This window comes from Topomyia yanbarensis, chromosome 1 (assembly GCF_030247195.1).
Source record: "Topomyia yanbarensis strain Yona2022 chromosome 1, ASM3024719v1, whole genome shotgun sequence".
NCBI classification, from domain to species: domain Eukaryota; kingdom Metazoa; phylum Arthropoda; class Insecta; order Diptera; family Culicidae; genus Topomyia; species Topomyia yanbarensis.
This window is the reverse complement of record NC_080670.1, coordinates 144676251-144962899: the sequence shown is the minus strand read 5'-3', so window position 1 is coordinate 144962899 and position 286649 is coordinate 144676251. Positions and strand designations below refer to the sequence as shown.

The following is a 286649-nucleotide window of genomic DNA, read 5'->3' as shown; positions in this document are numbered from 1 at the left end:
ATCAGAGACCACGCCGTCGTCTGCAAGTTGCCTTAGTGTGCGTGAATTGGCAAGACAATCGTCAATGTCATTCACGTAGAAATTGTAGAGCAGGGGACTTAGACATGAGCCCTGGGGAAGACCCATGTAGCTAAATCGCGATGTTGTTAAATCGCCATGCGAAAAGTGCATGTGCTTTTCAGACAACAGGTTTAGCAAACGACGAACAGCTTTGTTGAAAATTGCATATTGATTGGAAGTTCCCCGACAAAGTTATTTAACTTCGAAGACCAACCGATTTTTTTCAAATTGCCTTTTCTAAGCATGTGCGAGAAAAAGAGAGCCGACACGTAACTTTATATGAGAATATCTTTTCTAGTCTAGTCTAGTCTACACATACACAGCCAATACATGTAGGGATCCTGGAAAATTGCAGACGTTCGTCCACAATTTTTCTTGTCATTATTAATGCTTGTGGCACATATTGAATATGACACAAGCATTAAAGCGGCCAGGCCAACAGTGCAGCATAAAAAATAAAGATGATCCAAAATTATACGGCAATCAAATTATTCATTCAATGAATAATTTAATGAACGGATTATTTTGAACCTTGAATAAGGAAGAAACGTGGACAACCGTTTCAATTTGATGGGGGTTTGATAAATCGTTGGGAGTGAATTTGCTAAGAGGGTTAATGTCACTCCTTTGGTCCTAGATTCCTGGGATGGGACAGAAATATTTAGTCCTGCCCTGGCTAATGGGCCAGGGTTATAGCACCCTTACTCGCTCTCTGAAACAATAGAGAAAATTGGCGAAATCGATTAATTAGTAGTAATATAAACAAAAACGTATAAAAAATACAAACCAACAGACAACTTACCTTCGACAAAAATCCATACAGGACTTCTATACCCTAATAGGCAGTACAGGATCATGAATACAGAAAACTTCCGCGTTCGTTGAGCGTTGACAGAAAACACAAATAACAGTACCGTATATTTCACAATAGGCCAAACCGATACTAAAAATCGACTGAGAAGTCATTGCTATTTCTATCCGGCTCAAAACAACAATAGTGATTCCTCAAACAAACATACAAACACGAAAGACAAAAACGATAAGAAACCATAACCAGTAACATTCGGAAAATCCGTTGAAAATCACCATCGCACACAGGTCCGCTTGCATGAATCACCATATTGTCCACATGTGCATGCAGGGTCCGTATAGAGATTAATGGTCAATTGTATCACCAGTGACCAGTTGCTACTTGCCGATAGCATTTCAAAGTGACATTTCTCATTGTGATAATAAGCGTAAAAGCTAGATAAGTATAAGAAACATTATAGAAAACTGACAATACTGAAGTTTGTAATACAGGTTGAATATTTCCGATTTATATTAGAAGACATTTTAATAAATCTTGATAGAATTCTACACTAATGAAACAGAAAAAGTATAGTATATTATTATTATCACCCGTTAGAGGGAACATGAGTAAGAAAATGCACGTTTACCACAATGATACTAGTATAATAAAACTTTCGATTCTTTGCCACGAATGCGTGTTCAAAGAATTGACGCGTATTTAGTGTATGATATAATTTTATCTAATACGTTGCTATATGCTATACGTTTCTATTGAGCAAGGCATACAATGCCACAACAGAGGAAGAAAAAATACCAAAAGAAAAGAAAACATGTGAGGGGTGCATGCAGCACCAGTTGTCAGCAACCACGCTACCGTTGGTGAAATTCATTTTTCACGCAGGCGTAGACTGCGAAACGACTGCTAAATAGGATATTGTCCGGTGGTTCCTGTCCTCACACAAGCGATCCAAGGGTATATCTAATTGTTGGTTTGGTACTACCGCTAGAATCCATATCTTCTCGGATGAGAGTTTACAGTTGAATTCTTTCCGAAAAACCAACCTTTTCACAAAATCACTATATTTCAGGATAAAACTGACGGGAGCGAAAAAGAAACACCTGCTTTGTCGAAGCTTGCTACGATCAATCCGTAACTTTATATGAGAATATCTTTTTACTGCAAAATTGGATCAATTTGCAGTCTTCGGCAATGTTGATCCTTAGGGTGCTTACAGATTGGCGGCGAGAAGCTGAGCTGGCACGGGAACTGACATTAGAATGCGAGAAACCTGCTTGCTGCAAACCAAATGGGTGATGTCAGAGTGAAAGCCGAGCGGATCTGCGCCGACTGCCCGCTTTCACTCTGACATTACTCCTTTTACTTTGCTGCAGGCAGGTTTCTCGTATCTCGAATTCTAATGTCAGTACCAGCACCAGCTCAGCTTCTCGCCGCCACTCTGTACGCGGCCTTACACCTTAATCTATTTATCTGTAGATTATGGAATGCACAAGATGATACTGGCATTTTTTAATGAATTTTTTGTTTCTTTTCCCTATTTTTCATACGTTTTACCATACAAACTTGAAAACTCTTGTGAGTGAGCTAGAGTTTTCAGAAAAGCTCATATTCGACAAATGGTATGTGAAGCCAATTACTGTTTGATTTAACAGTGTTCCGAAAGAAGTCAAAATTGTTGCCGGTCTACTAACTATACATCTAAATAACAAACTATGTTTTACAGGTCGCATCGTTTGCTTAGAACGAATCCTAGACCTTATTCACTATCAAACCTTCAACTCTTCGATACTTATGCAAGAGTCGTCGTTCTTCCGTTAAGTAGGCGAAGCATCACCATCGTCATCGTCATAACGCAACGCAGCTTTAATAATTCTTAAAATGGGTCTATGTGCAGGAATCAGTAGCAACTGGCTCAAATGGCACGTTTCCCATGTTGATTGGAGATTTGTGTCTTGCCATGATTTGCCTTTTCGTCGTTTCCCTGATGGGCAGGATTGGGGAAGTGGTCATCCATAAATTACGTAACGCTTTTAGGGGGAGGGGGTACGACAAGTTGTGACATGTTGTGACATAGGGAGAAGTGAGAATTAGCTAGATTGTTACGTCACATGTTTTCACCGAAGAAAAAAAATTTTTTTTTAGAATTTGTTACGTAATAGGGGAGGGGGATGCAGAGATTTGTGACAATTTGTTACATGGTGGGAGGCGGGAGTCAATTTTGGGTAATTTTTGCGTTTGAAGGCCATAGTTCATAACCCTTTTTCGCTAGAAATTTCAGAAAACGGACGCCGATACTGCAAAAATACTGCTGTATTTTTTCTGTAAGCGACTTGGTTCTCAGAACTTCCCAGCAAATTGCCCACGAACCAGGATAACGAAACTCTAATTTCAACTAGGTACAGCTTTTTTCGTTATCCGGAGAATTGAACAACACCATACCTAGCCAAACTCAACCTTGCTTACACTCGATGAGTATTGAGACTCGAAGACTATACAATGAGCCGAAGCATTGTTGAAGAGAGAACCTCTGCGGTTGTGCTTCTTTTCTTTACTTTTGATCAATGTGTTCCCATTTTTTAGGATTTAAAAGGAGCACGTTTTTCGCAACTATCAGTATTGACACCTGATGTGGGAAGTGACTCAATTTTAGATTTCCCGAAAATCCAAAAAGGCTCTACACGCATCAACGGTTTGATCAAAACGAGTGGGAATTTACAATCTAGCAAAGTCCACACAATTAAATCAATTTTTTTCTACCACTTATTTAAAATTGAATTATCAGATCAGATAACGACGGTTCGAACTCGTTGGGTACGAGCAAGTTGGCTAACTCATGCGTAATTCAGTCACAGCAGAGAGTTACATCTAACACTTCTTCTCTGCCAGATCGTGCAAATGTTGGGTAATTTGCTACCGTCGTCGGGGGTACTTTACGCCAAATTTAAAGAATGATAATTAAGCTTCTGGTTCAAATTTAACGTTAGAAACGAAGTGTACACATACGCGAATATGTGTCGATAGTAGTCGCGAAATAAACTGCTTCAAAAGTGAAGTTCCCCCGCATTTACGCAACCGAGATCCAGTTAATCGCGTTCCGGAGTGCCCGTGGCAGTTTTCGTACATGTTATCAAAACTGTATCTACGCAAATTGGAAGGATTTTATCGCGTTCAGAAGTCTGTTTGTAACCCGAAAGTTGTTTATCCATTGTGTGTTTTGCTCGATCATCAACAGCTGACGCGCTATACTACTACACACAGCAGCACTCGAACTGTTTATTTTTTGCTTGTTGTGTTTCACACGCGATGACGAATCTGTTGAAGGCAGCATTCCATTGACTAAAAAGCGAATACGAACCGACGACCAAAGCTGGGACAACACGGATGCAACTCCGGTCACATTAAATGGTATGATGAAGGTGATGATGCAACAGTTCTCGCAAACCAGAAGCCTTATTGAAACAGTGCGAAACGAAATAAAAGAGGTTAACAACAAAATTGATGCAGTGAAGACGGAATTGAAAAATAATATAAAGTCCGTTCGAAATGAGTGTGCAGCAAAATTTCAGCATCACGACATTGCGTTAGAGTCGCTGAATAAGACGATGGATAGTGTATCTAACAGAATCGGGACACTGGAGAACCGGAACGAGCTCATAATAAGTGGCATCCCGTACAAACCTGGCGAGAATTTGATTTTAACACTCAAGGAAAAAGGTAGGCACTTAGTAGTGAACGACAAAACAACCTGTACGGCGGAACCAAGGCGCATTAAATCTGGCAGCAGCCTAAACAGCGACGGCCTCATCGTAGCCGAGTTTTCATTGAAAGCAGCACGAGACGAGTTCTACAATGCTTACTTGCGGAAACGAGACCTGAAATTGAAACACATCGTAGTGGATTCTGATCGTCGTCTGTACATCAACGAAAGTCTGACCACCGAAGCGTGCAAGCTAAAATCGGCAGAACCACTTCTGAAGAAGACGGGTAAGCTGCAATCGGTATACACCAAGCAAGGAGTTGTCCATGTGAAACCTGCTGCTGGTGCACCACCGATTATGATACGATCTGAGGAAGAATTGGACAAATATTTGTAACTGTTTTTCGTTCTTTTTTGAAGTTTTTGTTTGTATGGTACACCCAGGTTTTTACGCGGTTTTTTTACGATTTTTTTTACGCGGATTTTCCAATTAACGCGGTTTTTTACGCGGATTTTCCAATTAACGCGGTTTTCTTTACGCGGATTTTCCAATTAACGCGGTTTTTGCAAAAATATTCTAAGTCCTTTTGAATGCAAAAGACTTAGAAGATTTTCGGAAAGATGGAAGAGACGGGTCTGGAAGATTCCTTATGGCCCGCACCCCAACAATATGCGTATTTTCGGAATGGTCTTGAAGAGTAGGTTCCAGAAATTGATTTTTGACGCCATTTTGAAATCAAAGATGGCGACTTCCGGTTTAGCGAAATTCGCTATAACTCAATCAATATGGGTATTTTCGGAATGGACTTGAAGAATAGGTGCCAGAAATTGATTTTTGGCGTCATTTTGAAATCCAAGATGGCAACTTCCGGTTTAGTGAAATTCGCTATAACCCAATCAATATGGGTATTTTCGGAATGGTCTTGAAGAGTAGGTGCCAGAAATTGATTTTTGACACCATTTTGAAATCAAAGATGGCGACTTCCGGTTTTAGCGAAATTCGCTATAACCCAATCAATATGGGTATTTTCGGAATGGACTTGAAGAGTAGGCGCCAGAAATTGATTTTTGACGCCATTTTGAAATCAACGATGGCGACTTCCGGTTTAGTGAAATTCGCTATAACCCAATCAATATGGGTATTTTCGGAATGGTCTTGAAGAGTAGGCGCCAGAAATTGATTTTTGACGCCATTTTGAAATCATAGATGGTGACTTCCGGTTTAGCGAAATTCGCTATAACCCATTCAATATGGGTGTTTTCGGAATAGACTTGAAGAGTAGGTGCCAGAAATTGATTTTTAACGCCATTTTGAAGTCAAAGATGGCGACTTCCGGTTTAGCGAAATTCGCTATAACCCAATCAATATGGGTATTTTCGGAATGATCTTGAAGAGTAGGTACTAGAAATTGATTTTTGACGCTATTTTGAAATAAAAAATGGCGACTTCCGGTTTAGCGAAATTCGCTATAACCCAATTAATATGGGTAATTTCGGAATGGTATTGACAAGTAGGTTCTAGAAATTTAGGTTTGACGCCATTTTGAAATCCAAGATGGCGACATCCGGTTTAGCGGAAATTCCCATGTAATATGGGAACCCATGCAATATGGGTATTGTCGGAATGGTCTTGAAGAGTAGGTACCAGAAATTTATGTTTGGCGCCATTTTGAAATCAAAGGTGGCGACTTCCGGTTTAGCGAAATTTGCTATAACCCAATCAATATGGGTATTTTCGGAATGGTCTTGACGAGTAGTAGACAAAGATCGATGTTTGACGCCATTTTGAATACCAAGATGGCGACTTCTTGGTTAGCCACATACACTATAACCCAGTCAATATGAGTGATTTTGGAATGATTTTAACGAGTAGGTTCCAAAAATTGATTTTTGACGCCATTTTTAAATCCAAGATGGCGATTTCCGATTCCGCGAAATTCGCTATAACCCAATCAATATTGGTATTTTTGGACGTTGAAGTTGTTGTACAAATAGTTTTAATTAAACAGTTGAATTTACTTAAATTTAAGCAATATGTTTAATTAGAATAAATTAAACCAACTCACACCACATACGTCTCTTTCTTCTCTCTCTTCCATTCTCATCGCACTTTCTTGGCTGAACACATAAAAGTATTTTGCATTTTGCTGGTTTAATATTAGATCTTATATTTGAGGGTGATTGAGATGATTGCCCAAATTTTTCATGCGAGAATTTCGGTAAACCGGAAGTAGAGGACGCGCCGCGCCGACGATTGCATGTAAAAATAGTAAGCACATCGGCGTCACGCCGCCGACTTTTACCTGAAATCGGCGGCGCGGCGCACACCTCTAGCCGGAAGTCCCCATCTAGAATTTTAAAATGACGGCAAACATCGACGTTTGTCTGCTACTCGTCAAAACCATTCCGAAAATACCCATATTGATTGGGTTACAGCGAGTTTCGCTTAACCGGAAGTCACCATCTTGGATTGCAAAACGGCGTCAAAAATCAATTTCTGGCACCTACTCTTCAAGATCATTCCGAAAATATCCATATTGAATGAGTTATAGCGAATTTCGCCAAACCGGAAGTCGCCTTCTTTGATTTCAAAATGGCGTCAAAAATCAATTTCTGGCACCTACTCTTCAAGACCATTCCGAAAATATCCATATTGATTGAGTTATAGCGAATTTCGCTAAACCGGAAGTAGCCATCTTTGATTTCAAAATGGCGTCAAAAATCAATTTCTAGCATTTACTCTTCAAGACCATTCCAAAAATGCCCATATTGATTGAGTTATAGCGAATTTCGCTAAACCGGAAATCGCCATCTTTGATTTCAAAATGGCGTCAAAAATCAATTTCTGGCACCTACTCCTCAAGACCATTCCGAAAATACCCATATTGATTGGGTTATAGCGAATTTCGCTAAACCGGAAGTCGCCATCTTTGATTTCAAAATGGCGTCAAAAATCAATTTCTAGCACTCTTCAAGACCATTCCAAAAATACCCATATTGATTGGGTTATAGCAAATTTCGCTAAAACCGGATTGATTTCAAAATGGCGTCAAAAATCAATTTCTGGAACCTACTCTTCAAGACCATTCCGAAAATACCCATATTGTTGGGGTGCGGGCCATAAGGAATCTTCCAGACCCGTCTCTTCCATCTTTCCGAAAATCTTCTGTCTTTTGCATTCAAAAGGACTTAGAATATTTTTTGCAAAAACCGTGTTAATTGGAAAATCCGCACAAAAAAAACTTCCAAAAATAAGTCTTTTGCTGAGAGTTTTTTTTTGCGCGGATTTTCGAATTAACGCGGTTTTTTACGCGGATTTTCCAATTAACCCGGTTTTTTACGCGGTACGTATCCCTCGCGTAAAAAAACCTGGGTGTATTGTCTAAAAAATTGTATTTGTGAAGTTAAGATTATATGTCAGATATTGTAGTTATATGCTCCTTCGTAATTATGCAGCCCTCTAGAAATTCTTTCCTCACTACACTTAATGCTTCCATCACACAACCATACCTCCAGGAACATTCCGGGAGCGGTGCTTAATGCCGTTCTAATTCCAGGAAAGCTCAATATTTGCCATGCAAATGCCCAGAGTCTATGCGCGCGTAAATCTGGAAAACTAGATGAAGTTCGCAATGTTTTGTTTGGCTCGAAAGTCGAGATGGCATGCTTCACCGAATCATGGCTAACTACAAAAAACAGTGATAGCAGTATCGGCATCGCTGGTTACTCCGTCTTGAGAAACGACAGAGTTTACATGCGCGGCGGAGGAGTTGCTGTTTATTACAGAGAACATCTGTCTTGCTACAAGATCTTCGGTACGGTGCTAACAGCAGAATCGACGGATAAAACAGAGTGTTTGGCCTTGGAGTTTCGATTGAGTGGCGAGAAGATACTACTGATGATACTCTACAATCCTCCAGAAAAGGATTGTGCACCTTTCTTGGCTGAAAAATTGGCTGATTTCGCTATCCGCTATGAGACCATTTTTGTAGTTGGGGACTTCAACACTGATCTGCTTCGACCTAGCCGAAAGCGTGAATGATTTGAATCAATGCACTTTAGTCACTCGCTGTCATCCGTTAGTGAAGAACCGACATTTTTCCATGGTGGAGGGTCCTCCCAACTTGATCTATTCGTAACCAATAGCAGTGAGAAGGTTTTGCGGTTTGGCCAGGTTAGTTTTCCCGGGTTGTCGCCCCACAATTTGATTTTTGTGTCACTAGGCTTTGAAATCGCTCGTCCATCCAGCCGGCGCACGTATCGTGATTATGTGAATTTTGACCCACACGCCCTGGAAAATGCCGTACTTTGTATTCCGTGGAATCATTTCTATGGAATAGAAGATGTAAACGATGCTATGGAGTTCTTCAATGCAAACATTAAAAAGGTGTACGACTCGTGTATTCCTCTTCGCGTCAGTACCTCCCGCCGGCGGAACAACCCATGGTTTTCGGATGATGTACGTCAGTGTCTACTCGAACGTGATTTAGCCTACAACGACTGGTTGCAAGCTTAAAATATGAAAAACGACAGCGGTACAAGGTGCTGAGGAATCGTGCTAACGTGAAAGTAGCTGTAGCTAAACAACAGTACTTGCACCGATTTTTGGATAGCAACACTCTGTCAAGAACCCTCTGGCAACGTGTTTGGAATCTTGCAGTCGGCGAAGCTAAATCGACGCGGCCATGCGAGTTTGATCCTGATGAGGTAAATCAAACATTTGTATGCCAACTACACTAACAGCACCCATAGAGAACCAAGAACATTGCGAGCAGCATCACCTTCGCCATACAACTTTTCGTTTCAACCTGTGCGGTACTGGGAAGTCGTTAATGCTATTTGGGATATACAATCGAACGCTGTTGGATTAGATAATTTATCGATCACTTTCATTAAGATCCTCCTGCCATTAATCGTGCAACATATAACGCATTTATTCAACATGTGCATCAAAACTTCTACCTTCCCTGAATGCTGGAAACATGAAAAGATTCTGCCATTGAAAAAGAAAGTGCATTTAAATGACATCACCAATCTGCGTCCGATTAGTATACTTTGCGCGCTGTCGAAGGCCTTTGAAAAACTTCTTAAGCAACAAATAACATCTTACATCGAGGCCAACAGGCTGCTGTCAGACTTTCAGGCCGGTTTTCGTACAGGCCAAAGTATTAAAACTGCTGTTCTTCGAGTACACGACGACATAGGAGCCATCATTGATAAAAAAGGTACTGCAATATTGCTACTGCTGGACTTTTCAAAGGCTTTCGACACCATCCTTCATAGAAAATTATTGGCCAAACTGGATGCACAGTTCTATTTTTCCTCTACTTCTGTGTGCCTGATGGAGTCATACCTGTGTAATAGGAAACAAACGGTTTTCTGTGGAAATCGCTGCTCAAACAGTGCTAACGCACCGTCTGGTGTGCTCCAAGGCTCAGTGCTTGGTCCTCTGCTTTTTAGCTGCTATATAAACGATCTATTGACGGTTCTGCAGTACTGTTCCATTCAGATTTACGCTGATGATGTACAACTCTATATCGGTCGGCTTGGGCCTTGTGCACGCGAGCTTGTTAGGATGGTGAATGCGGATCTCAAACAAGTTGCTGATTGGTCACGACGAAATAACCTTCATGTGAATCCTGCTAAAAGTAAGGCTGATGGACGATCAGAGAATCGATTGGGTTGACAATGCAAACAACCTAGGATTTGTCTTCCAAAATAACTTGCTGTGGGATGGTCTGATAGCACAACAATGCAGAAAAATATATGCTGGTATTTGCACCTTATACAGCTATACCTCAGCCGCCCCAACTTCCACCGAACTGAAGCTCTTCAAATCACTTCTTGTTCGATGATATTCTGCATGTCCATCCCAGTGCAGGCGCCTTCGATCGGCTTCGTGTCGCACTATACTGCTGTGTGCGTTATTTTTATGGACTAAACCGTTACGATCATGTGAGTCACCTGCAACAGAACCTCATTGGATGTCCTTTGCAAAATTTATATGCACATCGATTCTGTATATTCCTGCGAAACCTCCTGAAAACACGGGCCCCAGCTATACTTCATGGAAGACTCATCCAAACTCGAGGTCGTCGTCTGGAGAATCTAGTGATTCCAGCAAACAACACGGCGTGTTACTCCAATTCACTGTTCGTTCGAGGTGTGGCAAATTAGAATTCGTTACCGCCCGCAGTGAAACGTTCTTCGTCGGAAGCAATTTTCAAGAGTGGCTGCATCAAGTTTTGGAACCGTAATTTGTTAATAAGTTAGATTCGTTTAAAGTATAATGTTAATTTAATTAATCAGTTATATACGCACTGTGAAGCCGGAGGTAGTAATTTTAAAAATATATTTATCTTACGCTACTGGACAATAAATAAACAAACAAACAAATATTTTGACATAAGCAAAACATAGCATTATTCGCTGGTTCGACACAAACATATAAAATGGATATAGGTTTAAGAAAATGCTTGCAAATAATCGTAGTGGACGATGAAACCGAAATATAAAATATACTCAAAAAGCATTGTAACATAAATTCTCTTCCGATTATCAAGGCGCTATTATAAAACATTTCAATAATAATTAAATGCTTACTTTGCGATGGACACATGGTTACATTATTGTTGCAGCATGCCATTATTCCATGTCGCAGCACGACATAGTGAATTGGTGTTGGCGCTAGGGTTGTGAAACTGAGATGTAGAGGTTGAGTAAACTGTGCCATAACGAATAGGAACATTTCGTCGCTGTTGTGCTATCTTATGACAAACGCCATTTTGGGGTAAACTGAGTTAGATATGCCTCATTACTTGTCTGAAAAATCTCTACAAAGTGGTGTTTTCAGAATTTTGAAATTCTACTTGATTACTAAGATATAGCGAGAAACATGATGAGATATTGAGTTTTTTGTTCAAATCACTGTGTCTTGGGATTTGCTCAAGTTATATTGAAGTTTTAGATGTTTTTATATGTAAAAATGTCTGAGGAACACAATCGCATAACAATTTTCAAAAGAAAAATACACGAGTTGCGAGAAAAACACAGTTTAAGTTTTAAACTAGAAATATAGCATATTTGGCAACACTGTATCCAAAAGTTACTATTTTTTCTAGATTCCCTGATTCATTTCCTTCAAAATGCATCTAACCGATTGTTTATAGATCAAATTAAACCGAAGATATGAATAGAAGTTTATAATTGATGCTTTTCTTCTACGGAAAATTTTCCATGCACGATTATGACACGCCATACAAATTTTGTCATCAATACACACTTATGACACGTATGAGTGTGACTTTTGTTTACATTTTTAGTAAAAACTTGCAATGTAGTTCACCGATCTTCGTAATATTTGGGAGATGAATACATAATAAATAGAAGCATCGATTGTCTCCTCTGAATTAGATGTACCATTTATAAGTTACAAGATATTCAATCTCAAACTTTAAAGATCGTTTTTCTCGAAATGTGCTAAATGGCGCTTGTCATAAGATAGCACAGCAGCGACGATTTATGAATAAAAGCTCTAATGTATATTCCTGGGATTTCTCTGTGTGCGAAGCAGTGGCAGGGATCATCTTGTTGGTGCCTATCACTAAATGAAACGCACATCTTAAACATTCTTTTGTATTCTGTACTAGTAGTAAACAGTAGAGGGACGGAGGACCTGTCGACTAGCTAGGATATTATAACAAAAGGCACCCCATTGTCCGTGCATTATGCTGACGTTTATGCCTTTCATTGAATCATTGAAAGTTTGCCGTTGAGTGAGAAGCAAAAAGTTTCATTTGATGTGGGAAAACGCGTTAGAGAAATTGTTATCGCGCTGGTGCCATTGTTTGATAAACGGAATGATAACAATGACGTACAGTAATTAACCCATAAGTTTTATTAGGAAATACGAACGGCGCATTACACTTCATCTGTTTCTTTTGGAATATTTAGTTTCTTGTATGTTATTATGTGGCTGATACTTTATCAATATTATTAGAATATGACCTACATCTCAAAGCCGAGCCAATAGACCTTTCTCGTCCGACCTAACCCCCTTTTTTCTTATTTTTATTCAAAAGACTACACATTTTTAAGAACATTTCCGCTGAAATGAGACTTTTTAGAGCTATCGTGATTTTTTAATGATTTTTTTAAATTTGAAAAATGCAAGAATGTTGAGTATTTTTTTCACCTTTGCAAGAATGGTGGGACTCAAAATATGTGTTTGGGCAGCACTGTTTTGTATATTTTTGCTTGGCTTCCTGGCAACGCGGTAAATGAAGTGGTGAGTCGCGGTACAAAGTTCATTGGTTATGTAAACAAACTAAAGTGAACCTCTCGGTGGAGAACGCCGCATGGTAATGTTTAACCTCACTTTTTTGATAGTTCAAAGAGATTGTTTACATGATCTTGGAATTTTTGTTGATTCGATCATAGTATGAGAAACTTGGTTTGGTTCGCTGCCAAATGTTAACACTTTCCCACAAGGTCGCTCAGCTGTATTTTTTAATTGATGTCGGCATCATACATTGTTCCGTTAAATTTAACATTTTTACTTTTCTTGTACATGATTCATTGAAGAAGCAAGGAATTTCTAGCCAAAAATTTGAAAAAGGCCTACTGCCAAATGCAAACAAATCGAATTTTGATGTTCTCTATTAAAATCCTGGGACAGAACCTGTGGATAGATGTTTTGTTTTTCTTTTTTCTGTTCATTTTATCTCTTGTCTTGCATAGCCACTCTTTCTTCCTCACATATTTTAAATGGACTGGCTACATTTGACAGTCCCCCCTGACTGCATTTGACGGTTCTCTTTGGCTGCATTTGACAGCTCCCCCTGGCTACAATTGACATTGGGTTTTTTCGTATCCACACGTTCCGTCCCAGTTAAAAACTATCTATCTGGCCATGTACATAAACATAACGCAACAATGGATTATGAAGAATTTTGATAATGATTTTATAACAAATTATAAAAGAGCCCGGCTGATATAAAAGTCCTAACTAGCAATACACTTATTATAAAATGATTATAAAGGATTATTGTAACTGATTCCAAAAGGATTATAAAGGCAGTGAAATACGTACTCAATGAATTAAGGGGTGTGTCTGATGTAAACAATATGTGCAATCAAACTAAATAAAACAGTATTCAATTTTTAAATAGAATTATAATGAATTCGACCAAAACTTCTTTTGCCTTTTTCTCATTTTCAAATGTTTGGGTAGAATTTAGATTATTTAATCGTTGTTGCGATCAATTTCGTTTGGTTTGTTTTGTTCACAATGTTAGTCGCAGAGCATTTTGGTGATCTATGGCAATTGATGACCTTTACACCCCATACTAGGTCCGCTCCTGTTGCAGCTGTTTCGCCCTGTCCGGCACCGAGTCAACCGATGGTCCAACCTGCGCCGCACTCGTCTGTCGCTATGTCAATGGCAGGCACTTGGATTAAAGGCCAAAATTTCAGTTACGGTTGGTGGTGTTGCTGCAATCGGTTTGCCTTCGACCACGTTGGACATTCGGCTAACGGGAATATTCAGCGATTCCGATTCGAAGGAAGCAGCGCCAGTAGCAGACTGCTTCGGTTCAGCAATACGCTCCGGTATCGGACGAAGCAAACACTCCGACAGGACGAAGGTTTCAACGAGGGGCTCAGGCATGAGTAGCAGAGTCCATGCACTTCCTGCTTGTCGAGTGAACAATTCCGACGAAACCGCTGCCGCTCTCGCCAAGTTTGATCACCGTAATAAGTGCGACGTCAGCGGTATAGTGCCAGGATTAGTCGAGAACAGTGCCAGGACTGACTTGCCAACAGCTACAAGATTCAATAGCAATGCGTTTTTAAAGTGACCATAGTATAACGTAGAGGCTTTAGCCAGATGATTTATTCAACAGAATAAGATAGCAAAATTACCCAAAACATAAGACCTGGCTGCCGAAGTGAATACACACACATCATCACCTACAGAGGCAAGCAATATTGGAACGCAGCGAAATTCCTCACAATGAATTGATCTCGTTAGGTGAAATTCCAGGAAGTACAATTTTCATAGCACAATTTAGTCGACCGAAATTGTAGTCCTCAGTCGAGAGAAAGACTGATAGAGTAGCAGCAGCTAGGAATTTTCTTTCGAAAGCTAGCAGCGGTTTCGCGTATCCTGCGCTAAGTAGAGAGCGTTAAGACAGATCTCCGAAACATGTCAAGTGCTATCAGATGAGAAAAAACGTCGCATCTATGACCAGTACGACAAGGACGGTTTGCTGACCAACGGTTCCGTCCGGTACCACCATAACACACGGCACCGGTGACACATATATATTCACCACATACTAATTACTTATCCTTCCGAAAAAGTAAATAAATTGACTATGCAATTTATCATTCGCTGCCTAGTTATTTCCTGCCAATTTGAATAAGACAGCAGTTGCAGAAAGCTTTATTGCGGTGCAAAAATGATGGCAATTCGGGATATAATATAAATTTACATATAATTTCTCCTCCCTGATATTCTTCCAGAATGTATAATGCTCTGCATTCTTATCACTCCTATCAAATCCTTCTTACTCCTTATCGTCAGTGCCGAGCGCTGTTTTGCATTTGCCGGCTAAATCAATGACAATGCGATAATCGTCAATCGACGAAACTTTTGCTGTAATGGAACTTGAACACGAATAATAAATAATTGTTCCATTCGAAAGCGATAACCTTGTTGTCCTCATGTTTGCAGCTGTCATACGCTGGTAGGCATTCTGACCAATGGAAACGTTTTTCGGTATGGGCATTGAACGATCATTTCAACAACTTATCATCGACCGAATTCGTTACCTATAAAGTTCAGGTAAACTTCACCATCTAAAAATGAGTAATAAATCGGATCATCTTGTTAGGAATTAACCCACGAGCAAACCAGAGATGCCAGGTACTTTTTTCAAATGTCTGCAATAATAATTTTAAAAGTCTGGGAAGAACAAAAAATGTCAGGAAAGCTAGTGTAACCAGTGCCTTTATATTCAAAAATCTGCAAATATCTGCAACAAAACTAAAAAATCTGCAAATATCTGCAACCAAAATAAAAAATCTGCAAATATCTGCGTCATCGAAAAAATCTGCAGCTTAAATTAAAAGTCTGCGAATTTGCAGACTTGTCTGCAAATCTGGCATCTCTGGAGCAAACAAACAAATGTGTACAAATCCTTATCCATCATCCATCATTTTATAGCCCAATGCTTGATCTTACGATTCAGCATATGCCACCGGGTTTTGCATCCAGCGCCGATTGGTCAATGTATGAACCAGGGGTGACATTACGCATTTGGAAACGAAAGGTTTATTGTATTCAAGCTTGTGTGAAAAAGTCGATTCGAATTGGTTGCATAATGTGGCACCAGGTTCCCATTGTTCCAATCCTCATCCCTCTTGAGTTGATAGTCTTTCAAAGAGCATCGAAAGTATTCAAGTAATATAAATTTTAAAAGTCCATGTAAACAAGTCTTAGGTAAACAAGCACACTGAACTGTCAGAAAAGTGAGGTTATACATTTTCATGCAATGCTCTATGTTTTTGACAGGTATATGAATGAATCATTTCAGCATCAGTGATGCCAGGTCTATTTAAACAATAGCCTGCAGTGAAAATATAAAAGTCTGCAGATTGCTACAAAAATCTTCAAAAAATTTGACATAGAAATGTAGTATGTATATATTTTAAATGATCAAAAATGTTGAAGGCTTGTGTATAAATTGGCTGGCATAGGCTTTGTTCTGCTAAATATTTGTAATCTGCAAAACATCTGCAGTGAAAATGCAAAATCTGCAGATTTACTAATATATATGCAGATCTGGCATCCTTTTAGTATTCCCCACAGGAAATTCATCCAAATGGTGTAAAAATACGGGGAAACAAGGCAAGATAGGTACTCAGAATATGGGGTTAAATGAGCAGCTTGAACTATTTTTGATTTTTTCAATAGTTAGAGGTACCAAATCATCGCGGCAATCAGCAGTAACGAATTGGGGATAAAAAAGGAAGCATCCTATCATATAAATTTTTTTGACGAGAAAGGTCTATTATCAAGATTTGGTGTCGTTAGAGTAACATAGTTGAACTATCGGGATATGTGAACCTACACGCAACCGTAAAATAACCTACAGAATAAGTTCTTTTAACTTAAATTTAGGTACTTTTGAGCTGTGCGTCGATTTCGCACTTATTAGTGTTGTCAAAAACAAAACGAGAGATTCGACTCAGTTGAGGTCTTCTGTGCAGTAAGGTACTTTTAAGTTGTTTGGGGTATGCTAAAAATTAGGTAAATTCAACTTAAATTTAAGTAAATTAAAATCAAAGTTGAGTTATTATTTTTGCGTAGTTAAATGGAAACTACCTTCAACACGGTTTACCTAATTTTACCTTCCTGCACGATACCACGAGATTGAGTCAAAAGTACTGAATTGTAGGTAGTTTTTTGGTGTCGTGTAGGGTTACCAAATAGACAAATTAAGGACACGCTAAATGCTAAAGTCGAGCAATTAGAGTATTGATATTTCCCATTTAACACACTTTGGCACAAGTTACTTGAAAATATTGCCATTTTCACTGATTTATTGATTTTACGAAGCTTTATTTCGATGAAATATATACAAAAGTTTAATTTGTTGTTTATTGCATTGTGTTTCATTTATTTAAAGTTTTTTATCCTAACTTAGATTGTAATAATTAGCACAATGGTCAATAAGTGCCCAAAATGGCAATCGCAATAGTCTAATAAAAATCTACCTCGGCATTCGAAAGATGAACAGCAACATTTCATTGATGCTAATCGTCGACAGGTTTTCAGTGGTGATCTTACACGGCTTCTCTTTTGTCGGTTCTCACAGTAAAGAGGGACAAGTATGTCTTTGCCAAGAGACATGTTGATAGACTTGAGTGATTCATAGTTATTGTGATTAAGCTCGACTCCTGCCAGCAAAAGACAAAAGATTAGCCCGCAAGATTTTACGCTTGTTTCTAATGACCCTGCCACTTCCAATTTTCCGATCTGTATATTTGTCATCTTTGCTCTCACTTGAGTACTATGGCTCTTAATTTTCATAACTTTCCCTGCTCAGTAATCTCTAGCTAATTGAATACCGTTAAAAAGTAAAAAAGACAATGAGACTACACATTAGTTGTTTTCGACTAATGTGTAGTCACTTTTTTTTACGTTTTAACGGCATTCAATTAGCTAGAGATTACGAGAAAGTTAAAAAAATTAAGAGCCATAGTACTCAAGGGAAAAAATGTGACTTTAATTTCGAAACTTGACCACTAATTCAAGAAAGGAGGACAACCCGCACAATTCAACCCGTAACACAGGAACCAGAACTCCTATCGAGATGAACTTTATTAGGGGTGCAGTAGCTTTCAATTGAGTCTAAGTTTGTTGTAATCGATTCAGCCTCTGAGAAAATGATGTGATGGCCACATATATACAGACGCATACACACATACGAAGCCACGATCCTGCTTTGACCTCGAACTGAGTCGAATGGAACTCGAACTCCGTCATCCAACCTCGGTTAACCCTCAAAAAGCCAAGGGGTCTCAGAGGCCTGGCTAGTTACAGTTCCCTAGTTTCAATGAACTTGTAATTTAAAATGCAAATGATCGAAGGTTTTGGGCTTTTGATTCTCTTTGAAAAAAAAGAAAGAAAAGAGACTTTTGATTTCATTGGGTTTTGGGAGTAATGCTTCTTGAAGTCACAATTTTAGCTTGCCTTTTTGAGGGTTAAGGAGCTGATTTTCAGAGTGATTGCCCCAAAAAGTGATATTTGGCAATTTCTTCTTTCATATAGGTGTTAAAAAATACAGCTGAACCAAAAGTATCAGTGAGTAACGCAGCGGAGTGAAACACCAGTATTCCATTATCGGTAATATCGTTGTTTGGTTCTCGTTGACGTGAAAGGGTTGCTTTGCTTCCAAATGAGCAAATTGCCTGCAAGATCAATTTTTTTCCAAACTTAGACATCTGCTTCTTTCGGAAATCTTCATTCACATAAGTCTCATTAAGGGTCATTAAATGAGAATTTTTTTATTACATACATCGATAAAGCTGATTTTAGTGATTGTAACAATGTTTTTTCCAACTCAGGAAACGTGAAAATAATATTAAAATTTAAAATAATGAAATATGTTGACAGTCTGGATTTGACACTATCAGAAGCATTTGACATATTGAATTTCACGACAAATGATGCCCCGTCAGAAAAAAATAATACATGTTTTCCCGGTTTTCCCGCAGGGTTATTTTTGTTTGACATAAACACCATCCAATGCATATAGTTTTTTTTCGTTTTGGGTGTTGTCTTGATAGGCCAGATGTAAACAACCGCAGTTTTCCTATGTATGGTTGCCAAGTTTACATAAGATTTATTTAAAAAAATAAAAAAATCGTTTTTACGTATTACAACGAATTTTTTTTAAATAATGTACATATTATGTATATTGGACCTAAAATTTATCGAATGGAACGGAAAACTATATATAGCTTAATGACAATTGCTATTGAAACATACACAATGTAAACAATATAGCTGGAATTGTTGTCACCCAAAATTGAAATAGCAAAATGCCTAACCATTTTCTCACGAACGAAACATTTCAATGCGTTTTACAAATATTTTTATCCGTTTCGATATTTTACTGAAATAAAGTCTACGGATTTATGTAGAAAAACACGAAAAATATGACTACTTGAAGGTGATTTTACGAGAAAATTCTGTAGAAAAGAAAATTTAAACATGTGAATCCAATTGAACCACACCAAGAAAAACAATAGGAAATAATAATAACAGAAGAATACAGTTTACGAGCTTTCTTATTTGACCAGATCGTCTTTTATTTATTTATAGTTTAATCAGTTTTTACCGTTAGTTTCCCGGCAATAGAACGAATTATTTGAGAAAGTGCTCCACAGTTATGCAAATTTAGATAAACAATTCCACACACTATCAACGACCAACGAGTTTAATTGATGCAACCAAGAAATATTTGATCATGCAAGTATGAGTTTCATTCCACCACAGGAAAGATTTATGCGTATAAAGCCTACTCAAAAAGTGTCAAACGTTTAACTTTTTTCTGCTCCCGGCACATTTGCATGTTATCAGTCGGTATCACAATTTCAGTTTAGCTGGTGGTGCCGATTTTCCTATTTTTTTAACCCGATTATGGAAATTTATCGAGGAAGGATGCTATAGTCAGAGGACGTGTGCAAGCACAGTTTTTCCTGCCGACGTAATAAATATTAAATAAAAAGATTTATGAGGTGCTTATCAGATAAATTGATGACAATAAAGTTATTTCGCTGTTGTGCCAGAAATATCCACTCGAAATTCAGATTGTGGCAGTAGAGATTTGCCCTGCTCAGGCAAATTCTGCCGCTTCCGATCGACCCGTTTTAATCCCCATCAACAGTCAGTATCGTGCTCATGGACGCTATTTATTGAGCCGGAAACGGGTGCGAACATTGTCATATTTTAGTGATGATTGCGGTTTTCCTTTGGCGTCATCGTACAGTGATTTTAAATGCTCATCTATTAACTGGAGGATTTTCCGATAGTGAAAGCCTTTTTTGGTAAGTCGTGTGATGTGATACTTATTTTTCGCGAAAGTAGTGAAATACGGGTGGGGTTTCCAACGAAGTGGTAGAACATTGCAGTGCAAGAAAAATTTCCAAATATGAAGAATAGTTCAAAAGTAGAAAACTGTAGGGGAGAGAGGGTAACAGTAGATCAGCAGGAACTATGAAACATTCGCGATAAAATCATAATGCATGATCAGAATCGTCTCATTCCCTCATATTTCACGATTTCTAATTCTTTACACGTGTTGATATATTTTGGAAGAGATCTGATAACTGTATCTCTTTTAATGGATATTTGTTTGTTTTGTGATAGCCAGAGTAAATTTGCAATGAAAAACATTATTCCACCTTTATGAGTTACCATTCATTGAATAAATGTTTAGTCTATTGCTATTTATAGCAAATTTTATGCTCAACATTTGCCGCGAACGAAGCTTTTTGGTAACTTCTCATGGTTCTGTGTAATTTCACAATTTTCATGAATAGACCCATTGGGTAACTGTGAAACGATGGCGTAAGGGGAACAGTGATTTTTTTTGCTTTTGTGGTCTGTCTCAAAATGTGAATGGGTTCCGATTTTCCACAGTAAATACTACTCATATAGTGCAAAATTAGTAAATTTGGGCAAGTTTTGTAGAAATTGTCTCTTATTTCAGGATTGCAGCTAATATGCATATATGGTGGTTCGATGTTACGCGATGATATAGTGGATTCTTTCGTAAACTTTCGCCTCAATATGACTTTAATTCAAAGCGTTAGGATCACTCTTCGTCAAAACAAAAGAATAAAATTTATAAGTAGAATATTTCACTATAGACGACATCGTGTTTCATAGTTCCTACCCATGGGGCACACTGATATATTTTACCACCGACTGTTTATTATCCAAAAAATGTCATTTCCCGTGAATTTTACCAGCTGGAAAAAATATATGTATTAGTTAACAACAGAGTGGCACTATGTATCAGTTTTGGTTACACAAATAACAAGTATTATCATCAAAATTAAATTGTAGAAAAAATGTGTTTCATTGTTACCCTCTCTCCCCTAACCTTAATGTGAACCACACCACCAAAAACTAAAAACTCGAACGCGGTGCTTTTACAATGAATAAAATGTGTATGCGAATTTCTAAAGAATACTTGCTATCCCTGCTTAATTGAATTAATGCAATTTTAAGATGGGGTAAACCCCTGTATTTATGCATAGGTGCATATAACTTAACTCAAATTAGGTCATATTTTTTGTGTTTCGGATTCTCCTCGTTAAGGCCTATTTACACCCTCGGTGAAAATGAACGTGAACTCGATGCGCACCAAATTGTTTTTTCCAATATCTCACTTATTACTGCATAGAAATTGATGAAACTGGATCTAAACGATAGTACATTAATATACTTAGCGAATCCATGCAAAATTATTCGATATAATTGAATCAGTGCGATAATATTCCTATTCCCCGATCATTTTAAATATTCCACGGTGAAATATGTTCGCAGTGGATTTGTCACTTGTTCACCGGGAGTGTAAACGCGGCGATGGACGGAATTGATACGAAGTGGTGAATATAAATGTCATTGCTGTTCACGGTGAACGTTCGCCTTCGAATACCAGATTGCATTCTGACAAACTGTAAACTGCCAGTTAAGCGTGAAATTGTTGTTCACTGGTTCACGGCGTCGTCCACCGTGAACAATGAAAGGTATTCAACACATGTTCACGTTCATTTTCACCGAAAGTCTAAATAGTGCTTTAGTAGCTAACAGCTGACTGGGACTATTTTATTCGACAATCAATCGTAAATAGGGGAACATGGGTACACTTGACCAAGCACGGGATTCAACAATTATCAATAACGTGTTCTATTTGGTTCCTATTTTTTAAATGATTGTTATACTTGTGTCGATCCCATCAGGTAATTTTAAAAGTTTGGACTGAAAAATCCTTTCCTCATAGAAAATATTCCGTATTTCATGAATTTCATGCGTTAATCGGAGTAATTTTTTTTATCAATCTTTGTATAGACATCAGGGTAACGGTTAAGCACTGGGCCGAAATATACCCTATTTTGTGTATACAATCCGTAGAGCGTATTTGTATACGTAACATTATACTCACCGCTGTTCTGTACCGTTCACATTTAGTTGTAAATTTTTGTTCATTTTCGCGTTTGTGAACGGTTATGTGCGATTGGTATAGAAAATTTTATGGATCATTACATATACATAGGGCTTAGGTAGGTCTCCGCTCTCCTCTTGCAAAAATAAGTGTGTGCTGGTTATGCTGCTCATCTGCGATGACAGTTATGTGGCGATGCGGTCTGGGCTTGTTTTGGTGGAGTGCAGAAGGCGGCCATCGTAAACTTTTAGAAAGTGACGGATCACGGTAACAACCAGACGTCCAGAAAATTGTTGTATTTTCGGGACAGTTTTCCGCTGCCGTCATAAACATTCAGTGTGCATGTGCGATGGTAGATTCCCGTCGAAAGTGCCGGCCCGTGGTCCGGGTGCTTAGTGTTTTGTGGTGTTGGGTCGCCGGATATCGGAAGCTAATTGCCAAGGAGACGCTCGCTACCCCGGCTAAATAAAAAGGACCCAAGTGACACCAGTGCCGTTCTCCCTGTGGAGGATCAGTCGAACGAGCCTAGCTCTCCTCCACAGTTAATCGCAAAGGAGAACGAAGGAGGGCGGATAAAGGTTCCATAATGGAAGTGCACTGCGGTGACTTCAACTTCGCTTGCGGCGAGCAAGTCGATCCGGTGATATTGCGCCATCGTTGCTAGGGTGGTTCCAACAAAGGAGCAAAGCTCACCTCCCTAGCTAATAGTTAAGGACCGCTGCCACAGCAGCCAACGAAAAACGGGAAAAATCGGTCGATATAGTTCCGGCCGGTCGGATGAAACCGTCGCCTTCCTGCCAGCACCAGCAGTTGTGGCAACGAACAGCAGCACTATATATAAAATATATAAAGTCGGTAAATTTCTTTATTTGTTTGTATACCTTTTTGTAGTGTTACGAAAATCCGAAATTCCGGTAGAAGCACCTAGGGCGCCCTGACAAGAAAGGTCCACTGGACAATCAAAACCCAAGTTGTGGGAAACCGCTACTTACATTTGGTGCACAGCGCAAAACTCACTGAAAAAATATTTTTCAATTTTTGGATTTCTTCCGGAGTGTGGGGTGCTTCTACTAAAATTAAGGATTTTCATAGAACAGTGGTGAGGTTTGTTCCACAATATTTTTCCGCAGTCGTATTGTTTATTTATTTACATTTTTTGTATTATTTTTTTATTTTTTGCATTTTTCTTTTTTGTTCAAATTTGTGGATTGCGTTGTTTGTGTTTGGTCTGCCGGACGAGTTGCTTGGAGTTATTGTCTTGGTGGCTGATTGCTTTGTATCCTCAATCTGGGTTGATACGTTTTTGGTACAATGTGATTTCCCGAAATTTTAAGGGAACTGCTAGTGGGCGAAAAATCTAAAATATATACTATGCTATGTGTCTTGGTGATTTCTCCCAAGACAGCGCGAATTATGGCGTTGGAGAAATTCAACCAAGAGTGTGTGTTCATGCGAGTCGATTACAAAAAAATTTCGATGAGCTGGACTTTGAGTTGGTGTTTCGAAGCATTGTTATCTCTCCTGATTCGGACTTTTCGGGTGTCCAGCGGCAGCAGCGTCTTCGGGGAATTTTGCCGCATGAGCGGTTGAATCCGCACTTTTCGTGGTGACGTGGGTGACGAAAAAGAGATCTACCTTGGCAAACTACTAACAACCAACTGGTACCCAAACAAGGAGTTTTACCAAACACGGTTGCTTCATTTGCGGTCTAGGATCCAGGTTATCCGAAATTATGTGGCAAGGGAGGTAAAACAGGAAATTTAAGGGTTCCTAAAATTCATTTTAGGCGTATTTATCATGTAATGCTATTCATTGTCATCTACAAACAGTGGAGAATAAGTATGTTTGAAACATATAATGCATACAAACAACTTTACGGAAGAAAGTTTTTTCATACAACGCTTCTTATAAAAGATAGTACTAATCTAGATCAATTTTAAGTTATCTAGATCAAAATCAAAGGTATCAGAGGACACGCTGTTGCCCGTTCACTCACTATTGAACGTACTCTTCACGTCAATCGCAAGATCGACCGATAAACAGTTCACAATATGTATATAATAATAATAAAAAATAATGAATAATATGTATAGAATAATCATAAAAAAATTAGTTTCCATTTTGAATATCGAGGTTTTATGAAAATGAAAAATAAATAATAACATCGTACATTCAACAGGTATATATTTTGTTTCCCGCCCCCGGTTTTGTCAGTTTTTCAACCCTATTTTGCCAGCCTCACATGAACATCCGTTGGGCTCTAGCAGATGAACCAATCCAAATTCGAGTAAATCTTTACTTGCATATTTTTCTTATCTTAAAGATGTAATACATATCGTTTTCAATGGCATCCTCCGCAAAACTAAATTTATATTAAATATTTAGAAAAAATTATGTCTAGGGACTAAAGAGATATATTTTAACCCTTTATAAGACAGTGGCAACTATATTGCCACCTTTTTGTTTCGTTCATAACGTAGAAATATGAAGTGAGAAGTGTTCCAATCTTATAAAATCTACTTGTTAGGAGTCTGGCAACTCTTCTTTTTTACTTTGTATTGAAATACAGTGAAAGGTGTCAGATTGGTGAAGAGTTTTTTGAAAAAAAATACGGCGATTTCCTTTTGGATAATAAAATTATCTCGATTTTGAAAAAAAATACTCTAGACCCTATAAGTTAGTGATGAAAATTTGTAAAAACAACTATTTTTAATCCGAAAATTAGGTTTATGGGTGGTAAAAATTACAAATAGAGTTTTCGATTGAAGGAACTGGTGGAGTTTTCTGCACTGAAATTGCACTTTTCTTGCAGAAGTGTTGTCAAAACACCGACACCATGTTCCATTGATAGGAACTGCAATAAAAAAGTGCAATTCCAGTGCAATTTCGGGGCAGAGATTTGGCACCGAAAAAATTGTCGGTGGAGCCAGTGCACGCACCAATACCAACAAGGTAAACGTCAAAAGAACATTGGAAAATGGCAGCATGAAAAAGTTCAATCAAAAATCGTATGTAACAATATTATTTTTTACTTTATTTTATGATGATTTTATTTATTTCAGGTCGCGAAAGGAAGCTTATTCGAATTACTGAGGGCAGAACAAAAAGCTCGCGAGTCTTGGTTTGAATCAGATAAAAACCTGTGAAAAAGGAGTTTCTGATGATGGTTTCTCGCTTCCGGAGATGTTCGACACTGCGACGGCTGAACAAATGCCCATCAGGATATCAACAGTGACAATCGTAACCACTGACCGGACTGATAGCAATCTTCCCTAGGTCGTGGTAAAACTCCTCCTAACTGATAGGCTGGATCAAATCGAAATCGGTTACTGCAATTTCCATAGCTTGTTCACGATTCCGAGTAGAGTGACGGAGGTAGAGGTAGTTGCAGTAGAGTGGGTGCAAAAACTGATACAAATCGTGGAAACTAAAATATGTCCGTAGGCCTTCGGGAACTTTCCCAGTCATTACAATTAGTGCGGTCGCTTGTGAAGCTGCTTCGAATGGAGAGATGTAATTTGTACTACTGAATGATGTCGTGAAGCTTTTGGTAGTTTGTTGGCAAGTGTTCAACCGAGTCTAGATCCGGGAGATACACCAGCAAGGGTGTATTTAAGTTCATGAGAGTACACCTCAGTTTATTGGCGATTATAAATACGCATGGCTAGAATTTATTATCAAATATGATTGTTACAAATATTTGTTTTACCCGTAAATATATGCATAATGCAACGATTTTTTTTAAAGCTGGAACCGTTTGATTTCACATTGCATCGACAGATACACCCCTATTTCGACCAGTATTCGTGATCTGTATCAGTGTCCCATACGGAATGTCGGAGATATTGACTTTTCATACCTAGCAGATAAAAACAAATTGATTCTCACGAAAAAGCACTATTGTTTGGTGAAAGGTTTTTATTTGTAGATTAATATGTTCACATTCACACGAATTAACATGTTTCGCTAAATTAGATTTAAAGTAGCAAGCAGCAACAAAAAGTAGCAAGCTCATTCTTTTTTAATTTAATTCGGGGACAATTTTCGGATCTATCCGTGTACATAATTTGCAGTTTTGAAAATATGTATATGATATTGACGCAGTTAATCTTTGATCGTCACAATTCCGTTTAAACTACCGCAGTACGCACAACTTCGATTGTACAAAACTAGTGCGAGGTCTGCGGGTCGGTCTCCTAGAAGGTTTTCTCTATTTACAGTACCATTTCATTCAGTTCGGCGAGAGTATTAATTGGGTGTTTGTGGGTGAGTTTGCTTGTTCAATCACATTGCTTTATGGGAACGATTTGATTCGATTGGCAGTGAAATGGTTGGTAATCATCATCATCATGGTCGGATAATCCGAGTACTCCTAACAATGACTGACGATCTTAGGTGAATAAAATACAATGAATAAAGAAGTTAAAAAATAAATTAAATGAAATAAAATATAAAAAATAAGGATAAAATTAATAAAATAAAAATAAAAAAGTAAAATAGTCAAACAGACAAAAGAAATAGAATAAATAAAATTAATTAAAAAAGGCAAGCAGAATAAAATGAATTCAATTATTAAAATCTTTACTTTAAGCGATATTTATACAGTTGCAATTTTTTCGAGAGTTGTCCTACTGGAGCTGTAGAGCTAGGTTCTCGGAAGAACTCCCCGTCAGAATCACATACTACAATTTGCAGACGAGACAGGCAATGGCACCCACTAAAACACTGCTTTAGGCTAATTGTAGCGGGCCGTCATGCTGAATGTGATATTCATTGTGCGGCTCAGGTATATGCGGGTGTAGGGACTCGCGATCATCGCGAAGGCATCGAGCATTTGTACGTTAACGTGTTCGATCGCGTGTGCGTTTGAATGTCGCGTGTGCTAACGTGTATGTAACTTCGCGTGTATAAATTCTATTTTATAACAGTGTGCCTTTCGCGTGTGTTCTTGGATAATCGCGCGCAGACCGTGCATCTAATACTTTATTTCTGGTGTACGGCTCAGATGCTAAAAGAAAGTGAGATCTTCCATATCACTAGAGTTGCCAGTGATGTCGCCATGGAACGTGTTGTCCAGTGGATATGAGCTATATATTTTGATTGGTTCTACTCAATGTATGGACCTAAGTTAGGACAGAGAGTAATGGCACAGACTAACAGACATAACACTCAAAAACAAAGCTTCGCCCGCTTTAACGGTCATTTAAAATATATTTGTAGTTGGGACTGTGGCCATATTTGAAGTTATGGCGCCACTGACATATGAACAAGTATATGGGGGATACACCACAAGTGAAAAATTGTTCCCAAAACTGAGGGGTAACCCACCAGTAAATGAGTTTTTGGGACTGTGAATAGAAGGTGGAGCTAGTGTTCTGAGAAAATTGTCGGATCGATATTTTTTGAGGGAATTCCCTCGTAGTGTCATGTCTGTTAGTCTGTGGTAATGGTTTCCGGATGTGATCGATTCACGAGCGCGCGAAAACGGATGTTTGTAGGTTCGCGTTTGAGACAGCGTTTGAAACTTCGTAAGTGTTAAAACGTTCTCCTTATTACCAGGGTGTTACTAAGTTTGCGCGATCGCGCACACAGGTGTGCGTTGTTAATCGCAAAGGGCTTAAGCGTTGGTATGTTAACGTGTTTGTCACGTTTGCTAGCGTTCATGTGACTTCGCGTGTTCAAAACTGGATTTTGTATCCGTGTGGCCATTCCTATATACGCGTGCGTTCTTGGATGGTCACGCGGACCTTCATTCTGATAGTTAGTTTTCGGTGTACAATTCACATTCTGACAGGGAGTAAGTTACCCAATATCACTAGAGTCTTCGGTCATGTCGCCATGTAATGTAGTGTCTAGTGGATATGAGAGCTTTCTTTTTTTTAATTGGTCCAATTGAAGGCATGGACCTAATCTTCTGAGATCAAGGATAGAAACATCCGGAAATGACCGACTCATGATCGTGCGACCGCGGAGTGTTTAGATTCACGCTTGAGACCGCGTTTTAAAATTTATTTGAGCTGAGACATTCACTTTATCATCGGGATGTTATCATGTTTATGAGATAGCGGGTGTAGGTGCCGCGGATGATCGCGAAGGGCTCAAACATTTGTAAATTAACGTGTTTTTCACGTGTATGTGACTTCGCGTGTATAATTTCGGTTTTATAATGATATAGCGTGTATTCTTGTTCGATCGCGCGCGAACCGTGAATCTGATGTTTAATTTTTAATGTATGGTACAGATGGTAGAAGAGAGTCCGTTTCCCATATCACTAGAGCTCCAGGTCATGTCACCATGCAACGTGTTGTTTAGTGAATATAAGCGTCACTTTTTTGATTGGTTCAACTGAAGACATTAGTTCAGACTGTTAGAACCGAGGTAAGACTTCCGGACGTGACCGTTTCATGATCACGCGAGTGGTGGGTTAATGTTGGAGACTGCGTTTGGAAGTTTAAAGATGCTATGTTTACTTAACTACCGGGGTTTTTTTTCATGTAGGCGAAATCGCCGGCGTAAGTATTTGTGGATTATTGCAATTGCATGGTCGCGTTTGTGGCCAGGTTTGTATTATCGCGAAGGCCACGCGCGTTTATAACTATATGAGTATAGATAGCGATATGAGTAGAGATATACCAATAAAAAGAATCATAACATGCCGAAAAAAGATGCAAAGAGCTTGATTAGAAGTATATAAATGGACCGATACTATTTTGGTATACATCAGTAATGGAAAAACAAACTAGGGGAACCCGGGGCTAGTTGGCGGTTGGGGTAAGTTGCTCCGTTTCTATTAGACAAAAAGCGTTGCCTCTCGTTGTGTACCTCTAGTAATGTGAAACACATTATCCGATATGTTTTTGTTGCAAAACATTTCGTTTTGTTGAAATTGTGGGCGAGATTGTGTTTTCGAGCATACCAAGTAAATTTTCTAAATTTTAAATACTTTGCGGTATTTAGGGTGATTGTCAATCTATTTCCCGAATGATTATATTTTTCGATAACGCGTGAAAAGAGCTTTCAGTATCCGTATAGATATTACATCTATCCACAAACAAAAGGTATTTTTTAAATAGTTTTTAATAAAATATGCGGTTGGGATAAGTTGGCGGTGTTGCACGCGGGGCAAGTTGGCGGTACTATTTACAGTGCAAAAAAGTCATCAAATTTTTTTATTTCTGGAATGAACTCCAAAGTAAGAAAATCTTTTTTTTTGTGTATCTCGCCAATGTAGGAGACATTTATTCCGGCCAATTACACGGAAAATTTCGAAAATTTGCTTTTGAATAGGGAGTAAGCGTCAAAGTCAAAATGCTGGGGTATTGAAATTGAAATATAATAGCAAATGTCGGGTAATATACAGTTTTCTCGAAAAGACGACGACGTCTACTGCCTGAAGGCACTGTACATCAGTCTGGTACGTAGCATTCTAGAGTATGGAGTTATCGTTTGGGCCCCGTATCACACCGTACACATTAATCGCATAGAACGGGTGCAAAAGAGCTTCGTCCGGTATGCCCTTCGACGGCTTCCCTGGCTAAATCGATTTGAACTACCACCGTATGAGCATCGTTGTGCTCTTATCAACCTGCCTACGCTACGAAACAGGAGTTTTTCTGCAGCGACTTTTTGTGTTCGATCTTCTCGCTAACAACATTGACTGCCCTCTGCTTCTCGCTAAGCTGGACTTCAACGTTCCTGGTAGGTCTCTGCGGAGAATGGACTTCTTTCGGCGTTCTACTCATCGCACGCAGTACGGCCAGAATAACCCGGTAGATGTTTGCTGTCAGCTCTTCAATAGCGTTTTTCATCATTTTGACTTTAACTTAAGCAGAGAAATGTTCAAATTGAAAATAGGTTTAAGTTAGTATAGTATTTCAGTCTGTGCGAAAATTTATTAATTCGAAGACAATATATTAATTCAATTCAAAAGACATTTACCACGTTCCAAAAGGACCTTTGAGGTAATTGAATCTCCATTTGACTGCTTAGTTTTTGGCATATCCTCACATACCGCCAACTTACCCCGGGGCCGGGGTAAGTTGGCGGGTTTTCCGCGTCACTAAAAAAGGAGAAAATGCATCAAATTCATTTAAAAAAATCAGAGATGTTGCCAACAGTCTGCTCTTTCATGCCGCGTGTTATATTTTGCAAGATCTACCTACATTAAAGCTGTAAAAACTGAAAACACCGCCAACTAGCCCGGTCTCCCCTAATAGATGTGCAAAAGTACAGACTAATGAAGTAGAATAGAAAAACACATGTAACATGCAATCAAACTCGTCTAAATGCAGCAAATGTTGTATATTTACCATTAACGACAATTGCATGCTGTTAGACTTTCATCATGCTGGTCGGGAATGGATGACTCACGTGCGTAGGTAAATTTAATACCCTAATTTATCCCTTCCGACCTTTCCGAATGAATAGAATCAAATGCATAGATTGAACACCAGAATTCTATCATATACGCCAGTTCTGCATCCATTCCCTGATCCAACTGTCACAAATACTCAGACGAACACATACATAGATAGACATACGACTAGCACATAACCACAGAGAACAGACATCCATGATCGAACAAAAATATTTAAAAAACGTGTGTAAACATTTCAATTAATATACGATAAACACTAGCGCCGCCACACCAACCTATCCCAACTATCTGTCAAATCCATTCCGGAACCGTTTCGAAATCCTGAATGGATTCAGTATGGAATCTTGCTCAAAGAAAACAACCGATTTCGACTCTATCGGTTGATGCATTTGAGCTGGATTTCATGCTGGAAGTCTGAACCGGTTCCGGACTAGTTCCCAGTGACCAAATTTTCTGGCAGAGACCGCTCTGCTAGATTTCTGAAAGTCTTGGTTTGGTAGCCCTGTCAGATTTCTGCGCGTATCCTTTCGGGTTAGTTGAGCTAGGGCGAACTCGGTTTCGCTCGCGTTTTCTGGCAAATTTTGACAGGAACCGAGCAAAACCCTGGCTTAACTCGGACATAAACTGTGCAAAGTTCCAGGCAATTCCTACCTGGTAGAATTTAGCACGAATCGGGCAAAACATATGACAAAGATGGGGCAGGAAGCGTGCTGAGATCTTGTCCGTACATTTCTAACTGGATTCTGGATAAAAGTGAGCAGCATCGGTTGGTTTAACCGCTTCTGTCAGAAACGGTTGTTGCATTTGAGCGAATTCGTTGCCAGAATTCTCGCACAAATCGCGCAAAATGCTCGCAGAAACTCTGCCAGCATCAATTTCGCTTTGCTCAACTTTTGCTAACTTTCTGCTTGCCACACTGACCTGGTTTGACTGGGTTGATGAATAACCGCTGTCAATTCTGTCGAACTCAGCCATAAAAACATGACGACAGTAGCGCACCTGGTTTGGATATCCCAACTACCTTCGAAACCGTTAGAGATTTTAAACAAGTTGAATACTGAAGATGGACTTCTGTTCTCTGTGACCAATAGGTTTCTACTTATGTATTTATTAATTATTAAATTAATTTAATTAGTATATGCACGATGACGAAGTCGATCGATAAATGGACTTCTGTTCTCTGTGACCGTGACTCCCACTGTGAGCCCCGTCCACGAATACCACCATCAAATTGTGGAACAATATTTGTAAACACGGCACATAGCAAAAGTAAATCCACGTGATCCCGCCAGTTGGCCGCGTCACCGCGCACAGACCAGTGGTTGAGCGTTTGCATGCGCAGGTGCAGAGTATGAAAAAACATAGAACATAAAAAAGGCGCATAAGCCCTCTCGATCTCCTCGATGCACCACTATCGAGGCGTAATGCAATAACCATCTTAAAGCAATTGTCTGTCAGAGGTTCTGTAGCACTGATGTACGCAATATGCTTGATGATGTATGCAATACCGTCAAACCCCTCAACATTGGGGAGGGCACTAGGGCTGCCTGGCATGTTAATTCTAATAATAATACGTAGGTACTCAAAAACTTTTTTGAAAACATCATCTCTTTCCTATGTGTTCACTAGTGCCGCTTAGAGGGATAGTTCCAAACTAATCGGTCACCATCGCAACGTTGCGATAATTACATAATCTACGGAAATCCTTCTTATCGGATTCCCTTCAAGCGCCCCAGTTAACCGTGCAGTAAGAGACACAACTCTACATTAGGGTGGGGCATTGTTATATGGAAAAACGTAATCAAAGTCACATCAACCGAGCACAGCACTTTTTTGGTTCCTTTTGGGGTCCCAAACAACTGTGCAAAATTTGGGGTCGATTGGTGTTGACCCGGCGTAGCGCATTGCGTTTAAAATTTGTATGGAGATTAGTATGGGAAAACCTACATTTTTGCATTTTTAATTTTACAGACTACAATTCTTCCTTCAGTATGCAAACAAATAGATAGAAGTGTAGTCCAGGATATGCTGAACAACTTTGCCGAAGGATGTATGGTGTTAGAATATCTCTAAGCCAAGTTATAGCTGTTCAAAGTTCGATACATCGAATTAAATGTCAAAAATCATTTTTATTGCCAACACTGCCGGTGTACCATGGTATTTCATATAGCATTCCAAAATAACATTATATATTTTAGTTTTACCACATTGGTATGTTTGGATGAATTATTCAAAAGCCTTAGCTCAATTTCATGAGCGTAGGTAGTGGATCAATAGGGCGTAGTGAGGGGTGAGGGGGGATGGGGGGACTTTAATATGTAGAAATTCGAACTGAAATGTTGTCGAGGTGGAATGTTCAAATGAATTATTTCAAAATAATTACACAATGTCCTACGCATAATAGTAACGATGAAATAAAACATACTGTATCCCTTTACCTTGACTTTTATCAATAGAAGTTACGTTACAGACTGAATCAACTGATGTCGAGTTGATATGTCAGAGAATTGCATTGATTATATTTCAGTTTAATAGACACTATGATTTGATGAGAGGCTCATTTCGACGCTGTTCGATCACCTGAAGCAAAAATTGTTGTAGGGATCTGGTGGATTTCATTTTGAAATCCAGAAATTAGCTTCACGCTTCGTGATCGAACAGCATGGAAATGAGCATGCTATCAAATCATAATGCGTATTAACAGTTATGTGTCCAACAAAAAACACCTTTAACGGGCCAACTAGGGTACCCGGGTACCCACAAATTGAAATGCTCATAACTACGGCTTCCTTTAACCGATTTGGACACTTTTAGATGTTTTGGATTCAGGAACTCGTCTGCTTTTTGATTTTGTACAATAGAACCGGAATAATGGATCTGGTTTTTGGTAATCCGGATTTTCCGGAGTAATGTTCCAGTACTAGGATATGATTTGTAAATTTTAATAATGTCCTAGCAATATGAGTATCAAAACTCTTCAAATTGTCTCGGAGGTCTGTTTTTTATTGTTACGGGGCCCTATGGCAATTTGAAAAATGGAATTGGAATGGAATGGCCGCTCACGGCCTCACAGGAACCTGCTCCGGAATGTCCGTTCCGGGGTCAAATCACCAAATGGTTCCAAAACTACGAGATGCAGCCTACTGATGCTATTCCAAGAATTTTGAGGCCCATATTGCTAGTATTCCATTGAAGTTCGCAAATAGTACCCCCGCACTGGAACCTGCTTCCGGAAACCCGGATTCCCGGGAACCGAATGGAGTAACCCGATTCATTTTTACCAAGTCCAAAAGTGGATGAGTTCTTGAATCCAAAACGGGCAAAAGTATCGAAATCGGTTGGATATTACCTTAGTTATGAGCATTTTAGTTTTGTGGGTACCCGGGTACCCACTAGGGTGTCCCAAAATGACATCATGTTAAAAAAGTCATCGGGCTCACTTCTTAAATGAAAGGTTAGGGTATTAGGACCACTTTCTTCTTCGGAGTGAGTTTGCTAAAACGCTTCCTACTGGTGGCGACTTTTGATTTTTTGAAAAATGGGCCGATTTTGGATAAAATTTTAAATTTATGCCTATTGAAGTAGACCTGAACTGTCTTAGATTTTTTTCAGCATTTTTTTATTTTTCTGGAGATCCAAACGGAGAAGTTTGGTTAGTTAGTTTGTACAAATTTGGAATTATAAGAGCGGCAGGGCCATTAAAACTTAGTAAAAAGTGAAAGTTTTGGTGTTTTTCAGTATTTTTTCTTTAAAACTGGGTATCTACAAAATTTTAAAAGTACAGAAAACACTTTATATAGTTGAGCCAAATTCAGGGGCGTAATTTTGCTGAAGAAAGTGTATAGCTATGGCTAATGGGGTATGAGTTATTTAAGTTTTTGGTAGATAACCTTTGACATTTTTAGCAATTTATCAAAAATAATTCTGTTCCAAAAAGTAAATCAGTTCAAATGTGCTTTGACCACACATTGTTTTTCGAAAAATAGAAGGAAAATTATGAATAATGACGTTTTCTGTACGTCTTTAGTATGTCAGGACGAGGTTTAATGAGCAACTGATGACTTTTTTGTAACTTAAATTATAAAAATAATAACTTTGCTAATGACGCCAAGTCTCTAATTATTTTTTGAAGAGTTAATTCTCCATAATTACTTCTAGGAGGCATCTTCAACAAAACGATTGTGTCAGAAGATGCGCTGTATTCTGTTGTAAAACTTTTTCGAGGATATTTGCCACAAATTTGACTATTTCGGAATTATGTGATCTAAACAGTAAATATCAGTTTTTCAGCACTCACCTCACTCTTCTGCATTTTTCTCCATTTCAAAGTTCCTAACATGAAAATAAGACTTTATATACAAAATGTAAGTACGTTAATGGTCGTCAAACGGTGGGATAACAAAATTCTCACAAGTTTGCTATCTCATGCCTCCACGCGAGTCTAAGTCTATTGATGACATTTGGTCCTTAGACCGGCGACGACTGGGTGCTATCAGCCTTCTGCCGATAGTAGCAGAATGAGAGGGTGCGAACAGATCTAGTCGAGAAAACATTGCCGTAAAAATGAATAGTTGATCGGAAATTAGCCCCAATACGAATAATCTGACTAGTATCTATGATCACGGGTCAATACGTATTGAAAATTCGCCGCGTCTGTTTTTATGAACCTAATTTCAAACTCCGTTATTGATAACAGGTTAACAATCCTCTATATTTCCCTTCAGTGTTCGTTATTATCGCTCGTATACTTGTATTCCACAAATCTGATATGGTAAATAAGAAATACTTTCCTTGATTTATAACATCTCGCGCTATTTTTGCCTGTATAATGTGTCACTCTAGCTTGTCACTCTAGCCTGTATAATGTGTCACTCGGTAGTTTTCAAGCCAATAAATATATCGTAGAGAAGAAGTAGCGAATTCTGTCCAAATACTGTTGCAATAAATAGTGATTCGGCCCATTACGCAGATAAGATTAGCTTTTCTAGGCAATACTCCCACGGTCGGCCGAGTGGAGTTCAAATTGCTTTTATTTAGGGAACATAGTATACTCTCGGTAGCCGGCTGCCCAGAGTTTAAAAAAACCAAAAACTAAACAAGATCTCTTTTTCGAGTGATCGTGCACTCGAAGACTAACTAAACAACTACGTAATAAAATATGCTTTACAGGTCGCATCACTTGCTTGGAGCGAATCCTAGACCTGATACCCTTCCAAACTACCAACTCCGCGACACCTATGGAAGAGTCTGATGAATCGTCGTCCTTCCGTTAAGTAGGTGGAGCATCAACACTTCCTGTCTACCTTATCCTTTATCCTTCCCCGTGAACGATGGGGGCGGCCGGCAATGATGGCTATCATGCTGTTGAGGATTTAATATGGGTCGAATTGGTATGAATTCCTACTTACCATTTCCTAAGCAACTCTTATTAGATAATCAGCAGTTATACATGATGAAGTCAGTGTGCAATCCGCCAAAATCATCGTCACAACGCAACGCAACGCAACGCAAAATGTAAGTACGTTAATCAATTCAGCCTTCAAATATACGCCATAACTTGCCATTAACTCGACATATTTGTTTAATTTTAGTGATTTTCAAACCCGCTAGGTGGCTATTAATATAGAAAATATTTAAAAAAAAATCGTCAAATGCTCATAAAAACCGATTCTGATGTACTAGAGACAAGCGAAAAACGCCATTTTTCATCATTTTCCTTCTATTTTCCGAAAAATAATATGCGGACTAAGCCCACTTAAGTTGTTTTATTTTGTAGAACAGTGTTATTTTTTATGAATATCATAAAATGTCAAAAGGTTATTTAACAAAAACGTAAATAACTTATACCCCATTGGCCGTAGCTATACACTTTCTTCAGCAAAATTACGCCCCTGAATTCGGCTCAACTATATTAAGTGTTTTCTGTACATTTAAAATTTTGTAGATACCCAGTTTTGAAGAAAAAATACTGAAAAACACCAAAAATTTCACTTTTTACTAAGTTTTAATGGCCATGCCGCTCTTATAATTCTAAATTTGTACAAACTAACTAATCAAACTTCTCCGTTTAGATCTCCAGAAAAATAAAAAAATGCTGAAAAAAATCTAAGACAGTTCAGGACCACTTCAACAGGCATAAATTTAAAATTTTATCCAAAATCGGCCCATTTTTCAAAAAATCAAAAGTCGCCACCAGTAGGAAGCGTTTTAGCAAACTCACTCCGAAGAAGAAAGTGGTCCTAATACCCTAACCTTTCATTTAAGAAGTGAGCCCGATGACTTTTTTAACATGATGTCATTTTGGGACACCCTAGTACCCACGTCGGCCTGTTACGTAGTAAAAAAAATCAGGAGCCCCTCCTCACTCCCGCCCTTACTATATCAACAATATTATTAACCCAAAAGCTTGACTTAGTGAAGTCCAGCTATGGATAAAACATAGGAATTTAATTAATTGAAACTTAAAAAGGTACCCAGGTACCGCGTCGGACACACAACGGTTAAACCGAAATATAATCCTCTGACATATCATCGCGACATCAGTTAATTAAGTCTGTAACGTAACTTCTATTGATAAAAGTCAAGGCAAAGGGATACAGTATGTTTTATTTCATTGTTACTATTATGCGTAGGACATTGTGTAATTGTTTTGATATAATTCTTCTGAACATTCCAACTCGACAACATTTCAGTTCGAATTTCTACATACTAAAATCCCCCCCTCCCCATACCCACTCTCTACGCCCTATTGCTTAACTACCTACGCGCATGAAATTGAGCTAAGGCTTTTGAATAATTCATCCAAACATACCAATGTGGTAAAACTAAAATATATAATGTTATTTTGGAATGCTATATGAAATACCATGGTACACCGGCAGTGTTGGCAATAAAAATCATTTAATTTGATGTATCGAACTTTGAACAGTTATAACTTGGCTTAGAGACATTCTAACACCATACATCCTTCGGCAAAGTTGTTCAGCATATCCTGGACTACACTTCTATCTATTTGTTTGCATACTAAAGAAAGAATTGTAGTCTGTAAAATTAAAAATGCAAAAATGTAGGTTTTCCCATACTAATCTCCATACAAATTTCAAACGCAATGCGCTACGCCGGGTCAACACCAATCGACCCCAAATTTTGCACAGTTGTTTGGCACCCCAAAAGGAACCAAAAAAGTGCTGTGCTGAAAAAACGATCATTTTGCCCCACCCTACTCTACATGTTGATCAGTACGGAATTTGATTAATTTCCCGTATAAGCTGGTATCACAATGATTCAAATTGTTCAAAACATTTTGGACATCATCATATTTGGGTTTGAACATTGGTTGAACGCGATTTGAGTGTGCCGCATCAAAATATCTACACAGTTTGATATGATGATGGTATATTACTATAATCACTGTATCTATTGATTATTTATTCCTGTACTGTTCGTATCTGTCGCACAAAATTCGCTTAGAGCAAGACAAATTTAATTATTAAAGTGCTTCATTTTGTAAACAAACAAACATCATCTGTTAAATGACAGCTCAGCAATCTACACGCACACATTCATGCCTGCACTCGATTTGCGCTGGAGTGTTCCATTGGCACCGTGCCAGTGCAAAACACTGGCGCGGTGTCAGTGCCATCAATCGAAAACCCTAAAAGAAAAAAATTGAATGAATAAATGAACGTCTGTAATCTGTGGTCTCATTTTTCAACTTATCCTCAGAATCCAGGGGTTAATCAGGTAATAACCAGTAACTCACCTTAATTTCTTTCTGAATCTTCGATCCAGCTCGATTTGTCTTTATATTTCCACCAATCTCGTTTGAAATTTGTCAAACATTTCGAAGTTATGGGCGGTATGGGCGGTCCAAGTATATTTTCAAAACTTTATTTTATTACGAAATAAATGTAAATATATTATAAGTGAAAAAACCTCGTTTCTATATATATAACATCCATTAATAGCCCCAAACTCTGAGCCTTATAAAGGGGACGAATTTCGCGCCAACTCGAACAAATGTTGGCAGCACCCTCTCAGATTTTAATGAAACTTTCTGTACACACTAAATTTTGCTTGCCGAATATCAGCAAAATTTTGCTGAATTTTGCCTTGCTGAAATATCAGCAATACTTCCAGCAAAAAATATTTCGCTGAAATTACAGCAATTCGAAACTGTCAAAATTTGTTGAACTGTCAGTTTGATTTGCTGGAACTCAGCAAAATTGCCATTCTTTCACTGATTGTTTCAGCAATCAAATTTTATAGATTTGCTAATTTTCGTCAAAATAATGGGCTTTACTAAAAATCAGCGAAACAAAAATTTCAAAGCTGAACTCTTAGCAAATCCAGTTTTGCTGAAAAGTTTCAGAAAATTATTTTTCTGAAACAAATTACAAAAAAATGATGTGTACATGAGAACTTTGTAACAAAAAGCCACTTTGCCTACTTCGTCTTTCCGAAAATGATCTAAACAGCTTCGATTTATTAAAAATTGTCCCGATGTTGATGTCAATATTCCCATTTTTTCAGCCCAAAATACTCCAACGGGGGCTAATGGATGTTCACTGTAGTTGTAAACGTTTACAGGTTAGAAATTGTTCCAGATTTAACAACACACTAACCAGAATCAAATTGTCAGATGTAATCTGTTGTTCATTCTCTATAGCACATGAATTCAGTTGAACGAACTGCTAGCATTTTGGCATATTTCCCATAACTTGTTACACTTTTTTGTTGGGAATGGCACGAAATCTGAAGAATTTAATCGCTATAAATAATCGGTAAAAATGACTATTCAGAAAAAACTCCATCGATTAGGACGATGAGCAATTTGTCAGTAAATTGAGGGAACATGGTTAACTCAAGCGAAAGTGCTGATATTGCTTTCTCTTCTGCATCGGTTCCACTGTTGAATCTCTATTCGCCAGTACCTACGTTTTCATCGTTCGATGGTCATACATATTTCACACATCTGGCCGGACAGAGCAGCAATTCTCCCCAGCGAACATTGTACTTTATCCCGGTAGTAATGACACATGGGCGGTCGGTCATTGACGAGGGTTCTATCATAGGCGGCTTCAGTTCATTTGGTAAAGAGGGGTGTTCTTTACTAACAAAATGTTTCTTATTTCGAGTCAGGCAATGTAAGTTATCGGCGTCGCCGGTAAAACATGATGATGAGTTATGTTCTATCAAAAACCATGCGGTAGACTTGGGTGTAACGCCCAACTCCTACTTAGCAGAAGGCAAAGGACTCTTCACATTTCCTTTCGATCATGTCCATATGAGCCTGCCTAGTCATAGTTTTCCGTTCTAAGTTTATAACTGATTCACTTTAGAATACCTATCCGTCTTTCAATATCATTGCTTTCATTTCTCTTAGTCTTAAATTTGCCGAAAATAGCCAACAAAATCGGTACAGGAGAGCCTTGCGGCAATTAAAACATAGTAACATCTGTTACGTTACGTTCATCCTAATACACTATCGAAAGTGATGTGAATTTGGATTTCAGAAGCGCTATTCAATTGAGCACTTTACATACCATAATAATTGACGAATTCCTAGTGACGACTGCAAAGGAACTTGCAACGTTGGGTTATGCCACTGCAACTGGTTTGAAGCCAAATATGTACCCTTTACAATTATCTCCTCACTTCTTGTCTTCCAACATACCTCTAAAGATGTTTGCTGCTATCATGGGGTAAGTAAACCATACGCAACATTTCCAAGTGTAGTAAAAGAGCGATAAAATCAAGTTGTAGATTCGCATTATAAACATTATTTTACTTGTTACTTTCTAGTAAAATATGGGGGCACGTGCGTCCTCCGTCACCATGGAACCGCCCCTGAGTACCATAGCAGGCAACAGCTAAGCTGTGTGCCATTTCCCAATTTTTCCAACTCAATGACTGTCAATGTAGAACAGTTTAACAATTTTTAAATAAATGAGAAGCAATTTCACATAGCTACTAACCCTTCGGAACGAGCTTTGACAAGAGAAGATAGTTCAGAGTATAGACCATAGCTAGCGGTGCGCTTATATTCCCCTACTCTTAATAATGGCGGTTTGGATGCTCATCGTAGTATATCAAAGGAATATTGGTTCAGCCCAGCGTGCAAAATGCCCCGTACATCATTCACGATAGTATAAAGCCAATTGTGAGGGTGGAAATAACGGACTTTAAATATTATTTCCAATCGCCATGCCATGCTGAGATAAATATTATTGACTATGCGATGATGGTTGCAAAAGTTTTTCATCTACTATATCGGAAATCTCGAGGTGTGTTGTACACTAGAGCAAATAGTTATCCGTAGGGGGTCATATACTAATTACGTAAAGACATATGGGGGGAGGGGAAGTTTCAAAATATTTTTTTTTTTTTTTCAATTCGTTTATTTGATAAGGCAGGTTTGCGTTAGCTTAAAGGTGCCAATTTTTTTTTGTTTTACATTTTAAATTACTTAAAACTAGGGGCTTACATATTGATTTTTGAAATTAAACTAAGGCTAATTTATAGCTATACATATACACAAGGGGGTAGTATAATTTTCGTAAGATTAGAGGGGTCATTTAGTTTTTATGGCAATATGGTTTGACATTTTTAGCAATGAGATTATTGGAGCAAATAATGTTTACCTAAGGGGGAAAATTTTTACGACTATCTTAAAAGTAGAAATAATTAGAGGGCGTGATTAAATTTTGTAAAGATTCGGAGACATTAATTAGAGTTATTTTATGTGGTAGTAGAGTTGGGCATTTTCAACGAGATCATATAATATAATAGTTAAAACTAGAAAAGGCAAGAAGAGCTAAATGCTTCATGAAGATATTTGGGGGGGGGGGGGGGCGGGGGGGAAGGGGTGTTACTTCTGTGTATAAGAGTCAGGGGAAGTAGGGTGGACAAACTCTGTTTCAAAATATCTTACAAATTATTATAAATGAGCGAGAGGAAGAGTTCGTCCTTTGCTTACGTAATATCATAAAACAAGTATGAAAAAGATCAATGAGAAGAATATTCTTTTAATACGAATAGAAACCATAAGAGACCTCGAATTGCAGTGTGTTTGCAGCGGCAGAACTTGATTGTTTAATTAATCCTAGAACGTACCCTTTTCATTTCATATTTCACCCCCATTTCGTGGTATTTTCCAAAACCCGATTTTTAAACTTTCACTCTTCCCAATAATTGCACTTTTTAAAAAATATTGAAATTCCATTTTATACCTGGGCGCGTTTCGACTTCGTCTCATTAGAAACCGACACTAACATTTTGTCGGAATAGATTTGCGCCGGCTTGACGCAAATCCCTAAAACTAAAACATACTTTGTGTTTTAATCGAACGACTGGTCAAACGTGATGTCCCGAGCAGAAGTTCGGTTTTTGCCGATAATTGGGTCAACACCAAAATTTCTCACAAGGACGATTTTTTTTGGTAAAACCAGTTTTTGCATTTGAAGGGCACAAATCCTTACTTTTTACATGGGTGCGTTTCGACTTCGTCTCATCAGAAACCGACACTAACTTTTTGTCGGAATAGATTTGCGCCGGCTTGACGCAAATCCCTAAAACTAAAACATACTTTGTGTTTTAATCGAACGACTGGTCAAACGTGATGTCCCGAGCAGAAGTTCGGTTTTTGCCGATAATTGGGTCAACACCAAAATTTCTCACAAGGACGATTTTTTTTGGTAAAACCAGTTTTTGCATTTGAAGGGCACAAATCCTTACTTTTTACATGGGTGCGTTTCGACTTCGTCTCATCAGAAACCGACACTAACTTTTTGTCGGAATAGATTAGCGCCGGCTTGACGCAAATCTCTAAATTAATTTTACATACTTTGTGTTTTAATCGAACGACGTATAATAATGTTATAATCAAACTTCATGAAACTCAGCTGAAGACCCCTAATCATAAAAAAATCAATAATAGCTAAACAATACTTTTGTTCACTATTTTTCAGTTTGTGACCATGGTGCGGCATCTCATCTGCACATGCGGCATCTCTCCCTCAATGACCTTTTTTTTTTAAAAAAATGTGGAAATGTGATGATTTTTTTTCATTACAAAAACCATTTCACAGTATTTTAGAAACTTGTCGCAATTGGTAAAAATGATTTCATCAAATATTGAATGGTTTACTTTGATGCAGAATCGATTTTTAGAAATGTGCGGCATCTTTCCCCAAATTACCCTATTATTTGCGCTGTGGATATCGACCGATTTTTTTTCTTTGTCAAGTAGACACAGCAGCACACGTGCAGGGAATTTGTTGGCCGTGTTGGTCACAGCGGTTTACGGTTGCATTTGAATTTGTATTTATAGTTATAGTTATAGTTATAGTTATAGTTATAGTTATAGTTGTAGTTGTAGTTGTAGTTGTAGTTGTAGTTGTAGTTGTAGTTGTAGTTGTAGTTGTAGTTGTAGTTGTAGTTGTAGTTGTAGTTGTAGTTGTAGTTGTAGTTGTAGTTGTAGTTGTAGTTGTAGTTGTAGTTGTAGTTGTAGTTGTAGTTGTAGTTGTAGTTGTAGTTGTAGTTGTAGTTGTAGTTGTAGTTGTAGTTGTAGTTGTAGTTGTAGTTGTAGTTGTAGTTGTAGTTGTAGTTGTAGTTGTAGTTGTAGTTGTAGTTGTAGTTGTAGTTGTAGTTGTAGTTGTAGTTGTAGTTGTAGTTGTAGTTGTAGTTGTAGTTGTAGTTGTAGTTGTAGTTGTAGTTGTAGTTGTAGTTGTAGTTGTAGTTGTAGTTGTAGTTGTAGTTGTAGTTGTAGTTGTAGTTGTAGTTGTAGTTGTAGTTGTAGTTGTAGTTGTAGTTGTAGTTGTAGTTGTAGTTGTAGTTGTAGTTGTAGTTGTAGTTGTAGTTGTAGTTGTAGTTGTAGTTGTAGTTGTAGTTGTAGTTGTAGTTGTAGTTGTAGTTGTTGTTGTTGTTGTTGTTTATTTGTGGCTTTAACCTCTGTGGGTCATTCGCCATCTTTTGTAGTTGTAGTTGTAGTTGTAGTTGTAGTTGTAGTTGTAGTTGTAGTTGTAGTTGTAGTTGTAGTTGTAGTTGTAGTTGTAGTTGTAGTTGTAGTTGTAGTTGTAGTTGTAGTTGTAGTTGTAGTTGTAGTTGTAGTTGTAGTTGTAGTTGTAGTTGTAGTTGTAGTTGTAGTTGTAGTTGTAGTTGTAGTTGTAGTTGTAGTTGTAGTTGTAGTTGTAGTTGTAGTTGTAGTTGTAGTTGTAGTTGTAGTTGTAGTTGTAGTTGTAGTTGTAGTTGTAGTTGTAGTTGTAGTTGTAGTTGTAGTTGTAGTTGTAGTTGTAGTTGTAGTTGTAGTTGTAGTTGTAGTTGTAGTTGTAGTTGTAGTTGTAGTTGTAGTTGTAGTTGTAGTTGTAGTTGTAGTTGTAGTTGTAGTTGTAGTTGTAGCCTGGACACAACCACTTGAGCCAGTACACAAACAACAGAATCGACTGACTTAATTGTCGGTTTTAAGAAGTTTTTCATTAAAAATATTTTAATCGACATTATCTACTTTCGATAAGACATCGAATATCGTCTTCAATAAATCTATGGTTTCAACGGCTGTATGACTTGTTGATCCCATTAATTAAGACAAAAGGTCCTCCAAATCTTGTGCAACAGCATTTAGAAGCAACCGGTCCTTTCGGTGCTCAATTCAATTTTCCTAGGATTTGTGCAATGGTTCTATTGCTTGGAACAACTTGGTCGAAAACAGTCGAAATTTTTAGGATTTATCAGTTTTCAATATTATTTCAAGGCAACTATAGGAATCTAATCACTATAATTGCAATAACTACAGTTCTACGGCCAATACGTACAACTGTTGGTGCTCAAATGAAAGATAATAGTCACAGTTATTAGTCTTACTTGTTTTTGTGAGCAAATGCTTTCTAAATCAAAACTTGTAGATATTGTAAAACGTTGTTTTGTATATAACCAACATGGACATGAAGGGGTTAAAAGAAAAATTCAGTTGATATGTCAACTCAGACATCAAATTAAGCGCGATTGATAAAAATGTTAAAAAGCACCCTTTATAGTTGCCAATTGCTTCCTTCTTGGATATGGTTTTTAAAATCACTGTTTACTACATTTGTGCTACATAGCATAAAGTACACAACGACATTTGCACTACACTTGTTTCGCCTCCTACTTATTCTTAATATTTCACTGCTGCGTGTACTGCTCGAATCTCGTGACTTCCATTTAAAACATTATATCCATAGAAGAGAAGTAAATTTAATTCTATTTCGGAATATTAGTAAAACAATTCAATGCAAGCAAATTTGAATGTCTAGAAATTATACCGATTGGTAAATTAAAATGTATATTTTATCTCTCAGAGTTCGTTATTGTTTTATGAGACCTTACATTTCAAGGGGAATGGATGATTGCAATTTACAAACCGCTAGGGTAAAACTTTTGTAACCCAATAATTTCAGTGCGGTCTGGGAAAAAAAATATTTTTGCATCGAAAATCGACGTTTAGTATAACTTACTAATGCAACTAAAGGTACTACTACACCTACTGCAACACCCACGATTCGTTCGAAATAAGCAACCAACCATTATCCAAAAGAACGAAAATTGTAGAGTTTCTATGCGTAGCTAGTCTGGTGCTTGCAGAGCTATCCGACAGAATCGTTATGACAACGGGAAGCTAAGCCTAATGACAAGACTTGAATGAAAGCAAGTTTACTCATCCATGACACAAAAAGATTTTTGCTTCTTTCCGACGAAATTGGGTTTCCACTCCAAAGTACGCTTTGCTGCTAAGAAGAAAGTATCTGTACAGCTTATCCATTTAAATTTGATTTTAATTTTATTTCGCCCCGATATCATGAGTTTAACGTTTCTAGCGAGCAATTTTTGCGCCAAAGTTTGTGCAAAGATGTGTCGACCCGTTGAGTGCGGTGTGCTTGTGCTCGCCGCAACTTAGCCGGATAATTGAACGACATATTTTCAAAATAAACGGAACCATACAATGTGGGGGGCGGTACAGGATAGACGAGGGAAGCATTTCGACTGAAAATTATGTTACTGCTCTCTTTGTTTTTGTCATTTTTATATAGAAAGGATATGAAATTTCTTTAAAAATTATATTAATTTTCCTGAAGCAATAATTGTATATATTGAATATATGGCCTGTGTTAAGCCAAAGAGGACCAAGCGCCATTTTAAGGTACATTATCTAAAATCGCTTTAACATCCAATGTAACACCAGGAACTCTACTATCTATTATGTTTTGGGAGCTCAAATTGCAAACGAAAGCAAGCAAGTGTTCTTTGACTTTCTACGTAAATGGTAAGTTATCGAAAAATGAATTTTGGTACGAAAAATACACGAAAAAAATTATGGCGCTTAGTTCGGTTTGGCTTAACGCAGGCCATATATGATTTGAAAATTTCACGACATCCATTTTCATAAATCCTGAGATGGGACGGGGCATGCGGATAAATGTTTTCTTTTCTATTTTTCATTCTTCGTTTCCAACTTTCATTCTGGTACGTATATTGCACACATGCTTTCTCATTCTGTCTCACACTGGTTCAAAATGACATTTCAGAGCTGGATCAATTTGGCACTCGTTTTTTTTCTATCCGCATGTCCCGTCCCAGATCCTAAGCACTGTAATACGTATTAACATTTATTTTTTTTGGTTATTTTTATGCACCATGTATACAGATACAGGAATAAAATATAATTTATTTTCTATTAATCCTTTTCTGCCCAACTTATTGTTCATGCGTAAAATTGAGCTTGCTAATCTGAAAATGTTTGTTCGTTAATCGAGTTTAATGGTCGGTGCAGCGTTGCCGCATATTGAATGTAGTAAATAATTTTTTTTGACTAATATAGGTGAAATTGATGAGGAAAGGTGGGTTTAGGGAAGGGTGGTCTGAGATGGTGGGACAGTGGTAGCCCCTCACCGCAGGCACCTAACTACGCCTTTGTTAAAATACCTATAATATAATACCTATATTAGTCAAAAAAGTTTGACGATATTCAGAGTGATTGCATAACCTTTCTATATGAAGAAGGCAAAAAATAAGGTGAACTTATAAATATGGGACATCACTTTTTCACTTTAACTACCATAACAAACGAACAAAACGCACCAGGGCTTCTAACCATCGTTTGATTTAAATTGCCCAACTTAAATCGTACGATTTAATGTGCCCGACTTCAATCGTTCGATTTAAATCTCACAACCTTAATCGTACGATTTAAATCGCACGACTTAAATCGCACGATTTAAATCACACGATTTAAATCGTACGATTTTGGTCGCACGTTTCAAAATGCGATTTTAAATCGTACGAATATTATTTAAAACTATTCTTGCGTTTTGGGTACGATTCGATTCGGCCGTTAACTTAAATCGTACGATTTATATCGTTCAATTTAAACCGCACGACTTAAATCGTACTATTTATATCGCACGACTTACATCGTACGATTTATATCGCACGATTTAAATCGTACGATTTTGGTCGCACGTTCCAAATTCGATTCTAACTCGTACGAATATAATTTGAAATTATTTATTCGATTTGAGTACGATTTAAATCGCACGATTTTGGTCGCACGTTTCGAAATGCGATTTTAAAGTAGTGTACTCATCAGGATCGTGGCAGTCGTTCACTCATATATACTTACCAAGTGTAATAAAAATGTATTAGATATTTCCACACTGTAAAATTGGACGTAACCAGCTATTAAAACTTAGCTTTGATAAATTAAAAAGGCACAATTGCACCTCTAGGTAGATTAAAACAGGTTTTAATATGTATTGCACCATTTGGACATCATGGTGGTACCAGTTTATATGAGAAATTGCTGTGTGTGCACTCTTCAACGTGTATCTCCGGAACCGAAAGGACGATCAACAAAAAATTCAATAGCAGCTTATGGGAGCGTTATACCATTCATTTAAAACTAAGTTTGAGCATTTGGTTTAGCCATCTCTGAGAAAAGTGAGTGAGTTTTGAAAATACACACATACAGACATTTGTCAATTTCGACGAATTGAGACTTTGCGCTCCGGGCATCGGTTACAAAGTCCATTTTCAGAGTGATTGCATATCGTTTCTATATGAGAGGGGAGGGAATTAGGGAGAAAATTTAATTCCGCATCTAATGACCTATTCATCATTAAAACGGTTGAAGAATGGCATAGTTATTATATTTTTCCAAATTAGAAATTTGCTCTAGAATTATGTTTGCCGTATTTTTTTTCCAATTTCAACTTCAAAGTTCACGAACATACTTTTGAATGTACGAATACGTAATCGAGCAAAAAAAATCTATTCGTTGAAAAATTTTATATGAGACCGTCATCTTAAAAGTGGAAACACTATCATTTTTTACTGATTTTGACGTTGAATGCAAAATTAAATATTCTCTCTAAATTTTCTTTAAAAAATGCTTCTTAATGAAAATGGTGAGCAATTCAAATAATTTTCATGAAAAAATCGCAAATTAATGGTTTATTTTTCATATGATTGTCCCAAAACCGCATAGCAATTTTAACAAAAGAACACAACATAGCACACAGTTAGATAGGTCATTTTCTCTTCAATTCAAGCACTCAAAAATTTAAAAATCGGTTGAAAAATAAGCGCGTGGAATATTTTTTTTTGTTATAAATCAAGATTTTGAGGGTATGAAGTTTGTATGTGTAGAAGAGTAGAATTTGTATGCTTGTTGGCAGATTTTATGAAGATATTCGAATGTAAAATTAAAAAAAAAAAGTGTGATGCTGGCGGCCTCTCTACCTCTTTCCTAACGTAATAAACATCAAGCGTAAAAATCGGACAGATATCCTTGAGCATGACAATCGCTTAAAATATTCTCACCTGAAAAAGTCGGCAAGGATGAACCTCCAGTATAATTCGCTCATAGGAAATTCCGTACAACGTTACGTTCAAGATTAAAAGTTGGATAAAGAAAAGTCCTTTGTAAGAACCGGATATACTTTTTTACGGTTTTTATTCTGTAGGACATAATCGAAAAGCTCCTGTCCGATTTTGAAACTTGAAGTTTAAATTCAATTTTCACATTCTAATACATTTATAACGGTTTTTACGAAGCATTTTCTGTTCCTGCGACTTTAATTTCGGTCTATTCCATATTCCAACTGGTGTTATATAATATAACTACTGGGAACAATAGTCATTGTTACTCTGGCTAGTGAAAATTAGAATAATCGTGTGATTCCCAAACTACTTTTATTCTGCTTGTTACTCATTTTAGGGGTTGCTATATTTTTAGCGAAATGAGGTAGGCATTCACACAAAATTTAGAAAATACCTATTTAGTTCGGTGAAAAGTAAGTGAGTAATATGCAGAATGCGAGTGGCCTTGACATTCGTCATTAGAATAAACCGTAGTCAGAACTCTCACAAATCACAATCCGAATTTTTTCGGCATCAACTACATCAGCAACAGTAGAAAAAATGTTTAGCACGTTTAGCGTTGCGTTGCGTTGCGTTGCGAAGCACGGTGCTATTCGTAGATTGCATACTAACGATTATCATGTTGCCTATAGGTAGCTCAACTCATCTTGCTTGTGAGATAAATGATCGGGAATGAACTTTATCTCTTATGAGTTCAGTAAACCAATAGCATGAGAATGGTTATTGCCGGCCACGACCATCTTCACCGATACTTAGGATAGGGTAGGAAATGTTGATGTAATGCCTACTTAAGGAAGGCCCCCGACTCAGCGACGCTTCCATAGGTATTACGGAGTTGGATTGAAGGACAGGTACAGGTCTAGGATTCGCCACAAGCAGGCAATGCGACCACAAAATGAATATGTTTTATGCGGTGGGATAGTTAATCTCCGAGTACACGTATACTCAAAGCAAAAATGTATTTAATTATGATTTTTCTTGTGTTTAAACTCTGGATAGCCGGCCATCGAGAGTGATTTAGTTTCTCCCTAAACTACAGCAATTTCAATTCCAAACAGCCGGCCGTAGGAGTATTGCTAAAAGTGCGAGTTAGTCTGATATCAATATTCGTTTGAGAATTGGGCAGTAAGAACACAAGATAAGAGTATTTTTAATATGCACTTTTAAATAAAGCCACAACTTAGTCTTTTCTCATATCGAGTCATAGCCCCCGCGGGCTGTACCTACCTCCAACCTCTAAGGCAAAGTTTCGCCGGACCACCGATCGCGATCTACTTTCAAATATCCAGTGTATGCACATATATACACACATATAACAAAGAATTTAATTCCTAGTGGGTAGAAACTAAAAAAATGCTTGCGCCCAATTTGCATCCCAGTCGTGATTTCGCCCTTCAGCAACCACCATTTGCAAAGAGGTCAACCGTGTACATAATTTTCAGAAGGGCGCGGTAAATGGGCTAAACTGACTCTGTCTTGTTGGGTAGGGTTGGGTAAATGGGCGAGCTTGATAGTATACTTTTCAATAGGGCTCAGCAAATGGGCGCATAGAAACCCAATGTAAATGAAAGGGTGCGTACATCTTTTCTTAAAATTTCATGAAAATATCGAAATATTCGAATGTTTATGTGCAACAACTATCGAGTAGACATGATCATAGTAGATATTGCTTATCATTTATATAATAGAACCGCCGTTTAAAGAATAATTTTGTGAATAATAACCGTACGCCCGGTTCTGTCTAAAAATGTAAGTTTAGCCTTTATATTCCATATGAGACGAAGGGCCTAAATCGAAACCTCGAAGAAAATGCATGTTTCACCGTTTTGTTTTCTTTAATTATAAATCTAACTAAAAACCATTTTAACTAATTTCCACCTCAATCTTGTAGTATTTTTATAGCATAATAGCGAAAACGCAGTTTGTTTACATTTGCGATTTGAGCCCTAATGAAAGATCCATATCGATATGTAGTCTCCGATAATATGCTATTCAAAATTACTATACTATACTATAAAATTGGTGGTAAGGCAGCAAAAATCAAGAGAAAGCAAACATTCTCACCAGTAGTGTTCAGCCGGAAAATGAACAATTCTGGATTGCTCTAGACAGTATTCCGGCTCCAGTGACACTGGAGCCGGAATACCAACTAGAACCGGCCAGAATTCCAGCGTAACTCTACTGGGTCTCTTTGGGATTTTATTGAGCACAACCTGTTAGTGTAGACTTTGATAAAAAAAAGGCTCTTAAGCACTTCAAATGTATTACCTTTTCGTAAAACTCGCGTCTCTTTCGCATAAAGTGCACACAATCATTTCGAACTTTTTCGTGATACAGCTGAACATCGAAAATTTGCTCCGAGACCACTCGAAACAAACATGTAGAGTCTCGAGCTGTATGTTTCCGGTAAAACCCCTCTTGCTCCAAGAACTGATCGTATGGGTCAGGAGCTTGCCTACTTTCAGCAGAAAAAGGACGACATTCAATCTCCATTCTGAATCATGAAAAAAAAAAAATGAGTAAGCCGAAATAATCCTTTCAATCTTCTTCAGAAAAAATGTTTAGCATGTTTAGGTGGATTTACAGTAAGAAACGCAATCGACTTAGCCCAAACGTTGAAAAGTTTTATCACCTATTTAACCACAATAAAGAAATGTTGGATCACCGCTATAACAATGATTCAATCAAGGAAAACCATTCAAAATTCATATACATGCAAAACTTTATGACAATAATGCTAATAAATGAAATAAAAATGTTTGGATAACAATATATTAATGTTCAATTACCAAAATATCAAAAAATGCAAAAAAACTCAATCTTCCCGCGAAAAAACCGTTTTAACCGGGAAAAAACCTTAGGTTTTGACTTTTTTCGGAACACTGCTAATTCGAATGGTAATTGATAATGATAATCATATGCAAATTATGAGCTTTTTACGATAGTTCTAATTCACCCACAAGAGGTTTCAAGTTTCTATAGTAATATATATGGAAACTCGGAAATAAAAACTTAAATTCCAATAAAAAATTTCACAGTAACTCTGCGTACCTCAAACCTTACGGTCGCGTAGTTTATTTTATAATGAATAACTTTGTTGAAGATTGCATATTGATTGGAGGTTCCCCTACAAAATTATTTAACTTTGAAGACCAACCAATTTGTTTTGAAATTTCCTATTCTAAGCATGTGCGAGAAAGAGATGCAACACATAACTTTATATACGAATATCTTTTTACTGCAATATCGGATCAATTTGCAGTCTTCGGCAATGTTGATCCTTACACCTTAAGCTACAAGTCTGCAGATTTTGAAATGTACAAGATTAATCTGGTATGTTGTACTGAATTTATTGTTTCAGCTGTCTATTTTTCATCTATTTTCACATACAACCTTGAAAAGTCTTGTGAGTGAATTAAAGTTTTCGAAAAAAGCTTATATTTGACAAGGGGTATATGAAGCCAATTACCGTTTGCTTTATCAGTGTTCCGAAAAAAAGTCAAAATTATATATATATATATATATATATATATATATATATATATATATATATATATATATATATATATATATATATATATATATATATATATATATATATATATATATATATATATATATATATATATATATATATATATATATATATATATATATATATATATATATATATATATATATATATATATATATATCACAGAAAATGCTAAATGCATTTTTATCCAAACTCAATTCTATTTATGTTACTATGTTTTAATTGCCGCAGGGTTCTACTGCATCGATTTTGTTGGCTATTTTCGGCAAATTTGCCGAAAATAGCCAACAAAATCGATACAGTCAATTCTATTTAGCCAACTACAATAGTTCTGCTAAAGTATGCGGAATGAAATTTGGACAACCCTTTCAGCATTAAAACAAAACTGCAACCCTGCGCAAGGTACCATACTAAAGGTCATACTCTAGGCACACATATTTTACACATCCAGTGTTGATTTCGACCCGTTAGGAGATACCATGTAAACAAAATGGCAGCAAACGCCAAATCTGAAGGACTTTTGTACAAAAAGCTAAAAACCCCCCAAAAGTACTACAACTGCGCTCGATTGAGGATGTTTGAGCCAATTTAAAGCGCAGAGTATATGCCAATAATTTTTGTCATAAAACTATCAAATAACTGATAATCAAAATTAAGAATGAAATCAAGAAAATGTCAACATCCACTTAATCGACCGCCTTGCAAAAAGTTCCTGCAAACTGTCGTAAAGCTTCTCGTATGGGCTCAATTTTTTTCTTACGTTAAGTTAATAAGCTGACAAATGTTTTCATAGAGAGAGAACATTTAATAAAGATTTTTCTACATAAATTTCCCTTTAAATTATCTCCAAATTTTATTCCGCATACGTTATGATTCGAATACACTATCTTTCGCTTATCAAATATATAAATGGTGTTTTTTAACAATTTTTAATAGGGATTTTTTGACAACTGTGTTGACATTTATTTAATTGTTTCAATGTTCACTGCGATTCCATCATGCAAAAAATATTCTCTTCAACAACGGTCTGCAATTTTTTGAATATTTTTATGAACAATACTAATTGTTCACTGTTATATACGAATGTCTTAATAATATTTAAAAACGTTTATTTTTTATTACACTTTTATTTTTTATTGCGAACACTTTTATTTTTTATTAGGAGTTTTTCGTGAAAATCACGAAACGACTTTCGTTGGCTTATTACGAAGCGGCTTCATTAGGCAAACTAATTATTCACTGTTATATACGAAAGTCTTAATAATATTTACGAGCACCATTCAAACCGTCAACGTCAAAAGAGTTTCAATAGAGGTAGAATATGGAGTCCTTGTTGCTATACCTCAGATAATTGTTGACGACGATCTCGGTCTGACTATTTAGTAACCGCATCCGTATCCACCGGTTTCAGGAAGATTTCCTGAACCTCTTTCGCTTCCAGTTGATCCAGAATCTGGAGCAGCACGGATTCAGTTGTATGTAGAAAAAGGGTAATGTAGATTGGACGCCGCGCTCTTGTACTGTGAAACTCAACACTGAAAACCATTCGATGAAGAAAATAACAAAACAAATTCTTGTTTTCCAATTTAGTTGATTTTAACAGAAAATGGAAAACGTAACTAAATTTTCCCTTAATTTTGCGAGATTCTCAAATAATAGTTATTGATTTTTTTTTACATTTGCATTAAAATGTAAAAAAGAAAATGTGATTAACTTAGTCGAAATAAAAAACGGAAAAAAGAAAAAGGAACTGATGGGAATCCATCGGCAGCGATGGGTAGCCGCTGTAGAAAGCTGTAGACGCTGTAGCAAACCCGCTACGACTGTAAGAACAGTGACAATAGTCTAATAAAAATCTATCCTGGCATTCGAAAGGCAAACAGAGATGAACAGCAGCAATCATCATTAAGATTGATGCTAATCGTCGACAGGTTTTCAGTGGTGATCTTGCGTGGATTAATTTTTGTCGGTTGTCACGGTAAAGATAGACACGTCTACCTTTATCAGGACACATGTTAGTGAACTCGGGTGATTCGTAGTTATTCTTCCTAAGCTCAACCCTCATTAACAGACAAAGATTCGGCCCGTACGATATTAAGCCTGTTCTAATGACCCTGCCACTTCTAGTTTTCCGATCTATTTACTTCACATCCTTGCTCTCACTTGAGTACTATGGCTCTAAGTTTCATAACTTTCCCTACCCAGTAATCTCTAGCTAATTGAATGTCGTTAAAATGGAAAAAAGAAAATGTAACTAACATAGTCGAAATAAAAAAAGTTATTGAAAATTATTATTGATTTCGATTCAAGACGCACATCATACGAAATGACAACAAAATAGCCAAGACGCACACTTTTCTGAAATACATCAAGGTAGCGACAGCAACTATGTCCATACAAGCATAACGGTTATGCAGGTAGGTAGTTGTCTCAGCTTGGAAAGCTTGTTTTAGCATGGGTGCAACTACCTGAACCAGTACACAAACAACAGAAATTCAACTGACCTCATTTTGGTTTTATCTAGTTTTTCTTTAAAAAAAACATTTCAACAAAAGAAAGATTTTGATTGACTTTTTTTTCAATACATCTATACTGAAAGTTGAAGGTATTGTTGAAATTTGTCAAAATCATTCCATTTCGGATTTAGTCGATTATATAGTCAAATTTCAATTATTACCAAATTTTGTAATATGCAATACGATAATTATTTTTCATCTTTTGAGATTCCAAACTAGATGTGGAATAAGTATGAAGTTTTTTTGTAGTGCTGGCTAACTAAATAGAAAAGAAATAAAAATTATACCTTTCATTTGAAATTGAAATAATCAATCAATTACCAACAATTCTCAAATACCTTTGGCTATTTCGTCTTATTTAAGAGTGCAGTGCAGTGTGAATTACTGGCATACGGAGTGAGTGTGTGAAACAAAACATTTGAAATATCCCATGTTGGTTTTTACTATGAAGCAGTTTAATTCAACAATGAGATTAGTTGAATCACAGTCGTTTGTGTCTTGGCTGAAATGGAAGTGTAACGTCATATGCAATTGTGTCTGGACTAAAACAAGCGTTACAAGCTGAGACAAGCGTTTCAAGCTTTAGCCCAGGTAACCTTTTCAAGTTTTGTGCTGGGCTTAATTAGTTGAAATTGTGATGAATCGGTTTTCCGTGAAACTATTGATGAGCCAGAGGCCAATATTGAACATGTTATTCGTAAAATTTCCTCAGTCTATCTCGAAAAGATAATCCATAATTAGGTCAATCGACTAAGATTTGTAAAATATAGTCGCAGTGAACATATGTCTGATATTATTTTTAAACATTAATTGTATGCCACACGTTACCAAATCGATTTGTTCTGTGCGTACATTGCGGTTGCGGTAAAACCTATTACTCGCACCACAACTGCGGTATAAAATGTCTAAACGCGCGGTTGCGGTAACTGCCGCAACCACGGTGAACCCTATCCTCATTTGCAATGAGCTTTGCAGGCGGACTGCTATGGGGCTCCTACTCCTATCCTACTCACACCCAGATCAGAGTTGAAAAAATGCCAATTGGGGTATGTCATCAATATGCCTTGCCTCAGCACCACCAGACTAGAGGATTCTGGACACCACTTACTTTTTACGGAACCGGTAGCACTAGATGATTTAACTCGCAATCTTTGCCAATATGTTTCAACCGGTTATTGAACAAAAAAATGCGGCTCCGGGGACCTGAACTGAGTGTGTGCTGCACTGCGCTACCGCTTTTGCGAGAATCAGCATATGTTAGCGTCCCCGTTAACTTCCTGTTGGCAGGCCTACTGTTAGGCTACCGAGCAGAGTCGGTCTGTTCGGACTACACGACAGACAGTACACAAGAGTGCAGCCACCAATTGTAATAACGTGAAAAGTCCGATGGCCGGACAAAAGTGACATCCAAAAGTGAACAGCAACAGAAGGAGAAACATATTCGAAAATGAAATTCATTTCAGAACGATCCAACTCTACTGTTAAAATCCCTTTCGCCTATCTGTCCGCTCGGCTAGTTTTCACCGCTTTGTGCGAATCGAAGCAATATATTTCAATCAATTCGTGGTCAAGTTTAGCGCTCGATCTAAGCTGGGAATCACACAATTCATAGGATTAATTCATCGAGCAATGTTGTCAAGTTCGGAAAGCGTACTCAGAACAATACTTTAAATTCCATGTGTATCTCCACGGAAAAGACTAACCAGGGCTGGATATTTGAAGAGGAGTGGATTGGAAATAATTTGAAGTTTAGTAATTGATAATTCGAACGTTCACTGTTAAAGTTTTCATATTTTTGCCATTCTCATATAGAAAGGATATGCAATCACTCTGAAAACTGACATTTTAACCGAGGCCCGGAGGGCCGTTTCTCATATACCATTCGACTCAGTTCGTCGAAATTGACAAATGTCTGTATGTGTGTGTATATGTGTATGTGTTTTCAAAACTCACTCACTTTTCTCAGAGATGGCTGAACCGAATCGCTCAAACTTGATTTCAAATGAAAGGTATAACGCTCCCATAAGCTGCTATTGAATTTTTTGTCGATAGGAGTAGTTCCGGAGTTACGGGTTGAAGAGTGCGGTTACCCAGCAAATTCCCATATAAAATGGTAACACCATGATGTCCAAATGGTGTAATACATATTAAAAAGGGTGCAACATAGCTCGGATTTGCGGGTCTAGGTCACTAATGATCATTCTGAGCAGCTTTGATCATATTGGCCACCTATGACGGTTCTTGATGCCCCCGGGTACTTTCTAAGTTCGTAAGTTAATGTCACACCTTTTTCTCAGGGAATTCTTGACTGATTTTTATAAAGTTGATTTCAAATAAAAGATACAATACTCCCATGCACTGTCATAGAATTTCATTCATATCTGACATTTGGTTCCGGAGTTACAGGTTGGTTATTGCGACCACATAGGAATTCCCCATAAACCGGTACAATCGTAATACTTCAAAGGTTAAAAATCCATTTCTTATTGCAAGTCTAGATCACATCATTTCGTTTCGCAAGTCTAGATCGTTGATGGCCAATCAAGATTCTTTGAATATAATGTCCACTATCGACAGTTCCGGAATTTTCGAGTTCTGGACGTATTCCAGAATTAGTCACATCGATTACTCGGTGATGACTGAACCGATTTTCATAAACCAAATCTCAAAGGGAGGGTATAATATGCGGTTGGGTGTTGCATACTCCAGCAGCCCCCTTTCAACTTCCACTCACACCATCTTTTCCTACAGAACACCCCCCCCCCCCCTTTGACCTTTATTCTCTTCATCCGCCATATACATTTTTAGAGAAATTCGTCCCATAGCCATGTATTATAAGTGAATTTGGAGTCGCTCAGCTCAAATTTGATATCGAAAAAATCGGATCAATTCGTCTTATACTGATGAATTGATTTTGTAACACATTTTTGTTTTGCCAATAGTTGGTAATGGATACGAATGAGACCATAAATAAACTATCCGATTTCATTGTCGTCAATTCGGTTCTTGCAGATTAGATTTCAACGTACTTTAGTGAACTGTAACTTTCTTTTACTACAAATTTTATATTAGATGATTGAATCTATCGATATTCTTACTATGACTTTCAGCTACCAACTCGGTATCGTTTGTTGGTTTTAATCGACGATTTTATTAATTGTGTATTTAGCCTAGCCTCAATTCCTTTGAATTCTTAGCTGTGTTTTCGATTTAGGTATAACACTTATCTTTAGAAAAAAGCGCTTCTTTTGTAATCTAGCCAAATATTAAAAGACGCCTCTCGACTACTTATTCGCAAATTAATAAGTATTGATGCCTTGTTAGCTTAGTGTCGATTATCAGAGATAGTACTTCATCAGCATTCAACTTCGCAAATTCTGTAGCATAATCACTCAAGTTAACTAGCAGAATTTTCATAATAACTTACATCAACTTTAGACAATTCTAATACGGTGAAGATCCGTTTTTAACAGCCCTTTGGTGAATTTTAGGCTGTTAAAACGGGGATACAGTTAAAACCCGTTTTTATTAGCCCCTTGGCGAATTTTAGGCTGATAAAACAGGGACATTGATAAAATCGGGACATATGTTTTTCTGTCTTTTTAATAAACCGAAGCTCTTAAAATATTCTTCTTTGGTCCTTAGATATAACCTCGCAACCTTTTCTGATTATATACTTTAAGTTCCCCTTAAGGGGGTCTGACAGTGCAAAATTTAAAAAAAAGTAAGATTTTTATTTTTGCATTTTTCGGATCTCTGAGATAAGAAACATATGTCCAAGAAAGCATTTACTCGAATTCAACTTGGTTCGTCTGCTAGAGCTCATCAAACTACCAACTATCGATTTTCATATGAAGGTGATAAAATCGGGTCAAAAAGCTGATAAAATCGGGGGTAGATAAAATAGGGGGCTGATAAAATCGGGTCTCCACTGTATTTACAAAATCGGGGCATATATTGTTCTTTCTTTTTAACAAACCGAAGCTCTTAAAATATTCTTCTTTAGTCCCTAGATATACAGTAATGTTTCGATTATATCACGCTTATATATCCATATATGTATGCATGTATCTGTGTATATACATATGTATATGTACGTATCTTAGTGTGTATATGTAAATCAGTATGTATATATTTAAGTAAATGCATATACTTGTACTTATATATAGTTTTACACATATATCCATCGCTATATATATATATATATATATATATATATATATATATATATATATATATATATATATATATATATATATATATATATATATATATATATATATATATATATATATATATATATATATATATATATATATATATATATATATATATATATATATATATATATATATATATATATATATATATATATATATATATATATATATATATATATATATATATATATATATACATATATATATATATATATATATATATATATATATATATATATATATATATATATATATATATATATATATATATAATATATATATATATATATATATATATATATATATATATATATATATAAATAACTAGGCGTGATATAATCGAAACATTACTGTAGCTTCATAACCCTTTCCGATTATGTAGTTGAAATTCCGCTTAATAGGGTCATAGAGCGCAAAATTGAAAATAAAATTCATAAATTTACTCGAATTCAACTTGGTTCGTCTGCTAGAGTCCGTCAAGCTACCAACTATCAATTTTCATACGAGGCTGACAAAATCGGGTCAAAAAGCCGAAAAAATCGGGAGGCTGATAAAATCGGGTCTTCACTGTAATCTATCAATCGTACAATGTAATGGTATCGTTCTCTCTATAATGTAGATATGTGCATTGAAGGTACCTTGCTTGAAATAGTAACAAACATGACAACAATGTTACATAAATACCTTCTCGTCTCATTGCGACTGTACTCTCCGCAAAATAGATCTTTGTCACACACGTCCATAGCGAACTAGTCCATTGTTCACATTGTTCCTTCAAATTGATTAAAAATCATATTCGATTTTGCTCGGTTTGCTTTCGTCCATTTTTGGACAGCCCGTTTATAAAAGGAGCAAATGAATTATTTTAAATCTTAATTTTTTTCTAATACACTTATAATAAAACTATTAAATAAATTTTATAAATAAATAATAACACTATTAAACAAATTTTGTTACTTGTATGGACTTGTCAGCTTTAGCTTCGTCCAAATCTGAAAAAAATCAGATCCGTTCAGTTTGATGAAACTATTGATTTTAAAAGTATTATTCGAACGGCTTCATCTTGAATATAACCAAACATGCTTAACATGTTCTTGAACATCTATTACAAAAAATATTTACACAGCTAAACTAAAACTGATGAGCAGTCAACCGTTTGGCGAAGCTACAACCAGAACAAAGATTTCACGAACAATACTACTTTCATTAGTTGATATCTCAAATCAATCGACCTATCAAATATTTCATTACGAAACAAATCTACTCTGCAATACCCAACTTCCTATCGGTATTGGCTTGGAAATATAAATGATTTTTGGCTTTTTACATTTCTTACAAAAGAAATGTATAGGATTCGCTTAAATTTTGAAAACTTTTTCAGAGGCCCGGAGGGCCGAGTCTCATATACCAATCGACTCAGCTCGACAAATTGAGACAATGTCTGTATGTGTGTGTATGTGTGTATGTATGTATGTACAAAATGTCATGTAATTATCTCAGCAATGGCTGAACCGATCTTAATGAAATTAGTTTCAAATGAAAGGCCTAATGTTGCCATTTGACACTACTATTTTTGATTTTCGATATGTCGTTTGCTTTCTGAGATATAAGCGATTTTGTCAAAACACAGCAGGTTTTTTGCGAATAACTTTTGAACATTACAATATTGTCCAACAATAGATTGTCCAAATCCGCGCACGAGCGGCGGAGATATTAAACATTTTGTATTTTTAGTCCTCGCTTACGAATTTTCTTTAACTACAAATGAGACTGTTTCATACAGAGTATTGCTTCTTTCTCAAAAATCAACATATAAGTTCACTTCAATGACAAAATAATGTGTTGATAAAGAAATAGTGAGTTCTAGTATTTATTCCTTGGATTAGGCATTGCGTTCAATCATGAGGTAAATGTTGGATAGTATATCAGTACACAGATCAACAAGTAATTCACCTAGTAGTGAGATAAAAGATTTCTCATATAATTGTACTCGTGGCGTCACCGAAAGCAACTGTATGTTTGAAGCCCAAAAATCTAGCGAAAATTTAGCTCTTTTCCAAGATTTAGGTTATACTGGTTATGGCGCAAAAATTACTACTCACATTAAATATGACAAGAATTAAAGAAATCAATATATCATAATAATATACCTATAAAAATAATGTCACTGCATTAACCATCATTTGCCATTCCTCACACGCCCCCCCCCCACCCATCTCTCTCTCTCGCTCTCTCTCTCTTTCTCTCTGTCTCTGCAAATTGAACGTTCCAGGTTCCTGATAAATAATTAAGGTCCAACAATAAAGTAGAAACACCAGATAATCTTAAAACGACGCAGTCAAGTAAAGAAGCATGAAAACAAAAAGAATAAAACCAGAAAAAGCTGGAAGCCCTAGAAAGTCCATTGCATATTTATTAGCCTTTTCTCAGAAGATGGGATTTTCAAAAACATTTTTGATGCAATGGTTCTCAAATTCGTACAATCCGGTTTATTCATTTTCTTAATTCAAAAATGTTTTTAGCTTCAAATATATGACCATTTCATTTTAATTAACTATTTCATTCCGCATCTTTCTATTCGTTTTGTTCATCTGGGTTCATTTTACTTATTTTATTCGTTTCATTCTTTGGATTCACTCTGATCAGTTTATTCTTTTTGTGCATTTTACTCATATCATTAATTTAACTTATTTTATTCATTGTTTTCATTGTATGCATTTTATTCATTTTTTCCAGTTTATTCATTTTGTTTAGTTTTTTTTTATTTTAATAATTTGACTACTTTTTCAGTTTCAATCATTTCATCCAAATAATTTATTTGATTCAATTTATTTCTTTATATTAATTTATAACCTTTTACCATTGTTCAATTTTTCATTTTAATCAATGCATTTAATTCTGCTAATTTTCTTCTTTTTATTCATTTTATCACTTCAGCTCATTTTGTTATTTGATTCGTTTGTTTTATTTATGCATTTCATTTATTTTTTACTTTATTCATTTTTTTCATCCACTGAATGAATTAAATCAATTTGATTCATTTGATTAATTTGATTCATTTGATTCTTTTGATTCACTTGATTCATTTGATTCATTTGATTCATTTGATTTATTTGATTTATTTGATTCATTTGATTCATTTGATTCATTTGATTCATTTGATTCATTTGATTTATTTGATTCATTTGATTCATTTATTCATTTATTCATTTATTCATTTATTCATTTATTCATTTATTCATTTGATTCATTTGATTCATTTGATTCATTTGATTCATTTGATTCATTTGATTCATTTGATTTATTTGATTCATTTGATTCATTTGATTCATTTGATTCATTTGATTCATTTGATTCATTTGATTCATTTGATTTGTGTGATTCATTTGATTTATTTGATTCATTTGATTCATTTGATTCATTTGATTCATTTGATTCATTTGATTCATTTGATTCATTTGATTCATTTGATTCATTTGGTTCATTTGATTTTTTTTTATTTTTTTGATACTTGGTTATCGCCCCTGTATATGAAAACTGTCTTTTTTCAAACGAAATGAACTTACCCTCCCGTTAAATAAATAAATAAATTCATATAGATTCTAACGATAATATAATTAGAAATTTAGAATTTATTAAGTTACTTCGAAAAAAGTGTTTTTTCCAGTTAGGGGTGACCGGGGCTGGTTGGGCGAAGGGGCCGGTTGGCCGAGTGCCTTTAGTGAATGCTATTATGCGCAGGAGCGACATCTATAGTGATTTTGGTGGGGTCACCAATGTACCGACGTAATTTCAGATGTTTTGGTGGTGTCGTTTGTACAGGAGCACGTTTGTTCTTTTTTCGGCACTATTGAGTAAATTTCGGTTTCTGAAAAATAATATGTGTAACGCGAATCACTTTACATCCGTTTTCCAAAAACTTTATACTGCTGGAAAGGGTATTCAAAACCCAAAAAAGGGAACAACGGTTTTTTTTTATTCATTTATTTTATTTGATAGGCACAAATGCGTTAGCTTGGCGGTGCCAAATTCTTTTGTTTTTATATTTTGAATATCTTAAAATTAGGAGGTTACAATGTTGAAATATTTTTTTTTATAATAGAGAAAAATTTTACTGCTATCTTAAGACTAGAAAAAAGATTCTATATAAGAGAGGGAACAAAAGATTTTTTTATGAAAAATTTTAAAACAAGGAATTCAGTAGTAATAGATTTTTAGGAAATCTTTACAGTTATCTTAAAACTAACAATATAGTTTGGTACACAAATGGGGAACAAATATTTATGAAAAATTTCACAGGTGTTTTAAAACTAGGGATAGAATTCTATTTACGGGGGTATAACGGATACCAGTGTAACATTAAATTTGCTTGTGTAAATCGTGATTGTTCTCGAAAATATACATTGGGGTAGGTTGGCCGAAATCTGTGCGGGGCTGGTTGGCCGAGTTGTAAATTTAGTATAATTTAGTGTAGAGTAATGTGCACTTTGATATTTGTTAAATGCCAACCTTTTTCAAAGCAAAATTTGATATTATGATAATATTGATGATTATAAGGAAAAATATGCGCGAGAAGTAAGTAAAAATAAGTTAAAATTATTACCAAATAGACATAAGAGATGAGAATCATTAAAAGTCGGAAATTGTTTATAAAAAGGTTGATTCCGATATTTTATGAATTAAATGCCAAGCAGGTTTCAGAGTCTCTGGCGTGTGCCGCTTAAATCCTGAATTTTTTCCTACTGAGGAGTTTCTGGCAGGATTTGTCACAGATCGACCCAACCCCGAACAATGCTCGTCCATTAGCATGGAATCTACTGCAGATGTAAGCCTCTATGAAGACATCAGACCTCTTCCCAAGACGAGTGCACGATCTGATTCGAAGAAGTGGCAAGTTCGTAAACACCGATCGTCTAAAATTTCGACCGATTCCCCAATAAAAGCAGTATGGGACGATCCATAAATGACGTAGCATTTTTTGAGTGATTTTTAACACCCACCTCCCCCATCGTAGCATTTCGTCACAAACCTCTACATACCCCCTTGGTAATTACGTAGCTTGACGGTAACTCTCCCCCCCCCCCCCTCTTGTCCCCGTAAAATAAAAAAAAAATAAAAACGATGTTAGTTATTTTCCTTTAATACAGCTACGTAGCATGACATCACCCCCTACCCCCCTGTCGTCACAGGGACGATCCATAAATGACGTAGCATTTTTTGAGTGATTTTTAACACCCCCCTCCCCCATCGTAGCATTTCGTCACAAACCTCTACATACCCCCTGGTAATTACGTAGCTTGACGGTAACTCTCCCCCCCCTCTTGTCCCCTTAAAATTTAAAAAGTACAGATTTATCTAGAAAGGTACAGATTTTTGAAGCATTTTTGGTACAGATTCTGTACGGTACAGATTACAGATTTTTGTGAAAAAGTACAGATTGGTACAGATTTTTTTACATGACAGCAAGGTAAAATAAGTTAACCCTGCGATGCATCCCAGTAAACCGCAGGTAAACGTTGTGTTAGGCAGCAGTGATGGCAAGAATTTGAAGTGGAGCTGGTACTGATTGAGCTTGAACTGAAGCTCACATTAGAATGCGAAAGGCAAAAACCTGCTTCCTGCAAATCAAAGGGATGATGTCTAAGTGAAAGCCTAGCGAATCTTCTCGGAGTGCATACATTTACTCTGACCTGCTCCATTTGAATTCCAAGCAGGTTTCTCGTATCCTATTGTTATTACTAGCCCCATCTCAGCTTCTTGCCGCTACTCTGTTGGCCACCATTGGTTACAAGCAAAGTGGCAGCGAGAAATTGAGCTGGAGCTGATATTGATATTACCCAGTCAAACTCACACGGAATTCTAACTGGTTTCTTTCGGAATTCCAGCTCAAATAAAACAACCGAGTCAGAATGTCTGGTTTGATTTCCCCGAATGAAAAATATGTATAAAAAGAATGATTTTTTTAAAACAACTTTGTTATTATTTGGGTACAGAATCCGGCACAGATTTTTCTATAGAAGAGTACAGATAGAAAAGATTTTTCAACTCCCGGTACAGATTTAATTGTGGCAACACTGGATGTTAGTTATTCTCCTTTAATACAGCTACGTAGCATGACATGACCCCCTACCCCCCTGTCGTCACACATCATCACAAAATACAAAACTCCCCCCTCCCCCATATAATGCTACGTCATTTATGGATGATCCCTATTGGAGGAGCAGTAAAATAAAAACAAACGTAAGCGTACGCTGGCGGAAAAAAAATCGAGAGCTAGTAAGAAGTTCACTAAAGCTGCCGAAGGTAAGTCCAAAAATGACTAAAAAGTGAAGAGTGGATTTTATTTTCCTTACCTATATAAGAAAAACGATTTTTTTTTAATTTAAAAGTTTTCCGCTGATACATTTGACGTGTTTAACTTATTTTACTAAACTCGGCCAACCTACCCCAGCCCTGGGTTTGGTTGGCCGATTTTTCTTTCCGCATTTGTTTGCTAATAACTTTTTGCCTGATTGTTTTTCATGTCTGAAAAAAATTACATATGTACTCAAGGGTTGTATCTTCATGACAGCGCAAACCGGGTTTCAAAAAGTCTAACCAGAATGAGTACAGAAATTCCGAAAGCAAAACTCGGCCAACCAGTCCCGGTCTCGTCTACTTAATGGTTAATCCACAGAAACCGAAAAACATCGTTAAAAGCAGTACAACCATTAACCCTTTGGGACGCGAATTTTTTTCATGGTTAATAATGTTATTTTTAGCTTTATATAGGTTTTCGGGGTCGCTGATTCTGATTCTGACGACGAAAATATAAAATTCAAAATGGCGGATCCAATATGGCGACTGTACTTGGCTATATTTCATGTTTTTGTATATTGGCTAAAACCGTCTTACAAAGGAGTTTTCGGAATAGCTGATTCTGATTCTGACGTCGAAAATGTAAAATTCAAACTGGCGGAAACAATACGGCAACCGTGATTCATGTTTTTTTTATATTGGCCAAATTTTATATTTTTTATATTGGCCTAAAACGTCTTGCAAGGGGGTTTTCGGGGTCGCTGATTTCTAATTTTGGCGCTAGGATTGTCAAATTAAAAATGACGGATTTTATATGTCGACTTGTTTGTTATTATAATATCAGAATCGAAATCAGTGACCCCAAAAACTCTCGTAGGTCGAGTTTTATACTCATTGTAACAAAATTCGAAAATTTCGTAAAAAATAGGTGCCATTGTGTAACCGCCATATTGAATTTTAAAATTATGTTAGCAGAATCGTAAATAGCGATCTCAAAAACCACATAATCTATTTTTATGCTAGTTGAGAGGTTACCCCTGTCTCTCAGAGTCTTTGATAGACCAACATAATAATAAACACCATTTTTGCATATTTTGATATTTTTAGTTTTGGGGTATGGTTCTAGCGTAAAAAAAATTATTTGCGATTTTTTAGAACTTTGCGTGAAGCGAATTGATCAAAATTTTCGTACATTATAGTGTATCATTTTAATAACATTCTGTAATTTTTCTATGCAAAAATATCGACAAACGACTCGGTGACGAAGCTTTTTCAGAACGTCTCTGGAAAAAAACCTGTTTTAATCCACCTAGTGGTGCAATTGTGCCTTGCTCATTTATCTAAACTATGATTCCTTAGCTGTTTTTTTTTCTTTTTTATTAATGACTTAGAGTGATTGAATCTTTTTCCTTGTTTATATTGTATTGATATTTAAATAGCAAGGGACTGGAAGGTGTGAAATATTTTTCAATATTAAGTGCCATAGTACTCAAGGAAAAGTGAGGAGTTGAAGGAAGTTTATAAAAGCGTGGAATAGGGTCATATGAACAAGCTTAGAGTTTCACGGTTCTGGCAGCATAAGCCATTAAGTGACTTTACGCTTGTCTGAGCATGCCGCAGACTCAAGTGATTCGTATTTAATGCCAAAATATCCTTACCCCTGCGTTGCAAAAGACAAAAGGTTAAATCGCCGGAAAACTCTAAGCTTGCCCATATGACCCTATTCCACACTTTTCTAAACTTTCTTCCTTCAACTCCTTGCTCTTCCTTGAGTATTAAAGCTCTTAATATTGAAACATCTTTCACACCTTTCTGTCCCTTGCTAATTAGCTGGGATTGTTTAATATAATTGTGAAAATGTCTATTACATTCTTATTATATGTAGCATAAGCATGTAGGTATCCCACAACTACCACTAAAGTTGACGCTGAATCACTTTAAAGAAAAAAGTATAATATTTAATTGACTTTATCAGCCTGAGTTCAATGTTATATTCGTGTGATCAGATTTTGAAATGTTGGGGGAATGGGTTTGGAAGTGGAGGGGGTGGGGTTTTAGTGGCTTGAGAATGGAGGATGCCTCAGAAACCCTTCATCTTACTTCGGTATACGGGGTGGGTGAAGGGAATGCAGGTGTGAGGGTCGTCCAGGGGGAGAGGGTGATGAAGGGGGAAGGTATAAGGGTAAGGGGAAGGGGACGACGCTACATCCAACTGCATATTATATCTTCCATTTGAGACTTGGTTTGAGGAAATCGGTTCAGTCTTCACTTACGAACCGATGTGACTTTAATTGTGGAATATTCCCGGAATCCGGAACTTCTGGAATTGTCGATAGTGGACAATATGTTTAAAGAATATTTGACTAACAATCAGTGATCTAGACCTGCGAGTCGAAGTAATTTGGTGACCATTTCAATAGATTTTTAGGCTCTGCGGTGTTACGATTGTACCGATTTATATGGGAAATTCCAGTGTAACCTTACTAACTAACCTGTAACTCCGGAAGCAAGCGTCAGAACCGAATAAAATTCAGCAGCAATCAATGGCATTACTGTATCTTTAATTTTTTTTTATAATTAATTAATTTATTTAGGCCCAAATGCGGTAGCTCGACGAGGCCGATTGTTTGTTTTTTTACAATAAATAAAAAAACAGCTACGTTAAATTTTTGGTCTCGTTCAGGCGCAGCTTTCTGCTGCGTGTTGAGATCCTTTTTCTAGGGGGTGAAATATTGCCAGTGTTGTCCACTGCAAGTTGAGGTTCATTTCGTTTGTCTTTCGCGTTATCGTTCACGTCCATGTCCTCGTCCGTACTACTTTCCTGCTGCTCGCAGTCGGATGTTCCAGTTTGTGTTTTACTCTTAAGGGTCGTTTTAGTATGTTCGTTATCGGCATTCGTTTCGTTGTTGCTGGTTGTTGGTGCTTGATCCATAGATGTTGGTTTTGCAGCTGTTAGTGGTTTAGCGTAAGATGGTTGTGTGCTGATTTCAGTTGGATTTGAGTTTTCCTTAACAGTTTCTACGCAAGGTTTTCCGAGGTGCAGCTTCTTCGTGCAGAACTGGCACGTAGGAATTTGCCCTGGGTACGTGACTAGTGATGTTTGATGAATGAGAACATCGTCACTTCCTAACGCTGTGACGGTTATGTATGAGGGAATTGGCTTGGTCACACGCATTCTCACCACACGAACACCGTTAGGGATGCCCGGGAAAAAATTCCTCCAAGTCTCATGTGTAACGGAGTCTACTTCTCCGTATTTTTGCAAGCATTTTTTAATCGCGCCGTCAGGGGTACGCGTAGCCAAATCATGGACACGAACTTCTACAGCGCCGTTCTCGATGTATACGGGAATGCTATATTTAACATTGCCGCATTCGGCGGTGTGCTGCATGTTGTTTCGCGAGGCGAATGACTCAGCTTGGTTAATGTTGTTGAACGAAATCAGCACGCAATGTTTGATATGATGCATTTGTAGGGTTTTCACTTCAGCCAGATTGACTTTCATCTGCACTTTTAATAGCTGTTCCACTTCCCGAATGGCTGGTCTTACGGGGCATTTCGAAAAATCAACAGCAACACAGTTCAACCGCAGCTGGGTTGCTTTTTGCTGGGCACCGTCACTCATCACTAAATCGCACAGTAGGTATAGGCTATTGTTATATGGACTGCTTGTGTGATAGGCACCGATTGATTTTTAGGTAGAATTGACTGTTTCACTTGCGCGGGACGATTTTTTGCTTCTGCTCAGGGCGAGATGTGAAGACAAACTTGTATCTTTCATTTGAAATCAAGTTTGTAAAAATCGGTAGAGAATTCGCTAGGTAATAGGTGTGATATTAGCTTAGGAACTCGGCGAGTTCCCCGGAGGCATCATGAACCGTCATAGGTGGCTACTGTGGTCAAAGCTGCTTTGATTTATCATTAGTGATCCAGACCCGCAAACTAGAGTAATGTTGAACCCATTTTAATACGTTTTACGTCATTTGGACATCATGGTTGTACTTGTACCAGTTTATATGGGAATTTGCTGTGTGACTGCACTCTTCAACCCGTAACTCCGGAACCAGAAGTCGGATCAACTAAAAATTCAATGGCAGCTTATGGGAGCGTTATACCTTTCAGATGAAACTAAGTTTGTGAAAATCGGTTTAGCCATTTCTGAGAAAATTGTGTGAATTTAAATGACACACATACACATACACACAGATATTTGCCGATCTCGATGAACTGAAGCGAATGGTATATGACACTCGGCCCTCCGGGCCTCTGTTGAAAAGTCGATTTTTTCTGTGATTGCATAGCCTTTCTTTATATGAGAAAGGCAAAATATGAGTAAAAATTTCTGAAGTGGCCCCCCATTTTTCACTAAGTGGTGAATTTTGCAAAACATGTTTTAATTTTATTGTTTAGGTACCCCCAAACATCTTTGTGAAATATTTTGTCGTTATTCGAAATATTTCTAATTGTTTTAGTTAATTGAAAATTTATACACCTTTTTATTATAATATTTTTTACAGCCAAAGCTTAATTTCGAATTGCACCAAACTTCACGAGTGGCTTAACAAATGTTTAGTCTAGAAAATGTCGAAAAAAGTTTTTACAAATATTAGTAGAAATATATTTTTTAAACAATTTTTTAAAAAATGCGGTTTTAAATGGTTTCTTCACGCGATATTCATACCGTTTAAGTTGTAAAATGTTGCATATTTTATCAGCTTTCAATTCCAAGAAAAAAAAAATTTGAGCAAACATAAGGTTTTTAAAATATTTGATTTTTTATGTTACCCGGCATGCGAAAAACAACGCGCTAGCGAAACAGTCGCTGGTCGCCACGGCACGCTTGGACCAACATCGCATGAGCGAGGCGGTGGAAGCTCGCCAAGACTCTGATCACATCAAATGCAAAGCTAGAGAATGAGTTTCGTTGCGATAGTTTTATCGATAATACCCAGTGTAACACATCCTGTGTCATCTGAAAATTGTGTGATTTGCGGCGTTACCTGCCATTCAAAAACTACTTAACCGATTTCTTTCAAGCTTTGCATACACATTCTATGCAAAAATACCTAACCTCTACGTTGAGTTTTCGAGATAAAAATTTCAATTAAGGGGTTTTATTCGCTACATGATGCTTAAGACCCTACGATTCTAAAACTTTTTTATGTACCGCACAACAAAGTGAATAAACGAATTGTTTTCGTGGTTAAAGTTATTTTCTAATAATAATTTTTTCGGGGCTTTATGTGTATGTGAATAATAAATAACTGGAAAGATATGAACGATCGAAGTGATAGGGCGGTGACGGCACATTGGTGGTCAGTGAGTCCCACTAATAGGTATTAAGGCTGTAGCGGTCAGTCTACTTTCTACTTCTGCCGCAGTTAGACGTACAATCGAGCCAAGTGAACAACAGGCCTCTCGATCTAGTGTGCATTGTCTCAAGAACAAAGGAAATATCGGATTATTCTTGTCATCATGAGTAAAGTTGACGAAAAAGCTCTACTCCGACCCAACGCAGCGGTCGTTGACTTTAAATTTTGTTTAAAACGACCGAGTTTTAGTGAAGTGGAATACCTTCTGAAGGTAAAAATGCAACTTAGGCTTGCGGAAGTCTTGTACCTTCAGTATCATCATCTTCGCAATGTAGTGTTAATATCATTCACCACGTTAGCACAAGCCGAGCGTTTCGTTTTGAAAAACAACTTAAAACACGTGGTTGAAAGTGACAACGTTGGAATTAAGATTCCCGTATACATAGAGAATGATTATATAGATGTAAGGTTATATGACCTATCACCTCGTACCCCTCCTGAGCCAATTGCAAAATGCATGTCGCAATACGGAGAAGTAGAATCGGTTACACCTGATACTTGGAGAAACTTCTTCCCGGGTACTCCTAACGGCGTTTTTGTAGTGAGGATGCGGGTTGAAAGGCCTATACCCTCCTACTTGGCAATAAAACTGAATACTCACGGAACTACAATTATGCAAACTACGCTATGCACCCATGAGGGGCAAACTCCTACCTGCAAGTATTGTAATCAGACAGCTCATCCTGGACAACCTTGCGCGGAAGATGCAGAGGAAAATGCATCTCAACCGATTGCCAATTCAGCTACGGCAAATCAACCTAAAACAGAGTTTTCAATACCAATGCCTGAACCACAAACGGTGGCCAAATTTGTGGCAGCTGTTCAGACCATAATGACAACCGTAAAAGAATCATCCAGCACCCCAAAAGCAACTGTAAGCAACTTCGGCAACGAATGCAGTAACAATGACGATGGATTTACACTGATCAACAATAAGTGCAAGAAGCAAGGGAGAACATCTGATCCCGGACACCAAGCCAGCTTCGACCGGGACGTGAAAAACAAGAGAGAATTAAATGACCCCCCTGACGCTGTTTGCCAACAGACCACGCGAAAAAAGGTCTCCGCTCGCAATAAAAAGTTGCGCGCACGAGATCCAATTAAGTAATTCTTGTTTGTATTTTTATTTTTACATGTATTGTAAACGTATAAAAGATCCACGGCTCCGTTAAGCTACCGCTATGAGCCGTGTCAAATAAACGAATTAAAAAAAAAGGCTGTAGCGGTGATTACGCAACTGTTGGGAATTTGAGATGACGTAATGACAGCTGCTCGATAGTGGAGTGATTAACGCATCGAGGTATACCTGTATTGGAATTTTCAAAAATAGCAGTTCAATTCCACCACACTTATAATGCTTGGGACATAGCTGATTTTGCACCTTTTTGCCATTCTCATATAAAAAAGGCCATCTATTTCCCAGAGGATTCTGGAACAATTTTTACAAACTTGATTTCAAATGAAAGATACAGTAATCTTATTGACTTCTATTAAATTTAATTCAGTTCTGACTTCTGACTATTGGTTCCGGAGTTACAGGTTGGTTATTGCGGTCACATAGGAATTTCTCTTAAAAACCGGTACAATCATAATAACTCAGAGAATAAAAATCTATTTAAAAGGACATCAAATCACTTAGATTCGCAGGTCGAGATCACTGATAGTCAATCAAACATTCTTATCGACAATTCCGGCTGTTCCGGGCATATTCCACATAGTTTCTTTGGTGATGAGTGAAACGATTTTCTCAAACCAAGTCATAAAGGGAAAGTAAATAAGCAGCTGGGTGTTGCACCACCTTCCCCCTTACCTTTACATTTCCCCCTTCAAACCCACCACCCTGACCCCCATGAACCACTCTCACACCCGCATTTCCTTCTTACATCTGTACACCGAAATAAGATAAGGGATTTCTGACGCATCCCTCTCTCTCTCTCTCTCACTATTTTAAAACCCCAGCCCCTTCCAAAGACATTCACCCTGCATTTCAAAATATGATGAAATATGCTAATTAAATATTATACTTTTTTGTTTAAAGTTTATTTGTTTATTTGTGTGTCATTGTCGACTTTCGTGGTAGTTGTGGGATACGTGCTAAGTGTAATAAGAATGTAATAGACACTCCCATAATTATATTGAGCATAACAGCTATTGAATCATAGTTTGGATAAATACGAAAGGCGCACTCGCACCACTAGGTGGTTGAAAGCAGATTTTTTATGAACATTACAACCAACTTTTATAGATTACTTTAATGGTACAGAATATAATTCATTATCAATACTCAAATAAGGTGTTTCTGAATAGTCAGATGTATAAATGATTAAAATCCTATAACCAAAGCGGGATTATAGACGTGCAAACCTTAGATAATACAGGTGAATCCTTCTGGGCTAAAGCTGCATAAATAAACAAAAGCCTTACATAGTTTCATTACATAGGAGATTATATAGATTCTAGAATAACACCTAATCCCAGGTAGTAGAATAAGACATTTTTAATGTGAAAAAAAGTTATGTAGGCGTTTCGAAAGCAAAAACGAACACAAAACTACAGGATTTTTGTTCGCGATCCTATTTTTTTCAAACGCAAAAAACGTGCCTGTTACAGTTATGTATATTTTTTAAATCAAATTATCTGTTTTTATTAAAGGTGTGGTAGCTCATCGCTACTGAAGTGCGGGTTTAAATAAATCTCAGGTTTTCCTTGCTCCCAAAAAAACAAGTAGTATTGCATTTCTGTTTTTAAGAATATCTGAACGATCGATTACTACGTATGCTCTGGATTTTCTTGAAAAATGAATCTTGAATTAAAATCTGAGAATTTCAAAAGGGTTGTATAATGCCGTGGCAGAAATCGGTTTCCACTCATCATAGGAAGTGAAGAAATGTCCAAAAACGTGCCTGTTACAGTTATTTATATTTTTAAAATCAAATGATCTGTTTTTATTAAAGGTGTCATAGCTCATCTTCACTGAATAAATTTAAATAAATCTCAGCAACCGTATTATGCGCTTTATTGAGTCCCATAGAAAATCAAAATATTCTTGATGAAAAATAATTATTCGATCACAACACTTTCTCACTTTCCAAAACTACAGCGTAATATGCAGCTGCCAGTGCGTACATACGTCAACCAGATTGCTGCATCCCTCTTCCGCTGGTAGTTGGAATGCTACGTGCGTGGGCCATGTTAGGTTTGTTGTCAGCTGTCAGGTGAATAAATTTGAAATACAGCACATGGCGTTTTTCGGGACGTACATTTGTCGATTCTGAAGCCAGCCTATTCAGTCCCAATATGTACTTCGTTCGACGTGTCTATCTTTTGATACTGCTGACGCAATATTCAATGTTGGTCCAGTCGGAAGATAAAATTGTTTAATAGGCAATAATTGTAATGAAAATACAGAAACCGGTCTACAGTCAGTCGTAGTCCGGCTCGCATGGTGGAAACGTCTAATCTTTACTTTGGTGCTGTTATCTACAATTGTTCAGAAGCCCAACTTACTTGTTAGTGGAATAGCAAAATGAAACACGATATCATTAAGAATTCAATTTTCTGCCTTAATTAAACTCACTGCTGTTGGTGTAAAAGTTGGGACAGAAATGGAAGTCGAGCTGAATGCAAACGTTACAACTGGAATTATAGATGAAACTTTTGTGCGACGCTGAGATAAGAAACAAAAGACTGCATTATGCTAATAGAAAGTAAAGCCAATAAACTCTGCAACCTGAATAGTGAAGCGGAAATGGGTTGGCTTCATTTGCTATTTGGATGCTTTCCAACATCGTATCAATGCAATTGAGTTGATTTTCGTTTTCAGTTCGATTGAGTTGGTTTGTTCAATTTGTGTACAATTCAACCCCGATAATTTGCAGTCTAGTAAAGATTTTATTTTAATCTTCTGATCGTTGAGTTGCTAATAATAAATAATTCCGCGAGAGACACAAGTAATTATTTCTTTTTACAGTTTCAACTAAGGAATATGTAAATTAACCGAGTCCAATAAAATTGTACATGGGCAGGGTCTGATCTATGTAGGGTGGATGCACCATAATTTGAGCCAAACACTAGAGCTGCGAACAAAGAACTTAAAGACGACAGTTGTAATATGTATTGCTTAGTATTTCACATTCCACACCAAATTGGGTTCTCACACAATTGTGCACACTCCACCAAATGCTATATAAGTACTGTAAACAATTCTATGATAGTTCAGATTGGATGGGAAATGTGTAATAGATCAAGCTCAATTCATGCGCCTACAACATTTTCCTCCTTGAAATTTGTTCTAAAAAATTTAAATGAAATATTTTGTTCAAAATTTGTGTATTTTTACACTTTGGTACCGAAATTAACAATAATGCTTCAACAGGCACGAATATCCTTACAAAAAGTAGCTTCTTTGGAAACCAAAATAAATTATCTTGAAATTTTTGATATTTTTCCTGTCATAAGCAAAGACATGTTAACAATGCATATAGCTCTAATCATTGATTGATAAAAAAAATTCTTCGCGCTGTAACTATTGATACCTTTACCCTACATGTTGAGCGTATGTAACACTATACCATATTGCACAGAAAACAATTTCAGAGGCAGTTTAAAAGCGCTCATTTGTTTGACAAAAAACTACTTTCGAATGGAAAATGCGTTCGCAAGCAACGGAACGTAATGTATTATTAAAACCAATGCAATTTCAATTCGGTAGCATACCAGGACCGGAACGAGGAAATGTGAGCCAATTCATTAAAAAAGTTTCTCATATTGATTTTGCGACATTGATTGTTGTTTGCGGTGCAGCTTATGCTATTTAATCGCTTCAACAAATCCTGCCCTGCAGGACACATCGCACACAGTAAGCATTTAGAATTTCAGTTGTTTCTTCTGCTGCAATAATGTGGTATAGATTCACCGCAAAGCGCGAAAGTACAGGGTAGGGTTTCTCCTAGTTGATGCCTCAGCAGATACTAATACAATACGTGGCACGTAACGCGATGCTGCGAGCATAGCAGAAAAGCACACGATTCTTAATAGGATGGAATAGTGGGTTTCGTTTCTTCGGGCTGTGTGTTGTGTTGTTTCTTTAGCAGAATACATTCTCATTTTACTTGGGCAAAGTACAGCCAAGGTGTGGCTCAGTTGGGAAGCGACTTCCTGAAATTGTTTCAACTGTAGTTTGAAGTGTGGAGATATTTGAGAAATATTGACGTGGGTGGGCGAAGGATGTTGGTACAAGAAGCTATTCTCACTATGAAAGGTATCCAAGCTGATTGAACTCACAACTCGCGATATTTGTGCTGCCACAATCAACATGACTGTTAATAACATAAACAGGAATTATACTGCCTATGATCGCAAAATAGCCCCCTAAAGATAGGAAATCTCATAGGAAACGAAACAAATATGCGATTATGGGTAGTATACCCCTCTAAGGTTTTCCAAAGGGTTGTATAATGCCGTGGCAGAAATCGGTTTCCACTCATCATAGGAAGTGAAGAAATGGCCACTACTAGTTTTGCTCCGTATAAGTCTGCGAGAAAAGATTGCATCATTCCAGTTCAATGTTAAAGAGAATATCAACACTCGAAGCAAATTTTGAAAAAAAAAGTTCTTACTTGTGGCCGGCAACAGCATGTATTCCATTAGCATGACGGAAAATTATTGTAAAATTTCGAAATTTTCCTAAAGGTAGACCCACAAGGAGGCAAAGAAGCGGAACGTTTAATCAACCGCTACACTCTGAATGTTAGCATGGGCAAGCACTCGCTGTATGCAATGCATCATGCATATCAGCGGGGAAGTCTACTACTACCTTGTTACACAATGTTTGTCTATAACACTGAAGAAGGTTTTTCGCAAAAGCTATCAATCTTAGGAGTTATTCGTGACATTGAAGATGAATTTGACAACTTGTCATTCGAATCCATTTTGAATTACCACCGAAGTTTGACCTTGAAATTTTTGTTGTAGATCAAGTTAAGTACGTTGAGGAAATTCTTGACACAAAACAAATTTAGTCAATTCACATCGATTTCAGGATTAAAAGAGTTTCCATGGCCTACGGCCAATGCACATGGGTTGTCGGCAAATCTTGGAAAATCAAACGGAGGTACATTCAGTGCATCTACACAACAATTATTAGACCAAGACTGACATATGGGCATACCTTGTGTGACGGCAGAAGGGAAACGTCACAACAATACAGTTAAAGTTGTTTAACTTTCTACAATGCAGTCAAAGTTGTTTGACATCTTCAGAGGAGGCAGAGGATGGCGATGACTGGTGCATGCACAACACCCACTGCTGCTCTAGAGTCACCAGATGAACATAAAACCCCTAAAAAGAACCCCACCAATTAATTAATTATCTTCGCAATACCGTTTTAAAGTTACTGGGCTCTGGAACAGCAACCGAATAGATCGCGCAATTAGCCTCCCAGCCACAGGACTGTGATCACAAATGGTTACTTGGGATGAGTCTGGACATTGCAAATTCAATTATCATAAGAGGTCTTGAGAGTCTTGAGTATCATTAGTGTGATCTTTATGAATCCGATTACGGGACTTTATATCATTTGAAATATAACTGCCCTGCAGTAATGCAATTGTATGTCCGGATTTTTGATTCACCATATATAAATTTATGTACAGGGAGCTATAACTCAAGGATATGCTATTGCGTAGTAAAGAACTACAGGCTTTATCAGTAGAGTTTATCATTCCTGAGGGATTAAGAATCCAGACTGAAAATTTCAGCCTATGGGACTAATTGACTAAATGTATGGAGAAACGCATCAGTTTAACATTTTCAGCTCTAGGTGGCACTGTCATCGATGAATGTTTCTCGTGAGAAAAAATCAGAATCCTATTGTAACAACAAATCGACTAGTAAAGACCGTGGAAACCAGACAAAGTTATAGGCGCGCAAAGTTGAGGGTGTCATGTGCTGTAGTTGGGGTGGCACTGTCGAAAGTGAAAAAACCACAGATGATGAATGCACGATTTGCATCAGGTAGGTACATGCGACTACAGGAATTTCAACTTAAAAGTGTTTACTGTTTTGTGTTGTGATTGTATTGTTTTATCATTTTCCATTTCTTTCTTTTTTCTTTCCCCTTCCTTTCCCTTCCCATCTGGAAAGTAATGAGATGACTTGGCAAGACACAAATCTCTGAATAACATGGGCAACGTGCCAATCGAGCCAATATATTAGGATTCTGATTTGCACATAATTTATCGTAAGGTAGAATGAGAAGATAAAAAACTAACTTTTCAAGTTTATTACCATGCTTCTGTTTATGGCCGTTTGAAAATTCAATATTGAAGTAGAGTAAAAATGAGAGGTTGTACTTTCAAAGCCTTGTATCTCGGTATATTAATATTGAGGTATTTAGTTTTTTTCAAAATGAAGCACTTGTTGACAGCTTTTAAATGTGTTTCTAAAAAACTCAGTATAGTCCACACCACGAGTATGAATTCAATTTCATCAAAATGTGCAGCCCTCCAGCCTTCTGCCCTGTAGCAAAAATTGTCTATAAAATTATTTCGAAGCAGACACGGAATATTAAATTATAAAAGATGCAAAATTGGCCCAAAGAGTCAATTGTTGCCAAAAAAACTTTTTCACGGCTTAACGAAAAAACAGAAGCAAACCAGAGAGAAACGGAATGCAGTTTGTGAAATTTTATTTTCTGATGACAAAATTTTCTTTTTACAAGAGTCTCACAATCCACAGAAGAATCGTGTGTATGAAGCGAAGTACACCGATGTTCCCAAGGACAAGTTGGCTGTTCAACAGTTTCAAAATGTTTCGAAAGTGTTGGTATAGGGTGAAATTTCGAACATGGTTGGAAGAATTATTTGTTGCTCAATACGTCCAAATTGATAACAGATGGTAATTACTGCTTTCAGAAGGATTCCGCCACTTCTAATCAATCAAAAGTAATAAAGGAGTGCACTCTCTGAATGTTTTCTATGATGAACTATGATTCAAATGTTCAAATCCAACATTTTTGTCTCTGATTTCTTGCGATTACAATGTTCAGAAACTCTTTTTATTATAAAAAATACAGAATATTTTTAAGCTTTTGATTTATATCTTGAACATTTGTTTTAATGACAAGCAACCCCGTTAACCCTTATTGACTTAAAATGTTTCATTATTTCGTTATAGCGAATGTCAATGAGGATAGCGTAATAAATCCAATTGCACTCAGGTCATGTGGGGTAAAAAGCCCACACACCAAAATTTTGGAATGAAATCTCAGCAAATAAAAGTGCTGAAAACTCAGCAATTTAATTTCAATGATTTGACAGATTATTTTTGCTTAAATTTGCTTAATTGGGTTGTCGAAATGACAGCACAGTGACTGAATTTTCAGTAATCTGGATTGGATTACTGAAAAGTCGGCGATTGTGCCGTCAATTTGACAATAAAATTGCAGAATTTTCAGCAAAAAATATCTGTCAAATGGATGAAATTAAATTGCTGAGTTTTCAGCACTTTCATTTGCAGAGTTTTCATCCCAAAATTTTGGTATGTAGTTTGGCCCTATTAGGTAGGGTGCTTCACTATTTCATTAAGTACTCGACCTACAGTCGTTGGAACGCGGCATCAACAACTTAGCTTCGTTCTTACGAACTAATATAGTAGCAAAAATTGTATGGAACGGTGAAACGTTCGTGTTTGAACGCCATGCAAACTCGAATCGAGTGCCCACAATATCGCCCTATAATTTGAACCAATACATTGAACGAAGAAGCCGACGCTGACTTTAAATTGGTAGAGTGATAACAGAAACAGGGCATACGTCTCCCAACCTTTGAACGGAACGGATCGTTATATTTCACAGTGGTGTTCGGTTTGTAAATTTTAGTGAGTCAAGGTCATCCTTTGTTTGTTCGTTAGCTGCCGTTCTGCTGGTGCCGAAAGTAAATCCAGCACATTGTTTTCGCTGGTGCGGAACAATCGACGTTGTTTGCAGATAAATTTTGCTTTATTTTTTTTCCCTCGTTTGCTTTCTTTCCTTTTCCCTACTTTTACTCTACCTTGTAATCAAATAATAAGACACATTCCCGTTTATATAACGCTCTGCCCTCGTGCTTAAATGGCCGAGGGCGAAATACCATCTGATGTAATCATGGAAGTCCCTGATCCCCCTAATACTCGCATTGCTCCCCGTATAAAGCAGTACCCAGAAGGTTTCTCTGGGCCATGGGTGGTATATTTTCGGACCGGAGAGAAACCGGTTAATATTTTGAAACTTTCTCGAGATCTGACTGCTAATTACCCGGCCGTAACTCAGATAACACGTGTTCGGGCAAACAAGATACGTGTTCTAGTGAATGATCTCGGGCAGGCAAACGCGATTGCTTGCTGTGAGCGCTTTACGCGGGAATTTAAAGCGTACGTGCCTTGTGTGGCCTGTGAAATCGATGGGGTAGTGTCCGAACCGGGCCTGAAATGCGAAGAACTGTTGGAGCACGGGGTTGGCTGCTTTAAGGACCCCTCTCTTGAACAGATTAAGATCTTAGAATGCAAACAATTGTATACCGCAAACACCGAGGGAGGTAAGACTACCTACTCTCTATCAGGCTCGCTTCGGGTGACATTCGCCGGGTCCTCTCTTCCCAACTACATCCTCCTTGACAGGGTTCGCCTACCAGTTCGCCTGTTTGTACCGCGGGTCATGAGCTGCAGCAATTGCAAGCAGTTGGGCCACACAGCCACATATTGTGGAAATAAGAAACGATGCGGCAAATGCGAAGGAGAGCATGAGGATGACTCTTGCTACAAAGAAACTGAAAAGTGTATTTGCTGCGGGGGCCCTTCACATGCTCTTAAATCATGCCCTGCGTACAAGCAGCGCGGGGATAAAATTAAGCGCTCCCTTAAGGAACGCTCAAGGCGTTCTTATGCAGAAATGCTAAAGAATGCTTCGCCATCTGTCCTGTCCGAAAATCCCTATGCTGGTTTGGCTAACGTTCAGCAAGAATCTGACGACCCACGAGAGGGAACATCTTTGGTTAACCCAGGGGAATCCAGGAAGAGGAGAAATCCAGCCTCCCCTACATTGCCCCGTAAGGGTGCCAAGGTGTCGTCCACTCAGAGTGCGCCATCTACAACCAATAAATCCAACGGAAGTGATGCACAAAAGCCGAAGCAATTTGCTCCAGGACTTGGAAATATTAATTCTAACAAGGAGTACCCACCACTTCCAGGGACACCAAAAACCCCAAGTGTCCCATTTTTTCAAACAGATACTCAGTCCAGTAGCGGACTAATGAAATTTTCTGACATAGTGGACTTAATTTTCACAGCTTTCAATGTTACTGATCCTCTTAAAAGCCTTCTGATACGTTTTCTCCCTATAGTGCAAACATTTTTGAAGCAATTGACTACTAAATGGCCCCTCCTTGCAGCGATCATATCCTTCGATGGCTAAGTCATCGAACGAGGTCACCGATTCGATCACTGTTCTACAGTGGAACAGCAGAAGTATCCTCCCGAAAATCGATTCCTTTAAATTTTTACTAAATAGTTTAAAATGTGATGCTTTCGCATTATGTGAAACTTGGTTAACTTCCGATATAAATCTCAACTTCCACGACTTTAATCTAATTCGTCTGGATCGAGAAAACCCCTATGGAGGAGTACTTTTGGGGATCAAAAAGTGCTATTCTTTCAACCGAATTAACCTCCCTTCGACACCAGGCATTGAAATTGTCGCTTGTCAAGTTTTAATCAAAGGTAAAGACCTTTGCATTGCTTCCATCTACATTCCTCCTAGAGCCTCGGTAGGGCACCGAACGCTTTGTAATATCACGGAATCCTTACCGGCACCGCGGCTAGTTCTGGGAGACTTTAACTCGCACGGTACGGTACGGGGCTGTCTTCATGATGATAATAGATCAACATTAATCCAAGATCTTTGCGATAATTTCAACATGACCATCTTAAACACGGGAGAAATGACGCGGATTCCTACACCACCAGCACGCGCAAGCGCGTTGGATTTATCGCTTTGCTCGACATCGCTACAGTTAGATTGCATGTGGAAGGTGATCCCTGATCCCCACGGTAGTGATCATTTGCCTATCGTGATTTCAATTGCTAACGGTTCAAGACCATCGAAAACAATCAATGTCTCGTATGACCTCACACGGAACATTGATTGGAAGAGTTACGCGACCGCGATATCCGTTAAAATCGAATCCACTCAAGAACTTCCTCCGGAGGAAGAGTACAGGTTTTTGGCTGGCTTGATTCTCGACAGTGCGAATCAAGCTCAGACTAAACCAGTACCCAGCGCGAATACCCATGGACGGTCTCCCACCCTGTGGTGGGATAAAGAGTGCTCAGAGCTGTACGCGGAAAAGTCCACTGCATATAAGGCCTTCCGGGAAGACGGGTTACCCGCTAGCTATCAAGAGTACGCGTCGTTAGAAAGGCGAATGAAGAGTCTAATGAAAGCCAAAAAACGCAGTTATTGGCGCCGGTTCGTCGACGGGTTAACGAGAGAAACAGCGATGAGCACTCTTTGGGGTACGGCTCGACGTATGCGTAATCATAATAGTACCAACGAGAACGTGGAATATTCAAACCGTTGGATATTCGCTTTCGCCAAGAAGATCTGTCCGGACTCTGTCCCGGTACAGAAAACGTACCGCGCCGCGTCTTCTCACGATACCGCGAATGAAACACCGTTTTCGATGGTGGAGTTCTCACTAGCTCTCTTATCGTGCAACAATAACGCCCCAGGGTTAGACAGAATCAAATTCAACTTGCTGAAGAATCTGCCTGACACTGCAAAAAGGCGCCTGTTGAATTTATTTAACAAGTTTCTTGAGGGTAACATTGTCCCTTATGAATGGAGGCAAGTGAAGGTCATCGCCATCCAAAAACCAGGAAAACCAGCCTCCGACCACAACTCGTATCGGCCGATTGCAATGCTGTCCTGTATTCGGAAGTTGTTCGAGAAAATGATCATTAGGGTGTCCCAAAATGACATCATGTTAAAAAAGTCATCGGGCTCACTTCTTAAATGAAAGGTTAGGGTATTAGGACCACTTTCTTCTTCGGAGTGAGTTTGCTAAAACGCTTCCTACTGGTGGCGACTTTTGATTTTTTGAAAAATGGGCCGATTTTGGATAAAATTTTAAATTTATGCCTATTGAAGTGGACCTGAACTGTCTTAGATTTTTTTCAGCATTTTTTTATTTTTCTGGAGATCCAAACGGAGAAGTTTGGTTAGTTAGTTTGTACAAATTTGGAATTATAAGAGCGGCAGGGCCATTAAAACTTAGTAAAAAGTGAAAGTTTTGGTGTTTTTCAGTATTTTTTCTTTAAAACTGGGTATCTACAAAATTTTAAAAGTACAGAAAACACTTTATATAGTTGAGCCAAATTCAGGGGCGTAATTTTGCGGAAGAAAGTGTATAGCTATGGCTAATGGGGTATGAATTATTTAAGTTTTTGGTAGATAACCTTTGACATTTTTAGCAATTTATCAAAAATAATTCTGTTCCAAAAAGTAAATCAGTTCAAATGTGCTTTGACCACACATTGTTTTTCGAAAAATAGAAGGAAAATTATGAATAATGACGTTTTCTGTACGTCTTTAGTATGTCAGGACGAGGTTTAATGAGCAACTGATGACTTTTTTGTAACTTAAATTATAAAAATAATAACTTTGCTAATGACGCCAAGTCTCTAATTATTTTTTGAAGAGTTAATTCTCCATAATTACTTCTAGGAGGCATCTTCAACAAAACGATTGTGTCAGAAGATGCGCTGTATTCTGTTGTAAAACTTTTTCGAGGATATTTGCCACAAATTTGACTATTTCGGAATTATGTGATCTAAACAGTAAATATCAGTTTTTCAGCACTCACCTCACTCTTCTGCATTTTTCTCCATTTCAAAGTTCCTAACATGAAAATAAGACTTTATATACAAAATGTAAGTACGTTAATGGTCGTCAAACGGTGGGATAACAAAATTCTCACAAGTTTGCTATCTCATGCCTCCACGCGAGTCTAAGTCTATTGATGACATTTGGTCCTTAGACCGGCGACGACTGGGTGCTATCAGCCTTCTGCCGATAGTAGCAGAATGAGAGGGTGCGAACAGATCTAGTCGAGAAAACATTGCCGTAAAAATGAATAGTTGATCGGAAATTAGCCCCAATACGAATAATCTGACTAGTATCTATGATCACGGGTCAATACGTATTGAAAATTCGCCGCGTCTGTTTTTATGAACCTAATTTCAAACTCCGTTATTGATAACAGGTTAACAATCCTCTATATTTCCCTTCAGTGTTCGTTATTATCGCTCGTATACTTGTATTCCACAAATCTGATATGGTAAATAAGAAATACTTTGCTTGATTTATAACATCTCGCGCTATTTTTGCCTGTATAATGTGTCACTCTAGCTTGTCACTCTAGCCTGTATAATGTGTCACTCGGTAGTTTTCAAGCCAATAAATATATCGTAGAGAAGAAGTAGCGAATTCTGTCCAAATACTGTTGCAATAAATAGTGATTCGGCCCATTACGCAGATAAGATTAGCTTTTCTAGGCAATACTCCCACGGTCGGCCGAGTGGAGTTCAAATTGCTTTTATTTAGGGAACATAGTATACTCTCGGTAGCCGGCTGCCCAGAGTTTAAAAAAACCAAAAACTAAACAAGATCTCTTTTTCGAGTGATCGTGCACTCGAAAACTAACTAAACAACTACGTAATAAAATATGCTTTACAGGTCGCATCACTTGCTTGGAGCGAATCCTAGACCTGATACCCTTCCAAACTACCAACTCCGCGACACCTATGGAAGAGTCTGATGAATCGTCGTCCTTCCGTTAAGTAGGTGGAGCATCAACACTTCCTGTCTACCTTATCCTTTATCCTTCCCCGTGAACGATGGGGGCGGCCGGCAATGATGGCTATCATGCTGTTGAGGATTTAATATGGGTCGAATTGGTATGAATTCCTACTTACCATTTCCTAAGCAACTCTTATTAGATAATCAGCAGTTATACATGATGAAGTCAGTGTGCAATCCGCCAAAATCATCGTCACAACGCAACGCAACGCAACGCAAAATGTAAGTACGTTAATCAATTCAGCCTTCAAATATACGCCATAACTTGCCATTAACTCGACATATTTGTTTAATTTTAGTGATTTTCAAACCCGCTAGGTGGCTATTAATATAGAAAATATTTAAAAAAAATCGTCAAATGCTCATAAAAACCGATTCTGATGTACTAGAGACAAGCGAAAAACGCCATTTTTCATCATTTTCCTTCTATTTTCCGAAAAATAATATGCGGACTAAGCCCACTTAAGTTGTTTTATTTTGTAGAACAGTGTTATTTTTTATGAATATCATAAAATGTCAAAAGGTTATTTAACAAAAACGTAAATAACTTATACCCCATTGGCCGTAGCTATACACTTTCTTCAGCAAAATTACGCCCCTGAATTCGGCTCAACTATATTAAGTGTTTTCTGTACATTTAAAATTTTGTAGATACCCAGTTTTGAAGAAAAAATACTGAAAAACACCAAAAATTTCACTTTTTACTAAGTTTTAATGGCCATGCCGCTCTTATAATTCTAAATTTGTACAAACTAACTAATCAAACTTCTCCGTTTAGATCTCCAGAAAAATAAAAAAATGCTGAAAAAAATCTAAGACAGTTCAGGACCACTTCAACAGGCATAAATTTAAAATTTTATCCAAAATCGGCCCATTTTTCAAAAAATCAAAAGTCGCCACCAGTAGGAAGCGTTTTAGCAAACTCACTCCGAAGAAGAAAGTGGTCCTAATACCCTAACCTTTCATTTAAGAAGTGAGCCCGATGACTTTTTTAACATGATGTCATTTTGGGACACCCTAATGATCATGTTTCGCCTTGACAATTGGGTTGAAGCAAATGGCTTACTGTCAGATACACAATTTGGCGTCCGCAAAGGCAAAGGGACGAACGATTGCCTTGCGTTGCTTTCTACAGAAATCCAAATGGCCTATGCTAACAGAGAGCAGATGGCATCAGTCTTCTTGGATATTAAGGGGGCTTTTGACTCAGTTTCTATCAACATTCTGTCAGAGAAGCTGCACCAGCATGGTCTTTCACCAATTTTAAATAACTTTTTGCTAAACCTGTTGTCTGAAAAGCACATGCACTTTTCGCATGGCGATTTAACAACATCGCGATTTAGCTACATGGGTCTTCCCCAGGGCTCATGTCTAAGTCCCCTGCTCTACAATTTTTACGTGAATGACATTGACGATTGTCTTGCCAATTCATGCACGCTAAGGCAACTCGCAGACGACGGGGTGGTCTCTGTTACAGGGCCCAAAGCTGCCGACTTGCAAGGACCATTACAAAATACCTTGGACAATTTGTCTGCTTGGGCTCTTCAGCTGGGTATTGAGTTCTCCACGGAGAAAACTGAGTTGGTTGTTTTTTCTAGGAAGCGTGAGCCGGCGCAACTCCAGCTTTTATTAATGGGTGCAACGATCAACTAGGTTTTCACATTTAAATATCTCGGGGTCTGGTTCGACTCTAAAGGTACCTGGGGATGTCACATTAGGTATCTGCTCACCCAGGAGACCTGATCAGGTTGTACCAAACAACGATATTGTCGGTGATGGAGTACGGGTGTTTCTGTTTCCGCTCCGCTGCGAACATACACTTCATCAAACTGGAGAGAATCCAGTATCGTTGCTTACGCATTGCCTTGGGTTGCATGCACTCGACCCATACGATGAGTCTCGAAGTGCTGGCGGGCGTTCTTAAGCTAAAAAATCGATTTTGGGAACTCTCATATCGATTGCTCATCCGATGCGACATTCTGAACCCGTTGGTAATTGAAAACTTCGAGAGGCTCGTCGAGCTTAATTCTCAAACCCGTTTTATGTCCTTGTACTTCGACTACATGGCACAGAGCATCAATCCTTCTTCGTACAATCCCAACCGTGTCCGTTTCCTAGATACTTCTGATTCTACTGTATTCTTCGACATATCCATGAAGGAAGAGATTCGTGGAATCCCGGACCATATACGCCCGCAGGTGATCCCCAATATATTTTATAATAAATTCCGAGAAGTCGACTGCGACAAAATGTTTTACCCTGACGGATCAAATCTCGATGGGTCCACTGGCTTCGGTATCTTCAACAATACTATCACCGCTTCATTCAAGCTCAATGATCCCGCTTCAGTTTACGTCGCAGAGTTAGCTGCAATTCAGTACACCCTTGGGATCATCGACACTCTGCCCACAGATCACTACTTCATCGTTTCGGACAGCCTCAGCTCTATCGAGGCTCTTCGTGCGGTGAAGCCTAAAAAGCAATTACCGTATTTTCTGGGGAAGATACAGGAGTCCTTGTGTACGTTATCTGAAAAATCTTATCAGATTACCTTTGTTTGGGTCCCCTCTCATTGTTCTATCCCGGGCAATGAAAAGGCCGACTCATTAGCAAAGGTGGGCGCATTAAATGGTGACATATACGAAAGACCAATCTGCTTCAACGAATTTTTTAGTATTTGTCGTCAGGGGACGCTCAACAGTTGGCAAACCTCGTGGAGCAATGGGGAACGTGGACGATGGCTACATTCGATTATCCCAAAGGTATCAACGAAGCCTTGGTTCGGGGGGATGGATGTGGGTCGGGATTTTATTCGCGTAATGTCCCGACTTATGTCCAATCACTACACCATGGATGCGCATTTGCGGCGTATTGGGCTTGCGGAGAGTAGTCTGTGCGCTTGTGACGAGGGCTATCACGACATCGAACACGTTGTCTGGGTATGCGCCGGGTATTGTGACGCCAGGTCTCAGTTAAAGGAATCCCTTCGGGCCCGAGGTAGACCACCCAATGTACCAGTCCGAGATATGCTGGCAACTCGTGATTTCCCCTATATGTCCCTTATTTATACCTTCATAAAAACGATAAATATCCCAATTTAGCCCCTCTCTTTTATTTCTCGTTTTTGGAGTTTCCTCCTGCCTTGTGGAACCGATCAGCTCCAGAGTGCCACTATGTAACCGCCGTCGCCCTTACCACTACGCCTGCATAGAAGGAAACTGAAGCGAGAGCGACTCGAGGTCCGATGACTTTTGAAGGATTCCCCGCGGGTCCGAAGAATACCATCCGCCAATCCGGTACTCGACGACTTACTATACTGAGGCGCAAATTTGATTCGCTGATCCCCCCCCCCCCCCGCCGTTCGAGCGAAAGTTGCAAGTTTTGCTCTTCTTTCCCTGTCTCTCCCCTGTCCTTGATACAACTGCTGCTACACTGATGCGGAAATAAGCCACCCTTTGAATATCTTGACCAAGCATAAGTTTTAGTTAAAAAATTCAAATTAGTATTCTGTATTCCTAGTTTTAAGATAGCTATAATTTTTACTCTTTATTGAAACTCTTGTCCTCCATCTTGTAAATAGAATTGAATCCCTAGTTTTAAGATTTCTGTGAAATTTCTCATAAATATTTGTCCCCCCCTTTTGTGTACTAAACTATATTGTTAGTTTTAAGATAACCGTAAAATATTTCGTAAAATACTATTACTCCCCCTCTTGTATATCAAAGTGAATCCCTTGTTTTAAATTTTTTCATAAAAAAATCTTTTGGCCCTCTTTTGTATATTGAATCTTATTTCTAGTCTTAAGATAGCTGTAAACTTTCTTTTCCTTTGTAAAAAAAAATATTTCAACATTGTAACAAAGTTTTAAGATATCAAAATGTAAAAACAAAAGCATTTGGCACCGCCAAGCTAACGCATTTGTGCCTATCAAATAAACGAAATGAATAAAAAAAACAGAAACAGGGCAAACATAGGCTCATTACCCTATCAATCAGTCATTGCTTTCATGTGTAATTTTTCTTCCAAAATGCAATAAAAGATTCGTTTCCGTTGTATATTTTCTGCCTTATATCAAAGGTCCTCGAATGATTTTAATGGTTCCTGTTCAGTCGAATTGAGTTGTATGTCGCAACCTCTACAATAGAATTGCTATGTTGGCGGACTTGTGGGGCCGGCACAATCAATATTGGAAGCTTCATTCGCCGGAGGAAACTGATGCAATAAATCTAGTCCAAAGTATTTCATTCCACAAATCGAACGTACTACTGTAGATCGTTTATCTCCAATCAAGCATTAAAAAGAACCAATCAAATGTTGAAAACCATCGTTCAATCTTCGGAATTGAAATTCATCTTGGGCAACTTATTGTCGTACCGTAGGAAAGGAGGCGCAAAGTTAGAGCATAAAGCCCAATAAATATAATAGCTAAACAAGCGGGGACTGACAAGATTCAAATCGTACACTTCCTTTGGATCGTTCATTTCCTTCCGTTGTGGCTGCTGCACGCTGTCGATAGTAGAAATAGGTTCGTATTTTCTTCCCACAATACGTTATCCTAGCATTGCTCTGGCATCAGGTCCTTTTTGATTGACGCGAACTGCTTCAATTGGTATGCATTGTGCGACCGCACCGTCGTCGATATACCGCACTCAAACTCTTATGGCTGGGGGAAATCGTATTGCGAACAGGAAGCCATCCATCTTATCAATGTATGTGCTATTATTTGTCTCTAGTTTTCCATTCCCGTTGGACCGAAGACGAAGATCCGTTGGTGCCTTTGGATTGAAATAACAAATCCTTTTCCGTTCGACCACTAGTAGTGCCATTTATAAATGCTTCATGGGAAACCCCTTATCACCCCTATCGGCGGAAGCATCAATCTCAAGTGCGACAGGAAGTCGCAATCAATGATGGAAAACATTTAGATGGCAGCTAAATAGTAGCTATGCAATATACAATGATTAATAAATCAAGAAGGACATCCTCTATGTTCGATTACCATTTGTTTTTCAGTTCTTATTAAAAAAGTATTTCTTTTGTGGATTTAATATTCCATTCTTTTAAAGACAAATGATTGAATAAAAACACATATTTAAAAAAATCAAACCTTCAAACTTGTTATGTTTCGGAAACGACAATCTGCAGTGTTGATTCGTTAGTTGGGCTACGACCTAGGCCTAACTAACGATTCGATTCGATAGCTGTTCAAAAATCCCAGCCTAATGGGGTCTCACCCGAAAACAGATTAACTATGCTATATTTTAATTTGCGGTTCGACTTCGTCTCATCAGAATCTGATACTAAAAACTAATACTGATAACACTAGCTCCAAAAAACGGAAACACAATTTGTGTTTCTGAGCAAACCCCTAGTCAAGCTAGGACTGTATTGTAATAATTTCAAGCTCGTCCTTCATCAGTTTAGCTAATAATCACTTGAAACAGCTTAAATGATTCATACTTACTCTCGTTGCTTCAGATGCCAACTGATTAGTTCAAAATCGTATACCCTTACTTTTCTATGTTCATTGTCGCAACAAATATTGAAGTGCAATGAACAACCGCCGTCACAAATCGAAGCACTGTTTTAACCTCCAACTCACTCCGTTGTATATATCTTATATACGAATTTACGATTATTGCCATCGTTTGGATTCTGCATCTCGACAGTAAAAGTATAAACTTCAAAACAAAACCCGCCCCTCCTAGAATCCATAGCTATCCTTCGAATGGGAAGTATCGAGAGGGTTATTTATTGGAAGGGCACTTCGTCCTTTTTGGGTGTACTAATCTTTGAAAAGGAAAACAAGCATGAGGATGAGGATGAACCCAGTAAAATGAGCTCTTTCACCCCTTCTCGATAAGGCTCATCTCCGAACAAGCAAAGACCGATTCGCTTGTTACGTGTTATGGTTTCCGACACACTTTTATTTAAATTATTTGCGACTCTGGGGAAATGTAACAATGACTATAAAAGAAGTCGACGCCTTAAAACTGAGAAACAATCGAGAGCGAGTGATTTTTGGATGGCTAAATGTGCCGACAGAGAAAATTGAACCCCGGAAAACCGTGACCAAAACATATTGTAGCAATCAATCCAAGAAGGGTTGAATCCAATCGTTACAGATAATTTATTTCCATGCTCTAGCAAATGCGCTACAATGAAGGCATTTCACGGAACAGTTTCTGTAAGTGATCAGAGATTGACTCTAGATTCTGCGTATTTCACTTTTTCTGATGTTGGATTATAATATAATTATCTATAACTATAACTCTATATATATATATATATATATATATATATATATATATATATATATATATATATATATATATATATATATATATATATATATATATATATATATATATATATATATATATATATATATATATATATATATATATATATATATATATATATATATATATATATATATATATATATATATATATATATATATATATATATATATATATATATATATATATATATATATATATATATATATATATATATATATATATATATATATATATATATATATATATATATATACTGCCGTTATAAGCATATCTGTCCCATGTTCAATGGGATTCACTATACACTCAGGTTTTTTTTACGCGGGGGATACGAGCCGCGTAAATGAAAACCGCGTAAATGAAAACCGCGTAAATTTCAAAATCCGCGTAAATGAAAACCGCGTAAATTTCTAAATCCGCGTAAATGAAAACCGCGTAAATTTCAAAATCCGCGTAAATGAAAACCGCGTAAATTTCAAAATCCGCGTAAATGAAAACCGCGTAAATTTCAAAATCCGCGTAAATGAAGACCACTTAAATTTAAGAATCCGCGATAAAGGGAACCTCATTGATGGATACCGCGTAAATTCCAAAATCCGCGTAAATGAAAACCGCGTAAATTTAAAAAACCGCGTAAATGAAAACCGCGTAAATTTCAAAATCCGCGTAAATGAAAACCGCGTAAATTTCAAAATCCGCGTAAATGAAAACCGCGTAAATTTCAAAATCCGCGTAAAAAAAACCGCGTAAAAAAATACCGCGCAAAAAAAACCGCGTAAAAAAAAACTTGAGTGTATACTGTTACGTATCGGTTTCGTAACGTTCTTATTGTGGTGGTGGGGCCACACTGTACTCACCAGCTATTAGGGTCGTTTCACGGTTGTCTCCTGGAGAAATTCACACTGGGCGGACTTTTCTTCCCACACTATGGCCACTGAGCGAATCGTAATATCAGCGGAAACAAGTACCAAAAAGGACTACACTATAAACAAAATGGACGACACAGCTTGAATATTCAGACCATACACTTTTTATTTATTAACACTATTTTTTTATATCGGAGCCAGAAGGGCTATTGAAAACAGTCAAATTAGTTTTACTTGCGCTTTTATTTGATGAAATTCTCTTCTTGGTACAACGTTGCGGCCGTGATGACGTTGGTCGACTTGCTGCTGGCTGGATGCGGGGCGGGCTTCGATGTTGATGCAGGAACCGACGGACGATGGCGACGGGGGACTCCAGACGAAGCAGCAACTCGGCCTATTTGTAGCGGAGGCCTGCGTTTCACTATTGGGCCCGGAGAGTGGTACAATGCGCACTTTATCTTCAACACGAGTGTCTAACACTAAGTCGAGTGGGATTTACAACGTTTTCGGTCTAGTAGAGCCTACCCTCCGGTAACTTGGGTACTGGCATCTACAATGGCGTAAATGACTTGCCAATCACAGACCGTTCTTGCACTCGCGTCGTACTAGTACGTTCACTACACGGAAACCGGTAACCACACTGATCCCACTCGACTGACCGAACAGAACCTTAACGTTCGTGTGGTGGTTCTGAACGGCGAAAACAAGATCCCACGGATCTGCTTATAACACTACACTTTTTTTACGTTGGAAACGCGCGGTCACTTAATGTCGGTGACAATCGCTGCTGCTGGTCTTCACTCCTCCGGGCCGATGAACTATTAGAGACCGCATTACTTTTTCGCGGTAGATTTTATCCTTGCCCTGTCCGTTTTCCAAAATATACCCACCGCGCCTCCTCGCATCCCACCCCGGATTTGATGACGGTGATGATGAGATGACAGGACGATGACGGTTGATATTTACAAAAAATTTATCTTTTTGGTTGGTGTCACGAAATATTTTTAGTACAAAGGCTATCAAGAATATTTAATGTGCGGTACTTGTTTCCTTGATTATTTTTTAAATATTGAACAATTATAACAAAAAATATAATAACAAAATGAATAATAAACAAGCAAAATAAATAACAAATATAAATAAATAAATAAGCAAATAAATAAATATATGAATAAATAAGTATGTAAATAAATAGATATAAAAATAAATAAATAAATAGACAAAAAATAAATAAATAAATCTCTGAACAAATAAATAACAAAACCTACGTTTGACACCAACCTGGGCTATTAAGTGTAGGATATGAGACGCAGTGGGAAGAAAAATAAAATATCAATAAAGGCACGATGGGAGTAAAATTAGATATCCCTATTATTCGGAAATAGCCCTAATGAACCGAGCTTGACTGTACGAAGATGCATTCGTAAGCGCGGAAACCCACACGCACCGTCACAGAATTTGTTTGTGAAGCCCCATATATTGAAGCTCAGCACATTATGAGAAGCGAGAGAGATACAATGATTGAGAGGAAAATACGAGTGTATGAGTGGTAGCATACCATGAAGTGGCAGCTGAGCGAAAGTTTTACTGTAGTTGGAATCGTGTGATGAAGAGTGGTTCGAGGATGTTTGACGGGATAGTACGTCTTTGCGAATAGAACGCGTTCCACGCCATTTCGATTATCGAAAATTCTGATGTGTTCCGCAAGAGATGCGACAATGGCGCAATTGCTCCCAGGGACCGCCACAGGCTCGGGATGCAGAATTGGTATTTAGAGGAAAACAAGTGTTCTCATTTTGAGTGATATTTATGGTTTGGTTGTGCAAAACCGACGAACGCAATGGAGAATTTTCGGAGATTATGGTGGCTTTGTGGTTTGAAGAATGTGAATAGCGATGGTGAATAGAAAAGTTATGACAGAAACATACTCGCACATGATAAGAAACGGAAAGTTGTATAAGTGTTTCTTTTAGATATCCGAAATGATGGTCAAAGAGATGGTAAAACTATTGATAGCTTGTTTCTAATGAAAGTTTAGATTAGGCAATTATTTCTTCAAATGTTATGATTCGTGCGAGAGGACGCGAATTAGGTTAAGGTTGTATTGATTCGTGCGAGAGGACGCGAATCGGATTGAAAATGTTTAGGTTCGTGCGAGAGGACGCGAATCAAGTTGAAATTGTTTAGATTCGTGCGAGAGGACGCGAATCAGGTTGAAATTGTTTGGATTCGTGCGAGAGGACGCGAATCAGGTTGGAATTGTGTTGATTCGTGCGAGAGGACGCGAATCAGGTTGAAATTGTTTGGATTCGTGCGAGAGGGCGCGAATCAGATTACAATTTTTTGGGTTCGTGCGAGAGGACGCGAATCAGGTTGAAATTGTTTAGATTCGTGCGAGAGGACGCGAATCAGGTTGGAATTGTGTTGATTCGTGCGAGAGGACGCGAATCAGGTTGAAATTGTTTGGATTCGTGCGAGAGGGCGCGAATCGGATTACAATTTTTTGGGTTCGTGCGAGAGGACGCGAATCAGGTTGAAATTGTTTAGATTCGTGCGAGAGGACGCGAATCAGGTTGGAATTGTGTTGATTCGTGCGAGAGAACGCGAATCGGACTGCAAATGTTTGGGTACGTGCGAGAAGGCGCGATTCAGGTTTAAATTGTTAGGATTCGTGCAAAAGGACTCGAATGAGGTTGACGTATTGATTCGTGCGAGAGGACGCGAATCGGATTGCAAATGTTTGGGTTCGAGCGAGAAAACGCGAATCATGTTGAAATTGTTTAGATTTATGCGAGAGGACGCGAAACAGGTTGGGATTGTATTAATTCGTGCGAGAGGCCGCGAATCGGATTGCAAATGATTAGTTTCGTGAGAAGACGCGAATCGGCTTAGAATTATTTAGATTCGTTAGTCTAGATTTGGCTTTAGTTCGTGCACAAATATGCGATTGAGGATTCAATTGTTCTGATTAGTACGGAAATAGTTAAACCGTGTATGAGTTCGTGCGGAAGGATGTGAATTGGTAAGGGAATTCATGATAGTAAGTCATACAATATGCTCGATTTTTTGACAAATATTCAGAACACTACTATTGATAGAGTAGAGATAGGAAAGGATGTAGGATATGAGACGCAGTGGGAAGAAAAATAAAATATCAATAAAGGCACGATGGGAGTAAAATTAGATATCCCTATTATTCGGAAATAGCCCTAATGAACCGAGCTTGACTGTACGAAGATGCATTCGTAAGCGCGGAAACCCACACGCACCGTCACAGAATTTGTTTGTGAAGCCCCATATATTGAAGCTCAGCACATTATGAGAAGCGAGAGAGATACAATGATTGAGAGGAAAATACGAGTGTATGAGTGGTAGCATACCATGAAGTGGCAGCTGAGCGAAAGTTTTACTGTAGTTGGAATCGTGTGATGAAGAGTGGTTCGAGGATGTTTGACGGGATAGTACGTCTTTGCGAATAGAACGCGTTCCACGCCATTTCGATTATCGAAAATTCTGATGTGTTCCGCAAGAGATGCGACATTAAGCAGAACTTAAACGTAACTCAAACATGCAAGCACGGAGTAGTAAAGGTTTGACGTTTAAATTCTACTTAGACATTTACGAACAATAATTTTAAAGTATAAACAAAGAACAGGCGTCGTCAAATACACGAGATAGACCGTACACTGTTATTTATTTATACGACAAAAAATAACAATATTTACAAATACATACAAGCTGGGCTCAGTGACCAAAGCGACGCTATTGTGACCTAAGAAATCACAGGTCACAATTTTCCCCGACTCGGGTAAAAAAAACCCAAATGGTTTTTTTTCGAATGAATGCCGACTTCTAACGCGACTACTTCTTCCCGAGTGCCAGTTTTAATTTCGTGGAATGATTTTTCCAAAGGCCAGAGGAATCTGTCCCACGAAATTACGTGACTCTGAGGAAGTGAGCCTGCCCGTTTTTAGTCTCGCACACTCACCGATTTAACTGTCACAATCAGGTACGATTCAATCCATCCATCAATCCCAAAACAACTGTGAAAGTTTCACTGTCGAAATTGCCTATAATGCGTCAGAATAAAAGCCGTTGCTGCATTTGCTGAGTAGAATTATTGATCGGATACGCTTCGAATTGCGGAAATTTACCAGAAAGAATTCAGACGGAATTTGACATTTCTTTCTGCTACCATTACCGTCACAAGGGCTATCATTTGACGAAACATCTAACACTACCGCTTACATACCGCACACACTCACTCAAATTAAATTTGTTAGCCTTTCATTCCTCTTCATTTACACTCACATTCATGCCATAAATAACACTAAACACTAACTTTTAATTATGCTAGGGGCCCCTAAATTTAAATTTGTACTTTACCGGACTCTTTTTCAAGAGTCGGAAAGACTATTACTTTTGTGAAATGGTTAACTCGTTGCGAACTTCTTTTACTCTCTCGACATGCGAGAGAAAACTAGATGAAGTTACGCAGAATTAACCCATTCACGCTTAGAGTGTAAAGTCGACTTAAAACTGGCGGCGGGCAAACGTAACCCCGTCGTAACCCAGCACAACCCTGTCGTCAGGTTGTCTATTATCCGATCTGTCACAGCTATACTCATACTCAGCTGGTTAATGCTGATTGTTTATGTTTGAAAAATAGAATGATTCGGGATATTTTCGGTAAGTATCTTTACTGCTAATTATGTTGTTTTGTTTTTATTTTAGATTTACTGTTGGATTTGGAGGTCGCTGAAGATCGCTGAAGGATGGATTATGAGAGGATTAATGGTGATTCAACTGGTGTGCATTAATTTTTTTGTGTTTTTTTGTAGTGAGAATTGTGAATAAAGTGTAATCGATGGTGTTTTTTTATAATGCGTTCCGCGGTGGTGCGGAGAACTAGCTAGGGTTTCAAATGCACAGCTGGCCAAATACCCAAACTTTTGCCGTTCAAATCCTCCAGCTCATAGGAAGACGATCCGATTTTCGCCTTGACACGACATGGAAGAAATTGTTGGCCGTATTTGGCATTATAGTTCTGTGCTGCACTAGACGGTTTCATGTTTCTGCGGTATATCAGCTGTCCCTCTACGAAAGCTTGTGCAAACTTGTGGTGCCGTAAATTATAGCGCTATTGGGAAGCGTTGTGAGCTTTCGCCAGATTTTTGCGGACAAGGTCGTAGATTCGCTCAAACATTTTCGATCGTCGTTTTTCCATCTCTTCCGAAGTCAGCTGTACATCGAGACGGGTGAGTAAATGATCGGTGCCAACTTTAGAGTACTCGTGCCCGTGAGTAATGAAGTATAGTGTGAATCCAGTCGACGAGTGAACACTGGTATTCAAAACCATCTCGATTTCCGAAACACGAGTGTCCCAAAGGCGTTGGTCCTCCCTCACGTATGTCCTGATAGCAGCATTGATAGTTCGGTTGACTCTTTCGACCGGGTTTGCCTGTGAGTGATATCGTGAGTTGAGCCAGTGGGCAACTTTGAAACGATCCAACAGCTCCTTGAAATCTTTAGAAATGAAACTGCTTCCGTTGTCAGTGATTATCACTTCAGGAACCGAGTTTCTCAGGAACCATTGATCTTTCAAAATTGCACACATGGGTGCACTACTGACATTCCTCACAGGCTGAACCATTACCCATTTCGAAAAGTAGTCACAAACTACCAAAATGTGCTGACTACCGCGACGAGTGCGGGGGAGAGGGCCAATGAAATCCGCTGATACGATCTGCCAAGGGCGGGTGGCAATTTTCATGATTCCATGGCAGGTGCAACAGGGACGGAAGAAGCTTTGACTTCCTTACACATTCCACACTGTTGAACGTACCGCCGTATTTCAACTGCCATCTTAGGCCAGTAGAATCTTTGACGGATCCGTGCAAGGGTTTTGCCGTAGCCTGGATGAAAGCAATCGTCGTGGTACTGTCGAAGAATATTTGGAACTTCGGTGGGCGGGGGAATCATTTTCCACTCGAAGCGAGTATCACAGGGATTATCGTTCACGGTGATAAACTTGAAGAGTTTACCATCGTCGATCTTGAAGTCTACAAAATCATCGGGCCGGCGAACCACTCTGTCGGACATTGACGCGTACCACGACGATTCTTGAACAGCTGCGATGCTTCGCGAGAGGGCGTCTGGAACCACGTTCTCCTTGCCCTTGCGATGCTTGACGGTCATATCGAATTGCTGCAGATTCAACGCCCATCGGCTGCATCGTAAGCCGACCTTCCATTTTGTACTGAGTATATGGGTCAGTGCGGAAGAATCGGTTATTAGGGTGAAATGGTAACCCTCAATATACCCACGGAATGCATCGATGGCGAGAATGGCAGCAAACGCTTCCTTTTCTGCGGCATGGTAGTTCTTCTGGGGCGTTGTCAGTTTATGGGAGTAGAATGAAATGACCCGCTCTACCCCATCCTGTTCTTGTGTGAGAACCCCAGCTACCGCCACGTCACTAGCATCCGTTTGGATACAGAACTCCTTGCTGAAATTAGGACTGCCCAAGACTGGTGAAGATATCAGCCACTCTTTGATTTCGCAAAATGCCTGTTCGGCGTCATCATTCCAACGGATGGTTTTCGTTTTGCTTTGCAGAAGGTTTGTGAGTGCAGCGGTCACCCCGCTAAAGTCTAAGATGAAGCGCCGATAGTAATTAGCCATTCCTAGGAATCTCCTTAGTTTTGTTACGGTATTGGGCCGTTCGTATTCGACAATAGGACGAACTTTTTCCGGGTTGGCTCGAAGACCATCTGTATTAAGGAGATATCCCAGGAAGGGAATCTCAGACACTCCAAACTTAGACTTTTCGAGGTTTATGCTTAGGTTTGCTTCCCTTAAGCGACGTGCAATCTCCACTAGAAGGCGTTCATTCGTCTCCGTCCACAACAATGTCGTCGAGATAGACGAAGACGTACGGTTCAAGCATCCCGTGGCCCAGGACATTGTCCATCAGTCGTGCTAACGTAGCAGGACTGTTGATCAACCCAAAAGGCATCCGTGTGTATTGGAATAGCCCTTTGCCCTGTACACAAAAGGCCGTGTACTTCCGCGATTCTTGGTCCAATGGAACCTGGAGAAACGCTTCAGACAGGTCTATCGTGGACAGGTACTTAGCCTTGGGAAGTTGACCTAAAATTCGACCGGGATGAGGCAACGGATAAGCATCCCGAACAGTCCGCTCGTTAATCTTGCGCGCGTCCAAACAGAGCCGAACTTTGTTGGGCTTGAGGACCGGCACACAGTTAAGCGACCAATCCGAGTTGCTCCGTTCCAAAATCCCTAAACCCAACAGTCGTTCCAGCTTGACGGCTACCAGATCCTGCGTCTTCGGAGACATCACGTATGGAAACTGGCGGACTGGTGGTTTATTTTCCATTCCTCTCCCAACACGATACGATGCTGAGCTCGGTTGGTCAGGGTCAATTTCCCTTCTTGAGCAGGAAGGAAAAGTTTTTTGACGTTCTCGATCACCATAATTTCATCATCGGTCAAAATATTTGCAGAACTAGGGTGTTCGGTAATAGATGCCGACGCAGTGGACTGAATCCCTCCACAGTTTTGCATCGCAGGCTGAATTTTGAATTTCTTCCAAAAATCCATTCCGCAGATACAATCTATGGACAGATTTGCAACTACCAAAGTAGGAACTATTTTCACACATCCTTGGAAAGCAAATGGAAGATGAGCCTGACCTTGAATTTGCAGGTCATCTCCACTTGCAGACCGTAGAATCACGTTTTTGGAGGGACGATGCAACTTTTTGTACTTCAATTGCGAAAAAAGGGTTTCGCTAATAAGCGTATGATTGCTACCGCTGTCCAGAAGAGCACGTACCGGGTAACCGTAAATCTTTACGTGTACGTACGGCCGGTTATCGTGGGGGACAGGGTAGGTAATTTGAAGAATTTCCGTAGACTCTGGGTAAATATCTCTGGTGGCCTGCACCCAGTAAGGGGGAGGCGTACGATGAAGAAAACGGTCTTGACTTACGCGTTGGGTGTCTGCGAACGACGATTTTGGTTCGCGTTTGGTCCGTTTTTTAAACAAAACGGGCAATAGTTAGTCGGAAAACCGCGAAGACCGCACGTACTGCAAAATATGCCCCGGGGCTGTCAACACATCGCTACGTGATGACCAATCCTCCCGCAATTGTAGCAGGTATTGGCCGGTGGGGGAATGTGCGTGTTTATCAATTCTTCCAACGTGAACTGCGGACGAGAATTGAACCCAGATGGCACCGCGACCGGGTCTGGTCGGGCGGTATTTTGAGACAAATTTTGACTCGTTTGGGTGTTCGGTAAGGATTGGTTGTTTTTGTTGGGAAGTTGATTGGGACGAGACGAATTAGTGGATGTGTGTGAATTGTTTCTATTTTAGTTGACCTGAGACACTGCTGCGGTTTGATCTATCACCTGTTGAGTCTGGGTTTGGTTCTTGTTTTTTTCTTCGAATTGTTTTCAGAGCTTTCGACCACTTGGACATTCCTGTCCGTCCCGAAAACCTTGTTGTATGCCGAGAAATTTAATGCATCTAATTTCTGTCCAGCAGCAACAAGTGTTTCAAGGTCGACTATCGGAATAAATGTCATTTGTCGCTTGTAGTCTACTCGCATATTCTGCTGTAGAATCTGTACTTTTTCGTAATCGGGAATCTGAACACTCATGGTTCTGAACAGTTTCTCGATTTTGAAATAGTACTCGTGGAAAGATTCATGTTTTTGTTGACGACGCTGGTAAATTTTCATTTTGATCAACGCGTCCAAATCAGGGTGCATGTAGGTGCGTTTTAATTCAAATACCAAATGCTGCCAATTCATCAATCTACCAGTGGTTCTTTGTGCCATATACCACTTGAGCGCTGAACCAACAAACAAATGCACAGCCGACTCGAAAAGCTCGACCTCCGACACATGCTCAGCTTGGGATAAAGCCTGTACAATTTCCAGAAACTCATTTAACTTCAGCCCTTGATCGTCACCACTGTATTTAGTGATGTTCCATTTGGACACAGGAAGAGTGTGACGGTTGTGGTACGGTGCGGGGTACGGATTGTGTAGAACACCACTATACGTGGGAGGTGAATTTCGTTTAGGGAAAGATGGGATAGCCGAAGTATCGTTGTACATTTCGGGATTTGCTCCAGTAGGATTAGAAGTTCTCGTCGGGTGATAGGGAATATTGTATGTATTGTTGGGAACTGGTATATTGTTAGAATGTAATGTACGATCTGGGATATTTCGAAAATTATGATGAAGTATCGAATGAATTGGAAGGCTTTATAGGCGGAAAATTATAGTTTTGAAATGTTCTGAAATTTGTATCGGGGTGTTGTGAATATGAAGTAAATTGAGCATGATCGGGAAGAGTTTGAGTTACAGCATCTTTTACTTCTCTTCAGCTTCTAGATCCGTAATTCTCGCTTGCAACGAATGGATCCAATCAAGGTCATCCTGACTAAGGGTGCTTACAGAGTGGCCGCGAGAAGCTGAGCAGGGGCTGGCACTGACATTAAAATGCGAGATGCGAGAAACCTGCTTGCAGCATATTAAATGGAGCCTGTCAGAGTGAAAGCGGGCAGTCGGCGCCGATCCGCTCGGCTTTCACTCTGACATCACCCATTTGGTTTGCAGCAAGCAGGTTTCTCGCATCTCGCAATCTAATGTCAGTTACAGCGCCAGCTCAGCTTCTCGCCGCCACTTTGTAAGCACCCTAAGAACGGAAACTCTCGGTCTAGGATTTTCATCTGCTTTGTCTGCATCCAACAGAGCTAAAATATCATTTCCCTCTTGCTGATCACTCTGCAAAGTCGAAGCAGAACCTCGAAAGAAATGTTCAAGAACCTCCGCTAATTCAACCACCGTATTTTGGAATTGACTGTGCAAGTTAGGCGACCCCCGCGAGTCCCTCAACACAGTCACTAAACGCATACCGACGTGTACCATTCTAGTGGAACAAACCTTCTTTTCCTCATCATCCTCCTGTTCCAAACACGATTTCAACTCGATAAACTTATGCGTACAAACCTCGACTTCCACAGTAGGATCACCCACTACTCTTCGTGGGCATTTTCCCGACGGATTATCCCTTTCCACCTTCAACTGGTCTCGCAGCCACTTGCGTTTTCGTGAGCGATCGAGACCGATAGACAAACTGACGTCAGTTCATAATTCAGTTCATCGTCGGCTAAAAACTCCACACTCATATCAAAATACCAACCTTGGATCAGCTCACTAGCTTGATCGAATGTGAGCTGTGCCATTGCCATTTTATAAAAAGGCAAAAAATAACAAATTTATTACAAACCACAAATAGTTTTAACACCCGCTAGAAAAGTAAACAAAAACCCGACAAGAAACAAATGTAATGGTATTAGTAAATGTCAAATTCAATCCGATCAATGCTACCTGTGTATGAAATATGTTCAAAACAAACGATTAATTTTTCTACTCAAGCACTAGCAAACGACGGCGTGCCAGATATACAATTTTTTCATCACTCGCAACAATTCGCAATTGCACTAATCATAATTAAATTTCAGGATCAACTTCAAGATTGGATATCGACCCAATGACTTCGCGATTAATGAAGTGAACAATGTGAATTGAATTTCTCCGGGAGACAGAATGAAAAAGGGATTTGCTTCTGGTCTTGGAAACAAATCACTTTTTCTTTTATTTTGCGTTAGGCGCCAATTGTTACGTATCGGTTTCGTAACGTTCTTATTGTGGTGGTGGGGCCACACTGTACTCACCAGCTATTAGGGTCGTTTCACGGTTGTCTCCTGGAGAAATTCACACTGGGCGGACTTTTCTTCCCACACTATGGTCACTGAGCGAATCGTAATATCAAGCGGAAACAAGTACCAAAAAGGACTACACTATAAACAAAATGGACGACACAGCTTGAATATTCAGACCATACACTTTTTATTTATTAACACTATTCTTTTATATCGGAGCCAGAAGGGCTATTGAAAACAGTCAAATTAGTTTTACTTGCGCTTTTATTTGATGAAATTCTCTTCTTGGTACACCGTTGCGGCCGTGATGACGTTGGTCGACTTGCTGCTGGCTGGATGCGGGGCGGGCTTCGATGTTGATGCAGGAACCGACGGACGATGGCGACGGGGGACTCCAGACGAAGCAGCAACTCGGCCTATTTGTAGCGGAGGCCTGCGTTTCACTATTGGGCCCGGAGAGTGGTACAATGCGCACTTTATCTTCAACACGAGTGTCTAACACTAAGTCGAGTGGGATTTACAACGTTTTCGGTCTAGTAGAGCCTACCCTCCGGTAACTTGGGTACTGGCATCTACAATGGCGTAAATGACTTGCCAATCACAGACCGTTCTTGCACTCGCGTCGTACTAGTACGTTCACTACACGGAAACCGGTAACCACACTGATCCCACTCGACTGACCGAACAGAACCTTAACGTTCGTGTGGTGGTTCTGAACGGCGAAAACAAGATCCCACGGATCTGCTTATAACACTACACTTTTTTTACGTTGGAAACGCGCGGTCACTTAATGTCGGTGACAATCGCTGCTGCTGGTCTTCGCTCCTCCGGGCCGATGAACTATTAGAGACCGCATTACTTTTTCGCGGTAGATTTTATCCTTGCCCTGTCCGTTTTCCAAAATATACCCACCGCGCCTCCTCGCATCCCACCCCGCATTTGATGACGGTGATGATGAGATGACAGGACGATGACGGTGGATATTTACAAAAAAATTATCGTTTTGGTTGGTGTCACGAAATATTTTTAGTACAAAGGCTATCAAGAATATTTAATGTGCGGTACTTGTTTCCTTGATTATTTTTTTAAATATTGAACAATTATAACAAAAAATATAATAACAAAATGAATAATAAACAAGCAAAATAAATAACAAATATAAATAAATAAATAAGCAAATAAATAAATATATGAATAAATAAGTATGTAAATAAATAGATATAAAAATAAATAAATAAATAGACAAAAAATAAATAAATAAATCTCTGAACAAATAAATAACAAAACCTACGTTTGACACCAACCTGGGATATTAAGCAGAACTTAAACGTAACTCAAACATGCAAGCACGGAGTAGTAAAGGTTTGACGTTTAAATTCTACTTAGACATTTACGAACAATAATTTTAAAGTATAAACAAAGAACAGGCGTCGTCAAATACACGAGATAGACCGTACACTGTTATTTAGTTATACGACAAAAAATAACAATATTTACAAATATATACAAGCTGGGCTCAGTGACCAAAGCGACGCTATTGTGACCTAAGAAATCACAGGTCACAATACATGGGACAAATATGCATAGAACGGCAGTATAGCTTATGAGAAAAGTTGGAGAATGTTTGGGTTGAAACAAGTCAACAATGTAATGATTACATCTTCTTTATTCCGCTATAGTTCAGTCACTCATCAGTTAGAATATTTCAATAAGAAAAATATCTTGATGATATATTCTAGTTATTTTCCGTCGGCCTATTTTTGCTACGAAGCAAAACACCGACGCCAGACCATACGTAGACAACGATGCTGAATTGTCTCCAGTTTGTTGAAGTTTATGTTCGCAGGGAAGCGAGAATCGCGCACTTAGATTCAACATAATATCAATTGATTTCAATGTCTGCAATATTCAATATTGTCATCTGTAAATGTAGTTGAATTATGATTGAAAAAAGTGTGGCTATTTTTAAAGCTGGCAATTGTCTTTTTCCACCTGTATCACATCAGGAACAGTAAGGAATTAAGAACAATATTGAACGAATCAATGTAACTTTTGTAAATCACGTAGTCGTCATCTACTAAAAAGTTGAAATTTATTGGCATATTGCTAAATATTTTTTTTAGATTGTCATAGTGGAAAGACAATTATTAAATGAATCGTCGATATTGTAGTGTTGCCGTTTAACCCGCCTTACTTCACCATTCCTCATTATTGATGGAGGCCTCAAACAACGTCTTACAACTATGAAGGTCAATAATATCATATGGGGAGGGAATAGCGCAGTTGGTAAGTCCATTACACTGTTCGCAGCTCACCTGAGTTCGAACTCCCACATATAGCGTGTTGCCACATTCGGTCAGATTGGTCAGAAATGCTAATATCTTTTTAAGATCTAACCAAATCACCTGTAGAGATGGTAATCTAAAAAATTTTCTCCATATATTGTGATTCCTACAGTATTTTAACACTTTCACATGGTAGAATGATTTGGTTTAAATTTCAAAAATAAATTTCAGGGTGGCATGGATGGTTCCGTCATCATCTTTTTAATCATCCTGCTCTAGAGCAGTTCATACCTGTTCAATTTTAGGGTCCCTCAGTTCAGGGGCCCCGAGTGTTCTTAAGACGGCCCTGCCAACTTGGGGCTGTAGCGGTGATCGCGAAACTGACGGGAATTTGTGATGACATCATTACACTTACTTGATGGTAGAATGGTTTGAGCACACAACGTGGAATTGGGATTTCTTTTCTCAATATATCCAATAAAAGGTAAATTTTCACCGCATCTTTTTCTCGCCGACGTCCGTCTCGAGCTAATAACTTCTGTAAATGGTCGAGGTAACCGCGTGACATCACCACTACGTGCTCTACTATCGCCATTTCTTTATTAATTATTAATTTCTTTAATAAGAGTGACTGAATTGAAAACTGATCACATAGTGCTTTCAAAATGGCCGATATGCTTACATCTCTAGTTGGGATAGGCTGGTATGGCGGCACTAATGTTTAAACGGATATTCGTTCAAAAGTATACTCACACTTCTTTGTTTGAACATGGATATCTGTTCTTTGTGTTTTCTTCACCTATTTTCCCGTTCAGAAAACCAATTTAGTAAACAATTTTTAGAAACTGGTGAAACATCATGCTGGTGTCACTTCACTGACCTCATTTGTAAGTATCGGCTTTCTAAATTTCTGTTAAAACAATTTGCGGAAGCCATACTGTATATCTGACAACAAGTTTCCCGCCTTAACTCTATTAAACAAAAGGCGTTGTTCGAACAGCTTCTGGATACAGGATAAGTCTACCGTGCTTGGCCGTGCAGACACTCTTGTCATTTCAGCCGTGTTAAAAATAGTTATATCGAACTTTGTCGTAAAGCTTTTGGAGTAACATGAATCGTTTATCTTCCTGAAGACAAATCCATACCGTACAGTGGAAGTTGAAGCGTTCTAAAATTAGCCTCGGCTCGACGCTCATCCTCACGATTCTTACCGCATTTTCCAAAACGAACCTGATTGCTACAATGAGTGGCTGTGTGGCCCAATTAGTTGCCATTAATACAGTACCCACGTCAGAAAAGAGGTGAACAGCTAGACGAACCTTGTCAATATGGAGACCTGGTAAAAGTAAACCAATATTAGTCCGAGGTAACATGACATCTATTCCCGTCATCTGTGAATAATGTTGAATTGCAATTGTTGGTAGTCCAGTATTTTCACTATAGTTGAAGCACGGGGGTACTTAGAACAGCTGATTCCGTGCTTCAGCAGCACTGCGCATTTCAATTTCAAATCAATAACCACGCCATCAAAATCGACATTTTGTTTCTTGAAGGCAATCAGCAATATTATCGTGAGAAATAGAATTATTGCTTTACATAGATTGTCGACGTTTCGATGACTTTTTCGGCATGCCCGGTTGCAATGGCCCTATTTAAAACAATTAAATCACAGAAATATTTGTGCACTGCTTTTAATACATGAAGGAATCAAATATAATCATTTTCTATGAAACAAATGTCATAAATGTCAACAAGCGGTACGAATAATCCATAAACCTAACAAGCGGTACGAATAATCCATAAACCACTCACATATATATGTTAATTTATAGTAAAAGTGATTAGTTTTTCGTTTTCAATATAGATGGGCGGGTATAGGTTTTTTCGTACCAGGACCCGACCCGAACCCGAACATTATTTTTGTACTTTTACTCGAACCCAACCTGTGTCCGGATTCCGATCCGTACCCGTACCCGGGAATGAATAAAATACGAACCCGAACCCGAGCCGTACTCGCATTAAAAAACTAAAATCCATACCTGACCCGAACCGGATTTTTAATAAATAAATTTCCTACTTCGAAAAAGTAAGAGAACCAAGGCTAGGTGGCGGTATTTTCATTTGGTCATCTCTTTGACTTAAGTAGATTGTGTACTATTGAAAAATACAATCATTCACGTAATAGATTAAAACTCACAGTAAAAAACACAAACTAATTGTGCAAATTTACCATAATATCGGGGCATTTTTAAGGTCAATAAATCAACAAAAAATTTATATTTTTTTGTTGTTTGATGGTTAACTTCTACTAATTTCTCAAAATGATCGATAAAAGTTATTTGTATCATTTCAATGTACTTGTTTTTCATTCTAAACTACGTAGAAATAGTTTGTGAAATCGCAATATTTCTTATTTCGGTTCAATGATGTTTCTGATCAAAATTACCTCAAAACATAAGAATGTAAATTTATAACATTAATGCTTCAAAAATGCTCGAGAAACTTCGAAAAAACGTTAAATGTTTCCTCGTTTTTCAGTACATCAAAAAATTTCATGATGAAACGATGAACTCCCAGTTCAAAATCTATGATTACTCCCGTTATTTCGATAGACGGATTCGATAGGACATTTATTATCTAAAAGGGGTAAAAATATGCGTGTTTTAATTTTTATCTACGAAGATTAGTTATCCGATTGTGGTATTTGCGGCAAGATGGCATCCAAACATTCAAAAACATTTATTCGGGTAAGTGCGAAATGTTTCAAAGAAACCCCACCCGAACCAGGTACGGGCCCGGGTCGGGTATCGGGTAAAAATACCCTTACCTGCCCATCTATAGTTGTGAAAAAGAGATTATAACTGCTAGAGGGAGCAAAGCGCTACTGTCTCCATGCATTCACGGACTGAAACATGGCGTCTCGCTCTAGCATATTGTATCCCATTACTTTGACAGGTTTATACCCGGGGTAATAGGTGTCAAACTAATGGACCTTGCATATGTGAAAGTGAGATGATAAATTTTCAGTGTTAGCAGCGACATGCGACCTCTAGTAGTTATAATCTCTTTTGTTGTGAACTGTAGGATGATATATATGATTTGAAATAAAGGTTGCCACGGCAAGGTGTGATTACAGTGAAATTTTTGTCAGTCAATCTTGTCAGCCAGCCAGTGTTAAGAGACTTTGTCTAGGGATTAAAGAAGAATATTTTAACAGTGTTGATATATTAAAAAGAAATAAATAAATATGTTTTGTCTTTGTCTCCATTTTGGTAACGAATAACACACCAAGGATCTGATAAAAATGGGTTTTCATTATATCACGATAATTTCAATATTTACCTGTGGTGTTAGCCCTACCCAGTGCTTTTGAATTATGACTGTTTGCTACTTACGTGATATCAAATATTCAAAAGTGATAGTCGTTCCGTGATACGCGATTCACCTTCGCTAGTGCATGTTATCGGCTACCCTATAAGAACGGTTGGCTTCAACGGTTTCAACATCGTTCAATGAAGGACGTTCGTACTCGTATGCAAACGTTGGACGACGTCTAAATAACGTAAATAACCGTTCAACAGACGTCCATCGTTGGACACGCGTTAAACGATTTAGAAATATTTTTTTGGGTTTCTCAGTGGGTAGGAACGAGTGAAGTTGGGAAACATTACTGTTGTTTCTTCATTACAGTAGGGATTATCTTCAGCCAGGCCGTTCAGCATAAAATGAAACGCTTGTGCAGAATAATACATTTTATTCGAAATGTTTTGATTCAAAACATGACAGATGAAGTTTTTAATCACCAGATACATAAATTTAACATTTACCGTTAGAGAAAACAGGATTATCACAAAGTAAATATTCAAATCAAAATTCGACTTATACAACAGTAGATAAATTTAAAAATAATTTTCTTGGCGTGAATGGATTGATTTTGTTACCAGGGTAGATAAAAATATTTTTTTCTATTTACAGTTCTATCTGTTTCTAGTCTTGATTAAAGTTGTTGTTATAGCAGCACTAGATCTAGTTTCTTTCTTAACATTCTACTGTTTTGTGTATTGTGGTTTATTTTTACTGCATTTTTCCTATCTCAGAAACATTTTGAAGTGTAAGTTGGAAATTTGAAGTCTTCACCAAACGCTCCTTCGTAGACTAGGTTATTTCTTTTTTTCTAGTGTCTACTGATTCTCGAGGAATATATAAAACATGTAAATACTTCCTAAAAGAGAACTAATTATTCTTTCACTTTTTTTTTGCTTAACACAGATATCGGTAGTTGTCTAGTTTTATGCTGTTTTATTGTTTCCTTCGTTCTACGCTGTGATTTATATGGTACATTTTTACATTCCTTTCTAAACTCATCTGTCTGCAGAACGGTGCTTCTTCAACGAATGTGCCGGAGCGAAAATGCAGTCAACGTCCGGAAATGATTCGGTATCACAAAGCTAGGACGACGGGCTCCGAGCTTTTATTTTTACAACCGGAACGCGCTGTGCAAAGAATGCAAAGCGTCCCCGGGGAAAGTTCGACGCTAGGAGACGTAAAAAGTACCCACTCAAAATAAATGAAAAGCCATTGGTTGGCATTTAATGTTTCGGTATGTATGGCTTTTCGGGTGTGCTATTCACCGTGACCCAAAGCAGCTCCAAGGGCTGCAGCCTTTGGTGTTATTTTTTGACAAATTCATTTGAATCACACTCGTAAAGAGATGTAAAAACGGCCACTGTTTTACGATCCAATTACAAATTCGCCGTATTCGAGTAATGGGAGCACTGAGTTATTGCTTTGTAAAATATCGTCTGATTCTTCGTGGCAGATGGCACTGCATTTTCTAAATTAAACGGCTCAAGTATAAATGTTGAAATAGTTGCCGAATGTGGTTCTTATTCTAACCACCATGTAAAATTGTTTAATTATGCGGGGTAACGAGACATTGAAGCGGTTAACGTCTCGCCCGAAAGATTATATTTGTCATTATTATGAACATGTTATTATATATTGCACGTGATTCCCCAAACAATGAAAGGATGAGCTTTTATGGCAACAACCGGTGATCGCTCTCGCATGTCCCATAAATAATTGTTCTTAAGTGAAGTAGCACAGCTGTGTAAAATTTATCCAATTAAAATATTCTAAGCCAGGCTTACGTGAAAATGGCATTAATTGCCACAAAGTTTTACTTTATCGATTTTGTTGAATAGTTTTGCAAATTGCAAACCATACTCCTTACAACTTGTAGTAGTACAACAGGTGGAGCAGGGTGTTGAAGAAATTGGTAGTACACCATAGATAGCTGTAGTTACAATACATAAGTCGTCTAACCAGTTTGACGTTATAGTTTGACTAAAAAAGAATTCAAAATGTTTATCGCTTCACTTTACTTATATCGTAACAAACGATCACTTATGATGGCTGTACCAATGTACTCGTATGCATTACTGTCGACACAAATGAAATGTAGGGATGGTTGATTGGAAAATCTTTTATATGGTATAATTCTATATCTGCAGATCTGAAACTCCGATTAAGATAAAAAAGAAACAATAGATGGGGTGTTTGAATTGAATTTAAATATACATTTGTTTTAATTAGCTTCGAGAAATGGGTGTGATATTTTTACTAGATTTGCACCACTGTATCCGGAATCTCCGGAATTATCATTTGTTTTTGAGGATCAGTTATCTAGGCAAAAAACTACTACTGTGAAGAAATAAAAATGAGTTTAATTATTGATCGCAAAATCGATAGTACATGAATTCACGAATTTGAATACAGTGAAAACCCGATTTTATCAGTCCCAGATTTTATCTACTCCCAATTTTATTAGCTTTTTGACCCGATTTTATCAGCTAAAAATTGATAGTTAAATTCCTTTCTTAAGTATATTTTTCTTATCTTAAAGATCCGAAACATGCAAAACAAATTTAATATTTTTTTAAGTTTTGCACTATCAGACCCCTTTAAGGAAACTTTTAGCTAAATAACCAGGAAAGGTTATGAGGCTATATCTAGGGAGTAAAGAATAATATTTTAAGTGCTTTGGTTTCTTAAAAAGAAAGAAAAATATATGTCCCGATTTTACCAATGTCCCCGTTTCTCTATCCATTGCCTAAACAGAATTGTATCGTTGGATCTGGCAGCGCAGAAGAAAATAAAATTTCCCGTACTACGGGAGAACACAGTATTGATTGGCTTCAAAAAACGTCTTAGACTTACAGTACATAAGGTGGAAGAGTTATTAAAAGTAAAATGGAGCTTAATCGGGAGAAAGTTGCCTGTATACAGCAAAACCACGTTGGAAACTGCATTTAGATTACGTTTAGAAGTTTAGTCCAGGTAGAAAACTTGATTGCGAGGAATAACATGCAACACTGCATCGAATATGGCAACGTTAAAAACAAGATTCCAGTGTATAAGGATGACGATAAAATTGAAGATCGGCTACACGATATAGCACCGTGCACTAGACTAGAACACAATAAAACATTTATGTCGAAATACGGAGAAGTATAATCCCTGTGCACCAACCTTGGTCAGATTCTTACGTGCTAGTTCTGTAACCGGATGGCACATTACGAAAAGCCATGTGCCGAAACCGGTAAAAATCAGGTTTGACCGCACCAATATCCATCACCTCCAACAGAGAAACAAATGCCAATGATGGATTTACAACAGCGAATCCATAAGAACAAGAAACAAATTAGAACTTCTGACCGTGAACTTCATAAAAGCACTATTAATGAGGACATGGGAGACGCGACGACACCGCGAGAGAAGGCAGACAGACTGAATTTCACGTCATGGTGGACAACGGAGATTCAGTCCGGTTTCTTATCTTGCTTAGCTCAGAAGCTAGCAATCGATCCGCTGCTATAGAATGGCATGTAATCTAGTGATGGGAAATTTGAAAAATAAAATCTATTTTGTTACATCAATTTTTTATATAATAATTTGATGCTGTAAAACATCGGACCGGGAAAGATCGCATGAAAAAAATTCTCGAGACAAAAAAATCGATTGCAAGAAAATTTCAATGGGAATTTTTAAAGATAAAACGATTCCACCAGATACATGTTAACGAAATCGATGTTGTCAAAAATCGGGCCGAACAGATCGGATGCAAAAAATCGATGCAAGATTAATTTTGAAAAAATCGTATCGACCTCGCTCATTCCTAATATAATTAATGACAATGAACAATGAAAAGCAAGTTTGTTTTTCATTGTCACTGCTCCAACAAAACCAATTCCCTCCTACTTGACTATCAGTCAAGGCAAATCAGTTTAAGGTATTACATATTCTCAACGAACGTTTGTACCCAGAACAGATTCCTACGTGCCAGCACTGTGATCAGCTGCTACGCCACCGAAACCCCTGCACAGAGGCTACTAAGGAAATTCCACCTGTTATAATAAAGGCCGGTAAAAAGTCGTCGTATGCTAAACCACAACCGGTTGTTAAACCAACGACAGCGGACTAGGCAGTAACAAATACCAGCTCAACAACGATCGGACCCAGTACCACTACACCAACAGCGAAGTAGCAATGATTATACCAAATGCCTCCAAATCAACAACCAACACCACTAATAAAGAATCAAATGCCGATAAAAAGTATTTACAACAGCGACCCGTAAGCACAAGAAACAAATAAAAACATCCGACCGTAAGACACGAACGCAGTACCGATGATGACATGGACTCGAACGAAAACGTGAGAGAAGACGGACTGAATGATCCCCAAGGTGTGGCAGATGTTTCACCACCAATGTTCAGCTAATGTTTCACCACCAAGGCAGACGGTCTCAACAGGCAGTAGCAACCTGCGTCAACAAAACCCGATAGACAGGTCTTTTCAAAGTTAATTTAAATTTTTATATGATAGAAAAATCACAAAAAACCCACCGCTTAGTTATGCTAACGCATTGAACCGTGTCAAATTAAAATGAAGAAAAAGAAAGGAAAGGAAAGGAATAGGATGTCAATACGCAACAACACACTGCTTGAACTAGACCCGAAAGATAGCCAGTCATTTTGTGTTATTTTTTTTTATTTTATGCCTGTCAAATAAATTAGAAGAAAAAAAATCAAAGGTTTCTTGCAAGAGAGGACCACAGTGACATAAAAATTTCAGTAAGTTTCACGAGTGAAATAAAATTAACAAATCAAGACTATATACTCTTCAGTCCTAAAAGAAATCCCCGTACCTATTACATATTTATTTATTTATTTTCACTTTCAGTTAAAATGTGCCACTGACGTTTAATTTTTTGGGTAGTAGTGAATCAACCCTTTCATGCTCAACTTCTTTCTAGGGGTCCAAAACTATTTTTCCTTTTAAAGTTGACGTCAAAAAACACAATAAACCAGTTTTGATCAAAATTGGTGCCTCCCTCGTAGTGCTTCCGGTGTTCCAAAAAGGTAGTCGACGACAGTTTAAATAAATGCTGCAAAGGAATCCAATCATACTAATACCTATAACTTCTGTTTAATGAATAATACAAATATTTGCGTCTTGAGGAATTTGAACGGCGATCTCGAACGAATGTTGTTTACTGCACGACGTTCTGGCCTTTTTTAAGGAAAATACGGTCTTTTGTTTGTTGTTGAGTTATCGAAAAACCGTGTTTCCCTTGAAAAAGACCATACCAAACCAATCCCATTAAATTAAATGTCTAGAAAACTTCTCAACAAACAATTTGGCTGGATAATGGCTAGAACAGCTATTGTTCAGCTTATTCCCTCCTAATCAAGTCTTGTTGAGCATTCGTTGTTTGGGACAATCCATAAATGACGTAGCATTTTTTGAGTGATTTTTAACACCCCCTGCCCCATCGTAGCATTTCCTCACAATCCTCTAAATACCCCCCTGGTAATTACGTAGCTTGACGGTAATTCCCCCCCCCCCCCCCCCAAAACAAAAAGCGATGTTAGTTATTCCCCTTTAAAAAAGCTACGTAGCATGACATGACCCCCTTCCCTCTTGTCGTCACACATCATCACAAAATACAATACCACCCCCCCCCCCCTCCCTCAAATAATGCTACGTCATTTATGGATGATCCCTTTGTTGGGTTATTTTTACCTGTAAAAGTGATTATTAGCATTCCGCAAGGCGGTGTACGAAATCGGGTTTGAATCACAACACTCATGTGCATCATCATACAAATATGGTTCCAGTTTCAGCTGCTCATCCAATTCATTTTTTGTAATATCATATGTTTACGCTAATTTGTATTCCTCTCTTATACATAGAAAGCATTGATTCCAGTAAACTTAATTTCAAAACTTATCCTTGTAGTAAATTGGGTTAGTTAAATTATCGCACGTATGTGGGCCGAAACGAAAACCATCAATGAAATTAATGACAACAATTCCAATAAATTGCAGTAAACATAACTATCATCCACATTTTCTATGGGGAACCGCAAAAACTGAAACTTTGCTCGTTTAACTGTCGCCAGACGGCTGAAGCTTTATCTGAGACGGAAAATCGTTGGCATTTTCCAGTGTCACTCTTTGTGGGTAGAAAACACTAAATACCCCTTCACCGCACGAGTTGGACAATATGCAAAGGACATTGTGGGAATTTTCTCAGGCAAGTCTGAATAGCAAAACCCAATATGGTCATTCTCGAGTTGTCTGCGGGGCCTCGAGGCTGAAACTATGACCTGCACACGGACGCCCTGCTGCTCAACCGCGGCTATGACGACGGCCAGCGGTACAATTGTCAACAACATGTACATACAAAAAAATAGCAATGCCCAGCCCATCGCCCGAGCACCGAGCAAACGGCGGAGGGAATGCTAACAATGTTACAAACATTTTATTGTTCGTTATTTTCACATGTATGGGAGGGTGCGGATGTTGGGCATTCGAGGTTTGCTTTACTGGCTTAAAATGCACGTATGTCGAGTACCCAGATGCAATAATAAAATGGAAATCGTCTGGTTGTTTTTTTTAATAACCCGGACCGGGGTAATTTCGGTGAGCAAGAATGTTGATGAAAATATCATCTTTTTGTTGGATTGTTTGGAGGTTTTTATGCCCCTAATTTTAACTAGGGGAATATTTAACTACATTCTGTAAAATGTAAAGCAAGGAAGGGATTTTTTTTGGTTCTAATAAAAAGGTCCTGTCAGGAGAAGACATATTAGCTTATGATGAAGGCCGGCCAGATAATGAAAAAATGAATTATTGCGATTCGAGAACTATTTGTCAATTAGTAATTCCGAATTGTAGCGCTTCAAATTGAAATTGCCAATCAAAATACGATATTAATATTGTAATATATTCATTTTGAAGCATTAACATTTATAAGGGGGAACGAGATTTGTGTACATTGTACATACAATTTTATTTACGTTTACTGCGGGCGACCTATATTGCTCGAGACTTTTTGAAGTATTTACCCAGTATAACCAGCTATTCAGGAAGTGGAATATTATTAAATGTGTGCATGCAGAGTCTATTTTCAACCATCAAAGGCATCGATCACAATATCCAGTGTGCTCCTGCTTCTGTCCGAGCCAGTGCAAAGCGAACGAAAAAAAACAGTTACTTGTGTGCATTGTCCGAACAACAAAGGATTCCGTTATTTTTATTCTTGTGTGATCTATCAAGATGACTGTGTCTCATCAACAAAACGTGATTATTCGGCCTAACACAGTGGCCATTGACTTCAGGTCTTTTCGCATAAGACCAAGTATTCATGATGTGGAACATCTACTGAAAGTGAAAATACAGCTTCGGTTTTCGGAAGTCACCTGCATACAGCTTGAGCACGTCAGGCATGCGGTGCTGATAACCCTTAACAAATTCGCCCAGGCGAAAAGATTCATTTCGCAGAACAACTCAAAACACGTGCTTATTTGTGACAACGCTGAAATAAAGATCCCTGTATACATGGATAATGGGAATATTGAAGTGAAATTACATGATTTATCTCCACTTACTTGCAAAGTGGCAATTAAAAGATTCATGTCACATTATGGAGCAGTGGAATCTATTACAAAGGACACATGGAGAAACTACTTCCCAGGTAAATGGCGAGAATGCGGGTAGACCAACCAATTCCCTCCTACCTTACCCTGCAGTACAACACAGAAGGGGGTGATACCATTACACAGCGAACTCTGTACATATCAGGGACAAACTAATACGTGCCAATTCTGTGAACGAACGGCACACTACGGACAACCCTGCCCAGAAACTGCTAAGGAAAGCTCAGTTGCAGAAAAAAATGCCAACACCCAAGCCCCAATATCTTTACCTGAACCACAATCGGTTGCCAAATTTGTGGCTGCAGTTAAGGCAATAATGACAACTGCAAAAGCTTCAAACTTAACAACTAATACCACCATTGAAGAAGCTACCACCAATGATGGAGTGTTCACATTCAGGACCCGCAAGGGCAAGAAGCCAGAAAGAAGATCTGATCGCGAATATCACGGCAGTAATCAAGATGATGATACCGACGTAAGCAACAACGAGACAAACATGGGTAACCACGAAGTTGGCGAAAGAAGAAACATCTTCCCGACGCGAAATAAGATCTCCGCTCGCAATAGCAAGTTGCGCGCACGGGATCTTACAGGCTCAAAATAAAATTTATTGTTATTTTTATTTTTTACTTCTTGTAAATATATAAAAGACCCGTGGCTCCTCTAAGCTAACGCATTGAGCCGTGCCAAATAAATAATTAAAAAAAATGTGTGCATGAAGCTTAAGATGGCAGAGGCTTGTACTCTGGATTTCCGAAATGTTCTGACATGTACTGATAATGTTCAAGATCAAGATACCCCAAGCAGCATCATTTGTACATCCGACCATGAATACCAAGAATGCAGTAGTGATGATGACATGCAACCAAACTGTTAGGGATTTTACAAAAATGCTTTTGTTAAACATATAGGAAAGATGGAAAATGAAAGTACTTCGGCCAGCTTTCTCTAGCAATAGCCGTTGTTCGAACTCTCCTCTGTTTCAACTCTCCTCGGTTCTCCTACGATGACACGAGAGAGGGTAGACTGACTGAACCACGAATTATAATAAATAACGTAGCTAATTTCGTCGCACGGAGGAAAACCTTAAGCAGGATCCTAATTCGTTCTGGTCGTTTGTGAAAAATCGCAAGTAGTCGCACGGAATCCCCCAACGTGTCAGTTATAAGGACCTTTGTCTGAAGCGTATTTGAACAGCCTGCCGATGTTCGATTTGAACATGTCGCTCTTCATTTTTTCGGTACACGGAGCTGAAACTACAGTCACTAGATGGTGCCAAAAGAGCGGGTCCGGATTGTCTGCCGCCTATTTTCTTTAAAAAGTGTGCTGAAGCGTTTGCTGTTCCTGCGAGTCTAATTTTCAATAAGTCATTGTTCGAAGGAATTTTCGCGAGTGTCTGGAAGACAGCAGCTATTACACCGATCCACAAGACATGTAGCGTGAATGATGTTGAGAATTATCGTGCCATCTCAATTTTGAGTTGCTTACCGAAAGTTTTTGAAAGCCTCGTTCATGATTTGCTGTATCCGAAGGTGCACCATGTTATTTCCGAGTGGCAGCATGGATTTGCGAAAAAAAAACGATCGACAAGTACAAATCTTATGGCATACGTTTCGTCACCAAATTGCGCGCATGGTGAACGTCAGCAAATTGATGCCGTTTATGTGGATTTTGCTAAAGCGTTCGATAGAGTGCCTCATTTGCTAATGGTGGCCAAACTCGAACGAATGGACTTCCTGAATGGTTGACACGGTGGATATTGTCGTATCTCACCGAACGCTGTGCGTACGTTCGCATCGATGAAATGAGATCATCTCCGTTTGTGATAGAGTCGGGTGTTCCCCAGGGCGCTACTGTTTATATTATTCGTAAACGATTTGTGCTACACTATACAGTCCCCTAAGTACATGTTCGCGGATGATCTGAAATTCTTTCGTGTAATTGCTTCGGCAGTCGATTGCTGTGCTATCCAAGCCGATATCGATTTGCTGCTAAATTGGTGCAGACTAAACGGGATGGAAATAAACGTACAAAAGTGTAATGTGATCTCGTTCTGTCGTAACAGGCACTTAACAACGTTTGATTATAGAATGTCAACAAGCATTATTAACCGTGTAAACACAGTTAAGGATCTAGGTATTCTTCTCGTTAGCAAATTGAGTTTCGCGCAGCACATTGCAATGTCTACAGCCAAAGCATATGCCGTATTGGGGTTCATCAAAAGAAACACGCAACAATTCAACCATGTATACTGCCTAAAATCGCTCTTCTGCGCACTTGTACGTAGCATTGTCGAGTACGGTGTACTTGTGTGGGCACCCTATCATGCTGTACAAATCAACCGCGTCGAACGAATTCAGCGTCCCTTTGTTCGTTACGCTCTGCGGTTACTACCTTGCACTGTTCCTATTCGTCTACCGCCTTATGAACATCGATGCAATCTTCCACGTTTGCCGACTCTTGCAAGTCGGAGGATAATGCTGCAACGGCTCTTCGTGTTTGATCTTCTGGGAAACAACATAGATAGCCCGGTGTTGCTGAACCAGCTCCGATTCAACGTATCGCCTAGACCCACCAGACGAACTGATTTCTTTCGGTTACCGATGTATCGTACTCTTTTTTATCAAAACAATCCGTTCAATGTATGCTGTCGTAATTTTAATAATGTAGCTAACAAATATGATTCTAACATTACTAATACTAACTTTAAACATAGAATTAATATTAAATAAGGAACTGTCTGTACGAGTAACTCGAAGACCAGTAAATAAATAAATAATGCTGAACTGATAAATGATTTCAACACGCGGCAGTAAATTTCTGCAGTAAACATAACCCGATGAACAGGCATCTTAGTGTTACGTTTTATTTTTACATATTGTACTAGTTTGAAAAACCCACGGCTCAGTAAAGCTAATATACACAAAAAATATGCTTTTGGTGACATTTTGCATCGCGAAAGCATCATAGATTAATTTAAATCAGTCAAAATATTCTTAAGGATTTGAAGTGGTATCATGATCACTAGTATCAGCTTCGTTGGAACAAACTGCACGCATTTTCAGCAGTGTTTCAGATGAAGCAGCAGGAAGTTTTCGTATATAGTAGCGTTAAATCTGCCAAAGATAATGAACTTAAATTTCTCATCCAAATCCTAAAATTCTTGTCGTTGGATTTTTCAGAACACACCTCCATCAAATGATAACTTCTTCTTGATTCTTCTTTGTGATGAGATTCACAACTCCGGAATTGACAGAAACATACTCAATTTGAGCAGTTCAAACATCGAAATCGGAAACATTTGGTTGGTTTTTCTTCATCATCATTAGAAAGAATAATTGGATTAGTCTATGTCATATGTCATTTAACCAGAAACAATCGGAAAATTTCCTTTTCCAATTTCAAGTAAGCTTTCCGTTTGTCCCTAGTAGGTCAAATCAATTATAAAAATATTCACCCCGTGAGATATTTAAGATAATTTTGGTGGTTATTTGGAGTTATACTATTATTATGGAGAATTAACTGTTTCAACAATTTTTTTTTAGAAAACGGGAGTCTTCAACACAGTTGTTGAGAATGCTACTACAAACCAGTTTGTTGAACACATGAAAATTTATGTGAGTAGTATACTGCACGGATAATCAAAACTGCACAGATTTTTACAAGACTAAACATTTTCCACATTTCCAGCATTTTAACTTTTTAATAATAATTTTTGAAAAGGGCGTAGAAGTTTTTGTATGCAGCCCTCTACCAAAAAATGTTATTGTTAGAAAATCTTTTTTAATGTCAGTTTCTCCATAACGCTATTACATTTAAAATCTTATTTGTTGACGAAAAACACAAAATTATGGAAATGCTACTTTGAAATTTAATTTTTTTACATGAAGTTTTGTATTATTAAAAATGTCACAACTTTTTTAGTTAATTTTTTTGCGTGATACTATTTGTTCCTAGCGAGTGGAAAATGTGAAGATTCATAAACCGAATACAACTGTAAAGTTTCGTTCGAATTGGCAGTAGACATGTTTTATGGTTGGCTTTCTCATGGAATCACAATTAAATTAGATTTTGGACGCTACATGATTCGCAGTTCTCATGAAATGAAACCATTACAAACCATCTGGAAATCGTCTTCATTCAGTTGTTTCATTAAATTAGATACGGGTTTTTGGCAATTACATACAAAAGAACGAACACCGACTGTTGTATACTTGGCCGGCGAGCGGAAAGAATTTTTGGCGGAGCACGAAAGAGAAGCATGCAAGCATTGCTATGCCTAATGTTGCTGGTAATTTACGATGAATGCGAAAAGAACTGAGTTGTGCTGTTCGACTGATGGTATATGCAAAAAAACGAAAATATGAAGTGTCCACCTCCTAGAAATAATTGACTCTAGTAAGCTCACAGATCCTGAATTCAACATTAGCATATATACATTATTCACAAAATAAGCGATCGACGACATGATCCAGGTTTGGTAAGATATCACGAATAGGGGCACCTTGGGCTCATAAGGCCACTGCTAACTGGGACCTGACACGACGACATTCTGAACACGTCCAAACAAAGTATATTGTTAACCTTTGCCACAAACGCAGAGTTTAATATTAGTAAGCCCGATGTGAAAGATATGAGCATCAAGCGTCTAGTAATGGGACACGACTCTGGACTTCGCGCGATTGAAATCACAAGCTGTTTTCAACTTCTTCAGCCATGCTTTCGACGATACCCTAGGGATAATAGAATATAACCATTGTCCCACCAGTTCATTCTACGACACACGTATCAATATCAATGAACCTGTAGAAAACATAAATTGTTGTTAACGATACCGATGTTAGTGGATTCTTCCATACGTGATTCGTGTAGGATTTTCTCGCTGTCAATATGTTTGCAGTTGTTTGTAAAAATATTGATCGTAGATGATCAAGAATTCCACGAACACCCTCTTCTTCTTTTCGTATGCAAAACGTGTAAACTGAGACCTGCAGAAACATAAGTAAAAGTATTTATCTCTTCAAGTACGTTTAGAGTCCAACCAGCATTTAGGTACATGAATGCCAAAGCGATAAAACCGATTTGCTGTTTGGAGAACGCGATACTCGAATTCACAGCCAGTATGCAAATATATACAACGATACCCTGTATTTGTTTCAGCAAATCTGTAGCTTTGTTGCAGAAACTACGCCATAATTAACTGTCTGTATTGGCGTTAATGAGTTGGCAAAATATTTATCAATGATAATGAGATAGAAATTGTAAAGAAGGGGCTTAAGCAAGTGCCTCGTGAAAACCCATGAAGATTCTGACAACGAATCATACGAAATAGTTTCATAGAATTAACGATGAAATTTATCTCAGATACCAATAACTACAGAATTGTAAGCTCATTCATTGACCAGTAATACAGAAAGCATTTGCTCATTAGAGCGCATGTTAGTTGAGTTTTTGTTTAAAGCAGCGCGAGAGAATCGTTTGTACCCTTTTCTTTGCGAAAGACAAAATGAATTTTGATAACAGGCCGTTTATCTTAACGAAGTCATCTAGGCATAGTAGAAAAACGATCGGCCGCTACGAATTGTGGTCGATAGCTGGTTATCCCGCTTTATAAATAACAATCAATTTAACTTGTCTCCAGTTCCGTGAACCGAATCTCTGTTACAAAAACCTGTTGTATAAATTCAATCATCAACTAACAAATCTTCAAAAATTGAGTTTGATTCTGTCTGACCCAAGAGTATTATTTTTGCATGACATTAGTGCACCTGGGTATTCATCGTTAAATGTGAGTGAATGCCCGGCGACACGTCGCGCTTAATTTTCTGCATAGGAACGAAGGACAGATATACCATTCTTGAAAAGTCTAAAGATTATCGCGTGGAATATTCCTCTCCCGCACCTATTCCTCAAGTGTGGGATCTGGCCCAAAGTCAAGAACGTCACCCAGATTCACTGCTGACGTAACTTTAGTTATTCACTCTCCCGGATTCTAGCAACATGTCCGGCCAAGAGTAGTCTGTAGTGCCTTATAAACCTTACGATATCAGCGTGTTTGTATACATCAATCAGTCGATAATCTGTCTCTTTTAATGGCCACGTTTCACGTCCGTGCAGAGCAACAGGGAGTATTATCGATCTGTATGGAGAAAGTTTTGTCGTCCGTAGGCTACAGGACCACCAACCGCCTTTTATATTACGGCCATCTTCCTTATCACATGTCACGGATGTCACTAGTGTTCCCAGATATACCAACTCGTCAACAACCTCGTACCGCACCCATTTCTACCTCCAAACAAACACCCTGTGAGTTGCCTATCGTTTCTCTAGCAGCTACCGTTTTTTTTTGTCAGTGCTTGGTAGCCTCTCTTTAAAAAGGCCTCTTTCTTTACGTTACGTTCGACTCCAATGGTTCGGAAGCCAAGTATCATGTGAGATCTCGTGATGATAGTGCCGTTCCTTAGCACACCAATCTAATGTCACAGACGAGTCGGCTGTCGCTTTGGTTTTTGTGACGCTTGATATTCACCCATTCAGAGTCATATTAATCAGCCCGTTCGGCATGACGAAAAGCCGCGTTGCAAGCATTACGCATGACGCCACAATTCGTTTCGTTGCACTGAATCATGCACTGCTTTGAAACCCACAAACTACATAAGCTCGTAAGTTAAATTCCCGATGCCAAAAATTTGTTTTCCAAGGAGCAGCTGTTGAAATCGTGCGCCATTACTTTGTTATATTGTTTCGTATCCTTGTAAAAAGTGTAAACCCAACATAGTTCGATTTTCAGTTTTTACATTTGTTGACACTAAGCATTCCAGAGCGTCATTCAAAAATTATGTAACGATTTTAAGGAGGAAGAGGTATAACAAAGTGTGACGTGTTGTGACATATGGGAGAGGGGGAATTACGTATCATGTTTTTACTGAAAAAGAAATTTAACAAATTTAATAAGTAGTAGGGGAGGGGGAATGAAGAATTGTATGACAATGGAACAATGCAGAAGGGGTGAGCCAATTTTGGGCAATTTTCGCGTTAAGTAATTTATGAAAGGAACAAGCTACCGGATCCGACTTGAAAAACTGGCTCTAGTTTACATGGATAATTCAATGTAAATAGTCTAACAACTTCTCCGAACACGTTCAAAGTTTGCAAAGTCGTATTCTGTGACGCACTATAAAATACACTGTTTTGACATTTAATAGCGGGAAAATTTGAAGAATATTTCTGGATTCCCAATAAATCCCAATATTTGTAATTCTGTTTTGTATTTTATCCATCCGGTAAACTCTTCAGTTAACCGATAAATAATCGGTCATACTACCGATCGGAAATTCAATGAAGCTCAATTATAGGGTCCGATATTATTTGTTGTTAATATTTTAGCGATCAAGAAATTATTCACGATTGCAACTAAAAAATAATATTGGCTTAAGACGAGAGAAACTTTATATCGTGCATTCTAGGAATTCGCGTTGATGTCTTCTTCATTTGAAAGTATCTTTTGAAACAGTTCGTATTAAATTTGCTAGAAAGAATCCCAGCTGAATCTCGATGGAATATTGCAAGCATTGCACAAATGCATCGACCGATGCCGGCTATTAATTTTGGAATTCAATTGATAAGAGCATGCATGGTTGTCTATTTGATATCAGTTAAGTTAAGAAATACCATGCAAAGTGAACTTTGAGTGAGACCTTTGGACGTATCCGACTGAAATTCGATTGAACAGTTCGATTTGTTTTTTTTACTAAATTTCCACAAATTTCTGAAAAAGTTATGAAAATTTCGTAGATTGCACGTGTTAATCCACAGATCCGATGATAGAAATCCGTAAATCGACGGAGAAGTCTGTATGGTTGGCCATCCTGCTGGTGGCGAGCTTGAAACGACACGCTACAGGGTATCATGTATAAAGAGTTTGAGGGCTTAGATAACTCTCTCTCCTCTCGAATTCCACAGTTTTCCTAAGCTGAAGCAATCAAATAATATACCGAATACCGTCCGTCACGTTTTTAATGTGTGCTCGTAAGTCGTAATATTTCCCGGGCAAACTACAAGCCGTTCCTGAGTGCCTTGTCTACATATACTAGTGGGTGTCCAGAGTGGATTGGAGAATGGGAGACAAAGACCCACAATTGTACTATCCTGACTTGTGCTTAGTCTCATATTTGACTTCTGTTCTTATTGTATAGATTTCTGAAGACCATGACATTTTGATATTCGTCAATGTCGTGCGACATGACCGACAAATCTCAGTTCTGCCAAGTGGCTCCGGCTACTAGCACGGACTAACAAACTAAATAATGCAGACAATCCGCGGACGCGGCCACAACCCAATAATAGTCTTCTCATCCGGTTTCATCCGATTGGCATCGCTACAAGCACAGAACAGGATAAACTAATGAAAGTTGTCAATCCACGGAGATTTGCTGTTAATCGTCTTCTTCCTTCTTGTTGACTCGAGTCTCCCGAAAATATGACCAACCCGACAGGTTTGAACAGCAGCATTCGACTGAAATCACAATTCGTTCTGTGATTTGTGGCTCGATGCATCAAATTAGCGGGAGCCAATCACGAATGAGCTACAGTAGGTTTGTTTTTAAACAGTTTTATTGTGAATGTTGCTTTTCAACCATCGGAAATAAAAATAATGGCCTTCAGTAGCACGGAACGCCACAAACTAATTGAATCGCAATCCACCAGCCATTCACAGTTCACAAATATTTCCTTCTCGGTATTATGTAATCCTTTGAGATGATGCTCAATTCGCTTCAATCAGCTCAATACAAATAGTTATAGAAACAAATCTGTAGCGGATCCATATTCAAAACTTTTCACCATTCACCAACCGAACGTTGGTGCACCATGTTGACGGCTCTGACCGAGAAAGGCTGGAAAATTTCACTTTTTCCGAGCTGTTTTCGCAAGATTTTTCAAAAAACTGTTTTTTTCTTTATTAATGTATCATTCAGTGTCCAAAATTTAATACAACATTGTTAAACATATTTTCTATAACATAACGAACGAAATTGATGGATTTTATTCAGTACAACAGTAGATATAAACGTTCCTTAGCTTATATGACTTTTCTTCCGAAATTTTGACAAGGGGCTTCTATGTTGAAGGGTAAGTCGTTAGTGACAACAAAAAACTGACAAGAATTCTAGAATCCCGAGTATGATATCGTCACAGAGTCCTGAGCAGGAATTTGTTGGGATTCAGATTTTGAAAGAACATTTGATCAGATCAGGATTCTGATAATCAGGATTTTGTCAACAACTATGAAGAATCACATCGTAACTCTGAGCTACAGTACAGGAGTATCTAAACATGAGTAAGACATTGTTAGAAACCTATGCATGATTTAGTTGGATTTTGTCAGAATGCTGATTAGAATAATATACACATGGAAAATATTTCATAACAAGATTCCTTTCAAATCTTGAAACAGACCTCTTCAAAAATATAGAAGTTCATTGAGTTCTGCGCAGAGTTTCATCGGAATCATTTACGAGATTCTACTGGTATCCTGATAAAAAAAATTATCTTAATCCTAGAAAATATTTTTTCAAAATTCTGAGAATTCCGTCAAAATCCTACATCACAAAGCTCCATAGTATTTCTGAGAAGTTTTCAGTAAAAATCCTGAACAGGATGACCTCAAAATAGTAAATAAACCAACATCATTGCCCTGAGTATAATTTCGTCAAATTCTGATCTCATCGGAATCATGACTATTGCATCAGAATACGAATACTATTTAGGATATCGTAAAATACCTTTCCGTCTCACAGCTGCAATGGATCAAGTGAAAATAATGAGTAAGACCTAAGCAGAATTTCGGTTGAATCCTTTGGCGGATTCCATTGGACTTCTGAACAGGGTTCCTAGTAGGAGATGTCGTCAAACTACGTGCATTCCTGACCTTGTATGCTTTCTTTTGCTGCTGAATGGGAAGAGCAAAGCACGGACGGTTGAAATTTACAATTGACATGTTTACTCTTACTGAAAAAACGTCCTTTTCAGGATGTCAAAACTATGTTGAAAAAATTTAATTTATTTCTTATAGCACGTGTTTTCATTTTACATGGATTTTTGCTTTGTTGAGATAAATTGTGGAGAAATTCTTTTAGATGTTACTGTTGCACTGGTAGCGATGTTTTCCACTTGATAATCGTAATAAAGCTTATGTAAGACATTGTGTGCGACCATCCCCCACTTCGGTTTTTGGATTATCACTCAACCCTAGTCTTTCAAAACTTTGTGGTCAAATTCAATCAATATAATGCAATTACGTTTAATATACAACCTCCTCATTCATTATTAAGAAATGAAAAATCATCGCAATGGAAATATAATTTCCCGTTCTTACATCCTGAATCATAAATCGTCAATTTAAACCGCATCCTATTTTGCAAATACCGTCTCATTTCTTCTAATCAAATGTAGGGTTTGGCTGCTATGGGGATCATCAACTATTTATGGCATACCCGCAGAACGTCGCAACCCTCCCGCCTTCCTTCAATCATTTACTCTTTTTTTAAATGCCAGTAGCCAGATTACAAATCGACTTGTTCGAAGTCTCTTGTGTGCGTCGGTGCTCCTTTGCTCACAAGCGCCACCGATATATCGCTGCATCTACGCTGCTGTTGAAATATTTGAAATGCATCGAAGGCATGCCTCTACGCAACCGCAATTATAAATGCACTACCCTTACTCGATTCTACGATTGTGGTGGCAACCAATGATGCAATGGATGACCGGTCAAAAGCAGATTAAAATTGAATGAGAATGAGCAGCCTAGCGGTACCATGTTTCTGGAATGTTCTTTGGAGTCGGTGTCATTGAAGCTGGATCTTCGACAGTTTATGTACCAATATGCACTATGAGCTATGAATTTTGTATTTTCTCTCCGCCCTGCTATCCTAGTACCTAGTAGGAGTGGGAGAGAGTACATTCAACGAAAAATATGCTCTTATTCAAACACACTGTAAGCATCGTTAAATGTACAGTAATGAAGCTGCCGTCTTTGTCATCGTTGTCACCACCTATCGATGGCACTATCCTGGTGCATGCTCCGCTTATGCGAATTATTATGATTATTGGAAGTATTACGATTGTGGTGTCGCTGACCGGTGTTGCTGCCCGGTTGTGGCACTTGATTACTGATACCATAATCGCTGGGAGAGGCTGGCACAGGCCGGAGGACTCCAAAATCACTATTGGTGGAAGCACTGCTGTCGACATCGAAACAACTACTAGCGCTACTACTAGTGCTTGGGTTTCTTGACAATGGTTTTGATTTGCGTGGATTTAGTTCGTCCATATGGAGGACATCCTGTTGTGAACATTGGTGTTGCTGCTGGTGATGGATTGGAGAGTTGTCAGACTCATTCGGAGCGTCTAGTACGGAGGTCGAAATAGTGTACGTGAGATGTTCGTCACTATCGTCCTGTTCGAATGCATATGAATAGCGATGATGAGCGGAATTATGACTGCCACTTTGGTGCGGCGGATACTGTCGGTAATGGTGGTGCTGTCCGTGCAGATGTTGACCTCTCCGGACACGGCAATAATAGAGATGGAACAAACCGAACGAAATTAGCATACCGAGTGTGGCCCCAACCACAATGAATAGACCGTAATGAGAGCCACCATTTGACACTGGTCGTACATCATTCCATTCTTGTGGTAGAATTTTTGACGACGTTTCCACGGACGTGGCAGGAATTCCTTCGTTGCTGCTGCTGTTGCTGCTGCCGATGCCTGCGGGAGTCCTAGAAGCAGAATGACTAGCATTGGGTACGTGCAATGAATGATGGAATGGCTTGAAATTTGCGTTTTTCAACGATGCCATATAGATGCTGTCGTAGATGGAAAATTTGTTCCGTCTATGTGCATTGTTCCCATGGTCATGTCCAAAACCAAAGTTGTCCCGCAGCAGTCCAGCGGAGTCTGTGTCAAAATTGTCGCGAAATTCGTCATCGTGCAGTTGATCGCGGTTAAATTTTAATTTCATTTTCATATGATTTACATTTTTGCGGGACTTGGTTACATTGTAACGCGATGCAATGGGTTTCTGCTTGACACTGGATTTACTGATAGCTTTTTTAACCTCATCTGCTGTGGACACTGGACGAGCTATGGTGCCCGGAGTGTTCCGTTTCAAATTGCCTTCGGTAGGATCAGCATTCGTTTGTTCAGTGTCGTCCTGTTGAGAGCTGTTGTTATTGCTGATAGAGAACACGTTTGTTGTCTTTGTGTTCGTGGCTGCCGTCAACAGTGATATCGCAGTTGGCCATGGGACAGACGAGGTTGAATCGCGTTTGGCAATGGTATCATATTTTTCCTCTATCGGGCTGAACGAGGGCTCCGTTACCGACGTCGACGGCGACGTGGGTTCCATTGACGATGTCAATGTTATTTCTACCAATTTGTCACCCGTACTTGTCGTCGTTTCCTTCGGGCTGAGACTCGTTCCTACCGATGCTATCAAATCAGCTTGAATTAAGCTATTTCTGTTGGTTTTATCCTTCGTCTTCGGGTGCGGAATTATTGCACTGCTATCATTTGCTTCGTCACGTTCGCTTCCAGTTACGTTAACAATCGGTGTTATTGCTGTTAAATAGACGACTTGGTTCACAGTTGAACTAGTCTCTGATTTATCATCGCTTGTTAGATTACGACTCGCTTGCTTGATCTTCGGTTCAATTTTCGCGAATGGTTTTTTTGTTGGCAAGATGCTCTTACCTTTCTTCATGGTACCTTCTTTCAGTGATATTGGCTCTTCTCGCGTGATATTATGAAATCTCTGCTGCAGTAATTTTGGCCATGTTTTTGATGGTTGCGTCGTTGCTGTTGTAAAATTCTTCCAACTTCCCGTGTTCAAATTTGCATTTAAATTTGCCTTCTTTTCCACACTGACAATAACAGCTTTGGAATCCTCCTTGCCTGCTTTGCTTTGTAACTGGGGCGGATTTTTCACCCTCTTTAGCTCTACAGCAGATTCTGGGATCGTTAAATTCTTCAATAAACTCTTCTCGGCCGTGCTACCCGGCTTATCATCCATCATGTATTTTTCAATAGCGATGGTGCTCTCGCTCGTTATCGGTGGGCTGATTTTATCGCCTTGTAATGGAGGCTTCATGGTAGTTTGATCGCTTTTAAGGCGATTCGGTGCGTTCAGGTTAATTAAATTTTCATTTCGACACTGTGATTTGAATAAAGCAATTCTAGTCACCATTTTCGTCGGTGTTTTCTCTTTTCTTCTTCTGCAGTTGCTGTTCCGTTTGAGTCCGGTAGTAAATCTTCCGAAAATGTCAAACTCATTTCCGCTGTCATCGCTGTCGTGGAAGTCCCTATCTTCGAATAGCATCTCGTCGCGGCACGGTTTTGCCCACTCAGCAATGCCAAGCAGGTCAGCACATTTCAATGGATTGTTTTCCAATAGAAAATCCCTCAGGTTCGGCGATGTTTTCACCACTGATTGACTCAGTCCTTTCAGGTCATTGCGTTTTACGTTCAGCACGACTAGACCTGGCAATGGTAGCTCCGGTAGATAGGCGATCCGGTTTCCCGCTAAATTAAGCGTTCTTAGATTTTTCAAATTCCGAAATACATTTGGCTGTAGTTCGTAAATCTCATTGTTCTGCAGATATAGATAGAACAGATTCGATGGAAGACTAATCGGCACCCGTGATAATCGATTGCGGTCCAGGAAGAGGGTTGACAATAACTCCAACCGGCCAAGCGCGTCGTCCTCGATATCCGATATCAGATTGTCGGAGAGAATCAATTGTTGGAGCAGTGGATAGCTGTCGAGGTCGCCACTTTGAATTACCTGAAAGTGGATGAAAGGACAAAGAGTTAAAGAGAGCGAAGTTAACAAAAAATGTCAGTTATTTTTCCGCTCGACAGATTCGCCAAAAGGTTGCCCCTAATAAAGTAGTGTAGGTTTGGAGGTTGCTCCATTTATTTGAACTGGAGCAGCGCTTTTTTGTTGTTCAACCAGAACTGCCAGGTTTAGTCTTTTATGGTGCAGTCGGAAATATGAGGAGAAAGTGGTTTATATCTTTTTCTACGTAGTTTTTTATTTACTTTTGGTTTTCGTTTCGTTTTCTCAGAAGTAATTTTTATCGAAATTTTATTGCATGTTACAGTTCCTATATTCGTTTTCAAACGAAGACAATAGTTAATACAATCGATCATTTGTGAGACTCAATGCTGCTTCTGATTTTGCTGTGATACATAATAAAATACCACTTATGGTGTGACATATTCTGAGACTCTTATCCAAATAAAGAAAGTTGACCAGGTTAAATAAATTTGCTCTTGTGCCACTTTTTTCCTAACTCTCTTCAGCTATACGTTGACTTTGGACGAAAAAGCGGTAGAATGGATGGTGAGTAGGGTGTAGGAATTTCCATTACAATGTGAGTGGGTTCTGAGGTTTTTTTTTCTTTGGACGTGCACAAAGAATTTTAGATTAGTCGATAAAAAGCTTAATTTAATTTATCCTTTAAGGAAGCTACCTTGCGTGTAGAACGTTATTTAAGGTGGACGGCAGAAAGCTTGTTATGCAGGACGATGTGTACCGAGTAGAAAGATGAATGTTTGCTTTCCATTCCTTTGCTTTTAGCTAGGTCGTTTTGATGGTTCAAAGCTGATTGTTTATTATGGGGAGAAAATGTTGTAGTAATATCGGCTGGAGTGGAGTTGACATAGTATATAACTGATTAATTTGGTGAGTTTCGAAATAATTGTAAATTTTGCTAGCACTTAGAAAATGACCCTTAAAAAACTGACTACGAAAATCACTGACAATCTCTGATGTCCTGTATGTTATAAATATCCATATCAAGCGAGAAGAAACAGCTTTAATCCTAATTGCGTAGTTGTGTCTGATTTCAAAACGATTTGGAAATCATGACGATCGCACATTGTAGTGGGTTTTAATTAAACAGTTCTATCTTGTTTCCATATACGCACAATGCAATAAATGCTTCGAAAATCATCTATCGTTTATAACATTTTTATTATAAATTTTACTTTTTTTGGATTTGCAAACTTTGGAACATAGTGCAAGCAATCGCAAAGAACTCAAATAGGTCTGGTAGTACTACCCACTCGAAATTAACCGAGGGGAGAATTTCCCACTCAAAATTTAGGAATGAACCAAAACCTGAGATTAACCACGTTTGTGTCTCGCGCACAGTTATGTATCATATCGGATTTTTGTAAAATTGGGTAAAAAACTTAAGGTTTTTTTTCTCGGGTAAAACGGTTTTTTCATGGCAGTTTTTTGATATTTTAATAACTGAACATTTTTGTATTGCTTTCCAAACACTCTTTTATTTGTGAGCATTATTGTCATTAAGTTTTGCTTAATTCTGAAAATTCTGATAAGTTTTGATCAATTCAATCATCTTCTAATCGTTGATCCCGCATTTATTTACAAATTTTGTAGTGAAATAGGTGCTATGTTAGTTGTTTAACATTTTCCAAGCTAAGTCGATTGCGCTTCTTATTATTATAATTTGCACTAGCCAGAGTAACTATGACTATTGTTCACTATATAAAACTGGCTGTGGACTAAATGAAACATAAAAATCGTAAAAACAGAACATGCTTCGTAAAACCGGTTTTTAAAATATAATAGAATGTAAAAATAGGATATAAACTTCATGCGTAAAAAATCGGAAGGAGTTATTTGATATATGAGTCGATTAAAAAAACCATCATTATAAAAACCCTAAAAAATATATCCGATTCTTACAAAGGACTTTTCTTTATTGGGCTTTTGAAGGTAACGTTGTACGGATTTTCCTACGGGAGAATTATACTGGAAGTTTATACTTCGGGTGAGAGCTTTCTAAGCGATTGTTATTTATATTAGATTTTTACATTCTAGGATATTTTTAATGGGTTTTGCAAAGCATCCTTGCAACTTTTATTTTTGGTCGTTCGAATATAAATGCTAGATTTTTAAAAACGTTGAATGAACCTCATAAAATCGAAAAAAATCCATGTTTCGGTCGGATTAAAATGATTTGGAAAAAACCCAAAAATAAAAACCCGTTAAGGTGTAATTTTTCCCAGCGGTACATCACTGCTTGCGCACAAAATAAAGAGTCTGAAATTATCGATGCACAATTTTATTTTTTTTTATTCAGGAGAAACACTATTAGGCTTTTTCCAAGGAAGGCAAAAGACATACACAAGATTCCATTGATTCCAACATCAGAATAGCCGAGATCGTATTAGGTGAAGTGAAGAAAGGACGGGCAACAATTACTGGGAAAAGCAGAAATTAAATTTGCTGTTTTTTGGCAAACAGAAGATCATTGTAAGGACATCATGAACCGAACCACCGAGTGGATGGATCCGCTGGGAACTGTTTTGGGATCAGGTTTCCCTATCCAATATTACTACTACTAAATATTGAAAAACTCGTTGAAGTTAGGCGATCTTTCATAAATATCACTTTCTAGTGCCCAAGTATCTACCTTCTCATTACCATTCTACTACTTTTTCATTACCCGGAATGGAGTCATGTGAAAAAACTCAAACTATGGTAATCTGGTAGGATTTTTCAGATAAAGTAGGGGAATTATGGTTAAAACCGACACCTTAAGCTTAACACATTTTCTAAGTTGACACCAAACCAATAAAATTATAATTTTAATGCACAATTCTTCTTCAGAAAATTCTTCACAAGACCTAATTTTTTCAGCGCTTCGAAAAATTAATTTCATTAGAAATTATTGGTTGTAAAACTTGGAAAACAAAGTGACTTTTTGTATGCACTGCGGGTAAAACCGACACCCTATAGGGGTAAGATCGACACCCCCTTTAATTTATTTTCTCTCCACTGTATTAAAATCTTTATCTTTATTAAAAATTAGATATATGCGTGATTAATAAAGTATGCGTATGTATGATGCAAATATGTGCTTTTTATTGCTTCATCATGTAGTGAGGGGAAGAAAGTTCGAAAGCGTAGTACTATAAATAAGAGTATTTTATGCTATAGGATTATTTATTGATATGAGTATTTCCAAATAATCCTTGCGCACATCATTGCAACCTCCAGTGTCATTTTATTTCGTAAGAGAAGATTTACAAGCGTTCTACGTTCTGCTAATTTGATTCATTCACTTATAAGTGACACACACACTTCTTAGTAAAACTATCTTTTTCAGATTTGATTTTTCGGACTCTGATCATCAACGATCTATTGGGGTATACATACTATCATTGTCTCATTGTGATAAAGTTCGTCTATGACAAACCAAGAGAACACTAGAAATTCGGTTTGATGACCTTTTTGCAGAAATAGCAAAAGCTTCGATAGAATCAGATAAGCAAAAATTCCAATTTTTGATTTTTAAAGAGACTTATAAGAAATAAACACAATTTCAGCTATTACTATAGTCTGCTAATAGTGTAATTGAAGTGTCACAAAGATCCACAGCCTTTTGTAATGAATCGCAAGTAAACACAACCATCTTAACAGTGTGTCAGTTTTACCCTAACCAAAGGGTGTCGGTTTAACCCAACAGCGTACATTTTTTTTATAAAAGCTATTAAAAATATTGAATTTCTCAAACTCATCTTCAATGCACCCAGTTGATCATAGGAACGGCCGATAATAATAGGTACTGAAATTTGTGGTGATTTGAAAAGCTTTTGTTCGGTTAAAACCTTAAAATCTACCAACGAAATTTTACATCCATACGAGTATGAACGCTGCTGTCGTATGTTTTGTTTATTTTTATGACATTCGGCGCACTAACGTAAATCCAATTTTTCTTAAACTGCTCTACATAAACGTACTAATAATAATGCATCATTATGAAATGAATAAAAATTTTATTTCTAGGAAAAGTTGTGGGGTGTCGGTTTTACCCACAGTGTCGGTTTTTCCCACAATTCCCCTACTCAGAAACTCCCTCCCCAGAAAAATTTACATGCCTCATCGAACGGACAGCCTCTTTGGAACTGTTGAGCTGTTATTGTTAGGTAAATAAAGAAATAAAAAACCATTAGTTTTGGAGTTAAAATATTTGCGGCACAGTCTCTTTAATGGTCGGTCTCACCACTACTATCATAATAATTGGGTCATTCAATGAGAAAAAAATCTTTTTTATTACATACATCGATAAAGCTGATTTTCGTGATTACAAGTGTTTTTTTCAAACTCAGGAAACGTGAAAATAAAATTTCAATTTAAAATAAAGAAATATGTTGACAGTCTTGATTTGACATTATCAGAAGCATTTGACATATCGAATTTCACGACAAATTATGCCCTGTCAGAAAAAAATGAATACATATTCCCGCAGGGTTATTTTTATTTGACATAAACACCATCCAATGTGTATAGTTTTTTTCATTTTGGGTGTTGTCTTGATAGGCCAGATGTAAACAACCGCAGTTTTCCTATATATGGTTGTCTATGTTTACATGAGATTTATTTAAAAAAACAAAAAAAAAATCATTTTTACGTATTACAACGATTTTTTTTGAAATAATGTTATATTATGTATATTGGACCTACAATTTATCGAATGGAGCGGAAAACTATAATGACCCAATTGGCACAGAAGCGATACATAGCTGTCATCATCTGATGAACGTTACGGTGATACGCTGACGACAATGCTCTGTGTGTTTCAATAACAATATCTATTATATACTGTATTATCATTTCACTTCGATACGTCTATTGTTCGAATCCCGCATGAATGTGTACAATATGTTAATTCGGACATCACTGTCGTCAAGTTGGTCCCTCGTGGCAGAGATCCTAGAACGCTGTCCCCTACAAAGTTGGCATGCCCACGGATCTCAAAGAAAAGGCTATGACGGCGTCTAAATGGCCAGTTGGGATTGCTTATCGTGAGTTTGAAGAAAAGTAGGATTCCAGAAAGGTTTTTTGGAAACCGAATGCGCGCGACTAAACAACAATGACTGCTTCCACCGCTCTTCGCTCTCTTCCTAACTAGTAACATCGCCTGTTTCACATCCTGTATTACCTGTTCTCGAAGTTGCCGCACATTACGAGCAGTTTCTTTCCGTTTACTTCCAAAACGTGCGTGGAATGAGAACGAAAACACAAGAATTCCATCTAGCGATTTCTTCTAGTGCCTACGACGTCATTGTCCTAACGGAAACCTGGCTGCGCGAAGACATCCCGATCAGAAATCAACATCAAAATTATATCGAAATAAGATATTATATCATGGAAAAATTTTTTTTTTTTTTTCAATTTGTTTATTTGATAAGGCACGTATGCGTTAGCTTAAAGGTGCCATTTTTTCATTGTTTTACATTTTGATTTTCTTAAAACTAGGGGGTTACACATTTCAATATTATTTTGTTTTATATGATGAAACTAAAAAAAAATTACAGCTAACTTATACATATAAAAGAGGGTATAATATAATATTCGTAAAATTTGGGGGACGGGTCATTTTGTGTGTTCTTTTTATAGTAATTCACTTTATGATTTTTAGAAGGGAGATTGTAGGAGAAATTAATTATTAACTAAGCGGAACATTTTACAAGCTTATTAACTAGAAATAACTAGAGAGAGAGAGAGAGTGGTTCAAGATTAGGGGTAATTAATTAGGGCTATTTTAAAGTAGTGGTACTGTTGTGCATTTCTTAACGAGATTAACTATTGATCAACTAAAACTAGAAGATAGGGGGGCACATAAGTTGTGGAAAGATATTCAAGGGGAGAAGGGGGTGAAGTCATACATCTGTGTATCAGAGACATGGGAGGGAGGGTGGACAAGGCTGAAGGGGGGGGGGGGGAATGTAAACTCAGTTTCCGGCATCAGGAATTAACGGCCAGGATTACAGATTCGAACGGATTGATCAACTAAAACTAGAAGATAGGGGGCACATAAGTTTTGGGAAGATATTCAAGGGGAGAAGGGGTGAAGTCATACATCTGTGTATCAGAGACATGGGAGAGAGGGTGGACAAGGCTGAACGGGGGGGGGGGGGGGGGTATAAACTTTCAGTTTCCGGCATCAGGAATCAACGGCCAGGATTACAGATTCGAACGGATGTATCAAGTATTGGGACGCCGGGCGGTTTTCCTCGAGCCGGTAGGGGTTCCTCCAGACGATTTCGTAGTACGGCTCAGATACGGATCGGGAACACACCGCGCTGCGCGTGTGATGTTGTACTGTAGATCTCGTGTTGTTGGTTCATTCGCCAGATGTTTTGTCTCGTCTTGGAGTCGTATCAAACCATCGTTGGGGACGGTAGGCGGAAGAGGGCACTTCTGGGAATGATAAGAGAAAAGATAGGGGCTTTTAAATTTGGATATTGATGGTTTTGAGGAACGTGTATATAAGGGACATGTAGAGAATATCGCGGCTTGCTAGTACATCTCGAACCGGGACATTGGGTGATCTTCCTCGGGCCCGAAGGGAATCGAATAGTTGAGATCTGGCAGAACAGTACTCGGCGCATGCCCAGACAACATGTTCGATTTCGTGATAACCGTTGCCACAAGCGCAGATACCGCTATCCACGAGCCCAATACGCCGGAGATGTGCGTCCAGCGTGTAGTGATTGGACATGAGCCGAGACATCACGCGAATGAAATCCCGACCCACATCCATTCCCCTGAACCAAGGTTTCGTCGATACCTTAGGGATTATCGAATGTAGCCACCTTCCCAGTTCACCATTGCTCCATGAAGTTTGCCAACTTTCGAGGGTTCTGTGATGAGTAATACTGAAAAATTCGCTGAAGCTAATTGGTCTTTCATATATGTCACCTTGTAAAGCGCCCGCCTTAGCTAAAGAGTCCGCTTCTTCATTACCTGGAATGGAGCAATGCGAGGGAACCCAAACTAAGGTAATCTTGTACGATCTTACAGACAAAGCACGCAGGCGCTCCCAGATTTTCCCCAGAAAATATGGAATGTGCTTTCTAGGTTTCATTGAACGGAGAGCCTCGATTGAGCTGAGGCTATCCGAGACAATAAAGTAATGATCGGTGGGCAAAGTATCAATGATCCCAAGGGTATACTGAATAGCAGCAAGTTCTGCGACGTAAACTGAAGCAGGATCATTGAGTTTGAATGAGGCGGTGAGGTTTTGATTGAATATACCGAAGCCAGTGGAGCCGTCGAGGCTTGACCCGTCGGTGTAAAACATCTTGTTGCAGTCGACTTCTCGAAATTTACTATGAAAGATGCTAGGGATCACTTGCGGACGTATGTGATCCGGGATTCCACGAATCTCGTCTTTCATGGATGTGTCGAAGAATACAGTTGAATCAGAAGCATGAAAGAGATTGACACGGTTGGGATAGTATGAAGAAGGATTGATATTTTGTGCCATGTAATCGAAGTACAAGGACATAAATCGGGTTTGAGAATTGAGCTCGACAAGCCTTTCGAAATTTGCAATTACTAACGGGTTCAAGATATCGCATCGGATGAGCAATCGATATGAGAGTTCCCAAAATCGATTTTTCAGCGGAAGGACGCCCGCCAGCACTTCTAAACTCATCATATGTGTCGAGTGCATGCAACCCAAAGCAATACGCAAACAACAATATTGGATTCGCTCTAGTTTGATGAAATGTATGTTCGCAGCGGAGCGGAAACAGAAACTCCCGTACTCCATCACCGACAATATTGTTGTTTGGTACAGCCTGATCAGGTCTCCTGGGTGGGCACCCCACCATGTTCCGGTTATTGTACGGAGAAAGTTGATCCTTTGCTGGCACTTCTGTTTCAGATACCTAATGTGACATCCCCAGGTTCCTTTAGAGTCGAACCAGACCCCGAGATATTTGAAAGTTGAAACCTGAGCAATAGTTTGACCCATTAATTGAAGCTGTAGTTGCGCTGGTTCACGCTTCCTTGAAAATACGACTAGCTCAGTTTTCTCCGTGGAGAACTCGATACCTAGCTGAAGGGCCCAAGCAGACAAATTGTCCAAGGTATCTTGCAATGGTCCTTGCAGATCGACGGCTTTGGGACCTGTAATAGAGACCACACCGTCATCTGCAAGCTGCCTTAGCGTGCAGGAATTGACAAGACATTCGTCAATGTCATTCACGTAAAAGTTATAGAGAAGGGGGCTTAGACATGAGCCCTGGGGAAGACCCATGTAGCTAATTCGTGATGTCGATAAATCACCATGCGAAAAATGCATATGTTTTTCAGACAGCAAGTTTAGCAAAAAGTTGTTTAGAGTCGGTGAAAGACCATGCTGGTGCAGCTTCTCAGAAAGAATTTTGATAGAAACTGAATCAAAAGCCCCCTTTATATCTAGGAAAACTGATGCCATCTGCTCTTTGCTAGCATAAGCCATTTGAATTTCTGTTGAGAGCAACGCAAGACAATCGTTCGTCCCTTTGCCTTTGCGGAAACCAAATTGTGTATCTGACAGTAAGCCATTTGCTTCAACCCAATTATCGAGGCGAAACAAGATCATTTTCTCGAACAACTTTCGGATACAGGACAGCATCGCAATCGGTCGATACGAGTTGTGGTCGGAGGCTGGTTTTCCTGGTTTTTGAATGGCGATGACCTTAACTTGCCTCCAGTCATGGGGGACAATATTACCCTCAAGAAACTTATTAAATAAATTCAACAAGCGTCTCTTGGCAGAGTCTGGCAGATTCTTTAACAAGTTAAATTTGATTCTGTCTGGCCCTGGGGCTTTATTGTTACATGATAAGAGAGCAAGTGAGAACTCCACCATCGAAAACGGTGTTTCGTTCGCGTTATTGTGAGGGGACGCGGCGCGGTAGATCTTCTGTGCCGGAGCGGAATCCGGACAAACCTTCTTGGCAAAATAGAATATCCAACAGTTTGAATATTCCACGCTCTCATTAGTACTGTTTCGGTTTCGTAAGCGCCGGGCCGTACTCCACAGAGTGCTCATCGATGTTTCTCTCGTTAGTCCGTCGACGAACCGGCGCCAGTAGCGACGTTTTTTGACTTTTATCAAACTCTTCATGCGCGTTTCCGCCATCGCGTACTGTCGGTAGCTAGCTGGCAGCCCGTCGTCCCGGAAGGTCTTATACGCAGCGGCCTTCTCCGCGTACACGTCTGAGCACTCTTTGTCCCACCATGGATTGGGAGGACGCCCGCGGGAGTTCGCGTCTGGTACGCGTTTAGTCTGAGCTTGAATCGCGGTATCGAGAATCAAGCCAGCCAGGAACCCGTACTCTTCCTCCGGAGGAAGCTCTTGAGTGCACTCGATTTTGTCGGATATCGCGGACGCGTAGCTCTTCCAATCAATATTTCGTGTGAGGTCATACGAAACATTGATTGTATTCGGTGGCCCTGAACCGTTAGCAATAGTAATTACGATTGGCAGATGGTCGCTGCCGTGGGGATCAGAGACTACCTTCCACATGCAATCTAACCGCAGCGATGTCGAGCAGAGGGACAGGTCTAAGGCGCTCGGTCGCGCTGGAGGGGCAGGAATCCGTGTCATTTCACCCGTATTCAAAATAGTCATATTGAAGTTGTCGCAAAGCTCATGGAGTAGGGTAGATCGATTATCGTCATGAAGGCAACCCCATGCCGTGCCGTGGGAGTTGAAGTCACCTAAAACTAGCCTCGGTGCGGGGAGGAGTTCCGCAATATCGCAAAGCCGTCGGTGGCTAACTGAGGCTCTAGGGGGGATGTAGGTGGAAGCAATACAAAGGTCTTTGCCTTTAATTCTGGTTTGGCAAGCGACAACTTCAATGCCTGGTGTCGAGGGGAGGTCGATCCGATTGAAAGAATAGCACTTTTTGATCCCCAAAAGTGCTCCTCCGTAAGAGTCTTCTCGATCCATGCGAATAATATTAAAATCGTGGAAGTGTAGGGTTATTTCTGAAGTGAGCCATGTCTCGCATAGGGCAAATGCATCGCATTTCAAATTATTTAGTAAGATTTTAAACGAATCGATTTTCGGGATAATGCTTCTGCAATTCCACTGTAGAACAGTGATTAAATCCTTGACCTCGTTCGATGAATTAGCCATCGAAGGATACAATCGCTGAAAGAAGGGGCCATTTCGCAGTGAACTGCATCAAAAATGTTTTTACTGCGGGGAGAAAGCTTATCAAGATACTTTTAAGGGGGTCAGAAATGTTTAACGCTGTAAGAATACGGTCCACAATGTCAGAGAAATTTATTAAGCCAGCACTGTTTTCTTTCTCTGGCTGAGATATGGGAACACTTGGGGTTTTTGATGTTCCTGGAAGTGCTGGGAACTCCTTTTCTGAGCTCAGGTTACTGAGACCGGGAGCGACTTGCTTCGGTTTTGCACCAGTACTTCCTTGAGTAGTTATTTTAGGGGGACCATGAAGAGACACCTTCTGGCCTTTACGACGAAGCTTGGAAGAAGAAATGTTCTTCCTTTTTCTACTACTTCTAGGCACAGCAGAAGATGTTCCCTCCTGGGGTTCATCACAGTCGCCTTCGTCAGTAGACAAGTTGGTAAAGATGTTCGTAGAGACAGGTGGCGTAGCTATCTTAAGCATTTCTGCAAAAGATCGCTTAGAGCGTCCCTGAAGGGAACGCTTAAGATTTTCCTCGCGCTGTTTGTACGCGGGACATGAAGGGAGATCATGTGGGTTTCCCCCACAGTAGAGACACTTTTCGACATCTCTACCACAGGAATCATCCGCATGATTCCCACCGCATTTCTCACAGCGGGCTTTATTGCTACAATGGGAGGCTGTGTGTCCCAATTGTTTGCAATTAGTACAGTTCATGACCCGCGGCACAAAGAGGCGAACAGGTAGACGAACCTTGTCAAAGAGGAGGTAATTGGGCAGGGCAGAGCCGGCGAAGGTCACCCGATAAGAGTCTGAGTTGACGTATATTTTCTTACCGTCAGCTGCGACTGATGCTGAATGCAAACGTTTGCATTCCAGTATCTTCACTGGCTTAAGCATGGGGTCTTTGAAACAGCCAGTCCCATATTTTAGCAGGTCCTCGCAATTCAGACTCGAATCGGAAACGATCCCACTGACTTCAACTCTGCTAGCTGGAATATAAACCCTGTACTCCTTCGTAAAGGGCTCGTAGCCAGCAATATCGTTTGCCTGAGCAGAACTGTTAACCACCACCCGAAGCTTATCAGGGCGAATTTTCGATATTTCTGTCACGGCCGAATACCGATCCGTCAGAACTCGAGAAATCTGCAACAGATTCAAACACTTTTTTTCTTTGGTCCGGAAGAAGATCACAAATGGCCCGGTGGCCGAGCTCGGATATACCTTGAGCCGGGGAGCCGATTTTATTTCGACGTCCATCTCACCTTGAGATGAACCGCCGTCAGGGGAAGTCATTTTTGCACGGGCCTATTGCCCAGTGCACGTTATTAAGACAGCCAAGAAGGGGAAACGAAAACTAATACTTAGCTTGTGTAGGTAACGGTATCCAGACGGCTTACTAAAAGAACACTGCTTCACTTCACTGACCGGCTAACGGTACTCAGAAACAGAAACACAAAAGAAGGGAAAAATAATGAAACCTCAACTAGGCGTAGAGTGTGCCAATAACCTTGAACGCGGATTAACACTATTTGTCGCTATAGAGTGTACGGACCGATGACAAAAGACTTCTATCTCGACTGAGTGCTCGATAACGAATGATGGAAAAATATATGTCTCTGTTTGCTATAAAATATAGCTGGATAGTTGTTAAAATATCAAGTTTTTATACCAAGAAAATGTATCGGTTATATCTTATTATATCTCAGTCTATTTTGATATAAAGTCTTTTTGTTGAGTCTTGGTTTGATATAATAATTATATCACACAGTCGGATATTTAAGATAGTTTATATCTAATTGAGGACAGTAAATATATCTGAAAATATCAGAATTATATCACATAAATCCAAATATTTTTTTCTGTTTTTAATTAATAAATCAAATAATTTCTTGTTAAAGATAATTCTCATCAGTACAATTTGCATTTAATTTCGCTGTGTTACTAATTTGATTATTATTATTACCGTCGCAGCTACTTATTAGAAGTTGTTCTAACTTAGAACTCGCAGTTAGTTCAGCGTACTTTTATAATTTGTTAATTTTTTTCTGGGGTGTTCCTGTTTTGCGCTTTACATCCTTAGTATATTCAAAATTCTTATTCCTATTCTTTCGCATGTTCCAGTCTTTTATACTCTTCTTTAAAAGCTTGCCTGCAATTTATATACATTTAGCTTCCATTCCTCTTCAGGGTTTACACAGTGCTGCTCTTTTGGCTTGTCCTATGCCGAAACCGGTCTAATCAAATCTCTAAAGCTACTTGCTGCTTCGTGGGCCTACAGCGGAACATTTTCTCTGTTGTGTTCTGTAATCAGCGAGTAATTTACAAATGTACATTCTCTTATGTATTTACATTCCAACCTATGACAAGACAAGACTACCAGTAATGCGATTTGGAGCCAGTACTTGGGAGGATTCATCTCTAATGGCATCATTATAGCTTCGTAAAACTGTCTTGGAAAGATATTATTTTGTTGTTCTTACTATGTTGAAAAGACAATATGGGTGATATAAATATGATATATTATATGATATCATTATTGACAAATCAAAACATGATATAATTTAAATTTTTTTATCATTCGTTCCAAGCGACATATATCAAAATTATATGATCATATGATATAAATATCAAATCGAGCAATAATTTTGATATATTTTTGATATGGTTTTCTGATCGGGATATTAAACGCTGAACTCTCGACGAACTTCGTAATATACCGCTGCGACCGCAACTCAACAACCAGTCATATGCGTCGAGGTGGTGGCGTCCCAATAGCGGTAAAGAACAACCTCGTTGGCTCGCAGCTAAGCTTGTCTGGAATTGAACGCCTGGAGCAAATCGCCGTGCGTATCGCCCTCCCGAATCAATCTGTATATATAAGCTGTGTTTATCTCAGCCCAAATAGTGATCCGGATTTGTATCACGCGCACGCTAATGCCGTTCAATCAATTCTAGACAATGCTGGCAGCACCGACACTGTTCTCGTCTTTGGAGACTACAATCTTCCACGCCTTCAGTGGACACTCGATAATGATCTAAAATGTTACCTACCTATTAATGCCTCTTCGGAACAAGAAATAATTGTAACGGAGTCTATGGTTGCAGGCGGTCTGTACCAAATCTGCTCATTGACGAATGTGACCGGGTGGATCCTCGATCTTGCATTCGCAAACAACACGGATATCGTAGAGCTGCTTGAACCTCCGACTGCTATTCTCAAAGTTGATCCTCACCACAAACCGTTTATCCTGCGGCTACTCCGCCTAAAGGTTCCACTGAAACGAGTCAACAGGAGCTAGGATTTCAAATTTCCATGGTGGAACGCTGAGATTCGCCGTTTACGTAATGCCCTGCGAAAACAACTCAAGCGTTATTTCCGCCATAAATAAGACGAAAACAAAGTTACTCTTCGACGGATAGAACTGCAATACGAAACTGCCCGGAATTCCGTTTTTCGTGAGTATTTGAATCATGTGCAAAATAGCCTTCGCGATTACCCTGCAATATTTTGGAAATTCGTTAGCAGCAGATAACGATCTGGTAGTACTCCCACTGACGTTTTCCTTGGAAACGCAAGCGCACAATCTCCAGCTGATACCGTAAATTTGTTTGCTGATTTCTTTCGCGGAGTGTTTAGAAGCGACTATACCGTCCCTTCGGAAGAGTATTTGGAAACATTACCATCGTACAACATAAATCTCCCCCGTCCCACTGTAAGTCGAGCTGACGTATTGAAGGCTCTGATTGCTGTTGATTCATCGAAAGGGCCTGGCCCCGATCATCTCTCGCCCCAATTTATAAAATGCTGCGCCCACGTGCTGTCTCTTCCAGTGTGTATTATTTTCAATCGCTCTCTCGCTGAAGGCATTTTTCCTATCGCCTGGAAAGAAGCTGCTATCGTTCCCATTCATAAGACTGGAAATATTCACAACGTCGAAAATTACAGAGGTATCTCATTATTAAACTGCTCTCCAAAGTTATCGAAAAGCTGGTCTACAACGTCACGTATGCATCTACATCCCACATTATCTCGGAGTATCAACACGGGTTTGTCACGAAACGATCAACAACTTCTAACCTGATAGCTTACACTTCTAAGTTGTTTCCCGCCGTCGAGAAGCGTCATCAGGTGGACGCAATTTACATCGATTTCTCAAAAGCTTTCGACAAAGTTCCACGCAACATCGCAATCCTGAAATTAAAGCGTTTGGGATTTCCTACCTGGCTGACTAACTGGTTGCAGTCGTATCTTTCCGATCGCTCGGCATTCGTGAGTATAAAAACACGCGCTCAAGCACATTCAGAACACCCACAGGTGTCCCGCAAGGCAGTCATCTGGGCCCGCTTACTTTTATTTTGTTTATTAACGATATCTGTAGTCGGATCAAGTCTGGGAAAATGCTATACGCGGACAATCTCAAAATTTTCCGAACTATCGCTTCTGCACTTGACGCCGTAGTGCTTCAAGAAGATACTATTCAAGAATGGTGTACGCTTAACGGAATGGAAGTCAACGTTAATAAATGCAAAGTAATCAGTTTTGGACGCTTACTTACTCCAGGACGTTACGAATACAGCCTAAAAGGAAGAACAATTGAAAGCGTCGACTCGATCCGTGACTTGGGAGTGCTCTTCGATATGAAGTTGAGTTTAAAAACCATTCTCAATGTGGTTCGTTCAACAATAGGTTAACCATTGCTTGGTACGATATTGAACATATCCATTATTGTTTTTCCATACTGGACCATACAAACAACGGGTTGTTAAGAACGGTTACCATACCAAAATATTTTTTTCCATATTCATTCTGACAACATACCATTCAAGTACCGTATAGTTTAACATATATATTTTAGATCTAGTGCTGCATAAAGTATTGGGTGGAGAAAAAAAACTCTTCCTTTCCACATTTCGATTCTATCGATTGATGATGTTTCATTTCGTTACACACCATCTTCTGAAGAAAGCGTTGACACTAAGTGGACTGACGCTTTATTCAATTGAGCTTCAATTTTTGATCATGCTAATCTACAGGTTCTCGAAGCAGGGTAAACAGACATCCGAATAACAAAGATCTTCAGAGCAATATTAGCCTCTGGCACAAAATTACAATGTAGTATACAAATCTTCAATATGGGATTCAAGGAAGATATTGGCAATGGTAACCAAAATGAGAATTGTTTAATAGTTGAACTATAATGATGGAATATATCAATAGTATTCCCATTATGGTGAGTATTATATGTGTTTGCGCCTACTTCTAATCTATCATCGTCAGCTTAATAAGGTTACACTGTAAACATAGCATACGATCAATCGGTATACCATTTAGATTAGATTCACTTTGTGTAGTTATAGTGAGGGCAATTTACGCTTCTGTTCTGTATTGCCAAGTCAGTATATGTTTCCGGTTGAAACACTTGTGTTCATTAAAAATGTACTTAGACTATAAATAGGCAGATCGCTTCGGATCAAGGGCGGGAGTACTTTAGTACTTTACAACGTGAATACAGTTTAGTTAATTCGTTTTTACGTTATACCTTAGTTCGTCCATACTGTTCGTATATTGTTCATCCGTCTGTTGAATATAGCTAGTTAAGTTCAAATTATAATGTGTTCATCAGTCCGTCAAATCAAAATCCAATAAATCGTAAGAGTTGTTAATTATATCGGCGAACAGTTTTCCCCGGAATTCTCACTGACAAACCATACAGACGCTTTGATGCGCGAAAACAATATGAACAGTTAGAAAATGGTTCCGAAGCTTTCTGGAATTGTATTTATTTATACGGAATGTGGAATACTGTTGTCGCCAAAAAAGCATTCTTGGTTCCATTAATTCCGATCAAAGAGTGAAACGTACATGCAACGTAGGACGTAGCCTCCAAACGAAACATTGTTTTTTTGGTTAATCCGTTGACGAACCGGTGCCAATAATCGTGTTTTTCAGTTTTCATCAAGTATTTGATTTGAGTTTCTAACGTCGCGTATATTCGGAACAATTCGGGCGATTCGACGTTCAAAAAGTATAAGACCTTTTCCCGTACAATTCTGTGTAATATCTTCCCACCACGGTGTGGAAGACCGTCCACGGTTGTTCGCATCGGGTACTCGTTTCGTATGACCAGCGAAAACCCTGTACGGTTCCACTGGATGAATTTCTTGTATTGATCCGATTGTTACGGATATAGTAAATGTATGGCTCTTTCGTTTATTTACACTAATTGTAGCGAAATCGAGTACAATGATAAATCTAATGTGATTGGCCGCGGTGTTGAAGCAGGAATTCATGTCATTTCTACTGTATTTAAGATGGTCATAATGAAATTGTTTCAAATACCATGCAGTACGCTAGATCGGTTACCATCGTGAAGACAACCTCATGGAATACCGGGGGAGTTGGAGTCTTCCAAAACCAGCTGAGGTGCGATGTATATGGAAACAATGCCAATAAGTCTTTGTCTTTGATTCGGACTTGACAACCGAAAACTTTAATACTTGGTACCAAGCAAACGTTTTTCTAATTAAAAGAATGGTACAGTTTCCACTCCAAGAACGCTCCTCCATAGTGTTTTCTTGGCCCTGGCGAATAATGTTAAATTTGTGGAAGATCTCCATAGGAAGTTAACCAAATGCATTTTGTAAAACATGCGAAAAATCTAGGGACTGAAATATGGGAACACTTTGGGTTTTTGAATTTCTATGTGATTTCTACTTCGGTTTTGTAACAGCGATCTTCAAGGGACACTCTCAGGCCTTTACGAGGAAGCTTAGGAGAGAAAATGGTTTTCCTCTTTCGAAAATTTTTAGGCACATTTGAAAATGTTTCTTTAGTAAATGGTGATTTAGTAAACAAGGAAGGAATGCTCCATTTTTTCCCGCATAATTTATATGCGAAATATGTCTAGATAAAGGAAGACTTTTTATGATTCTCTCCGCATTTTCCTCACCGTGCTTTGTTTCTACAATAGGTAGTTGAAGGCCCAATTATTTGCAATTACGGCAATTCATGGCCCGCGCCACAAAAAGGCGAACACGTAGACGAGAGTCGTTCAATTGAACAACGTTTGGAAGAGCAGATCCGGGGAAATGCTTGACATAAAGCTGTTTTCTTATACTCCACGATTTTTGATGAACGCAATTGTTTGTAAACCAGAATTTTCACTGACTGAAACAAAGGGTTCTTGAAGAAGTCAATCCAATACTTTGCAAACAAGGCCCCTGTCGGAGATTACATCATCACTCTCTACCTCTCGGGCGGGTACGTAGGCAAGATACTTTTTCGTACATGGCCGAGTTTTGTTTAGTTAGATCGTGCGTATATCATTGATGTTAAATGGCTTATTTTTGGTTCGGAAGTAAACCATCTAGGGGCTAGTTGTATTAGATGGATATAATTCGTATCGAAAAGGAAATTTACCGGCATTATTTTTGCCTTTGAAGAAATGTTCAAATCGGCTCAATGGAGGCCTGCGGAGAGGGCGGTCGTCGGAGATACCTTCATATTAGCTAACACTTTCATGTGGGCTTCAGTACCCGCGAAAAGAAGGTTATATCAGATGGAAAGGAAAATTAATGCAACGTAATTTAACTCTTTGTGATGCGATTTTTTTGTATTGTAAATACTGTAATTTTTAGCTTCACATATGTTTTCGGGATCGCTGATTCTGACTCTGACGTCGAAAATTGTAAAATTCAAAATCGCGGATCCAGCGACCCCAAAATCGAGTTTTATACTTATTGTAACAAAATTCTCAAATTTCGTGAAGAATGGCTGCCATTGTGTAGCCTCCTCATAATAATTTTTATGCTAGTTGAGAAGTTATCCCTGTCTCTCAGAATCATCAGATCAACATAATAATTAACTCAATTTTTGCATATTTTGATATTTTTTTTCACAAAACTGACCTAAGAAAAATTCTTCAAAAATCTATTATTTAGTTCAATGTTTAAAATACTTGCAAACATTTTTTTTAGATCTCTAGGACTTTTAGTTCAGACTCAGTCGAATTTATTGTAAAAAACGAGATTTTCGAGTTTTAATTGTTTATAACTAATAAGTAATTAACAAATTCACATAATTGTTTGTGCTAGTTGTACTCCTTGCATCCCTAAGAGTTGATTAAAAGAAAGAATTTGTATTTATATGTCAACGCTAACCAGAAATCCAATACAAACTTAGAAGAAGTAGGTAGGACGTATATGTCCTACTGCGTCGCAAAGGGTTAAAAGAATGGAGTTATTGATAATTTTAGCTGTGGAACATCTGTAGCACCTTATACTAATACAACAAATACATTTTCGCTGAGCCGTCGATCATACAGCTCGTTAACAAAGGGTATTTCAAAATAGTCACCAGCTATTATCTGAGAATTTACATTTTCACACACTTTGTCTCAAATTTCGTCACTGCGGGTTAGGGCATTGCAAAAAATTTTTTTTTTGAATTCTCAAAGGCCCCCCCTCTCATATTGTGACAAATGTCAAAGTAAGCTCAGATGTCAAATTTCACATCATTTGGACAATTCTAGACCCCCGCCCACTTCGCTTGAAATTTTTGAAATTGGTGATATGGGAAAATGTGGAGGAAAAATATATTAAATACTATAACTTTTGAAGTAGCAATCAGAAAATTACAGTTAATACTTCTTTTTAAAGGAAATAAACTTAGCATTGGAATGAAGATATTCTTGTTCCTAAGAAATACAGAAAAGTGGGGAACTGAGGCATTTTGGCCCTAAAATCCCCTATTTTTTTAAATTTATCTGCTCCGTGGTACAAACCATACATATTTTGCAGTTTTTCTAATGTGAAAAAATCTCAGAAATCGAACGGAACCTTTTAGACCTTTATCCGAATACGAGAAGTTTGGGTTATAGGGCCTTTTGTCATTTATATTAAATTTTATCATTTTCTCGTGCATATATCTCTATTATTCTTCATTCAATTTTAATAAATTGTACCTTGTTGAACGTGGAAAATTCTTGGAAACAAAACAAAAATAGATTTGTTTGCGTTAAAATTCAAAAACATCAATTTTTTTGACATTAACTCTATAAACCACATTTTTTCATTAAATGTCCTAATACCTCAACTTCACCTATTTTTCCAGGTATGAAACTTTTCTCATGTGATTCCTAAGCGCATTTTTTACTATAAATAGTAAATTAAATAAAAAATTTGTCGTTAAATGGAGTTAATATGTGCGATTTTACGATAAAAATGTGAAATGGAGACTATATGTCAGATAATTTGATGTTTATGAATTTTACCAGTAACGAATCTATTTTTATTTTGTTCCTAAGGATTTTCCACGTTCAACAAGGTACAATTTATGAAAATTGATTGAAAAATAATAGAGATATATGCACGAGAAAATGATAAAATTTAATATTAATGACAAAAAACCCTATAACCCCAACTTCTTGTATTTGGACAAAGGTCAAAGAGGTTTCGTTCGATTTCTGAGATTTTTTTCACATTAGAAAAATTGCAAAATATGTATGTTTTGCACAACGGAGCAGAAAAATTAAAAAAATAGGGGATTTCCGGGCCAAAATGACCTAGTACCCCACTTTTCCGTATTTTTCTAGGAACAGGAATACCTTCATTCCAATACTAAGTTTATTTCCTTTAAAAAGAGGTATAAGTTGTAATTTTCTGATTGCTACTTCAAAAGTTATAGCATTTAATATATTTTTCCTCCACATTTTCCCTTATCACCAATTTCAAAAATTTCAAGCGAAGTGGGCGGGGGTCTAGAATTGTCCAAATGATGTGAAATTTGGCATCTGAGCTTACTTTGACATTTGTCACAATATGAGAGGGGGGGCCTTTGAGAATTCAAAAAAAAAATTTTTTGCAATGCCCTACTGCGGGTAGACATCACTCCGAATCGTACTACCCACTCAGGAAAAAAATGGTCCGCGGTCTTGATAGAAAATACGTCGATTGAATTCAAAGTAAAATTTAAGTTATTTTGCACCCATTTAAAAAAGTTTTCATATCATGGTGGTACCAGTTTATACGGGAAATTTCTGTGTGGTTGCACTCTTAAACTCGTAACTTCGGAACCGGAAGTCGGATCAACTAAAAATTCAATAGCAGCTTAGGAGGAGCGTTTTACCGAAACTAAAGAAACTTTATTTCAACCATATCTGAGAAAAGTGAGATTAGAAAATACATTCATACATACATACGTACACATACGGACATTTGCAGATATCGACGAACTTTGTCGAATGGGATATGAAAAAGGCTCTCCGAGCTGGGATTAGGTTGATGATTTTCAGAGTGATTGCATAACCTTTCTATATGAGACAGGCCATAATACTCATAAATTATGATCGACTTATTAAAATTTTTGTTTTTTTGTCACCAATCAAGTGCTGAATAAGAAGTTCATCATATCTGGCTGGAAATATTTTCAGAGATCAACGGTTTTTAGGTTCAAATCGGTATTTTCTTGCATCAAAAACTAATATTCATTAGCGAGAAAAAATGGTTTTGTTTAAATATCTGATAATTGGCATACTAGATGATATCATTATGGTTCAGAATCATTTGAAATGTTCTAAAAATGATACAGTATCAGTACATTGTAATTGAATTTTACCAGTTTATAGAAATGCAAGGTGTGTCCGTCTTAGCCTGCTTTCCCCTAAATGGTAGAAACAATTCAGAGAAGACGTGAGGCGTGTCATAATCATGCATGGAAAATTTTCCATATCAATATTGTATCAATTATTAACTTTTATTCATGTCTTCGGCTTAATTTGGTCTAGAAATAATCGGTTAAAAATATATTTGGAGCAAATTGGTCAAGGAATCTAGAATAATATGTAATTTTTGGTTGCAGTGTTGCCAAATGTACGATTTTCCAATTTTCAACTGCAACCAGAATATCCATTGCCGACATATTGCACTGTGAAATATTTAAAATGATTGGGCAATATGAATATTTTTGCAGTGATTCGATTATATCGAAAAATTGTGCAAGGATTCGCTAAGAATATTGATGTATTATCGTTTAGTTCTAAGAGAGATATTGAAAACAAAAACACGTCCACATTCAATTTCACCGAGGGTGTGAATAGGCCTTGTGATTCGAAATTTAATATGCTGCCCCTTCGGATTGGGACAATGTTTCCACCGACTGCATCGCAATTAGCAGCTCCAGTTGTTGGAGTTGAAACAAGAAAGGCAACACCCTTCAGCTCAACAGCCTCTCTATAGGGACTGTTAAAACTCCTTCAACACGATGTTATCCAGCCGCATTCATTGAGGTTGATCCGTGTCGTTTCCTGTATTTTCTCTTTACGGTTGGCCTATATTCGTCAAACAGGTGTGACCGGGTAGAGAAGCTGAATAATGGCGCAGCGGGGGGTTTTTCCGCTGTTTAATAATGTCGTAAAACGCTTGAATACGTAATCGAGTACCTGCCTACAGTTGAGCAATCAGTAGTATAGACCACGGAGAAACAAGGGAGCCCTAGCTAAAACATTCCAGATAAGTGTTGCGACGAATGGGTATGTATACCCAAAAATAGACCGAATCGCTAAGGTTATGCAAATTCGTGTAAAGCAAATACTTTGCTGAACAAGAACTAGGCGTGTGAGACGCTACCGACGCTTTAGAGTTGGATCTTCATTCAAATCAAATGTTAACTTTTTGGTTCTTCTCAAATCAGAGGCAGAAAATTTAAAACCACAAAAATTACCCAAAGTATTTTTCCGTCTTCATTAATATTCCAGCTTGTTTCTTGTGCTTCCCAATTACGAGTTTCATGCTTCGCCTTAGTTTCGCCTGGTCTGTTGTTCTGAAAAAGTTTTTCCCTCTTTCGGTCTGATGAAGATAGAAAAACTTTTCCTCCTGGTCAGTGGTGCAGTCTACTATGAATGTGTGCGTGTGTTTGTGCCGAGTTGGGATCTGACCAATTCTATGGTCCAAAAACTTTTTACGTTGATCAATTATGGCAAACGTGTTTAATTCTACTAGGTGTTATATAATTTGGACAGTTTATTACATTCATTCTCAATAACTTTCGTTTCATTCGACTTTGGTCAAATTCTGATAGAAGAAACTGTTGTTTCGTTCAAAATCTGACCTCACAGTATAGCTGTTCTTATCATGAATGTTGATGATTCAGTTGCGTTTATTCATGCTGTTCTTTATTGGAAGATATTACGTTTCTGTGTCTCAGAATAGTACTCTTCGACAAAGAAAACTAGCTTGTGTGCTCAGATTTATATTGTTTTTCAAAAAGTAGAAGAAAAATAATGTAAAAGTCGTTCGCTTGTTGTTGAGAAACCATAAAACGCTAAGAGAAGACAATCGCGAACTAAATTGGTCCAGTCCTAACCTCAATATTGAACGAGCTCCTGATTGTTCGTTTTGTCATTCAAGAGCGTCATTCAATATTTACAAAAGGTTTAGATTAAGGAAGTGATGCTGGATTTATTCTGGATCTTTCGCATCAACATTCAATGCAAAATGCATAAAAGTCTTTAATATTGCGTGGCTGGTTTATCTTTTACAAAATTTTAGAACTCGAATAATGATTTCTTTTCTTGTATATAGTTGTCATGTCGTGTATAATAAAAATGAAATGTATAAATTTGAAAGTTTTTAATGAATATGAACGAATGAAAATTCTCCTGTTCAGGATTGAGAAAGGCATAAGTGCACCGCTAGGTGGATTAAACAGGTTTTTCTGTAAACCGCTGCCAGACAGTGCCCGGTCAAACCATTCGGAATTTGATTCGGAATCCTGAATGGAGTCAGTATGGATTCCAAATCAAATGCAACAACCGATTCTGAGTCGGAATCGGTTGTTGCATTTGATTTGGAATCCATAATGACTCCATTCAGAAATCCGAACCGGTTCCGGAATGAGTTTAACTGGGTGGGAGATAGGATAGGTTTTACACACACACATTGTAAATAGTAGGTTTCGTTCATTTCATGAACAAGAATGACCGCTTGGTGAACGAAAGGTTTCGTAAATTTTACATATTTAGTATATACTACACGAATGTTATTGTTCATAGCGACATTATTTTTGTTGAAAGAAACGAAATGTTTTGTTTATTTTTATAAACGTTTGTGTATATTTGGAACGATTTCGTTAGTCGCACGAATTCATTTCGCTTATCTTAGAAAAGTATTCGTATTTATTAGCATATTATTTTTTTGAATCGATCTTTTGGGATCGATGTTTGACAACACCGATTTCTTTTTAATTTAAAAAAATCGATCTGGCCAAATCGATTTTATTGTCGTATGAAGAAACCCAGTCAAAAAGGACAAGTTGCTGGCTAACGGGGGGCTATTTGCCAACTCGGATGCGCTAATTGCCCTTCAATTTGCCAGCAAATTGCTGGCAATTAGGGGGCTATTTCAAATGCAACATTTGGGCGATTTGCTGCCGTCATTTTTTTGCCGCCCAACCCGCCCTTAAATCGCCCCCAAATTGCCCACGGAACGCGCCATTTAATCGCCCTTAATTGCCTAATATCAAAATTAAAAATAATGTTTATTTTCGGATTCATTATATACTCAAATATACTTACCAGTATACTAGGTAATCACCACCAAATTATAGGAAGAATCAATGGTGAAATTGGTATTGCATTTCAAAACTTATCACAATCTGACGTTCATTAAGACTTTAGGTCAGAGATCTTGTTCTACATACACGCGATTCCACAATTTCCCACATTCGTTGGCTAAATGAAGTGCACTAGACAAACAAAGTACAAGTGAAAACACACCAATTGTTCAAAAAAAATTTAAGCTTAAACCAAACATGAACCACCATGTTTGAAAAACGCGAAAAACAACCAAGTCCATTTCAACCACCAGAATATTTGTCTATGTATTGAAATTGCCTTTAAATTGCATTCGCAAATTGCATTTGTTCCGAGGGGCAATTAGCACAAGCGAGTTGAGTCAAACGTCAAACTTTTTAAGTCGCCTGACCATGTTCGTCCGCATTTTTTTGACAGGGAATGGCCGCTTGATGAACGAAAGTTTTCGTAAATTTTACTTATTTAGTGTACATTGCACGAATGTTATCGTTGCTAACGACATTATTTTTCGTGAATGAAGCGAACGTTTCGTTTTTTTTATAAACGTTTATGTATGTTACGAACGATTTCGTTGGTCGCACGAATTCATTTCGTTCATGTTAGAAAAGTTTTCGTATTTATTAGCATATTATTTTTTTCAATCGATCTTTTAGGATCGATGGTTGACAACAACGATTATTTTAACTAAAAGGATCGATCCTGCAAAATCGATTTTATTTGAACCTGCTCACCTTTATAAAGGACTAGGAAGATTGTGGTGTGAAGTAATGGCCGCTTGATGAACGACAGTTTCCGTAAGTTTTACATATTTAGTGTACATGCAATGTTCACTAAATATGTAAAATGTAGTATTTGATAACACATTGTTAATAACGACAGTATTTTTTGTGAATGAAACAAAATGTTTCGTTTATTTTAATAAACTTTTATGTTTTTTATTACATATATTGTTTATATTTTAATAAACGTTTATGTATATAATGAACGATTTCGTTGATCGCATTCGATCTTTTAGGATCGATGTTTGACAGCAGCGATTTTTTAATTAAAGGGATCAAGCTGGTGATATCGAGTTTATTTCAACCTGCTCATCATTATTGAGGACTAGAAAGATTGTGGTGTAAAGAAATGGCCGCTTGATGAACAAAAGTTTTCGTAAGTTTTACTTATTTAGAAAACCGATCTGGCAAAATCAATTTTATTGCGGTATGAAGGCCGCTTGATGAACGAAACTTTTCGTAAATTTTACTTTTTTAGTGTACATTACATGATTGTTGTTGTTGATAACAACATTATTTTTCGTGAATGAAACGAAATGGTTTGTTCATTTTAATAAATGTTTGTGCATATTACGGACGATTTCGTTGGTTGCACGAATTCATTTCGTTTATCTTAGAAAAGTTTTCGCATATTATTTTTTCCAATCGATCTTTTAGGATCGATGTTTGACAACAACGATTTTTTTAATTAAAAGGATTGATCTGGCAAAATCTATTTTATTTCAACATGCTCACCTCTATTGAGTACTAAAAAGAGTGTGGTGTGATGTAATGGCCGATGATGAACGAAACCTTTCTTAAATTTTACATATTTAGTATACATTGCACGAATGTTATCGTTGATAACGACATTATTTTACGTGAATGAATCGAAATGTTTCGTTTATTTTAATGAACGGTTGTGTATATTACGCACGATTTCATTAGTCGCACGAATTCATTTCGTTCGTCTTAGAAAAATTTTCGTATTTAATAGCATATTATTTCGACATTGCTCCGTCAGAGAAAAACTCAAACTTATTCATACAAAACCAAGGAGCAGTTCGCGATGACTCAACTGAATCCGTACTACTACGGATTCTGAATCAATCGAAATCGAAAGAGGTTCAGGAAATCTTCCTGAAACTGGCGGACATCTCAGGAAAAACAGGATTTGCGGTGATACCTGCCATTCAAAAACTGCTTAACCGATTCACTTCAATTTTTACATACATGTAAATTCTATGTAAAAAATACTTAATCCCTACGTTGAATTTTTGAGATAATTTTTCGATTAAGCGGGTTTTTACTCATAAAATGGCGGATTTTTTTCGGGAAAAATAGCAATTTTTATTTCAAATGAGTAACCCTCTTAATTGGAAAATTATCTCGAGAACTCAACGTAGGGGTTTGGTATTTTTTCATAGAATGTGTATGCAAAATTTGAAGTGAATTAGCAAAGTAGTTTTTGAATAGCAGGTAACACCCCAAATCGTGTTTTCCAGAGATGTTCTACTAAAAGCTTCGGCACCGAGTCGCTTGTCGAAATTTTTGCATGAAGAAATTATAGAATATTACGGAAATGGTTGATTATAATGCACAAAAGTTTTGATCAATTCGCTTCACTCAAAGTTCTAAAAAAATAGCAAAAAATATTTTTTTTCACGCTGAAGCCCTTAACCACCCCCCCCCCCCCCCTTAGACTTTCGTGTATAGCAACTCGTTTGCCCCAAAGAGAATAAGGAAAGAGACGAATAGTGTGAAGCCAAAAATACCTTATTGAGCAGACCAATCGTGCAATGTAAATAAACATTACTCATGCCTGAGTTGGAGGAGATAAGTATTGTAAATCTATCAAAAAAGATATTTGAATTTTCGTCAGAATTTAGTGCAATCGTGATTGTAAGGTGCATTCTAGAGTCTATGTATAAGTAAAAACAAGCTTTGGAATTATTTCATCTCTTTGTTTCAAAATGCACATCGTTTGATAAACAAATCCAACGATCGACAAAAGGTTTGTTTTCAAAATATAATAGGAGTCATTTAAAGTGCTGCCTTTGGAAACGGTTGCCAAATTCTAGTGTTGAAATCATCGTAAAGGGAGTGTTGCCGTTTTGACTGATTTTCACTCTGCGTCTTTTTCACTATTCTCTTTGGTTTGCCCAATGAAGTCGTTTCGTAATAAGCCAACGAAAGTCGTTTCGTGGCTTTCACGAAAAACTCATAGTAAAAAATAAAACTGTTTAAATATAACTATGAATGATTCTTCGTTTTATGATTTTATGAAAATTCTGTACGAAACTAATTCGACTTACGAATATATTCTATCAGTGTAGAAACCAAAACTGTAATATTTTCAAGTTAAAATATGAATATTTTACAATATATCGATTACAAATCGAAAAGGTGTTTCCTAATTTCAAATTTTCCGAAAGCCTTTTCAAAAAAAAACTAAACTGAATTAGATTTTATCAAGTCTTACCAAAGTTCGACATTTTAAGATTTCGATACATTTCATCGTGCCAATTTTCTATTCCCGTTTTACCCCACTTCCCCTCAAAGTAGGAATTTATTTGATCTAAGAGACCATTCATAAATTACATAACGCTGTTAGGGGGGAGGGGGGTACAACAAAATGTGACATGTTGTGACATAGGGGGAAGGGGAATTGATGTAGACGTAACGTATCATATTTTTGGTGAAGAAAAAAAGACTTACGAATTTGTTACGGAATAGGGGAGGGAGGGGTAAAGAAATTTGTGATAATTTGTTACATGAGAGAAAGGGTAGAACATTTTGGGCAATTTTTGCGTTACGTAATTTATGAATCGTCCCTAAGTTCATTCCATATATACACAAACAAACTTTGAAAGCAATCATAACGACGCTCGAACAAAGGCGTTTCACATTTTAAAAAATAGGCTCTTTACTATACTGCCCAAGATCGCATATTTGTCCCGTTTTCTATGGGATTTCCTATCATTATGGGACTGATTTGCGATCATGGGCAGTATATGTGTCGAATGAATAAATCGTCTTTCACGCTTAATTTTGTTCTGAATCTAACAAAGCTTTTATCGAGATCTTAGTAGAAGATAGTTTTGTTTTACTGAAACTCGGAAAATATATCTCTGAAAATCAGGTAATTAAGGCCAAATTGCTGAGCTACCAGTTGAAAATTTTTATTGGCAGTTCAACTGAAATAGCCGAACTGAATTGAGTGTGTACTACACCAAAATGCTTTTGTATGTACTGGTTATTCATGATGAATTTATTTGTGTCACAATACTGAAATCGTGAAATCGCATTTATAAGTGCCTAAAAAGGCAACCAGCTATGGGCGAATCTGATGTGTTGAGGAAATGCATTGCTGAAAATACTCACGTTTAACAAATTATTGGCTAGCTTCAACGATTTGACCGACTGCGCCAGAGCCGTGGGAATCCGGCACAGTCCAGTTCCACTAGCGTCCAGTTCCTTCAGGCTCCAGGATGCGACGAACTCGTGCATAACCGGTCCGAGCCGGGCGTTGTTCGCCAGTGAGAGCCCAATCAGCGCTGGAATGCCCTGCAGTGCCCGGATAGAGCTTGGTCCAATTTCGTTGTAAGATAGGTCCAAAAACTGCAGATTCAGCAGATATGCGAACGTGTCATTTTCAATAACGTCGATCTGATTTCCGGCGAGGCTCAGATGTTCGAGGTTGATAAGGTTGTGGAAAATGGGACGATTTAGTCGCTTGATTGCGTTGTCAGAGAAATCTAACCGGTGCAACGAGCGGATGTGGAAGAGAAAACTTTTGTCTAATGTTTCCAGTTGATTGCAACTGAGATCCAGATCGGTGAGATTTCGTAGAGTGAGAGGCGAGAGTGAAGCGGTGCTACTGAAGGCATTGCGCGACAGATCCAGTCGAGTCAAGTTTTGCAGGTGGGAACTGGAGAACCTTTTTATACTATTGCAGGATAAATTCAAATATTTGAGAGCTGGAAAATTTAAAGTTTCTACTGTGGAAAGATTATTTTCCGACAGATCTAACCAGGATAGAGCGGAAAAGTTTCTCTGCACATTTGCCGAAAGTTCATCCGAAAGATTGTTTCGGGACAGATCTAATGCACTAATATCACTCAGGTTGTAGTAGTAACTAATCTCGTAGTTACTCTGCCTATGGCTGTACTTCGATAAAGCTTCTGCTAATCGTTTCGCATCACTGAGATTCTTGTTGGATAAGTTTAGAATGTTGAAATTGCTATTTGTACTAAAGTTACCGGAGTCTCTTTTCCATCTCGCATTTACATCAATCCGGGCGATGCGTTTGTTCAGCAAATCCTTAATACCATAATTAGACTTTACGCGAGATAAAGTTTTATCGGGGCTATTCACATAAAATTTTCGCTCGAGCATCAAATTTCTATGCACAGAGAACGGCTGCTTATTGTCTGGTCTGTTTCCGGCGCCAGCAAAGTCAGAAATCGATTGTACCCGACTGGTTTTGCTGGTACTCTTCCGTCCGTTGCTTTCTACTTCAACGTCTGTTGCTACCACCCCTACAGCGTGGGTGGGTGGTGGTGCGGCAGCAGCTGCGCATATAATTAGCAAACATGTCGCATTTATGATTACATGTTTCATCAACTGGCGCCGAAGTGTCCTCGATGACATTTTGCACATGTCCATTATTTCCGCAACAGCAATTATTGTTATTGTTATCGTTATTGTTGTTATTACTTTTACTGCAATCACCTCAGGCTGGATGTTCGCTTTTGGTAGTCTTCACCTGGATAGGCACTGGAGCGCCTCTTTCGGATAATGTTGGGCCAGCCAAACTCTCGCACCCGTTGGAGGGGATTAAATAGCACAGATGAGTTTGTTTGCCATTTCCTACAGTGGGTCCATAGCCGGCAAATAGTTGTATCTGGAATAATAAAGAGAATAGTTACTGTTAGTTTTCTTTCATTAATTATGATTTGGGTGCTGAGGTCAACATTCGGTAAATATGTAGAATGAATATTATAGTGCAGTGCACCAATTATTTCATCAATAACATAAAATTAAATTAATTATTCTAGCAACCAACCAACCTTGAGGTTAAAACCTTAATAAATATTAATACTAATTAAAATACCCTCTTCCCTTTGGAAGTTGAAAAGCCGCAGGTGCTCAACGGCAGTTGCGATACAATTTCTTTACGTCGTGCACCCAGTTTAAAATGAAAAAGTTCAGTACTTGAGAAGGCTGTCCACAGAGTGTTTCAAGGGTTTATGTGTATGTTAACCATCCTATCTTCCACTGGCCGGCGGCGATTTACAAAAAAGGATATTTCTATGTATTTATGCACATACACCTACGAATTTATACTTGGTTCACGAATACATGTAGCTGCTTGTAACCAGGCTCAGCTTAATGTAATGTAGGGAAGTTATGAAAATTTAGAGCCACAGTACTCAGCTGAGAACAAGGATGTGAAATATACAGATCAGAAAACTCGAAGTGTCAGCGTCATTAGAAACAGGCCTAACAACTTACGGACTAATGTCTTTGTCGTGAGACATGTTGGTAGACTTAAACGATTCGTAGTAACACTGCCTAAGCTCGACTTCTGCCAGCAGAAGACGAAAGATTAGTTCGTAAGATTTTAAGTCAGTTTCTAATGACCCTGTCACTTCTAGTTTCTAATGACCCTGCCACTTCTAGTTTTATTTCACACCCTTGTAAAACTGGAATGATTTCTTCTTTTCCCGGAAAATTTTAAATCGCCTATTTGATCGATGTGTATGTGTCAAAAAGACAGTTGACATCTTCGTCAGACGAGATTTCAGCACTAGCAGTTCTAATAGAAACGGACATAAAAGTCTTTTGATTTCGAAAGTAACTTGTTTAAGGTACTAGTCACGTAGAGACGTGAGACATTTTTGAGGAAGCTATTCAACCACTTTGCTTAGAGGATCGAAGGGTATTTCGTTATGCTTTGCGAACCCATTTAAATGCCTTCGACCCGTCACTGTGCCTGCGATTCAAAGTATTTTACATGAAAATTTGAGTCCAGAAGCACGTGTAATCCGAATCGAATAATCTTCTTGGTATGTTGCTGTTATGAGTGAGTAGCTTTTATCCTCGATCTCATCCAAGTCACTTGAAGATTCAATTGTCGGAAGATACCCATGAAACCTACTCACCAAGCCCTCTTTATAGAAGTCTCAGTTCGTAGATATGGGATCACGATATGTGACGATATCTGGCGAGATGTTTTAAACAATCAAAGACGACGATGCACTTATGATCAGATAAAGACCTTTCGAGCTCGTTGAGCCAGTTTGCCAAATCATGCGTAATATCGTCAGAGCGGAGAGTTACACCTAACACCTCTTCTCGGTCAGTTCTTATTGTTGTTGTGCGATTTCCTTCATTAAGAGTATTTTTATTTCAACAATTCAGTGCCCCTCAAATTGATATTCGAGCTGCCCCAAATTATATAATAATTTTACTCATTTTATGAATTTGATAACTTTTTTTATAGTTTTGCTTTATTAGTTTTCAATTTCATTATATTATTGATTTTCTATAATTTATTCAGTTCATTCGTGGTTTTATTCATACAGGACTTGAAACTGTGCTCATCCCATCTCTAGTTGGATACCTACATCGCAAGAGTTCTGTAAGCTAATGAATAATCTAACAGAATAATCTATGAAATGTCTCATCTGAATGCTAGGTGGATTAAGTCAGTTTTTTTAGATCGGACTCCATATTGTTGATATACTTATGTGTACTTTGTACACGACGATTACGCTCATGGTATAAAATTTGGAGCGACTGGAAGGTTGAAGTAGAAAAAAAATCCACCCAAAAACATTTTCTAAAAACCTCAATTAAAAATTACGATATTGCGAAATTTTTGATTTTTTCAGGTTTATGTAGAATATAAACTTATTTAAATAATTTTTTTTATTGTTTTGAAAAATGATTTGAAGCGCTTAAAAAAATTAAAATACACTTAATATTTAAGCAACTCTTTAAGCTTCTTTTTTGTAAAATTTTTGAGAAATAGTACACTCAGGTTTTTTTTTACGCGGGGGATACGAGCCGCGTAAATAAAAACCGCGTAAATGAAAACCGCGTAAATTTCAAAATCCGCGTAAATGAAAACCGCGTAAATTTCAAAATCCGCGTAAATGAAAACCGCGTAAATTTCAAAATCCGCGTAAATGAAAACCGCTTAAATTTCAAAATCCGCGTAAATGAAAACCGCGTAAATTTCAAAATCCGCGTAAATGAAGACCACTTAAATTTAAGAATCCGCGATAAAGGGAACCTCATTGATGGATACCGCGTAAATTCCAAAATCCGCGTAAATGAAAACCGCGTAAATTTCAAAAACCGCGTAAATGAAAACCGCGTAAATTTCAAAAACCGCGTAAATGAAAACCGCGTAAATTTCAAAATCCGCGTAAATGAAAACCGCGTAAATTTCAAAATCCGCGTAAAAAAACCGCGTAAAAAAATACCGCGCAAAAAAAAACCGCGTAAAAAAAAACTTGAGTGTATCTTTCTACCTATTATGACACACCTACCCTTTAACTCGAACTCCGAGATTTTAAGAGCTCATTCTGGCTCTGATTCGTGGCGAATAATTAAACTAAAACCTCAGCAGCAAAATTTACGAAACGTTACCAATGTGTCAGAATCTATAGGAAAGCGTGATTCAACAATGAAATCAACGGAAGTAGCAATTCTGGTAAGTATAAATAAGCCCAGTGAACGAATTGACAGTTCGGTACTCTGAAGGCGTTAGTCGATGGCACTACAATTAGTACCCTAAAAGATGGTGATGCAGTGAATTCGCCGAGTAAATCTAAAATACGAGCTTCTGTGCTCTGTGTCTGCCAGCACCGCTCCGGTGGAACATGAGCCACTAAAAGTGATGTCGTGACAAGCTGCAAGTGGTGCTATTTACGATTATGTTCCGGCGTTCGCTTCCGCAGCAGTACATATTCGCACGTTTTGTCATTATCTCACCCTGGCTGCTTGCCGCTTGAGTCCAGCAAACCCCGTAGTCTGCTGGTGCGGTACGCATCCGTCGTGATTTAATTATAACACATCGTTAGCCACTTTATTACAGTTCGATGCACAGCCACTTGTTCTGCCTGCTTTCATTTCCACTTCAATCAAGCCTCACGTCGCAATTTCTGCTGAATCGAACTCGGACCACGCTTGTTCCGTTGCCACTGACTGGTGGCGTGGTGGAAAATTGGTGCTACTGGAAAAAGTGGGAAACTGCAAAATATTCCCGGTCGTGAAAACAGTTGCGTTGGCAATTAATTTTGCTGAAACTCCCAGTTGGTGCGATGCTAGTCGGTTTTCATCAATCCCCTTCCGTTCCAAGAGTTGCAGGGCAATAAGAGAAGGAGAAAAACGTCCCTCTTCCCTCATAGTCGTTATCTTTTCATCGTCCACCGCTAAGTAATTTGTTTCGTTTCCCTACTTTTCCCTTTTTAATTGAATCCGAGCCTCTGCGAGCCCGCGTCGAAATTTAATGGATAAGAAAAGGAACCAACGGACTGGAAACACCACAGAAATAACGCAGCGGTTATACATCTTCTTTTGATGTCACATTTCATTTGGTATTTTGCTTGATTTCTTCCGAAAATCTCCAAGGAGCCTGCCTGGCGAATTTATTTTAGTTTTTTTTATTCATTTTCCTTGAGGATTCGCTTCCAAATCAAGCCAGTAACCCGGTAAAAATACTTTATTGTTTGTCCGAGCCAGTTTGGAGAGTATTGTTTGCGTTGGTATTAAGCTTTTTGGAAATTGAAAAAGAAAAAGAGCTTTTGAAGCGAACAGATTCCCATATTGAATCGTTCAACATATTTCAATATCAGTAGATTACAAATATCGGTTAATTTAAGAAATTTTTAGAATAAGCATAAGCAATTCTCGGTCAATTACGCTGATAAGATTAGCTTTTCTAGGTAGCCGGCTACACAGATTGAAAAAATAAAAACCTTAACAGGATCTTTCGTTTTCGAGTAGTCGTGAACTTGAAGGCTCCAAGAATAACTATGTAATAAACTATGCTTTACAGGTCACATCGCTTCCTTGGAGAGAATCCTAGACCTTATACTCTTCTAAACCTTCAACTCCTCGACACCTATGGAGGAGTCAGATGAATCGTCGTCCTTCTGTTGAGTAGCGCTTCGACGCTTCCCGTCTACCTTATTCTTTATCTTTCCTCGTGAACGATGGAAATGGGGGCACCCGAGAATGATGGATATCATGCTGTTGAGGTTTTGATATGGGTCGGATTGGTATGAATTCCTACTTACCATTTCCTAAGCAACTCTTATAAGATAATCAGCAGTCAAACATGATTAAGGCAGTGTTCAATCCACCAAAATCATCGTCACAACATAACGCAATGTAACGTAACGTAACGTATGAATAAGCAAAGGAAATCAAAGACTTGTAATTGTATTTTTGTTTTTTTAACTTATAATTGTATGTATACATAAAAGAGGCAAGGTGGTTGGTTTTTTGACTGACCAACCCCACACTGGTTAATTTTAGCGCAATCAATTCATTCTAGGCCGCGAGTAATCAACGAAATAGTGTGATATCTCTACTAAGGAGATGCATAATGTCTTCTCTATATGCCCTTCATTGACAAATTTGGTTTAACCCAATTTGTCGCTGTGGGAAGAAAAACCGCATATTTGATGATATATCACAGCTCTGGCATACATCTGATATGAAAATCTAATGGTTCGTAACCTAGCCACCGAGATGGTTCCCAAACCAGCCATAACATAATTTTGTTAACGTCAAAAACAACAACTCTCACAATCTCAATACGTATCAATATTTGATCGGAAAATTTAATCAAAATCCTCAACAAATATGCATAACACTCAACTTTCCAGAGTTCCAGTATCGTATCGGCCTTTATGCTTGCTGGATACTCTAGGTAAACTTCTGGAAAGGGTCATCCTCAACAGTCTGACGAACTGCGCTGAAAGTGAAAACGGATTATCACAGGGGCAGTTCGGATTCCGGAAAGGGATCTCGACGGTGGACGCCATCCGCACAGTCATTGCGAACCTAGAGTAAGCATCGATCGACGTAAAGAACGCGTTCAACAATGCCAGCTGGGTTACTATCGCCGCATCACTGCACAGAATGTGGGTCCCGAACTATTTGTGCAATGCTTTGAAAAGTTACTTTCAGAACCCAGTGCTGGTCTACGTGACGAACATGGGCATAGGTCGGTTAGGGTCACGAAGAGAGCACCTCAGGGCTCCATAGTCAGCCCAACGCTCTGGAATATAATGTACAACGGAGTGATAATACTGGAATTGGAATCGAAATCGTCGGCTTTGCGCTTTCATGACGATAACCGGCGCGACCTTCGAGGAAGTAAAGATGTTGACGGCTGAGACAATATCTTGGAAACCTGGATGCATGATGTAATGTTGTAGCTTTCTCATTACAAGGCGGAGTGCTGGTCAACAATTGAAAAATTAATCTAGCGTGTCGTGATCAGCGTCGGCGGAAAAACAATTCCATCGATTCGTGCGTTGAAGCATCGGGGGTGATGGTCGACGATTGATTAAATTACAACAGTCATGTCGACTATGTATGCGAGAATGCTGCAAGGACAACTAACGCATTGTCAAGGATCATGCCGAACATCAGTGGAGCAAAATTCAGCACGAAATGTCTTCTGGCGGAAGATGTAGCGGTATAGGTAAAGCGTATCGGCCTGGGCTGCTACCTGAACTCAAAGCGAAACCGGACAAAGTTAACGAGCATATTTCGTCTAATGGCTGTGATGATGATCAGATGAGCATATCTGGGATGCGGTCAACATAGTAGTTACGAGTATACTCTTTGAGTCGGGGAACTATTCATCAGTGTAAACTAGATCCATCATCGGGAACCTGTTGAATAGTACACGGCGCCATCGAATCGGGTGCCAGGCTCCCCCTACTAGGTATCTCGAGAGTATGCATACAGCCAGCAGCGGGTTGTTATGGGCGCCACTGAACCGGAAGCTACGCTCCACCCGGAATTGCTCGACATACCTCGGCACCTACTGGTTGACCTGTTGAGTAGGCTAGATCCACTGCCGGGTACTACATCGAGTAGACCGTTCCGAACAGCCAGCAGCGGGTTGTTTGGGCGCCAGTGCACCGGAAGCTACGCTTCACCCGGAATCGCTCGACATACCTCAGCACCTACTGGTTGGCCCTTTGCAACGCGTTGAGTAGGCTGGATCCACCGCCGGGGACTACATTCAGTTAATCGGGACGAAGTGGGGTACTAAATGGTTCACGAAATCAAGCATCGGGATCGGGATAAATCCCGAAAAAATCATAGTAGAGTGGATTCTAATAGACTGGGAGCTAATTGGTTCACGAACAGCCATCGTTACCGAGAGAACCTGCATCGTCTGGGAACTCTCAGTCGGAGTAGGGTAGTTTCACTGGCGGCTAATTTCCGAATACATCCCGATGAATCTGGGAACAAAATTGCTCAAGAATGTAGGTATCGATGTTGGGAGAAATTCTTCCGTCGGGTAATTCTCAGTCGGAGTAGGGTGAGCTCATCGACGGGGACTATCCAAGTAGATCGTGATTAGGCTAGGATCTAAATGACGCACGGAAACTGGAGCTATGAATGGCTCATTAAATTACAAGCTAAAAGGTTTACTGGGACGAGTGCTAATTGGAGACGAAAAGCAAGAGAAGAGCTAATTGGCTTAAAGATCGAGCCATCTCATAGATCAAGTGAAGCTCCGAGACAGCTGCGAAAAACTCGTGAGTAAAAGAAAGAGGTGCAACGAAACACAACGAGCCCACCCCACATGAAGTAATATCTTGATATAGTTCCGTGGGGAAGCAGGTTGAAAAAAGAGTAAGGAATGTTTTGGAGGTTAGACAACTAATTATTCATAAGAGATATGTATTTGTATACACAGAAAATATAAAAGGTCTCCCACATCAAGTTGCATTACTGAAAAAACACTATAGAAAATTATCTAGTGGGCCGATTCTTTTCAAACTTTCAGACAATAAAATATATCCTATTAGTAAGCTTTGGCATATTCATTTAATTCATCTTCAATACCATAACTCTACGCTCGCCCCTTACGCTTAACTCCACTCATTAGGTTCTGTACAACATCTGGCCGCAGCTTCTTCTGTACGGGAACTCACTTTTTCTTCATGTCTTCCTCAGATTTGACCTTCTTGGAATGCTTCCGTAGTGCCTGCTTCATATTTGCTCAGTATTTTTCGATGGGCTTTAGTTCCATGGTCGTGGGGGGGGGGGGGGTACGAAAGTGACCCGTTGGCTTCATACCACTCCAGGACAACATTTGAATGTGGCACGAAGCTAGATCCGGAAAGAAGATCGTAGGGCCCTCGAAGAAGCAGATGCTTCTGTAGACGCTCTATAAAGTAGATCTCCCCATTGACAGTCCCGGTAATCACGAACGACGCACTCCGTTTGCCACATGAGTAGATCGTTTGCTAAATCATATATTTATTGGCAAACTTTGAAAGTTTCTGCTTCCTTACTTCCTCCGGAAAATCAAACTTGTGCTGGGTGGTGAAGAACAGTAGCTCCGGAAGCTGCTGGAAGTCCGCTTTGACATATATCTCATCATCCATGATGAGACAATGAGGCTTCGTCAGGATTTTGTGTACAGTTTCCGGACCCGTGACTTTTCCACCGTATTTTGCAGTTCGTCACGATTTGGAGCCTTCTGCACATTGTACGTTTGCAGTCCCTCCCAGTCCTTGGCTCTTTGAACCAAAGACTTGGACAGCAATCTCTACACTTTGCCTATCAATACTTCTCTCTCTCTGTCTCTCTCTCTCTCTCTCTCTCTCTCTCTCTCTCTCTCTCTCTCTCTCTCTCTCTCCTAAAACTGAAATCAGACTTTATCGGCGTTTATACAAGATATCGAAAACGTTGCACAGTTTTCTTATAGACATATTTAAAAATGGCCAAATGGCGTTCGGACAATCAGCATTCGGCTAAACGGCATTCGGTCAAATGGCATTCGGTTAAACGACCCATTCTGCTAAATTGTATTCGGCCTTATAACCCTGCAGGCCAAATGGTAGTCGGTCAAAAAGTGCTCGGCCAAACGGCATTCGGTTAATTGTCTTTCATTCAAAATTATTCAAATTACTCTTTATCTAGCAAAATTGTTTTGTAACGTTCTTTTTTCTATTCCGTTTATTTAACATTAGTTTGAAGGTACCGATGTTTTGTATCCTTCTAACAATGTTTAAATAGAACATTAAATTCATTGTACAATGAAACAACTACGCTGAAACATGGTGCCGAAGATTTACACCTTCCATAACCTGTATCTGAAATTTTGTTTTTAACAAGACTCTTATGCATATAACCAGTGTATTTGTTTTTACTTTTCTGTGTTTAAGTATTATAATTGTGGTACACTCTATTATTATTATTTGGGAAATTTGGTCTTGTTTTCATAAAGATACTCGTAACTAGGATTGAGCGAAGTGTTAAGGAAAGTAGGCATGTTTAAGCTGCCGGATATCACACATTTTTGGACATCGTTTCTTATGATACAGAAGTTCACTGCAGTTGGCTACTTTCAAACAACGAATAATTTTACACTCCTGGAATTCCCCACATTCCATACAGATGCGTTTCACTTGCAATGGGGACATGTCAACTTCATCATCTCTTTTGTGTGAAAAGTCAAGCTAAGGTACTAGAACAATACCTCAATTGTCTTATACCATGGATAGATTATATCGTATTGTTGCTTCTGGGCCCTGCTCAAACTGGAATTGTTTCAGGAGCTATCGCAATTCAAAGCTGCATTGTTATGTAGATTTATGCATAATGCAAAACTTAGCTCCAATTCTAAAGCAGTATAAGTTTGAAGAAAAATAACTAGGTGTATTATAGACAAAGGAAGTATAAAGTGGGATCACATGAATTATAGAGTTTGTGAGCAAAAACTGGAAGGCGTATTTTAGAAGCTGCTTCCCCTGTTTCTGAATATATGTACGTTTTTCCTGTTCGAGTTTTCAGATGTAAGGCGCAACAGAAAAACGAATTTACTAGCATAATGGACAGAACGGCTATAAAAAGGGTCTTCTGCTGCTTTTTGGCTCATGTTTTTCATCGACATCCTATGCTAACATAAGAATTTATTTCTCCTTTCCTATATCACTTTTTTGGCACATTTCAACCCCACAAGCATAAATTTTCAGTCAAGTGAAGCTGCCGAAAAATTATTACAATAATGGCTATAATAAATGGAAGGGAAAATGCCCCAACGCATGACGATTGCGACAGCACGACGCTATTTACCCACGACGTTGAATTATTTATGACAGGCGATCTGAAAATATGTATTCAAAGAATATTTGGTGAATTCTACCGAAGAAGCCTTTGACAGGAGTGACTGTCTGACACACCCCATAAGCCATCTGAAGGTGATCCCCCGAGAAATTTCCACGCGTTATTTGTAATCCCTAATAGACGATTATAATACTAAGCAGAGGGATATGGCTTCCGGTCGCCCTCCCTTATCGGTAAAATAGTCTACTGAATGCCGGGACGGTGCCACCGGTGGCAAAGAATGCGACAATAAACTCGGAAAGGTCTTTCATCGATAGCGAACGGACGCATAGCGTTAGGAAATCTTTCAAATTGAATAAATTTCAGCTCACCTTCGAAAAAATCTGATTCTCATCGTTCATTGGAATTTTTCTGCTTTTTCGTCCCTAATGTCTGCTCGGGCTTTCTGCGTTCATTGTGTATCAAAGAATAACGGCATTAGGTCGCTCAAGCCAAAGCTTATTGAAATTTCCTTTCTTCGAAGATCAGATGGAAAACTCTCATTGAATGGATGACTCGAGTAGGATCGATAAATAGGTTGATGCACATATGTCGGGCTGGAAACGTGCTTTTCAGAATGTATACGGCACAAATCGATCGAGTGGGTAAAGTTAATGAGTCATCTAGTGAAATGTGAGCACGTCGTTGGTGTCGTCGATAATTTGACGGCGAACGGAGTGGGAAAGTCTTAATCGAAGTATTCAATTTTATAAGGTTCTCCTACCTTGGCGGGTGGTTTTGTAATGGTATTGATGGCTGCTCGATCGTCCACGGAAGCTTCTTTTCCCGAATAGCCTAGATGAACCGTATAGTGTTGGAAGTGGTTATTTCAACCGACTAAGAATTACACTACGAAACACGTATTCTGGTAGTAAAAACCTACAAGATAGACTATGCTATATTTCACCCTAAGGAGGAAAATTTGGTAAAAACCTTATTTCATACTCAGTTGCGTTTCGGCTTCGCCTCATCAGAAACCGACACTAACTTATTGTCGGAATAAATTAGCGCCGGCTTGACGCAAATCTCTTAAAACTAAAACACACTTTGTGTTTCAATCGAACGACTGATCAAACGTGATGTCCCGTTCGAGCAGAAGTTCTGTTTATGCCGATGAGACACAGCGAAGCCGAAACTTGTCTTGGCTTAGGAGGCCTATGCGAAAGCACTATGCTATATTTCACCCTAAGGAGGAAAATTTGGTAAAAACCAAAATTTCTCACTAGGGTGAAAATTTGTTGGTAAAACCAGTCTTTGTACAGGAGGGCACAAATCCTTATTTCATACTTAGTTGCGTTTCGGCTTCGCCTCATCAGAAACCGACACTAACTTATTGTCGGAATTCGAAATAGATATAGATACATAGGTATAGAACAGTTAATAGGTATAGAACCATGTGTGGTTTACGACAAGTTGGTGCTTAGTATCCAGACTTTCATGTGGTTGCATGAACGTAGTTCGGGACTCGGCCACTAGGGTAGAGCCTCATCTAACTTTCTAAAGAGGTATGACAGCAGGATAGTTTCTTAAGAGAAGTTTCAGAAAATTGTTGCATACCATTTCATATTGAGGGATTATAATAAAGTTTTGTCTATTTTTTCAAATGAAAAATATGACACTTCCATTAATTGCTATTGAATTTAGTTTAGATCTTATTTTTGGCTCCAGAGTTGTAGTTGAAATTTTCCGTATGAACCGTTACAATCGTAATATCGCAGAGGTTAAAAATCCACTGAATTGATCACCAAATTGTTTCGATTTGCATATCTAGATCACTGATGCCCAATTATAGATTTTTTGAAATTATTGTCCACTATCTACAATCCCAGAAGTCCCGGGTTTCGGGCTTATTTCTGAATTAAAGTCATATAGGTTATTCTGTGATGGCTGAACCGATTTTCACACAGGCCGCTATTGAGTTTCATTAAAATTCAAATTCCGGTTCCGAAGTCACGGGTTAAAAAAATGAAGCTCGGTATTACCGAGTTATCTAAAAGATACAAAACTTCATAAAACGTACTCTAAATTGCTTGGATGTATAGCCTCAGCTCACTGATGCCCAATTAAACTCACATTGACCACTACGGACACCTACGGAAGAACCGAAAGCATCGGGAAAGTGGCAAAGTTCATGAATTGGATTCACATCAGTTGCTTCTGAAAAATGTCTTACTCTATATTTTCTGTTTTAGTCTCAAATGAAAGCTACAGCATTCCTTTTGACTATTATTAAATCCATTTGAATCAGAGTTCGAGCTCCTATTTTACGGGTTGAAGAATGCGGACACATGCGAAATTCCCATATAAACCGATAAAATCGTTATATCTGTCAAGCTAATTGAAATGAGTTCCAAATTGCTTGCATTTTTGGTCCTGATCATTAATTGTAAATTGGCCCCATTGAGAACTATTGAGGATTCCGGAAGATCCGAGAAAATGGCCAAGTCGCGGAATTAGATTCACACCTGTTTCTCATATATTACTACCTTGTTTCTGACGATCTTTTTCTCAAAGAATATAGTATTCACATTGAGTACTACCGAAGTTCACTTAAATGAAGTTTTAGTTCCGGAGTTTTGAGCAAATAAATCCGATCATAAGTGAATTTCCTGCCTTTCTCCTATGAAATCGAAGTTTGACCAGAGGTCCGGAGGGCCGAAATTCGTATTCTATCGAGTCACTGTGTCGAATTCGGCGAATGTGTGTGTATGTAACTAACAATCGCACATTGGTTACTCAGAGATGACCGTACCGTTTTTTTTCAAACGTAGTCTCAGATGAAAGGCATAGACTGCTATTGAATTTAATTCTGATCCATCATCCGGTTCCGGAGGTACTGGTTGAGAAGTGCAATCACACAGCAAATCTCCAAATAAACTGGTACCACCATGTTATCTTGATGATGCAAAACTTATTAAAACGGGTGTTTAATCACTTAGATTTGCAGGCCCGTAGTTACTTTGATCATATTGACCACCTAGGACGATCTTGATGCCTTTGAGAACTTGCCAATGGTCTCATACACATATTCCTCAGAAATTTTTTGACAGATTTCCACCTTCTTCCAAATTTGAAATGATAAATTAAATGCTTCAATTGGCTCCTATTAAATTTCATTCCGATCTGACTTTCGGTTCCGAAGTTACAGGTTGGTTAATGCGGTCACATAGGAATTACCTGTATACCTGTACCATCAAAATACTTGATTTTTGCCTCTCAAATGCAAAGGGCTTTCATTTACTCTGAAAATCGTCAACCTAATCCAAGCCATTTTTTCCCTTAAATAGTTATTCTGGATATTTATAGGGGTGTGGGGCAAGAGGTTACTCCCACCATATTTTACAACCCCCTCCTCCTCCCGCGCCCATTAAACATACTTCAGATACGTCTCCATCTCACCTTCTCCGGACTACCGCCTTATGTAGGCTCTTTCATTCCAATAGCCTTCACTCACCAGGCATACCATAATAAACTTGGGGTTTTGGGTTTGTGATCCCCCTCAATACCCATCCCCGCATGTCAAAATAAGTTAGCAAGAAGACATCATTGAACTAATGCGGATTAAGCTAATTAAGAATGATATTTTTTGTTTCAAGTATTTCAACGTCAACACGTAGCCCGTCAATTGAAAATGCAGCAAATTCGGGTAGGAAAATTATTTTTATTTAATTTAAAGTGAAGAATGTGTGAAAAAATAAAATCCGAAATAATTCACTTTTGATCTATATGACACCCTTTTACCACGACTATGAGACGGTCAAAAAACGAATCGCTAGCTACCCGAAGGTGACTTGCAGGTATTTTGGCTCACCCGGATGTGTTTGTCTGCCCACAGTTTCAAAGCAGCCTCCAGAATACTTTTCCTATATATGTCGCATTTGCTTTGTCGCCAGGCTCGATGAATACAAATGGAGTTCGCCTACTATTATTTTTGACCTACCAGTGACTTAATTTCTCATATGAACGGTGGGTTAAGTAAACCCTATCGTTTTGAGAATGAACGAATTGCTCAAATTGAAAAAAAAATTGTCAGAAAACATGATGTTCAAAATTTGACCGCTTTCGACCAAGCAAAGCAACTACTTCTGTTGAATTCCATTACAGATAATTTTTATACGTTTAGTTTTGGTAAAATGGTTTTGTACGATTTTAAACAACATTCCAAATTGTCATACAGTCAATTTATAGACAGCTGATGTCAGTGCGATAGCTGCGTGAACGGTCTGAAGAGGGTTATAATTCGAATTCCGGACTCTGTAGTCTGCTTCAGTGTTTATATCAGTCTGAACACTGAAGAAGATCAGTATAGTCGTAGTTGTAGTCGTAATCGATCCAAAAGGTGCCGAATTATGATGAACGGCACAATACAGTGTGTAAATCGTGTGTGGAACCTCTACACTCAGCTGCTGACGAAACCGCATTGGCTCGTCATCTTTGATGAGACATATGTGAAAGCAGATTTTCGGCAGCTTCCTAGGCTCCTTTTCTTCACAGTTTGTCACAAGTTCGACGTCCCTGAAGAAGTTAGAAAGCAGAAATTGTCTAAATTTGTCAAAAAACATATGATTTGGTAGGCAATTTGCTCGTGTGGAAAGCAGAGCACCTCGTTCGTGGCAATTAGAAATAACAATGGGTTAGTGAATTTAAAAAAACGCCTCCAAAAGCTTCTACCTCCACCTCTGAGGTCTCCCGATAGCCCTGCGCTATTCTGATTGGATTTAGTCTCGTACCATTTTGGAGTGGTACAAGGCTAAGAAAGTCAATTGCTTGCCAAAGGATCTTAATCGCTCAAACGCACTGGAATTGTGGCCAATAGAACAGTACTGTACCATCATGAAGCAGGCACTCTGGAAGTGACATCGGACGCAGAAATGGAAAAAAGTGGATTTTCACATGAAAACAAGCTGGACTGAACGTTTTGAGCAGTGTTAGAAGGCAGGTACGTGCATTTGGAACGAAACAGACGACATTTCTTGTAATACAATTTCCTTTCATTTCCAGGGCCAAACATGTGTACATCTATCGATGAAAACAAATATATCATTACATAGATGCAGACAAGTTTCTTCCATAGAAGCACTGTAATACAATTTGAATTCGAACACTCTACAATTCTCTCGAATTCGTAAAATCTTCAGATGAACTTCACAAAAATCAGAGATAGTTTACATGTAACAGACGAAAAGAATGTTCACAAATGTGTTATCGTACATACATATTTTTCTTATTATTGAATTTAGTGCATTTAGAAAACAGCAATTATCATGCGAAGTACAGTGTAAAAACAAATTATGTATCAATCATTCACGTTTTGCCCTTCCGTCATAAATCATGGCGAATAAATAGATGCCATATGTATGTCCTCAAGATTCCTTGATAGATTGTATATTGCAAAATAAGTCCCACGAAACACTTTGGATTAGATGATCCTGCTTCTGCCGTCTATTGTGTCATAGAAGTAGGAATGGGCCAACGGTTGCCTGAGGTGCTACGTCTTGCTGGATGTAACTATGTCCGAACAAAGAGGAGGGTGTACGGGTTCAATGTGCATTACTTTCAACTTCTGTAACTTATTTCCATGGGGTATTTTCTATTAATTTTTTTTTGCGCTATTAGTTCAAATGTGTTGTTTACATTATGTAAGTTTCACTAGCAATTGTGCAGCTATTGCGAAAATGGAGTGGGAAGAATATAGGCAGTGTAAACAAATTTCTCGCGCGAAAATCCGGGTCTCTCTCACTGTACCATTTGTAAGAATCTGGGGATGGACCAATCTACGGCAAGTTGTCTTTTGAAACGGTACAACGAACGTTTGATCGTCGATAAGAAATAAAAACATGCGAGTAGTCGAACCTTTCAAGAGGAATCCCTATTGTTCAGTGAGATACGTGGCGAAATACTGCATTCAAACAAACATTTTGTACAGAATGCAAAAAATGTGACGAGCTACAAACGTACACAGTCCAAGAGGAGCCGAATCGCGATGATTGGTAAAATACTGTAGAGATGACGTACGAGGAAGCTCCATATTTAGCTGTTAACGAAACCGCATTGGCTTATGTGAAGGCAGATTTCCGGTAGCTTTCTAGTGTCCTTTTCTTCACCGATCGTCATAAGTGCGACGTCCCTCTGGAAGTTAGAAAGCAGAAGAAGTCAAAGTTTTCCGAAAATGTGTGATTTGGCAGGCAATTTTCTAGTGTACGTGCCAATCGGAACGGTCAATATACTGACTTGACTTGGCCTCCAAAGCGTCTACTTCTGAGGTCTCACGCTTTTCAGGTCAAATTTAGCGACGTGTCATTACTCGATTACATTTACAAGATGTTCTGGAGTGAAACAAGGTTAAGAAGGTCAACTTCGTACCAAAGAATTCGAAACACCCGAAAGAACAGGAATTAGGAACCGCGATGCTGGGCCATCATAAAGTAGGCACTACGGGTGCAGCTAAGGAAGTGAAATTGGAAGCAAGGTTGGAAAAATGTATTTTTACACAAGCACAAGTAGGCCCGTACAGTATTGGACAAAATATTTGCAACAAATACCGAACTTTATTTAAAAGCGTCAGTAAACTTCATCGTTCTTGAGTCGAAATAAAATAAAGTTTCACAATCGATGGTTTTGGAAATGTTTATGTATTTTTTTAGCAGGGTATCGGACTTCAACAGCACATCCTGTGATTGTCTGATTCGGCAGAGATAGCTCTGATTCACTTTGTAAATTGAAATATGACTTATAAATTCCATTTTTGATGTAGTGGAGTGTAGTCTTTCACTTGTGTTGTTCTGTTTTGAAGTAGTGGAGCGTGATCTTCCACCTGAGTGGAACGAAATTTTTTTCCCCGTCGAATATAATCGGAGCACAGTCGTGATATGCTCGGTTTTTCATCCCGTATTCGGCACAAATATTTATTATGATAACTTTCCTCAAGCAGTTATCGATAATTTCATCTAAATCTAAATCCAAGGTTGGCACACCAATTTTAGTACTTTACGGTCATAAATTCTAACTATTTGTAGTTTTAAATGAACTTTGTGTGATACTAGCGTCGTGATGGTAGAAAAACAATTGTACAACACTTTTGTTATGAAACGCAATCTTTTCCGCTTGTTTTTGTACAGTTTGACAAAAAATAAAGAGAAAACAAAAAGTTGCTCTTGTTTTGTCCAACGAAAAAATGCACTTTCACAATAAATTTCTTAGTGTGCCGAGTTTACGGTCCATATAATGATATAGAATGAAATTAGACTCCTAATGTATCGATTGCGAACATTATTTTGCTTCGATTCAAGAACGATGAAGTTTACTGGCGCTATTTAATAAAGTTCGGTATTTGTTTCACAAAACCTTATGAGCAGTGAGCAGAGGGAGGCACGTGCATTTGGATAAGTCTGTAAAAATCAATAAAACGAACACGGAAACAGTTCAATTCGTGAAAACATTACGAACCTTTTCTTGCGATGCGATTTGATTCTGCACACCCTTTAATCATCTCCGTAAGCATAAAGTATTGGAAGAGAAATTTATGCATACTCCCGATCACGTACTAATAAATTATACAGATATAACTGTGTCGTCCATTTTGAATTGTCTATCTGGGCAGATATTGTGCTTTAAATTCATTCCCACGACTACCAGACGATCATGGAGACTTGACATTTAACTAAATACTGCGACCACTTCTACCTTAATGGAATACATAATTTAAGGGAGCAACATTATCGGAATAAATTTCTAAGAAATATTGCTTGTAACACACACACATAGTTTCACGTACAATACCACCTATTCGTGGCACATATTTGCAGGTCATGCCACGCAGCATCGTTGTAAGTAGCGGGGTGAAAGTGAAAAAAAATTCTCAGAGAGAGACAATCTTCCACCTATAAAAAGCAAGAAAAATGTGCAAGCCAAGGAAAATGATCAAGTACCACTTTATAGAGCAGCAGCAGTGCCATCAGTGCTGGTAAGCCGAATTCCTGGAGAGTAGCAGAAAAAATTCCGTTCAACAATCGGTGAAATGGGGAGTAGGGTAAAAAATGTGTGCAGACGGGTAACAGTTTCCCCACTCTACTTAAGAGTTGATGTTGTAAATTTGCGAGGACATTAATATTGTGTACCCATGGGATATCAACATTTTGTGACGGACGAAAGGTTATAACTGGATTGGGGAGAAAAAGTGAGCCTGAATCCGGTATCCGTTCGGGAATAAATCCAACAAAAAATTCTGCATTCGGCGGGAATAGGAGCGACAAAAATGTTTTTGAAAAATGGATGTGCGATAGACTATTCAAACTTTTACACATTTCGGGAAAATCCAGTGCGTTTGATGAGAAAAACAGCGAAGGAATATAGAATCAGAGACTTGACGGCACAGGAGATTACGGGCTCGGAAAAATATGCATGATAACTAACCGCATCCGAGAGCTAAGAAATTTTTGAACCTCCTTAAGTGTACAAATGCATTAAGCCTGTTTACAGATAAGAGCATGTTTACCGTTGATCCCGTATCCAATTCCAGAATCGACCAAGCCCTCTTCTGCTAAAAGACTTGGGCGACGAGTACAACAATGTGTACTTGACAAAGCGTTCCGCTGGTGTTTGGGATGGTGGCTTCGGATGGTCTAAGAAAGGCCAGGTGGTTGCGGGAACATCTGCCGTGCTGGGCAAAAGATATGTGGTCACCATCTAGTCCCGGTTTTAATACATTTGATTATAAAGTATGACACGTCATAAGCCAAGGATAGTTCTAAATGCCATCCAAATACAGCAAGCCTCAGAAAAACACTCAACCGTACTTGGAGATCTATGGACCCGGACTTAATTTTTAGAATCTGTCGTGCGTTCCAGAAGTGTATTGAGGCCGTAATTGCGGCGAATGGATACACGGTCGATGATTAACGTAGCACAACTGTAAGAATTTTTTTTTTCAAAATAATGTTATTTTTTAGAATTTTGTTAATTCTAGAAGAGCCCGAAATTACCTTTAATTTGATATCAATATCATGATAATCGATCAAGCTGTTCTCTTGCAATTCAGGACACCTAATGAAAAAAACAAGTCGATTTTGCGCGTACATATCTCCCAAATGAATGAATGTATTTTAACGGAAAAAATAACATATCTATAATAAAGTCTTCAAAATAGACAAAAGTTTATGGCCTAAATATGGAAGCTTTTTTTAACCACGCGTAAATATTCAGTATGATTTTGTCCGTTTATATGAGAATCCAATATGGTAAATTGACTTGTCAACTGTGGAAAATGTGTATTATATTTGTCGTTACTAAATCGGATTATAAGAACATTTTATTTTATTTGGTGACATTGTTACTGTAGGAGCAACGGTAAATTCAAAGGGGGTGGTCGATAAAGAAGAGTTGTGGATCAGTTTGCAGGGTTTAGGTGAAACATGCCGTGGATTGGCACACAAAATGAGACGGAAATAGGGAGAGTGAGAGAGATAGTGCTCAGAAGTAGAAGTTAGCTAGCAGCGAAGACTGCATATCAAGAAGACTGGCAACTCTGTCCAGAATCTGGAGACAGTAACAACAACGCCACTTGCGGGTAAAGGTGGTACTTCCCATAGTGATGCACACACACATATACACTTTTACATTAAGCTTCCTACCTTCCTCCAGTAGAGGCGCTGGAACCTCTGTCGCTCTTCGTTTGTATGGAGGAAGGAAAGAGATATCAGTCTTCTTAATATGGAGTCTTCGCTAGCAGGCTACGAGGAGAGAAGGCTATGGGATAGTTGGATTTGAACGACAGAAAAAATGAGAAGATTTCGCCACGCCTTTTCGTGATTTGCTCAATCTCCAATCGATAATAAAAATCGTTTGATCATTCTAAAAGATTCTTGATTACCCGAAACACAAATTCAAATTGAGTGCCCCTGTTTACATTCTACCATTACAGCCAAGGCGTTGAACAAATATGGCAGAGGCTGCTCCAACTAAATACTTCAAATGGGTAGGACATGAATTGGATGGAAATTGGTACAATACTCTATACCATATTTTAGTTGTCAACTTACACTGATAGTTCAACGAACTCTTCTGCCTATCAGAATAAAATCGACTATTTATTCTAGAATTTATGAAAACTGTAAGCAAAGAAAAAGAGAAAGGTCAAGTGTATCCACGGAAACGGAGTTTCATTGTGACTAAAAACAAAAACCAACCAGGATTGTATTATAAACGCAGTCATGCGAATTGGAAATGGCTGCGTGGCTTTACAGTAAATAAGAATATATTTTAAAATACCCAGTATCGGCGATGCAAATAAAAAAAACGCTCATGTGTTTTCTGTTGTTTTAAAGCCATGCGGTACGATGGGAAACCCCAATATGGTGATTCCGAAACAAGTGCGAAAATATGGATTATGCAGTAGCAAACATGGCATAGTCGTTTTTATTGCATTGACAGGGGCGTACATTCGGATTGGAGGCAAAAAACAATATTTCGAACAATATTTGAGATGGGAACATACAAAGCCTTTTTGCTGTTCGTCGCTTCGTGAAACGTTAGCTGATTGTTTTTTAATTCGCGAAATAATATTTATTTTCATAGCACTATATCATTTTGGCAAGAGGTAAGCAATGGTATATCTATGCTTTGTTCGATGGAAAAGTTCTGCGAAATCAATGAAAAAAGCATTGTCACACAATTGCATCTTGTTGAATATTCAAGGCACTTGCTATTGTGTCATGAAAAAAAAATAAAATAGTCGGTCTAAATAAGACTGACTTGTCAAAGGGTGTTTATAAAAGAGATATTTTTTCTGTATGAGAAATGTGCTATTCCACTGCTAGATGGCTAGAACTGTAGCTTACTACCAGATTAAGCTGAATGTGATTCGGCATGCTATTGTTCTATTAGCTTTTATTCCTAATCGGCCCTACTAATACCCTCGGCATTGTTTCGCTAGCTGACATCTGGGTAAGAAATACTAATTCCAAATTCAGCACATGTAATGATGCTTCCCTAATGCGATCTTCCCTAAGCAGAATGGCCCCGTCAGTGAGTCCCTCGCTAATGTGTGCTACCGCAAATCCCATAATAATAGCTTTATTATTGGTGCTTGACATAATACACGCCAGTTAGGGTTCCCGGTTCCAAATGTACAACTTTTGGCCCTGCTGCTACACTCACATTTCCTCTATACGCAACGGCAAGCAATCCAGACAAAACAGAGCACGAGCGAACTTTAATACTTTTTACACAACATCAGGGAACCAGCAAAAGCATCCTCATTCTGCGGCACTCGAGGGATATATTTCCCATAGGTTATTTTTGGGGTGAAATGGAGGGGCCGAAAAATGAGGAAGAAGAAAAGCACATAACTTCAATGTCCTCCTGAAGGAATCATATATCACAACGGATAATACGTCCCAAATACAAACAACTTCAAAACTTTTTACATTGTACCCCAACTAAGCAGAGCTAAGCTTTCACCATGTCACGTCACTGTCATTGTTGGTGGTGATAACAACGAAAATGTCGCGATTGGTTAGGTGGTCAGATGATTGGTGAACTCTGCTGGCCTGAACAAATTCCGGTTTTTACCATAATGATAATTTTTTTGTTACTTGAAATAGGATGTTGAAATACGATTTCAAGAATTACGTACCACACTTTTCCCAACGAAGTACGAAATAACGAAATGCTTTTTTAAGAACCAAGTTCGTAAAAAAGCTTCAGTGCGTGCAGTACAGCATGAAGTACACAGTTCAACTTATTCTTAGATAACTATTAATAATAAAACTTTAGAATTTTCAGAATGTGGTGGACGATGATGGAAGCCATTTTGACATTCAATAAGGCAACTTCCGGTGTTGATAAATTCTCTACAACTTTAATAGTATATGAATTTTTGAATAAGATTGACAAAAGGGTAGCTGTAATTGATGTCGGAGGCCGTTTTGAAATGGAAGATGGCGACTTATGGTTTACATAAACTCGCCATCTTGACTTTCTAAATGACTTGAGATATTAATTTCCGTTATCTGCTGATCAAGCTCGTTCTAAAAATACTTATATTGATGGGGTTTTTGTTTTTTTCTTAGCCGAAACTCATCTAAAATACTCATATTGACCATATTGCATTTCAAAAAGACGTACCTCATTGATTTCGGTCATCTACTTTTCAAGTCCGTTTCAAAAATACCCATATATTTAGGGAATTTATCTAAACCGAAAGCGCCACCTTGGATTTAAAAATGACGTCACTCATCGATTTTCGTCATCTACTCGTCAAGCTCTTTCTAAAAACGCCATATTGTTGGGGTCTTAGAAAATGTTTCTGAACTGAGAAGCCACTTTCCAATTTAGTTAAGTAGCTTCACCAGGAGATATTTAGGGACTCCAAACTTCGTGTAGTTTCCTTTTTTTCGGCTTCTAAAAAAAAATTATTTAACTATAACTAACGGAAACATGGAGAAAAACCGCTAGTAGTATGATGAAACTACTGCATACTGGAGTGTATATTAGTTGTTCAGAACCACAGCATAACAATTTACGCCGCTAGCAAGAGATACGAGATTGTGGCGTCAACAATCCACTTTCGATTAGTTCATACATTGATCTAATACTCGCTAAGGACCACCAACTATTCTGTCACAAGATGAGAAGGAACAAGTTGTATCCGGGTGGAATACCATGGAGAGGCATTTCTTAGTAGAATCCCAATGATTATGATACGTATCCCGGAAACAGCATCAGCAGTTAGTGCAAGGGTAACGGAATCAGTTATTTGTGGATCGTGCTATGTAATTTAACGAGTTGGGATTTGCCGCAGTTTTGGGCGACCCCATAAGGACGTACAATGGGGATTAAACATCCCTTTACTTACATCCTAAAACTGTGCAAAATCCTCAAACTGGAAAATTTTTGGATAAGACCAAATCATTGTGCATAAGGATACAAGGCTTAACATAATGTATTTTTTGTGTGTTTCGGATTCTCCTCGTCAGTAACTAATATCAACTCAATGCTAGTTACATAGATAAGTCCAATCCGAAACAAATTGGGGCTAGTTAGACACTAAACACCAAAAAGGCACACATCTGATGTGAACTAACTACTGACAAGGATAATTCCACAATAGAACGTGGTTCGAAGGTACAGAACGTAACGCATAGAAACACTGAATAAGTACGAGAGCGCGTAGATGAATGCGGTCGTCACTCACTCGTCCTCTCGGTTTGTTTACGTTTTCTCCAAATTTACTTTTCAGATTCTTTCGGGGAAGTTATTAATCGCTTGGGGCACATCGCGTTTTGTCTTTTCAGACTTGAATTTTGTTCTATATAAACCTAAAATCACAGCTTTTGATGTTTTTATAGCACGTTAAAATCAAAATATTTTTTTTCCTAAAAATGCGCATTTTTAAGGGAGGCGTATGGTGTCTGGTCGCTTCTTTTTATCCTCTTATTTGTTAGTATTGAAACTCTTGAATAGTCTCCCGCAAACTCGGTGACCACGCTAAACTTCTTTTGTTTTAAACAGCATTCCTCGCGCATATTTGCTGTAACACACGCAGATTTCAATCTATCGGCAGCAATTTTTGAAAAATTGACAGCGATAAAAATACAGTGTGAACGATACACTCGAAACTACTTCTACCCAAATTTTCAAGAGGAAATACCCAATGGGCTATTTTCTACAGCGGTTTTTCCTTGGTGTAATTTGATGTGGGACACCCTTTAATTGCGTTTTTCTCGTAACCGCGTTTTTTAAATAGGCGAACACGATAACTCAAAAATTAATCAACGAACTGACTTGATTTTTTTTTATGAGAATGCACAACATGTGTAGCCTGTCGATGAACCACAGAAAACCGAATAAAAACAATTTCTTCATATTATTTTGAAGGAGAATTTTACAGTAGTATATGAGATTTTTTGGTTTTCATGAAGCCAGTAACTACAAGTCTAAGCTTACAAATCTTGTTGAGTTTCCTGTGTCAGACAATTTTATCAAGAGTTGCCCTGTTCATCACGGCGCTCCTCGACGTGCAAATCGTTGGACGTCTACTCTTGGAACGCTCGTATGTGTGGCCGTCATTTAGGTAGTTCAATGCCAAGTCACCGAGCTGATCCGTAAGACCGCAATTGTGCGCACTTGTTCACCTAATAAAATTTCTCTCTTTTAAAAAAATTCGCGAAAAACATAGGCCTTGTTGCATTTCCACCATAATCACTAATAAGTTTTGTTTTGCAGATCTGTTAAATTAAACGGTTGTGCAATTACTAAAAGTTGAATTGGTAGGGCAATATACTTTCAAAATGTCTTCTTCAAACGCATTACTGGTAACTCGCGACAACATTACATACAATACATAAATATAATATTTTTTTATACTAAATATAACACTTTGACAGCTTTAGCTTTGCTGCGTTGCCTCGGTGTTATATTGGTTTAATATGAAATGTCTATGAAATAAATATCATTGAACGACCCTAGTGACTAGTAATGTTAAGTGTTAATATTTTTATTTGCCAGGATTCAATGTTTTGCACCCAAATTATCTAAAAACATCCTTTTTGATCAAAACAAATGTAGAGAAAATTTTATTTTATATAGTTTTCGATGTCAATAATGAATTCCGCATACCAACATTACTTGAAGCCATCTTATTTGAACCACCAAAAAAGTGTCGACACATTTTCATATATAGCAGTTTCCGTGGTATGCAGTGCGCCCACTTCTCAAACAATTTTACTTAGATTTCAAAATATTTGCCAGATACACTTGAAGGTGAAATTAGAAATACAACTGGTTTGGTATCTGAAAGTTTATTTTGAGTTACTTACTGGTTTAGAGGTAATAAAAATCGCTTTGTTTGAACTTCAACAAATACTTCAGTCGCGTTATAGGACGATACTTCATGTGTGTCCCCTAACGCGATGTTTGCACTGATCTTGTATTTTCGTACAGTGTAGTGAGTGTAGCACTGACTATACCGGTATAGAGCCAAGATAAATCATAGTATGAGTGCTAACATCCGTCATGTTTGAGTGTGCTGGTTTGTTGCTAGTGAAATCAATCGTGGCGTGGGACATAATACCAACAAAATCGACTAATCGAAACAGAGCTTGTAAGCACGTGGTGAAAATAAGTATGGCGGGCGGGACCGCAAATGGTAAATATTTGCATCACAAACCAATCAGAAGGGAGCAAGGCACCACGGGCTTTTGTTTTTTTTCTTCATTTCTTCTTGTTCGCTATAAAAAATGACAGTCTCACGAACACATAGACAAAAAAGTGGACACCTGTACATCTTGGTGTAGTTAGTGATGTCTGATTTTTGCAAATAATCGATTATCCGTTAATCGAATAATTTTTGAGAGCTTGATTAATTCATTCGATTAATCGACTAAGAAAATCGATTAAAATCAATAATCGATTACTTAGTAAATCCTAGTTTGTCAACCAAAAAAAAAAGAAACAAAGGTCACTCGACACATTTTGAAAAATTTGGAGAAGTCTGGTCATATTTTTTTGCACTGCGACTTTCATTTTCAATGCCACCCTTCATTAATTATGCTCTCGATTAATTGATAGCAGCTACTCGATTTGCTCGATTATACCGAAAGCTTGTAATCGATTATTGATTTTTCGATTATTTTAGAAATTAATCGATTATTTGCGTTAATCGAATAAAAAAAGACATCACTAGGTGTAGTGCATAGTCAAAAATTAAAATGCCATAAGTATACATAATTATTCTTTACATATCAGTGATCAAATTCCTAGAACGAAGGGATGCTCAAAAGTTTGAGATAGAGCAGGTTTTCTGATAAATGCAAGTATTGCTGGCAAAATCAATATTTGGTTTTGCTGCTGTCAAACACGACATTTTTCCCCTTTAGAGTGACTAAACGGCAGGAAAAACAACAAATACGTAACATTGACGTTGTGTTAGGACTTTTATGAAGACTTCTGAGCAAACGTCATAGATTTTTTTAAACCAGCTGTTAGCAGTTGCAACAGGCGTGCAATCGTTGTTCCCAAACTATGTCTTAGAATTTGGCGTAGTTCGTCCATTTTTGGGTCAGCTCCCCTATCTGATTTTTCTTCCAACTTTACGAGATAGAACGTCAGTTGAGTTAAACGTCTCTATGAGCAGAACTAGCACAAAGCCAACCGACCCTTGCTGATGTTAGTGACCACTCTGTAAAGGGGGTTGATAGACGTATCCAAGAAATAGAATGGATCGAAAGTTTTTCCGGCAACCCAGGGAAGAAAATCAGATTTTACGCTCCAATTATCAGTGTTTTATGGTTTTGTTTTGATTTCTGTTTTGTACCCACTGTACTAGTAGGTACTGGCGGGTTTTATGATTCCGTTTCTTTTTTGTTTCGCTCTGATGCCATAATGAAGATGGAAGTTTATTAGATTTCCAGCTCTGTTCCTTTCGTCTGCGGCGAATTGTATTTTGTCGCTAGCTGTGATATTGACATAAAATCACTAACACGCCGCCATGAAATGCGCACGATTCAATTTATGCTCTAGAAAAAGTGTTGTGTAGGTTTTCCATTATCCAAATTGAACAGTACGTGGTTATGAAACACATCTTTCGTGAAATTTATTAAGCAATTTCTATATCCGCAATATCTATATTTCTTGAGCGTTTTTTCAAAAAGACATATCTACAGTGAGTGACTCTCATTGTTTACTTTCTCTTCTGTTAATAATTCGGTCGCTTTAACATTTATCCATCAACTCTTTGCATAATATGCTAGTCGAAACCACCGTCTTTCGATGTGTACCGTAAAAAAGTGAAAAGTGTTATATTGACGCCGTAAAAATCAAAAGAGAAATTAAACAAAGAGAGTCACTCTTTGTAGATATGTCGTTTTGAATAAAAGCTCTAGATTTATTAATTAAATTTTATAAGGAAAATAGGATCAGTAATTCATTCCACGTCTTAAAAGCAGTTAAGTACAAAACATTCTCATAATTTCATCTAGAACAGCGAAGAGGAAAATCAACTCACTGCCAGAAGTCACTCGTCTTGGAAGCTATAAATCGCAGCTGTCGAAGGTTTTGTTACTCCTCATGTTGTATTTCTACACCTACTCTGATGAAACTTCCCATCCTTTTTTCAAGCATGAGGGTCGCTTTTTGTTGTTGATAATTTTGCACGAGCCACAAAACAGTATAAGGTTGAAACGGTCATACCACTCAACCCGTAAAGGCATTAAACGACTTCAGACACTTTAGCTTCGCTGCTTCCAGCAACTTTTTCCATGAGCGCCCTTTCTTGATCATCGAAGCGTGGCTGGATACAGTCAGAACTACAGACAGTAGGTCGCCGGTTTGTCTGCGGTTAGAATGCGCCATCAAAAATTGCATATCAGATCTCTATGTTGCTGGTTACTCTTGTAGACAACAACAAGCTAGTCGACTTGTAGGGATGATACAGATATTATACTGAAATTTATAACATTCCTGTTCGAAGCTTCCAGGCAATCGTAGGATCACAGACAAGCAAACACAAGTTTTCTTTTGCAGTCTGATTTGACAGTTCAGTTGTACGATTGTTAACACTGTCCGCTAAGCGCTCACAACGCAGTAAGAGGGATTCCTGCGCACTAGCGACACTGGATCGTCACGGCGGCGATGGTGAAAAAAAGTGTTACGTCTGTGATAAGGTGACCATGTGCCTGTGTCGAGAAATAAGCCACCACCGAGCAACCATTATTATTTTCTTTCATGCAGGAGGGGCATTGGAGCGAAAGCGCAAGAGATGCGCTTTTTCCTTCCTACACCGGCACTTGTTTACGGTATGGCTTTTGAAAACACCGTGTGCAAAATCTTCTCATTCTAATTACCAGCGCGCACTTGTCTTTCGTATAACGCTATTATCCTTGCGGCGCGATGGTGGTTTGCTGTTTCCCACTGAATTATTTTATGACATGAATTTCCGTGTTGCTTTTTCCTTATTGTAGTTGGCAATTTTTATTTGGATGATAATGCATACGGGAAAGTCGAATTGTATCTAATCCTTAAATATATTATTAAATATATTAAAAAGACTACTAATAGTCGGAATGTTTCATTCTATTTTCAAAACAGATGTTGCAAGTAGGTTCAAGCGTTTTTTACTGGACTTTCATCTCCACAGTATTTTGTTATTATATTGTGGGGAATTATATACCTTAGAGCCTCTTCTCAAATGACTCACGTTCGTTGTCGATTTTTTTGTTTTCGTCTGTGCCTTAAAAGCACAATTCGTCTCGCTTTCCTAACGTTGCATATCAAACCGGGAGACTACAATCATATCCAGTCAAAACAACTCCGATACGACACGTATTTTTTACTGACACTGTTTTATTTTGTATCAGCAACGACATACGGAACAAGTTTTCGGGAAAAAACACTTGAAAGAAAAACATTCTCATAAGTTTTTGCGCAGTTCCTTGTTCCTCCCTTTGAACGTTCAAATGATAACGGTTTACCCGTGAGCTTTAAGAGCACTTTCGTATTCTCTTTGGTCTGAATGCTGAAAAAGCGATTAGATTCATCATACTTCGTAAACAGACAGAATTACGAGTTTTTGCCATCGCGGCGCCCCACCAATCGTCGCTATATTGTGTACGCTCCAATTTCATTCACAACATATAACCTAGTACTAACTACTACGAAAAAAAAAACTTTAACTCATTATACCCCAGGGTTTTCTAAAGTGAGTCAAACGCATTGATATCGTCAACTCCATCAAAAAATGTATCAAATATTATGGGAAACACAAAATCACCGTTTAAAATGGTTTTGAGAATGAAAATATCTCATGCAAAAAATTTCGTACGCTTAACCCTCAAAATGGTAAACTAAAATTGTGACTGCAAGAAGCATCGCTCCAATCAACAGCATCTTTTTTGTCTTTTTATCTGTGAGAGAATCGAAAGCCCGAAAACGCTCGATCATTTGTATTTCAAATTACAAATTCATTGAAACTAGACAACTGCAACTAGCCGGGCCTCTGAGACCCCTTGCCTTTTTGAGTGCTAAATAAAAACAACAAATTTTAAGTTGTTTCACATATTTATTCGGGTTTTCTGATAGACAACAGCCCTTATACACATGTGGCAACGTTTTGTCACATGATGGAATTATTAGCACTAATTCTAACAATAAAATTCAATTGAATGTATTGCTTTTTTTGTTTTGCCTTTCTCAATAGAAAGGTATTGAAATTGCTCTGAAAACCGACTTTTTAACGGAGGCCCGGAGGGCCGAGTGACATATACCATTCGTTTCAGTTCGTCGAGTTCGGCAAATGTCTGTGTGTGTATGTATGTGTGTGTGTATGTATGTGTGTGTATGTGCGTCTGTGTGTGTGTACGCGAACACAATCTCACTCACTTTTCTCAGAGATGGATGAACCGATTTTTACAAACTTAGTCCCAAATGAAAGGTGCTACGTTCCCATAGGCTGCTATTGAATTTCTAATGGATCCGACTTCCGGTTCCGGAATTACAGGGTGATGAGTACGAACACGCAGAAAATGTCGATTTTAATAAATTCTGCAATGAATGTATAAAGGTGAATTTTTTTCCAAAATATGACCACAACTGCTTCGATTTGTAGTATTAGGTCACTAACATCCATTCAAAGTCTATTTGGCCACATTGGCCACCATCATCGGTTCCGGAAGCCCCGGCGGAAATATCTAAATTCAGAATAACAGTCACATCGGTTTCTCGGAGATGGCTAGACCGATTCGGCCGACTTGGCCTCAAATGAAAGGTATTGCGTCCCCGTAAATGGCTTTTTAATTTCATCCCGATCCGACTTCCGGTTCCGGAGTTACAGGTTGTGGCGTGCGATCACATAGCAAATTGTGATTCAAACCGATACTCCGATGAAAGCAAAAAAGGTAAAAATTTCGCTAAAATGTCTCTCAAACAACTTAAATTTGCTGTTCTAGGTCACCAACGGCCAACCAAACTTTCGTTGACTACATTGACCACCATAGACGGTTCCGGAAGTGCCCGGGAAAAGCGGCCATCTTTCAAAATTTACGAACTCACATCAGTTTCCCTGAAATGGTTCGGCCGATTTTCACAAACTTAGTCCCAAATGATAGCTATAATATCCCCATAGATGTCTATAAAATTTCATACGGATCGCTTATATGGTTCCGGACATATAGACTAAACCGTCCGGTCACATATGAAATTCCCATATAAGCCGGAACTCAATTTTTTTTCAGAAATTTCAGAAATCGAATTCGTATTTTTGATGCCAAACATCTGTAAAATGCATGAAACGTCGAGATTTTATGTTATCTCGAAAAAATTTTTTTTGTAAAAATCGACTTTTTGGGACTTTGACGATTTCGCACCTTTTTGCCTTTCTCAATAGAAAGGTATTTCAGTTCAATATTACCGTGGCTATTTTTTCTTTTTCAAAATTTTAGAACTCGAATAATGATTTATTTTCCTGTATATAGTTGTCATGTGATGTATAATAATAAAATGTAATATATGCATTTAAAAGCTTTTAATGAATATAAACAACGCACACATTCTCGTGATTCATGATTGAGAAAGGCACAATTGCACCGCTAGGTGGATTCAAATAGGTTTTTTGTTGTCAGTAACGATCTCCTATCGTTGGTTTACGAGAGTTTGTGGGGACGCCATTATCGTTATCGTAACTGAAGGCTGCGAATTCATTTTTCATAATACATCAACTTGCATAACTTCTTTCATACTAGAATGAAATTAACCAAATTTTGTCCTGTTTCTTCATACTTGAATGAAATTAACCGAATATTGCCCTGTTTCTTTTAGAGTGTATTGTTTACAATTGAAGTTGTTACAGTTGCAGTTGTCAGTGAGATTCCGATTGAAATGGAAGAAAATCAGCAACTCGTTCACGAAAGGATTGAGTTCATACACATGGAAAATCCTGAGTTGCTGCATCGCGCCTTGGGGTATATATTATTCGACCATCTCAAAGGTCCTCCAAAGGTTCCAGGAACAGATGACAGTTAACCTCAAGTCAGAAGCTGACCGAAACCAGAGTAAATTGTTTAAAAAACCAGCAATGCACTGATTGCTCATTTCAGCGGAATCCAAACACGGGACATGGCCAAAAAATTGATGTTTCGCAAAGTTTCATGATGAGGGCCGTGAAACGATCCGGATTCAGGCCCGTAGCCAGGATTTTGTTCCGGGAGGGGCTTTAATATTATTGCAAAAATCTTTAATTCTGATCTGTTGAAATTTTGAGATGTTCCTTATGAAAACAATTCCAAATGTAAGACAATAGAAATTAAAATCCCAAAAAACATGTTCTTTGTCACAGGAAATTATTGATACTGAATTTTTGTTTTTTATTATTTATTCACAAGTTACAATTTACTCTCGTTACAACAACGGATACGCAAGAGTTTAAAGAATTTATATGCTAACCGAATATGGCAATCATTGACGGAGCTAGATAATGCAAGCTATTTTAAACTACACGTTTGCAAGGTGTAGAAGACGCTAAATCGAAATGAGTTGAATAATTTTGTTGGAATGGTCTAACGAAGAGATCAACGAAATTTTCACTAAAGCTTCTGATTTAGCAGGCGATTCGTAGATGCGCTGAAACGGTTCAACTTCTATTTTCTTGATATATTCTATTCAAATGAAGCTGTTTTCAAGGCTGAATCTGGCCTGGCAAATCAGAGCCCGGTCAGATAAGATTCTTGGTGATTAATTCGATTAAAATATGTGTTTCAACGATTTCATCAACTAAAGGAAACTTCCCAGAATGTAATCTATTACTGAATATTGGCCACAAATCGATAGAAAATCTGTTAAGACTGATTACTACAATCTTTTAATTTACGTAACATTTGTTAAATGTTTCACCATTAAAATAACTAGCAACTACAAATATGAATTAGCTCAATACTTCTCCGTTCCGGAAGAGGAAGTAAGGTCAACTGTTTATAACGATTTCGGATACACTATCTAATTCAATTCGTCACTTCGCTTAACAAATATATTGACACTAACCCGCTCAGTAATTTTTTTTATTAATTTTAATTTTTTATTTTTTCCACAAGGTGTTTGACTACTTGAACCAAACTGTAGTGTATGTTTGATTATAGGTTCATTATACCACAATTTGAGAAACAGTTAAAGCTGTTGCACCAAACGCATCAAAGTTCTACGGATAACGAAGACGTAAGCGTATTTCCAAAAGCTATAGGATCCGAGCGCAATTACAAAAGCACTCGAGTTAAGTGCATAGAAAAGATAAAAGAAGTGCTCTTGAGTCGATTCCATTGTTTTTCCACTTTTCTCCTTAATTATTGATCATCACTCTCATTTTATTCCATAGCGAACAAAAATAAAAAAGAAAGACAGTCACATACTGAAAACATAAAATCTAAACAATAATCCCAATTTATTAACTTATAGATTCAACAAGTTACTACATTTTAATCGCTCTCCGTGATAGCCTACTAATGTATGTACACTGTACCGTCAAGTCATTTTTAAACTTACACAGACATTAATTGGAAACCATTAAAAGTGACTAAAATGATGCTACTGGTTGCAACATGAGATTTATTATGATTGATTGACTAATATGCGGTTAGCATCAATTGACATCCGATGGAAAGTAAAGATAAAATCACGACAGTTAGTCCCACGCCTTCAGTGTACGTTTCTGCATATCAGCGAGGTTAGTAGTATACGAGTGCATATCATTTGTGGGCATATAGACATCTCAGTAAAACCGCTGTTCTACCACTGTTTGGCTTGTTTACTTTTACATGTTTTCATGGTTATTGCTCGATTGTTAAAAATTTTCCAGAATAACAGTGTTTTTGGTGCGGGACGCATTACCTGCATAAACATGAAATTGAATGTCAATAGAAATACTATTGCATTAAAATGGTACGAAACCAAAACTGTCTTCTTGGTTATATTGTTATCAACAAATTGAAATGGTTTTTGCCTAACACGCTTGAGTGAGATGACTGGTGCACTAGCTCATTACAGACATTATGATTTGCGTAAAATTTAACTAATTTTATTCTTGCTAATATCTAACATCTGAGTTTTGTTAAACGTGGTAATCATTAGCGATCATTAGCACCTCGCTCATTTTTGAAGAGTCTTTGTGCTCAATTTTCTCTAAAGCTTTTTTGGTATATAATTCATTTATTCAATTCGGTTTAATGCATAAGCTAAACGGAGCTGTGGGTCTTTCATATATTTCTATGATGTGAACAATAAAAACAATGAAACGTTAATGGTTGTGCAAAAGATTTTGTGCGAGCGACTAGCAATTGCGTGTGAATACCATCTTACTAGGCCGGGAAATATTTTTCCTAACTAACAGCGTCTTGCTGGTCGTTCGTTTAAATCTCGTACACTTTCGTGTCCTCATCGCGGATATTGCCAATCGCGAACATCTGATTCCATCCTTGTTTCATACCCTCACGAGTGTCGACTGCCTCAATGATGGTGCTGGCTATTAATTTTGAGAAACTTGATTCAGCTTTGCTGCCAATATTACCTGAACCGCAGCCACAATTTGGCAGTTTTTTGTGGTTCAAGTAATGGTATTGGAGACTGTAGATATACGAAGATGTAATGTGTGTAGTGTAGTGTTTAAATTGAAAGCATACGAGGTGCAGAACTTCCGAAATCGGGACGAATACCAGTAGAATGTCATCAAAATGTGCATCCGAAAATTGTAAAACTGTCAATTGATGATGAGATCTACACCAAAGTTAACTGCTTAAAATAAGTTGCTGGGACAGGAATACCTCACGAGCAATTACAAATTTTCCAAAGATAACCGTTTCTAATGAAAGAAGCTGCCGAAATTCGCTTCGAAATACCTGATTTATCAGGCCACATGCACTTGTGGAAAACGTAGTCAACCATTTGCACGAAAGGCAGCATAAAAAGTAAAACATACAAAGAGTTTGGTGAAATATGTGAAACACATTAAATGCATCAGTGGAAAACATTTATCAGTAAGAAAATATCATTTTTCAATACTCCAGAAAGAAAAATTCCACTCTTTACTTTTTAGTCGTTTTGACTTTTTTAGACTTAGTTTCGGCAGCTTTGATGAACTTTTTACATTTCTTATAAAAGAAATGTATAGAATTCGCTCAAACTTTCAAGATTTTTTCCGAGGCCCGGAGGGCCGAGTCTTATATACCAATCGACTCAACTCGACGATTTGGGACAATGTGTGTGTGTGTGTGTGTGTGTGTGTATGTGTCTGTGTGTGTCTGTGTGTGTATGTAGCGGAAAAAAATTCTCATTCGTGTTTCTCAGCAATGGCTGAACCGATCTTATACAAACCAAATTTAAATGAAAGAACTAAAAAAACAGTAAGAACGCTATTAATTTGTTTTTGATTCTGATGTTTAGTTTCCAAGATATGAATGTTTGAATGCGTAAAAATTGCTTTTTTGCAGTTTTTTTGAATTATCCAACGATATAGATTAACACTTTATATGTTTTTAGACAGCTTTAACAAAAACCTTTCGAACAAGCTATAGATTGTTGGAATCGGACTATTATCAAAAGAGATACTTAACATTAAATGCGGACGAAAGATTTTTCCCATTGCCAGAAATATGACCAAAAACATGTAATCTATTATTAACGCCAAAACGGCTTATTTTAGGTCAATAGTATCTTCGGAGAATTTAATGGAGCCAATATGCTCTTTCTATTGGTATTGTGCTTTTGCTGATTAATCCCCCTATGAGTGAGATATTTTCACAAATTTTCTTGGAAGTGATTATATCGAAATGATGCCTTCAGCAAATTTGTAGCTCTTACTTTTGCGAATAACTTTACTGAAGACTTCAAATATCTATTTTGAATACTTTAAAAGTTATGGCTTGTTGTTTGTGAATTACTCTTTGTCGCCTATTTATTGTTCAATATAGTAATAATCCATTGAAATAAGCCAAACATTATTTCGATAAAACGAATCGACTGAGTACGTCGAGATCGGAAAATATCTGTGTGTATGTATGTGTGTGTATGTGTGTATGTGGAAAAAAATGTGACCTCTGTTTCTCAGAGATGGCTGGACCGATTTGCACAAAGTTAGTCTCAAATGAAAGGTACAACCTTCCCATAGCTATTGATTTTTTTATTGATTGGACTTCCGGTTCCGGAGTTACGAGTTGAAGAGTGCAATCACATAGCAAATTCCCATATAAACTGAAATGAAAAATTTTCAAAATCAAATTTGTATTTTTGATGCCAAATGACTTTAAAATGCATGAAACATTGAGATGTTTGACAAAAATTGACTTTTTTGGACTTTGGTACATTTTTGCCTTTCTCATATAGAAAAGTTATGCAATCACTCTAAAAATCGTCAATCATACCGGCCCGGAGGGAGTATGCAGTGAGGGGTTGCTACTTTAAAATTAAAACTAGTTCAAAATTTCTTAACAAGTTGAAAATTTTTGGCAGGACCTGGACCTCCCGGATCTTTCTCCATGATACGTCGCTAGTTTCAAGCGATGTTTAGTATCACATAGTATCTCAAGATCGTGGCTGTCGATCCATTGTATGTATGTGCAAATCGTACTGAACATGTAATATTCATTTCCACCATTGTATTGAACATAACCAGCCATGGAATCGTAGTCTGGACAAATGAGAAAAGCACAATTGTACCACTGGGTGGATTAAAACAGGTTTTTATTTTGGGAATGAGTCGAGTTGAGACGAAAACGTAATATGAATAATAACGAGGATAACACTTTCCGAATGTAGAGAGAAATTTATGAAAAATGACGATTTCCATTCGACTCTAGCAGGTTCTGATCGATTTCGATGAGCATTTGATTTTTGGTGTATGACCAATTATATGTATAGGTCAAATGTTTAAAAACAGTAATTTAAGGCCAAGATAGCATTATTTTGAAACCGCCAATTTCGGAGGTTTAGTATCTTCGATGAGTTTTACACACGTTAATCAGCGCATCATTTGATAAAATAATTTTGACGGTATATCGTACAAGAAGTATTTATGGTGAATTTTCTCAGGTTATTATTCATGACTACAATAAAGTCTCAACAAATTCGCTAAAGACACGAACTCTGTTACTATTTTCTGAAAAATAATTGTGCATAATTTTAAAACTTCAAAAATTACGGTTTCGGAATTATTCCGTTTGGACAGTGTGATCGATTTTCACCAAACCCCCACCAAACCGAATTTCTGGCTACGCCGCTGACTTCAAGTAAGTAGAAACAAAGTCGTTCTACACTCGTTCACAAGGAACTTCTTCGAATGCTGCATATCTATTATAATACATTGAAACTAGCGGACGAACAAGACTGAATTCGAGTAAATCCTTTCTTGAGCATGTTTTCCTTATCATGAAGATGGAAATATGCAAAAATAAAAGGTTCATCATAATCAGAAATAGTTATCAGACTACATCAAGGGACGGGAAGAATATTTTAACAGCTTCGGTTTATTATAAAGATAAAAAAATTGCCCGATTTAGTCAATGTCCCCATTTTGTCAGCCTAAAATACACCATGAGATTGGGTTTTTATTGTATGTATTATTCACTGTGTTTCATATTAATAGGTACATTTCATTTTTGGGGATTTTTTATTGCATCGAACTACAACAATTTTTAGGTAGCTTTCAAGGGGTTATTTTATAGACTTCTTCCAAAATTTGGTTTATATGTTGCAAATAGAGAAAATACTGAAATTTTCAGCTTTTTTCTTACACAATATTACGAAAGCTTATTAAACAATTTTTCCTAATAAGTTTGTGAAAATTATAAACTATTTGAATTTTTTAAATAGTTTTATTTTTTATTTAACCGTGATTTTTCAATAAACAGTGACCATCGCTTCACAACGTAGTCTATTTTTCATGGCTTGCGGTGAGCACGATCTCTCGAATTGCTGAACTGAAAATTATGGAATAGAAATTAATTTTTAGTATTCTTTACAGATTTAACTGCTTGAGATTATAAATAAATAAATAAATAACTCGCCGCGCAGATAGCTCTGAATTAGACCCGCTGGTGCCCTAAGACGATTTCGCTAGATTTTCAGAGCACTGTGCACCCAGTGCATTAACGCATGTGACGGAAGGTTATCGAAAAGTTTCGTGAAAATGAAAATTCCAGCAATGATGATGATTTTCCCAAACGGTTCGTTTTCGGGAAGTTTTCATTTGTTCTTTGGCATTAGGATTAGCGATAATAATTCAAATCAAGGATACTACTGGGAAGTCACCTTAAGAAAAAGTCGATGTCGAAGTAAAATTTGGAACTATGCACGCATGCACTTCAGAGATAGCGTGATATCAGGAGCTGCGATTTCATTTCAACGCTTTTTTGTGAAAATGGCGATACTTACAAATGTAAACATAAGGCTTTTTTCATACATGCGAATGAGGGCTTTGAAACGCAACAAATTAACCTAAAAATTTGGATTCTACGATATTGCTTTCTTAAACTACAGCAAAAAATACAACGGGCGAAACTGTATTTTTGTTTGTTTATTTAAAGTTTCGCCCTCCACGCTCCATGCAAACAAACAGGGCGATACTTTTTTTGCTAGCAGTTTAGAGACGAAACTGTTATTTTCGTATTTTTAGGATTATCAAGCTGATACCAGCTATAATAGTAACAATGATCGCTATTGAAAAAACACGGACGAAATCGGTAGTGTAGAACGGTAGTTATTGTAAAAAACGTAAGGGCGATACTTCAATGCTGATATCATTTTGTCAATTTTAATAGCAAAAACAAATTTTAATTTAATAATTTCAATACTTTATGAAGTTTTGGGTTTCGATCACTGAATCATGCAATCTAGGATGTAAAAAACACAATAGTTCTTAAATAGGAAATAAAACCAAGTTTGGAAATATTCACTGTTGATTTTCTTTGAATGGTATCACTGCTAGTATCGCCCTTTTCAAGAAAAAGCGTTGATTTCTTAGGTCTCAGTCGCGTTGGAAATTTTAGTAAAGTATAAACTTCAAATCGATTCAAAAAAAAAAAAAATTCGATTTTTTGACTCAGTACAATATATAACCCCTTTAGGAAAATTCAGTTTTCCCACCACAATTTAGATATTTTATTAACAGAGCATTAACAATAATTCGTTGGTATGTCTATTTTATGGGCCATTTTTTCGCTTTCCCATTGATTTGGTTTGAGATTTCTAGCACTGATGTTGTCCTATGTTGATTTGAGCGATTCTCTGAGTCCTGCCACTATCCCATGTAGTATGTGTTATCAAAAACATCGCGAAGCATCAAGTTCTAAATGTTCTCAAACGATATAATATCCGAAGAGAGTGATAAGAGTTATAAGAAATGTCTCATCACACTGTTAGGTGGATTAAAAGCGTTTTTTTTTACAAATCTCGCTGCTTTCTTCCGCCAGTGTACGCTTACATTTACTTTCATTTTTCTCCTTCTCCAATGCTACTTTTTGGAGAATCGGTCGAAGTCCGAATCGATCGGCGGTTAGGACCATGTCGCTTCTTTGAATCAGTTTGTGCACTCGCTTTGGGGAGAGTTCCAGGTAAGTCTTCAGGCAGGCTTACATCTGCTGCGTATTCTATGCCGATGGATGAGTTATGTTCGGAGTTGGGTTAATCTGAAATATTTCAGGATTGAAGGGGTCAATATTTGAATTATCCGTTTTTATAAACAATTTCCAAGTTTTAATGTTTTCGTATCTCTTATTTCTATTTGTCAATAATTTTAATTTATTTTTATTACTCATTTCTCGTGTATATTTTTTATTGATATTAGCATAATATCCAATTTTACTCAGCAAAAGATTAGCATTTCATGAATTTCAAAGTGCACATTACTCTACGCTAAACTTACAACTCAGCCAACCACGATTTACAAAACCGAAAGTAAGGTTATACTACGTTCACACTACAGAGTTAAAACATGTTATAATAATTAGCAACAAGAAAAATGTCATCAAGATAGCGTTAAAACATGTTTTAACTCGTAGTGTGAACGTAGTATTACACTGGAAACCGTTATACCATTTTGTTGGGTTTTGAATATCCTTTCCAATGGTACCACGTTTTTGGAAATCGCATGTAAATTGGTTTGCGTTACACATATTACTTTACAAAAACAAAAAAATACTCTCCAGTGCCGGAAAAACAAACGCGCTTCTGTACAAACGTCCTAATACTAAAATCACTATAGATGTCGCTAATGCGCATAACAGCCTTTTCATAAAAGACATTCGGCCAACCGGTCCCTTCGGCCGATCAGCGCCGGTCTCCTCTACATATCAATCAGGGAAATAAACAGTTACGGTTCATCGACGTTGAGGAAGCCTGGTACAATACCGTCTTAGAATCGATTCGGCATGCAGCTGAGTTGAAAAGTACAATAAGAGATAAACGATTACATTTTCTGTAGTAAAAAAGTCGCGAATCAAAGTGAGCATATCGGGAGTGGGCATATCGTAATTGGTGAATCGATTGCCTTGTGCGCAGCTCACCTGGGTTCGATTCCCAACACCCGCAGACACTGGGTTAGAAAAGTCTATTAAAAAAAGAGGGGAATGACCCAAAAGTTTAAACATCTATAATCGAAACAAAAAGAGCCACGAATTCGGGAGGATTTCGTTTCCCGTGCAGAAGGTATGTCTTACTGCAATTCGTGACAGGGGAGCAAATCAGGTTTTCATGTATCTCCCGGTAAGAAACTTGCTCGAACAAAAGCTAATTTCGAGCATATCCTGTCATAACCCTGGGGTTCTGTGAGAGTCTAGCTAGTTTGATAACTCTATGCTATCGTGCATACATATATGAAAATCACATGACTTCACTATTGTGATACGATGCTAGGGAAAAGTTTTTCGAATCAAGCATGTTACGGATGAATAGAATTGAAAAACTTCCCGCGCTGAAGTTAACCGATAATGCTGAAGCTCTAGTGATAGTGTTAAAAAAAGGAATTCTGTCGTTTTTTACGCTAACCTAGAAATTGCACTCACCCACACACGGTTGGATATGGTGGATTGTTCAATCATAGCATGAAAGAGAAACGAAATTCGTACCGTGAACGGGGTAGAAATCAGGATCAAGGTCTATCATAACTTTTTTAATCTGAAAGCCACAACTCACACAGCTTAATGGTGCACATTGCTGCTGGGTCGAAAAATTTATCTTGTTGGGTGTTTTTGCGGCGATTTCTGCATTGTTCCTGCCATGTGATAGTTATTGGATGGTTTGGAAAAGATGCGGTTTTCCGCGCACAACTTTTTGTGACATCGTTAGGTCGAATAATATTTTTTATAACTTAAACAAATGTAAATGATATCATTGATAGATGATTGCTATCATGTTATAATGTGAACAAGCTTCCTTAAAAAGTTGTACACAGATTGTCGAGAAAAAAATTAATTCTAAACCTTCCTTTTTTGAAAAAAAATGTTTTCCTTTAAATCCTTTGCCTATTTACTGCGGTTGAGTTCTAAAGTTATTACAAAGTTCATGATAGTGTCCTTTATGGATAGCCGGATGCCAGAGAAGAGAAGGGCCACTCAAAATCAAAACTTCTCACAATTCTTTTTAAAATCACTAGCGGCACGTGGTGTCGAAGCCCTGCAAAATACACTGTTAATCAACACATTAGTTCAAAATTATACGACGTTACTGGTATAAAATATCTAGCAATTTCATCCCCGATAATCCGACAAGTGGTCAGAATATGTTCTACCAAAAAAATTGTCATGCAATAATTAACCCATCTTTCAAACATTAACTGCGTTTTTGGGTTGCAAACGGATATTTTACTTTAAAAATTAACCAATCTTTTTCCATCGAAAAACGAAAGTTTTAATGTTGAAGTATGTAAGCATACATTTACGTTTAAATATCGAAACTTTTGACAGCACAGTTAATTCTTAGCGCACTGCCCAAGAAAGATTTTCAATGGATATCTTCCTAATGGTTATTACCTGTCCTTTCTTTTGAGAACCACCAAGCAAGGACATTAAATTTAAATACAAACAGCATTTTGTTAGCCAGCCATTTCCCTTTTCCAGGACTCGATATAAATTTTTTGGTCCTTATAAAAGTGGAGGAAATTAGTTTATAATTATTTTCAATCTTTAATATTGTATAAATTCTCATGAGTACCTTTTCAAGGATTTAACGTCGCATTTCAATTTTTACGAAATGTCACCAAGGTCTGTAAACCATGACAATCGTTCTGACTACTCACCAGTGCTGCCACAATTAAACCTGTACTGGGAGTTGAAAATTCTTCGTATTCTGTACCAACACAATGACAAACAGAATCATTTTATATAATTATTTTTCATTCGAGATAGTGATATACTGAGTTGGTGCTGGTGCTGATGCTGATATTTGGCTGCGTAAAACCAAAAAAATCCAACTCGGAATCAGTTGTTCCATTTGCGATAAAATTTCGCCAGAAACCAGTCAAAACTACGGAGTGTTCTACTCAAATTTCCGAAAAATCTATGAAAAATTGAAATATTTCCAAAAAAATCTGTGGAAATCGGTGAAATTTTCATCAAAATGTTAAAAATCTGTCTTCTGAAAAAAAAGAAGCTGTGACCAAAAATCAGGCAATCTATGAGACGTTTGTTTGACAACTCAGTGGAGGGTTTTGTAACAAGTTTGTTTTGCTTTACTCCTGCAAACACAAACATCTTTCATTAGTTCCGATTCGTTTGATGTTGGATCGAATCAACGGTTTTGTCGGACGTTGTGCCCAGCAAAGCGGAGTAACGTCAAAAGAAACAATCAAGAAATAATCAGCTGATCCAACAGGTCTCATGGATTACCTAATTGTTAAATAAATCTGTGACATTAAAGAAAAATTTGTGAATGTGCAACCCTGGCTGGGGCTTGTATTGACATTTGCATGCGAGATGTGACCAGAGTTTATGTAAGGAGAGTGAAGACAACTGTCATGATTATCTGTCAGTAATATTCCAAACGAACAAATCTTGAGCGTTTTTTCAAAACGTCATATCTGCAATGAGTTACTCTCTTTGTTTACTTTCTCTTTCGATTTTTACGGCGTCACTTTAACACTTTTCACTTATTTTACAGTACAGATCGAAAGACGGTGGTTTAAACTAGCATATTATGCAAAGAGTTGAGGGATAAATGTTAAAATGACCGAATTATGAACAGAAGAGAAAGTAAACAAAGAGAGTAACTCATTGCAGATATGACGTTTTGAAAAAACGCTCAAGAAATGTCCTCTCAAAATACATGGATTTGTCTCGTTTGGAATGACACTGACAAATAATCATTGTTCCAATTTTGACAGTTTCGTCACTCTCCTTATATGCACTCAGGATGTGACAAATTTGTATTCAGCAAATCAAATGAAGCCTATGGGTGCTTACAGAGTGGCGGCGAGAAGCTAAGCTGGGGCTAGGGCTGACATTAGAATGCAAAAACCTGCTTGCTGCAAACCAAAGGGATGATGTCAGAGTGAAAGCCGAGCAGATTTGCACCGGCTACCTGCATTTACACTGACAGGTTCCATTTGATATGCGGCAAGCAGGTTTCTGGCATCTCGCATCCTACTCAGTACCACCCAAGTAACCCATAAGCATTATAACGTAGCCTAATATCTGCTTTAGATCCACATATAATGCTGTCTTGAAGAGCCGTGAAGCCTGATATTATGCTGGTATTATGCCAGAAAAGGAGAAATATAGTGCTATTACTGTGCATAGATTGACAGCTTGTTTCTGCAGTACTAATGCTATTAGCATTAGCTTCAGTTGGCTGTCATTGTCCGCCATGGTTTTAAAATCATTTCTTATGTTTCCTTTCGGTATGATGAGCAAAAGGGAAGAATTTTAAAATAAAATGTTCTGTTTAAAACCGTAATTGACTCTCTTCTAATGTATTGTAATGAATATCCTTAACGTGTTTTCGTTCTCACATAATATGAATGTTTCACAAAAATTACCTTTAGTATGTTTCGAACTGAGGTACCTTGCCTCGTCCTTCACGGTAAGTGCGCTGCGTTTGCTCCCTAGACTAGATTGCATATGTTCGATTGAAATGAAATATGATCTTCAATAAGAGTTGCATAACAAATAAACCCATAGCATTACAATAGCATTATATCGGCTTTTTACTTGCTCTATAATGGCAGTAAATGCACTTGTAAAGCTTACATGCTTTAAAGATCCTTGAAGCATATACGCGTTATATCAGCTTTATATACGCATATAGAGCCAGTAATAATGCTATTTGTCGGTTGCGCTATTATGCATTATTGATGCTAATATAGAGCTTTATTGCATTGTTGATGCTGTAATGGAGTTTCAATGCAACATTAGTGCAAATGTATAGCCAATATAGTGCAATGGCTTAATGCTTATGCTTACGGGCAGCACATACACAGTTTCTCGCCGCCACTCTGTAAGCGGCCTATCACAGTAAACGCAAGCAATCCGCGCAGATCCGCTCGGCTATCATTAAGTTTGTTTCAATACACGGTTCTTGCTCCGTAGCAAACAGGAACAAAAAAACTTGCTAATTTTTAATTCGGTTTGCTACTAGAAGTAGAAAAGGAGAAGAAGTACTTCCAGTTTCTCCTGGTACTGTAACAAACCTATTTTGACATCAATCCTTTGATTTGCTGCAAGCAAGTTTCTCAAGTCCCGCATCCTAATGTCCGTGCTAGATCCAGCTCAGTTTCTCGCCATCATTCTATCAGCGGTCTAACTCAACATTTATAACCTGTTTACTGGTTTGCATCGCAGTGTTAAATTATTTTACCTGTCGTGTTAAAAAAAATCTGTACCAAACTGTACTTTTTTACAAAAATATGTTATCCGTATCATAAAGAATTTGTACCAAAAATACTCAAAAACCTGTACCTTTCTAGATAAATATGTACTTGTGGCATCGCTGCTACACACTTTTCAGATCTGTGTACCGAGAAGCTATTATTAATCAGTTACTCAGCAGCCAAGTTAAAGATTTTTTTCTAAAATAAATTTAAAAATAGTTAAACTGTTAGAGAAAACAACTGCTGTTAAGACCGACGATGGCGAGATTGTATACGTTCATTGGGTCATTAAGCCATATGCTGTTTTCGATTTTTTCCGATGCAGCTGACGTTTTATCGAACCTTTTTTTATTTTTTTGTTCGAAAAATTACAAATATTTTTTTTTACAAAATTGAATTATCACGACAAAATCTTCCATTGGATTCCCTAATATGTGCTAAGTGCTCTTTTGACCTTAAGTACTCACATTAGCTGTCACTGCATTGGATTGGAGTTCAGAAAAAAAGTTTACTTCATCAGCTTAATTATCACAAGTAATATTCATGACAAATGGAAAAATCCACCACCCATGCGGAAGATCACGTTCCACTATTTAGAAAGAGGGTTCTGCAATCATGTGCTGCTTAGCAAAGGTTCCTTAAGAGTTACTCTTCAATATGCAAAATTAATAAAAGCGGACCAGGTAATCAGAGAACATTCCGTTGAAACTGGATTCTCCGGACGCCCCGCAAAAATAACAGATAATGTTTTAGAAAACGAGCGTTCAATGATTACATACAGCAATAAGCATAATATCAATCAGGAAAGTAAAATCTATGATACGAAACGCAATAATACATTTTTTGTTATTTACTGTACGCTTTAGCGAAGCTCGACTTTACCACCTGCAACGATTTATGCGAGCCAGTCTCAAAAGTTATACTAGTTGAAACGTCATACGAGTGCACTCTCAAATCAAAGCAAGGAAAACCAGCAACCAATCCGATTCGCTTTTGTGAGAACTTTCGTAATTTTTTTTGTTCGAAGTGGTACTTCTCTTCTCTGGTTTCATATAAATGTATAAATAGTGATCAAACTGTTATATAAACAATCAATGGGTAATGAAGTTTAACAAAATCGGCAAAATAGAACGGGAGATATTTGCGATGAAGTGGAGACACATATTGTTTAAAGTATGCTAATTGATTTTTTTATGATATTGCAAAATCCGCGCCATACAAAATTGAGCGCATTTTCGATTGCAGCGAGTCATTTTATTATAGAAATCATATAAAAGTTTCAGGATACAATTTACTTTAAACTAGAGTAATTAATAAGTGTTTTTAATGAGGATCACGTTCTTTATAGATAAGATGAAGACAAAATGGCATGTTTTTTAAATTTTTGAGTAATAATCAGAATTTCAGCACGAATTCCCGTTAGGTATGACGGTAAATTAAATCAATCACATGAAATTATGTATTACTCATTATACGAGCCGAATTGATGTTGATACATATTGGAACACTGTTTGATTGCGTAGACCACATGCATGTACAATAGAGTAACATGAAAAAAGACTCCGTAGACCCAACCCTGAATCGATTCCTAGTCCCACCAGGAGTGTTTGCTCCAAATTGGAAGCAAATCCAACAAGTCTAGCTACCGGACCAACGCACCTGTAGTTTGTGTGGGATTTTACATGAAAAAAATCCACCTACTCGCATTTTCGCCGCTAGATGGCACTGCATGCATTAAAATATCATTGCAAGTTAAAATATGAAAGATAATTCTTGTTGTGACTATCTGTTTGCACACCGTGCCGCCTAGCGGTGAAAATGCGCGTTAGTGGGTTTTCTTCATGTACATTGTCGAACAACCCCATATAAACTTCAGGCACGTTGGTCCGGTAGCTGGAGTTGTTCGATTCCCTACAAATTTGGGGAAACACTACTGGTGGGACTAGAAATCGACTCAAGGGTGGGCTGCTTAAGTTTTCAAAAATTTATTATTTTTCTGGACAGTTTAATGCACAATTTTCTAAATTCGTCATACCAGCGTTCAATATCGAAAAGTTAACGGAGCCTTATTGAAATTGAATCTAAATTTTAGGAATTCGCAAGGAATGCTGAGGGCTTGAATATAAATTAAATTAAGCTCCTAAGCTTACATATGAAGCTATTTTTTAACTTCGTTTCCCCTCCTTGTGTGAGTGTCATAAAAGTTCTTCGAAAGAAATTATATTTCCATTAAAAGGCACACCCCATAGACCTCAGATAGAAAACAGATTCAAATTCGTCCTTCTTTGCTGCCGGTCTTTCCTTCTAGTCTATTTATATACGATAATCGAATTCCAATCAACTGTAAATCTCAAGTGGGTCGCAAATATACCACCACCCCTACGTCGTTTTGCCCAGAACTTTGAATGCGATCAGAAATTTTCAAGTGAAACCCTTGGCGATACTACCCCTAATTAATAAACAAATACTTGTTCAGCTTTGATATCCTTGATGCTGCATAAATATTGGAGCTAAAATCGATACTGTGTATTTCGATGCTGGTGGAGCAAACTGAGCGTCAGCGGATACAAATTTTCAGTGGTACAACCAAATCCTGATATAGTTATTAGTGTTAAGTAAGTAGGGGAATTATGGTTAAAACCGACACCTTAAGATTAACAATTTTTCTAAGTTGCCACAAAACCAATAAAATTATAGTTTGTATGCAGAATTCTTCTTCAGAAAATTCTTAACAAGACTTAATCTTTTCAGCGCTTCAAAAAATTAAATTCATTAAAAATTATTGGTTGTAAAACTTGGAAAACAAAGTGACTTTTTGTAGGCACTGCGGGTAAAGCCGACACCCCATAGGGGTAAGATCGACACCCCCTTTAATTTATTTTCTCTCCACTTTATTAAAATCTTTATCTTCTTTAAAAATGAGATATACGCGTGATTAATAAAGTGTGACTTTGTATGATGCAAATATGTGCTTTTTGTTGCTTCATCGTGTAGTGAGGGGAAGAAAGTTCGAAAGCGTAGTACTATAAGAGTATTTTATGCTATAGGATTATTTATTGATATGAGTATTTCCAAATAATCCTTGCGCACATCATTGCAACCACCAGTGTCATTTTATTTCGTAAGAGAAGATTTGCAAGCGTTCTACGTTCTGCTAATTGGATTCATTCACTTATAAGTGACACACACACTTCTTAGTAAAACTATCTTTTTTAGATTTGATTTTCCGGACTCTGATTATCAACGATCTATTGGGGTATACATAAGATCATTGTCTCATTGTGATAAAGTTCGTCTATGACAAACCAAGAGAACACTATAAATTCGGGTTGATGAGCTTTTTACAGAAATAGCAAAAGCTTAGATAGAATCAGATAAGCAAAAATTCCAATTTTTGATTTTTAAAGGGACTTACAAAAAGTAAACACAATAAAAGTATTTCTGTGTATTTCTGCTAATACTATAGTGTTCTAATAGGCTAATTGAAGTGTCACAAAGATCCCCAGTATTTTGAAATGAATCGCAAGTATACACAACCATCTTAACAGCGTGTCGGTTTTACCCTAACCACAGGGTGTCGGTTTTACCCCAGCAGCGCACATTTTTTTATAAAAGCAATTAAAAATATTGAATTTCTCAAACTCGTCTTCAATACACTTAGTTGATCATAGGACAGACCGATAATAATAGGTACTGAAAAATGTGGTGATTTGAAAAACTTTTGTTCGATTAAAACCTTTAAATCTACCAACGAAATTTAACATCCAGACGAGTATGAACGCTGCTGTCGTATGTTTTGTTTATTTTTATGACATTCGGCGTACTAACGTAAATCTAATTTTTCTTCAAATGCTCTAAACAAACGTACTAATAATAATAATGTATCATTATGAAATGAATAAAAATTTGATTTCTAGGAAATGTTGTGGGGTGTCGGTTTTACCCACAGTGTCGGTTTTTCCCACAATTCCCCTATAATAGAATTTCGCGAACAATGATACCAATGATTTTGTTAACGTTAAACATGCATTCAATTTACTTTGGATTTTTTTGAAAATTTGTTTTGGTGATGCAAAGAGTCTTAATTCAATTTCCATTAAGTTAGACAACATCTGAACTATATTTTCTCAAATTTTCATAGCAAAGTTTTTAAAAGTTTGACGAGTGATCGTGAGTATCCGGGTTCGCCGCAAAAATTTTTTTTTGCAGTTCACTGAACATAATAACTCAAAAACTACGGGACGACTCGTTTTAAACAATCATAACAGCCCAATTTTCAATAATTTGCAATGAAAATTATATGTGCTTCCAGGTTGTCATCTGTGACATAAGATCCACAAATTACGTCAGAACGCCCGGGTCATTATGAAGCACAAGGGTTGCAGCATAAGGTTTGAAAACAAATGTGCGCTCCAAGTCCAAGACCCTTGTGCGGAATAATGTCTCGGACATTATAACACGGCATCGCTGATGACACTCTTTCACTACAATACAGGAAAAATGTGCCAAATAAGCTTGATAAACATAGTTGTTCGAGGCTCAAATTCTAGTATATTATACAGGCACCCCAACTAGAGTTTCCACATGCCCAGAGTTTTCTGCAATGTTGAAGAAGATGGATAAAAAACATTTTTGTCTGATATACAGGGTTCTATGTGGCATCCCTGATCCCAACCAGTAGAGCAAATATTGAGATGAATATGGAACCCTAGTTTACCTGTTTGAAGCAATACCTGAAGAACGTCTTTCATGCCGTTCGTCTTGTTATATTTTGTTATAGCATAAAAATGTGTACCTGTAAATATATAAAAGAAAACTCTTAATATTTATTTGCTTATTAATAAAATTTAGTTTATGATAGGAAATATTGAAAACTCAAGCTTGAAAAATCAATAAATATCTCCAATGGTTAAGCATCGTGCATCCCCATTGTTATATGGTGTCTTCTGATACTGATGCTAATGCTACCTAGCCCGATTCGTAGAGTAGCATAACTCTCCGTGCTCGTAGATGTATCGGCCCTTCGGGGCAGGTTATTTTATAGAAAGTTTCTCTCGCCCTGACAGGGCATACATATATATGTACCAACCGGCACGTTCGGTCGTCCAGAGACTATCGAGTCATTGCTACATATATCGCCTCGAAGCAAACATCAGGAAGCCTTCCGCCATTAATGTCTTCTTACTATTTTTATTGATGTTATTTTATTCATCATCTTCATTTCTTATTCATACATTAAATCCTTACTTGTCCTTACTGACTGGCGCTTTTGGCTGGCTTGCTTTAGCTTGGTTTGGCCTTAACATTGCTATTCGATGCTGATTTGTGTTGAGAGCAAAATTCAGAGACAGTTTTATATTGTATTTCTTTGCTAGGGTAGATACTATCTTCCAAGCATCGGGATTCATTCATGGCAAAGCGAAAGCATTGGAACTGTTTAGTTCGACTCGAAAAAGACAAATAGTCTATAGAGTCACAATCCAGCAGCAGCCATTAGAGGGGGTTTTCAATGTTTAGCTTTCGTCAGAAGTAGCATCTACCCTAATCCAGTCGGCGTTCCATTTTCCTTCTTGTCCACGACGGGGTTTGGAGTGCGTTGGGTGTAGGAGCAGAAATGCAGTGGCGGCACCATGACTATGAAATATATTGCATTGGGAGCTGTGCAGTAATGGAACAGATGCTGCCAGACGTCGTCGTTGTACGGTTCAGCACTTTTCCTGCATATTATTTTCAGGCGTGCCTTTTGTCATCCTGGCGCTGCTGTTGTGTCGTGCCTCTGTCGTGAAGAATGTCACTTGTGATTGAAGACCTAGACCACCGGGAGTAAGACTTTGCAATTTGTATTGCAAAATGAAATTGTATCGTTGAGATATGAATACCCTATTAGGGAAAGGAGTACGTAATTGAACAACTGTCTCTAATGGGATTCGGGACAGCATTATATGATAGACACAAGTAAAAATGACAATTTTCACGTTCATGGTTGAACGCGAAACTCCGTTGGTTGCATTGACACAATTTTACCCTAGCTCGTTCAATTCGAAGTAGTGCTTCAGGTTGTTCATCACTGTTAGGGGCATGATGGACGACTAAAATTTGTACTCAGTAAACTCGCTCTCGTTTTAAGCGGAAAATTTTAGTATATTGTGAGTTCTTTTCTATTTTTCAATTCTTAGGTCAAACAAGTAAGCACGTGCTTCATGTGTGATTCGTCCTACTGAAACAGTCCTATTATGTGTTCTGGTCGCAGCATTTAATAGTTGGAGTTTTACTAATCTACTTTCATCAAAGTATGTATTATTTCAAGTTTGAGTTTGTGCGACCACCTCTGATTCCAAAGAGAATCAATAGATGATAATGCCTGGGAGCAACAAACCATCCTTTAATGTACAACTTCTGTCAATACCAAGTCAATGGACAATTGACTAACAGAGGCACCGACCAGGCACGAACGTAGAGCGCAACAGCAGAGGGCACTTGTGTTAGCCCGACCCTTGCTTTTGGTAGAGACAGTATATACTACTGCGCACTACACAAGTATTACGCAAGAAGGGAGGTTGTTAGTAAGGATAGGGAGCGAAATTGTGGACTTCACACGCGAATCAAGATTTTAGGAATCTATGGGTGTCAGGTTACCAGGAGACTTAAAGTTTTTAGTTGAATGTAGTTTTAAAGTGGTCTGGTAAAGTTTGTAGATCTTATAAAATACAACACGAAACCGCGTTTGATTAGTTTGATATACCCTCTTGTGGGTATATTAAATTAATCATTTTTCAGGATCTTCAGCACGAAAAAAAATTCTACGCGGTCATTTTCAACAGATTTTAAATTCTCTAGCTGTTTTGAAAAGAAGAAGAAATGACCTTTCTAACAGTATGCTATGTTGTGTACTTTTGTTAAAAGTACTATGCGCTTTTGGAACAACAATATAAAGGTACCTATCCATGATTTTTCCATTAAAACATTAAAAATTGCTCTGTACTTTTATTAGGAGGCGTCATTGTTTAAATAGAATTTACTTCATTCGGTTCCCGGGAATCCGGATTTCCGGAAGCAGGTTCCAGTACTGGGATACTGTTTGTGAACTACTAGTAATATGGGTATCAATATTCTAAGAATTGCATCACTAGGCTGTATCTCGTAGTTTTGGAACCATTTGGTAATTTGACCCCGGAACAGACTTTCCGTAGGAGGTTCCTGTGGGGCCGTGAGTGGCCATTCCATTCCAATTCCATTTTTTAAATTGTCATAAGGTCCCGTAACAATAAATAACAGACTTCCGAGATAATTTGAAGAGTTTTGATACTCATATTGCTAGGATTATTATTATTATTATTATTACTATCATTATTAAAATTTACCAATCGTACCCTAGTACTGGAACATTACCCCGGAAAATCCGGATTACCAAGCATCAGATCCATTCATCCAGTTCAATTTTCTCAAAAAGTGGACGAGTTCTTGAATCCAAAAAATCTAAAAGTGTCCAAATCGGATAAAGGAAACCATAGTTATGAGCATTTCAATTTTTGGGTACCCGGGTACCCAAGATTGGCCTGTTAAAGGTGTTTTTTTTTGTTGGACACATAACACTTAAAAAAGCCTCAAGAATTGTGTACTTATACAAACAAAACATGGACCTAAAAATAAATTGTTTTCTGAGTAGAGTAGAATGGGGTCAAATAGGTCTGGAGGTAAAATAGGTATATCTTTGCTAAGTTGTTGCTATGTTGTTGGCATTATCATTGCTATGTTGTTGCAGAGGTCGCTCATGTTGCAAGAATTAGATACACGATGAAGAACATCGTTGGCGACTGTCAAATCGGCTGTTACTGTGAGTCAGCTGTATTAGTTACGGCGTCGTTTCTTTTTTCGTGTGTTGTTCTGCGAAAACGCATTATCTTTCATCATCAGTATAGTACATTTAATCAATGTAAAAAAATATCATATGAGTTTTTTCTTATGTATGCTGAACAAGAGTTTTGTGTTGTTTTTTCGATACGCTTGGGGCACGATAGGTCAGCCGTTTGGGGACACTATAGGTCACTACTATAATGTTTGCGGTGGTCAGCTATTTTCGTCCGTGTCCGTTATCACCAATTTTTATACAGTGCTATCTTTGAAAATGACCCGCCTTGGTTATGCAACTAATTTTATCCGATCTTTTTTTAAATTAAATAATTAAGCAATCTTCATTTCGTTATATTCTTGATTGCACATATTTTGTCGTATGTAATTTTAAATGTACTTTCATTTGATGGCATTGTAAGGGAACACGTATCCGCCGGTTGATGCCAATCGAGCTGACATTTCTTTAGACTGAACAAACTAATTTATTTGTTTATTTAGTGTTTATTTGACCAACTAGGAAACGAATCTACCGGGTCTTTAATGCGGGTGGGAAATACGCATGGTCTGAGTGAGTAAATTGTGAATTATGTATGAGAGTGGAGAATTGACAATTGGCAAGATCAATTCAAATCCAATTACCAATTTGCGGCAATCATTTCAGCACGAGGAACAAATGTTTTATGGTCGCATTTAATGCTTTACTTTTAGTCCATTAACTCATCAGTCAATTGTACTGAGCTAAGAATAAGTACATACTATTTGGAAACGGGGGGTGTTTGATTCGTGCATGATGTTAATATCATTTAGGAACGCAGTATTTATATTTTTTCTGTTTTGCGTCTTCATTGTAATATCGGAACGTTTACTCGAACGAGGTGGAAAATTTCAAGTTACGGGATCACAATATGCTTGTGATTATACCAATAAGGACCATTTATAAATTCTGCCACGCTATTAAGAGGAAGAGATATGACTAATTGTGGCATAAATGGGAGGGGAGCACGTCATGTGCTTTGACGCAATCGGCCGTTTTACGCACGATTGCGCCATGTATATAGGAAATTCCATAGAACATGAACACTTTTGCGAGTAGCGGCATAAATGTGCAACCACAAAATGAAGGAAAAACTAAAAGAATTTGATTTGTATTAGACCAAGGGGAAAAATAACGTGGTAAGATGACAGAGAGTTAGTTAGTACTGGGTAATCTTTGCGTGACATATTTTTTAATGTTCCACCATACCACTTTTAAACTTATTGTTTACGGTCCATTTTACATAGTCGACAACACTCCCGACAGCCGGCAAGTTGTTTTCGATGAAACAATCTCGATAAACGATTAGTCAGAGTTTAAACGCCTAGAAGAATTACGTATCCTACAGTCAATAAACTATTCAAACAAGCACGAAAATATAGACTCAGTCGCATCGCTTACTTGAAGCGAATCCTGACTAACAACCCACCCACTACCCAATCCGTGGTACTTAAAGCCGTGTCATTGAGTCGGGGCCTTCCGTTAAGTAAGTACCACATCAACACTTCCTTTCTCATCCCAAGTTACGGTAAAGATAGTCGTGGCCCGCAATGGTGGCTCTCAGGCGAAACTCTCGCTTGGACTGGATCAATTGTTATTCCCAAACAATGCTCCTCAAGTAGTCTGGCTGGAAATGAGAGTCATCAGTCTGCAATCTACGAAGTATACCGTGCATACGCTACGCAACGCAACTATAGGTCACTACTATAATGTACATTATAAGTAAATAATGTAAATTAGAATTGCTTTGACAGGAAAATTCAATAGTAATTCTTCAAAAGGGCTAATGAGACTTTTGTAAACAAACTTATTTCGCTCATTTTTCCGCTACAGAGTTGAGTTTTATGAAAAATACACATGAATCAATATCTTTGCCCTTGGTAGAATCAATTTCAAATGTTTTCTGCGTTGAAATGATAACAAATTAAGAGAAATCAGCAAAACAAAAGTTTGTTTACAAATCTTATTAGCCCTATTCAAATGTTGATATGGAATTGTGCGTAATTTCGTGCGAAAAATGATAAAACAAAGTAAAAAGGACATGAAGAAAACAATTGTATCTGCTCAAGATGGCGCCAATATTCGATCAATCTCTAAACAATTAAAGGTTCCGTTCAAAACATTACGTGCTCGTGTGAATGGAAAGTACTCATCATCAATGAAGGTGCGTCACATATTTCGCGTTAGTTAACAATATAATAATTTAAGGTGTTGTTGAAGTAGAGAATCGAAAAAAGATGGGTGGGTAATGTCAGAGACATAACCGGAGTGAAGTAGAATACACTTTGAATTATTTGTATGAATATGTAGGTAAACAATGGGATTTTTCGGAAAAGGAAAGACTTCTAATTAATTCTTCATTAAAATGATGGTGGTCCTGAAAAGGACCGTTTATGTTCGCTTTGGCGAATGATGCGCTGGATTCGATTCTCGTTGGATGCTGCTGACTTCTGCTCTCTATTTCCGGATTGAACTGTTGTCCATGGGTGCGATACTGACATGATTGGTGTAGCTGTAGCGTTATAAACCGTTTATGATTTCTTTCTGCATCGTATATTGAAAATGTTAAATTTCTGGATCAATTAAAGATAGATGGCGTTTGGTCACGGGTTTATTACAATAATATTTTATTGCGTCTATCACTTGCGTTTCGAAGGTCTATGCCTTCATCTTCTGGGCAAAAAGCACTAACAATATTATCTTTGTCATGTTGGTTTGAGCATTTAAACTGAAAACGCAACGTACTGATCTACCTCAGACGGTTCCCGCACACATCACTAGCAGACTGAGCAATGAATCAATTGCTCAGTCTGCGTGATGTGTGCGGGGACCGTCTGAGGTAGATCAGTACGTTGCGTTTTCAGTTTAAATGCTCAAACCAACATGACAAAGATAATATTGTTAGTGCTTTTTGCCCAGAAGATGAAGGCATAGACCTTCGAAACGCAAGTGATAGACGCAATAAAATATTATTGTAATAAATCCGTGACCAGACGCCATCTCTCATTACTGAAAACAAAGTGATCGTTCATCTTTCTAATGGATCAATTAAAGAAAGTATGGGCCTGTGATATGAAAAGTACGAAATATATCTTCGGCTTTCTACATTGCAGTTTTTGACAAATACTAGATCAATGCATGTACCGCCAAGTGTAGTAGTTTGTGAAGGATCAGTGATAAGACGAAGCTTAAGGCATTCATTCATGAAATGAACAAATTTCATGTTTTCCTGCTTTGAAATGTCTAGGTTAAAATCTCCTGAAACAACCATCGGGATATTTTTCCGAGCATAAGGAAATAAATTACGTGTAACGAAAAATTGCTTTTCTTTAAATGTTGTATCTGGCGAAATGTATACAGCAACCAGTAACGTTTTAATACCTTTTAACATAACTTCTGTTGCACAAATATCACCGTTATTATCCGCCAGAGACAAATTCGCGTCATGCTCTTCACTGACTTGTTCAATTTTATGAACAATAGCCATAGTAGATGCAGTGGTCCTTTGATAAATTGCAACACCACCAGCTCTCGAATTGGGACGCTTATATTCGGCGATACAACTATAACCGTTTATATTCACAGCAGAACAATTGTTCAACCAAGTCTCACTGAGGGCTAAAATGTCGACTTTGGTTAGTAAATTGTCAGTTGTAATATCTGAGAAATGAGCATTCAAACTTTGGACGTTAAAACTTATCAAGCTGCAACTATGATCTATCGCTCCAATAAAATTCAGTAATTCACTGTTAATAGTTGGCAGTTGATGATTTGACAGGCGTACTAGCTCTGTTCTCAATTCAGTCATTCGGGGCGATTTACTACCCTTAGAGTGATGAAATTTGAAATTATTTTTCGAGTTAGTTAAATACAGTCCATCCATTGATGTGACTCGTGATAATCCTACATATACTAATTGTTGTTCTAAACATTTATCGTAATCAAACACAATTTCAGAAAAGGTACCTCCTTGTGATTTGTGTACTGTGAGTGCACACGCACTAACGAGCGGGAATTGAATCCGTTTACAAGTGATGCTGCCAAGCTTTATACTGGCTGATCGTTTTGTTACAGGAACCCAATCAAATTTCAAGTGACCTGGTTTGGAATATACCAAAGGTCTAGATTTAATTCTCAAAGCGGTACCGATAACATCACTTTCGAATTTCATCCAAAGTCGGATAATACGTTCACTGGAATCATCTTCGCAGTGTTCGATATATTTGAGTTCCCCTATGGCACCATTAACCATACCATCTTCAACGTCAATGTTGGTAGTGATCATATAGGGCATGCCGATTGTTAATCGCAATAAGTAAGGTAAACCACCTGTCTCCACAACGCTCATTTTATGTAGTTTAACCCTAGCACTAGCTAGTTGTTCCGTATTTCTGTAGCCTGTGTAAATATCTTCGACAGTAAAATCAAGTCCCTCACGATCACGCAATGTTTCAGTATTATACCTCTCCACATCCATATTACGATGGAAGAGGCGTATTGCATTAGGAACATTTTCTCTACACCACTCGGCTGTTCGGAATCGACTCTCGATCCGTTCAGTTTCTGAAGTAGTAAGTGCCTCGCCATTACCAATTTTTGTAAGAATGGATGAAAATTCCACATCAGACTGTCTCATAACTTGCACTAACGGGAAGAAATTTAGAGATTGCCAAAGTATAGGTCCGCAAATGGAGTTCCTACAAGGCTTGTAAACTGGACGCGCATTGACAGGTGGCAACTGACGAAGATCACCACAGAATATAAGATGAATTCCGCCAAATGCTTCATCATAGTTTCCAGTAATGTCTTGCAAACGTGTATGTATGATATTAAGTATATCTGCACCTATCATACTTACTTCGTCGATAATGATCGCTTTAACACCTGTAAAAGCATTTCGATAAAGTTGAAGTGTTTCAAATCCAAGTTTAGAATTATTTCTGCGCGCCATTGTAATACGGAACGCGGAATGAACTGTAGTACCACCAATAGCGACAGCTGCTTTTCCCGTTGAAGCACAAGCAACATATGCATTTTTCAACGAATTATGTGCTTGACTGAAGCGATTGTATGTCTCCATAAGTATTCGAAGAGTGAAGGTTTTACCACATCCTGCAGGACCAGTGAAAAATATCTGCAAAGGTGTGTTTGTTCCGTCAAAACTGTGCAATATATTTATTAAATGTAAAATCAAGTTTCGTTGTTCGACATTTGTTGTCCTGACCAAAGCACAATAATCTTGCTTGGTCATGACATTAGTACGTTTTTTAACGACCGCTGCCAAAGCACCAGTAGGCAACTGTTCGATATCGTCATCGTTGGGCTCCATTGTAATGGCCCTTACGAATTCGTTATGTTTGTCGTTGATTGCCTTTTGTAGATCGTCGGTTTCACTCTCTTCGGTTATACGAAGGTATTCTTCGACGATTTGTTCGAGATTAATGTTACAATCATATTGTTTCAACTTATTCAATATGAAAGTCTCATTTTGATCATACAAATCAATGAATTTGTTACAATCAAGAATGTCGCAAGCCTCATTCCGGAATGGTAGAAATAGAAGTACCATTTCGCGCTTATAATCATTTAACTCTGTTATTTTATATTTTCTCCACCGGATTACTCGGGGAGTACTTCGTTGCTTGTACGTGTTACTACTACTTTTATCTTTCGTGTAACACGCTACGAAATCGGCCAAACAAATAATTTCTAGACCATCGCGCTTCTCATATTTCTGGATTATGTTTAGCGTCCACACATCGGTCGAATCATCATCGATGCCTTCCTCGTCCATTTGTTTTGTGTGTTTTCTAGATTTTATTCGCTCGTGTGGCCACATTGTTGGTATAAATTCAACTTTTCTGCTGGCTTCTGACATTGGTTGTCGTAGTAAATACCAAGCAGCTTCTTGGGCACACATTTCTACTGAATTTAGCATTTTGATACTGACTTTTTTCAGTAGTGCAGCGAAATCTTGATCAGGATATTCATCTTGTAGCTTGATCAATTCATGATGCAAGTTACTAATACCTCTGTTTGTTTTGTTGACATATTCAACAACATACGCAGCACATGAATATTCGTCCACAATAAATTGAAGATCCATGTTCGAGAGTAATTTATTAGCAACCCATGGATTATATGGATTGGTCCATAGTTCTTCCATTGTGCGTTTTAAGAGAACGATGGGTCTTTTTGAAGAGGCACGAATAACATCTAAATAGTTATCGTACGAACAATTACAGTCGGAGAGATACTCATCCAGTGTTGTGTACACTTTTGAGTTCAAATTTTCGCGCATTTGCCCTGCTTTTATTAACAATTGGCTACGGTTCGAATTATCTGATGCCATAGGCAACAAAATTCTAGTTTGATCCATTGGCCAGTAAGGGATGTTGAATCGGCATTGCTTCTCGTTCCGCTTGTAACAAGTAAATGTATGCTTATGGATCTGATTGCTATTAGCACTAACGGAACAAAGAAAATTTATTAACTCCACTGTAGCAGGCATGTCCTCTGAAATTGTTTCATGAGGATCATTATTAAGCCAAAGTAATATATGGGCATGGGGACTGCCACGGTGTTGAAACTCTATTCTTTTGAAGTAGTCGACAATATAATACTCGCCAAATGGACTATGTCTTCGAGATGCAAGAATATTCATTAAGGTATCAACGAATCTGTTGAAATAAATGCAACAGGTGACGGGATCCTCATTCACGAGCGTTGTTCGCTGCAGTGCAGTTAGTTGCTCTATTGGATCTGTCAAGTCGATATCATGCTCTTCGGAAAGTTTTTGTAATATTAGCAACAAGTTAGGCCATCGAGTTTCACTGGCACTCAATGTCATGAACGTTGTTGGCCTTCCAAGTTGCCTAATCATTGCAAAAACATCATGTTTACGTTGTTGCCAATATTGGACAGAATTCGGGATAGATTTGAGAAACGACAAATTACGCTCAATGCAAGACTCCAAAAGTTTTCTATCCTTCAACATACCACGTGTTATATTTGCAGTACCCATACATTTAAAAGTATTTTGCAAGCCGTCAGAAACGCGAAGACGAAGTATTTTTACGGCCATATAAAGTAAATGTTGTGGCTTTGTACCTCGTCTGTCGCGACGCCTTAGTTCGCTTGTAGCCATCATAAACGGTGTTACATGAACATCTGATTTGAAGACGCGTGGTTGACCAAAATATATGCCAGGAAACGAAAGTTCCTCCCCGAATTCGTCGAATATTAATGACAAAGGTATCCTGTTTTGAGCAGGTGCAATTTCCAAACATTCATCTTCATTCCAAAGAAGCGTTTGTTGCTGCCCAATCAAAAGCTCAAAATCATTAGAAGAATCGATTATTTCCAACTCATTGTCAGGATCAGCTGATACTGACGATAAGTGGTCGAGACCATTTAACTGGTCCTTACCAATAACTATTCCATAACGACGATATAATGGAGTATCCACAAGATACTTAAGCCACTCCATCACTGTATTCTTCTTTATAAACCCATTCAAATAAGAAGATTTGTGAATTAAATGCTTCTTGATACTAACATTAAATGCATAATCGTCATCAATATTTCGTGGGAGTACGCGGATCATCTCAGGTACATCCACTGGAACATTAATAATTTGACCCAATATTGAGTGACTTCCTGCAGCATGACGTAAGCGTCTTATCTGCATGAAAGGCAATCTTGGAGAAATTAACCTTTCACTTATGGGATCCAGCGGAGGTAAACCCAGAGGACGATTGGGATATACAAATCCATTTGTTATAGCTAACTTCGGAACTGCCCCACGTTTCAAACTTCCACGGCAGGTCTGACAAACACTAAAATCTTCTACAGATTCAAATGATCCCAATGTCAGAAGAACATTTTCCTCGGTTCTGCTAATATTTTTCAAATCTGTTTGAAACCATAAACGGTCGCAAACGCTACACGCTACACCAAAAACATTGTCAGTAAAACGCTTTTTGAACGCTTGATCAGCCCTTGCATAGATATACGTCATATCTATAATGAAACAGTAAAAATAGTTGAGCTACATTTAGTCTTTTTGAAAATCAATATTCAAGTAGATTAGACAAAATATGTGTTTGTGGAAAGTTGTTATGAATGATTTCTGAATTTCCTTCTGATTGCTACAACCATAACATCGTGACAAGAGTGGCCAAGGATTTGAAATGAAATATTGGACGATGCAGAAGCGTGTTACAATCGACAGCGTACAAACATATTCATATCACTCGAATGTTCTGACAAATATTTTTCAAAATTTTATTTGAACAATATAATTCTTTGTTAGTAGAAGATTAAGGGTATACGAATTGTATGAACGCACACAAGTGATGTGAGGGAGCTTGGGAGGTAGTTACTAGCATTTCGAGAAAGTGATAACTATATACTCAACATCTAATTTAAAGCATAATGGGAGGGAGTACAATCGATTTTCGCACTTAATGGTTATTGTTTATTTATTTAATTGAAGGCTTTAACCTCATGAGTCATTTGCCTTGACACTTAAAGATAAACGGAGCAGTATACGCAAACCAAACTATCAAAATTGCTAATTTTCAGCAATATACGATTATTTGTTATTTATTGTAGATACACATCATTGTTTCCATTCATTCATCAGAATAATATTAAATAACAGTAATGTTTTGATTATATCACGCTTATATATCCATATATGTATTCATATATCAAACAATATATATATATATATATATATATATATATATATATATATATATATATATATATATATATATATATATATATATATATATATATATATATATATATATATATATATATATATATATATATATATATATATATATATATATATATATATATATATATATATATATATATATATATATATATATATATATATTATAATCTTATATTATATTACACACTTTATTTTTACTGCCGAATCTCAGCTTTTTACGCATCTTTTGCCGAAATCTCAACAGCTGAAGTCTCAGTAAACAATTTTTTGGCTGAGATCACAGTGAAAGTGACGTTTCAAAGCTGATACTCGGAAAATATTTCACCGAAAATCAGCTAACAAATTTCACTTTACTGAGGTATCAGTTTCTAAATTTGCTGATTACACGGCTGTCCCAACAGTCCCAATTGCCGAGCCGAATTGAGTGTGTATGTCATATTATATTGTATTATATTTTATTACTATATTCCTTATATTCATCGTATTTTGTCTATCATACATTTGTTTATGCGCTATATTTTCCACAATTCATTACATATCACATATTACATACCCAATATCATATCTATCAGATAAAATATATTCATCATAACCATTATATACAGAACGTTTGCTGTATAAAAACTATATGCCATTGGGTTGGGAGGCAGCATCAGGGTATCATTCAAGTTGCAACTTGGACTAGATGTCGTGGATCGCCAACTTCTAGTCACAAAATAAGAATGCTCCCATTGATCGCATAATTCTTCGGGATGATGCTGTTGCTGTGAACGTTCTTATCTGACAAGTGGTAATAGGATTGACGCGCCCTTCTCTCACCAACCATCAGGTAATGCCTTAACAAGTATTGGAAATTGATTTATGCAATTGGCTGATTGATCGTTTCGTTGGAAATAGATTCTGTTCCTTCGGATTGCGCACAAATGACACTGATTATGGATCCGCCCTATTTTGGTTCATCATACAGCGTTAATGTGAATGTTGGTTGATAACTTAATTTTATCTGTGCTGTTAAAAGCATCTTCAGCCAGCGGAGTATTCCATGCACTGATCGTGGGTTCCTATATCATCATAACCACAAATTGCATGAACGCACACAGAGTAGCTGTCTAGTTTAGAGACTTTAGTGATAGTGGTCTAATTTTTATGTTTATTTGCCAAAAAAGTTTATTTTAACCTAAATAAACCGAATCCGAGAGCGGAAATGTGAAATTTTTAACCAAAGTTCGACAAACTGAAAAAATAAAATAACACTTTACAATGACAGTGCTTTAACAAGTGAGCATATGCACCCGAGCTAGAGTGATGAGGCTTGGCCGCATATCCGAGGCCAAGGACACATCGATTTCTGGTGTATTGTTCGATTTCGCTGCCGCTCAGTCGGTTTTAAACAAACTATAGCCCCTATGTTCGAGTATACCTGGCAAACGAGAGGATTACAGCTTAGCTTATAACACCGGCGACGGGTTGATCAACGCCTCGTCCAACGGAACCTCAGCGGCTTTGTGCCACTTTGGATCCTTGCTCTCGGATATACGGCTAAACTGCATCACACTAGCTTCGCTGCTTAAGCTCATTTGTTAAAGCACTGTCATTGTTATGAGTGTTATAAGGCGCACCTTAATTTTTCAGTTTATCAAACTTTTATTAAAAATGTCGCATGTCCGCTCTCGGATTCGGTTTATTTAGATTAAAATACACACTTTCGACAAAAACTGCATTAAAATTTGACCTCTGAACTAAACAATTCCCTATGCAAACACCGGAAACAATACAATAAAGCAAGCTATGGAAATAATATCACTTTAAAACACCACAGCAGTTTCAACCATTAGCAACCAGCGAGATTTTGTAACAAACATAAATAGGACATTGAATTCTTCAAAACTTGTCAAATCATTCAATTATAATTTCTATGAATGCATGAATGACAACTGTGAATTCAATGAACGGCAAATAAATAAATAGTACTTACCAGTGTTGCATCCAACCGAGGACTCTTCTCGAATCGTGCTTGGGTCGAGTTCGGACGAACTTCCCGGTTCCACCAAATAGCTTTCCACCACTCGAAGCGGCTCTTCAACCACCTCTGCTCGATGAACGATACGTTGCGGCCCTTCTGCCGTTTCAACTCGCCTCAGAAGGCGACTCGGTTCGCCAGTCTGCATCGCCGAAGGCTCCTGCCTCTTTCGCTTGCGGCTTGCCTCGTACTTCGCCTCGTACTTCGCCTGCATATGCCGGGAACGCGCCATACCACAAGCTTTCTTGCGCATATTATTCAAACTGAACAACTACGCAGCATACTGTTCAATCTTTTATAACTTTCTGCAAATCTGAATAGACCAATCAGCGAACTGCATTGCAATGGAAAAAATTTACCCGCCAAAAAAACCATTTCCCGAAAGGAAATTCTCTGCGAAAGTACTGCTGGAACAAACAATTTCTATGCGAGTTTGTGGTCTTTGGCACTTTAGGTTTTTGGGAGTATTTTTGGAATTATCAAGTTGTTTTCCAATTTGCAATATTCTTTGAAAATATTGTTGAAATTTTATGGATGAGGGCACGAAAACGAGCGAGAGAGCGATAGTAATATCAGCCGGTAGGGTCTTTCGTCATTCGTTTGACCGTCGTCATACTACGAATACCAGCATCAGAGCAGTAGCAGATCAACATTTTTCGCTACATGGCCCGTAACAAACATACCGCTCGTAAGTCAACCGGAGGATAGGCTCCCCGCAAGCAGTTGGCAACGAAGACCGTGTAAAAGTACCCCAGTCACGGTTGGCGTTAAGAAGCCTCATCGCTACTGAACAGAAACTGTCGCCCTGCGAGAAATTCACAGCTATTAGAAATCGAGCGGGCCTAAACTGTGACCCAAAATAAACCACAAACCAACGGGTTCTTTTCAGGACCAGCCAATTATATTCCAGTTAGATATAAATAAAATTTAGGTTTGCGCGTTTTTCCCAAAAGTTTTATAGCTGTGCTGTTTTCAAGGAAGTTGTAGTTGAATTCAAAATAAAATAGTTTACTTCTATTGTCAGAAGTGGACGAACGAAAACTACTCTGGCTCGCTTGGAATCGAATTGTACGGACCAACCACTACTTTCAAAATCCATTATTTTCAGTAATTGTACATTCTACAGAATTAGTCACAACTATTTCCAATCAGCGCAAAAATCGAAGGTTTTCATTCAATACAACAGCAGATTTTCACGTTTGAAAAAACAGGCAGCATTCTGGCCGAAAATTTTGAAACGGAGCACCTATGTCGAAACGTTAGAAAACGTTCGATTTTTGTAAATTGAATCATTACACTAAACTGTCTATAAATCACAAATAACTTTTGATTTTGTGCCATTCTACGTGAAAGCTTATGAACAATACCGTCGTTCACAAGTGGCTCACTTACCATCCAACGCTCTTGACAAGCTGATGCTTGTAATAACAAAACTTCAATTTCATTCTTTGTCGATAAATTGATGGCCCTGAAAAGGGCCTTTTGTTTGGGCAGTGTTCGAAATTTACTTGGAGCTGGTGTATATGGTAACAGTTTTGGTGCCATCGAAGACGGCGTGCTTGGCCAACTCTTCTGACAGCAGCAAACGGACGGCGGTTTAAATTTTGCGGGAGATGCTGCAAACGAACTGCTGCATGCTGATGCTGGAAACGAACTGAGCGTGAGCAACAGCATGTTGAGTTTTTATACCTGACTACAGCACAATGTAAGCTCGTCCTTTTTTGTGTTGTCCTCAATATGTGTTCGTCGTAGCTCCACCCCTGCGTTGGTCGACCACATATTTTTGATAAAGAACAAAATTGAACTTGTGTTTCCAATACAGAGGTTATCGAACACACAGGGTAAAGAGAGTAATGTAATACGGTACCTTGGTAAAATGTTTGAGAATTGAAACCTTTTTTGAATGCGCCTAATAAACACGAAACTGTAAACAAACACACAAATAATAACTTTTTATTTTGTGTCATTCTACGTGAAATCTACGATATTGTTCACAAGTAGCTCACTTGCCATCGAACGCTCTTGGCAAGCTACTTTCAGATGCTTGTAATAACAAAATTTCAATTCAAGGAAAGCCTCCCCGCAAGCAGTAAGCAACGAAGGCCGTGTAAAGTGCCCCAGTCACGGTTGGCGTTAGGAAGCCTCATCACTACTGAACAGAAACTGTCGCCCTGCGAGAAATTCACAGCTATCAGCAATCGAGCAGGCCTAAATTGTGAGCCAAAATAAATCACAAACCAACAAGTTCTTTTCAGGACCAGCCAATTATATTCCAGTAAGATATAAATGAAATTTTCGTTTTCCATAGCCTTACAACCTCTTTCTTCCCGGCTTGAATTACTATCAATCTTGATGATGCTGTGCGGCGGGGCACAGGCAGTTTCCATTATAGTGGAAAATTTAGGTTTGCGCGTTTTTCCCAAAAATTTTTTAGCTGTGCTGTTTTCAAGGAAGTTTTAGTTGAATTCAAAATAAAATAGTTTTCTTCTATTGTCAGAGGTGGACCTTCCAACGAAAACTAGTCTGGCTCGCTTGGAATCGAATTGTACGGACCGACCACTGCTTTCACAAAATCCGTTATTTTCAGTAATTGTACATTCTACAGAATTAGTCACAACTATTTCCAATCAGCGCAAAAATCGAAGGTTTTCATTCAATACAACAGCAGATTTTCACGTTTGAAAAAACAGGCAGCATTCTGGCCGAAAATTTTGAAACGGAGCACCTATATCGAAACGTTAGAAAATGTTCGATTTTTGTAAATTGAATCATTACACTAAACTGTCTATAAATCACAAATAACTTGATTTTGTGCCATTCTACGTGAAAGCTTGTGAACAATACCGTCGTTCAAAAGTGGCTCACTTACCATCCAACGCTCTTGACAAGCTGATGCTTGTAATAACAAAACTTCAATTTCATTCTTTGTCGATAAATTGATGGCCCTGAAAAGGGCCTTTTCTTTGGGCAGTGTTCGAAATTTACTTGGTGCTGGTGTATATGGTAACAGTTTTGGTGCCATCGAAGACGGCGTGCTTGGCCAACTCTTCTGACAGCAGCAAACGGACGGCGGTTTGAATTTTGCGGGAGATGCTGCAAACGAACTGCTGCATGCTGATGCTGGAAACGAACTGAGCGTGAGCAACAGCATGCTGAGTTTTTATACCTGACTACAGCACAATGTAAGCTCGTCCTTTTTTGTGTTGTCCTCAATATGTGTTCTTCGAAGCTCCACCCCTTCGTTGGTCGACCACATATTTTTGATAAAGAACAAAATTGAAATTGTGTTTCCAATACGGAGATTATCGAACACTGAGGGTAAAGAGAGTAATGTAATACGGCACCTTGGTAAAATGTTTGAGAATTGAAACCTTTTTTGAATGCGCCTAGTAAAAATGTTTTCCACTTCACTCCAGTTTGTTTCAGGTTTTATTTGCAATTTGCGTACTGAAATAAATCATAATTTAGGGTTTAACAAAAAAAGCTCTCCAGGGAGAAACAGTCCATGAAACAGAAAATGCAAACTTATTCTTTGAAATGAGTGGTGGCCCTGAAAAGGGCCTTTTTTATAATGATACAAGTGAGTTCTACCATACAATGTGCGTCCCTGCCGCTACAAAGTATAGACGACATTCATTGAGATTTTGCCCTTGGCGCGTTCAGTATAGGTCACGGCATCTCGGATGACATTTTCCTGCACACCATCAGCATTCGTAGATTAAATCGGAGATGCATTTTACACCACCACGACGAACCAGACGCCGAATGGCAGATTTGGTGATTCCCTGGATTTTATCACGAAGAACCTTGCGATGACGCTTGGTACGGGAACGCAAACATGATACCGCTCATTGTACCGTCCGGACGAGCATGTTACTCGTGTGGTAAGCGAGCACCCACTGATACAAAACAAGCTCGCGTGACCTGTATATATAACATTCCCGTATGTAATGAAACGCTTACATGCTCCTTTTTGACGGCTCTGCGTGGGATATGCTGGCAAATTGCGCGTTTTCCTCGCTGTTTCCGAAGGATTTTCTGAAAATCCTTGTTTTGGTTTATTTATAGTAGTCGCTGTAATTCCGAAATTTAATACGAAATACGTGCACAAATTTCCGATCAGATAGTGCAAAAATATTGCGATTTCGTCCAGTAGAACGGAAGATACTCGCATTTCAAACCTGGGAAAATTTCTCAACTGAAATTTTTGAAACGGGACCCCATATTGAAACGTTAGAAGTATTCTACTTCAAAAAACATGATCGAGAAACAAAAGGAATAAAAAAAATGCTCCGACGCGCAATCGTGATCGTTGCAGAGCTAAGCAATCACGTGACCCGGATTGCACACTTTCAGTTCCACACTCTGGTGACGCCGAGGACACCGAAGAATTCATTCGCAAGTACATAGCCAATTGCAGAACATCATTTGCCATTTTCTTATTTTCATACCAGAATGATGTCAATGAATTGAGTCGCATGACTTTTTGATGTTATTAATTTTTAAATAATCTGCGGTGTTCATACTCTGCAAATAAAAAATGAACTGCCGATTTTCTAGGCGTGTATATTTATTTACTTAACCTCGAATATAGTAACCTATGATGCCCCCAGATTTCAAAAGCGTCGAAAAAAGTACCTTCGCTTTATTGGATATAGCTTGATAAATATTTAGCCAGGATTTAAATCATTATTGCTAAAACGTTGCCAGATGTATAACCTTTCTAACGAATGCTTGTTTGTCAAAATCAGTAAGAAAATACCATATCTTGTACCATATGCTGTAGTCCAAGCATACAGTGAAGAAAGCTTGGATCGATCATTGAAATCGACCATCACCTGTAAGAACTGTTTTGCCTTTCTCATATAGAAAGGTTATACGATCACTCTGAACATTGATAATCTAATCCCAGCCCGCAGGGCTGCTGTCATGTACCATTCGACTCAGTTCGTCCAGATCGGAAATGTCTGTGTGTATGTGGCAAAAATGTCACCTCTGTTTCTCAAATATGGCTGGACCGATATGTATGAACTTAATCTCAAATGAAAGATGAAACCTTCCCAACGGTCGCTACTGACTTTATTATTGATCGGACTCCCGGTTCCGGAGTTACGGATTGAAGAGTGCTATCACACTGCAAATTGCCATATAAACTGGTTCCACCATGATATTACAATGATGCAAAACTTTTTAAAATGGGTGCATAATTACTTGGATCTGCCAGTCTAGATTAACTAACCAAAGTCTCTTTGACCACATTGACCAGCTACGACGGTTCTTCATTCCTTATAAGCAGGAACTGAAAAATACTCAAAAGGGGGAATAAAGGAAAATTTCAAAATCCAATTTGTATTTTTGATGCCAAATCGTCGCTGTTGTGCTATCTTATGATACACATTTATTTTTTTCTGCCGAGTCTCAACTTTTTTGCATATTTGCCGAAATCTCAACAGCTAAGATTCAGCAAATATGCTGAAATTTCAGTAAAAGTGATGTTTGAGTGCTGAGACTCGGAAACTACTTCACCGAAAATGAGCAAACTAATCTCACTTTACTGAGATATCTGTTTCTAAATTTCCTGACTTCACAGCTGTTGGGAAATTACCGATCCGGATAGAGTGTGCAAACGCTATTTAGGGGTAAACTGAGTTGGATATGTCACATTACATGTATGAAAAATCACTACAAAATGACGTTTTCAGAATTTTGAAATTCTGCTTGGTTACTGAGATATAGCGAGAAAACGTTATGAGAAATTGTAAATTTTTCGTTTGAAATCGCTGTATTTGGGGATTGGTTCAAGGTATATTGAAAATAGATAATTTTATGTGTAAAAATGTCTGAGGAACACACTGTAATGCTGATTTTTAAACATACATGTATTGCGATAAAAATGCAGTATTACTTTGAAGTTGGAAAAATTGCATATTTGGCAACACTGTAACAAAAATTACTATTTTTTCTAGATTCCTCGACCAATTTCCTTCAAAATCCATCTCGCCGATTGTTTCTAGACCGAATAAGGCGAAGATATGAATAAAAGTTAGAAACTGTTGATTAATTTGCATATAAAATTTTCCATGCACAATTATGCTCTAAGGGCCAGATGTATAACCTTTCTGACGATTCTGGTACTTCATACAAATTTTGTCATCAATATACACTAAAATGATACGTGTGAGTGCGACTTTTGTTAACATTTTTAGCGAAAACACTTAAAATAGTCATTTGATTAATATTTGAGAGATTAATACAGAATAGATAGAAGCATAAATTGTCTTTTCTGAATTGCTTCTACTATTTATGAGTTTCAAGATTTTGAATCTCAAACTTCAAAAATCGTTTTTTTTCTCGAAATCAGCTCGGCGCTTGTTATAAGATAGCACAACAACGACGAAATGTCTTTAAAATGCAGAAAACGTCAAGATTTGATGCAATCTCGAAAAAAATTGACGAAGATTGACTTGTTTGGATTTTGGCCTTTTCATATAGAAAGGTTTCGCAATCATTCTGTACACTGCCAACCTAATCCCGGAGGGCCAAATTTAATGTGTTTTCTGTATTTTAACAGGAGCTTAGCTGGGTGTATGTAGTATTTTAGCATCCTAAAGCACATTTTAGATCAACAAATAAAAAATCGATTTTTAGAAATTCTGTAACACATTAATGAGCTGTTTCAATATAGAGGAGTGGGGTTGATGTTGCAGTGAATTCAATGATACTTCTTTAATATTCAACTTCCATACTACTAAATCTAGTTATTACTTGGCTATTAAATTTGTTTTACATTCTAACAATAACATTAAGTGTAATCTGTACGGTATCTGTCGAAGATGATATAAATAAATAAATTGTGTGTCGATTTTCATGATTGTCCTAGCAATTTTTAATTAAAAGGGCGTCATTTCGTGAAAAATCGAAACAATTCTACGTATTTTGCTGGCTTTTATTTCAAGGAATAAAAAAATGCTATGAGTTTGCTCGAGAATAGCCTTAACCTAGAACGGAACGGATACAATAAACCTTAAAATCAAATTCAGCAAGAGGAAAATGCCAAACGCACCCAGTCCGTTTAACAAAAGTTAGGCACAATGAGACGCTATACAAGAGGAAAAAAATTAAAAAGAAAACATCTATCCCCAAGGCCCCTTCCAGGCCCTAAAGTGACGAAATCTGTATCCTTTTCCACTACAACAAATCCTCTCCTCGCTTCAAATACATCTCTGCAAGCCTTATTCGTATGTTCAATATTATATGTAATGTAAAATACTGAATATGCAATACAATTTAAATTGCATTGGCGCATAAATAATCCAGGCTGGTGATAACTCCGTTAATGTAACACCACATTTAAACGTATAACGTTTCTCGGCCTATACGTTTGCAGATATTCGAGACCATGCCCGATCCGTCTGGAACCGAACAAACCACAATAGACTAAAGCCCTAGATGATGCGCGGCGCAGCGCTATGGGAGCATAATACGAAAGCTTCAAATGTATGCAAATTGAATCAGAAAGTGTACATCAAGAGCGAAACACAGCATTTCTATGTGGCGGCGAATATACGTGCAAATTATAAGTGTTCGCACGGGGGACCGCCGTTGTTGTGAATATTGAATATAAGCCTGGGATTTTCATGTAAATTGCTAGTATGCGACTAACAGTGTACAACTCCCAGGACACAGGCAGAAATGGAGGCATTGGTTGACGTTGTTTGGAGCTTTGCGTATAAGCCGTTTGCGACAGGAATATTACTTTCGAAATGCTTTTCTAACTGAGGCCAAATATAAATAGAGCCGTTTTAAAAAACAGCAACGCCGCAAAGCAAACAGAGCCCTTCCTGGGACATAATCCGCAGAACAAGCAAAAGTGGTCCCTAAAGTTTAAGGATCCATCCGTCACCATGCAGTAATTATGAGGTTCGATGTGATGATGATGGACGGAAGCATGAAGCCGGAAGTAACTATATAATTTGAGAGATTCTCCATAGTTCGAGCGGAAAAAGAGTCCAATTTTAATTCTGCAATATTACCCGTCACTTTATTTGCATTTACATTCAGCCAAAGATCTTTTGCTTGGTCTTTGCTGGAGAGTTATATAAGTATAACGATGATAAATTGCAAAGTTTTTCCTCAAACTGGCTCAAGAGCGGCTCCGTGTCAAGAAGAGGGTTGAGCTCCGAAAATGTACATAGCTATCAGAGCTACTTCGACTCGGGCTGACAGAGAAGCAGCAGGGGCTCCTGACCTATAAAATCCTCCGTTAGGTAAGTGCTGAAGCGTGGTCGACAGCAACAACAAGGCCATTCAGGCCAGCGTTGTTTTTTTTCACAGCCTTATTTATATTTTCGACAAACAAATTTCCTCGACTCGGAAAGGACTTTTGCGACCCTGGCGACAAGCGAGGACGGCTAATGCATAATTTTCTCGTTTGGATCCATTCATCATTTTTTCGTCACCAACAGAAGAAGAGGGTTCATCTCACTGTGGACAGCTCACAGGACAAGACCATTACGGAGGCAATTTTACGCTATTTAAAAGAAAATAAATTGTAAGCTAATGATTTGTCTACTTGTCAAATCACATTCGGCGACTGGTCGATGTCTGGTGCTGAAATGTATGGTGTCGTAAGGGTGCTTCACAGCAAAAAAATAGTCAAATTTATGCTAGTTGTAAATCAATGAGGTTGTCAATATGCGCTATACTTGAGTGGAAAATTGGTTTGGATATTTGTATGAATGGACGCAATTATAACAATCTGATCTGATTTTCATTAAGAGGTTTTATATATTGAGGTCGGTCAAAAAATCGATTTTTTATCTTTTATCGTCAAGTACAGGTTGTTAAGAATGTTATCCCTAATTTTTATAGAACTGTAGCGTTTTTCATCTTGCTCCCTTACGGCTGTTTTGGCTTCACCGATAGAATATATTCGTAAATTGCTACAAATTAGTTCCGCACAGACGATTTTCATAAAACATGTGATTTTTTCGTACATATGATGAATCGTTCGTATTTCTATCGAAACACTTTTATTTTTTAATAGGAGTTATTCGTAAAAACCACTTTCGTTGGCTTATTACGAATCGGCTTCATTAGGCAAACAAATTGTTCGCTGATATATAGGAAAGTCTTTATAATACGAGCACCATTAGTCAAACCGTCAACGACAAAAGAGCTTCAATAGAGGTAGAATATAGTGTTGTTGTTGATCATCACAACGGTCGAATAGTCAATAACCGTATCCGTGTCGGCCGGTTTCAGGAACATTTCACTTCCAGTTGATCCAGAATATAGAGCAGTACGGATTCGATTGAATTCAGTTGAACCATCACAAACTGTTCGTTGGTTTTGTATGAATAAGTTCTCTCTTCCGGGCTAATTCACAATGAAACCGAGCTCGATCCATTCTACCGGAGTAATGCTAAAATAATATGCTAATTTTTTTTTACTAAAATGAACAATATGAATTCGTGCGACCAACGAAAATGGTCGTAATGTACATATACATTTATTGTAATGAACGAAACATTTCATTTCATTCACTGAAAATAATTTAATATTAAAGATAACATTCGTGCAATGTATACTAAATAAGTAAAATTTACGAAAAATTTCGTTCATCAAGCGGACATTTCCTCTTGTCACAATCTTTCTAGTCCTCAATAGTAATAAACAGGTTGAAATAAAATCCATTTTGCTAGATCGATTGCTTTAATTAAAAGCAATCGATGCTGTCAAACATCGATCTTGAAAGATCGAATGAAAAAATAGGCTAATAAAACCGAAAACTTTTCTAAAATGAACGAATATGAATTCGTGCCACCAACGAAATCTTTCGTAACATACACAAACACATTTATTAAAATAAACGAAACATTTCGTTTCATTCACGAAAAATAATTTCATCATCAAGGATAGCATTCGTGCAATGAGCACTAAATAAGTAAAATTTACGAAAACTTCCGTCCATCAAGCGACCATTTCTTCATACCACAATAAAATCGATTTGGCCAGATTAAATTAAAAAAATCGCTGTTGTTAAACATCGATCCCAAAAGATCGAATGAAAAAAATAAGGGGCTAATAAATACGAAAACTTTTCTAAGATGAACGAAATAAATTCTCGTGACCAACGAAATCGTTTGTAATATACACAAACGTTTATTAAAATAAACAAAACACTTCGTTTCATTCATGAAAAATGATATCGTTCTCAACGATAACCAAGCGGTCATTCTTATTCATGAAATGAATTTACTACTATTCACAATACACGAAAATACTTTGTTGCAGAAAACGACGAATGAATTCGTCCATTGCATGATCAATTTCATTATATTTACGAATTTATATTATCAGTGAACGATCAGCAACTGTGCAATATTAAAAGCACTATCGCCACTTGTGAAGTCCTGCCAGCACCATCCACCTCTGCATATCGTAATCTCGGAGTGTATGCCCTATAGTTACCAGGACACTTCTGAATCTTTGTTCTATGATTACACCAAAGCGAACTTTGCATCAATGAACGAATTTCTGTCCGGTATAGATTGGGATGAGCTTCTGCAAAGCAACGATATCAACAGTGCTGTCATGGTTACAACCAATATTATCACTTATGCTATCGATCAGTTTGTTCCGAAACATCAGACCCACAAGACTCCAGTTTTTCCTCCTTGGATGAATAGCAACCTAAAGCGACTTAAATCTACCAAACGTTCTGCTTTTAAACAGTTCTCGAAGCACCGTTCTACACAATCTAAGCATTACTACACTCGGATCAACAAGCGATATAAAAAACTCAACCAGAGACTTTTCAGTGCTTATCAACGTAGCGTTCAGCTGAAATTGAAACATAATCCCAAAGGATTCTGAAGATATGTCAATCAGCAACGATATGAAGCCGAATTGCCTACTTCCATGACACTAGAGGGAAACTGAAGGTATTTGCAATTTGTTTCGCGAACATTTTAGTAGCGTTTTCGTCGCCGAAACTTTGGATGACCATCACATTTCTCAGGCTACTGATAAAGTTCCCACTCACCCACCAATTGGGACACATCCATTCATCACGCCCGAATCCGTTATCAATGCTTGTGTGAAATTGAAAAGCTCATCGAACCCTGGCCCAGATGGAAGACCCTCTCTAATGATCAAATATGCTCGAAGACCCTTGCTACACCGATCTCGCTTATTTTCAACTCATCACTTCAATCAGGTGTCTTTCCCGACTGTTGGAAAAGTTCCTATATTTTCCCTGTATTCAAAAAAGGCAATAAATCTAATATTAGCAACTATCGAGGAATCTCTGCGCTGTGTGATATTTCCAAACTGCTAGAAGTTATCGTTCTAGAGCTCATCACCCATAGTTGCTCCAGTTATATCGCTGAGGAACAACATGGTTTTGTGATAAAACGCTAGACCAGCAGTAATCTAATCCTTTACACATCTACCATTGCGCGTGCTATGCAACAGAGATATCAAATTGATGCTATATACACCGATTTTTCTGCGGCCTTTGATAAAATTAACCACCGTATCGCTGTTACTAAACTTGAACGTCTCGGATTTAATGGTTAACTGCTGCTTTGGCTACGATCATAAAGGGCGAACACGAAATTATTGCGAAACATTCAACAGAGCAAAACTTTTTTACCATTGGGTAAAAATCAACCAAATTTTGCACACTTTCTCATTGACGTGTATTGTTTACATGCTGTCAAACTCGAAGTCGTGTTTTTCTATTCAACGAAAATGGAGGTGAACCAACGCGAGTCGAGAGAACAAATTCTTTCCAAACACCTGGAATTTCCTGACCTGTAGCACCGGCAGTTGGGAAAAATGTTGAACATTCACCATTCAACCGTCTTCAGAGTGTTAAAGCGGTTCCAGGAACGGTTGACGTTGGACCACGGCAAAGGAGCTGGAAGAAAACCGGGACCGGAGAACAAAACGACGGAGGGAAAGGTGAAGCGGATGATTGAAGCAAATCCCAACGTCTCAAGCCGTGATTTGGCTAAAAAGATCGGCATATCGCAGAGCTACGTCCAGAATGCAAAGAAGAGAGCTGGACTACATGCATACAAGGTACAGAACTTCCCAAACCGCGATGAGCGGCAACAATCGACTGCTAAAACACGGGCACGGAGCCTCTACAAGAAGATGCTGACAAAATATGGCTACTGTGTGATGGACGACGAAACGTCTATAAAAACCGATTTTAAGCAAATTCCGGGGTTGGAGTTTTTCACCGGCAAGAGCAAGTTCTATGTGGACGACAAATTTAAGAAGAAGAAAATGTCGAATTTCGCCTCCAAATATCTCATTTGGCAGGCCATCTGCACTTGCGGACTGAGGAGTGAGCCTTTCGTGACAAAGGGCACAGTAAATGGTGAGATCTACAAATCTGATGCCTCGAGAAGCGCCTTTTGCTGTTCTTGCAGCAGCACGACGAAGCTCCGCTATTTTGACCAGATTTGGCATCATGCCACCTTCCTAAAAAGGTCCTGGAGTGGTATGAGGCCAATTCTGTCCATTTTGTTCCAAAGGACATGAATCCGCCAAACTGTCCGGAGCTGCGCCCGGTGGAGCAGTACTGGGCAATGATGAAGCGGGAACTTCGGAAGAGCAAGAAGACAGTCAAAGACGAGAAGGACATGTTAAGAAAATGGAAAAAAACTGAGAAACTGGTACCGGATGACACTGTAAAGGCTTTGATGGAGGGCATCAAGCGAAAATGCGTTCAATTTTACACTCAAGGCTCCATCGATTAACTTTTTTTTTGATTTTTGAAGTAAATATATGTATAAAACTACCCTAAAATTTTGGTTTGATTTTAAACATTATAAGAAAATTGGCATGACATTTTCGGTGTCGCAATAATTTCGTGTTCGCCCTTTATCTAATCGGTCGTAAAATGGCTGTGAAAATAAGCGATTCAACATCATCATTTTTTGCCGCTACTTCCGGAGTTCCACAGGGGAGTCATCTCGGACTTTTTATTTTCCTTCTTTATCTTAACGATATTCACAATAGTATTGAGATCCCTAAACTTTCTTATGCCGACGACTTCAAATTATTCCACATCATCAAAAGTAGAACTGGTCAGGAATTTCTCCAATCACAGCATGATAATTTTGCTACCTGGTGTAAGCAAATCGAATGGTCCTTAGCGTTTCGAAATGTTTGGTAATATCTTTCTCAAGAAAACGTTCACTTCTATCGTATGATTATTAGGGTGGGACAAAAAATAGATTCCAGCTCCGAGCAACTTTTTGGGTACCATTTGGGTCCTAGAACATCTGTGCAAATTCTTAGCTTGATCCCTGAAACTATATTTTCGCGCCCACTGTTTAAAGTTTACATGGGATTTTATATGGGAAAATTAACTTTCACAAAATAATTCCTCCAGGAGTCGCCCATTGCTTCCTAAAAATAAACCGTTATGTAGCTTTTGTAGGAAATTTAACAAAGAAACAAAGTCTCGAAAACTACGAAACGATCTGACGCTTGAGAAAAAAGTTATTAAGCTGAAACCAATTGATGCTCTGACGATTGATAAAATATTCATTTTTTCTAGCACCACTGTTGTTGGTTGTCCAATTATATGCAATTTTGTGTTGATCTTCTCTTAATGTGTCTAAATCATTTATCTATATTGTTTGGCCACTTCGCAAGAGTTTTGAGGGATAAATTGAGGCTTCTTTTGTACATAATAAGAGAAAGTTAAAGATTTTTTATATAATTCGACCGTCAGCAGCAGTGATGCTATGAAAAGTGAAATTTTCATGAATCTTCACGGCATCAATCGGTTTTTGCTTAATAACTTTTTCCACAAGCATCAGATCGTTTCGTGGTCTTCTAGACTTTGTTTCCTTGACAAATTTCCTATAAAAATCAGACATCTATTTATTTTTAGAAGGTAACGGGCGACTCATGGAAGAATTAATTTGCAAAAGACGTTTTCCCCATACGAAATCCCATGTAAACTTTAAACCGTGGGCGCAAAAATATAGTTTCACCGATCGAACTAAAAATTTGCAGAGTTGTTCTGGGAGCTAAATGGGACCCAAAAAGTTACTCGGAGCGAAATTTTATTTTTTTCATATAACCATGTCCCACTCTAATGATTATACTTTATCCGGGATAGTTAAAAAACTGTGGTGAAGGATCTTGGGGTTATGCTGGATTCAAACCTATCGTTCAAAGAACATATCGTGTACATCACCGCGAAAGCTTCCAAAGTTCTACGTTTCGTATTTCGTGTCACAAAATCCTTTAAAAATATACAGTGCTTGAAATCGGTCTACTGCGCGCTTGTCCGCTCTACCCTTGAGTATGCATCAGTTGGATGGTCTCCATTTTACCAGAATGGTGTACAGAAAATTGAAGCAATTCAACACAAGTTTGTACGTTTCGCCCTTCGTCATCTTCCATGGAATGATCCCGAAAATTTGCCGAACTACAACAGCAGATGCAATTTAATACAGCTTGATACACTAAGTTTCACGGACCTGTTATGTGTATCATTAGGATTCGATGTAATCTGTTGATGCGAAAAGATGAGGAGGTTTGATGCCTATTCAAGAGAGAATTTGTTATGTTCTGCTTGAACGGGCTTTTCCCTGCTCCAAATAAACGAAATAAACGAAATTTAAAACTTTAAACGCGATTATCTCGGAATCGGGTTATTCCAAAAACGTCATTGCAGTAACTAGGATTGCCGAAAAAGTTTCCAACCGTTTAAAACAAAATGTTATATTGTTCGAAGTTTAACTTCTGTATCCTTAAAGGATTCCAACACCTCGTCTAAATTTCCACGCGTCACTGTTGAGCTATCTTATGACGGGCGTCGTTTAGTGCATTCCGAGATAAAAGATTTTTAAAGTTTGACATTGAATGTCTTGAATCTTACAAATGATAAAAACAATGCAGAGGAGATAAATGATGCTTCTATCTATTCTGTATAAATCGCTCAAATATGGCGAAGATCGGTTGACTACATAGAGAGTTTTTGCTAAAAATGTAAACAAAAGTCGTACTCATACGAGTCATAAGTGTGCATTGGTGACAAAATGTGTATGACGTATTGCATCAATTATTAACTTCGATTCACATCTTTGGCTTCATTTGGTCTAGAAACAATCGGTTAGATGCCGATTTTAAAGGAAAGGAATCTAGAAAAAACAGTAACTTTCGGTCACAGTGTTGTCAAACATGCAATATTCCCAATTTAAAAGTAAAACTGCATTTTTCTCGAATTATATGCATTTTTATTTTGAAAAATTGTGTTCCTCAGATATTTCCACACATAAAAACATCTAAAACTTCAATATAACTTAAGCCAATCCGAAGATATAGTGATTTGAAGCAAAAATTCAGAATTTCTCATCGTGCCTAACTCAGTTTATCCCAAAATATCGTTTGTCATAAGCTGGTTTGTTATAGTCTTTGTCATATTCAGTGGAATAGTGACCTTTATTAACGTAAATTCAAAATAGTTGTTTTTCCCATATTAAATCTCATACAAATTTTGAACACTGCGCAAAACCGGAAACAAACTACGGCTCCCAAATTTTGTACGGGCATTTAGGACCACAAAAGGAACTCAAAAAGTGTTGTACCCACTAGTTCAAATCATTTGAAAGTTTTCCCATACATCTGCGAGCCACTCTAATGTACAGTGCAACGCGAAGCATTTTGGGAACGTGCATAATGCCACGAAAAGATTTCTACCTGAGGCGCGCGTCTGGAGCCGAGAGCGTCCAATGGCGGCCAGGATGCCGTTTCGAACCATGGCCTGTAGAAACTTTTTTGATGCGCGGGTTGAAAAAGCCGTTTAACGCAATATGGTAAACATTTATACCTTTTGAAATATGCAAAGAAAAAAATTTTTTTTTTGAAAATTAAGCTGTATCAATCTAATTGTCGCCAAGCGAATCCTAGGCCGGATCGGGATAGGATAAAATTAAATGGTCTAAAATATAAATGTTTCGTTTATCCGCAAATGACAGCTGGCATCAATTGAATTTGATTTTCGTAGTCTTCGCATTGAAATCAAAGCGATTTGACAATAGAGGTCTATGCATAAATCACACTTTCATGGTGGCAGCGGTATGACAAAATGCGACATATTGTGACATATGGGGGAGGGGTATTTAGTAAGCTGGAACGTTACATAACATGTTTTTACTGAAGAAATATTTTTTTAAAGAAATTGTAACGTAATAGGGGAGGTGGATATAAAAAAAATTGACAATTTGTTATATAGGGGGGGGGGAGGAATCAATTTTATGCAACCTTCCTCAATCTACTCTCAAGATCTACCAGATTAGTGCGGTTCCATTTTATAACGCCGAAATCGTAGGCCTTATTCCCCACGTTCAGAAATGACTTCAAGGCACAGTTCACTCGACTCAAGAACTTATGTCGAAGCTCAAGCTAGATGCCGGTGGGGCGAAGCCCGGGGAGCTGCCGGAATCCGAGATATTTATACGATTTAACACGAACCGTTCCCCGAATCATCTCACCTTCGTCGATCTCGTAGCTGTCGACCAACCGCTCTGATTGTAACTAAACAGGTCGACATTTCTGTAGACCGAGCTCCATGCTGATGCTCCACCAATCTTTTCGATAAGTTTGACGAATACACCTAGTCGTTCCATCGAATCATCATAGATCTTGAGATCATCCATGTAGATGGTATGGGTCACCTCTTCCGGTGAGCTTTCTCCATACCTTATCTGATAGCCATGCCACAGTGGTCGGAGATCCCAAAACCTGAATTTAATTCACTAGAGGCCAAACCATCGAATATAATCACAGAATGTCTTTGGACGAATTGGTCGTAAGAATATTCCCTACAACCTGATAAAAATTAAAATTAGCCATGGCTTACTATGATCGAACTAAATAAAATAACTTTTTGTGCTGATGAGGTGGAAAGTTTGTGTCTTCGACTCAGTTTTAGAAATGCTCACAATGAAGAGTTTTGTTGGACAACTTGAACTTGTAAGACTAAAGGTTTTCGATTTATAAAGCTTTTTCTATGGCAGCCCCCATTAAATATAGTTTTTTTAACATAACTTTTTCCATTGTGACTTATCGTGCAAACGATGTTCCAGACAAATATGGAAGTATTAAAACAACATACTATTGTTGAAGACTAAAATACTCATTCGTTTCAAAGTTATTGAAGATTTTAACATCTTTTACAGCAACTTCAATTACGTAAAAGAAAGAAAGGTGCTAACCTAAAAGCACGAGCAGCCACTTTTTTCAATGCCTAGACTATGTACAATAAAGATAATAAGGTTTGATCATTGGCACTTTAGTACCCTATGAATAGGGTAAGCCTTGGGGTAGGCTTACTTTATCATGTTTTTTTACTCTTTCCATTAAAAATCAGCAAAAAAAAATTGAAATTTGAGATTTTAGTAATATTTGATTAGATGTTCAATTACAACAATAATTTTCACGTATACTCGATCATTTCCGATTTTATAAACGTGGGAGCAAAAATGTGCAGTTTTTAAAATTATTGGAGATCTCAAACTGATATATACTCAAATACACATGTCATAATGAATTTAATGGTTCCAAAAGACCATTGATTACTACATTTTACGAAAAAATCCGAAAAAAAATTCTCATTGAATTTTTTATGAAAAAAGTCAAAAAACATGAGAAAGTGAGCTTACCCTATTCATAGGGTTCTAGAGTACCACGCATCAAACCTTCTTACCTTTATTATGCATAGTTTGGACATTGAAAATAATGCCTGCTCGTGCATTTTGGCTTGCATTTAAAAAATTTCAATAACTTTGAAACGAATGACTATTTTTACACATAGTTTTCAACAATGTTGTGTGGTTATAAAACCGCAACATTTGTCTGGAACAACGTTTGCACGAAAAGTCATAGTGGAAAAAGTTATATAAAAAAATAAATTCAAGGGGGTTTCCATATAAAACGCTTTACAAATCGATAACCATTAGTCTTTCAAGTTCCAGTTCTTCCACAAAAATCTCACGACTACAGGATCAACTTAATACATCTCCAATACCTTGATGAGGATCGAATGCGCTATGGAGTCGCATGCCTTCTTGTTATCGATATATGTCATACTAAGGATCCTTTGGTTACAGACTGCTTGTCCAACAATGACTGCATCGATGATGGCTTGATCTTTGCAGTCACATTTTTTGCATTTCTTCTGCTCCTCTGTCAGGATGCTCACTCACAGTGGTGCCATACTTATGTGGTGATTTTTTTTTATTCAAATCGTTTATTTGATAAGGCACGTTGCGTTAGCTTAAAGGTGCCAATTTTGTTTTGTTTTACATTTTAAATTGCTTAAAACTAGGGGATTACATATTGATTTTTTTAAAATGAAACTAATGCGATTTTATAGCTATCTTATATATCTACACAAGGGGATAATATTATTTTCATAAGATTAGGGGGGTCATTTAGTTTTTGTGGCAATATGGTTTGACATTTTTATCAGTGAGATTATTGGAGCAAATAATGTTTAACTAAGGGGGACAATTTTTTACGACTAACTTAAAACTAGGAATAACTAGAGGGCATGATTGAATTTTGTAAAGATTCGTAATTATAGTTATTTTTGTGGGTAGTAGAGTTGGGCATTTTCAACGAGATTATATAATATAATAGTTAAAACTAGAAGAGACAAGAAGAGCTAAATGCTTCGTGATATATTGGGGGGTAGGGGTTTTACTTCTGGGTATAAGAGTCAGGGGAGGGAGGGTAGACAAAGATGGCAGGGAGAGAAAATTATTTCAGTTTCAGGCATCGTGAGATCAACGGATGGATTACAAACTCGGGTGGCCTTCATCAGGGGAATCATGTACTGGGACGCCGGGTGGTCCTCCTCAAGATGGCAGGGGTTTTTCCAGACGATTTCGTAGTACGGCTCAGATGTGGATCGGCTACATTTCGAGTTAAGCGTGTTATGTTCGTGCCGTAGGTCCCGTGTTTGTTGGCTCATTCGATACAGATGCTTTGATACAGGTGGAAGAGAGTTCTGAGAATGATAAGGAAAATAAGAAGGGGCAGTTAGACTTGTATGTTGATGGTTTTGAGGAACGTGTATATAAGGGACATATAGAGGACATCGCGGCTTGCCAGCATATCTCGAACCGGGACGTTGGTTGGTCTTCCTCGGGCCCGCAGGGTATCCATTAGCCGAGACCTGGCGGAACTGTACTCGGTGCACGCCCAGACAATGTGCTCGATGTCGTGATAGCCGTCGCCACAAGCGCAGATACCACTATCCACGAGCCCAATACGCCGGAGATGTGCATCCAGCGTGTAATGGTTTGCCATGAGTCGCGACATCACACGAATGAAGTCACGACCCACATCCATCCCCTTGAACCAAGGTTTCGTCGATACCTTAGGGATTATCGAATGTAGCCACCTTCCCAGCTCCCCACTGCTCCATGAAGTTTGCCAACTTTCGAGGGTTCTCTGATGAGTAATACTGAAAAATTCGCTGAAGCAAATTGGTCTTTCGTAAACGTCTCCTTCTAAGGCACCCATCTTAGCTAAGGAGTCTGCCTTCTCATTGCCCGGAATGGAGCAATGAGAAGGGACCCATACCAAGGTAATCTGGAAAGAGTTGTCAGATAAAGCACTCAGTAGCTCCCGTATTTTCCCCAAAAAATACGAGGAGTGCTTTCCATGTTTCATCGAGCGAATAGCGTCAATGGAACTGAGGCTATCCGAAACGATGAAGTAATGGCCTGCGGGTAATGTTTCAATGACTCCAAGGGTATACTGAATGGCAGCTAGTTCTGCGGCGTAAACTGAAGCAGGGTCACTGAGTTTGTAGGAGGCGGTGAACTTTTGATTGAAAATACCGAAGCCAGTGGACCCTTCGAGGTTTGATCCGTCAGTATAAAACATCTTAGAACAGTCGACTTCTCGGAATTTATTATAAAAAATATTTGGAACCACTTGTGGGCGTATATGGTCCGGAATTCCAATAATCTCATCTTTCATGGATGTGTCGAAGAAAACAGTAGATTCAGAAGTATTTATGAAATGCACACGGTTGGGATTGTAAGAAGAAGGATTAATATTTTGCGCCATGTAGTCAAAGTACAGGGACATAAAACGGGTCTGTGAATTGAGCTCAACAAGCCTTTCGAAATTTTCAATCACCAACGGGTTCAAGATATCGCATCGAATGAGCAATCGATATGAGAGTTCCCAAAATCGATTTTTCAGCGGGAGAACGCCCGACAGGACTTCGAGACTCATCGTATGGGTCGACTGCATGCACCCTAAGGCGATACGCAAACAACGATACTGAATTCTTTCGAGTTTGATGAAATGTATGTTCGCGGCGGATCGAAAGCAGAAGCATCCGTATTCCAGTACCGACAGTATCGTTGTTTGATACAACCTAATTAGGTCTCCTGGGTGGGCACCCCACCACGTTCCGGTTATTGTACGAAGAAAGTTGATCCTTTGCTGGCATTTCTGTTTCAGATACCGAATATGGCATCCCCAAGTACCTTTCGAGTCGAACCAGACCCCTAGATATTTTACTGTGAAGACCTGAGCTATAGTTTGACCCATTAATAGAAGCTGTAGTTGTGCTGGTTCACGCTTCCTAGAAAATACAACTAGCTCAGTTTTCTCCGTGGAGAATTCGATACCCAGCTTAATAGCCCATGCAGACAAATTGTCCAAGGTATTCTGTAATGGTCCTTGTAGATCGACAGCTTTGGGTCCCGTAACAGACACCACGCCATCGTCTGCAAGTTGTCTTAACGTGCAGGAATTGTCAAGACATTCATCAATGTCGTTGACGTAGAAATTGTATAACAGGGGGCTTAGACATGAGCCCTGGGGAAGGCCCATGTAGCTAAATCGTGATGTCGATAAGTCACCATGCGAAAAATGCATGTGCTTTTCCGACAACAAGTTTAGTAAAAAGTTGTTTAAAGTCGCTGAAAGACCATGCTGGTGCAGCTTCTCTGAAAGAATGTTGATAGAAACTGAATCAAAAGCCCCCTTTATATCTAGGAACACTGATGCCATCTGCTCTTTACTAGCATAGGCCATTTGAATTTCAGTTGAGAGCAACGCAAGACAATCGTTCGTCCCTTTGCCTTTGCGAAAACCAAATTGTGTATCTGACAGTAAGCCATTTGCTTCGACCCAATTGTCGAGGCGGAATAGGATCATTTTCTCGAACAACTTCCGGATACAGGATAGCATTGCGATCGGACGGTACGAATTGTGGTCGGAGGCTGGTTTTCCTGGTTTTTGGATGGCGATGACCTTCACTTGTCTCCAATCGAGTGGGACAATGTTAGCCTCGAGAAACTTATTAAATAAGTTCAACAAGCGTCTCTTGGCAGAGTCAGGCAGATTCTTCAACAAGTTGAATTTGATTCTGTCTGGCCCCGGAGCTTTATTGTTACACGACAAGAGAGCAAGTGAGAACTCCACCATCGAAAAAGGTGTTTCGTTCGCGCTATCGTGAGGAGACGCGGCGCGGTAAATCTTCTGTGCCGGGGCGGAATCCGGACAAACCTTCTTGGCGAAATCGAATATCCAACGGTTTGAATATTCTGCACTCTCGTTAGTACTGTTTCGGTTTCGCAAACGCCGGGCCGTGCCCCAAAGAGTGCTCATCGATGTTTCTCTCGTTAGTCCGTCAACGAACCGGCGCCAGTAACTACGTTTCTTGGCTTTCATCAAACTCTTCATTCGCGTTTCTAACGTCGCATATTGTCGATAGCTAGCAGGTAACCCGTCGTCCCGGAAGGTCTTATACGCGGCGGCCTTCTCCGCGTACACGTCTGAGCACTCTTTGTCCCACCACGGATTAGGAGAGCGTTTTTGTATGTTCGCGCCGGGTACTGGCTTAGTCTGAGCTTGATTCGCGCTGTCGAGAATCAAGCCAGCCAAAAAGCTGTACTCTTCCTCCGGAGGAAGTTCTTGGGTAGATTCGATGTTGTCGGATATCGCGGCAGCATAGCTCTTCCAATCGATATTTCGTGTGAGGTCATACGAAATATTGATTGATTTCAATGGCCTTGAACCGTTATTGATTGAGACTACAATCGGCAGATGGTCGCTGCCGTGGGGATCAGGAATTACCTTCCACGTGCAATTTAACTGCAGCGATGTTGAGCAAAGGGACAAGTCTAAGGCGCTCGGGCGCGCTGGAGGAGCAGGAATCCGTGTCATTTCACCCGTGTTTAAAATTGTCAAATTGAAGTTATCGCAAAGATCCTGAATTAAGGAAGACCGGTTATCATCATAGAGGCAACCCCATGCTGTACCGTGAGAGTTAAAGTCTCCTAAAACTAGTCGCGGTGCTGGCAGGGATTCTAAGATGTCTTGTAGCCGTCGGTGCCCAACCGCGGTGTTGGGGGGAATATATATGGAAGCTATGCAAAGGCTTTTGCCTTTGGTTGTTACTTGACAAGCGACAACTTCAATACCTGTTATCGAGGGAAGGTTAATTCTGTAGAAGGAATAGCACTTTTTGATCCCCAAAAGCACTCCTCCATAGGGGGTGTCTCGATCCAGGCGAATAATATTAAAGTCGTGGAAGTTGAGATCTATGTCGGAAGTTAACCAAGTTTCACATAATGCAAATGCATCGCAACTCAAATTATTTATAAAAATTTTGAAGGAATCGATTTTCGGGATGATACTTCTGCAATTCCACTGTAGAACAGTGATCAAATCCGTGACCTCGTTCGATGAGTTAGCCATCGAAGGATACAATCGCTGAGAGGAGGGGCCATTTAGCAGTCAACTGCTTCAAAAATGTTCTCACTGTAGGGAGAAAAGCTAACATAAGACTTTTAATAGGATCAGTAATATTGAAAGTTTTTATTATCCAGTCCACTATGTCCGAGAGTTTTATAATTCCAGTGCTGTGATTACTCTCGAACTGAAACAAAGGAACACTTGGGATTTTTGATGTTCCTGGAAGTGCTGGGAACTCCTTCTCCGAGCTTAATCCTCCGAGACCAGGAGCTAATTGCTTCGGTTTGGTTGCAACACTTCCAATAGATGTGACTTTCGGAGCCCCGTCAAGGGACACCTTCTGGCCTTTACAAGGAACTTTACGAGAGGAAATGTTCCTCCTCTTCCTATAAATTCTAGGCACCCTAGTAGATGTTCCCTCTTGTGGGTTACCAGCCTCGCCCTTGTCAGGAGGCAAGTGAGTATAGATGTTTGCTGAGGATGGTGGCGTAGCATTCTTTAACATTTCTGCGAAAGAATGTTTGGATCGTCCCGCAAGGGAACGTTTCAGTTTATCCCCGCGTAGTTTGTACGCGGGACATGCCGAGATATCATGCAGACTCTCCGCACAGTAAGGGCACTTTTCGGCTTGCCTACTGCACGAATCATCTAGATGATTCTCCCCGCATTTTCCACAGCGGGCCTTGTTGCTACAATGGGTGGCTGTGTGACCCAGTTGTTTACACTTTGTGCAATTCATGACCCGCGGCACAAACAGACGCACAGGCAGACGAACCTTGTGCAAGAGGACGAAATTTGGCAAAGCGGTACCAGCGAAGGTCACCCGATAAGAGTTTGATTGGGGGTACGTTTTTGAACCATCCCCCGCAACTACTACTGAGTGCAAACGTTTGCACTCAAGTATTTTAACTGGCTGAAGTAAGCGGTCTCTGAATCGGCCAACCCCGTACTTCAGCAGATCCTCGCACGTCAAACTCTCATCGGTTACGACGCCTTCGGATTGTACTCTTACAGCCGGAATATACACGTTATAATCCCGCGTAAAGTGCTCACAGCAAGCAATATCGTTTGCCTGCTTTGAGTTGGCTAGCAACACCCTTATCTTGTCCGAGCGGACCTTTGAAATTTCGGTCACAGCCGAGAACCGTTCCGTCAGGTCTCTAGAAATCTGAAGAAGATTCAGTGATTTAGTCTTGGGCCGAAAGAAGACCACAAATGGACCAGTTGAGAGTTCTGGATAGCATTTGGGCCGGGGGGGAGCCTTAGAAGTTGAACCCGATTCAACTTCCATTTGACCATCCGGAGAGGGAACCATAGAAAACGTCAACGCACGGGGTCAGCGCCCGCGCAGACGGAAGAAAGCAATAAATGTGTTACAAAAGACAAAAACCACTTAGCTTTAAACTGGTGTCCAACGACGAACCGATCCAGCTTATACAGCTGGCTATTGTTTAATCCTCACACGCGAACAAAAGACTGAGGACCGAACCGAACTGGCAAAATAACCTTGAATGCGGATTAACTCTATTCTTTATCGCCTCACACAGCACTACGGACTAGAAAAAACAACCTCTGTCTCAATGGAGAGCTCGAAAACGAATGATTATGTGGTGATGATAGTGCTCAGGTCTTATGCAGACATGTTAGACAGACGGATGAGTTGGACGTGTTACTGTCCTTGGGGAAGAGAATTGTGAAAACATATAGCCATCGTGGGATGCACATCAGCTTCTTGTACCAAAAGTTTTGGACACCTTCTGGTCCAGGTGCTGCCCAATTCCCAAGGTACCGCGTAGCCTCGCTTACATCATTGGTTTCGATGGAGACAGCTGACATCTCGCAAATTATTTCGTTTGTCATTCTTCTGCGCGTTAACCACGGTTGCCTTTCGCGATGTTGTATGGGGGCCTCTCAAATACGGGCCTCAAAAGCTAGTGATATTGTCGATATTCAGTAGACCTTCGATGAAGTCGGACTTCTCGTGACTGGTTTGGTCGCTCGCTATCACTGAACATTCGAATTTATTGTCATCTAAATTGCTGCATCTAAATCACAGCCACATGACGACATATTTTTTTGATATTTTTCGTCTCTGTACACGGTCAGTATTCCACATTTGCGTTTGCAGCACATTTTTTCGAGATCAGTCTCTCCAATCTCTGACTTTCTCGGTGATGTCGAGACGGGTCGACTCTAGGTGTAAGTCGATGTCCTAAACATCCAATGGCTACCACGGCAACACAGAATACTATTAGCTACAGATCTTCGACGTTCTGCACACATTCTAGGTGCATTGGAAGAACGTTACCGTTCATGAACTAAAGTTTGCAGATCAACTTAAAAGAATGACTTAAAATGTAGAAAATATGATATATAAAAATGTAAAAATATAAAAGAAAGTAGTCTTTATGAAAGCTTTTCTATATTGATTCGTCTTAATTGTAGATTAGAATGGCATCTGTTAGAATGCTTTTGTTTCTGAACTTTCAACAATTTTTCAAACATATATAGATTTTAAGCATTTTCGAAAAAGCAACGATTTTCCTCAAACCCCCAATCCGAATTTATGGCTACGTCACTGTCACCTACTAAACGAAATGGCGATAGTAGCGCACTTGGTGTTCGTATCCTACTTACCTTTGAATGGGTCGTGAATTTCTACACAACTTTTACGCTCGGACGTTGGTTCTCTAAACTGTGAACGTTGGCCATTTTAAATAATGTTTCGTACGGATCTTGAAATTCTTTAAACTTAAATCCTGATATTCTGATCCCAATATTCGGAAAATCCTGGATCTCGAAAAAGTTTTCGTGGAATATGGAGGCAAACATCACTGTCCATGTATATATCAATCCCGTAACCGTAACTCTCCCAACGCGTTCAGATTTCCCGACACCGGGTGACTCAAAGATGACCTTTATCAGAAAATAAATAATGTACGGCGATGAAAGACGGACTGACGCCGGGTCTCATTCGTGATTCCTGATGTCTGGTTATCTCGCAGGTGAAGGTATTTCGAATTTAATAAAGAAGGCGAGAACAGGTGTTTCAGAGCGACAAAAAAGATGCTGAGTAGGAAAGAACTTGCTGCCGTCAAGACGTTATCTCTGACAGCAAAGTGATTGTGTATAGGAACAAAAATGGAATTCCGTTCATAGCTGCACGAGTTTTTCTGCTATGCTCTGAGACGACTTGGCGATTGAAAAGGAACGGAAAAGAAAAATTGATTGAAACTTTTTTCATTATCTCGAAATTGTGTAATAAAAAGATTGTTTTGTCAACTTTTCTCTGGATCAGCCATCCTCGCCTCCCGCACGGGTTTTTTTTTGAGAATTCCGTATGTCTAAACTCACATTCCTCAGCATGACTATTTGCAGTTGACTAGCAGTGGGACAGCCTTATTCGACTCTATCCTGTCGTAGTCTCCTTTTGTCTCTCGTAATTCGGTGCCACATGGAAAATAAAAGTTAGATTTTATCGATATATCATGTGTCGCTTCGAGGAACGGACTCCATAGATTGCGCTCGATTGAATCACCGTTTAATGCATCAGTGGATTTTTAGCCAAACTGAGTATAAAGTTACAAACTTTATACTCAGATTCTGTCATTGATTGATTGAACCCCCATATCGATCTAATGAAAATCCACAAGAATGGTGTATATGCTCATTAGTTTCTTGTCATCCCTTGCTTCAAACTTGGTCTTAATGGATTTTTTGGATCCTGCTGTAAGCAATGAACTGGGATATGACTTGGAGATAACCCGGGATACAATCTGCTAAATAATTATTTAATATTAAAGCTTACTCGCTCTATATTGTCTACCGAAAGTCTATCTTTATCGTATTGCCAATAATTTAAAAGTCATTTGCAAGCCCCTTGGCTGGTTTTTTTTTCTTCTAATCCAATATCCTTCATAACAAGATTGTGTTAGACCTAGCTCAGTGTTTGGTTTGGAGACCCTACGCCTCCACATCGCATACGTCTTTCCGGACTTCATCCTATCTATCCGTGATAAACCATAAGGACAAAGAATGCTGAAAAAATTCAATAGCAGAAAGAAAAGAAGCGCTCTCAGTTTACCTGATTTCGTTTGAACCCGGTTCCACCTCCATCAGATACCATAAAAAAGCACCGAACCGCATTAAAATTTAAACCACTCGGAAGTCCTTTTGCCACGGAACGCGATTGAGACAGCAACCGTATTGCAGGTGGTATGTACCTACCCTTTTGAAAACATTATGAAATCACCGAAACGGCGAAGAAAATCGTGACAACGCCCGTAAATGTGTGGAAAAGGTAATACGGGATGGGACCCCTCCTTAAAATGCTAAACGAGTACAAGCAGATGGGGTCGGGGGAGCAGATAAGAGCCATTTAGATCGGGGACGGTCGAAAATACCCTTCGACCCCATGAAAAATGAAAACACGGTATCGCGTGGATGAATTGGGAGAATTTAATATACCTACACCCAAAACAATTTCCCAATGCAAAAAAGGCATTACATCCTTTCGTGCATATTCCGAATTAGAGTCATGCCTTCTTCGCATTGTGGACCAAGCATAGCTAAGGCATTATACCAACACAACTTGATTCATGATGAATTAAATTGATTGAGAATACACGCTACCATATTATCTGCCCGCATGTAAAAGTATTAGTTGGTTTTGCTTGCTGAGTCTGCCAAAAAAGTAGTGTATTCTATACATGAATACCTCTGTGGTGTTTGTAAGTTACGCAATTCCAACCACACTAAACGCGTGAACAGTTTACGAGAGTGTGTGATATACGCGTTGTTATTTTCCCATAGCATGACTTTTGCAGTAAAATCATGGCTCTCTCATTCTATGCTTCAGAGAAGAGTGGAAGAGAATGATTTGCGATGATCGTTGACCAGGGCTATTGTGCGCTGGATTCGCATGTTCGGGAAATAATAAAAACTGAAATGAGTAACTGCCACTGCTGCTCAAAAGTGCAAAACTATGTCATCTATTCCCTTATATAACTTAGATACTCTTACTGCGAAATACTGATATGATATCACCTGAAAGTACTGTTGATATGTGGAATGCCAGAAACGATTGGCGGACGGCTTCTATCAGACAAATGTTGAATTAACTTGTTAGCCCAATGTTCCCATATACGTAACTTTCTCCTGCGTATAGTGCGCTTAAATAATCATTAATCATTATTAACATTTATGAACTTATCTAGTGGCTAGACCTCGCATATCGCTGGTAAATTTAGGGTTGAGAGAACGCCGAAAGCTCAACATATTATCAACACATAATCATCATAACCCTCCGAGCTCTCGATCGAAGCAGTTCGTTTTCTGGTGCTGTGCATAAAGTGAACAAGAATAAATTGTCAGTGAAGGTCAACCATTGTTCGAGGCAGTCTTTGTTCGCCGGTGCCCAGGCTGGTGAAGTGAATACCAGAATAGCCGGAATCGCCGCTATATAAGCTAAGTATTTTTTTTTCCTTTCATTTCCCTTTCCCCGATCGGTCTCTACTTCTGCCCTTTCCCCTGAATATAAGTTTCATCTCTCGTTTACACCACGTGTTATCCTCGTGCCTAAATGGCCGAGGGCGAAGTAACATTGGATGGGAATGATATTCCCATGGATATACCGGATAAACCCGAAATTACTCCCTCCCCTGATTCCCCCAGTCCTCCCCGTATTAAAACATACCCAGCCAGTTCGACTGGACCCTGGGTGGTGTATTTCCGGCCCAACACGAAATCGCCCAATATTCTAGAAATCTCACGGGAGCTGACTACCAACTACCCGTCCGTGGCTCAGATAACACGTGTTCGAGCTAATAAGATACGCGTTATAGTAAATGACCTCGACCAGGCAAACCAGATTGCTCGCAGCGAGCGTTTTACGAAGCAATTCAAAGTGTATGTGCCTTGTAAAGTTGTGGAGATCGATGGGGTCGTCGCCGAACCGGGTCTAAAGTGCGAAGACCTGTTGAAGTACGGGGTTGGCTGCTTTAAGGACCCTTCACTTCAAAAGGTGAAAATTCTGGAATGCAAGCAATTGTATTCCGCAAAAACTGAAGATGATAAGACAACTTATTCTCCGTCAGACTCGATTCGGGTGACTTTCTCCGGATCTGCTCTTCCCAACTATGTCCTCCTGGATAAGGTTCGCCTACCTGTTCGCCTGTTTGTACCGCGGGTAATGAACTGCAGCAATTGCAAGCAACTGGGCCACACAGCCACTTATTGTGGCAATAAAAAACGGTGCGGCAAATGCGAGGGAGAGCATGAGGATGACGCTTGCGGTGGAGAAACTGAGAAGTGTATTTACTGCGGGGGCCCTCCGCATGCTCTTAAGTCATGCCCGGCGTACAAGCAGCGCGGGGATAAAATTAAGCGCTCCCTTAAGGATCGCTCGAGGCACTCTTATGCAGAAATGCTAAAGAATGCTTCGCCATCTGTCCCTTCCGAAAATTCCTTTGCTCTTTTGGCTGGCGTTGAGCAAGAATCTGACGACCCACAAGAGGGAACATCATTGGTTAACCCAGGGGAATCCAGGAAGAGGAGAAATCTAGCCTCCCCTACATTGCCTCGTAAGGGTGCCAAGGTGTCGTCCACTCAGAGTGCGCCAACCGCAATCAATAAATCCAACGGAAGTGATGCACAAAAGCCGAAGCAATTTGCTCCAGGACTTGGAAATATTAATTCTAACAAGGAGTACCCACCACTTCCAGGGACACCAAAAACCCCAAGTGTCCCCTTTTTTCAAACAGATACTCAGTCCAGTAGCGGACTAATGAAATTTTCTGACATAGTGGACTTAATTTTCACAGCTTTCAATGTTACTGATCCTCTTAAAAGCCAACAGCAGAAGTATCCTCCCGAAAATCGATTCCTTTAAATTTTTACTAAATAGTTTAAAATGTGATGCTTTCGCATTATGTGAAACTTGGTTAACTTCCGATATAAATCTCAACTTCCACGACTTTAATATAATTCGTCTGGATCGAGAAAACCCCTATGGAGGAGTACTTTTGGGGATCAAAAAGTGCTATTCTTTCAACCGAATTAACCTCCCTTCGACACCAGGCATTGAAATTGTCGCTTGTCAAGTTTTAATCAAAGGTAAAGACCTTTGCATTGCTTCCATCTACATTCCTCCTAGAGCCTCGGTAGGGCACCGAACGCTTTGTAATATCACGGAATCCTTACCGGCACCGCGGCTAGTTCTGGGAGACTTTAACTCGCACGGTACGGTATGGGGCTGTCTTCATGATGATAATAGATCAACATTAATCCAAGATCTTTGCGATAATTTCAACATGACCATCTTAAACACGGGAGAAATGACGCGGATTCCTACACCACCAGCACGCGCAAGCGCGTTGGATTTATCTCTATGCTCGACTTCGCTACAGTTAGATTGCACGTGGAAGGTGATCCCTGATCCCCACGGTAGCGACCATTTGCCTATCGTGATTTCAATTGCTAACGGTTCAAGACCATCGGAAACAATCAATGTCTCGTATGACCTCACACGGAACATTGATTGGAAAAGTTACGCGACCGCGATATCCGTTAAAATCGAATCCACTCAACAACTTCCTCCGGAGGAAGAGTACAGGTTTTTGGCTGGCTTGATTCTCGACAGTGCGAATCAAGCTCAGACTAAACCAGTACCCAGCGCGAATACCCATGGACGGTCTCCCACCCCGTGGTGGGATAAAGAGTGCTCAGAGCTGTACGCGGAAAAGTCCACTGCATATAAGGCCTTCCGGGAAGACGGGTTACCCGCTAGCTATCTACAGTACGCGTCGTTAGAAAGGCGAATGAAGAGTCTAATGAAAGCCAAAAAACGTAGTTATTGGCGCCGGTTCGTCGACGGGTTAACGAGAGAAACAGCGATGAGCACTCTTTGGGGTACGGCTCGACGTATGCGTAACCGTAATAGTACCAACGAGAACGTGGAATATTCAAACCGTTGGATATTTGCTTTCGCCAAGAAGATCTGTCCGGACTCTGTCCCGGTACAGAAAACGTACCGCGCCGCGTCTCCTCACGATACCGCGAACGAAACACCGTTTTCGATGGTGGAGTTCTCACTTGCTCTCTTATCATGCAACAATAACGCCCCAGGGTTAGACAGAATCAAATTCAACTTGCTGAAGAATCTACCTGACACTGCAAAAAGGCGCTTGTTGAATTTATTTAACAAGTTTCTTGAGGGTAACATTGTCCCTCATGACTGGAGGCAAGTGAAGGTCATCGCCATCCAAAAACCAGGAAAACCAGCCTCCGACCACAACTCATATCGGCCGATTGCAATGCTGTCCTGTATTCGGAAGTTGTTCGAGAAAATGATCTTGTTTCGCCTCGACAATTGGGTTGAAGCAAATGGCTTACTGTCAGATACACAATTTGGTTTCCGCAAAGGCAAAGGGACGAACGATTGCCTTGCGTTGCTTTCTACAGAAATCCAAATGGCCTATGCTAACAAAGAGCAGATGGCATCAGTCTTCTTGGATATTAAGGGGGCTTTTGACTCAGTTTCTATCAACATTCTGTCAGAGAAGCTGCACCAGCATGGTCTTTCGCCAATTTTAAATAACTTTTTGCTAAACCTGTTGTCTGAAAAGCACATGCACTTTTCGCATGGCGATTTAACAACATCGCGATTTAGCTACATGGGTCTTCCCCAGGGCTCATGTCTAAGTCCCCTGCTCTACAATTTCTACGTGAATGACATTGACGATTGTCTTGCCAATTCATGCACGCTAAGGCAACTTGCAGACGACGGCGTGGTCTCTGTTACAGGGCCCAAAGCTGCCGATTTGCAAGGACCATTACAAAATACCTTGGACAATTTGTCTGCTTGGGCTCTTCAGCTGGGTATTGAGTTTTCCACGGAGAAAACTGAGTTGGTTGTTTTTTCTAGGAAGCGTGAGCCGGCGCAACTCCAGCTTCTATTAATGGGTGCAACGATCAACCAGGTTTTCACATTTAAATATCTCGGGGTCTGGTTCGACTCTAAAGGTACCTGGGGATGTCACATTAGGTATCTGAAACAGAAATGCCAACAAAGGATCAATTTTCTCCGAACAATAACTGGAACATGGTGGGGTGCTCACCCAGGAGACCTGATCAGGTTGTACCAAACAACGATATTGTCGGTGATGGAGTACGGGTGTTTCTGTTTCCGCTCCGCTGCGAACATACACTTCATCAAACTGGAGAGAATCCAGTATCGTTGCTTGCGCATTGCCTTGGGTTGCATGCACTCGACCCATACGATGAGTCTCGAAGTGCTGGCGGGAGTTCTTCCGCTAAAAAATCGATTTTGGGAACTCTCATATCGATTGCTCATCCGATGCGACATTCTGAATCCGTTGGTAATTCAAAATTTCGAGAGGATCGTCGAGCTTAATTCTCAAACCCGTTTTATGTCCTTGTACTTCGACTACATGGCACAGAGCATCAATCCTTCTTCGTACAATCCCAACCGTGTCCGTTTCCTAGATACTTCTGATTCTACTGTATTCTTCGACACATCCATGAAGGAAGAGATTCGTGAAATCCCGGACCATATACGCCCGCAAGTGATCCCCAATATATTTTATAATAAATTCCGAGAAGTCGACTGTGACAAAATGTTCTACACTGACGGATCAAATCTCGATGGGTCCACTGGCTTCGGTATCTTCAACAATACTATCACCGCTTCATTCAAGCTCAATGATCCCGCTTCAGTTTACGTCGCAGAGTTAGCTGCAATTCAGTACACCCTTGGGATCATCGACACTCTGCCCACAGATCACTACTTCATCATTTCGGACAGCCTCAGCTCTATCGAGGCTCTTCGTGCGATGAAGCCCAAAAAGCAATTCCCATATTTCCTGGGGAAGATACGGGAGTCCTTGTGTACGTTATCTGAAAAATCTTATCAAATTACCTTTGTTTGGGTCCCCTCTCATTGCTCTAAGTCTTGCTTTTGTGAAAGTGAATATGGTAACTTGTGTGAAAGAGTGCGTAAACATCAATCGGTTAAATCGTGTGAAACACTTTACTTTTCGTTGAAAACTTTGTGGGCGCCTATTGCTAATCGAAATATCATTCAGATAAGTATAGTGTGTAGTCATACAGACTATTATTGCTCTGTGATTTTCAGATTTCATTTCGCTGCGGCTGGCTTTATAAGCTTGCCCGCAGTGGAAGACGCAGTGTTATATTGTTCTTTGGTATTGTCCCGCTTCTCCAGCTGTAGTTTAATTTGCCTATAATGAGCGGCCTGTGTGCAAAGTGTACGAGCACGGTCAGTCTCGCCGAAGGCCTGGTTGTATGTCTTTTTTGCGGTGATAAATATCATCAAAAATGTTCCGGGCTAACAAAGGCCATGGTAAATTGGGTGGCAGATAATGCAAGTCTTTGCTACAAGTGTGCGAAGTGTTTATCAGATCAGTCTTCTGGTGTGCAGGATGTTAGTTCGATATCCATTGAGTTGAATAAGAAGATGGAACAATTCGCTTCCATTTTTGAGTCTCTCACTGATGCCCGAAAAAACATCGATGCACAGATAAACATCGCAGTAGAAAACGGAATAGAAAAACTGATCAGGTCTTTCAACAACTCTCTCGAGAGTAAATTGGCTAGCTTGGAAAACAGTGTTGCCAAAAAGTTGGAAGATTTGAAAAGTTGTTTAAATGAAAATGTTAAGCGTGAAATTGAATTAGTTGGAATGAACAGAAAGAGGAATTTCAGTAATAGGAAGGTTCATTCTGAATCTGACGGGAATCCCAGTAGAAAACGAAAAATTTTGACGAATAAAGAAGATGAACCGATGTTAATTGAAATAGACGATGATGGAAATAATGACGAGGTTTTTGATAAAAATAGTAGAATTACTTACGCGAATGTTTTGTCGGGAGCTACTGGGACGAATAAAATTAGAACTAGAAGTCAAACGAAACGTAAGGCTCGCCCGGTCATTGTGATTAAACCAGTCGAGCCGTTGCAATCGAGTGACGACACGAGGAATGAATTAAAAAATAAATTAGATCCAAAGGTGCACAAAATTAGCAACTTTAAAAACGGTAAAGATGGCTCGATTATTGTGGAGTGTGCAACTCGGGATAATATTGAATCGGTGAAAGAAAACATTGTAAGCAATCTGGGTGAAAAGTATAATGCTGTTATACCGATACCCGGTAAACCGAAGTTGAAAATAATGGGGATGAGTGATCGATACTCTGAGGAAGTTTTCGTTGACTTATTAAAGAATCAGAATGAGGGCATTCCGGTCGATTATGTTAAAGTTGTTGCCAATTTTGAAAATCCACGCTTCAAGTATAACAAATACAATGTTATAATTGAAGTTGATAAGAACACTTATAGCGGCCTGATGTCAGCCCGTACGGTGAACATTGGTTGGGATAGGTGTTCTGTTTTAGAGGCCTTTAACGTGCTGCGCTGCTTCAACTGTGGAGAATTTGGTCATAAGAGTACGGGATGCGTTAATAAAGAAACATGCTCCAGATGTAATGGAGCACATAGAACATCTGAATGCTCGTCAACTGATTTTAAATGTGTAAATTGTATAAAAAAGAATAGTGAACGCAAAATGAATTTGGACGTAAACCATGCGGCATTTAGTAAGCAGTGTTCAGTATATCGGAGACTGCTAGAATCGAAAAAAAGCAACGTTTTGTTGAGTGAATAGCAACTAACAAACGGGAGGCTGTCTGAAATATTATGCTTAAATATAGCTGGGTTGTCTACAAACTTTGTTGCAATGCGACATCTTGTAGAAAACAAACGTCCATTGTTGGTTTTTCTATCAGAAACACATATTGTTAATGCTGATGCATTTGATCAGTATAGCATTCCGGGTTATAAAGTTGCTTTTTGCCTATCTCATTCCAGACATACCGGTGGAGTTGCTATTTACGCCAAAGAATCGATTAAATTCAACGTTCGGTTAAACGAAGCAGTTGATAATAATTGGTTCTTGGGTATATCAGTTGAAAGAGGCATGCAGATGGGAAATTTTGCAGTAGTATACCATTCTCCTAGTTCAAGCGATCGACGGTTTTTAGAAATTTTAGAAAACTGGTGGGAGAATTTCGTTGACTTAAGTAAACTAAATGTAATTTCGGGCGATTTCAATATTGATTGGCTCAATGATCAAAATTCGAATCAGTTGAAGCAGTTGGCTGAGTTTTTCAATTTCAAGCAAACGGTTAGTGAGTTTACAAGAATTTCCAGACACAGTAGAACATTGATAGATCACGTGTATTCCAATTTTGATTGGGTTCATTCGTATGTAGAGGCCGATTGTAAAATTTCAGATCATGAGACAATTTCAATTTTGCTGGAGAGTGAACCAAACCGTGAGGAGGATAAAGTTAAAATTATGTGCTGGAAAAGATATTCGAAACAAGCCATGTCTCAACTGGTTTCGAGAAGCCTGGATTTTACGGAATTGAATGGAAATTTGGATAACAAGGCAGCTGTTCTAACTAATGTGTTAAAAGAGTGTACAAATAGTTTAGTTTCTCAAAAGTATATTAATTTAAATAACTCGAACAGCTGGTACTCTTTAGATCTTTTGCGCCTGAAACGTAAAAGGGATAAAAAGTACAAGAAATTTTGCAGAACTAATAGTGAACGTCTTTGGAATGGGTACACACACGCGCGAAATATTTATTCACGAGCTTTGAAAAAGACCAAATGTGAGTACATTCAAAGGAAGATCGATCAACATCAAAACAACAGCAAAGAGTTATGGAAAATCCTAAAGAATTTAATTAAACCTAAACCTAGTTCCTCGCAGTCCATAACTTTTAACGGGGTAGAAGAACAATCTGAGCAAATAATAGCTGAAAAATTGAACAGTTATTTCGTTAACAGTGTGCAACTGATCAATCAAAGTATTGAGCTGGTCAGTGAACCTGCGGAAATAACACAGCCGATTAATATTAACTGTAGATTTGATGGATTTCACCCAATCACTTTTGAACAATTGAAAGATATTTGTTTTTCTTTGGGAAAATCGGCTGGTATCGATAATGTCAATGCAAAAGTGATACAGGATTGCTTTCATGTCATCGGACACGATCTGCTGGACCTTGTAAATGAATCGCTACAAACGGGGCACGTGCCGACAGTTTGGAAGGAATCACTTGTGATTCCTATTCCCAAAGTTACTGGGACGGATAAAGCCGAAGAGTACCGCCCCATTAACATGTTGCACACATTAGAGAAAATTTTAGAACTTGTTGTTAAGGGCCAGCTGATGAGTTATTTGAATAATAATAATTTGCTAATTCCGGAGCAATCGGGATACCGAGAGGGACACTCTTGCGAAACCGCTTTGAATCTAGTGTTAGCAAAATGGAAAGAGAAAATCGAGGTTAAAGAGACTATTTTTGCTGTATTTTTGGATCTGAAACGCGCTTTTGAGACAATTTCGAGACCATTACTTTTGAAAACTTTAGAGCGATTTGGTATCGGAGGGATAGCGCATAAGTGGTTTGAAAACTATTTATGTGATAGAACTCAGAAAACTAGTTTCAACGATTTTGCATCTAGTCCTCTCGGCAATCCTCTTGGAGTGCCGCAAGGTAGTGTCTTAGGTCCTATTTTATTTATTATGTATATAAATGACATGAGGCGAGTTTTACGATTTTGTGACTTAAATTTGTTTGCTGACGACACTGTTCTGTTCATTGCAGCTAAGGATATAGATGAAGCCGTGGCGCATTTGAACGAAGATTTGCATTCCCTTGCTCGTTGGTTAAAATTTAAACAATTAAAGTTAAATGTTGCTAAAACTAAATATATGATCATCTCTTCGGCTAATACTAGGCCTGACGTTAACGTTGAAATAAATGGTGAGACTATTGATCGCGTTAGTGAATTAAAATATCTTGGAATAATCATTGATGACAAGTTAACCTTTAAGTCTCACATCGACAATGTCATCAAAAAGATTGCTAAAAAGTATGGTATATTGTGTCGTCTGAAAAATGATTTAACAATTAGTAGTAAAATTTTATTATATAAATCTATTGTTTCACCACATATTGACTTCTGCCCATCCATTTTGTTTCTTGCCAATCAAACACAAATATTGAGGTTACAGCGATTGCAAAATAGAATCATGCGATTAATTTTAAAATGTAACAGATACACTTCCTCTAGTTTCATGCTAAGCGCATTACAATGGCTCTCTGTGAAGCAAAGAATTTATTACTTAACAATGGTGTTCATTTTTAAAATTATTAATGGAATGCTGCCTCGATATTTGTGTGATCGAATTGAAAGAGGAAGTGATGTGCATAGGTACAACACTAGAAACGCGTCGGATCCAAGAACACCAAACTTTTTATTTAGTAGATCACAGAACTCCTTGTTGTACAAAGGAATAAGTTTTTTCAATTCGATGCCTAGGCATATTAAACGTGCAGCAACATTAGCGGAGTTCAAAACACTATGTATTTCACACGTAAAATCTGCTTTGTAGACAGATTTTTTGAATTTTTATATTTTGGAGTTATTTGAATAACTATGTAATACCACGAAGATTGTATTTTTTTCTCTTCTATTATTTGCATTTAGTCACACTAAGTTATTATATTCGCTATGATGATGATGGATTTTTGTTACTTGTTTATTAAAGCTATTAAAAAATAATGAGATGTCTACAAAAGTCTGAGCCACGCGCGCGCTAAGCAGATAGAGACTAACTTGAAATCGAACATGCTGACCAGCACTAAAAGCTCATCGGGTTGAATCGAAGCTTTTAGACTTTTGTTGTGATCAGGGTCTGATTTGATGATGGAGTTGTGTTGACTTTGCTCGACAATAGAGTTAAGTTCGGTTATTGCTGCGATAGTGGTAATAACGGAGTTAGCTCGTTGAGTATGGGGCTTGATGACTCCTTCTGATAACTACTAGATATCGGGTTCAATTCCTGATCAATCAAGGATGTTCTCGGATAGGAGTATCCCTTGATTGCCTTGGGTTAATGGTAGGAAACTTTCAATAAAGGGGTCTGATGTGGATGATATAACTCGACCGGACTCTGCACTGCCACTAGGCTCGTCACTGCTCACCTTAGCAGGTGGTAGTACCGATGTCTTGGTCAGGCGGGAGGAGTCTTACAGAGAATTATCGGAAATGGAAGCTATTGGGTTCAATTCCCGATTCTATCAAGTATCTTCCCGGAATGGAAATTTTCTTGATGGACCCTGGTTGTTGGCGGAATATTCGAAATGTATCTGGTTACGTTCTTTTGAAGGAAAGGCTATGTCTGCAAATTGAACCAGTCCGTTTCTTTTTGTTAACTGGTTTTGTTATGGATCAAAATATTAATTATCTTTTAGATAAATCGTTCAGCTCACACCTTTGTGGGGGTATGAGGTGGGACCATCATCATCATCATCTATCCCGGGCAATGAAAAGGCCGACTCATTAGCAAAGGTGGGCGCATTAAATGGTGACATATACGAAAGACCAATCTGCTTCAACGAATTTTTTAGTATTTGTCGTCAGAGGACACTCAACAGTTGGCAAACCTCGTGGAGCAATGGTGAACTTGGACGATGGCTACATTCCATTATCCCAAAGGTATCAACGAAGCCTTGGTTCAGGGGGATCGATGTGGGTCGGGATTTTATTCGTGTAATGTCCCGACTTATGTCCAACCACTACACCTTGGATGCGCATCTGCGGCGTATTGGGCTTGCGGAGAGTAGTCTGTGCGCTTGTGACGAGGGCTATCACGACATCGAGCACGTTGTCTGGGTATGCGCCGGGTACTTGGACGCCAGGTCTCAGTTAAAGGATTCCCTTCGGGCCCGAGGTAGACCACCCAATGTCCCAGTCCGAGATATACTGGCAAATCGTGATTTCCCCTATATGTCCCTTATTTATACTTTCATAAAAACGACAAATATCCCAATTTAGTCCCTCTCTTTTTATTTCTCGTTTTAGAAGCTTTCTCTTGCCTTGTGGGACCGATCAGCTCCAGACTGCAACTATGTAACCGCCGTCGCACTTACCACTACGGAAACTGAAGCGAGAGCGACTCAAGGTCCGATGACTTTTGAAGGATTCCCCGCGGGTCCGAAGAATACCATCCGCCAATCCGACCTACTAGACTGAGGCGGTAATCTTTCGCTGATCTCCCGTTTGAGCGAAAGTTGCAAGTTTTGCTCTTCTCTCCCGGTCACCATCTACGCTTTCTCTCCCTGTCCTTGATACAACTGCTTCTACAGCCCCCCTCTGAATATCTTGACCAAGCATAAGTCTCCGCTAAAAAAGTTCAAATTTGTATTCTGTATTCCTAGCTTTAAGATAGTTGTAATTTTACCTCTTTGTTAAAACTATTGTCCCCCATCTTGTAAATAGAACTGTATCCCTAGTCTTAAAACACCTGCGAATTTTCTCATAAATATTTGTTCCCCCTTTTGTGTACCAAACTATATTGTTAGTTTTAAGATAACTGTAAATATTTCCTAAAAATTATTACTATGGAATTCCTTGTTTTAAAAATTTTTTCATAAAAAAAATCTTTCGCCCCCTCTCTTGTATATAGAATCTTATTTCTAGTCTTAAGATAGCTGTAAAATTTTTCTTTTTTAAAAAAATATTTCAACATTGTAACCTCCTAGTTTTAAAATATACAAAATGTAAAAACAAAAGAATTTGGCACCGCCAAGCTATCGCATTTGTGCCTATCAAATAAACGAAATGAATAAAAAAAAAACACATAATCATCACCCACACCCCACCAATTTGATGATGCTATAAACTGTTCTCTCCAATATGCAGCATGTGATCAGTTGAAAGACGAAAAGGAAACAAGTCGTTGAGCGTGTATTAGTATTTTCAGAGCGCACATGTATCCGAGTGGAGATGTCCTTTACATGTGTATTAGTGCGGAGTCATTTTAATACTAATACTCCGATAGTTAAATTCACTAATACATTCCCAACTGTGGGTTTGTGTAAGTTTCTGTGGTGTAATCGCCTTAATGCATTTTTGTCCCGGACCAATATCGCTTTATATGCATTATACCTGTTACAATGCAAAATTCTCATTAGAATCATGCTTATTCGCATGTAATTCATACGGTTCGCGTTTTGGGTGTAGAGATCTCTAATATTCAATTTGCGTAAGTGATGCACGACGCTCGGTAGACACGTAACAAAGAGTTGAGATATCGAATGGTTTATCGATGGCGAACTACGAAATGTTATTTGATAAATGAAACTTTAATGTTTTGATGAATGTTTCGTAAATTTCATTTCGTGGTTTTTCAGCCACGCGCTTCCGAGTCGTGGGCTAAATTGTGCGCTAGTTCGTTTTGTAGCAGTGTGGGCGAATCAAGCTTAATGTTTGGATTTATTTCGCTTGCGATTTAGAAACGAAAATGGGTTTCTCAGTGGGAAGTCGATATCCCTGCTAGAAATGACAGTGTGGTATTAGGGATGTGGTACCGGCAGTACCGGCTCCGAAAATCCTGGGAATACCATCAAATTTTTGGTGGCGAAATACCGGTACTGCATAAATGTAAGTACTGGTAATTTCGGTACTATACCAAATTTGTGAAGACCTAAGACTAACCTAATTTCAAATTGTATTACTCTAATGTTTGTTTATTTGTTTATTTGGAGTAAGGATAAGCCTCCTGGAGCTGAAATTCTTGCAACCTTTCAATCTCGCTCTCCAGGCGGCACAAAACCTCCTCATCTTTTGTATCAACAGATTACACATTTCTAAATGATACATTTCATTGACTAATACTATACAATTAACATTAACAGAACATCATTTATATCTAAGGACTAGTAGTAGAGCTATGACTATAGAGACAGGGAGCTTAGAAATAATCGTTTCACAGCACTTCGTGACAGGTGAAAATCGAAGACTGAATACACGGCACATGCTAATGAATGGCTGATTATAGCTGTAATTAGTTCTGGCGCGAGGGATACTTAAAAATGAATAAAATCTAAGAATACGACGATGTATGTCAAAATCCACAAGTTGCAGAAGATCAGATCGATTCTTGATTGATTGATTGATTCTTGATTGAAGCAGATCAGCAATGAACTGCCAACGTCTTAACGAAATCAAGGTCGATAAATTGATAACGGTCTTAGTAACACGGTAGGTTTAGCGGGTCTTTTCATGGTAGCTGCCAAAGAGCAAAGTGAACAAATTTTTGCTGAATAGCTTCAATGCGCTGGACATCGATTTGGTAATTAGGTGACCAAACCACTGCCGCATATTCGAGAATAAAGCGAACCAGAGCACAATAAAGTGCTTTCAAGCAATGTATATCGCTGAAGTCTTTAGTAACTCGAAAAATGAATCCAAGGAGCTTGGAGGTCTTTGAAGTGACGTATTCCATATGAATTTTAAAATTTAGTTTGGGATCTAGAATAACTCCTAAGACCTTTACAGAAGATTCACGCCTAATAATATTTTTCGAAATATTGTAGTCGTATATAATTGTCGAGTGTTTGCGGGTGAACGAAATAACAGAACACTTTGAAGCATTCAAAACAATCTGAAAGGTTCAAATCGTTGAGGTAGAGCAGAAATAAAAATTGCACTAGATGACTGCCTTGAGGAACTCCAGAGCTGACAGCGAAATAAGCAGTGGTGCATTACTCTATAAAACTTTGTTAAGACTTCAACAATATAACTTGAACTTTTACGTTTTATTTGTGGTTGTAAAAAGGTTCTGTGCACTATTTTAAACCTAGAATAAAACAACATAAAACAAGCAATCAAGTCAAAAGACAGTTTTATTGGAGACTATTGCTAACATTGAAGTTGTTCGATTTCTTTAATGCAACCTATTCAAACCCGTTGTTTTACACAAGGTATAAGATGCAATACGAAGTTATAATGATTGTCAAGATAAAATAAATAAATGGTGGGAGCTTTTATACTGATGCAGCTTTCAAATTCGAGGAGTAAAATAGAATGGAATTCAGTGATTAAATTTTACGATTTGGTGGACATTCTTATGAAATACAAGATTCATAAAGCGTCAGCAAACTAAAAGGACGCATAGGGTAATTTCGTCTAGAGATGCCGCGTCGGGTGAGATGCCGCACATTCTATATCTCGTATATAGATTCACTTTTATACGGTAATATAATATTGTGAGTTTGTCTTTCGAAGAATTACAACACTGGAGATATACAATAATCCTTTTTATTAATTCACGAAAATTTTAATAAAGATTATATGCTTCCAGTTGCACCATGAAGTGCCGAAAATTTTTCAGCACCACATTAAAATTTCGTTTTTTTAAATTGTTCGATTTTTTTTGGTAAATCATTTATCGGTTGAATAGCTGGGATTTTAACGGCGCCGGTGGAAGCGTGACCGCCACTCATTCCAGTTGGCCTGGGTTCAATTCCAGCCGAGGTCATTGAGATTTTTCTGAGGTGAAAAAATCTGTGGTCACGTCTTCCTTCGGAAGGGAAGTAAAGCCGTTGGTCCCCGGTCCATGAAATTGGTGGATCGATATCTAGTTCAGTTAGTTGGAATCCCCTCTCTGACGTCGGTAAAGAAGAAGTAGATCCAACTTCTATACTCTTACGGGGGTTTCGATTGATTGATGCCGGTGTGGTGGAGTGCACTGAAACTGCACCGTTTTTGCGCTTTCTAGCAGAAGTGCAGCAAAATGGGTATGTTCCATTGACACTTCTGTTAGAAAGTGCAGAACCAGTGCCAGTCGGTCAGTCGAAAATCCCATTACTAACAAAAATATCCTCCTCCCGTGATACTTGTGGAGTGCGCATTAGTATATAGGGCCTCTAGCAAAAGCAAATATCGGACTAACCATTCCTTCCCTTTCCTTCCGTGATCTACGTTCGGGCCTGGCGGCGCCGGTATTCATCAAAACACTTTAGGATTACCAGGAGTTGCACATTGAAAGATGTTTCGCTACTCCCAAGCATAATTATCTATTGATTCCCTGTGCAACTTCAGCTAGTCCCGATCGATAACGGAGTAGCAGCCAGGAGTGGTCGCACAAGCTCAAGCTCAAGCTCAAGCTCAAGCTCTATCGGTTGAATAGCTGGGAATTTTTAGAAGGCATTCTGATCATGAGCAAGGCCATCCATAATTTCAGAGGCAAATGTCGTCGTGCGGCATCTCTCCCCTCAATTGGGATAGATGCCGCATCAAAATTGCGGGTGAAAAGCCACATCAAAATTGCGGTTGACATGCGCCCTCGTTGGCGGAGGATACGTAGCTAAAATGTATTGTTTCACCTTCGAATGTCATTAAATGATCATTTGCGTCAGGTATAGCTTCTAAATAAGGTTTATCCACAAACTAACGGACCTAACACAGTGATATATAGGATTATCAGTCTATTAATTTATATATTTAAAGGTCGATATGTATCTAAGTATTAGTTACTTCAGTTTATTCTTTTAAGTTTCTGGCACTAATTTTCGTGAACGCATTGATTTGTAGTCAATATTGGGATGAAAACGAAAGTGTACTATTTACGCCAAAGAATCGATTAAATTCAACGTTCGGTTAAACGAAGCAGTTGATAATAATTGGTTCTCGGCTATATCAGTTGAAAGAGGTATGCGATGGGAAACTTTACAGTAGTATACCATTCTCCTAGTTCAAGCGATCGAAGGTTTTTAGAAATTTTAGAAGACTGGTGGGATAATTTCGTTGATTTAAGCAAACTTAATTTAATTTCGGGCGATTTTAATATTGATTGGCTCAGGCTGAGTTTTTCAATTTCAAGCAAACAGTTAGTGAGTTTACAAGAATTTCCAGACACAGTAGAACATTGATAGTATTCCAATTTTGATGGGGTTCATTCGTATATAGAGGCTGATTGTAAAATTTCAGACCATGAGATAATTTTAATTTTGCTGGAGAATGAACCGTGAGGAGGATAAAATTAAAATTAATTGCTGGAAAAGATATTCGAAACAAGCCATGTCTCAACTCAAGGTTTCGAGAAACCTGCATTTTGCGAAATTGAATGTAAATTTGGATAACAAGGCAGTTGTTCTAACTAACATGTTAAAAGAGTGTACAAATAGTTTAGTTTCTTAAAAGTATGTTAATTTAAATAACTCGAACAGCTGGTAGGGGAACATGAGGAGACTTGACCAAGCGCAAAATTCTGTTATTGGCTATGGCGTGTTCTATTAGGTTTAAAAAAAATCAAAAATATTTTCATAATTGTTTCGATCCCTTAGGTTAGTTTTGAAAGTTTGGAATGAAATATCCTTTCCTTATAGAAAATATTCCGTATTTAATAAACTTGAGTTAAATGATGTAATTTTTATCAAACTTTTTTATGGACATATCTACTCGAATAATAATTTCTTTTAAAGTACTTATATCTCATCTTATTCCTTATGAAGTAGTGAAATGATTTTACATTAATCGGACCATTGGAATAGTCATTACTAAAATTCGCTCGACATTGAACGCAATAACTAATGTTGGGGAGACTTGACCAAGATTTTATGGGGAGACTTGACCAAGTAGCAATAAGCTGAAGAAAGATACAAAATTTCTGATATTTACTATGCTGTGGCACCTATTGTGAATGTTAATCACATCACACAAAAATCGCACCCAAAACATTAGTCTATATCTTTTAGTACCAGCACTAAAACTAGTAGTAATATGGCTAATTTCGTAACGTATGAACATGCAATATAAGCAGTACAGATAACCCTTAAAAGGAAATACATTTAAAAAATCAAAATTTATGATACGCAACCCCTTTATATTTTTTACTGCTACCTAAGGATCTAGACAATATGAAAAAAAAGGATTACAGTATGTGTTATGTCATTAATTTTTGTCCTGATTTTTCAATATTCTCTTGGTCAAGTCTCCCCAGGCCTTGGTCAAGTCTCCCCGCAGTGGGGAGACTTGACCAAAAGAAATGTCCACAGAAAAACTTTTATAACTTCTGCGTAAGCGAATTAAAAATTCTGCAAAAAATCATGAACACGCACAATACCGTTGCGCAACATATCTCAATGAGTTTTGCAGGATTGAAAACGTTTTTAGAGATTTATGCAGGTTTAGCTAAAAACCTGGACAAATCTCCCCATGTTCCCCTACTCTTTAGATCTTTTGCGCCTGAAACGTAAAAGGGATGAAAAGTACAAGAAATTTTGCAGAACTAATAGTGAACGTCTTTGGAATGGGTACACACACGCGTGAAATATGTATTCACGAGCTTTGAAAAAGACCAAATGTGAGTATATTTAAAGGAAGATCGATCAACATCAAAACAACAGAAAAGAGTTATGGAAAATTCTAAAGAATTTAATGAAACCTAAATCAAGATCCACAACTTTCAATGGGGTAGAAGAGCAAACTGAACAAATAATAGCTGAAAAATTGAACAGTTATTTCGATAACAGTGCGCAACTGATCAATCAAAGTATTGAGCTGGTCAGTGAACCTGTGGAAATGACACAGCCGATTAATATTAATTGTAGATTTGATGGGTTTCACCCAATCACTTTTGAGCAGTTGAAGGATATTTGTTATTCTTTGGGAAAATCGGCTTGTATCGATAATGTCAACGCAAAAGTGATACATGATTGCTTTCATCAACGAATTGACTTGATTTTTTATGAGAATGCACAATATGTGTAGCCTGTCGATGAGCCACAGAAAACTGAACAAAAAATTTAATAGTAAAATATGAGATTTTTCGGTTTTTATGCCGCCAGTTTTCGAAACTCTTATTTTTTCTATTTTTTGTGGTTCATCGACTAACTACAAATCTAAGCTTTACAAAACTTATTGAAATTTCCGTATCAGACATTGGCGGATCCAGCGGGAGGGTCTTGGAGGTCCGGACCCCCTCCGAAATTTTTTAACTTGTTGAAAAATTTTGAAATAGTTTCCATTTTAATTCGTTCTAAACTCAAAATCATCCCAGACCAAATTCGACCACCTAGACAGATTTTTATTACGTACTAAGAATTGTATAATGAACATTCCAAAATCGAAATTTCGGACCCCCTCCGAAATTTTTTTCTGGATCCGCTCCTGGTATCAGACAATTTTATCAAGAGTAATCGTGTTCGCTGCGGCGCTCCTCGGCATGAAAATGGTTGAACGTCTACTCGTGGAACGCTCGTATGTGTGGCCTTGCGTGACGGAAAATATTTTTTTTACGTGTACCATGAATGTGTAAATAAATCTGAACATTACAAAAAAATATCCATTGTTACCTTGCATTCCAAATTGTAAACCAAAATAACCTTCGGTTCGAGTATTTTACACCAGACGCTCCCCTTAAATTCGTTGACCTATTAATCAACTTTACAATTTATTTTTTTATCATTTCACTTATACAATATTAACTCTACAATGGTTTTGTGACTTTTCTATACGTAAACGGTTTTGAGGGGGTACATTCGTGCCCCAGAACTAAAATCGCTGTAATAATTTTTTTGTTGAATCTATTAATTCAATGGATAGTTTTACTCTAGAATCATTCGGAAAGCAGTCTGTTTCTGTTTTGTCCATTTTATTAAGTAGTATTTCATTTTTATAGAAAAACTCTTTGAAATACATCAAAATTCCCTTTTTCATTAATATTGCTAATAGCAATTTGCTATAACTCCGTTAGTTTCTACCCGATGTTGACCATCTATACCGTGCTGTGAAGATTTTCATTTTTTTTAACAGATAGCAAGTAAGATCCTTGCCTCGATAGATGGCTCTAAGTACTAGTCTTTAGATATAACTGATGTTCTGTTAATGTTAATTGTATAGTATTAGTCAATGAAATGTATAATTTGGAAATGTACTCTGTTGATACAACAGATGAGAAGGTTTTATACTGTCTGGAGAGCGAAATTGGAAGATTGCAAAATTATTAGCTCCAGGAGGCTTTTCCCTACTCCAAATAAAGTGCAGAATAAAATCCAAGACCAGTCAAAAAGTGTATTTATTCCGATGCTTATGGAACACCACATGTTAATACAAACAGTAAAAATACAGCAATATACATTTAACGACATTCAATTAGCTAGAGATTACTGGGTAGGGAAAGTTATGAAACTTAGAGCCATAGTACTCAAGTGAGAGCAAGGATGTGAAGTAAACAGATCGGAAAACTAGAAGTGGCAGGGTCATTAGAAAAGGCTTAATATCGTACGGGCTTAATCTTTGTCTTCTGTTAATGAGGGTCGAGCTTAGGCAGAATAACTACGAATCACCCGAGTTCACTAACATGTGTCCTGATAAAGGTAGACGTATCTATCTTTACCGTGACAGCCGAAAGCCCGATCTGTTTACTTCACATCCTTGCTCTCACTTGAGTACTATGGCTCTAAGTTTCATAACTTTCCCTACCAGTAATCTCTAGCTAATTGAATGTCGTTTAAATGTAAAAAAGAAAATGTGACTAACATAGTCGAAATAAAAAAGGTAACGGAAATAAAACATGAAGGCGTCGATGGGACATGTAGAGCCAATGCATTGCACGTGTATATAAAGTAAGTGTGATACAGAACCTGGGTTATAGAAAATGACGAATAAGGTGGTGCGTGGTACGTATTACATACAAATCATATTCACGAATGTATTTTGTCCCGTCCATTGGCAAAAGCAAAAACTATGATAACGATCGAAGCACCTTTTTTAGTTACTTTGCTATAATAGCTTTATCATATCAAATAATAAATTCTATTGTTCAGCAATGTTGAAACTTAAACAATTTTACACAAGTTTCTCGTTAACTATGTATCGATATTTTGCTCATAAAAATAGATAATATGAATTTTCCTAATTATGTATACATGACAAAATACTAACATAAACAGTTTTGTGGCGTACATTTGTACCCCAGACAAACTTTAAGCGGGCACCTTTAAGTTGGTTAAGTGAATCAAGCAGGTTGCACCCGCTTTAACGGAAGTTTTATAATCAAATTGATTATATGATAAAGATAGCTTGCAGTTACAATATACCGTAATGGAATCACAAGGATTTTGAATAGCTCTGGGGTACGAATGTACCCCACAAAACCTTTCTAATCTTAAGAGATACTAAATGCTATAATAGTGTCAGGCCTTCGCGAGACCTCAAAAAAGCAGAGTTTATATTAAATATTTGAAGATTTGTCTGTTTACGCTTCCTAATGTGATGAGAGCTGAACCATTTTGTCACACCCCACAGTGTTTTTTTTTGCCAAAAACACGTGATTAATTATTTAAACGAAAACGGTCAAGTTTAGATCAATAATGTCTTCTAAAGGTTTTATCCAAATACCAAAATACGAAAAAGTTATATTAAAAAAATGATTTTAAGGGGTCATCCACAAACAAGGCACTATAACATTACAAGTATTGAAGATACAGATTTGAACTCTTAAGCAAAATTGTTCGCAAAAAGTAGCTCTACAACATAGCAGGACATATGACTTAATTATCTATACATTTTAAAAAAATAAGAAAAATATCTCACTTTTAGGGAGATTATTCACTGAATGTACTAAACCAGAGAAAAGGTCTTGAAATACTGATAACACCTTCAGAAGACATTATTGATCTAAACTTGACCGTTTTTGTGTAAATAATTAATTGCGTGTTTTTGCAAAAAAAAACACTGCACCCGCAGAATCCATTGGAATATTAATGAAACAATGGTATTATAAACTTTGAACTACAAATGACTTTAAATTTAAATTTCTGCCATTTCTAGCAACGCACTAAACAGTTGCAATCGAGTGTACCTATTTTTGAATGCAGATTTAAGTATGAATTTATATCCATACTCAATGCGAGGCCCCTTAAATACCGGGGGCCCTGGCCCAGGCTCACTGTACCCATGCGGAAAGACGTCTTTCCGTTAAGTAGGTTAAGCATCAATACTTTCCGTCTAACCTATCTTCCTATTTGCCCTTCCTCGTAAATAATGGAAATAGGGGCTACCTTTTGAATTGGAATTGTTCCTTCCCATTTGCTTTAGCTGGTGCGAGACCGCAAGATTTGGCAGTTCTGACCGGCAAGTTTAGGCAAGACCGTCACTGCATGCCTGATGAATACTCGTATTCAGATCGGTGTCGCCAGTTTATACTGGACCAACTCGAGTGAGATGAAAAAAATCACAACGTAGTCTAGTAATTTTCAAGGATTTATCCAAATATTCACGTTTCTTTTCTTGAAAACGGTGTCAGGAAAGAAGTTACAACCATTGGCAATACTAAATTTTTGCAAAACTTTCTAAATTTTGAAAGAGATTTATACAAAGTTGTAATCTGAAAGCCTATCTTGAAATCTTTCTGGCGAGGACAATGTCAGGTATTTTCTTTCTGGATTAGGCAAATATAATGAAAACAAATGAAAAAAGTTATAAAAAGTTCTTCATTTGAAATCCACTTTTTAAGTGGAGCAATAAAAATGGGAAACTTTTTCAACTTTTCATTTGAACAACCAACAGAACGACTCAAAAACTTTCTAATCCTGCCGAATGAAAATGTAGCTTATTCAGTGATAAAAGACCGATAGCGATCTTTATGAGATAATAGAATAAAAAAACAATAAAAACATCTATGATTGAAATATTTTGTTTATATCATTTCAAATTTAAGTAAGATCAACGTTGAAAACTACGGGTAACATTATTATCATTACCAGGCGAGCTTTTCTTACCTTTTTTGAAATTTGAATATCAAGCTCGGTCCGTCGTACAGCTTGTGTTGATTTAAATTCACAAACCGATGCCAATCACTGGAAAACCCCGGAGGGTCCACTTTATTAATTTCGCTAAGCACAATCAAAGAGAGCCCTTAACACGTATTCCTTTTACAGTGACTATTTTTTATCAAACACTAAACACTGCAACTATCTACGACTTCTCGAGGTTCTTGCATTTATCGTCTTCACTCTAATTATTAATCGTAACCACAACATGAATCGACAATCACAATTTTCTTTTGGAACCGCAATTAAATCAAACCAGCACGTTTTAAGACCGCAAATTGGATTTCGATGTTGCACTTAGCGCAAAATTTGGCACACTGTACGTGATACGTTTTTCATAACATTATTTGTTTTTCACTTTTGGCAACAATCCAATTTGATGGTTCTCAATTTTTATCGACTGCAACATATATTCCCAATTTTATGACGAGAGTTCTCCGCACAGAATTGTATCTACTCCACAAAACGCATATCCAATCATTGCACCGAGAATTCAACAACCACACAAACTATTTTTTTTTCTCTAAAGCATCCCACTTTGATGCCTCCACTTCACTTCTACTTTTTGCGGCACTTTTGAGAGGCCAACTATTGCTACTATTCCCCCGGCGCGATTATGCAAAAGAACAATTGTTTACTTGGCTTTGGTTTTGTTTTTTCGTGCTTCTGGGTTGTACACTCTGGCAGAACCCTAAAGGAGAAGAACAACTTTTCCAAACATCCATTAAAGTTCCGAACTTTTTTCGCCCTCATATGCACGACCGAAGCTTCAGAACTTGCACAGTGTCGTACATCCTCGATTCGGACGAGATGATAACAATGTTTTTCATACACCTACATCCAGGGTGAAATTTCGGAAGAAAAAAGAAACTAAGATGTGTAGGAGTATTCCTCCAACACTTGGAATAAATTTACACGAGCAGCTATTGCACAACTGGGCCGGAAATCCATTACTTTTGGCTTTCCACATCCGTTCGCTTCGACACTCGACTGATGACTGGGAATAGCAAAAATTCTTCATGGATACGTTTCCCAGTGGATGCTGCACAGACTCATCCTAATTTTGCGAATCCTGTGAGATCTTGCTTTGACGGTTGCATCCACTCTCGTTTCAGTTTCTCCAGCATCCGCTCACAGTCAGTCATGCTCTTCATCTGCCGGCATGCGCAGGACCTTGGTCTCGGGCGACATTTTTCACTAAATGTAACTCGCTGGATACGTTACATCAGACATGTCACATCATCGCGGAAGGAAATTCAGGAAGAGCCGTTAGTGTCAATTTTGGCGTTTATGAGTTGAAAATCCTTTCAGACGTAGGTACGTGTGTGATTGTGAAGGGAGTAGGAAACGAATGATTTGTCGATCGTTTCCTTTCGAGCCGGTGAACCACTCTGAAAGAGGTTGCGTAATTAGCTATGTGAAATATTTTCCGCTCGCTCATTAACTTATAATAACATAAATCATTAAGCGTTCACTTTTGCGTTACGAAAATCATTTTGGTTTTATTCATTTAAATTTAAATGGAACCAACACATAATTTCCGTTACAGTGTATATAACTATTTTATCGCCTACCAAGGAAAGCTGATGCTGACCAATTTATTTAAATGTTACAATAATAATTATTACAAATTCATACATTGAGAACCTATTGTTTTAATCATCATGGGAGCTTTTGGAAAATTGTGGGAATAGGATCAGGTAACTGATTTCTTCGCCAGGATCCCACACTTAAAAATTAAATTCAAAAATAAAATTAAAATGATCGTGCAATGCACGAGTTCATTCGTCATTTTCTGCAACGAAGTATTTTCGTGCACTGTAAATAGTAGGTTTCGCTCATTTCATTATCTGAAAAAATGGCCGCTTGTTAAACGAAAGTTTTCGTAAACTTTTCACATTGAGTGTACGTTGCACGAATGCTATCGTTGATAAAGAAATTATTTTTCGTGAATGAAACGAAATGTTTCGCTTCTTATTTATTGTCGTCAAACAAGAGTAGACCGTTTTGTTACAACGATAAAATATAGTATACACTTAAAACATAAAATACTAATAACTAAACTAAACACTATCTGGTTTACATAGCACTACTTTAGGATGTTCTTTATAAGCGAAAAGAATTGAAATATTTTTTTAATTTGCTTTTTGTCATTGTTAAGTCAATAGCTTCGCAGTGCTTGTTGTAAGTTGCCATCATCCGATTTAATGGTCCAAACTTGGCATAATTTGTACGATAATTGTTTGTTATAAATGTATTTCGGATTCGTAACTGCCGGGAAGGTATATAAAAATTAAGTTTAGATAGAAGTTCGACTGAATCAATACGACACGAAATTATATCGTTTAGAAATGAAACCATTGCATATTCTCGGCGCTCTTTTAGTGTTTGGATGTTAATGAGCATACAGCGAGCTTTATAAGATGGGAGAGGAAATCGTGTCCAACCTATTTTGCGAAGTGCAAACAATAAAAATTGCCTTTGAACTGATTCTATTCTTTCTTCATGTGTGATTGAGAAAGGTGACCAAACTATGCTACAATATTCCAGTATTGACCTTACATACGAGATGTATAATGTTTTAATTGTATATGGATCATTAAAATTGTAACTAAAACGCTTTATAAATCCAAGCATGTTATTTGCTCTATTGATGATTGTGTTGTAATGGTCAATGAATGTTAATTTTGAATCTAGAATGACTCCCAAATCTTTAACTCTTTCGCACTTTTGTACCACTTGATTTCCTAGAGTGATTGAAATGTCAGGTGTATTTCGTTTCCTACTAAAAGTTATTGCATTACATTTTTTTACGTTTAGTTGCAGAAGGCTTTTGTTACACCAGAGGTAAAACATATGTATTTCTTCCTGTAATATCTTTATGTCTTGTTCGTTCCTAATTTCTAAAAAGAGCTTCATGTCGTCGGCATAGATAAGAACTTTTATGTTTTTGAGAATGTATGATATGTCGTTTACGAATAAAATGAACAAAAGAGGGCCTAGATGGGAGCCTTGAGGAACTCCTGATGTGACTTGAATGGGATTCGATTTCTTCCCTTTAAATCTAACTATTTGTTGACGGTTAGTTAAATATGATTCGAGCCATTTGAGAAGACCTGATTCAATTCCTAATTTTTTCAGTTTGAATAATAGCAAGGGTATGTCGATACGATCAAATGCCTTGCTAAAGTCCGTGTAAAGAGCTTCAGTGTAGTTTCCATTCTCCATTGCAATCAATGAGTAGTTAACGAATTCTAGTAAATTTGTATTAGTTGAACGTCCTTTGAAAAACCCATGCTGCATGTTAGTAATTCTGTTTTTGATTTGATTGAATAGTTTTTCGTTAACGATTGCTTCAAAGAGTTTAGGCATACATGACATAATGGCAATTCCACGGTAGTTACATATGTCAGATTTTTTGCCACTTTTAAAAATGGGTACCAGGTACGAGCTTTTCCATAAATTGGGGAAAATGCCAGATTCAAGCGACATGTTAAAAAGCCAAAACAGAGGAGCTGTGAGTTCCAACGCTAAGTTCTTCATAAATACGGGTGGGATCCCGTCAGGTCCAGAACCTTTGGAGGCATCTAGTTTGTTTAGAGCCTCCATAATATCTTGCACACTGACATGATTGACGCCAATGTCTGTGGTGAATTCTGGGAAGAAACCGAAATATTCGCGATCACGATCTTCTTCAGAAAATGTGGTATAGATGTCTTGAAAGAAGGTTGCGAAAAGATTGCAGATTTGTTCCGCGTTGACACCGACATTTTCTTTAAGTTTCATTTTTGAAGGGAAGTTTTCCGATTTTAAATTATTTTTAACATGATTAAAGAAATTTTTTGGGCAAGATTTTATTTGAAGTTCGGTTTTTGAGTTATACTCTTCAAATGCTATTTTAATGGATAGGTTTAGTTGATCGCAAATGTCCAAATAGTTAAATAAGTTCCTTTCATTTCTGATTTTTTTATACTTTTTGTGGGCCTTTTGTTTACGATTTTTTAAATTTTTAATTTGCTCGTTATACCAAACTGGATATTTTGTGTTGCCTTGTCGCCTAATTTTTTTCAGTGGTACTTGTTCAACTATTATATCAAACAATTTTGTGTAAAAGACGTCTACTGAATTTTCGATACTTGTTTCATTTCTAAACAACGTTTGCCAATCTATACTGCTTAGTCTTTGTTTTATGTTGTCAAAATTTGCCAATTGAAATTGAAAGGCCTCTTCGTACTCGCAGTCATCGGGTCTTTTGTTATCATGTACAAATACAGAAAACTCTATTGCTGTATGAAACGCTTCATTTTTCCATAGTGGAGTTAATGATTCGGTGACACAGAAGTCTTCAAGAATGTTTGTGAATAATAAATCTAAATAACAGTTTTGCTGATTTCTAACATGATTAATTTGGTTAAGTCCTAAACTTGCAGTTTTGTCAAATATGGCCTGCAGAGTTTCGTTATCCCCAACGACTGGAAGTAGAATGCTTTCATTTTCAGTGTCTGGAAAGAAGTCAATGCTTCGTTGATTGAAGTCACCATAAATATGAACTTTTACCTCTGGGGGGAGCTTGGTTATAATGTCTTCGGCAATAAGAAAAAACTTTTCAAATGTATCTTTGCGGGCATTATTTGGGGGGAAGTACACAGAGGCAAATATATGTGTTTCACCTGCCAGATGGGTTTTAACCCACACATGCTCAAATTCTTTAAATTTCCTTGTAGTAATGATTTCTGCATTAAATTTTGATGTAATTGCTATTAAAACTCCCCCTCCTGACTTCTTTTCAGACATATGAATGTCTCGGTCAGCTCTAAACACATTGTAGCTGTTCCCGAAAACTTCTTCACTTCTAACACTTTCGTCCCAACTAGTTTCTGTAGCCAAAATAATTGTATAGGAGCTACTTAAAATATTCTTGTGAATTTCATTCATTTTCGATGCACTTTTCATTCTATTAAAATTTTGACAGTAAATTAAAATTTCTACTGACGACTCTACTTGAGGAATCGAGATTACCTCTTTTTGTTGTCGTTCAAATGGCGTCGAATCTTGGCAAACTGCGGTGTCCTCGTCATTTCCTTCTTCTAGGGAATGCGTCAATGTCGTCGAAAACACGAATGTTGAGAATGGCACGCCTTACACAAAACTGTTGACAAGCGCTCCGATGTTGGGTGCATTTGCATCGTCGACCGTGGTAAATCATCCACTGGATAGGGATTCAATGTCGGTCCTCTTTGAAACTGAATTGTTGGCCTATAGTTCGTGGGGGGTCCTGAGAAATGATCTTTTGCAGCCGCAAGAAGCACTCTATCCGGTGGCAGGAAACTATTGTTGTAGTGACTACTCGTATGGTTTTTGTTATAGTGGGTGTTGCCGGCCCTAAATGTGATTCTGCGATTGGTATTACTCGTATGGTTACTATTAACTGGCTGTCGTGAGTGGCGCGCTGCTTGCTCTTGATCAGGTCGAGGAAAATTTGTGGTGCTTTTGTTTTTTTCATTAACGTTATTATTATTATTTCGCCTCGATCTTTTTTTACGTCTTCTAGCCTTTTCGGCCTGTTTTTGCTGGTTCAGGTTTCTTAATTTGCGTGCATCGTAATCGCTCCAGTCTGCTTTCCATACTTTCCTTGTACCCAAAAAGCGCCAACCTGAGTTATCGATATTTTTGTCGTTATTTAATTCGGCTTCCAAACTGGGGCATGAATCAAGCGATGATGTAGCGTTTTGACTTGCCGTTATGTTTGATGAAAGCGCCTTAAGTTCGTCGAGGATATCAATAGTTAGCGCAGAATTTGTGAAGTTTTGACTGGTGGATATGTTCGCTGACAGAGACTTAAGCTCGTCAAGAATATCAATCCCCAGCGTCGGGTTTGACGTCATAGTAATACTAGCCGCTGTGTCCAGAGATAGTTGATTAAGCTGGTTTATTTCATCATTCATGGTGCGCAGTTCAGCTGATAGCTCTGACGTTACCGTTTTCAGCGTGCTATAGACATTATTTTTCGTTGTCGTCATTGCTGTATCGAATAGCGAGGTAATGTGATTTTTAATGGCAACAACACTTCCAGTCAAACTGCTGTTTTTGTTTATTGCTATCAATTCCTGTTTTATTGTTGTAAGCAAAATTTCTAGGCCATCGATCGCTTCGTGAACTATGTTAGGCTTCTCCAGTTGAAACGCGAGCCGGTGCATTACTTCCGTATTGGCTTGCAGTTGTGATTCCAGAAGTTGTTGTTGTTCAATAACCGGAGCAAACGAAAATCCCATAATGCCTCCGTGATCATGGTCCAAATTCACTCCCACTGCATGGTGTTATGATAGCGTTTTGGAATGTTGACAATGTTCATGGTATTTTTATGAGCTTGTATGGTGTTTGAACCCATGAGAATTTGCTCGGGTATTCCTTCTGCTTCGATACTCGTTCTTAATTTTCTACTAGCTAGTGCTGAGAGTTTCGCGGCGGCGGAATTTCGCCCTATACCAATGCCCGTTTTCGTGAGCCATTTAATTATCAGTCTCTCTGGCGCAGAGATCTACGGTGCAGTTTCTTTAGACAGTGATATCCCGATTTTTCCGAGTTTATGTTGTTCGTTCGTTATTTTTACTCCTTTCTGATCTACTCACAAATGTTGTTAATATCAAAACTTGTCGAGACGCGAACCGATCCAGCGGTGCCGACCAACTTGACTTACATCCTTTTACAGCTTTCAAACTTGTTTCTAGAGTGACCGAACGAAATGATATTACACGGTGTCTTTTTTTAACCACTTTATGCAAAAAAAATCAGCACCTCTGAAACTTCACGATATGAAAGAATGGGCTTTCCCCTTGCATTTGAAACCAAAATCAAAATAATCCGTCGGGGGGGTCTAGAGCAACTTTTTTTTGAAGTTTTTTTTTGTGAAAACATAGATTTTACAATGGAACTAGTTCACATTTCTACCCCTAGATGGTGCTTTAGACATTCGAACAACACTAAAAGTGAGAATCTGATAGATTGTCTACAACTCAATTCTAAGCTTAAGTTAGTTTCACAGAAGACCTAGTGGTTTGTCAATTCACAAACACTTTTTTTATTTGCCAAATAGTTGTGTTTAGTTCAACAGTGAATTCAGGGGATTTGAGAGCTTGGAAAGTCTTATCTTTTAGCTGAAAATTATTGTTCCCTGATACAAGGCACCATTAATATTTTTGGGATGAGAAGTTTTAGATAAGTTTTGACCAAACTAGTATGATATTAATATTCTTTTTATGATGGTAAGTGATTCCTCCCGTAGAAACAGCTTTTTCAATTATGTATGCCTTCTTTTTCATTTTTTCGATTGTTCTCAGAGATGACTGATAATTATTCTTACATGAATCTCCTACTCTGTTAGCAATTTCGTATAAAATTGACTTGTCCTGAACTTCAACCTTCATATTTGAACAAACTTAATGAAACTTTCAACGCACCATTGCAATATTTCGCGGATTTCATTGCAACGCTTGGTTAAAAACGCTGATTATCTGTTATCAAAATTAACTCAATGTGACAAACAGTGAACAACAAACTTTGAGTTTTTGAATCAAGATAATTTTTTTTGGGATATATTCGAGGACTTCTATGTATATACGGTTATTGTTGTACTCAAATCATATTTTGTTTTCAAAAGTAACACATATCGCATAATTTAGGATCAATTTAGTAACGATATCTCGCATAATTGATAGGAAATGGCCGTAAAATCCAACTGTCACAATATGCTTTGCGGAGAAAATTTGAATAAACCGTTTCACGCTAACCACTAATTTGGACAGTTACTGCTGTGGTTTGCGTTAAATTAGAAACGGTGTGTCCCAACATTTCGTCTTGAACGGAATTATAATAGCTGACTTAAGCGATCATAACCTAAATTATACAACGTATGATCCTTTCTAAAACATAAATGTAAGCAAATCCTTGTAACCAAGCAATACCTTCCGATGAATGGTATATCCTTCGAACCTATCGGGAAAGATTACATACCAAAATCACAAATAGTTTTCTGACTCAAACAACCTAATTTTCAGAAATTCGATTAGAATTGTCAACGTAATGAATCCCGTCTAATATTTTCATGCCACTAAACCCAATTATTTTTTTTTAATGTAATAAGTGCGAGAAAACATATTTCCAAAACACTAGGCCTCGTGTGAAACTATCTTAGATTTAACTTTGTTAAAATCTTAAACAACTTTTCCGGATGATTTCAGATCAATTTTTAGTGGTCAACAAACTTGTAGACAATTAAATTTTCTATCAAATTCTCACTTTTAGTGTTGTTCGAATGTATAAAGCACCATCTAGGGACAGAAATATGAACTAGCTCCAGTAGTAAAACCTATATTGTTACGAAAAATACTTCAAAAAAAAAGTTGCTCTGGACCCCCCGACGGATTTTTTTGATCTTAGTTTCAAATGAAAGGGGAAAGCCTATTCTTTCATGTTCCGAAGTTTCAGAGATGCTGATTTTTTGCATAAAATTGTTCTAATAAATACACCGTGACATTATTCCTGATTCGGAAGCTGAGAATTTTTCAAAAGTAGTTCGGAACTCTCATGAACCCCTAAAACCCTTTCCTTGCGCACGGACCTCATTGTAGTATTTTTGTTGATGACATTCACGAAACATGTTTACGAAAGTTGGATGCTTTCTTGTGATAAGTATTTTTTGTGAATTAATATAGATTGTATGGATTTATTGGCAGAAACCGTAAATAGCGCAAAACAAATTCTTTTGTGTTGATGGCGAATGTATTTCGCGATTGATTTTTTGATAAAATACGCGCAATAAAAGTGTCATACTAAGTAATGACATAACTGGAAACCATTAAAATGAATTATTCAGATATTACTGTACATATATGATAAATCTCTACAGTTGTTTATAATCAATAAAATTGACTCTTATTTTTGTTTTGAAGAGTTAATTTTCTCTAATTACTGCTAGAAGAATTCATTATTAAAATTACTTCGGTACAGTAGTACCTAATTGGTGATAAAATGTTTAACGTGTAACTTCTTATTCCAAACCAATAAGATTTCTAGTTAATAATAGTATATCTTCGACAAGAACCTAAAACACTGGAGAATTTTGTGAAGACGATATCATTTCCGAGGTTTTCTGGAAAGTGCCTATTTTTGGGATAATATTTTGACTTTGTAATTTCATGAAAAACACAATTTGATGTCGTTGGAATACAGGAGTAAAATCAAAATACCGCGATGATTGCCTTACGGAATGCCAGATGAAACAAAGAACTCTTCGGATACACAATCTCCTATCTTGAGTGCTAGACGACAATTACTGAGATAAGATTACATCAAACGAAGATGATAGATAGGTTCCATGTATAGAAGAATGCGGTTAACCAGGATGTCTCGAACAGGAACATGGGTTGGTCTCCCTGGAACTTGTAAAAAATGTACAAACTGGGATTTACCTTCACGGTATTCAGTGGACGACCCAACAACATGCTCAATGTCGCGGTATCCACACAATGACACAATGATTACCTTCTATGAGTCCAATTTGGTGGAGATGAGTATCAAAAACTCGTATAATGATTGTATGTGACCAAAATGAATGAAGTTTTATTTATTTATTTACTGGTCTTCGAGTTACTCGTACAGACAGTTTCTTAATTAATATTAATTCTATGTTTAAAGGTAGTCTTAGTAATGCTAAAATCATATTTGTCAGCTACATTATTAAAATTACGACAGCATACATTGAACGGATTGTTTTGAGAAAAAAGAGTACGATACATTGGTAACCGAAAGAAATCAGTTCGTCTGGTGGGTCTAGGCGGTACGTTGAATCGGAGCTGGTTCAGCAACTCCGGGCTATCTATATTGTTTCCCAGAAGATCAAACACGAAGAGCCGTTGCAGCATTATCCTCCGACTTGCAAGAGTCGGCAAACGTAGAAGATTGCATCGATGTTCATAGGGCGGTAGACGAATAGGATCAGTCCAAGGTAGTAACCGCAGAGCGTAACGAACAAAGTGACGCTGAATTCGTTCGACGCGGTTGATTTGTACAGCATGATAGGGTGCCCACACAAGTACACCGTACTCGAGAATGCTACGTACAAGGGCGCAGAAGAGCGATTTTAGACAGTATACATCGTTGAATTGTTGCGTGTTTCTTTTGATGAACCCCAATACGGCATATGCTTTGGCTGTAGACATTGCAATGTGCTGCGCGAAACTCAATTTGCTATCGAGAAGAATGCCTAGATCCTTAACTGTGTTTACACGGTTGATAATGCTTGTTGACATTCTATAATCAAACGTTGTTAAGTGCCTGTTACGACAGAACGAGATCACATTACACTTTTGTACGTTTACTTCCATCCCGTTTTGTGTGCACCAATTTAGCAGCGAATCGATATCGGCTTGGATGGCACAGCAATCGACTGCCGAAGCAATTACACGAAAGAATTTCAGATCATCCGCGAACATGTACTTAGGGGACTGTATAGTGGAGCACAAATCGTTTACGAATAAAATAAACAGTAGCGGGCCTAGATGACTTCCCTGGGGAACACCCGACTCTATCACAAACGGAGATGATCTCATTTCATCGATACGAACGTACGCACAGCGTTCGGTGAGATACGACAATATCCACCGTGTCAACCATTCAGGAAGTCCCATTCGTTCGAGTTTGGCCACCATTAGCAAATGAGGCACTCTATCGAACGCTTTAGCAAAATCCACATAAACGGCATCAATTTGTTGACGTTCACCAAGCGCGCTATTTAGTGACGAAACGTATGTCATAAGATTTGTACTTGTCGATCGTTTTTTCACAAATCCATGCTGCCACTCGGAAATAATATGGTGCACCTTCGGATACAGCATATCATGAACGAGGCTTTCGAAAACTTTTGGTAAGCAACTCAAAATTGAGATGGCACGATAATTCTCAACATCATTCACGCTACCTGTCTTATGGATCGGTGTAATAGCTGCTGTCTTCCAGACACTCGGGAAAATTCCTTCGAACAATGATTTGTTGAAAATTATACTCGCAGGAACAGCAAGCGCTTCAGCACATTTTTTAATGAAAATAGGCGGCAGACAATCCGGACCAGCTCCTTTGGCACCATCTAGTGACTGTAGTTTCAGCTCCACATCGCGTACCGAAAAATTGAAGAGCGACATGTTCAGATCGAACATCGGTAGACTATTCAAATACGCTTCAGACAAAGGTGGTCGGTTATTACTTTGCACACTTTGACAAAAGGATGAGAATAGGTTTGCCGATTCAAACGGGGACTCAGCGGTAACATCCTTGTAACTGACACGTTGGGGGATTCCCTGCGACTGTTTCCGATTTTTCACAAACGACCAGAACGAATTAGGATCCTGCTTAAGGTTTTCCTCCGTGCGACGAATATAGCAACGAAAACAATGCGTAAGCATCGAGTTATATTCGCTCTCAATAGCATGCAACTCAGCTTTATGTCTATCATCTCTCCAGCGAAAAAAACGTTTTGTAACTTTACGAAGGCGGTTCCGCAGATGCTGTAACTCAGAATTCCACCATGGTTGCCTGCTACCGTGAGCACGACGGGGTCGTTTCACAGGTACATTGTCACGAAGTATAGCATCTGTTTTTTCATATAAACATGACACAGCTTCATTAACACTGCACCCATCCAAAATCTCATCCCATCGAATGTCGGCGAACAATCTATTAACCAGATCGAAATCACAACGGGTGAAATCAAAGCCAGACGGGTATTCAAAATCAATAGCATTTTGCTTCACATCGTTCGTCTCAAACAGCAATACAAAAGGTCGGTGGTGCTGGTCGATTTTAAGCAGTGGTAACGGTGGCTCCAACAATTCCACACAACTATTATCGCTAATAAACGCTAAGTCGAGCAGTCTTCCATTCACGTTCACTTTATCGTTAATTTGAAACACTCCGTTGGCTAAAACAGACTCGACCAGAGATATTTCCTGTTCCTACGAAGCATTCAATGGCAGCAAACAGTTTAAATTTTCATCCGACATCCAGCGTAATTGAGGAAGATTATAATCCCCAACAGTCAAAACCACGTCTCGATCACCCGCCAGATCCATTAATTTTTTTACACATATTGCATGTTGATCGTATAAAGAAGGCTCACTTTTGGGCGGGAGATATATAGTGCAAACTATCATATCAAACTTCGGCGATGAGATTCGAACAATAATCTGCTCCAATTGCTCGCAGCCAGAAATGTGAATAGCAGAGATCTGAAGGTTGTTTTTTACTCCTATCAAAACCCCCCCCACCTCGTCTGTGTTGGCTGGTTTGGGGGTTTCTATCACAACGGTAAATCGTATAGTTTAGAGCTAGCTCAGAGTTTGAAACGTCGTTGTTCAGCCAGGTTTCAGTAAAGGCAATAACATCATAATCGCACTGAGAAAGTGATAGTAGTAATTGATTTGTCTTACTCCGGACCCCACGCGTGTTCTGATAGTAAAGCGAGAAAGGACGGTAACTGTTTTCACGATTCGGACCTCGACAGTTGAAAGTAGAAGAGCGATGTGCAGACGGAGGCGCGCGGATGCAGGGTAACGCAGCCGATAGATCTTGAGCATCGGTAGAAGTTTGTGTATGGCAGTAGGCAAGTGCGAAGAGTGGCTCATTGTGATTTAGTGTCTGCTGCGGCTGGCAAAAAGCGAAAAGTATTTCGTCTGTTCGACGTGGGCTGGAAATCAAATGGTCGGAAAATAATTCCCTTCTGCCAAGTTGAATTTGATAGTGCTAAATCTTTCAACTGCAAATCAATGCCAGCTTTAAACGAAACAAACGAAAGTTCATCGAGTGTTTTGCCTTTAGGTACAAGTTTAACAACGTCCACAGCTGTGTCTGTTTTTAAATTGTTCCTGATTAGCTTTTCGATTTGATGCACTGTTGCCTGAGGATCGAAACCAGATAAGTACAGCCAAAACTGTTTATTCTTTCTAGCTGCGACCAATGGTATAGTGTCGTCCGGTTCAATATCTTTTGTACCTTCGAAAATGTTATCGGTGCGATGCGGTGGTTCATTCGGGATTAACAGCCGTGGTCTCTTGCGTGAATTCGGGTTACGTGGTGTAGTGGGAAAGGGCGTTCGCTGGAGTATTGTATCAATCTTCGTTGTGTTGAGTGCAATTTCATTCCTCAGCTCGTCCAGCACCTTGTTCTGCTCATCAACCATTGACTGCATTGCATTGTTCGTGGATGAAATTACTTGACGAAAACAAGCGTTTGCCATCATTTTCATACAAGCTTTGCACATCCAAAACAATTGTGAGCATCCAGATACAGCGTCACGAATTTCCGCTGACTGGTGAGCACATCTGAGGTGAAAAGATGATTTACAAAAGCCGTTGCAAACTATTTCGTCGGCCTTGTCAAGACTGCGAGTACAAGCACAACAAACAGGCTCCATTGCTTTTTTCCGTACGACCTCAACACAAAGCGAATGCGGTGCAGTTTTTTGGAGATTTTCCGATATAATTTGACAAACAGCGTTGAACTCCGAGTCACACCGATGCAGTGATGAAAAATACGTCAGATATGTAGTAATCCACAACGAATAAATCCGAAAAAAACGATAAAAACACAATATTAGCACAGAGAGATAAAAACAACTAACCGACTTGTCTAACCTTGTTGCCAGTTCCGACTTTTATTAAATTCTTTGGACCATACCTTAGTTGATACTTTACGAATAATTGAGCGCAGCCACCGTCCCAGATCTCCTTTGTCCCAAGATGTTTGCAAAATAGCAATTGTCTGTTGACTTGCTCATATGACCCTATTTCATTCTTTCCTAATCTTTCTACATCCTCATCCTTGCTCTTCGTTGAGTATTATGACTCTTAATATTAAAAAATACATCATATCTTCCAGTTTCTTGCTAATTGAGCTTCGTGATAACAAAAAGGTATGAAAAATCCGATATGTAATTTTCTAACACTTTGCAACAACCTTGCAAAATAAAATTATGCAAATTTGAATTATCCTAATTCGTATCCTCTCTTTTCGGAACGAAACTCTAACTTACGGTACTATCATCATGCAAATTCCATTAACGTTGATCTACAACACATTTCCGGATTTTGTTTGCCCTAAATCCATATTAATATTCAGAGCGTGACTCGTCCGAGAACGCTGTTTAGTCTTCTATTCCAGCTATTATCTCCTCGCTCAGAACTGCCACGATGCTCCTAACGCTAACATCATCGTAACAGAAAACGGAAAATTAGTGGAACTGGGATCTCGCAGGTTCCAAAATAAATCTGTCATGTTTCATTTTCCTATTTCTTCGCCCAAGGCTGTCATAATAAAGCTTCCTTCGAAAACCACTATTGTCAGTAACGTTATCTTCCCTTGCGGAATAAGTATCTATCACAGACTGACCATCACATCTAGTGCTGCCCAATCATTTTGATTCGCATCAATGCAATAACCGCAGCAGAGCTTGATTCCGTTTTATTTCCCTCGTCCTTTTCCATCTCAGTACGATTGCTTTGGTCGTCCTAAAGTTACCATTTGACTGCCGCATTCTGTTTCCAATTATAAGATAAATGATAGGATCAGAATTGTTAATAGCGCCTCTGGGGGACCAAGGAAGAACAACAAGAAAAATTATGTAACCGACAGCGCACTATAAAGTTATATATAGATTCCTCAAATACTAGCCATTTTATTTTATTTTTGCGAATTGTGTGAAAATATAGCATTGCCATACTATCAACAACAGGATCCCCGAGCCACCAGAAGGAACCAATGTGGGACTAAAATACTTCTCAGGGCTACTGATGATCTAGACATGCGTGTCTAATGAATTCAGACAGCGACTAACATTATTGTTTCTTAACACTAGTGTGCTAAGACATGTATTGAGCTGCTTTGTTCTCTACCGTCCCCATGCTACATTCCTTTAAAAAAGTAAAAGGTCTCTTTTGGTGCTCTGCAACTGAAGCCAGTAGTTTTTATTTTATTATATTTATGTCTATATTTAATTCATCTCTTTGGTATAAATCGTCCAGATCCCTTTAAAAACAATTTACTTCGTAATAATAGTTCATATTACGGTTGGAAAGGTTAAAATAGAACAGGCAAAGAGTTTTGTTAAATCAGCGGTAACATCTTTCGATTGATTTATTTTCGACATAAGCAGTACGGTGCTTAGGGATCCATAACAGAGAGGGGCTACGAAGAGCACAAGGTATATACAAGTTAGTCCCCAAAAAAAAGATGTGGATTGTCAATATGTGCTGGCAGCAAGTCAACATTGATTTAGGTTCCGATTGAAAGAGTCTCGGATTACACTAGTCTCGTCATGATGCCATCGACATGAATATAGCTAATCGTACCCGTTACCAAGAGAAAAGACTTGCGATAAGGCGCCCTAAATATGGCTCACCAAATTTCCTGTTAACGAATAAAAAACTAATCGGCTGCCCCACCCCGATCTACTCTACTATGATCGCTACAAACTGCAATAACTAGACAAATACCAATATGCTATCGTTGCTGCAAAACCGTGTTCTCAAAGCACCATTTCATCCTTCCTGATAACTTGAAGGGACCTACAGGAAAACAAATAAAATCAATAAAAATCTAAACGCCATCGGCAGTGAGGCAATTGCAGTGTCAAATAGCAAACTCTCCCTTCCAACAGAGCAGTACATTATATTTATCACAATACTGCCAAGAGCATGCCATCATCACCGTTATCATTATAATGATGTTGGCTGGTGTGGTGGTCTACCGGTGTTGTCACGGCCCACTTCTATCAATGCTCGGGCCTTTGTCTGGTTTTCCTTTTGCCTTCGTCTGTAGGAAGTCGGTTCACAGCTAACCGGTGGCTCCCTTTTCACTTATTGGCAGCATTATCCCCCGAACAGCCCCTGCTGGAAAACACCCCACGCTCTGACCTAATTTTGTTTAGGCATGAACACCGACGTAAATTTAGACATTTAAAGTTGACTCAACATGATTTTCATGCTCGTTTACACAGTAACTGCGGAATGGTTTTTAGCCAAAACGGTGATTTTTGTCGAAATTCCCTCGACCTTCCGAGCCACCCACTCGGTGTTGATAGAGCAACAATACTCACAATCATGTGCGACAAGCGAAGAACTTTGAAAAGGGTGTCACCCTAGCTCCTCGTCGGTAATGCTAAGGGACATGGATACGCCGGGAAAACTGGATTACAATTT

The 286649-nt window shown here is 38.3% G+C and overlaps 1 protein-coding gene across 2 annotated transcripts; it reads right to left on the bottom strand.

Moving 5' to 3' along the window:
- Nucleotides 1-113653: 113653 nt before the first annotated feature.
- LOC131676234 (uncharacterized) lies at nt 113654-271387 on the bottom strand. Of its 2 annotated transcripts, none has more exons than XM_058955357.1 (3): nt 270355-271387; nt 157426-158947; nt 113654-129495 (listed from the first exon to the last, which is right to left on the bottom strand). In XM_058955357.1, exons 2-3 carry the CDS (start codon nt 158707-158709, stop codon nt 126697-126699), a joined length of 4083 nt encoding a protein of 1360 aa, XP_058811340.1. In that variant the 5' UTR covers nt 158710-158947; nt 270355-271387; the 3' UTR covers nt 113654-126696. The 2 variants fall into 2 exon arrangements, with proteins under 2 accessions (XP_058811340.1, XP_058811347.1); XM_058955364.1 differs by lacking the exon at nt 270355-271387 and adding an exon at nt 206967-206998.
- Nucleotides 271388-286649: the final 15262 nt, after the last annotated feature.

Bases quoted from the DNA above. Each gene is read 5' to 3' on its own strand.
- LOC131676234 (XM_058955357.1), bottom strand. From the start codon at position 158,709: ATGGACATGTGCAAAATGTCATCGAGGACACTTCGGCGCCAGTTGATG. The intron at 129,496-157,425 runs GTGAGTATTTTC...ATCCACTTTCAG, and splicing joins TAGCCAATAATTTGTTAAAC to GTAATTCAAAGTGGCGACCT.